Here is a 225,646-nt window from a genome sequence, read left to right as displayed (position 1 = left end):
CCTCCATGTCTTTGCTGGGCCCAGCCATAAAGTGACTAGAGGTAGCCTTGGGAACCTGTAAGGCATTTGGGATGGTTAAGCTCCACCTGGTAATTACCCAGTATTAATTAAAATCCCCACTTGGACCTCTCATATTGACTTGGCACACAACCAGGAGTTCAGTGCTTCTGGGAACTGAGCTTCTAGAAAGAGGAATACCCGATCCCCACTGATGCAGAAGCCACCCAAGCTCTAGGCCAGGTAAGCCTGTGATTCTAAACAGCAGTGTCTCCCTAAACAAGTTTCTTGACTCCTGGGAGGAGTCCTGGACCATCAACTCTGTTAGGGAAGGGGTAGTGTCCAACTTGTTCCCTGCTGGGTCCTTACTGCACAGTCTTGGAGAAGATTTACTGAATGAATGAATGAATGAATGATAACTTTCCACACAGCAAGAAGAGCCAGTGAAACTGCTCTCCTGACCTCAGGCTCAGAACTAGGATCCTTTGCTTCAAAGCTATGCTTCTGATCTCAGAATATGAAGACTTCACTAAGTACAAGCAATGAGGAGCTGGAGGGACAGAGTACCTCAATTCTTCTCTGCTCGTGGGTAGGCTGACCCTTCCAAGTTTTCCAGGAGTCAGCCCATACCCAGGAAACCTGGATGGGACTCCCACTGCACTGCCACACCTGGGGATCTGACCCACTTCAAGCAGTCCTACCACTAACCCTTTGGAAAGGCAAATTCGCAACTCCACTCTCTAGTTTGCCCATTTGTCAGGCTTTACATGTTTGACAGAGGGGCAGGCACCTGTACAGCTAGGACTCTAACTTCAGTTGCAAAATAGGGTAGGAGGAGGCTACTCCAGGACTGACAACAGAGCTGGCTGCAGGCAGGTTCTCCCCGTCACTCCAAGGAACCCCTGACAGCCTCTGCCGGAAGGTTGCTCCTCGTGACTTGTTCTCAGATACCCCACAGCTTGGCCATCCATCCATCTAGCAAACATGGCATTCAAAGGCATCCTTAGGCCTGGAGGAAATGCGGGCCATTGAAATCAGGAACCCCATAGCTGCTCCTTACCTGTCTCCAAGACCAGCCTCAAAGTAAGGATGGAGAGCCAGCCTCCAGGTCCAACTTGACTCCCCTCCCCTTGTACCTGGTCCCCAGAGCAGGGATCTATCTCTGCCCCTTCTGGGAAACCCTTCAATAGCAAGGGGAGTTCCAAGGGCCTTCATGAATGCCCAGTTGAGCTGGCAAAAGAATACAGCCCTGGAACAAGACAGAATACGAGGGGCCTGAGCCCCCATCTTCTACCCTTACCCTTCTAGGACCACCTTCATTCAAGCCTGTTCAGCTGCACCACTGGGGGTTACCATGGCAACCAAACCCACAGGCAGCCAGTAACTGGGAAACAGCTGCCAACAGCAAGTAATGGTGGGTAGAAAAGGTCAAGAGCAGAGACCCTCAAAAGCAAGAGAAATACAGCATCCATGGTAGAGAAAAGGAGGCCCTAGAGCCCTGACAGGCGCTCAGCCTACCCCAGTCCTACTCACTACCCAGCATGTAGTCATCATCTTGCACAGACTGCCACACCACCAACCTCAGGCAGACATGGACACGATGGGGCCAGTTCTCAGAAGTGTTCACAACTATGCTGAGTAACACGGGTGGGGCACATGTCTAGTCCAACAGCAGTAAGTCTGGTGAAAATGAACGTGGGTAGGGTACCAACTGCTATTTCCAATGAAACAGTTGTTTCATGTACTCTTTTTTATTTTTTTTAAGATTCTTTTCCCATATAGGCCATTACAGAGTATTGAGTAGAGTTCCCTGTGCTATACAGCAGGTTCTTATTAGTTATCTATTTTATATATAGTAGTGTGTATATGTTAGTCTCAATCTCCCAATTTATTCCTCCCCCTCCCCGTTTCATGTACTCTTGACAGGTTTATTATTTAAAAGGTTTTTTTCCTCTCCTTCCAGGAAGAAGGTAGATGCCCATACTCCCCCAGACTTCTCTGGAAGACAGCCTGCTCTTGGCCCAGGCCCCCTGGTTTACACACTTTCTGTCCTCTGATGCCCTCTACCTACGTGGGGGACTCAGCTTCAGCAGGAACACCTCCCTCTTCTCTGCCCAAAGGGGCTGCTTCTCTATGCCCCTCCAGTCCCCCACCCATCTCCTGGGACTTGTTGGTCATCTGACCACCTCTACATGCCAGCTCCCTGGTCCAGTCCTACCAGGATGTTTATTATGTACCACCATCAGTTTCTATTTTGCCTTAGAAACGTCCATTAGCCTCTAGTGGACAGGGGGGAGTGGGGAAGTGGGCTATATTTCCTTTGCCCTAACCCAAGCTGTATTTCAGCCTTCATAATGCCGCCCCCATGAGGCCACTGCCTTTGGTCCAGTTATTTTAACAAGCGTCCATGCTCAAGGGAGCAGTTAATTCCTGGGCTGCCTATTTCTGCACCTAAGAGCTAGCCCCTCCCTGGGACACCGTCCTGAGAAAGTGTCAGTCTCTGCAGTGGACCTAGCGTCTGCCTCTAGACATCTCAGGGCAAGAACAGAACCTGGGAAGCAAGGGAGAGCCTGGCTGGAGAGCTACAGGCCTGCATGCTGACTAGAGCAAAGAAAGCAGAAAAAGGAGCACTCAGCGAGCACTTGGCCCTGGGGCCTTCCCAGTGCCTGTTGGGACTCTGTGTGCCACCCCTAGCCTGACTCACAGGCCAGCTGCCTGGGCTTTGACCCTACAGTACAGACAGGCCTCTTGGAGTTTAGATCAAGCAGTCTGAGGACAGCCTCTGATAGCATCACAAGCCTTTCTTCAGGCCTGTGGACACCCAGACACTACTCTATTGTCCACACTCTGTTATCAATTTGCCAATGATCTTGGTAGATCAGTTTACCCTGTCTGAGCTTTGGCTTCCACATCTGAAAATGGGGGTATAAATCACTACCCATTAAACCCTGAGTTACATGGGGTAAAGAGATGAGAATGAATCCATGAAGCGGCTGGAAAACGAATAAGGGGTTCTAGCCTCAAAAGAATTGTGGTGAAAGAACTGTGGGTAGAGATGCCATGACCTTACAGCAGAAATGGTGCTACTATTGCTTCTAATAGGTTAAAACAACCTGCCCTCTGTCCTTTACCTTTGACGCGATCATACTCTTCTTTGTGCCTGGATGAGGCTGTTATCACTGGCTGGTTGTTTTAACAATCACTGGCTTCTACTTAAGGCTGACTGTGACAGTCCGAGAAATTGCTTGGGAGGGCCCCAATCTCCCCTACCCATACCCCCAGTCAGGGAGAGAAGAGATATATCAGGAACAGGTGGCATTTCAAAGTGCATCATAAACAGGAAGTGCCAGCCAGGAGGGAGTTACTCACCATCTGCTCTGCTCCCTTCACAAATATGCCTCCAGGCACTTCCTTATTTGACTTAACATCTATTGAATACCCAAAGGAGTAGAAGAATTTACCACCACTAATATCAAGGAATCCAAATATTCCATTTTAAAATGGAAGCTGTTTCAAAGGGTAAATTATCCAGAAGCAGAGACTGTAAAAGTGATCCTGAGCCATGGGAATGGCTGGCATTTGGTTAGAATGCAAATGCACTCAGAGGAGCTCCTGGGAAAAGGCCGAGGTTTCAGGACTGTCTCAAGGACTGGGCAGTGCCTAGAAGAGCTCCAGGAGACACATATGTGGCCATCTCCAAATCAGTGAGAGATTAAACAAAGATATCCTGCAGCATGAGAGGGGAAAAGCATAACACTGAATTAATCTTCCCAGGCAGAGTGCACACAATTTTCATCCCTAAAATTGTTATTTTTTTACTTGACCATCATCCAGAAATATCTTCCCAGAAATAAATTCTCCTTCCTTAAACCACCAAATCTTCAGCTTCCAGCCAGCTTGGCCACACCCACTCCCAGATGGGGGTGGGTCCCTTCCCCTCTCACCCATTTACACTGAGTGATAGCTCTAAAGCCAAAGTCCAAGGATCTCTGTGCAGCTGCAGTGAGGCGGGAAGTGCCAGAACTGTGACTGCCAGATGGAACAACACCAGAGAAGCCCAGCTCTGGCAGCCTCTCCCTCCCCCGGCCAAGGACAGACTAGCTTGTGACTCTCCATTATGACTCCCTCACCTCCTCCAGCTGCACCTGGTCATCATCATCAGCCTGATTAGTAATTCCAGACATCAGATCACACAGTGACCCCAAAGTACATATGAAAACTCAGGATTGCTTTTGGCCTTTTAGAACAATTGACTCTCCATCCGTTAGCTAAGGCACCCATGGCTGAGGGCAGAGAGGTGAAGAAATGAAGGGATGGGCTTCAGGCTCGACCCTGTGGGGGCCTGCATGCCAGGCTTGCACTGAGAGCTATGGGAACAGTTACCAATCACGTTGCCCCATCCCACCCCACCCCACCTCACCCTCCAGCAGCTGGAGCTGGGGCAGTCAGGGAAGGCTGGGCTGGCCAAAACTTGCTCCTCTTTCTCTTGCTAGAACCCCTGCCTGAAGAACCAGGGAAGGATACTGGATCCCTAACAGCCTCCACCAAGGCCACAGAGGCTGCTCACTGAAATGACCCAGAATCAAAAGAAAAAAATTTCACACAATGCAAAAATTAGAAACAATATTTATTATTTCCTGTTAAAATAGGGTGCTCTCATGAGAAAAGAGTGTGCAAAAAGAGCCTTCCTACACCCTGGGCTTTCTCACTTATCCTAGCAAGCTGGGACTGTCGGTTCAAAATTCTCCTCCTCACCGTGTAGGAGGGAAAGCTCTCCACCTACTCCTGGAAGTTAGGCTACTCTAGTTTTAATTTTGATTACTTGCATGCATTAAAAAAAAAAAAAAAACCTGACTGTTAACAGGCTATCTATCCCTAGGCACATTTGCTCAGTCCACTTGGGCAGACAGATGTGGGCCTCAAGTCCACATTCCCATGTGCAGGCCAGGATTAGATGATACCCTGGAAATCTGGTGAGTGTTCCTGGCTAGGGATCAAAGAAGGCCCCAGTTCCTGGTCAGATGGCTGAAAACATGCATAGTGTCTCCAGTGAGAGGCTGAGATTCCCTCTTTCTCAAGGAGTATTTTGGGTGTAGTAGGGCCAGTGATCAACTAGTAGACAGCATTCTGGCCACAGACAGTATCTGGTCTAGAAGCTACTTACTCCATCTCCAAATCCTCATGAGTTCCCTTAAATTGACTAGAGTGGATTCAAGTTGCAAAATGGCAAATTATACCAGGAAGAGGATGTCATTAAGACAATGGTCTCAACCATTGAGTCCGTGCACAGAGCTCACATCCCACCATGCCCCTCCCCTCACACTTCAGGACAGCCTAGTCCTGCCCACTGTTCCTCCTCGATGACAGCTTCCAGCATCCTGAAGCCTTGAGCAGCCTTCAGCCTCACAAGTTGGGCATGGCCCAATTAAGGAACTTCATGGCAACTTCAAAGCCAAGGAAACAGGCCTGAGAAGGGGTTGGAAGGAAGAGAAAAGCCAACAGGAGTTGTGACTATTCACAGAGACCCCAGCACTGTGCTTGACTGGCCCTGTCAGGACCAAAACCCCTTGCTAATCTCCCACCTCAGGTCACAGAATCAAGCTATGCTTTCTCATTCCTAAAAGGGAAAGAAAATGCATGTCCCCAAACTGCCCACTTCTGATGGTCAGGCCAGGAAATCAAAGCTCCTCACCTCAGAGGATCACAAAGGCAAATCTTCCTGACAGTTTCAGGAAAGGGAACAAATAAGGAGGCTCTGACTGAGGGTGGGATTTGGAAAAACTGAGCCCCCAATTCAATCCCAGAAGCAAGCAAAAGTCAGCCCACCTGCACCCTGCTCTGAGCCCCAAAGGGAAAGCACAGCCCCTGCCAGTCACTCACCGCATTGGCTGGGAAGGCTCGGATCATCACTGCATTGAACCCCTTATACAAGGATGTGATTCCTTCATTCCGGATCAGCTCCCTCAGCACATCTCTGAAGCCATTAGGATATTTCCCAGGAGGTGCTGTGGGCAGAAAGCAACTGTTAAGGCTTCAGGAAGCTTCCTGACCTGACCATGGTGACCTACATGGGGACAATATTGTAGTCAAGTCTTCCTGCAGGGCCACAGCACCAGCGAGAGGACACTTTGCAGGTCATCTGGGACCAGTCCACAGACAACACAGTTCACCTTGGGACAAACAAACACAAATGTCTGGATTACTGGTGCCAAGGGAGTGGAGAAGGGAATGAAGAATGAAACAGTCCTTCTGCTCATGTGAGGGAAGGAAGGTTGATTTGACTTCTTCTCTACTATTTTTCTTTTTTTGGGCCACGCTGCACGGCATGTGGGATCTTAGTTCCCTGACCAGGGACTGAACGTGTGCCCCCTGCAGTGGAAGCGAGGAGTCTTAACCACTGGACTGCCAGGGAAGTTCTTCTCTCACTTATTTTATGCTTAGGCTGACAAGAAAATGAGTCTAGGGGCTTCCCTGGTGGCGCAGTGGTTGAGAGTCTGCCTGCCGATGCAGGGGACATGGGTTCGTGCCCCGGTCCGGGAAGATCCCACATGCTGCAGAGCAGCTAGGCCCGTGAGCCATGGCCGCTGAGCCTGCGTGTCCGGAGCCTGTGCTCCACAACGGGAGAGGCCACAGCAGTGAGAGGCCCGCGTACTGCAAAAAAAAAAGAAAATGAGTCTAGCATTCCTAGAACACAAATGACTGCAAGGGAGAATGTTGGCCAGAGAGATGCTGAGTGCTACTGTGGAGATTGAGTATCCCTAGGGCCTTAAGAACTCTGTACCACAGGGGCAACCAGTTCTGGGACCCACTCCAACCCCATCTACCCTACTCTCCTTTACTAACCAGTCTGGAAGCGGGACTTGAGCACGTCTGGAGGGATTGCCACAGCCCAGTTGAAGATCCCTGCGATGCCCCCAGCCACCAGGATCCGAGGCACGCTGAGCTCATTGACACTGCAGAATACCAAACAGCCCCAGTCAGACAAAGGCTGTGACAGTGGTGTTCAGACCATCCCTCCTGTGCAGACAGGGCAGCCACAGAGAGGGAGAAACTGGCTGGAGGGAGGAGGTCCAAGGCCAAAGCTCCTGTGACATGGTAGCTGCCACTCGTTGAAGGAGGTTTCATGCACTTGTTTCAAACACTTCCTCCACCAGGTGAGGCACAGGGTAAAGGGTATTAGTTTTAGCTGGGCCTCAGCAGCAACAATAGGGAAGTGGACATGGAGACAGAAGCAAGTCCCACTTCTGCCTTCAGGTCCACTAACAGGAAATGGCAACCTACCCATGATTGGGCAAAGTGGCTTCTAAGTTCTTCTGTTCTCCTCACCTCTTTTCCTCTGGAGTTAAGATATTTTTCAGCCATTCATATGTCATGAAATACATCCCACTGGCTGGAACATCTGTTAGTGGCAATAAAGAGGTAAATTAAATGATATAAAAATTCTCGCAGATTTCCTGATCTTAGAAGGACCAAGCTTGGCTTTGGACCCTTGAAGGTTTCCTGAGAAGCTCCTCAGCAGCACTTCCTATTTGCAATCATCACTTTGCAGTGACCAGATGCTGCTCTGGGGCGAGCACTGGTGTGAGTGAGCGCTAACATGCACGACATTATTTCATCTTCAAAGGCCCTCTGAGTGGTCCACACTAATATGCCCACTCCAAGCAGTTATAAACGAGCTAACATCTGGCCTTCCCCCAAGCTGTCATCTCAGGACAAGGGTTGAGCTGTCTCTGCCTCTTCTATTGCCACCCCAATAGGACATGCCTCTCAAGCCAAAAAGAGCTCCACTGCTCCTAAGTCATTCTTTCTTCCCACTCATCCCTCCAGTCACGATTTCCACTTGCTACTCCCCTCCGACTGCCAAGCTCATGATTTCCATCCTTGACGGCCAGCCTATCAGAAGGATGGAGGGTCCCCCCATCCTCATGTGTGTCCATGCTGGCCAGAGGTAAGATGGCCTAAAACCAGGACACACAGTGCCAGCCCTGTCAGAGCTGTGGCATGTATGCCAAGGCTCGTCGGGAGATCCAGGCAAGACCCTCTGTGGCAAATCACCTCAGATGGAGGGCCTCAAAGGTTACCTCGCATGAGGGTGAGCACAGTCCCCTTGTAGATGCCTCGGATCCCAGCCTCCTTGTATAGCTTCTTTACACAGTCCAAGGCACCAGTATACTTGGTCTCCCCTGAAGAAGCTTGAATCTGAGAGGGAGGAAAGAGTCATCAAGTCAGCAACAGCAACATCAAAGTCAACAAACCTAGCAGGTTACAGAAGATTACATAGTGAGTGTGGGAGTGGTCATTATGCATTAGACCAATGAAATAATATAACTATCATTGTCAAATTGATAGTTATTTAGGAGGTACAATATTGGTGGAAGTTACTATGAAATAAGGCTAGGTGAATATATGACAAAATATAAACAAATTGACTAGAAAAAAAAATCAACAGAGGAGATGGAAAATACGTTGAAAAATAAGTTCCCAAATACAAGAGCATTCCCGATAAAGCTAGTTGGAAAAATAAAAAATAAAAAAAGCTAGTTGGCAGTCTAGAAGGGAGGAGACAAATACTTCAGTCAATCACTTATTCCTTCAACAAATATCCATTGACTACTAAATCCACTCCAAGCTCTAACTGATCATGAAGCTTGGTTAAAAGAAGGTGAACTGGAAATTGTATTCAGAGCTCTAAATGCCTGGATAGAGGTCCTGTGTAGAGCCAGGGGAGGGCAAAGGAGAGGCCCCCTATCCTAGTCTCTGGGCTCCAGGGCCTAAGAGCCAAGAGCCTGAGGGCAGGCAGGAGGTATTCCACAAAAGATCTGAGAGAAAGACAGCCCCATGTAGGATCCACAGCAAGTACAGAGTCAAGAGGAATCCGAACACACAAGGGCATCAACCAAAGAGTAGTTAAAGCTGGAAAGAGAGTTCAGATTTAATAGTTCCAAGGAGAAATACTTACAAAATAAATATATAAATCCAATAAATTTTTGTACATACAAACAATAACTAGTTGAAAAATAATGGAAAAGAATCCCATTCTAATAGCAATAAAGAATTATACTCCAGGGCTTCCCTGGTGGCACAGTGGTTGAGAGTCCGCCTGCCGATGCAGGGGACACGGGTTCGTGCTCCGGTCTGGGAAGATCCCACATGCTGCGGAGCGGCTAGGCCCGAGAGCCATGGCCGCTGAGCCTGCGCGTCGGAGTCTGTGCTCCCCAACAGGAGAGGCCACAACAGTGAGAGGCCCGCGAACCGCAAAAAAAAAAAAAAATAAATAAATAAATAAAGTTTTCTTGAAGGGGCACCTGCACCTAATCCAGAACTCTCCATAATGCTAGAAATATGACAGTCCATGTTCATTGGTCTAATATTGCATATTTAGGTGAAATATTCCTTACTGTGCAACCTCTCGGTATTTTTTATTAGGTACCTAATAACTTCAATGAGTACAAGATAAATAATTGCGTGGACTCAAGAGTTTTAAAGGCTGTTCTTTAAAGTGAGTGCCTACCTTCATGAAATCTGCAATGTCTTAAACTAGCTCTTTTTATAGAGCTTGGCTTGTACCGGAGAAGAAATCAAGTCTATGAGATTCCCAAGAGCAAAAACGTGGCCTTGTTGATCATGATATCTCTAGCCCCTTGCCAGGAATATAGTAGGTATGACTAGAAATTTATTAGTTAAATTAAGGTAGAAAAATCAATTCATAGTCAACTTTCAAGTAGCAAAACTTGAATACGCTAGATAGTACACAATGTCTCCTAAACTGATTTACATGTCTAAACTCAAGTTAAGCATTCCTTTAAATACATTGATCTGTGTTCCTCTGATAAAGTTACAGAAATACTTCTTCCAGTTTCTGTTTTTCCAATGAAATCACAGGAGGTGTGACTTGTTTAAGGAATAAAGAATGTTCTTAGGAAAAGAAAAAAAAAGCAATAAAATATATGTGCATCAAGCAATAGGATTTGCATAAATAAAACTCTAAAACCTTTCCAAGGGACATAAAAGAAGAGGTAAATAAAAAGAGAGTCATAGTTCTGTTAGGAAAAGTTTTCAATCAGGAAGATGTCAATTTTTCTAAAAATAATAAATTTAAGACAATGTCAACTGAGTATCAATGTTTTTTTTTTTTTTAAATATAACTTCCCCAGATGATCCCAGCACATGTGAGCCTGGTGTATCTGAGGAATGGCACAGAGGCCCATGTTATCAGAGGATGTTGGAGCTGACTCACAGTGACCTGGGGGGCCAAAGAGGACTGGGCATGGAATTGACATATTAACAGAATTTTCTCACTTATGTGTGGTATAGACTGTAAGCAGGGAAACAAGTGAGGAGGCCCTCACAGTCATCCAGGCCAGTGCTGAAGGTGACCTGGAGCAATGTAGTTGCAACGGAGGTGATGGGACAGGATAGATTTGTGATATTTTGAAAGCCAGCTTAACTGTTCAACAAATAGGATATGTACAGTGAGATAAAGTGTACAATCTAGGAGAACTCCTGAGTTTTAGGGCTGAACAACTAGATAGATGGTATTGCCACCAACCGAGCTACAGAAGGTTGTAGATAAAGCAGGTATTGAGGAAGACCAGGAGTTCAGTTTTGCACATGGTGACTCTGAGGTGCCTACTAGCATCCAACGGAAATGTTGGATAAACTAGTCCAGAGTTCAGGAAAAGTCTGAGTTGGAGACATAAACTGGAAAATCATTATTATACAGATGGTGTCTAAAACTCATGAGACAAGAAGAAATCATCAACAAGATGAGTGTAATATGACTGAGCCTTGTGCACATGAACATTAAAAGATTGAGAAAATGAGGATAAACCAACAACGGACATAGAAAAGGAGCAGCCAAGTAGGTAGGAGGAAAGTCAGGAGAGAAGCCAAGTGAAGATAGATCTTCAAGGAAGATGGGGGACCAGCTGAGTCCAATTCTGTTTATGGATCAAGATGGATCAATGTCCAGGCCCAAGAACTGAACATTGGATTTAGTGTAAAAGTCACTGGTGGGACATCTCTGGTGGTCCAGTGGTTAAGAATCTGCCTTCCAGTGCAGGGGACGTGGGTTCGATCCCTGGTTGGGGAACTAAGATCCCACATGCCACGGGGCAACTAATGCCACCTGCTGCAATAGAAAGAAGCCCATGTGCCATAACAAGGAGCCCGCACACTGCAACTAAGACCCGACGCAGCCAAAAATAAATTAATTAAAAAATTTTTTAAAAAAAGGTCACTGGTGATCTTGACAAAAGTACTTTTGTTGGAGTTGTGAGGCAAAAGCCAGTCTGATATGCGTTTGACAATTAGAGAAGGGGGACTAGAGACAAAGAGTAGGAAAAAAACAGAAAACTTTTTCAAAGAATTTTGATGTAAAGGGGAGCAAAGACAGGAAGCACAGAAATAGATGTGGAAGGTAAAATAGAGAGAAGTTTGTATTTTTAAGGTGAAAATACAAGAATATTTACGCTATTGCTGAAGAGAACAATCCATTGGAGAGCAAAAACTGATGTTCAAGGAGAGAGAAAGAAGAATTGTTGAAGCAAGGTCTCTGGATGGGCAAGAGGGGATAGGATGTGGGGGCAAACAGAAGCATGGGCCATTCGTGGTGGAAATAGCCAGGCAGCCACAGATGTAGTTAGATGCCAGTGAGTGAGTGGAGGCAGTGGAGGGCATCTGGTAAAGTCCTCCTCTGGTGGTTTCAGTTTTCTCAGTGAAGTAGAAAGCCAGGGGACTTCCCTGGTGGTGCAGTGGTTAAGAATCCACCTGCCAATGCAGGGGACATGGGTTCGAGCCCTGGTCCGGGAAGATCCCACATGCCGTGGAGCAACTAAGCCTGTGCGCCACAACTACTGAGCGTGCACTCTAGAGCCCATGAGCCACAACTACTGAGCCCGCATGCCACAACTACTGAAGCCCGCACACCTAGAGCCCATGCTCTGCAACAAGAGAAGCCACCGCAATGAGAAGCCTGCGCACTGCAACGAAGAGTAGCCCCCACTTGCCGCAACTAGAGAAAGCCCGTGCACAGCAACGAAGACTCAACGCAGCCAAAAATAAATTAATTAATTAATAATAATAATTTTAAAAAGCCAGGTCATCTCCTGAGAGGGTAGGCGTTTGAGAAGAGAAGAGAGTCACAAAGTAGTAACCCAGCAGAGTGGAGGAGTACAAGGGAAGAATATGGATGGGGACTGTCTCATCTAGGAGCAGAAAAGGACTTCAGGCATAAAAGAGATGGAAGAAGCCATGATGGAAAAGACTAAGGGACAAGGCTACTGAAAACAAACAGTCCCTAACTCAAAATCAATATACAGACGTCTAAGAAGCATTTTCCCAATCCTCCTGCTAAGTACAACAAAAAACTCTAGACATTATTTGTTTTTAAAAAATATAAGAGGACTCTGAAAGTTTGGAGAGAAGAAGCAGACTGGCTAGGGACCTTGGGACTTAAGCAATGACGTAGTGGTGAGTCCCCTGGATTTTTTTTTTTTTTTTTTTTTGGTGGTACGCGGGCCTCTCACTGTTGTGGCCTCTCCCGTTGTGGAGCACAGGCTCCGGATGCGCAGGCTCAGCGGCCATGGCTCACGGGCCCAGCCAGTCCACAGAATGTGGGATCTTCCTGGACTGGGGCACGAACCCGTGTCCCCTGCATCGGCAGGCAGTCTCTCAACCACTGCGCCACCAGGGAAGCTCCCTGGATTTTCTTTTTTGATGTATCTCGGACTTAAAGCAGAAGAAACTGGCAATCCAGGAATACCAAGAAGCACAGATCAAAAAGAAGCCTCAACAAAAGCCTGCATTCTCTAGACAAAGGACCAGAAAAGGAACAGCCTAGAAAGACAGAAAATCTTTAGACAAAAAACACTCTACTCCAGCCATACACCATAGAAAAAACTGTGGCCTCACCCTCTTCCACACCAGCAAAGACCCTGTGGGGAGCCCAGACTTCCACCTTCGCAGGGCTGTAACAAGGTACCCAATATGCTACCTGGGTGGAGTCAGAAAAGGCCAAGTACAGAATAAGGACTTTCATCCCTGAGAGCCTGTAATCATCACCCTCCTGTCCTGTGGTGTCAGTAGAGACACTGGAACTCCCACATCCACCCAGCAGTAAAAAGAAGTGCCCCACCCTCAAGTGTCAACAGAGGTCGAGTGGGTCACCTAGACTTCCACTTCCACTTGGCAGTAATGAGGCAGCATCCCTCCCTTCCTACTGGAGTGGTGTCAAAGAAAGCCAACTAAAATGGAAAGATTAAATAGGATCCAGAATCTCAATAAAGTATGCAAATATCCGGGTTCCAATTGGAAATCACACATGTCCAAACCCAGGAAGATCTCAAACTGAAAGAAAAAAGAAGCAATAGATGCCAATACCAAGATGACAGAGATGTTAGAATTATCTGACAAAGATTTTAAACCAGCCATTGTAAAAATCCTTCAACGAGTAATTATTAATATGCTTGAAACAGATTAAAAAAATTAGAAAGCCACAGCAAATAAATAAAATATCAGCACAGAAACAGAAGATATAAGGAAGAACCAAGTGGAAGTTTTAGAATTGAAAAACACAACCGAGGGCTTCCCTGGTGGCACAGTGGTTGAGAGTCCGCCTGCCGATGCAGGGGACACGGGTTCATGCCCCGGTCCGGGAAGATCCCACATGCCGCAGAGCGGCTAGGCCCGTGAGCCATGGCCGCTGAGCCTGCGAGTCCGGAGCCTGTGCTCCGCAACAGGAGAGGCCACAACAGTGAGAGGCCCGCGTACTGCAATAAAAAAAAAAGAAAAATACAACCAAAAGAAAAAGCTCAGTGGGGACTTCCCTGGTGGTGCAGTGGTTAAGAATCCGCCTGCCAATGCAGGGGACACAGGTTCAAGCCCTGGTCCGGGAAGATCCCACATGCTGCACAGCAACTAAGCCCATGTGCCACAACTACTGAGCCTGCGCTCTAGAGCCCATGAGCCACAACTACTGAGCTCACATGCCACAACTACTGAAGCCCGTGTGCCTAAAGCCCAAGCTCCGCAACAAGAGAAACCACTGCAACGAGAATCCCGCAGGAAGAGTAGCCCCCCATTGACGAAACTAGAGAAAGCCCACATGCAGCAACGAAGACCCAACGCAATGAAAGAAAGAAAAGAAAGAAAGAAAGAGAGAAAGAAAGAGAGAAAGAAAGAAAGAAAGAAAGGGAAAAGAACTGTAATCCCAGAACCCTACGTCAAGTGAAAATATTCTTCAGGAATAAAGGGGAAATGAGGCATTCTTAGATGAAGGAAAACTGAGAGACTTTGTCATTCACTGACCTTCCCCAAAAGAATGGCTAAAGGAAGTTCTTTAAATAGAAAAGAAACTCTAAAAGAAGGAACCCTGGAACACCAGGAAGGAAGAAAGAACATAGTAAGCAAAAATATGGGATATTATATAATGGTAATGTGAGGGACATTACATAGTGATAAAAGGGCCCATCCACTAAGAAGACATAGCAATCCTAAATGTGTATACATTATACAAAAAAGCTGCAAACTATGTGAAGCAAAACTGATAGAACTGAAAGAAGAAACAAACAAACTCACAATTACAGTTGGAGATTTCAAATTCCTCCATCAACGAATAGGTAGAACAACTAGACAGAAAATCATCAAGGATAGAGAAGAACTCAACAACACCATCAATCAACAGGATATAATCGACATTTATAGATTACTCCACCAAATGACAGCAGAACACACACTCTTTTCAAATGCCCATGGAACATGCACCAGGATAAACCATATCCAAGGCCATAAACCTCAAAAAATTTAAAAGAATGTAAATAATACAGAATATGTTTTCCAATCACAATGGACTCAAACTAGAAATCAATCATCTCCAACACTTAAAAACTGAACAACACTCTCCTAAGTAATTAAAAAAGGAAGTCTCAAAGGAAATTAGAAAACACACTGAACTGGGACTCCCCTGGTGGTCCAGTGGCTAAGACTCCATGCTCTCAATACAGGGGGCCTGGGTTCGACCCCTAGTCAGGGAACTAGATCCCACATGCCACAACTAAAAGTTTTCATGCCACAACTAAAACGTCCTGCATGCTGCAACTAAGACCCGACACAGAGAAAGAAAGAAAGAAAGGAAGGAAGGGAGGGAGGGAGGGAGGGAGGGAGGGAGGGAGGGAGGGAGGAAGGAAGGAAGGAAGGAAGGAAGGAAGGAAGGAAGAAAACACACTGAACTGACTGAAAATTAAAATATGTTGAAGTTTGTGGGACACAGCTAAAGCAGGGCTGAGAGGAAACTTTATAGCACTGACTGTGTATGTTAGAAAAGAGGAAAAGCCTCAAAACAATAATCTAAGCTTGCACCTCAAACACCTAAAAAAAGAAAAGAAAGAAAAGCAAACAAAACCCAAAACAAGCAAAAGGAAGGAAATAATTAAAAAAAAAAGCAGAAACCAATGAAATTGAAAACAGAAAAACAATAAAGAAAATCAATGAGGTGAGTTCCCTGGTGGTCTAGTGGTTAGGATTCTGGGCTTTCACTGCTGTGGCCTGGATTCAGGGAACTGAGATCCCGCAAGCCACGTGGCATGGCCAAAAAAAAAAAAAAAGAAAGAAAAATCTTTTTTGAAAAGATCAATAAAACTGACAAACCTCAAGTGAGGCTGACAAAGAAAAAAAAGAGAGAAGTCACAAATTATTGTTTTTTTATTAATTAATTAATTTATTTATTTTTGGCTGTGTTGGGTATTCGCTGCTGCATGCAGGCTTTCTCTAGTTGTGGCAAGCGGGGGCTACTCTTCGTTGTGGTGTGCAGGCTTCTCATTGCACTGGCTTCTCTTGTTGAGGAGCACAGGCTCTAGGCACGAGGGCTGCAGTAGTTGTGGCTCACGGCTCTAGAGTGCAGGCTCAGTAGTTGGGGCACATGGGCTTAGTTGCTCCGTGACATATGGGATCTTCCCGGACCAGGGCTCAAACCCGTTTCCCCTGCATGAGCAGGTGGATTCTTAACCACTGTGCCACCAGGGAAGCCCTACAAATTATTAATACCAGGAATAAAACAGAAGATAACACCACAGAATCTGCCAATGTATAAAGGACAATAAGGGAATACTATAAACAACTTTACACACACACATTTGACAACTTAGATAAAAAAAACAAAACCAAAAACTACCACAGGGACTCCCCTGGTGGCGCAGTGGATAAGACTCCGTGCTCCCAGTGTAGGAGGCCCAGGTTCGATCCCTGGTCAGGGAACCAGATCCTATATGCAACCGCAACTAAGAGTTCACATGCCACAACTAAGGAGCTGGCAAGCCACAACTAAGGAGCCCGCCTGCCGCAACTAAGAACTGGCACAACCAAATAAATAAAATATAAAAAAAAAAACTACCACAATTTTCCCAATATGAAATAAGTAATTTGAATAGCCCTGTAACTAGTAAGAAAATTGAATTCATAATTTAATAATTCCTCCCCCAAAATCTCCAAGCCTATATGGTTTCACTATAAAATTCTACCAAATGTTTACAGGAAAATTAACACCAATTCTACATAATCCCTCTCAGAAAATAGAAGAGGGAACAATTCCCAATGCATTTTATGAAGACAGCATTATTCTGATACCAAAACCAGACAGAGACAAGACAGAAAAATAACTGACAGACTAGTATCTCTCATGACTATAGATGCAAAAATACTTAACAAAATATAAGAAAATAGAACTCAGCAGTATATAAAAAGAATTATAAACTATGACCAAGTTGGGGGGTTTATTCCAGCAATTCAAAATTGGTTCAGGATTCAAACACCAATTGATGTAATTCACCGTATAAGAGGTTAAAGGAGAAAAATCACATGATCACATTAATAAATGAAGAAAAAGAATTTGACACAAGTCAATATCCATTTATGAGAAAACTCTCAGAAAAAGAGGAATAGAAGGTAACTTTCTCAACTTGATAAAGAGCATCTATCAAAAAAACTACATCTGGGATCTCCCTGGTGGTCCAGTGGTTAAGACTCCGCACTTCCACTGCAGGGGACACTGTGTTCCATCCCTGTTCGGGGAACTAAGATCCTGCATGCAGCGTGGTGCGGCCAAAAAAACTAAACAAACAAACAAAAAACTACACTTAACATCATATTTAACAGTGAAATAGTGAACACTTCCCCATGAGATTGGGAACAAGGTAAAAATATCTACTCTCATCACTCTTATTCAACACAGTACTGGAAATTCTAGCCAGTGAAATAAGGAAATAAAAGGTAAATAGATTAGAAATGAAGAAATAAAACTGTCCCTATTTGCAAATAACATGATTATCTACATAGGAAATCCCAAGAAATCTACCAAAAAAAATCCTAGAATTAATAAGGGCATTCAGGAAGGTTCACATGATACAAGATTAACATACAAAAATTTATTATATTTCTACAAACTAGCAATGAAAATGTAGACAACAAAATTAAAATTATAATACCATTTACAATGCCATTTTACAAAGTCAAATTAAGAGAGAAGCACTCAGGTATATAAGAAAACACATTAAGAGCTTATATGCTGAAAACTACACAATGCTGATGAAAGAAATTAAAGTTCTAAATAAATGGAGAGATATAACATGTCCATGTATTGGAAGACTCAAAGTAATGTGTTAATTCTACCCAAATTGACCTATAGGTTTAACATAATCTCAGCAAGATTTTTCTCAATTTTCTAAATTACCCTAAAATTTACATAGAAATATTGGGTTGGCCAAAAAGTTTTCTGTAAGATGTTATGGAAAAACCCGAGTGAACTTTTTGGCCAACCCAATACAAAGGAATTAGAATAGCTAGAACAATTTTTTTTCATTAATTAATTAATTAATTTATTTTTGGCTGTGTTGGGTCTTCATTGCTACACGCGGGCTTTCTCCAGTTGCGGCAAGCGGGAGCTACTCTTCGTTGCGGTGCGTGGGGCTTCTCATTGCGGTGGCTTCTCCTGTTGTGAAGCAGCACAGGCTTCAGTAGTTGTGGCACACGAGTTCAGTAGTTGTGGTTCTCAGGCTCTAGAGCAGAGGCTGAGCAGTTGTGGTGCATGGGCTTAGTTGCTCTGAGGCATGTGAGATCTTCCCGGACCAGGGCTCGAACCCGTGTCCCCTGTTTTGGCAGGCGGATTCTTAACCACTGCACCACCAGGGAAGTCCCCATTTTTTTTTTAAAGAATAAAGTGGGAGGCATCAGTCTAGTCAATTTCAAGACTTAGTATATGGCTATACTAATCAAGACTGTGTAGTATTCGTGAAGGGACAGAAGCATAAATCAATGGAAGAAACTAGAGTACCCAGAAGTAGACCCACACAAATATGCCCAACTGATTTTTAACAAAGATGCAAACACAATTCAGTGGAAGAAAGATAAGTCTCTTAAGCAAATGGTATGGTGCAATTGGACAGCCCTAGGGAAAAGAAAAAAAAAAAGAACTCTGACCTAATTTTCATACATAATACAAATATTAACTCAAAATGGAGTCACAGACTTAAATGTAAAAGGTAAACTATAGATAAAACTTTTGGAAAAAACATATTAGAAAATCTTTGGGATTGCAAGCTAGGTAAAGAGTTCTTAAGACCTGATGCCCCAAACACCCAAAACCCAATCCATAAAAGAAAAATTAACAAACTGGACTTCATCAAAATTTAAAATGTTTGCTCAAAAGACTCTGTTGAGAGGATGAAAAGACAAACTATAGACTAGGAGAAAATATTTGCAAACCACATATCTGACAAAGCACTAGTATCTAGAATAAAGGACTCTCAAAACTCAATAATAAAAAACCAAATGGGCTTCCCTGGTGGCGCAGTGGTTGAGAGTCCGCCTGCCGATGCAGGGGACACGGGTTCGTGCCCCGGTCCGGGAAGATCCCACATGCTGCGGAGCAGCTGGGCCTGTGAGCCATGGCCGTTGAGCCTGCACGTCCGGAGTCTGTGCTCCACAAAAGGGAGAGGCCACAACAGTGAGAGGCCCACATACCACAAAACAAACAAACAAACAAACAAATAATCCAATTAGAAATGGGCAAAACACGTGAACAAACATTTCACCAAACAGGATATACATATAGCAAATGAGCACAGGAAAGGATGTTCAACATCCTCAGCTATTAGGCAAATACAAATTAAATGAGATATCACTACACACCTATCAGAATGGCTAAAATTAAGAACAGTGACAACACCAAATGTTGGTGAGGATGCAGAGAAACTGGATCACTCATATATTGCTGGTGGAAATGTAAAATGATATAGCTACTCTGAAAAAACTGTTTGGTAGTTTCTTTAAAAACTAACACACATGGGACTTCCCTGGAGATCCAGTGGTTAAGACTCCACGCTTCCACTTCAGGGTACACAGGTTTGATCCCTGATGGGGGAACTAAGATTCCACATGCTGGTGCGGTGTGGCCAAAAAAACCCAAAGAAACCCCCACTAAACATGCAACTACCACATGACTCAGCAATTATACTCCTGGGCATTTATCCCAGAGAAATGAAGACTGATTTTCTCAGAAAAACCTCTGTACATGAATGTTTATAGCTTCTTTATTTATAATAGCCAAAAACTGAAAAAAAGATGTCCTTCAATGGATGAAAAGTTAAACATATTTCTAGTACATCCACACCATGGACTACTAAAAAGGAATGAACTATTCATATAAGCAACAATCTGTATGAATCTCCAGAAAATTAGGTTGAGTTGAAAAAGCCAATCTGAAAAGTTTACATACTGTATAGTTCCATTTATATAAGTCTTGAAATTACAGGCTTATAGAATTCAGATTAGTGGTTGCTGGGGTGGTTAAGGACTGGAGTGGGGTACGAGAAGTGAATGTGGCTATTAAAGGGCTACATGAAGGATCCTTGGCGTGTTGGAATTGTTCTGTATCTTGACTGTAACAATGTCAATATTCTGGTTGCGATATTGTACTATAATTTTACAATATATTACCTCTGTGGAAGAACTGAGTAAAGGGTACATGGGATCCTTTTGTTTTATTTATTTCTTTATTTCCCTTTGTATTACTTCTTACAACTGTATGTGAATCTATAAGTATCTCAAAATAAAATATTTAATTTAAAAAATGCACAAAATTAAATGACAAATGCAAAGCATGATAAAGACTTGCCAAATATGATAAGAAATTAATAACCTTAATATGTCCAAAGGTTTTAGGGGTAGGGGAGTGACAGGCACAAACTATTGGGTGTAAGACAGGCTACAAGGATGTATTGTACAACTTGGGGAATACAGCCAATATTTTGTAATAACTGTAAATGGAGTATAACCTTTAAAAATTGTATAAAAATTTTAAAAAATAATAAATTGGGGACTTCCCTTGTGGCACAGGGGTTAAGAATCCGCCTGCCAATGCAGGGGACACGGGTTCGATCCCTGAACCGGTAAGATCCCACATGCTGCAGAGCAACTAAGCCCATGCGCCACAATTACTGAGCCTGCGCTCTAGAGCTTGCGTGCCATAATTACTGAGCCCGTGTTCTGCAACTACTGAAGCCCACGCGCCTAGAGCCTGTGCTCTGCAACAAGAGAAGCCACCACAATGAGAAGCCCGTGCACCGCAACAGAGTAGCCCCTGCTCGCGGCAACTAGAGAGAGCCTGCGCTGCAATGAAGACCCAACACAGCCAAAAATAAATAAATAAAACAAAATAATAAATTCAAACATGTCCAAAGCTTTTATAAGTCAATAGAAAAACAAACAAATGAGCAAAGAACACAAATAGGTATTTCACAAAGGAAAAATACAAACAGCTAATATGCATCAAAAAAATTAACCCCACCGACAATTAAAAGCAAGAAAAATCAAAACAATGCAAATTTTTCACTCATCAGACTAGCAGAGATTGTAAATTAGATGCCACAGAATCTGCTGGGAAGTAAGAGCTCTTATACTTTTGACAGGAATAGAAAATGACAGACTTATAGGAGGGCCATTTAGTAAAATGCATTAAAAACCTTTTTAACCTTAAAAAAAAAAGTACCTACCTTTAATCATACTAATTTCAAGTCTAGACATTTATCCTAAGAAAATAATCAGGAACACATGCAGAGACTTATTTACAGAGATCTTCACTATGGCATATAATTTGTCATGTCCCCAGATAAGGTATTATTGGGTAAATGACAGCCATGTATTGAAATAAAATACAGAAAATGACGCTTGAGGAAAAAAATCACAAAAATATTATGACATATCAAATGAAAAAAACTGGTTACAAAACTATTGCAATATGTGACCCCAATTTTATTTCAAAAGATAACTTTTTTTAATACAAGTTTACCAAAAAGACTAGAAGAATTCACACAGAAAGCATAACAGTGGGGTGGTATCATGGGTGATAAATACATTGTTTTCTGTGTGCTTCTCTGCATTACCAAAATTTTTCTAGTAAAGACTGTGTGTTAAATTGCTTCAGCCATTAGAAGAAAAAAGCAGTAACACGTTTTTAAAAAGGAGCCCTGTGTGGTAAGGCAGGCAGTCAGTTCACACCCTTGGCCTGGGAACAAGCCAGACACTTTAAGGGCACTGAGCCTTTGGGCAAATGGCAGAGACCTAACATGTTAGGCAGGAGCAGCCTCCCTTCCACCTCTGATGAGACATGACTCACCTTTCAGAGTTCCTGAAGTAGCTGCTAATTAGGGTGGATAAGTCTGAGCTCACCCGTCACAGGTGTGACATTTGATTTGTTGCACTGTCCTGGTTCTTGATTCTACTACGATTCCTTCCATGTTCCTGAAAACCTTGAAACTGTTTTGCACACCTGACCTGAAGTCTTTATAAAGGGTGAAAGGACATAAACATCCACACAAAATTGTATACCCAATGGAAAAAGCTAGCCACCTCCCACCTCCCCGCAAATCATATCCCCCCCACCCCAGATCACACCCTCACCTGTAACAAGCACTTGATCCGTTCTCCAGGAGTCATAATTCCCGTGGTGAATACACCAGATAACATCCCAGCTGCAAATAGTTGGGGGTAGCTATATTGAAAAAAAAACAAGAGGCAAGAACCTGTGACTAACCACCCAGAACAGAGGCAATCCCAGCAAAGAGGACTTTGAAAGAAAAAATAAGTACTTGGACTGGGCAGAAGTCCAGAACAAATAAAGCATATTTCACACAAAACCCAAGGTCTAGGTATATTCTGACATCAAATTTCCCAAGGCAGGGGTCTCAGTGCCAAGAGCAATATGAGCTTGGTCACGAGGCCCACATGCACACTCAGATGGCCTCACCCATGGGAGAAGTTTCCTCCCCGGCCTGCCATGCACAGTGACTATGGACGAGTTTCCTGGCCTCTCTGAGCCTTGATCTGTAAAGTTCAGGGTTGTTGTGGAAAAAAGCCTCTAACCCAGAATGCAGACCTCAATCAACCCCAGTTCCCCTCCAATCTCGCCTCCTCTGGATCACCAAGGGCCTGAGAACATTTTAAGCCAAGATTCACAAAGGACGGTGTCAAGGCCGGAGGAATGGCTGTGGCCACTTGCACAGGCTAAGGGGGCCAGCCAGGCCAGTTGTGAGGAATGTGCTGTAAGATGCTGGGAAGGGCCCAGTCAGGGATGGTACCCACAGCCATGATGGGTCCTGTGGCCTTCCATGCAGGGAATAGTCCCCCAGTGGCCAGAGATATGGATCCTCACCATGGCCCTCACAGAATGAACCACATTGAATATTTGGTGGAATTGGAGGCTCCTGGTGTCACGGCCTGTCCCACCTCTGGCATCTCCTTTTCTTTCTAAGATTAGCTATACCAGACTGGTCTGGAGGCAGTGGAGTACAGAGCTACAATTAGCATTTCAATAGTGTCCCCACAATTTAGCAAATGTTGTTGAAAAACTTCACTTTCTTGCCTGGGCCGCAGGCCCCTCCTAACCCCAAGCCTCTGATAGCTGAGCCTTCAGGCCTGTCCCACACTACAAGGAGCCCAAAACCCAGAGAACAGATGTCAGATGGGGAAAGGGAGACATCCACTTCGGGTCCTTCCTTCCAGGGCACCAGTCTCAATGGTCCTGTTTTTTCCAGGCACTCACACAACTACCTCAGGCATGCAAGCCCAGCACACAAGCTGACTGTTCAACAGTCAGGAGACTTGCTTTCATGCATGGCCTCCTTTACAGTCTCAGTTCACACTGCTGTCCCCAAGAGGAGTCCTCTCAGCAACAAAACTTCCCCTCATGAGACCAACATCTGTTCTTCCATGTATGCCCAGACCTTAGGCTGGACATACCTCCATCTCCCGGGACTGAGGACTTTCCTCTGAACAGGGTCTATGTGTGCACAGGGTACCATGCAGACACCCTACATGGGTGGCCCATTCTGCCACCCTTCACCCCCACATGAGGGAAGCATCTGTGAGTGCTGGACCCAAGGTCCTGGTAATGTTCCTTTCCATACTGTCCCCAAACACTACTGCAGGGAGGGGAAGGTGGCAGGGTTGACATTCAGGATTCAGAGCACGGCAGGATTATGGGGGCAGGAACCTGAGTGTCTCAACCTTTGCTTAAGCAGGAAGGGTGCTTCTCTGAGGACTGACACCATAATATAGGGAATACAACCTACAGGCTGAAGTACTAGCAGTGACCCCACGGGGGTTCTTGTAAATGGCCCTTGTGAGCTGGCACATGAGCTAAAAGACCAGGTGCTCAAAGAGGACATGTGTCCATAGGACATTTGGACTACCAACAGTCAAACACAGTTTCAAAAGGAAGCCCCACACACCCACATTTGGGGCCACCTGTGGCTTTTTATAGAAGCTGGTCACATTCAGAGGGTCACAAGGACTCCAAAAATAGAGTTTCACATTATGAGCATTTCTATCTATGTCCAGACCCTTACTCAGCCTGCTGTGGCCTGAAGTAGTGACAGAAGACAACCACATGGCACCCTGGGCTGCCTCCCTTGAGCTCCCAATCCCAAGTCTAGCCAGGGTCCTGTGCTGCCTGCAGCCCCTCCCAGGAGTTGTCAGCCTGCACGGCTCAGACTGAGTGTGCCTTGTCATCCCATGTTTCAACTCAGAATTCCCCTGCATCCCAAGAAGCCTGTTTTCATTAACTACTTTGTAAATTCTGAACTATAATTCTGCCTCATCTGCCTCTTCACACCCAAATCTAACTTAAAGTTTACTGAAAGGAAATATACTAATTTATTTCACTTTAACAGAGAAACCAGGGACTTCCCTGGTGCCGCAGTGGTTAAGAATCCGTCTGCCAATGCAGGGGGCACGGGTTCAAGCCCTGGTCCAGGAAGATCCCACATGCTGCGGAACAACTAAGCCCGTGCACCACAACTACTGAGCCTGCACTCTAGAGCCCGTAAGCCACAACTACTGAACCTGCATGCCACAACTACTGAAGCCTGCACACCACAACTACTGAGTCCACGCACCTAGAGCCCGTGCTCCACAACAAGAGAAGTCCCTGCAATGAGAAGCCCGTGCACTGCAAAGAAGAGTAGCCCCCGCTTGCCACAACTAGAGAAAGCCCGTGCACAGCAACAAAGACCCAATGCAGCCAAATTAATTAATTAAATTTTTTTAAAACCCAGAGAAACCAATATCTGAAATAATTATGTTATTAAAATGAAGGGCTTCCCTGGTGGTGCAGTGGTTAGGAATCCGCCTGACAATGCAGGGAACACAGGTTCGAGCCCTGGTCCGGGAGGATCCCACATGCCACGGAGCGGCTAGGCCCGTGTGCCACAACTACTGAGCCTGCACTCTAGAGCCCAAGAGCCACAACCACTGAGCCCGTGTGCCACAACTACTGAAGCCTGCATGCCTAGAGCCCGTGCTCCGCAAAAATAGAAGCCACTGCAATGAGAAGCCCACACACCACAATGAAGAGTGGCCCCCTCTCACCGCAACTAGAGAAAGCCTGCGTGAAGCAGCGAAGACCCAATGTAGCCAAAAATAAGTAAGTAAATAATTAAAAAAAAAAAAAAAGAAGTAAAACAAAAGTTGGAACCTTCCCTTCTCCCAACCAGGTGATGGGAAACAAGGCTGCTGCTGTCATTACTGCAGCACCAGGTACCTTCATGGCACTTTACACACATTTTAGCATTCAGACCTCCCAATGCTGTGGAGTTAAGCGATACTACCTCACAGAAGAAATTATGACAACCTAATAAGGGGGTGGGGGAGGGATCTGAGTTTTTCTTTTTCCCTTTCGGTTCACAGGGCAAAGGAAAACTCAAGTACCTCCCTCACGTGGAGCAACCAGGAGCTAGCCCTGGGGACCCAGAAGGACAGTCACTGCCTGTCAGCCAAGGTTCTTTCCCTTAACCTGTATCACACCACCAGGCAGAACAGCATTGAGTCCTCCAGGCTTGTAAGTACTCACCTGAGCACATCCTCTGGGTGTTTTTGTTGCAGTTTCTTCCCCAAACCAAACCCAAAGAAGCACACGGCAAACATGGGGGTGACCCCAATGATGGGGGCGGCCATGCCCCGATATAGACCCATGATGCCCTGCAAGGAATCACAGAAGTGGAAGCTGTTTACAGACACAGCTAACTTTTACATTACTGAAACAGGGAAGCAGTGTGTCCTCTGACCTGTGGCCTCCTTCCCTCACCTCCCCTCCAAGCAAGGAGAGCTTTTAAAAGGAAGAATACTCCCACATTTATCACAAATAGTTGTCTTCTTATACACTGCTGGAGAAACTGAACACAGCTCCTATTCTGGAAGGCAATCTGGAAATATGTAGCTTACACTTTCATCAGAAAATTCTCTGTCTAGAAATGTATTCTAAGGAAATACTCAGATATAGAAAAGAATGACATCAGGAATTTATTAAGTAGCAAAATTCTGGAATGAACCTAAAAATTCTCAAATAGGAGATTGAGACACATTATGGGAATTCCATAAACTGACTATCACATAGCCATAAAATCACATTGTAACATGAGAAGAGACTACTAAGTGAAAAAAAAGCAGGCTACAGGGACTTCCCTGGTGGTGCAGTGGTTAAGAATCTGCCTAACAATGCAGGGGACACGAGTTTGAGCCCTGGTTCGATCCCTGGTCCAGGAAGATCCCACATGCTGTGGAGCAACTAAGCCCGTGTGTCACAACTACTGAGCCTGCGCTCTAGAGCCCACGAGCCACAACTACTGAGCCTGCGTGCCTAGAGCCCATGCTCCGCAACAAGGGAAGCCACCACAATAAGAAGCCCACACACCACAATGAAGAGTAACCCCCACTCGCCACAACCAGAGAAAGCCCACATGCAGCAAAGAAGACCCAATGCAGCCATAAATAAATAAATAAATAAAAAGCAGGCTACAAAACAGAATGTACAATGTGACTTCTTTGGGGTGACATTAGAGGTGTACGAAATTTTTGTATTTCCCAAGTATTAAGACATGAGGGGAGTTCCCTGGTGGCCTAGTGGTTAGGATTCCAGGCTTTCACTGCTGTGGCCCAGGTTCAATCCCTGGTCGGGAAACTGAGATCACTCAAGCCGCCCAGTGTGCCCCCCCCCAAAAAAAGACATGGGGTTTGTTTTTTGTTTTTTTTTTTTAAATGATTGCAACAAGTTTATTAATTAATTTATTTATTTTTAGCTATGTTGGGTCTTCGTTTCTGTGCGAGCGCTTTCTCTGTGGCAAGCGGGGACCACTCTTCATCGCGGTGCGCGGGTCTCTCAGTATCGCGGCCTCTCTTGTTGCGGAGCACAGGCTGCAGACGCGCAGGCTCAGTAGTTGTGGCTCACGGGCTTAGTTGCTCCGCGGCATGTGGGATCTTCCCAGACCAGGGCTCGAACCCGTGTCCCCTGCATTGGCAGGTGGATTCTTAACCACAGCGCCACCAGGGAAGCCCAAGACATGGGGTTTTTATCGTTAAAGACAATAGTAAGACTGCACATCAATTTTCACTAGTACAGTTTGATAATGAAAGCAACTATGTAGTAGCCAATAAATAGACAAATAGATATCCCAACCAAAGAAGTTAGTAAATCAAGGAAGAGGAAGATATGGGACCCAGGACACCACGAGTTTGGCCCAAGAGAGATGAAGGGGATTTCCAGGATGGTGTCTGGTACAGTGGGCCTGGGAAGAAACCAGTCTACGTGGGAGTATGAGGATAGAGGACTCCAGGAAGAGTTTGTTTTTTCCAAGAAGAACAAAGCAAAACAATGAACATTGGAACAACAGATTATAACTACTTAGGCAGTGTGGAAGACCAAACAAAAAGGCATTCTACAGGGCATTTAGGGTACAGGATGACAGAGGCAGAGATTCAAAGAAACACAAGCAAACGAAACTGATGCAATTTTTAACCCAACCTCAAGAAAAACAAAAAGTTGTACAAGAAATGAAATGCACATCATAGAACATTACTTAGTTAACAGAGAAAAACACATATAAAGTTGTAATCATGAAAACACCGAATTGTACTAAACCACAAAGTATGATAAAATTATATGGGCAGGGCAGAAAGGTGATAAGGAATGCAAGAGTTAAAATCATCTACCACAAATAGGTAGCGAAAACACATTTTTTTCTCTCTTTTTTTTAATTGGAGTATAATTGCTTTACAATGTTGTGTTAGTTATATTTTTTAAAAAATAAATTTATTTATTTATTTTTGGCTGCATTGGGTCTTCGTTGCTGTACCTGGGCTTTCTCTAGCTGTGGCGAGCGGGGGCTACTCTTTGTTGCCATGTGCGGGCTCCTCATTGCGGTGGCTTCTCTTGTTGTGGAGCGTGGGCTCTAGGTGCACGGGCTTCAGTAGTTGTGGCTCATAGGCTCTAGAGCGCAGGCTCAGTAGTTGTGGCGCACGGGCTTAGTTGCTCCACGGCATGTGGGATCTTCCCGGACCAGGGCTCGAACCCATGTCCCCTGCATTGGCAGGTGGATTCTTAACCACTGCACCACCAGGGAAGTCCCCGTGTTAGTTTTAAAACACATTTTTAAATGTATAAAATACACGTATGCATCTAGGTAGAAAACAGCATTAATAACTGAGAGAGCTGAAAGTAACCTCTAGAGAATTGGGGTGGGAGGGCTACTTTGTTACAAGTCCTTCAGTAGCAAACTAAGTGCTTGCATCATTTTAATACAAATAAGGGACAATTTTTAAAACAAAACACAAAAAAATGTTAAAGTTGCTCCCTACAGAAAGTAGCAGGAGAAATAGGGTGGAGTTGCACACTGAGAGGGTCCACAGACCTAGGCTGGAGAACCTGCCTTGCTACAGACCCTGGCCATTCACAACCCATCTTCTTTCCAGAACTCAAGGGGCACAACTGTACCCGTCAGTACTCCTCCCAGATCCTGCAAAGGTCTAGCACTGCTACAGGCTGTAAGCAGACTCACCAAGGACAAAGTGCAGAGGAGGTAAATAGGAAAGGTGAATAGGAAGAGAAAGTTCTGAGAAGGATCTGCAAAAGCAGCAGGTGACAAAGCCCTCCAAAAGCCCCTCCCACAGCTTCCCACCTGGGCTGAGAGGATGCCCAAGGCCTGAGGGCCAAACCCACGCCTCCCAACAACTCCTCTAGCCTTCCTTCCACTGTCTGGCCTACCCAGTTCCATGCAGCACAACCAAGACCCGTCTGGCAGCACCAGAAAGCAGAGAGCTCAATCTGGCACAGCAAAACCCAGAGACAAGCACAAACATAAACTAAGGAAGCCTATTCAACTCTGCAGAGAGTTGGGTTTATATGAGCCATTCTCACCAGGCCTCCAGCACCCAGCACACTGCCCAGGAGCTGAATAGGTCCTCAATAACATTTGCTGACCAAGAGGCATGTAATCCTGCCTCTCTGTAAAGGCAGAGAACTCTTAGCTGACTTGAAGCCCAAAGGCTCCACTGGACACCGATCAGACTCCATGCTGGGCTGATGGAAGGAAGAGAGCCTTACAGAAGAAAAGGCAGCACCGTCTCACGCATGGGTGGTTGGGTAGACTCCACCTCAAAATCTTCCTCCCATGCCGGGGTCCTGCATGAACCCTGGGAACAACTTTTCCTCCCAGACCGAGTCCATCAATCACCAGCATCCCCTCTTTATCTGGGTGACACCCGCTTCTCAGTTTCTGTATATTTAATAAACACTACATATATATTTATTCATATTAGAGTTATATTTTAGGAAACAAAGGAAAAATTCTCAACAAGGTCTTGTCACATATGTGCTAATGAAGTCAGAAATAAACATCACTAGTAATTAAACCTTTTTTAAAATCCCATGTTTTCACTTTAAGAAATATCTGTAAAATTACTATGTAATTCAATAACCTCAAACCAATTTAGTTTCCTTTAGTTAGTTTAGTCTAGGGGTTTGAAGACTCTGCTAGCTTCTTTCACTGTTCCTCAGACTGGCTGACTCTTCCTCCAGATTTTATGTGAACTTCTGACACTGATCCCTGTCAAACTGACTGATCCAGATTTGCATTTTCTTCTATTTCACGTCTCCAACTATTCCTCATGAATTCCCTGTGGTCTAAATTATGCCTTCCAAAAGAGAGAACCATTTTAGAACCATTTTATTAGCTTCAGTCATTCACATAAAACAGTAGCTGGAACTATTAAAGACTCCAGAGCGATGACAATAGGAGGGCATAGGAGGGCACAGTGAGAGCGCCACAGCTGTGGGCTAGACCTCCAACAGAACTACGCAAAGTCACCCTATCCCCCAGAGAAGTAATAAATCAACCCTGTGAAACTGTTCCTCTGAATAAGAGAAATGCCCAGCACCAAGATTCCGTACCTCTCTCATAAGAGTCTTCTGGAAACAGTCAAAGGTCCCAGAATACATGGGAGGCTGTCCAGGCAAATTTGGGGGCTGCGTCTGCAGTCGGACCTGAAACCAGAAGTTAAAATACAGTCATTTCCCAGAATCAGAACTGCCTGTCGGTAGCAATGGCCCAACTGTCTGCTAAACTCTTAACAGAGAAAGCTGCACCTCTGTGCATGTCTTCAGCATTCACTTTATCTGCTGGATTCAGACTTCTCTTTCCTCCAGTTTATTCAAACCCTGTACTCACAAGTCATTAGTAGCACGCTTTTGGAGAGAGTCACAGTTCCTGATTTCCTCAGCCACTTACTTTTGCTATTTATTTCTGATCTAATGGATCCCACAATGATCCAGTGGAATAGGTACTACCAGTTTACAAATGAGGAGGCTGGGTTTATTGAGTTCAAATCATGTGCCAGTGAATGCAAAGCTCAGTTCAGCTCTAGGCACTCTCCACACCCATTTGAAGTGCCTTGTCGGTGGTTAGGTAAGGTGCTCAACAAAGGTATTTTGGAGTGAGGTGGATTTGATCCTACTTTTCTTGGTCCTCATCCTTCTCCACCTTTTGGTGTATCCAATGCTTCAAACTGTCTCTCTTTAAACCTCCCTTCTTGGTACTCCTTCGTCTCCTTTTCTACTCCAGGCGTCCTCCAAGGCTAAGTACCCTACTCATCTGTTCCCCTATCCCTTTTAGAAAACTCAGATTCCAGGGCTTCAGCTTCTGCTCAGTGATGACTTTTACTCAGCCATCTTCAGACCTTCTCTCCCCACCTTTTGGGCTACATTTCAAACTGCCTGGAGAAGCTGTCCCTACTCATATCACCTCCGGAATCTCATCCTTTTGATGAATCACCCATTTGTGCCAGAGCCACCAGGCTACCCTCTTTCTCAGGATTTGAAACTCTAGCATCCGACCACTTCCTGTTACTTCTCCTCCTCTTATTCACATAGGCACCAAGGCTTTTGGAGAGTTCCTTCAAGAGTCTTCCGGAATCCTAATTTCTTCCTCTCTCCATCTGAAGTCTTCTCCTAGGCCAAGTCCTCACCTATTCTTACCCAGTGTGATGGTTTTCAAATATGCCCACTAACTCTTTGATACTCTTCCCCTTCAGTTAATCCTGGGCTTCCCTGGTGGCACAGGGGTTCAGAGTCCACCTGCCGATGCAGGGGACACGGGTTCGTGCCCCGGTCTGGGAAGATCCCACATGCCGCGGAGCGGCTAGGCCTGTCAGCCATGGCCGCTGAGCCTGCGCGTCTGGAGCCTGTGCACCGCAACGGGAGAGGCCACAACAGTGAGAGGCCCGAGTACAGGGAAAAAAAAAAAAAAAAAAGGTTAATCCTAATTCCCCTCCCCTTGGATGTGGGCCAGACTCAGTGACTCACTTCTATCGAACAGAATGTAGTGGTTTTGATGCTATGTGACTTCTCCAAGCTAGGTGACAGAAAGGTCAGCTTCTGCCTGTCTTCATCTCAGGTTATTTGCTTTGGGGAAAGTCAGCCACCATGTTATGAGGATACTCAAGCAGTCTGAAGAGGTCATGTGTGGAGGAAAGAAGGCCCCCTGACAACAGCCAGCACTAACTGCCAGCCGGTGAATGAACCACACAGAAGCCAATCCTTCAGATTAGTACAGTCCTGGCCAGCATCTTTTTGTTGCTTTTGGTTGAAGGAGAGGGTCTTTGGTTCAGTATTGGGTTTTTTTAAACAGCTTTATTAAGATATAATTCGTATACCATAAAATTCACCCATTTAAAGTATACAGTTAAGTGCTTCTTAGTGTATTTGCAGAGTTGTGCAACCTTCATTATAATCAGTTTTAGAATATTTTCATCACCCCAAAAAGAAACACCACACCCGTTAGTAGTCACTCCCCATTCCCCTCTTCTCTCAGCCCCTGGCAATTACTAATATAGCTTCCATCTCTATGGATTTGCCTATTCTGTATATTTCATATAAGTAAATCATACAATATGTGGTCTTTCACACTTGGCTTCTTTTACTTAGCATAATGTGTTCAAAGTTCATCTATGTTGTAGAATATATCAGTCCTTCATTCCTTTTTATGGGTAAATAGTATTCCACTGTACAAATATACCATGTTTTGTTTATCTGCTCATCAGATAATGACAAATTACATTTTTTCCACTTTTATTATTATGAATCATGGTGCTATAAACTTTTGTGTGCAGGTTTTTGTGTGGATATTATGTTTTCAATTCTCTTGGATATTATATTACCCAAGCATAATTGTATTGGTCAAGATTATCCAGAGAAATAGAACCAATAGGACATGTAGATTTAGTTATTTGTTTGTTTGTTATGAGGAATTGGCTCACACAATTATGGAGGCAGACAAATCCTAAGACCTGCAATCAGTGAGCTGGAGACCCAAGAAAGTCAATAGGATAGTTCAAGTCTGAAGACCTGAGAACCAGGAGAGCTGATGGTTCAAATCCCAGTTCAAAAGCTGGCAGAGAAACTAACACAACACTGTAAAGCAATTATACTCCAATACAGGTGTTAAAAAAAAAAAAAAGCTGGTAGCCTCAAGACCTAAGAAGAGCCAATGCTTCAGTTTGAGTCCAAAGGCAGGAAAAGACCAATGTCCCAGCTCAATCAGTCAGGAGGGAGGAGTTTCAGCTTTTTGTTCTATTGAGGCCTTCAACTGACTGGAATAGGGCCACCCACATTAGGGAGGGCAATCTACTTTAGTCTACCTTAAATGCTAATCTCATCCAAAAACACCCTCACAGATACACCCAGAACAATGTTTGACCAACATCTGAACACCCCACAGCCCAGTTGACACATAAAATTAATCATCACAGGAGAATTGCTGGGTCATATGCTAACTCTATGTTTAACCTTTTCAGGAACTGCCAGACTGTTTTCCAAAGAGCATTGTATGAATGTTCCAGTTTCTCCACATCCCATCACCTGTTATTTATTTATTTTCAATTATAGCCATCATAGTGGGTGTTAGGTGGTATCTCACTGTGATTTTTATTCACATTTTCATGATGGATAATGATGTGGAATATTTTTCATGTGTTTATTGCCATTTGTATATCTTCTTTGGAGAAATGTCTATTCAGATCCTTTGCCCATTTTTTTCCTTAACTATTTTATTTTATTTTTTATTTCTTTATTTTTTTGGCCACACTGCATGGCATGCGGAAGTTCCCTGACCAGGGATCGAACCCGCGCCCCCTGCAGTGGAGGCACAGAGTCTTAACCACTGGATCACCAGGGAAATCCCCCCAGTTTGGGTTTTTTTTTTTTTTTTTACTGTCATAAAATACACATAAAATTTACCATCTCAACCATTTTTAAGTGTACAGTTCAGTGATATTAAATACATTCATAACGTTGTGCAACCATCACCACCATCCAGAATTCTTTCTGCCTTATAAAACTGAATTAGTTTATTAATTAGTAAATTAGTTCACTTAGCCTAATGTTTACAGTATTCATCCATGTGATTGCAAGGTCAGAATTTCCTTCTTTTTTTTTTTTTTTTTTTTTTTGCTTTACACGGGCCTCTCACTGTTGTGGCCTCTCCCATTGCGGAGCACAGGCTCAGCGGCCATGGCTCACGGGCCCAGCCGCTCCACAGCATGTGGGATCTTCCCGGACCAGGGCTCGAACCCGTGTCCCCTGCATCGGCAGGCGGACTCTCAACCACTGTGCCACCAGGGAAGCCCCAGAATTTCCTTCTTTTTAAGGCTGAATAACACCCCATGGTATGTATATGCCACATTTTCCTTATTCATTCTTCCATTTGTGGACACTTGGGTTGCTCCCATGTTTCAGCTATTGTGAATAATGCTGCTATGAACAGGGGTGTACAAATATCTCTTCAAGACCCTGCTTTCAATTCTTTTGGGTATATATCCAGAAATGGAATTGCTGGATCATATAGTAATCCTATTTTTAATTTTTTGAGGAACTGGCATACTGTTTTCCACAGTCACTATACAATTTTACATTCCCAACAACAGTGCACAAGAGTTCTGAGGTCTCCACATCCTCGCCTAATAATAACACTTATTATTATTATTTTTTGGCCATGCTGTGCGGCATGCAGGATCCTAGCTCCCTGACGAGGGATGGAACCGTGGCCCCCGCAGTGGAAGTACAGAGTCCCAACCACTGGACCACCAGGGAAGTCCCTATTGTTGTTGTTTTAAGCCACTAAGTTTTAGGATAAGTTGTTACACCGCCAGAGACAACTGATACACCCAGTTATATACTTCTGCAGTCTTTTTCCTTGCTATTTTTCCTGCTCTGAGTTCTGCTTCCTAATTCTTCTCAGGTTGCTATCATACTAACTTTTCCAAGAACACCATTTCATCATGCTGTTCCTCTATTACTTTAAATTTTTCATTCTTGATTTTGTTAAGGCCTTATGTCCCAAACTAAGGAACTCACTCTCTAGGCAATGGAGGTGACATGCATATCTGAGGAGTTTATGGGACACAACAGTAGAAATGTCTAGAGGCTCCCGCTGCTTTGCATCCAAAATCCCTTATTTGATCTTCAGATCCTCCATGGTCAGGCACAACCTGTCCAAGTTAGTAGAGAGAGAGAAATAGACCAAAACTTCTGCCTGATACCTTTTTGTGATTTTGTATAAATCTCACATGTCTCATCATGACATCCGCCACCCAGGCCCAGCAAGAACATTAAAGTCCTCCACGGCTGGTCTTATTTTACAGCCTGCTCCCACTATCAAGCCTATATCCACCTTCACTCCTGCCTTCCCCCTACCCAGAATGTCTGGATCTCCCTACTTCTCCCGTCAGAACTCAGCCAGCCCTTCATCACGTGCCATAAAGCCTTTCCAAACTGAAGTGCTGCACCTCTTGCCTTCCCAGACCACAGTTAGTCGCCTCGGACCTCTGAAAGTGCCTCTAGGCCAAGCTTTGATTGGAGGCCACCTGGCTCTTAGAGGTCAAAAGGACAGTAGTGGGCAATTTGTGGTTTTGGCTTAAGCTAAAAGGGGACTTCCTGGCTATTAAAAATGCAGTGGCTTGAGAGTCCGCCTGCCGATGCAGGGGACGCGGGTTTATGCCCCGGTCTGGGAAGATCACATATGCCTCGGAGCGGCTGGGCCTGTGAGCCATGGCCACTGGGCCTGCGCGTCTGGAGCCTGTGCTCCGCAACAGGAGAAGCCACAACAGTGAGAGGCCTGCGTAACGTAAAAAAAAAAAAAAAAAATGCAGTGAGCATTTTCAGTCATTTCCATTTCAGTATAGAGGTCCTCGGGCCCTTCCTGGGAATGACATCTGATTGGGGAGGAAGGACAAGAGGATATGGAGGTAGGAGCAACATTTGTATTAGGGAGCAACAGGGTTTCGTTTTTCTTTAAAGAGAGGCCCCAGCTGCCTAGAACTAACAAGATCAAGAGTAGAGAGGCCAGACAATTCTTCTCCCTTACATCAGTGCTGCTTAGAACGACCACTGTCTGGGAAGCCCTAACACACATGGCATTTACCAATTACTGAATAAACATCTGATTTTGTGTTTCACAGTGCCCAAACCAGCCCAGTTGCTTAATTGTGGTCCTGTGATAGAATGACCCCAGATCCTCTCCTAGATGAAAGGCAGCAAAGAGCTTGCTGCCCAAACTTGCCTGGAGAATGTCCCCAAAGCAATTTCCCTGTGGAGGAAACCCAATCCAACATTCCAATAAGTCTCCTACACAGGCTTCATGCCTGCTCCCTACAGGCTCACCCTGGCCATGATCTGTCAATTTCCTCCAAGTGTGTGCAGAAATAACGTTAGAAAACTAGGATGAAGCTTTGAATGCTAAGTCACAGGGTATGGACTCTGGTCTCCAGCAAGGCCTTGCTGAAAGTGTTGCAGGGGAAAGAGTTGATGCATAATGTGAGGATAAGCAGGGAACAAGCTCTGATGAGTTTCCCCCTTCCTGGAGCCTCAATCTGACCACGGCTTCCTCACCAGGTTGTTGTGGGGATCAGCCTTGCCCTGGGAAAGCTGATCACTTGCTTTCCCTGGAAGGAGCTCAGTCAGTGAGGACATCATCGCTTCCCACAGGAGGCCACTCAGGCTAACATGGGGTGACAGGCTGAAGATGGTCAAGAAAGGTTCAAAGGAGATAGTGATGGAGCACTCTGGGCCCAGAGCAATGTGTCAAAAGACATGTCTGGAATAACCTTGCCTCAGTCTTTAGCTCTCTTCCTGAAGCGGGATTTACAGATGCCTTTTTCAACCTTGCTGATAATGTTAGGGTTTTCAGAAGTCAGAGCTTCGGGGCGGTGCTGTTTCTTTACCATCCTCAAAGAAGTGGCGCCAGATCAGAAGAGGCTTCCGAACAGAGAACTTTTTTTTAAAATCAAGAGCCCTTGGTGGGCGGTTAGAGGCTGCTCACTCTGCAACGTCCAGCTCTCTGGGGTGCAGGAACAGTTTCCCCGACCCCCGAAAGGGAGATTCCCTAGACTTCTCACGGAAGCTCCCACGGACCCCGCTTCTATCCCAGACCGAGCCTCGCGGGAGACCCTACATTCCAAGCCCTGCCCGGGCCTCCTCCCTCCAGCCCGCGCCCCAGCATCCTCGCACCTTGACCGTGTCCAGTGGGTGCCCCACGAACACCAGGCACATGCCTCCAAAGCCGCCGGCCAGCAGGTTCTTGAGCGGGCTAATGGGCTTCGCCTGGTCTGCCATGGTACGTCCGTCAGTCGCCGTGCCTGTCGGTTCCCAGGGGGTCCGCTCCACTGCCCCAGCCGCGGCGGCACCGCCGCCGACCTTTCACCCACTTTCAGGTGGGAGGGGCATGAGCCCGGGGCAGGTCGGGAGGAGGGCCTAGACCGCCTGCCAGGCCCGGCTTCCGCCGAGGGGAGGTGCTTCCGGCCGCAGCCCGCCTCCGTGGGCGTGGCTTAAGGGAGCGGGGCGGGCCCGGACGCCTCGTGGGCGGTGTTTGGGAGTGGCGACGGGTGGTGGACTTACTCCTCCAGAAGTCTTCCCGGACTTGAGTGTTTCCTCCCTGAAGCTCCCGTTCCTCCACTCACTCCGCAGAAGTCGATTGGGCTCTGCTATGTGACAGGCGCCCTTCCAGGTGCTGGAGGCACAGCTGTTAGCACAGCACATAGGTCCCTGTTCTTGTGGAGCTTACAGGACATAACAAAGATAAATAAGTGAAAAATGCATAGTGTATCAAGTTGTGATAACTGCTATGAAGAAAAATAAATCTGGAAAAAGGATTAGAGAGTTTTGGGGGGCAAGGAATTTGCAATTTTCATTAGGTGAGTAAAGGACAGTTTCACTGAGAAGGTGACTGGATTCAAGAACTGAGAAGTGGAGGAAGTGATATATCCATAGATATGGGGGGAGGGGGAAAGATCTTCCAGGCAAAAGAAAAGAATGCAAAAGCCATGAGATGGCCTGTGCCTGACCTGTTTGAGGAACCACCTGGAGGCCTTTGTGGCTAGAGCAGAGTTAGGAAGGTATGGAGGTAACGTTGGCATATCAAGCGGGACTTTGTGTGCCACTGTAAGGACATCAGTCTCTCCTCTGAAGTAGATGGGAGCTATTCTGGGGTTCTGAGCAGGGGATTGACATAGTCTGACTTATGAGTTAATAGAATCCCTCTTTCTGCGGGTTGAGAATAGACTACGAAGCAGGGAGCCTTGAGGAGGCTAAAGGTCATGGTCAGAGATGCTGGACTCCATCAGAGCACAGCACAGCAGATGGTGAGATGTGTTTGGATTCTGGATATATTCTGAAGGAAAAAGTTAAAGGGATTGTTTTTTGTGTTTTTTTAAAATTTACTTTTACTTATTTATTTTTGGATGTGTTGGGTCTTCGTTGTGGTGCACGGGCTTCTCATAATGGTGGCTTCTCTTGTTGTGGAGCATGGGCTCTAGGTGCGCGGGCTTCAGTAGTTGTGGCTCACGGGCTGTAGAGCACAGGCTCAGTAGATGTGGCGCATGGGCTTAGTTGCTCTGCAGCATATGGGATCTTCCTGAACCAGGGCTCGAACCCATGTCTCCTGCGTTGGCAGGCAGATTCTTAACCACTGCGTCACCAGGGAAGCCGAGGAATTGTTAATGAACAGAATATAAGGTACATAAGAGAGGAGTTAAGGATGATGCTAATGTTTTTGACTTATTGAATCTAGGTGGACGGTATTCAGGAGGAGTTAAGGATGATGCTAATGTTTTTGACTTATTGACTCTAGGTGGACAGTATTCAGGTATTCACTATATTACTCTTTCATCATTTCTGTATGTTTGTAATTTATCAAATTAAAAAGCTGTGAACAGGGCTTCCCTGGTGGTGCAGTGGTTGGGAATCTGCCTGCCAATGCAGGGGACACGGGTTTGAGCCCTGGTCCAGGAAGATCCCACATACCGTGGAGCAACTAAACCTGTGCACAGCAACTACTGAGCCTGCGCTCTAAAGCCCGCGAGCCACAACTACTGAGCCCACATGCCACAACTGCTGAAGCCTGCGCGCCTAGAGCCCATGTTCCCCAACAAGAGAAGCCACCGCAATTAGAAGCCCGCACACCACAATGAGGAGTAGGCTCCACTCACTGCAACTAGAGAAAGCCCGCGGCTAGCAACGAAGACCCAAAACAGCCAAAAGTAAATAAATAGATAAATTTATTTTTTAAAAAGCTGTGAACAATAAACATACCCCTATCTACAGCAGGAACCTCACTGCCAAGCTAACCTAACAACAGTCCTCCTCTGTAGGCACTCCCAGGCTAGCAGGAAGCCTAGAATAAGGAGAATGGACCATGTATGCTAGGGGTGGATAGATTAGTGACAGGATTGGGAGTGGGATCAGGAAGTGAGTGGGCCTGACTGGTGCAGAAGGCACCAGGGGAGTGGAAGGGGAGTGGAAGGCAAGGAGGCTGGGGCAAGGCCCAAAAGCCTGTTTACTCTGTGTTACAGGCTTTTTCTAGATGGGGATGGGGAACCATGGAAGAATTTTAAGCACAGTGTTGACATGATCAGGTTTGTTTTAAAAAATCTATTTTGGATGGATGAATTTGTCTTGGGAGAGAATGGAAGCAGGGAGACCAGTTAAGGGAAAATTACAGTGGTGCAACGAGAGGCAGTAAAGGCATTAACTGAGCCTGGTGCTCATCGCTGGATTGGCGATGGTAATGGGACCATGTTTACTTCACTTGTGACTTGTAGCACTCCGGCTGCAGAAGAGGATCTAATTTAGAGTCAATCTGCAGCTTCAGGAAGAGATGGTGTTTGTTATAGAACCGCCCTCCTGATAAACCCTCCTGGTAAACCTGGTAAATCCTCCTGGTAAACCTCGACACACCTGAAGGTGGACTCCACTGAAGCTCACCAGCTTCTATTAAATCCTCGTAGGGTAACTGATAATCCACTAAACAAATGGTCTTCCTGCTTCTTCATCTGATAAGCCTTACACACAGCTATAAAACTCAACTGAATGGAATTCCCTGGTGGCGTAGTGGTTGAGAGTCCACCTGCCGATACAGGGGACGCGGGTTCGTGCCCCGGTCCGGGAAGATCCCTACATGCCGCGGAGCGGCTGGGCCCGTGAGCCTGTGCTCCGCAATGGGAGAGGCCATAACAGTGAGAGGCCCGTGTACCGCAAAAAGAAAAGAAAAGAAAAAATTTAATCTGAATGTGTCATTCCCTGGCCAAAAAACCTCTTCAGCTCCTCATTGCATCAGAATAAAATATAAGTGGCTCAGGGGCAGTCAAGGTTTTTCACAATTTCATGCTACCTTACTTCTTCAACCTTATTTTTCCCTAGACTGTATCTTCCTCTCTGAGCAAACTGAGCTTCTACTGGTTTACCACACAGACCTGTTACTTAACTCACCTTCCACCGCCGACAGCCAGGCTTTTACATATCCTGTCTCCTTCAGCACAGAGTATCCTTCCTCTCCCCACTCGATAACACACTGATGCAGGAGATGGATACCAAGTTGCCCATATGCTAGACATTGTCCAACCTGTGGTTCTTAGCAATTTGGGGGGTGGAGAAATCCTGGCACCCTCTCCCCAGAAAAACACACACATGCATATGCACCTCCAGGTTTGCTATAAATTTCATGAGAAGCTGAAGCTATCCTTGGACCTCATATGAGAAGCCTTGTTCCTAGACCCTGGGAATCAAACATGAATGAGAGGGGCCTCCCCTTAGGTCACACCCTTCCCAAGACAGCCCACACCCAGTGACTGAGCAAGGTAGGGGTTTAATGCCTGACCAGTCTGGTCTGGTATCAGACACTCTGACAGGCAATATTCACTCCAGTGTTCTCTGCTAGGTTGGCGGCAGCTTCATTGGGCTGCAACACAGTTTAACTTCTGCCTTTGCCTAATTCTGCTTCCCGGGCTTCCCTGGTGGTGCAGTGGTTAAGAATCTGCCTGCTTGGGCTTCCCTGGTGGCACAGTGGTTAAGAATCCGCCTGCCAGTGCAGGGGACACGGGTTCAAGCCCTGGTCTGGGAAGATCCCACACGCTGCAGAGCAACTAAGCCCGTGCGCCACAACTACTGAGCCTGCACTCTAGAGCCTATGAGCTACAACTACTGAAGCCCTGTGCCACAACTACTGAAGCCCGTGCGCCTAGATCCTGTGCTCCGCAACAAGAGAAGCCACCGCAATGAGAAGCCCGTGCACCGCAACAAAGAGTAGCCCCCACTCATCACAACTAAAGAAAGCCCGCACTCAGCAGCGAAGATCCAACACAGCCAAAAAATAAATAAACAAAATAAATATATAAATCTGCTTCGCTTTACTTATGTTGGTCCCTAATAAATATCTTGCTCCCCAAACTCCATCTCAATATTTGCTTCCAGAAAATCCAACCTGCAACAGTAGTATTCAACATCATTCCTTACCAAAAACAAAATAAAACCAAAAGCAAAAGAACATAAAACTGTAAACTTAAGATTTGAAGTAGTCTGCTCGGCTGCCTACAGCAGAGAATTGAAGAGAAAACTCCTGAGGGTGCTCCGTTGTCTTCTCCAGGAGTGACAACGCTGCTTTCCCAGTTGAACCCCGTCCTCCTTTGCAATCCACTGAGGGCTGCAATGAGCATCGCTTATCCGTTGGAGCCCTCTGCCAGGAAGAGCCAGTTGTGTGTGGCCCCTGGTGCCTGGCCATTCCCATCCAGGCTGGATTCTCCAGAGTTCCCCAACCAGGGATCAAACCTGGGCCCTCAACAGTGAAAGTGCGGAGTCCTAACCATTGGACTGTCAGGGAATTTCCCACACATGCACAGATTCTTGTAAGCTCCACACAAACAGGATATATAACAATCCCCAAACTCCTGCCAAATTCCTTCTTACTGCGCAGGAGGTAGTCACTCTCCTCTCACAATTAAGCCTGAGTAAGTACCTAGGAACCAGATGTGATAGGTGTATGTTTAACTGCCAAATGTTTCCAGAAGAGCTCTTCTAGTCTGCATTACCACTAGATATAATGTTAGAGCCGTGTAGCTGACAGGGTCTTGGTGCTCCAGCCGGGTGTCAGGCCTGAGCCTCGGAGGTGAGAGAGCTGAGCTCAGGACACCTGACCACCAGGCACCTCCAGGCCCCACGTAAAATCAACTGGCGAGAACTCTCCCAGAGATCTCTGTCTCAATGCTAAGACCCAGCTTCACTCAACGACCAGCAAGTTCCAGTGCTGGACACCCCATGCCAAATAACTAGCAAGACAGGAACACAGCCCCACCCATTAGCAGAGAGGCGCCTAAAATCATAATAAGCTTACAGACACCCCAAAACTCACCACCACACTCAATCTTGGCCACCAGAAAGACAAGATCCAGCCTCATCCACCAGAACATAGGCACCACTCTGCTCCACCAAGAAGCCTACACAAGCCACTGAACCAAACTGACCCACCGGTGGCAGATACCAAAAACAATGGGAACTACGAACCAGCAGCCTGTGAAAAGGAGACCCCAAACACCGTAAGTTATGCAGCAGATGAAGGAGCAAGGTAAAAACCCACCAGACCTAACAAATGAAGAGGAAATAGGCAGTCTACCTGAAAAAGAATTCAGAGTAATCATAGTAAAGATGATCCAAAATCTTGGAAATAGAATGGAGAAAATACAAAAAATGTTTAACAAAGACCTAGAAGAACTAAAGAGGAAACAAACAACGATGAACAACACAATAAATGAAATTAAAAATTCTCTGGAAGGAATCAATAGCAGAATAACTGAGGCAGAAAAACGGGTAAGTGACCTGGAAGATAAAATAGTGGAAATAACAACTGCAGAGCAAATTAAAGAAAAAAGAATGAAAATAATTGAGAACAGTCTCAGAGACCTCTGGGACAACATTAAGCCCACCAGTATTCAAATTATAGGGGTCCCAGAAGAAGAAGAGAAAAAGAAAGGGATTGAGAAAATATTTGAAGAGACTATAGTTGAAAACTTCCCTAATATGGGAAAGGAAATAGTCAATCAAGTCCAGGAAGCACAAGTCCAGGAAGAGTCCCATACAGGATAAATCCAAGGAGAAAAACGCCAAGACACATATTAATCAAACTATCAAAAATTAAATACAAAGAAAAAATATTAAAAGCAGCAAGGGAAAAATAACAAACAAGGGAATCCCCATAAGGTTAACAGCTGATCTTTCAGCAGAAACTGTGCAAGCCAGAAGGGAGTGGCAGGACATATTTATTTATTTATTATTATTAGCAATTTCTTTTTTTTTTCGAATTTTTGAATTTTATTTATTTTTTTATACAGCAGGTTCTTATTAGTTACCCATTTTATACATATTAGTGTATACATGTCAATCCCAATCTCCCAATTCATCACACCACCACCACCACCACCCCCGCCACTTTCCCCCCTTGGTGTCCATATGTTTGTTCTCTACATCTGTGTCTCTATTTCTGCCCTGCAAACCAGTTCATCTGTACCATTTTTCTAGGTTCCACATACATGCGTTAATATACGATATTTGTTTTTCTCTTTCTGACTTACTTCACTCTGTATGACAGTCTCTAGATCCATCCACGTCTCTACAAATGACCCAATTTTGTTCCTTTTTTTTTTTTTTTTTTTTTTTGCGGTATGCGGGCCTCTCACTGTTGTGGCCTCTCCCGCTGCGGAGCACAGGCTCCAGACGTGCAGGCTCAGCGGCCATGGCTCACAGGCCCAGCCGCTCCGCGGCACGTGGGATCCTCCCAGACTGGGGCACGAACCCGTGTCCACTGCATCAGCAGGCGAACTCTCAACCACTGTGCCACCAGGGAAGCCCCAATTTTGTTTCTTTTTATAGCTAATATTCCATTGTATGTATGTACCACATCTTCTTTATCAATTTATCTGTCAATGGGCATTTAGGTTGCTTCCATGACCTGGCTATTTTAAATAGTGCTGCAATGAACATTGGGGTGCATATATCTTTTTGAATTATGGTTTTCTTTGGGTAGATGCCCAGTAGTGGGATGTTGGGTCATATGGTAATTCTATTTTTAGTTTTTTAAGGAACCTCCATACTGCTCTCCATAGTGGCTGTATCAGTTTACATTCCCATCAACAGTGCAAGAGGGTTCCCTTTTCTCCAAACCCTCTCCAGCATGTTTGTAGATTTTCTGATGATGCCCATTCTAACTGGTGTGAGATGATACCTCACTGTAGTTTTGATTTGCATTTCTCTAATAATTAGTGACATTGAGCAGCTTTTCATGTGCTTCTTGGCCATCTGTATGTCTTTTTTTTTTTTTTTTTTTCAGGGAAAAGAAAGTAGAGTTTATTGGTGGGCATGGGTAGGGAGGGGGCGTGCTAAGCCTATCACGAGTGCAGGGCCCGCCATTTGTCCAGGGGGCCACGATTAGGGATGTACTTGACCCCACAGCCATCTGGAATGAGCTGCTTTTCTGCCACCATGTTTTCAAATTCATCTGCATTAAACTTAGTAAATCCCCGCTTCTTGGAGATGTGGATCTTCTGGTGGCCAGGGAACTTGGACTTGGCCCTGCGGAGGGCCTCAATCACATGCTCCTTGTTCTGCAGCTTGGTGCGGATGGACATTATGACCTGGCCAATGTGGACCCTGGCCACTGTGCCCTGGGGCTTTCCAAAGGCACCACGCATACCTGTCTGGAGCCTACATTGGGGAACAGCATGCCAGTCATTAATGTCCACTGGAAAGGGCTGTCTCCAAGGTCCCTTAGGGCAACCCACACAGGCAACAGGCTGCATACACTACCGAGGAGGCTGCTGTTTGCAACCATTGTGCACCAGGCCCCTGTATGTCTTCTTTGGAGAAATGTCTATTTAGGTCTTCTGCCCATTTTTGGATGGGGTTGTTTGTTTTTTTAATATTGAGCTGCATGAGCTGTTTATGTATTTTGGAGATTAATCCTGTTTGCCAATAAATTATATGCCAATAAAATGGACAACCTAGAAGAAATGGACAAATTCTTAGGCTTATAGCAACCAGAAGCTGAGTATATGAGGGAATAAAGTTCTGTTGTTTCAAGCTACTAGGTTTATAGTAATTTGTTATGGCCATCCTAGGAAACTAACGCAGATATTTATCATTCCAATTTCTCTTCCTTAATTTGTAAAGTTCCAGATTTCACTCTGTTATCATTTTCCTTTTACTTGAAAAAAAATTATCATTTATTTTAAAGGCAGTAAATTCTCTTCATTTTCCTTCACCTAAAAAAAAAAAAGATTTGAAGTAAACACCCTTGTAATAGACAAAAAGTAACTACCTTTTTTTTTTAAAGCAAACTAGTAACTACTATATATATATATATATATATATAAATATATATATATTTTTTGGTACGCGGGCCTCTCACTGTTGTGGCCTCTCCCATTTGCGGAGCACAGGCTCCAGACGCGCAGGCTCAGCGGCCATGGCTCATGGGCCCAGCCGCTCCGCGGCACGTGGGATACTCCCGGACCGGGGCACGAACCCGCGTCCCCTGCATCGGCAGGCGGACTCCCAACCACTGCGCCACCAGGGAAGCCCATAACTACCATATTTTTCTTAGCAAAATTATTTATTGGTGAATTATCAGAAACTTTCCTATTCATGACAGGAACAAAGGTAAAGATGTTTTTTAATCATGATTACTGCTTAACGTTTTACTGGACATGGTAGCTGATGCAAAAATACCAATAGGAAGGGAGGGAGAGAAGGAAGTAGGAAAGCAAGGAAGAAAGAAAGGAGAAGAGGGAGGGGATTAAAGAGGGAGGTGAAAAAAGAGGGAGAAAAGAAAAGGAAGAAAATAAATTTAAGAATTAAAAATTAAGGGCTTCCCTGGTGGCGCAGTGGTTGAGAGTCTGCCTGCCGATGCAGGGGACACGGGTTCGTGCCCCGGTCCGGGAAGATCCCACATGCCGCGGAGCGGCTAGGCCCGTGAGCCACGGCCGCTGAGCCTGCGCATCCGGAGCCTGTGCTCCGCAATGGGAGAGGCCGCAACAGTGAGAGGCCCGCGTACCGCAAAAAAAAAAAAAAAATTAAGAGTCCAAAATATCCCTATTTTCAAATGATCCAAATGCTCACTTTGAAAATTGAAGAGAATCAGTTGAAAATCCACTAAAACTAATAAGCAAGCTAAGTAAGGAGAGAGACACAAGAACAACGTTGGAAAGCAATAACATTTTGATACGTTAACAATAACCAATTAGAAAACATGAAGAAAGAATCTTATTCAGAATAATAGCAAAACCCACAATGTATGCAAGACTAAACCAAAGATCCATGTGATTAAAACTATAACAATTCAAATACATAAAAGAAAAACAAAATAACTGTAAAGAAATACTATATTCCTTAGATGCAAAGACTCAATATTGAGGATATCAGTACTACCCTTAAGTTATTCTTAGAAATTCAATGCTCTCCAGTGAATTTTCAAAAGTGAAAACCCGTCATTCTGAATCTAAGGTTTATACAAAAGAAAAATTGTATGATATTGGCTAAGAAATTTTAGTCTTCTAGCTGAGGCCCCAGACATCAAGGGGCTAAAACAAATCATTCCCACTGTAGCCTGTCCAGATTCCTGTGCCACAGAAACCAAGAGAAACATTATATTTTATATTTATATATCTTATGTGCAAATTTATTTTGAAAAAAGAATACTACACACATCATTTCATATCCTATTCATATCACAGATACCTTTCCCTGTTAATAGATGCCTCAGTACAGCCTAATTGTTAATGGTTTTCTTTATTGTATATTTTACCATAATATAACAAACCTTTACTTTTGAACATATGGGATGCTGCAAACTTTTTCCTATAGAATCATCATTCTAAAGCACATATATGTGCACAAAATTTTATCTGTATCTTTAAATGTTTTGGCCTAATTTTTGTTTTTATTCAGTATGCGGGCCTCTCACTGTTGTGGTCTCTCCCGTTGCGGAGCACAGGCTGCGGACGCACAGGCTCAGTGGCCGTGGCTCACGGGCCCAGCCGCTTCGCGGCATGTGGGTTCTTCCCGGACCGGGGCACGAACCCGCATCCCCTGCATCGGCAGGCGGACTCAATCACTGCGCCACCAGCGAAGCCCTTGGCCTAATTTTTAAATCTTTATTTCCTGGGGAGAAATTGTCACTAGTTAAAAATAATGGTATTAGCATCAGCCCAATAAACGTCTATTTAATAGAGTAATATTGAAAACAAGGTTGGATCTGTGCCCTTAAGAAACTCAGCTTTAAGAGAGGCAAGACAGGAGAATAAATAAGGATTGTACACTGGATTCCAATATATTGTACATATACTGTGTACTTGATATGTGAATGACCTCATTCTCTATTTTGCAAATGCAATAATTATACAGAAAAACTGATTGTTCCCTTTTATTCACTGGAGAGGATTTATTACCAGTGACCCAAAGTGAAGGCTTCTAATTAAAGAGATTTCATTAGCAGAAAATATATTTTGGGTCCTTCGCTAGTGTCATGATGTAAAGGGATTATATGTTTTGTCATAACAAATAAGTACACTGGATTATAGATAGACTTTTACATTGTTAATGCATAAAATTCACAACCCTACAATATGTTACTCATTACTATTAATTTTCACTCCAAATTAATGTGGGGCTTTCTAGTATTTGAATGCACCTGACTTGGGTACAGGCTCTGAATTAAACAGGAAGCTGAAAATCATGTATAAGAAATACACGAATACGTGCAAGAAGCAAGAACTAAAAAAAGGAGAGTCCATTACACATCGATATCTTGAATATCTTGAATATCAGTGTATACATGACTCATGTATGGGTGGAAATGGTGTGGGTTATCTACGGACTTGCACAGCGAGGAGGCTCCCTAACATCACTGGCTTCACACAGGCGTTTCCACGTTGTGCAGCAACAACTTGAGTGGGACTTCACGGCTCTGTCTATCCATAATACTTGACAAAAGCCCTAAAAGGTACTTAAAGTCATAATGGCACTTCCTATACTGTTTGAAGAAACTGTGCAACAAGGCAGTTAAGATTTAATCTTGGGTGAATGGGACGCCAAAGAATTAGGCAGCGAACTAGGCCGCGGAGAGGGAAGCGGAAGCCTAGCGTGGTCCTGTGAATCGGCGGCCAACAGGCGACGGCCTCAGAACGTACGCAGAAATTCCCGGCCCTGCGCGCTGACCCAAAGACCTAGCTTTTCTTCGACTAGATAGCGGCCGGGAAACAACAGTCTTTCATCCACTCCACGAACGTCTGGATGTCTTTTCGGTGCCGGACACCGATTACAAACAGAGAAGTGGGGAGTCCGACAGAAGAACCCTGGTTTAAAGTATCCCGGCGGGCGGCGCTGGTAAGCAAAAGCCGGAAGAGATGCCGTGACCACTCTCCAATAAGCCGAATTCTCTCTTCTGCTGCCTCTCGCAGCCGTCGGCACCGGCTGTGCTCTGGGCCCACTCTGGGTCGCAGCGCTGGGCTGTAGCGAAGTGTCCGCAGAGAGGCGTTACTGCCCAGCGCCTGCCGCGACCCCGGCGACCGCGGGTCGACCCCGGGCCGGAAGTGACGGAACTGCTCTGAGCACTTCCGGAGCTGCTGAGACGGCTTCGCCGGAGGAAGCAGCGCGGGCCTTCACCGGGGTTGGCCCGCCGCCTCCGCCGCCGCCGCGCCTGGACCCGGTTCTTCTGGCCCGGCCCGACCCGGTCTGGCCCGCCCGGGCTCAGCGGCCGCGGGGCCACGGCTCCCGGTAAGTGCGCGGTGCGAGTCTAGGCCTTGTTTACCCCGGCGGGCCGGGGGAGGGGGTGGGCTCTCCGCGCGCCTCCCTAGCTCGGCCAGGGCTCCGCCTTCGTCGCTGCCCGCGAGGTCCCGGCGCCCTTGGCAGCTCTTACACTGTTTCAGCGCACTCCGCCACCCGCCGAGGGGCGGCTGAAGGCTGAGGCCAGGGCGAACCGGCGCCTGGCGTCTCTCCGTTATTCCTACTCTCGCCGCCTGCTCAGCTCGCAGTGAGGTCGGAGGCCAGCGCCTCTGACCGACTGGCGCCGGCGCATCTGGGCCCTCCCGGCCGGGCGCGCCGGCAGACGCGCTGCCTTCGGGGCTCCCCACTCGAGTCATCGTTGGGAGCTCTAGCAGTGCCGCCCGCGCGGTTAGTTAATGCCCGTTGGTGAAGGGTCCCGCAGCGCGTGGGCTCCGTGTCCTCGCGGATATGCCGGCGCCTCGGACGGGACAGGCGGCCCAGGAGCTGCGTTGACGCCTCGCCCGACGCTGCTGTGCTAGCGGCGGCAGAGGCGACCGTGTTCTGGGATGACTTCACCTCAGTACTGGTTGTTACCCTGTCCCATAGAACTTTCTGCCACAATGGTCATATTCTGTATCTTTGCTGTTAAGTAGGGTAGCCACTGTCCACACGTGGACATTGAGCGTTTGACTTACGGCTCTTTCAACTGAAAAAGCAAATGTTAAATTTAATTTTTAAGTTAAGTTAAATTTAAATAACCACATGTGGTTAGTGGCTACCGTATTAGACAGGGTTCATATTTTTGTATCAAGTAATTTTCTTCGGACTTGTAGACTTAGTAACTGACCCTACAGTGCTAAATATTTCGTCTGGAGTAAACGTTGTCAGACCCACCAAAAAGTCTGTGTTTTGTTCTTGTCATCTTTAAATTGAGAAGTCTTCCGTTTGAATTCTTTAGCCCAGGGTGGGTGGCAGGTCTTCTGAACACGTGACTTTGACTGGGGGAAGGGGGAGGAGTAATTGCGGTTACTCCTTTTCTGTTTGGGATGTGAGGATAATATTTAATATCCAAAGGAAATCAAAGCGTTATCATCAGTTCTGTTAATAAAGTAATAACATACTGGCCACTTTAAACAATGTCAGCACTCTTTCAAATAGAATAGGGGTATTTAACTTGGAAAAGATTAAAAATTAAGGTTTTATTTAAATTTGGACCTAGAACACCCAGTAAGTATGAAATGACATTCTCCTTTTTGGAAGGCAGCCTGAAGTTTTCCCCTGTTTCTTGAATATTTAGTTGGTGAGAAGGCCATGGGCAACCTGTAAGCCCAAATCCTGGAGAAAAAATCTAGAGAAAGTGAAAACGGTGCTTTTTTTTTTTTTTTTGCGGTACGCGGGCACAGCTCCAGACGCGCAGGCTCAGCGGCCATGGCTCACGGGCCCAGCCGCTCTGTGGCATGTGGGATCTTCCCGGACTGGGGCACGAACCCGTGTCCCCTGCATCGGCAGGCGGACTCTCAACCACTGCGCCACCAGGGAAGCCCAAAACGGTGCTTTTTTTGTTGTGATTCTGGAGGTAGCTTTGTGGATAGTATTAGGCTCTCTGGGAGGGTGATGGGGCGTTATGAGTCCTCATAGGCCCTGGATCTGGTGAAAGTATTATGCTGGACTCTACTGGTTGGCAGCAGTGTGGTCCTGGGCAAGTTGCTTAATCTTTTTGAACTCTAGTTTCCTCATTTGTAAGAAGGGGATGATAGCCACTTTGTAGGATTATAAACATTTAATGAGAATGAGTCTGACCTGAAATTGGCTCTCATTAAATGAAAGCTATTATTGGTAGTGATATTTTGTAGATGGGAGCAATTTTTATAATGCTCTTTATGCAGATTTGCCTAATAAGCAGTATCGTACATAAAAATGCAGATAAAAGAAAACAATAAAAAAATCAATTATTCGTCACCTATTTTGGAAATCATCCTCCATAATCATTGTTTGGACTTTGATTTTCATTTAGTTTAAATTTGCCTGTTTGTGTTTGAAGTATTTCTTTGAAAGTTATAAGCTCTGGTTTTCCAAGAAACTCAAAAGGATAAAGAAATGGACATAAAATTTCTAATTAAGTAAGTAAATAGTACTTATTTAGTCTTGGATAGTGGGATCTGCAGTTCTGAGAAAGTCAGGTAGCCCTTGAGCATGTCAGAAGAGAGGTGGAAAATGGGTGTTAATATTGCCTAGTGGGCATTCTACTGGAGACATTTTTTTTGTCTTTTTTTGAGCCCAAACCACTGGACCACCAGGGAATTCCCTCTGTTTTCTCTCTATCTCTCTCCTTTTTTGTTTTGTTTTGTTTTTTGTTTTCTTTTCTTTTGGGGACTTTTTTATTTGAAAATATTTTTTCATGAATAAAGTGAGATCTGAAATATTGGCAGTATTCTGTAAGTGTTAGTGGAGATGACTTCATGGCAAAAGTCCAGTTTAAGTCAATTATGATTTGGTTTGTCAACCTCTATGTAACATTTAACATTGAAATTGTGGTAGTTAATTTAGGAAATCTTAACAATAAGAGTGAGGTGGTGCCCAACATTGTAAATCAACTGTACTCCAATAAAAATTTAAAAAAAAAAGTGAGGTGTGGTGGGCTTTCAAACTGAGGGAGGGAACTGGGTATCCATTTCTCTCACCAGTACCCCAGGTTAAATTATTGTTAGCTGTTTATTTATTTAAGTCTGTTTATTTATTTATTTATTTATGGCTGTGTTGGGTCTTCATTGCTGTACGCAAGCTTTTCTCTAGTTGCTGTGAGCAGGGGCTACTCTTCGTTGCGGTACACGGGCTTCTCATTGCAGTGGCTTCTCTTGTTGCGGAGCACGGGCTCTAGGCACGTGAGCCTCAGCAGTTGTGGCACGCAGGCTCAGTAGCTGTGGCATGTGGGCTCTAGGGTGCAGACTCAGTAGTTATGGTGCTCGGGCTTAGTTGTTCCATGGCGTGTGGGATCTTCCTGGACCAGGGATTGAACCTGTGTCCCCTTCATTGGCAGGTGGATTCTTAACCACTGTGCCACCAGGGAAGTCCCACTGTTTACTTTAAATACTTTCTTTTTTTAGAAGGCCATGTAACTCTTGTCAGTATATAATTATGACATATAGATTTCTGTGGGACTTATAAGAAAACAATTTCTGGTCCCTTGCTGCTTGTCCTTTTAAATGTTTTTACTTTTTAAAAAATAAATTTGCAAACTCAGGGTACCAATTTTAAAATATATAAATAGAACTATCTCTTTTCATTTTAGATGGAAATTATATAGACTATTTGGATGACATCTTCCTGAAAGATCTTCAGGAATTACAGGTATTTTTAATTTAATTTAAAGATTAATTTTTTCTCCTAAAGGAAAAATACCATAGTTAAGTTCAGTTGTGATGAGGTGGTTCTAGCATACAAAACAATTTTGTTAAAAGTCAAACTGCAAGTATTACATTACTGCCCTCTCATTAATGTGACTTATTTTTTAATTTGAGCATTTATAGGTAACACATCAGAGGTAGATTCACTGATATTTTTATAATATCATTAAAATGTGACTCTGTAATCCCTTAGACTGGTTACATATTCAGCACACATTGATTTTTAATCTTTGTTTTAATTTTTTTTTTTTTGGAGAGATTATGTACTTCAAATAGGTTTTAAATTTACTTTAGTATTTGATCCAGATTTGGTTATGTAAATTATTTACATACTATTCAATCCAAATGCTCTTGCATTTTAAGGTCCTATTATTTTTAGATTTAAATCACTATTTGATACTGTTTCTTGGAAATGATCACTTGAAATAGTTCTTGTGCCAAGAAGTTAATGGGTATTTGCCAAAGTCCTCTCTGAGAAGAAGTTAAGACTTGTGACTGTTTTGCTTTCTCAACTAGTATTCTCTTTTCATTTATATGTAATTGAGTAACATTTTGATCTGTGAGGATTTTTCAGTAGCTGGTTACATTTGATCTCTTGTTTCTTTACCCTAAGTAGATTCTAGCCTTGATCCTGCTAAGGCAGAATATCTATAGTTTTCCTTCACTATTGGGTCAGTTTCTTTGCTTCTTAAGTACCTCTTTTAAAAGATTAGTAGAACCCTTTAAAATGGAAAAATCAGTTAACTTTGCAGACTAGAGGAGGATGTTGAAGAGCTATGTGGTTTTTATTTTTTCTTTACTATGCACCTTTTTTTCCATTTATCTGAGAGTGATGTCTGTAAAACAATGGTATTCTTTCCCTAGATATTAGGGAAAGAACTGTGTCCCTATTTATGTACTGTGTCACCACTCAGTGGAGCATAATTAGCTAAGAGATTTTAAACTTTGGTTGTTTGGCTTTTAGGATGCTTCTTCTGTGGGCAGCCAGCTGTGGGAATGTACTCCTCTCTTAAGGACCGTGGCAGGAAGGACAAATCTATGGGACTTTAACTCCTTGACATAGAGCAGATAGCCTTACTCTTTCATGCCAGACCCTTCATGTGAAGTTACCATTGTTAACTGCTTCTGCCCCTCCAGGAAAGGGTTTCCCTTTGAAAGGCCTGGGCATAGAGATGGTGGTGAGGTTTCTTGTATGAGGGGAGAGTTGGAATAGGCCACAGAGGGGATAGGACCAGGGCTATGCCATTTTGATTCTTGAATGGTTTCTGTTACAGCTTCTCATAGTGAAAGTAAGTAACACTTATTTTTTTCTTTTCTTCCTTTAGAAGACAAAAACACTAATGCATTTGAGAAAGTGGTAAAGTTTGTGGGGAGGGGAAAAAACTGCTTTCCTGATCGGCAACTCATCTGGATGTTAAGATGTCTGTGGACATGAATAGCCAGGGGTCTGACAGCAATGAAGAGGACTATGACCCGAATTGTGAGGAAGAGGAAGAGGATGAGGACCCTGGGGACATAGAGGACTATTATGTGGGCGTAGCCAGCGATGTGGAGCAGCAGGGGGCCGATGCCTTTGATCCTGAGGAGTACCAGTTCACCTGCTTGACCTACAAGGAGTCCGAGGGTGCTCTCAATGAGCACATGACCAGCTTAGCCTCTGTCTTAAAGGTGAGCAGCGTTGTCAATTCCCAAGTATAATTCCTGCAATTAAATCTAAATATGAGCTGTTGCTAATGTCTCCTTCAGACTGATCAAATGGCCTGTAGCTTGAAACCAAATATAACTGTATGTTGCATCATCTGGACACATTTGATGCATTTACTTTGTTTGCTAATATGTGCATATCGAAGGTCCTCAGCTTCCCAGACTACTAGGAATTAGAAAGGAAGGGTGGGGTGGATTCAGGAAAAATAGACCAGAAGTACATAGAAAGCAGAACTGCATAGATTAACACTTGTTTCAGAAAGTCTTATGAAACTTTATGAGGTAAGATAGGATAAGCATCAGAATCACCATCTTCAACACACCAGTGTGTGGGTGACTGATAAATGTCTTAAGAGAGGTACCTAGATATCCTGGTTTGCTGTGAATAATCAGTGCTTCTGGGCTAATGAGCTCATTTGTTTCGTATATTGATGACTAATGTCTGATGTTGAAAGAGATTTTAGCAATAATTAAGAATAAAGCAAGTTCTCATAGCTTGTATTTCATTGATTTTGGGGGGTGTTAAATTGAAATTTTAAGTAATTAACAAAATTGGTTATTCTAGCAAGCACCTTATTTTTAACACTTAAACTAGCATACTTTTCAATATCTTACACCTCAGGCCAGTTACTGTCCTCACTATGTACCTTTTGTACTATGTAATATTACACTGGTACATAGCATAGCCACATAGAACACCATGTACTGTGAATGTGAATATTATTATAGTCATTTAGACAATTTCCCAGCATGTTTCTTTCTCCTCTAACATTGGCCATTATGTGAAAGTGGGGAAATTTTTCCTACTTTACTGTTTTCCCTGACCTTCCTTTCAGGAACTGTTACATGGATTTTGTTGTTTGCTAAAATTGAAGATCAAGAGCACATTGGAATGAATTCAACCAAATAATTTTCATGTTGGTATTTAAATGGAAATAACTAAGGTGTGCCATGGGTCATTACTATAAAAGTTGCTTTATCTACTAGTTCAGGCAATTTTTTTTTCCAGGTGATCGGCAAAGGCTAACTAATACCTTGGATTTGGACACTCAGGGCTTTATTAGCAACTAGCTGAAAGCTAAAGCTTTTTGTGTGACTCACTCCTAGAAGTGTGCACATTTCCTCTCTTGTGCTCAGCATAAAACTCTGAAGAATGGAGACCCGTTGGAACCTCTGGGTTTGGGATTTCTCCACCATAACGATAACAAAGCTGCTGGGACCTCTGCTTTCCAAGGGCATTTCCCTGGTAGAAAAGAGGCATCAGATCCTTTCCTTCCTCGTTATTCACACCTCTCCCTATCTGGTCAACTAGTTTCTTTTACTTTAACCATATTGTACATAGTCTTGGTATTCAAAATTACAAAAAAAATTGTCAGGTGTGTGGTTCTGGACGGTATCAATTGACTAAGTTCATCAGGATGTTCCCATCTATGCATAGGAATTCTCAGTTTGTCCAGCCCCTTGCGCTGACTTCCTGACCTGCTAGAGTGGGGCACAGCTGAGGGGCACAGGCCCTTTCCTCCTTTTTTTTTTTTTTTAAATTGTAGTAAAATCCATAAAATTTACCATTTTACGTCCTTCCTTTTTATTAGGCTGTCATATTGTCGGCCCCCTGGAAAGCCTTTCCTTCATCTCCTCACCTTTTAGTACCCTCAGGGCTCCTTCAGAGTCTACCTTGTGATTTCCCTGAGTGAGCCTCCTCAAGACCCTTTAGAACACAGTGGTTGTTTCTTTTGGTCCCAGTGTCCAAATGTTACAGCCCATGTTTATTACATCGTATAGTGTAGTCTTCTGACTGCTTCATGTTGTTTTACCTTTTCACATGTTTTTGCATGTTCTCTCCAACTAGATTGTTACTTCCTGGAGGGCAGAAACTACATTTTACCTTCTCTCTCCCATCATCGCTATCATAGTGTTTCATCCATAATAGGTATTGAATAATTTTGAGATACTTGTGGATTTTGTCAATTTTTGATGATGTAGCTGATGCTATTGGTGTGAGCTAGATTTCCTAGTCCCTGCTATATATTCTCTACTGTCGTAAAAGGGCATTATTCTGTCCCTCAAGATCATGAAGAGTAGAACAAAAAGAACTTGGAACAGAGATGAATGAACAAAGAGAGATGGAAGAAAGTTGAAACCCCAGGAAAGGGTTAAAGAGAAAATGAAGCAAAGAGGAAAATAATCCATGAAATTTTAGATGATGGTAGAAGTAGAAGATGGATTTTTTTCCCTCCCTCACTGAGGAGCATGTTAACACCATTTCCTTTCTGGGGCTGGGTGGCAAACGTCCTGGCTCGTTTGGTGGCTTGGCTGCACATAAAGGGGCTCAGTGGTGTTTTAAGTGGTTCAGGAATTTGACCAAAGACAACAGGCAGAAATGGCTTGGTTAAGAGTAAGGGAGAAGGAATCACACATAATCTTCCTCTTTCAGGCTGGCTAAAAACTAGCATTGGTTTTATTTTTGTGTTTAAAATTTTTTTGAGACGAGGAAATAATTTAAGTGCTGAGTTTACAGAATGGTGTTCACAGGTGCTTTGGCTACTCTCACTCCCCTGTTGCATGTGTCTCTGAGAATGGAGCTCAGTAGTCATCACCCAGGTCAGTACTGATTTCCCTCATTGGTCATGGTGCTGTTTGCACAACTCTGTGACTTATTGAGATATTTAATTCTTTCATATGATTTAGGTGTTATTCAGCTAGTAGGAAATGTGATATGTACGTGGTTTAAAATTAGAGCCTTATGAGCAGCTGTCCATGAACAAAAGCTAAGTTTGAGGAGTGGCATCAATTTTCCACTGATCTGTGTTACTCATTTTTTTGTGTTCTGGCAGTTGCCTGTCGGTTAGCTGTAGCCTAACAAAATTAAGCCTTCTGTTACCTTTTGGGATTTGAAGTCTCTTAAGTAGAAAATTGCCAGTTGCCTGGGACACTGGGCTTTTGGTTTAGTGAGGGCCCTTGGTGTCAGAGAGTCTTCCTGTATGTATTCTGGGACCAGTCCTTGAGTAAGATCGTTAATTGAGAAAGGAAAGTGCCCAGAAAATCAGATCCCGGACTGAGGATAGACAACAGAGAAAATGCTTATCTGTTATGGGGTGGTGGCGGTGGGGACTGCTGATGTTCAAATAATGGCAAAACGGAAGCATTGTTTAGGGAATGAGCTAACATCCTATACAAATGGAATAGTCGTGAAAGATGAAATGATTGCCAAGTGAGGTGGATTGTGTTGTAAGAGGGGGAAGAGCTCTGACGAATATTTTAGTGATATTTCAGTCTTTAAAGAAAACAAAGTTACCTTTTAAAAAAAGTTTTTTAAAAATTTTATTTATTTTTGGCTGTGTTGAGTCTTTGTTGCTGCGCACAGGCTTTCTGTAGTTGCGGTGAGTGGGGGCTACTCTTCGGTGCGGTGCGCGGGATTCTCATTGTGGTGGCTTCTATTGTTGCAGAGCACGGGCTCTAGGTGTGTGGGCTTCAGTAGTTGTGGCGTGTGGGCTCAGTAGTTGTGGCTTGCAGGCTCAGTAGTTGTGGCGCATGGGCTTAGTTGCTCCACGGCATGTGGGATCTTCCTGGACCAGAGCTCAAACCCATATCCCCTGCATTGGCAGGTGGTTTCTTAACCACTGTGCCACCAGGGAAACCCTACATACTGTATTTTTATATGAAACTTACACAAAGATTATTATTGCTGCTATAGATGAGGGGAGGCCTTTTCTAGTAATAACAGGCATTTTTATTGCAAAATGTGCTATAGTTAACTTAGAATAATTTTGTCATTCAGTGAATCCTGTTGGTACTGTTCCCTGAATTTCATGAGGCATTTGCTGTCAGGCTGCCTAAGAAGGAGATTAGGCATGGTTGAGCCCCAGAGAGAGCCCAGGCTGGCTTTCATTGGTGATGGGCTGGAAGCGTCTCCCACGTTGTGTGCGCCTTCTCTCAGCAGCATGTCAGGGCTGTGGGCGGGAGAGGCAGAGTGTTGCTGCTCAGAGCCCTGCTCATGCTTCAGAAAGGAGAAGAAATAGTACATTTTGGGCTAGATCTAGTCCATGGAGCTACCGTGAGCTATCTGAGCTTTCTGCTGATAGGATAAACTTCAAGATAGGGTGCAGCAGCAGTGCAAGTAACCAAAGTCCACGGGTCGATTAAGCATGGGGATGGGGAAGTTACCTTCTGGGCTGGAGTGGGAGACTAAGATGTATAGGTAAAAAAGAATAAAATGTAGAGGATCATGAATGCAGCCTAAGGTGTCTTTACTGTTGGAGGGAAGAATTTGATTTTTTAAACTTCAGTGCTGAACTGTGCTGCTCATTTTCTCAAGCCTGGTTTTCCTCAAATAGGGTTAGAGAAATAAACTGGTTATTAATGAGTGTTTTTACTACAGTTCTTGCTTTACGAATTGCTGTATTAACTGTAGTAGAGCTGGGAAAATGTTCCCTAGAACACTCTATTCTGCCACCCTCTTGCTTGAATTTGTTTTAAGATCTGGTGCTTGCTATTCAGCAAAATATGGCTGGAAAATCTCTCAAGAGTTCTTTTTCTGTGGATCATTTTTCCCTTTCATGGATGAATCATGAGTTTTCAGGACTTCTGACTTTAAGTGCAGAAGTCTTTATAGTCCCTTGTTCAAAACAACCCGGTTTCTATGCATTTGTCATTTGTAACATAAGCAGTTAATATTCTTAACAACAAATACCTTATATTTATCCTTTCTCTCAAGTGGCACTGAGTTTTTGTATAATATCTGGAAAAGACTAACTTTATTAAATCAACTTTCTTGTATTCTGGTATAGCTGAATTTTAAAAACATTTTACTTTTATTTATACATTCATTAATTAACCAAGTAATGGTTGTTTTCTTGTTACTACTCATGGAAAAGTATCTTTAAACTGGGCCTAGTAACACTGAATGTTTGTGTGCTGAACAGCCATCTGATTTCTATTTTTATGATCTGATGTCAGGTTTCTTTGCATGCCTGTATCTCAGAATCTAGATTAAATTCCTGTGTTTCAAATAGTTGGTTGTTAGTGGATGTGTTGACCATACTTCACCATGCTTTAGTCTGGAAGTCTGATTTGTGTTTTACTGGTATATAAATTTATTTTTTAAAGGGAGATGAGAAATGTCCAGAGTGACATTGAGAATTGCCTAAGTGCAGCTAGTGCTAGAGTTGTCCCTGTCTTGCCAGCTTAGAAAGGTTATTGTTATCATTGACTTTGTGTCCTCACTGTGTACCTGGCATCACACACAACATGCTCACTGCCTTCCAGAAAAGAAGCTCTTCATCAGATTCAAGGCCAGCTTTCATTCTGGTCTTTTCTTGTACTTTCACACTACCTTAGGAACCGTGTAAACCATTTGTAATCAAGGGGTGATTCTAATTCCACAGTTGTCCTAAACCTGAACTTACTTATATTTAAATGATTATTGTTGAGATGTTAATACAGTTGAAGAATATCATTCATAATTCCATTAATGTAAAATAAAAGTTTTCTTCCTTGCTTATTATCCTTAGGTCTTGTCCCTATTCATAGATAATGTTACTCTGCTGCAATTCATTGATTCAGTCAACCAATATTTATTGAGCACCTACTATGTTACAGGCACTGGGAAAATAGCTGTGAACAAAATAGACAAGAATCCTTGATCTGGGCAACAGTACATTCTAGTAATCATTATGTACATGTATTTATATATTCTATTTTTTTGTGTAAATTTCAAACATTTCCTCTTGTTTATACTTCATCCTCATTAGTTATTTTAGGGATAACATACCATCTTGTTCTTGAACCATAATTTTCTCAAGCTTTCCCCATTGGGCATTTAGGTGAGTACTTATGTGTTACAGTTATGGGGACTGGTTATATTGCTGTATTTTCATGGATGTGGCCTTTGTGTTGTTGAGCCTGGGCTAGTGGTCAGATAACTAGGTTCCAGTTCCTTTTCTGCCATTTAATATAACATGACCATGGGCAAGTTTCTCAACATCTCTAAGCTTCAATTTCCTCATCTATAAAATAATGATAATTAATACCTTCTTCACAGCATTAAGTGAGATGATGCATATAAAGTGCCTGGCACATGAGTGTTCAAACATGGTCATGGTAGAAGCAGGGCAAGAGTTGAATAAGGAGAATATTGCTTTCACATGTTTGCTGTGGGTCCTTAAAACATTCTCAGGATTATGCATTTTGAGTCATAGGGTAGGAGCCACATTGTGGAAGGTTCTGGGTGACATATTACTGACCGATGCTTCTGAGTGTGTGTGTGGTAGTTGGATCATGTACCTTGGACTCTTTTGCCTTCATCCAAAGCCTCTAGTGTCCTTCTCCTGGGGCCTACTGATAATAAAAGTAAAAATAACACAAATTGAATTTTGAATTGGGACTAGGAAAAGATTATAGGGGAATGTAGCCTGTCTTTTGTTGCTACATTTCTGATGAACTGCAGCGGTTGGTCTTGTGCCTGCATTGACAGCACTCCTTAATGAAGTGCTGAGCTTAGTTGATTTTGGGATCCTTGTTACTAAGGCACCTCCTTACCATTTTTTTTTTTTCCCCATGCCACATGGCATGCGGGAATCTTAGTTCCCCAACCAGGGATCGAACCCGTGCCCCCTGCAGTGGAAGTGTGGATCCTTAACCACTGGACCGCCAGGGAATTCCAAGCACCTCCTTACTTTAACTTTTGCTCTGTCCCAATATCACTCCCCTACTGCTCTAGGAAAAATTTAAAGGATTAGAGTTCTCTGCTCGAAAGAGTGAAGAGTTGTAGGAAAGATTTGAGAAAGGTACAGACTGAGATAGCAGGAAGCTTCTCATCTTGCTCGTCCTGAAATGTGTCTGCCTGTGGCTTGATTAATTAAACTGTCATGAATTGTCGGAATTTGAAGCTTACATTGTGTTCTCTTTTCTTTAAACTATCACGAGCCTTTATAAACATGAAATGGTTTTACTGTGATAACCACAAGTTACCAATCATAAATAGAGGAAAGTACAGGCAGGAAGAGTGAGAGGTTTGTTTGGAGATTTTAACAGGAGAACAGAGCTGTTCTTATAATCATGAACAAAGAGTGGTCTCTATCTGAAAATGTTGCTCTCTGTGACTAGCAGTTTCTTTCCTGGCCAGTACATGCTCTACCCACTTATTTCCTTTTTCCGTTGTTTTAGACTTTTACTGGTTTCTTCAATGCTCTCACCATCATTTTCCAGTCTGTATATAGCCTTGCCATGTTTTACAAGAAATATTCCAGTGCCATCAAACGTGGCTTTCTGGATTCTCTATCTTAATTGGTGATACCACCATCTACCAAGCTGGAAACTGAGGATTTACCCTTGACTCCCTTCTCCCATGAAGCCCTCTCTGATCTCCACAGTCATACACTCTTGCCTCTATAGCACTTTGTGGTACATCGTTCTTTCTTTTTTCTTTTTTAAGTTGTTTATTTTTTATTTTTGGCTGCATTGGGTCTTCGTCATTGAGTCTTTGTTGTTGAATGTGGGCTTTCTCTATTGCGGCGAGCAGGGGCTACTCTTCATTGTGGTGTGCAGGCTTCTCATTGCAATGGCTTCTCGTTGCAGAGCACAGGCTCTAGGTGCGCAGGTTTCAGTAGTTGTGGCACATGGGCTCAGTAGTTGTGGCATGCAGGCTCTAGAGCACAGGCTCAGTAGTTGTGTCTCACGGGCTTAGTTGCTCCATGGCATGTGGGATTTTCCTGGACCAGGGCTCAAACCCGTGTCCCCTGCATTGGCAGGCGGATTCTTAACCACTGCGCCACCAGGGAAGTCCCTGTGCACGTTTCTTGGTATGTGCTTATGCTATTTGGAAAATTAGTTGTTTGTAAGCCAGGGACTGAACTCTTTGAGATGGAGGTACATGTTTTTTCTTTGTATAACAACATCTGGCAAAAAATGCCAGGTTATGTTTTGTTCTCAGTAAGTGTTGCTTATTGTTGATCTGACTGCCTAAGCCCAGGCCAATAATTGCAAAAGTTGAGAATCTAACCCCGAGGCTCTACTCTGCGTGCTCATGTTTGTAAACAGAAGACATGCTTGTTGAAGGGCTTCCATGAAGCCAGCTGACTTTTAAGTACAGATAATATATACCTAGTGGATATGTGGTTCCCAGCTTGGTGTGCATGTCAGAATTAGTTTTGGCAGTTCTCATACAGAAGACTGAACTTCGTGCAGATATAATAAAACAATCTTCAGAGGTGAGGTGAGGTATTTTACATTATATTCATGTGGAAGTACAAAAAAATTATGAAATGATTCAGGTTATCAAAATGAGGAGAGAGGAGTGCATCCTTTCTTTGGCTGCTGAAAAGATATGTCCAACATTCAGAGTGTACTGGTTTTTTAACCAGAATGAGAGTAGGATGTAAACTGCCCACCTATACTCACAAATTGGGTAGGTTTCCTGTAATATTTTTGATGTCTAAACATTACTTCGTATTTCCTTACCAAAATAAAAGTGGGTCCTTATGTCCATGTTGATAATGAGTAGCTGTAAAACTGACTAATAGTATCTGCAATCATAAATACAATGTGAATGTTTTAAAGGGTTTTTATTTTATGACATAAGTAGAACACCTGAAGTCTTTGCTTCAAGATGGTTGGCTGCCCTCACATACGTTTGTCCCTTCTCCATTTTTTTTGTTTGTTTGGTATTCAAATGTCTGTAACAGCTTTATTTACAATAGCCAAAAACTGGAAACAACCCAAATATCCACAAACAGATGAATGAACAAATAGTGGCATACCCATAGAACAGCGTACTGTCATCAATATAAAAAGAGTGGGCTGCTCATACAAACATCATTGATAAATCTCAAAATATGCTGCATGAAGAAACTCAGGGGAAAAAATAAACAATTTATTATTTAATCATATACAATGCTAGAAAATGCAAACTTATCTATTGTAAAGGAAAGTGAATTAATGGTTGCCTGGAGAGCTGGGGGGAGGGCAGGAAAAGAGATTATTAAAGAGCATGAGGTAAATATGGAGGTGCTCCTCCATTTTTAAATAACCATGAAAATGAAAGTAAAGGCATATATATGTTATAAACACATATTAACAAAGAGAACATGTCGGGGGAGCATGTGGGACATCATTGTACGTGGGAGCCAGTTTGTCCAACATGTCTTTGAAGAGGTTGTGGGCTCTGATTTGACTGACAAAGACTGGGAAAGATAAGTGTGCTGCAGATGGGGGGATTAATTAAAGGTCTGTATGTAGAACAGTCAGCCCTGCTCTCACTTGGTCTCTCGGCAAAATAATCTGGATAATCTGGGGAGAAATAGGGCACTTAGAGAATGTAAGATTTGGTTCTCTTCATTTGTCATTTTGGGAGCCTTTGAGTCTTGAATAATTGCTGCCCCTGATCAGTTACCCTAAAGAAAAGCCTGTCATTTGGCAGGTCTGTTCACGTACACAGAGCTAGGATTCATTTCCTGAGGCCCCCTGTTTGAAAATTGTAACATTCACATAAAATTCACCATTTTAAAGTATACAATTCAGTGGCATTTAGTACACTCATAGTGTTGTGCAACCATCTTCTGCATCTAGTTCCAAAACATTTTCATCACCCCAAAAGGAAACTTGGTACCCATTAAGCAGTTACTTTCCACTCCCCCCATCTCTGGCAGCCACTAACCTGCTTTCTTTGTCTCTGGATTTACCTATATATGTTATATAAATGGAATCATGGAATATGTGACCTTTTGTTTTGCTTTCTCTTATCATAATGTTTTGGAGGTTCATCCAAGCTGTAGCATGTATCAGTACTTCATCCCCCTTTTTGTGTGACTCTTCATTTTTTAATGTGAATGGCTAACCAAGAATTACCAGACATTTCAGGAAAACATGCAAAATGAAAGAGAAACAGAAAAATTGACCTTAGCTGAAACAGACCAGTAGGTAATTTTGCTTGTTTTTAAAAGTGCACTATTTAGTATTTGCCAAGATACTCAAGAAGATGTGACATCTATAAAACAATCAGAGATGCCATCAGGAAGAAAATCAAAACAAAAAGAACTTGTGGAGATGAATTATGGGTTTGTCAAGTTAAAAAATATTCCATAGATAGGTCAGAAGATAAAATCAAGAAAATCTCTCAATGTAAAGCCAACATGCAGGCAAAAAATGTATGTGAAAAAACAGAGACATGGAAGTTCAAGCCAGAGATCCATCATTTACTAGGATTTGTGGGAAGTGAGAACAAAAAATTGAAGGAAAGAAAATATTAAAAAGTATAAGAAGGAAATTTCCAGGAGCCAAAGAGAGGAGAGTCTTCATATTGAAAGGGTCTATTCATTGCCCAGAAGAATAAAGAAAGACCCATTGCCAGAACTGTCCCTGTGAAATTTCAGAAAAACAAGGATAGAGAGAAAACTCTAAAAGTTTCCATAAAGATATATCAGGTCTTCTAAAAGAAATGGGAATCAGATGTCTCAGCAGCAGCAGTTACAACCAGAAGACAGTGGAGCAATGGCCTTCAAAGTCCTGAGGGAAAATAGTTCTGAATCTAGAATTCTGTCCTTGAAAAATAAACTCGTTTTCAGATGTGCAACAACTCCCAAAATTTATGTCCCTTGTACCTTTTCTGAAGTAGTTACTTCAAGATGAAAATCAAAAAAGAGAAAAATAAAATTCAAGAAATGATTGAGGACTTACCTGGTGGTGCAGTAGTTAAGAATCCACCTGCCAGTGCAGGGGACACAGGTTTGAGCCCTGGTCTGGGAAGATCCCACATGCCGCAGAGCTAGTAAGCCCGTGTGCCACAACTACTGAGCCTGCGCTCTAGAGCCCACGAGCCACAACTACTGAGTCCACGTGCCACGTGCTCCTAGAGCCTGTGCTCCATAACAAAGAGAAGCCACCGCAATGAGAAGCCTGTGGGCCGCAAAGAAGAGTAGCCCCCACTTGCTTCAATTAGAGAAAGCCTGCTTGCAGCAATGAAAACCCAAAGTAGCCAAAAAATAATTAATTAATTAATTTAAAAAAAGAAATGATTGAACTAATCTAGTAGTCCAGTGAAAAGTCTCTTGTTCAGCTGTGTAACAGGCCTGGAAAATGGTCAGCCCAGATTGGAACAGAAACTTGGTGCGATCCAAGAAAAATTTCTTCAGGAATAGGAGTGAGGTGGATTCCAGCAATAGATAGAATGAAGAAGCTGGAAGATGGGTGGGATGTGGTGAAGAAACCATAAGTCTCTTCACAAGGGGCAAGGGAAATAGAATTCCCATGCAAAGCAGAAAAACTACACACAAAAAAATCACAAGCCAAATAAATATAAAGCAGACCCTCCTTATGGCACAAGTATGAGTGATTGGCAGCGACTAATAATGATAATGTATTTGTGCCTGATGTACAAACATTCTTCTTTGAGTGGGCCAAGGATCGTGACATTGGAAGCTCAGGGTAGAAAATGCAATTCTGGCCCTGTAAACAATGACTTAAAATTACAAAGGCTACAGATAGAGGAACTGAAAATAGTGATTTTAATATCAAAAAGTTGGGGCTTGGATGGGAGTGGGTAGCGAGTGGTATAAGTAAGCTAAGTCTGGTAGAGAATTATGGGCCTACTCAGCGATGTTGGTAACAACCAGAAGAACCCAGACGAATGAATGACTGGGAGAGATTTCTCCTGGATGGGAAGACTGGGAGGATGGGGGTGGGGCGGGACAGAGGGGCAGGTGTTGTTCCTTTTCATCAAAGTGCTTTTTATGAACCATTTGATTTATTTTTTGTTCAGTGGTAATTGGGATAGGTAAAGAATTTGTTGATTCCCAATAAAAGAAGTGTTTCTGAGTGTCTTCTGTTGTCTTAACTTTTAGATAGATGCTAGGAAAGATGGGGAAAAAATAGTTTAACCTCTACCATAAAATAACTTAAAGATTTCTTTGCCTTTAGTTTCTGCCCCCTCCTTTTTTAGAATGGTGAGAAAGAAAGGAGGTATAAATAAATAAAACCTTTTCTACTTCTATTTCATATTTTCTGATATACCCCACTAAAAGCACCATTTTATTTTGCTCTCTTGAAAAACTTGAAGTGGTTTCTCCAGATTCCAGCCTGAACTCTTCTTTCCTGTTGCTCCTCTCCCTAATGTTTGATTTTTGCCTCCTCAAACCTCCCGTCAGCATCTCTGCCATTCCTTTCACCCTCAGAAGGCTTCTCAGCCCGCCATTCTTTTTCTTTTTTTTTTTCTTTTTTTTTTTTTTTGCGGTACGCGGGCCTCTCACTGTTGTGGCCTCTCCCGTTGCGGAGCACAGGCTCCGGACGCGCAGGCTCAGCGGCCATGGCTCACGGGCCTAGCCGCTTCACGGCATGTGGGTTCTTCCCAGACCCGGGGCACGAACCCGTGTCCCCTGCATCGGCAGGCGGACTCCCAACCACTGCGCTACCAGGGAAGCCTTCTTTTTTTTTTTAAACCCTCCCTTCTGGAGCTGTATCTGGCCTCTCCTGCTAGATTGTGCACCCCCTGAGGGCTTGGAAGGCTTTGGTGCCTGCCTGGGCTCTGGAGGAGGCTGTGGATTTGCAGTGGCTTGAGATCAGACCATAGGAGACGGGCAGAGGGTAGCATTAGCATATAGGACCTAGTACTGGCACAGGTATTGTTCTAGGTGCTTAGGTATGACAGAGGAGGAAAGTGTTCTTAAAAACCTCTTCCCTCAGAGAGGAGCTTCTATTCTGTTGGAGGTTTACATAAACATAAAAGTTATAAAAATGTGATGTATGTTTTGAGCATAGCCAACAACAGCAGTCAGTGGCTCTGCCTTTGAAATATGCTGTTGGTGTTTGTGGCTTTGTCACTAAGATATGCTAGCCTATGAGGTGTCCTCTGCAGAAGAGAGGTGACCTAGCTGGAACTGCCTAAAGGTATTTGGTATTCCCTGTCCTTTGTCTCCTCACAGTAGCAGTAGTTGGAGAAGACAGCATTGTTTGAAATCACTTATGGACAAGATGGGTTTATAGCTGCAGGAATATGGTAGGATACTTGGCTTTTAGTCCTACTATGTGTAGTTCATTGGCTATCAGCTCCTATCTGCATTTCTTTTGGTTGTGGTTACTGGATATGACGTTGGTTCACTGAAGTTACAATCATCCTGCCTATATATGGCATCCCCCTAGAAAACTGTTAGAATTCTAGAAGGGGCTGTAATCAGCCTTTTGTACTAAGTATTTCCCAGAAGATTTTCATTGAAATGCAAACCTAAAAGATATGCTGGCTGGGATTTACTTCAGTATAATCTAGAGGGTAGGGGATAGGTAGGGTGCAGATACAGTGGACCTGGCCATGAGTTGATGTTGGAGCTGGGTGATGGGTACGTGGGTTTCATTATAGTCTTCACTTATATAGATGCTTGGAATTTTTCATAATAAAAAAATTACCCTCATGGTCAAGAAATGGATGACTTTCGTATTTTTGCTTTATTGTATTTTTCATAAATAACTTTAGTAAGGTCTTTAGGTGTTTTTGGTATTGATTTTAATGATCAGAGACCATAACAGGACTAAATTAAGGATAGACTGGAGAGAAATCTTCAAATTTGTGTTTATTAATCAGAGTTTTTAAAGCACTTGTAATACATGGGTGCCTCAATTACAAGTCAGCCCTCCCTCCACGGAGAGAAAGTAAAGGAAGCAAAGTTACAATCAGGTGCCTGAGAGCTGACCTTTTAGAGGCTGAGAGTATGAAGGTGTGAAGTATGGGAGAAGTGAAGGCCCACCACTTAAATTAGACTTTAGACCTTGCCTAAGGTCATAGGCACTCTGGGACCCTACTACCACCACCACCACTGCTGATTTTGCCCCATTCTAGGCTGGTGTTCACCTACTCCTTTGTCTCTGTGCTTTAACCTTCTTTCTCTTATTCCTTCAGTACTTTCTTGCTTCACCCTCTACCCTCCAAGACCAAAACCCATCCATCTTGATCTCCTTAGGCTAGTTTTCCTGTATCATGTCCCTTTCTACCCCAGGCCCAGAAGCTGGCCAACAATTCACTCTTTTCCTTCATCTCTGCTTTTTAGTGAATGACCACTAGTGTTTGTTAACAAATGTGATTGGACCATGAAGTGGCTTAACAACAGGCTGAGGCATGGAGACCCATTCATGTAGCCTTAAAAGATTTCAGGCAGTTGGCAAGTAAGAATTCTAAATAAAAATTGAAACTACCACCTGTATTTTTTCAGGCCGTTGATGCTCACTGCCATCAGCTGCATCCTCCCTATGGCACTGGTAAGTGTGGGAAGGGCTGGTGACAGTTTTGGTGGGCTGCTGAATTTCTTTTTTCTGGGGGAAAAAAATCTATCTGCAAGCTGTGTTATTAACTTGTCCCCAAGGGCTGGACAGCTTGAACCAACTATAGGAGACTAAAAAGATGAAGAAGCAACTGACCATGTTCAGGGGTTTCCTTGGGGAACTGTTGTCAGGAATGGAGGCTATTCAGTATGTGCTTTGATCCTTACATAAAATTAGCATGTCCTGTGCATTATTTTGAATAATAAATATACTATACAGGTTCTCTGGGATGTCAAGTAATGACTTAAATTTTCTGAAATTCTGAAGACATTTTTCCCAAAGATAGATGTTGACGATGTATTGAAAGAGTCCAGAATATTGTATGTACTTATCGTTTCCTTCAGTAGCAGGATTTATCTCCCTCTGGTATTTTAAGTTCTTTGTGGTCAGGGGATCAAAAATGTTTGTTCCAATGATTAAGTTATAAAATTCTGATAGAGACTTACTTGAATTTTTATCGGGGAAGGGTTTGGTGGAAACCAGAAAAGAAATGTGTGGCTCTCATTTACTAACAGACTTCAGGTGGACTTAGGGTCCTGTGATTTGAAAAATAATTTCACCACAGTCAGCTTTCTGCTCAGGGACCTAATAGGGAAAATACATACAATGAAATTGAGACATAGAGTGGGGCAGCAAGTCATAGGAATGCTAAAAGAGTGCTAAAATATAACCCAATAACCAGATTGCTGCTGGAGTTGCCTTATCTAAGTTCCTGTAATCCTGCATCTGTCTCCTTGTAATGAGTGGGTCAGAGGCCACATAGATCCAGAAGTTTTATCTTATCAAGGTGGTCTCCATTCCAAGTTGACAGGCTGATGTTTACACTATTTCATTTCTCTAGTCTCTGAAGCCCTTAGATCATGGAATAAAAATGCCTCCAGACAGAATATCTAACGAAGTGCTGAGGTTGTAGACTTGTGTGCTGTTAACCACGTCAGGAACTGCTTGCTGATAACAGCAGTTAAAATATTCATGTACACTTCATTACATCTCTATGAGAAAATCTTAGCATCATTGGCTCATATCCTGGATTTTCCCCCTCAGGTCCAACTCCTACCCACCCACCCCCCAAAGTCCTGCTTATGAAGCCAGGATAGAATTGTGTGCACGCTTTATATATTCTTTGTTAAAAAACAGAACGGAGAACTTAACTCCCCAGCAGCTGTCTAGTCCTTTAGGTATCTGTGAACAGGTGGTAACTGCTGAACATGTTTTGAGGGCCTCTATCTGGGAAATACCTTCTTAAGTGTCTCTCCCAAACATTATGGAGGATGACAGAAGAAGTTTGCCTGCAACCTTTGGGAGATAGTGATGTCCGGCAGCAAAGTCCTTTTTGACATGCATGTAGCCAAGTGCTTCCTGAAATAAAGATCAGAAAACCATCTAAGGGTGTTGAGATTGTAAATGTAATGGCAAAACAAAGCCAAATTGAATTGGCAATACAGAGCAATGTCCAGGGTGGATGACAACAGAGGTGACCCCACAGTCCTTTCAAGCTGGAGAGAAAGCTCTACAGAGTCTTCTGACCCATTGTGGGTCAGGTTTGAGGGCACAGGGAATGAGGGAAAAAAGGCAAGGAAGATGGGCTACACTTGGCCTCTGTTCTGACCCCATCTTTGACTCTGTGAAAACCTTCTCTAGACCACCCAGGGACGTGAGGGCACCCTTCAGTCTTTGATGAACTTTATACCACTTATTGCCCTCCCTTCCCCACTTTGATCAGTCACACTCCCTTCCCCAACTCCCTGGGGAAAATGAGAGAGAAGTTCTTATCTTTGGGGCTTATATTCACACTGACCAAGGCTTAGGCACAAATCCAGTTGCTCAGAGACAGGCCAAGGAGTGAGAGGAAGGCAGGCCTGAGAGTTGTGCCCTGTGGAACAGCAACAGTTTGAGCTGACCGGGAGAAGAGCATCCAATGGAACACTAAGAAGGCTGGGTGTGGGAGGTTTAGAGGGAGCCATAGTGTTATGAAGTTATTGGCATTACAGACCTATTTATGCTAAAATTCACATTGCCTAATCGGTTAACCTTTGGTCAGAACTATGTTAAAAACTCTGGAGGGAAATTTTTCTGAAGGGAAAATTTTCATTTCGAAGAGTAAGTAAAAGATCAAAATGAACTATTTGATGCAGTAGTGTAAGGGTCAACCCTCCGTTTATTGTGACATTTGTTTATGCAGATGATTGCCATTGAATTAAATTTGGCAAACTTTCCCTCCAACTTCATGAAAAATTTAAAATATACAAGGAAGTTTAAAGAATTGTACAGTGGACATCCATTTACATACCATCTCGATTATATAGTTGCTAACTTTTTGCTGCATTTACTTTATTATATATCTGTCTATCAGTTTTATTTTTAAACAGCTTTATTGAAGTATTACTGACATTCCATTAAATTCATCCATTTTAAAGTGTACCATTAGAAGAGTTTTAGTAAATGTAAACAAATATACAACCATCACCACAATCCAAGTTATAGAACATTTTCATCACCCAGAAAGTTCCCTTGTATCCATTTGTAGTTGGTCCCCACTCCCAGTCCCACCAAACTACTGATCATCTTACTGTCTGCATAGTTTTGCCTTTTCTAGAAATTTAATATAAACTGAATCATACAATATGTAGTCTTTTGTGTCTGGCTTCTTTCACTTAGCGTAATGTTTTCAAAGTTCATCCATGTTGTATCACAGTAATGCTTTCCTTTTATTGTCCAATGATGATTTTCCATTGCATAGATATATACCACATTTTGTTTATCCATTCATTCATCAGTTGATGAACATTTGGGTTGATTCCAGTTTTTGGCTATTATGAAATATGATGCTGTGATTGTTTATATCCAGGGTTTTATGTGGACATGTTCTCATTTCTCTTGGATAGATATCTAGCAGTGGGATTGCTAGGTCATATGGTAAATGTATGTTTAACATTCTAAGAAAATGCCAAAATGTTTTCTGAGGTGACTCTACTATTTTACATTCCCACCAGCATTATATAAGTGTTGCAGGTTCTCCACATGCTTGCTAGCACTTAGCATCGTCAGTCTTCTGGATTATAATCATTCTAGTGAGTGTGAAGCAGTATCTTGTAGTTTTAATTTGCATTTCATTTCCCTAATGACTAGTAATATTGAGGATCTCTTCTTGTGTGTATCTGCTATTCATTTTTTTTTTGTGAAGTGTCTGTTCAAATCTTTTGCCCATTTTTGAAAAATTGGGGTGTTTGTCTTATTATTGAGTTGTATGAGTTCTTTATATATGTTCTGAAATAAGTTCTTTATCAGGTACATGATTTGCAATTATTTTTTCTCCCATTTTGTGGCCTGTCTCTTCCATTTTCTTAATAACATCCTTTGAAGAGTAAACGTTTAATTTTGTTGAAGTCCAGTTTATCAGATTTTTTCTTTTAAGGATTGTGCTTTCAGTATCATATCTAAGAAATCTTTGCCTAAAACTAAGGTTGCAAAGATTTTCTTCTGTGTTTTCTTCTAGAAGTTTTATAGTTTTCAGTTTCATTTAAATCTGTGAACTATTTTGAGTTAATTTTTGTGTGACATGAGCTAAACAGCTAAGTTCTATGTTTGTTTGTTTTCTATAATGATGTTCAGTTATTCCGGAATCATTTGTTGAAGACTATCCTATCCTCCAATGAATTACATTGTGGAAATTAACCATAAATGTATGAGTTTACTTCTGGACTTTATCCTGTTCCATTGATCTATATGTCTGTCCTTAAGCCAGTACCCCACTGTCTCGATTACTGTAGCTTTATAGTAAGTCTTGAAGTCAGATGGTGTAAGTCCTCCAACTTTGCTCTTTCAAGATTGCTTTGGGGACTTCCCTGGCTGTCCAGTGGTTAAAACCCCTGCTTTGATTTTGATTAATTTTTTAAAATAAATTTATTTATTTTTGGCTGTGTTGGGTCTTCTTTGCTGCATGTGGGCCTTCTCTAGTTGTGGTGAGGGGGGGCTACTCTTCGTTGCGGTGCACGTGGTTCTTATTGCGGTGGCTTCTCTTGTTGCGAAGCACAGGCCCTAGAGTGTATGGACTTCAGTAGTTGTGGCGTGCGGGCTCAGTAGTTGTGGCACACAGGCTTAGTTGCTCTGCGGCATGTGGGATCTTCCTGGACCAGGGCTCAAACCCGTGTTCCTGCATTGGCAGGCAGATTCTTAACCACTGTGCCACCAGGGAAGTCCCTGATTTTGATTAATTTTGATTGCTGTGTTCAGTCTATAGCTATGTTGTCCAGTATGGTAGCTGTGACCACATGTAGCCGTTGGGCACTGGAAATATGGCTAGTTTGGATTGGTATGTACTATAATTCTGAATACAATGGACTTTGAAAATTTAGATGGAAAAAAGATGTAAAATATAGTTCATTAGTTTCTATGGATTAAAATGTTGAAATAATATTTTAGATATTTTGGGTTAAATAAAATATATTTATAAATAAATTTTAGTTTTCATTTGTTTGCTGCTATATAGAAATACTTTTGGTTTTTATATATTGGCATTCTATTTTTTTATCTTGCAAAATTTGTGAGTTCTACTAGTTTTGTAGATTCTTTTAGGATTTTCTGTGTAGTCATTTTATTTAGGAATAGAGACAGATTTGCTTCTTTTTTTAATCTTTTATGTCTTTTGTGTGTGTGTCCTTTTTTTTTTTTCCTTTCCTTATTGCCTTGGGTAGGGCTTTCATAATGTTAAGTGAAATGATGAGCGTGGTCATCCCTGCGATGTTCCTGATCTTAGCATTCACTATTTCATTATTGAGTATAATGTTTTCCATAGATGCCCTATATTAGATTCAGGCAGTTCCATTTTTCTTCCTAATTTGCTAAGAATTTTTGTCTTGAATGATTATTGAATTTTGTCAAATGAGTTTTCTTGCATCTACTGAAATGGTCATTTGGGTTTTTTCTGCCTTTATTTTGTTAATTCAGTGAATTGTCTTAGGAGTTTTCACATGTTAAATCAGCCTTTTCTATATTGCTGGATTTAATTTGCTAAAATATTTGGATTGATTTTTGTGTTTTTGTTCATAAGGCTTATTTGTAATTTTCTTTTTATATTTTTGTTAGGTTTTTATATCAGGGTTATGTTAGTCTCATAAAGTGAATTTGGAAGACGTATTCCTTCCTGCTCTAGTTTCTGAAGTGTTTACTTAATATTAGTTTTGATAGAATTCACCAGTAAAAACTTCTGGGTCTGGCATTTTGTGAGAAAATTTTTTATCATGAATTCAATGTCTTTAATAGATACAGAGCTATTCAGTTTTTATTTTGTGTCAGTTTTGGTAAGTGTTTTTCAAGGAACTTGTCAATCTCATCTAAGATATCAAATTTATTAGCATTTGATTATTCATATTTTCTTGTTTTCCTTTTAATACCTGTAAGATTTGTAGGGATAGTCCCTCTTATCACCCTTGTTATTGGCAATTTGTATTCTCTTTTTTTCTTAATTGTTCTAGCTAAAGTTTTTATCAACTTTATTGATTTTTTTAAAGAATCAACTTTTGGGGGCTTCCCTGGTGGCGCAGTGGTTGAGAGTCCGCCTGCCGATGCAGGGGACACGGGTTCGTACCCCGGTCCAGGAGGATCCCACATGCCGTGGAGCGCCTGGGCCTGGAGCCATGGCTGCTGAGCCTGCGCGTCCGGAGCCTGTGCTCCGCAATGGGAGAGGCCACAGCAGTGAGAGGCCCGCGTACCGCAAAAAAAAAAAAAAAAAAAAGAATCAACTTTTGGACTTTATTGATTTTCACTATTTGTTTTGGATTTTATTTCTGTTTTTATCTTTTTTCTTCTTTTAACTTTGTCATCTTTTTCTAGCTTCTTAAGGTAGTCCCTTATGTCATTGATTTTTGGACCTTTATAGTATAAATACTTACATTTGTAAATTTCCCTCTTGGCATTATATTAGCTGCATCTCACAACTTTTATTATGTGGTATTTTCATTATCATTCGTTCAAAACATTTTCTAATTTTTCTTGTGATTTCTTCCTTGACGCACAGGTTTTATAGAGGTATGTTCTTTAATTTCCAAATATTTGCTGTACAAGAAGAAGAAGGGCATGCTTGGCAGAGAACAGTCAGGGAGCCTCTTGGGGTTGCTGGAATCATTTGGTCTATTGCTGGACTCCTCAGGGCAGTGGTTCTGCAGTGGGTCCTAATGACTCTTGACTAACGCTTAAGGTTCATCTTGTCAGTACTGGAGAGCTGTGACGGGTTTTAAACAGGTTGGGACTGATCCTGGTAAGACGTGAAAGCTCTAAGAATAGTCTGTTATTGTAATTGTTACATGGAGGCTTTAGGAAACTCATCCTGGGGGCTATGGGTGGCGGGGGGTGGGGGTGGCGGGCAGATAATAGACACTGGCATGTCAGTATATAAGATACCTTTCCTTTGTCCAGGTGATAGTGAAGCCCTTCTGATGGAAGTGTTTAGGAGAGGCAGGACTAGAGATTGTGCAGTGGAATGGTGGTGATGGAAGAGGGTGGAGTGGTAAGGAAGAGCGAGACATAGAGGAAAATGCTGATGCGGGTGTAGGAGTGTGATGTCTCCAGTGACAAGATGGGCATTCAGGAGGAAGAGCACATTTAGTGTACCTGAACAGGTTCTGCGAGACTCATCACAGAGACCATTATGTTTGTTGAATTTGGCGACAAGGGAGTTTATATTGCCTGGTACATGTGTATAAAGAATAGTATATCCACTGTCGGCAATTCCAAATAGATTGAAATTCAGCAATTAAAATAAACATTTTGACAAACTGTGAACCAAAATTGAATTCATATTGGCAGTTATACCCACTAAACTTTCGAAGTATTATATATATTTTCAAGCATGATTCTTGAGAATAGCTCTAACATTTTGGGGAGGAGGTGGGGGGATACGAAAACATCTTATTTCTGCTCTTGAGAGTCTTTGTTTAAATTCATCCTAACTATTCTTGCCTCATGGTCTTGTGAGTATCCAAAGTGGACACATTCCACCAGCTAAGGGTTTGCAGTTTAGACAGGGGTAATAGTCCCAGGCATGCTGGAAATAGTGACCTATTATTATTGAGAAGGGCCCTCTTTGACCCCTGTGATGGAGAGAATGGTGGACTCTATCTCTGTGGGGAGAAGCTCAGATTAATCTGTAATTACCTTGGGGTTCCAAATTTTGGGGCAAGAACTTCCTAGTTCTTAGTTTCTAGTCTTTTCCTCGATTAGACTCATAAATAAATAAGACTTTTAATCTTCTTATTACATATTGATCTGATAGAACCGCAAATTTGTTTTGAACGTGACATGGTCATATGTGTTCCTTCCTAAGTCATTCGTTTTTTTGGCTGTCAGTGGTTATCACCTTGGACCCATTTTCCTTTTGGAAAAGGTTTGACCTTCTCATTGTGAGTCCTTTTTGGGGGAGTTCCCTGGTTGCCTAGTGGTTAGGATTTGGGGCTTTCACCGCCATGGCCTGGGTTCAGTCCCTGGTCGGGGAACCGAGATCTCGCAAGCTGCATGGTGCAGCCAAAAATAAATAAATAAATCCATAAAAGAAAGCTTTAAGTCGTTCTTGATAATATGTAATCCTAACTACTAACCGGTTGTTAGTTGCTTGTCAAAACAGTCCAGCAAGAGTTCGTCTTGGTTCTGCTGGAAGATTTTTGTTCTCCACAATTGGACATATAAGAAGAGTGGAAGACTTCCCCCAGTTGTTAAGTGTTTCTATATATATATTTAGTTAGTTAGTTAGTTTATTTTTATTTATGGCTGTGTTGTGTCTTTGTTTCTGCGTGCAGGCTTTCTCTAGTTGCGGCTAGCGGGGGCTACTCTTCATAGTGGTGCGCAGGCTTCTCGTTGGAGTGACTTCTCTTGTTGCGGACACGGGCTCTAGGTGCTCCTGTATGAAAACTCAGTCCAGTGAGCAGAGTACCAAGGTTCTGTGTGTTCTCTTGGCTCCCTAGGTTGAAGTGTGCTCCTTGTTTTTCCTTGATTCAGTAGCACCCTCGTGTTTTGCAATGCTCTCTCTGGGTAGCCTTATCTAGGCCTCCAAACACATCCTAATCTTCTGACGCCCCGAGCCGGACTAGAAGATAAGGCCCCCTGGTGGTCCAGTGGTTAAGATTCTGTGTTTCACTGCTGGAGGCCTGGGTTCAATTCCTGGTCAGGGAACTAAGATCTCACAAGCCTCACGGCCAAAAAGAAAAAGATTAGGCCCCCACCCAAGTCTTGATGTTCAGGGTTCTGTTTTGTAACTAGCTTACTTTCCTGTTAACATTAAAATTAATATATGAACTACTTTCTGTGTCAGTAAACTTAGCTATGCAACATCCTTTTCAGGGACTGCATATCCTGTATCATTTCCTCAGAAAAAATTTACAGAGGTAGAATTGCTAGTTCAGTGCACCTTCTGAGGCTCTTTGATAGCCATAACCATTGTGCTTTAAAGGAGAATGTAGGGGCCAGAAAGGCTGCCCACGGACTTCTAAATTCTCCTTGCAATTAGGGCTCATTAGTTGCCGGGAATTCAGAGATTTTAAACAGGGGTGTTTTTTGTTTGTTTTGTTTTTCTGGGTTTATACAAGAAGTCCAAGCCTGAGATTTTCTGCAAGTAACAGGCCTAACTAGAGGTGCACTTACCATGTATAGCCTCCTACAGCAGCTTGAGGAAACAAATCACATTAGGGAACCTAACAGCTCTTTTTCTTAAATTGGATGCTGGGTCGTTATTTACTGTAAATAGGATGGTTTCGCATAAGTTTCAAATCAAACTAATTTCTTTGAAGGGTCGTTAATGAAAACAAAGATCGAAAAATCAAGAGATCCAAGAAATCACTAAGACTATAAGAGTCTGAACTTAAAAGATGAAACAGAGAACCAAGAGGAAGAATTTGAAAGTCAAGCCTGGGCCTGCAATAGAGATGAATGTATGCATTTCTCAAAATGCAGAGCACTCTGAAAGAAACTACATTATAATTTGATTTCTTTTTTTTTTCTTTCTAGGTATCTCATTCAGTTGCTAAACTTATATTAGTTAATTTCCACTGGCAAGTCGCAGAGATAATGGACAGGTAAGGTGTTTGGGGGAGGAAGAAGAGATGGCATTGCCCATAGCTCCTCTCTCTGCCTACCCGCCCAGTGATGATTATTGTTTATGTTTTGGAGAATGTCCTTAACAGTGTGCAGATTATATTTTTAAAACACTGGATCATAGTGTATAGCCTTTTTTTCCTCAGTATATGGTGAACATTTTCCCATGTTTTCAGCATATTCTTTCTACCCCAGTTTTAACTAGCACAGTATTTTATTATATAGATGTTCCATACTTTTCCAAACCCCTGTTGTTGTACAGTGAAGTTAGGTCAAATTTTTTATGCCATTGTTAATTTTTAATCAGTGTCCTTCTAGATAACACTTGACAGTATCTCCAGTTATTTCTTTCAGACACATCAAGTGAGGAATACATCATGACATAGTGCATATTACCTTCAGAAAAAAGGTCAGCTAGTTTACCCCGCACTTCCAGAACCAGAGCCCTTGAGGCACACAACTTGGAGTCTCAGGTGTCCTGGAAGTTGTCAGGAGGAGGGGTTCTTCCTCCTTACGCATCCTCTAAGGGGGTTCCTCTAAGAGGCATGTGCTTCTGTCTAGCTCAGGGTTTCTCATCCTAAGCACTGTTGATGTGTTGGGCTAGATAACTCTTTGTTGTGAAGGGACTGTTCTGTGAATTGTAGGAGGTTTGGAAGAATCTCCGGGGTCTACCTACTAGAAGTCCGTAAATCAAAAATGCCTCTGGACTGCCAGCTAACTCCTGGAGAACAAAACTGCTCCTGCTGAGCAGTACACTGGTCACTACCCCTGCTCTTTCACACCACAGTGAGTCTTCCTTCTCTGTATGGTGTGATTCTGTTGATTGGCAGAGGAAGATCATTATGCCTTTCCTTCTCTAGGCTAAGAAGGCCAAACTAGCCAGAGCAGCCCAGCCTGATCAGGAAAGAGCAAATGCATTCCTGGTTCACTAACTGCACTCTCACTGTCTATACTGAAGAGCTGAATACAGTTAGGTAGACTTCCAGATGAACTTCCCTGTCTGCACTGCTATCCAAAACTCTGGAACCACATAGGTTCCGGTAATGGGTATCTAGCACTGTCCAAACTCTCTAGCCTAACTTGGGGATGGAGACAATTTGGATAGCTATAAAGATACTAAGAATAGTAGTGTGAGAACTAGGAATAAAAATTAAAGTAGGCATTCTGACTAGGCAGAGTAAGGAAATCATGTATACGAGATGTAGTTCTTCCCTGCTCAGATTCCTGGTGTCTTGGTAATGTGATTACCTGGACTTTGTGTGGCACTTTTATTGCCACATGATAACTGTTTTTATTTTTAAATGTATTTATGCCATACCTCATTCCAGAAAGGAATTAAATTTTTATTATGAAATTTTTTTCCCCAAAAATGTGTGAGTGTGCACTCACATGCCATATTTGTGATGTATATAGGTTTTAAAGACAAATAAAGCAAACAAAGAAACCCTCTGACCTTTACTCAGAGACCTCTCTGATGGCAGTCCCTGCCTGGCTACAATCCCTTCCTTTTCCAGGGCGACCAGTACCTTGAATTCGGTATTGATCATTTTCTTATTTATTCTTAAATTATATATCTTTTAGTTTTGTATGTTTTTAGAACTTTACAGGCATGGAATCATATCATATGTATTCTTCAACTTTTTAAATTAACAAGGTTGAACATTATGACATCTTATCCATCCTCCTGTCAAAAACTATTTGTGAGTTTTTAGTTTTTTGCTGTTAAAAATAATGCAACTCTGAAAACTGTTGTACATGACTTATAGTGTCACATAATTTTTCTAGGGTTAAGTACAGAAAGTGAATAGCTGATCTGTAGAGTATGTGTTACTTCAGCTTTACTAGATAATGCCAAAATGTTGTCCAAAGTGATTGTACCATGTTATATACCCACTAGTGGTGTAGGAGTGTCAGAATTAAAGTTTTACAGTCTGGTGGGTGTAAATGGCATCTGGTTGTCTTTAATTTCAATGTCCAGGTTATTAAGGAGGTTGATCATTTTTTCCTATGTGATTTGTGCTTCCTCTTCTGTGAAATGCCTGTTATGTCTTTTGCCCATTTTTCTAATTGTTGTTTTTCATTTCAAATGGACGTTTAGGAGTTTTTGTTTTGTTTATTCTGAATATCAGTTGTTTACCAGTTGTATATGTATTGAATTATCTTTCAGTTTATAGCTTGGCTTTTCACTTTATCTTGTCTTCTGATGAACTGAAGTTCTTTTGGCTTGCGGGATCTCAGTTTCCTGACCAGGGATTGAACCTGGGCTACAGCAGTGAAAGCCCAGAATCCTGACCACTAGACTACCAGGGAGTTCCCTGAATTGAAGTTCTTAAATGTAGCATACAGAGTTTTCCTTTATGCTTTGCTTTTTCTGTGCCTTGAAGATATCCTTTCCTATTCTGAAGACATAGAGATATTTGCTTGTAATTCTAGAAAGAGACTTAAAGCAGATATGGTCCTTCATAAGTATTTTTCTTATAGTTGAGTGCCTTTAGGACAGAGTTGTTATTCTTATACCAATTGAGAGCTAAAAAAATTGAAAAAGCAGAAAGTATTTGTAGTAAGGTAAAAAGCCAGCTTGGTTTTGCGAGAAGGTAGTTAAAAGACAAAGACGCTTCAGTGTGACTGCAGCACATGTTGGTCTATCCTGTTTTTGTTCAGAAGTAAAACTATTTGTCTTCAGGTTCTGATTCCCTTTACTTCTGCGTTTTGTTTTGTAGATACAAGTCTAATTGTGCTCAACTGCTCGTTGAGGCTCGAGTTCAGCCCAATCCGTCGAAACATGTGAGTGTCTCCTCCTTGAATAAGGCTTCTCCTGTTGCCCGTGGCTCTTTCTGTGGCTCACATTGTTATTGAGAACCATCTTGCCTTGTTTGTAGTGCAATATGCCCATGATATTTGTTCCAGCATAAGCCTAAATCTTCCATTTCCTTTATAGTTTGGAAATTTTCCTCATAGATGAGGAGTGAATCATTGCCTGCCCTCTCCAGCCTCACCTTTTTCCTTGCACTTACATACAGCCTGTACTCTATTCCTGCTGTGTTCTTGGTGTTCCCACTCACCACATGCCTCTTTGACTCTGCTTGTGCCTTCCCTGGTCTGGAATGTCCAGATTCTGTCCCCATCTCTGCTTGTGGAAATGGAACTCATCTTTAGAGACCCACATCCAAGCCATCTCTCACAAAACATATCTCCTGGGACCACTCCCCTCCAAACTCCTCTATTTATATCTTTAAACCTTTATGTGTATGTTGTAGTAATTCACTCATATCTTTTCAGCTCCCCTACTAGACTATAAGTGCTTTTTAAGTTTAGGAATCAATGTATAGCAATTTCCTCTGTATCTGAGAGTTCAGTCAGCATTTGTCAAATGAATGAGGGCCATGTTAAAAGCACTCTCAGGAGGGAGAATTGGGGCTCAGATCACCACATAACTTCTGCAGTCTCTTAGGAGAAAATTTCTAGGAGAATACTGGACAAACATGAGAATACGGTCCTTTTCCTCAAGTTATTTTTTGTATTCCCAGTAAACTAACAAGAACCTAATGTTAAACATGTAGTGGACTTTTTCATTGGTTAGTGTTTTTGGCTGGGGTCCCCAGATTGTCTTTGCCAGTTTGTGTAGCATGGTATGGATTCTGGAGTTTAAGCTTTACAGTTATTTGCCCACAAACTAGAAGAGTTTCTTCCCTTGTAGAAGCCTTCCTCATCTCTCTAAATTAATTGTATGTGACATCTCTTTGGTATGTTAAGGATGAGTTGTAACTTGGTAAAAACTGTAATACTCTATGTTTTGGACATATTGATATGGGAAAACCACTGTCTTTGACACGTAAAACTGCATTGTGGGCTGTTAGAGGCTCACACTCAGCCTCTAAGCACCTATATGGCTGGGTTTGTAGTACTTGTTGAGGAGCAACTCTGTGCTGTGCTGAATGAGGGCAGTTTTCAAAAGAAACCCAATAGTCTCTGAAAGAAGGTGGATTGAATGACCTCTGAGGACCTTGACAGTTCTGAAATCCTGGTCTTTTCAGCCTGACGTTATAAACTACTGTTAGTTCTCATTTCCATCTTCTCTCTGCCTCTCTAAATCCTAGTGATTCATCAAGCCTAGTTCAGTTACCACCTCCTTCAGAAAGCCTTCCTGATAATATGCTTTCTGCTCAAAACTGGAACTCGCAGAGTGCACACATTGCAGTTGAGTTCTGACACTTGTTGCGGGGTCAGAATTGCCTCCCATGGCTCATATCACTCTGCCTCTCCCCAGGTCCCCACAACCCATCCCCCTCACCACTGCGCAGTGTGTATGCAGTTTGTGCGGAAGGAAAACCTACTGTCTCTGGCCTGTCAGCACCAGTTTTGCCGCAGCTGCTGGGAGCAACACTGCTCAGTACTTGTCAAGGATGGCGTGGGTGTGGGTGAGTCTGCCATAGGATTTATAAAAGGCTGGCATGAAGTATTTAGCTTTAGCTCTGCCCTTTCAGGTTCTCAGGTCAACTGAGTGTTTTCTTGTGAGCCTAATTGAAGTTTTTATTGTCAGAACCATTGGTTTCCAAACACATCTGTCTGAACAATGGCAACGTTTAGACCTGAGCAAAATGAGAGAGTTAAGGCTAATGTTTGGGCATATATGTAAACGTTGGTGTGAATGCAAGGCTACCTTCTCTTGCCTTTTGGGAGAACTGTCCTTTAAGCTGCCTACCGTATCTATCTTGATTCTCAGAGTGGCAGCCATAACTCAGAAACACCTAGAGAGTTAGCTGTTATTTAGGAAATATAAGCACAAATCAAACTTGATGATCAGTTAAAGGAATATTTAACTATGACTTGATATTTGAAACTAAATCAGCATTACTTTAATTGTGTCTGCAAAATCTCATTGTATTGACGGTAATCACATGCATGTAATATTAAACATCACAGAACTAAATTGTTAGTTAATAACCCTATAGGATTTTTTTTTTTTTTTTTTTTTTTTTTTTTTGCGGTACGTGGGCCTCTCACTGTTGTGGCCTCTCCCGTTGCGGAGCACAGGCTCCGGATGCACAGGCTCAGCGGCCATGGCTCACGGGCCCAGCCACTCTGCGGCATGTGGGATCTTCCTGGACCGGGGCACGAACCCGTGTCCCCTGCATTGGCAGGCAGACTCTCAACCACTGTGCCACCAGGGAAGCCCACCCTATAGGATTTTTTAAACAGTTTTGTTTTTTATTGGTGCTGTTTGTGATATATATGATTTAATTTGTTTTGTTTTTGTTGGGGTTTTTTTGGTGGCTCTGTGCGGCTTACAGGATCTTAGTTCCCCGACCAGGGATTGAACCCAGGGCTCTGGCAATGAGAATGCCGAGTCCTGACCACTGGACCATCAGGGAATTCCCTATCCTATTTAATTTGGAATAATATTTTAGTTGCATCACTGTGCAAATATATTAATTTCTCTCTTCTTTGAATAAATTCTGATGCTTTAGGGGTTTCTTACATAGAATCTGAATTTGTTGGTTGAACTCAGCAAATATATTATCGCTGTGTCTTCTGCGATACAGTTGTCCATCAGGTTATCTTTGTTCAACAGGTGTCTCTTGCATGGCTCAGGACTGCCCGCTTCGAACACCAGAGGACTTTGTGTTTCCATTGCTGCCCAATGAAGAATTGAGAGACAAATACAGACGCTACCTCTTCAGGGACTATGTGGAGGTATGCCCAGCCCCTGTTGTGCCCTCTGTCTTCCCAGGCCTGCTTTTCATCAGATGCTCACCAGTTACTTTATAGACTAGACTGCCAGTAGATGCTTTCGTTTGAAGAAAGAGCTCCACGGCTTTAAAACAGTTTGAAAACTACTAGAGTGCTAGTGAATCCCAGGTCTTTTGCTTCCTTGTTATGTATCCCTTGACCCATTATTTTACCTCTCTGAGCCTTGGTTTTCTCTTGTAGAATGGTCAGGCATCCCCACCTTATACAGAGTTGCTTAAACAAGCTGTTGTATGTCGGGATAAACACAAGTCAGGCATGTCTCAGGAGTTGCTGTTCTGTTCAGTTCACTGTGTGGTTCAGCACAAAGAAGAGGTGTTGCTTTTTGGGCAATTGGAAAACTTGTTCAGGTTTTCAGCATGGTCAGTTTTGGAGTCCTTCCCCTCTATTGTGCTACCTGTTCAGGCTTGTTTGTTCTATGCAGCATAATTTTCATCTTTGTCTTTCATGCCCAAGCTTATTGGATTGATTGACGGTCTGGGTTGTCTCATGCACATGCCACAGGAAAAGCAGTGCCTTGTTCCTTGTGCTGTTTTCTGCCTTTGGTAGATGCCTGAGGGTCATTGAGCCCCTCAGAGTCTTATGCGCAGCTGAGTGGTCTGTGTTCCTTTCCAGCCCTGGTCCGTATGCCCTTTCATTTCAGAGACACACTTCTGTATTCCATTTTGTCATGTAATCTTAGAGCATTCTAGTGAGTTGCTACCTAGTTTAAGCTAAGCATTCAAAGGTCATTTTCAGGGATCTTCCTGGTGGTCCAGTGGTCAAGAATCTGCCTTCCAACGCAGGGGATTCGGGTTTGATCCCTGGTTGGGGAACTAAGATCCCACATGCCGCGGGGCAACTAAGCCTGTGTGCTCTGGAGCCTGTGCGCCACAACTAGAGAGAAGCCCACATGCTGCAACGAAGAGCCCACACACCTCAACGAAAGATCCCGCATGCCACAGCGAAGATCCCATGTGCCGCAACTAAGACCTGACGCAGCCAAATAAATAAATATTAAAAACAAGCAAACAAACAAAGGTCATTTGCACTACCTGCCTAATGTCTGGTCTTCACAACATCCATCTTGAATTCCTGTAGCCCCTTGATATAAGTCATCAGCTGGAAGAACAGAAGGTGTTTGAGTACTCAGGGAGGTCTAATTTGGAGGCACCAACTAGGGGATGTCCTCATTATTCCTCCCCTTGGTGTGTTCACAGAGTCACTACCAGCTCCAGCTGTGCCCTGGTGCAGACTGCCCCATGGTTATCCGGGTACAGGAGCCCAGAGCTCGCCGAGTACAGTGCAATCGGTGCAACGAGGTCTTCTGGTAAGAGTGAGTGTGGGTGCTGAGCAGCCCTGGGCTTCTGCCTTCCCCTGCTCTAAAGCATCACTGCCGTTGCTCTTATGAGGGTGGGGCTGGGAGAGGCAGGGTCGTTGAGCCAGAAGAGCAGCTCTGTTCCACGTGGGCAGGGTTTGTACCTAGCATCTCATGTTCCATGAGATGTTTGATAATAGTCAGTCTGGAGACAAGAACGGGGCACAGATTCTTGGGGAATGTGCTGTGGTTATGCTGCTGAGACTCATGGCCCAGAGACTGCATGTCTGTATGGGTGTGTATCTACCTGCACAGATAATTCACATACTACTGTATCTGAAAGCAACAACCATCAACGTTTTAATCTTTCTCTTGGCCTTTCTGCTAATTTTATAAACTATAATCCATAAATGTGTTTATATTTACCTGGGGTTTACTCTATTCAGTAGACATGATGGGAATAGCTAAAGTATACTGAAGGCTTACCAGAGGAAATGCTCTGTCCTGATCATTTTACCTTCATTGTCACAACAACTGTGTATGATTGTACTGTTGTTACTCTTATGTTATAGGTGAGGAAATTGAGGTGCAAGGTAATGGCAGAGCCATAATTTAGGTCCAGACCTGTCCCCAATTCATGCCTCCCTGGAAAATTCACGGTGGGGCTTCAGAGAAAGTACGTAGAAAATGTGGTATATGTGCATATGTGCCTGCCTCTCAAGATGTTGTTGAGGGAGTCTGTGATTCACCAAAGGTTAAGAACCACTAATGTGGTTGCTTTCCATCCTTTGTGTCCTGCATTATGAACTTCTTTTCCCTGGGACATGTGTTAGGCTACCTGCCTGAGAGCCTTTATCCATAACGTTGTGTTGGCTTGGACAAAAGGGAAATTAAAAACATGGGAGCCTGGCCTGATGAATGTTGGAGTGTTTTTCTTTTCTGATTTTAAGTTTCAAGCATTGTCAGATGTATCATGCCCCCTACAGATTGCACAAGTGCTGGCATTGTGCATCCTGTGTGCACATCTGACTTGGAGATAAGCCAAGGCTCCCAGAACTGGATCTCATTCCTGCCTTGGGCCTGAGTTGAGATATCTTAGAATGCATCCCCATGCCCTTTTGGAAGCTGAATTCTGAATTTGATATCCTGTCAGGAAGGATTGACACCACATAAGATATTTGAAACAAACATTTCATTTGGGTTTATTGAGAGAAATTCACACAGTACTTCAGTATAATCCTGGGTGAGAAAAGGTCTCAGATGCCTTGATAGGTGACGTTACCTCTTTGAAAAGCTCTAATTCAGGATCTGTTGGCTTGGACAGAAGGAAAATGAAGAACACAGGATCTGACCTAACAATTATCTTTTCTGGTTTTAAGTTTCAAGTGTCGTCAGATGTATCACGCCCCCACAGACTGCGCCACAATTCGGAAATGGCTCACGAAGTGTGCAGACGACTCTGAAACAGCCAACTACATTAGTGCTCACACTAAAGACGTAAGGACTGTATCTTACCTGTCATGGATCTGCCCTCCTTAGTGCTACCCAGGGCCTTGCCCAGGAGATGTACCGTCTGAGAGCAGAACAGGGCTCTTGATGGAGGCTCTTGATCAGGGCCTCAGGGCTCTTGATGGAGGCTGCCCAGACCTGGCAGAGTTTGTAGCAATTTATCATGGTATGCACCGAGTGCATTTATTTTAATAAATTGCTGAAATGCTTGGAGAAGTTTGACCCTTAGGAAAACTAATTAGAAGAAGACTAGGTTTTATTGAATGTTTCCCAAGCTTTAACAGCTCTGGGAGGGAGGTAGTTGATAGCCACACATAATAAATAGCAGAACTCTAATGCAAGCCCAAGCCTGCCCAATTCTCATTCTGGAAACTTCCCATGGGAAAGCATGGCCTGTAGCCCCTTGAGTTCTGCACGACTCAGCACTCAAGGATGTACCCTGTGCCAGTCACACGCTGAGTTGATGCACCCACAAGCACAGCTGTGACCATGACATCATTAAGCATAGTCCTTTTCGTGGCGATGGAAGAGCACAGCATCAGACTGATCTCTGCATTGCTGCCTGGGGTTGCTGGCATCTCTCAAATGAGAGCGAGCTTTAGAGGTTATTTCCTTGGCCTCTCCTGGAAGCAGAAGTTCAGGCAAGCTGATGAGGACTTAGTCCAGTGTGGCAGCTTTTACGCTGCTTTGGCGTTCCTCCCAAGCAGGCAAGCTCTCTACTGACTCAGCTTGTGCTTAATCTGAGCGGCCTCGTGGCAGGGACAGATGGTGCTTGGAGTGTTTCAGAGCCAAACATGCTGACCTCATTTCCTTGAATTGCTGTTCCAGCCTCAGCGACCCGCCACATTTAAGTGAGATGCTCCTCCCCAGAAGTGCTCGCACGATGAGCTACTGGGCACGGGTGCCGGGAGCTTTGTGTAATTTGTCTTAGAACCGGCCTGATGGTGCGTGAGCCTAATGGCACCCTTCTGTCTCCTCAGTGTCCCAAGTGCAACATCTGCATTGAGAAGAATGGAGGCTGCAATCACATGGTGAGCAGATGCCTGTACGTTTTGCTTATGTGACATGGAACCTTTGGTCAGCGTGCTCTTAACATGTTCTCTTCTGTTTCCCTCTGACAGCAATGCTCCAAGTGTAAACACGGTGAGTCCCAGGCTTGATGTACAAGGCCCAGTGGCACAGTCTCTGTTTCTTGTGCACGGGTCTCCACTGCTTATTTAGTGAGTGCTTTTGTGGTGAAGTGATAAAACAGAGGGCAGCCTCAGTCACTTATAGTCATGATAACCAGATTAAAGCATTTATTGATTTATTATTTTTCGGTCCCTTTTATAATCCCACTGCCGTCTCGCTGACGCATGTAGTCAGAAGTCAAGTTTGGGGTGACTGTTAGACCCTCGTGAATCCTCAGTCATCCAAGAAGAAGGTTTTAGTGTGTTCTTTTTATTTTTGCCAAGGCAGGTAAGTAGCATGGGGCTTATCTGGGCTGCCTTACAGATACCTTTTAAGCAGGCTGTACATGGTTTTACTGGAGGCAGTAAAATAATAGTTTTCCATTGAGGTTTTTTTTTTATATATATATATAAATTTATTTACTTATTTATTTTTGGCTGCGTTGGGTCTTTGTTGCTGTGCGTGTGCTTTCTCTAGTTGTGGCAAGTGGGGGCTACTCTTTGTTGCGGTGCATGGGCTTCTCATTACAGTGGCTTCTCCTGTTGTGGAGCACGGCCTCTAGGCGTACAGGCCTCAGTAGTTGTGGCTCGCGGGCTCTAGAGCTCAGGCTCAGTAGTTGTGGTGCACGGACTTAGTGGCTCCGTGGCATGTGGGAACTTCCTGGACCAGGGCTCGAACCCGTGTCCCCCTGCGTTGGCAGGCGGATTCTTAACCACTGTGCCACCAGGGAAGTCTCCTCTGAGGTTTTATAAAGTTTTCAGAGGGGGTTTTGGCCTTTCAGGCCTCCGTCATCTATCAGTTGTAGGTTACATAGAACCTGTTGGTTTTGCTTTCCTTTCCTGCCAGATCAAGTAAAGAAATAAAATTCCTTTGGGTAGAAAATATGTCTAGATAGGTTTCTTACACAGCTGCTTAGATGCCAACCAGGAGGCCATGAGAGTTTCTCTTTGTAAGAGCCTGACTTATGCTATTCCTGTGTTCTCCCAGGAGCACACTGTAATCAGAGTAGACGAGGCAAGGTTTTAGACTGGAGTGGTGACCCTGAAGTGTAGAGTGAAGATAGGCCGAGGGTAGTGGCATATTTCCTCAGTGATATCGCACCCTAGCTTTTCTGCATGTTTGAATGAGAGGGACATACATGATCCACTTAGAACAGTGCACAAGACATACATACAGTTTAAAGAGAAATGACAAAGTGAACACGCGAGTACCCACCACATTCTTAGTACTGAGGAAGTCCTCTGTGTGTCCCTCCTCAGTCATAGTCTCCCCATCCCTTACTGCCCAGAGTTAACTTCCATCCCTCACATTGCTGTATAGTTTTACTACCTGTACAGGCAACCCTAAGCAATGTAGTAGTATTTAAAACAGTAGCAAACACAACCTAGCTGACTGAGGAGAAAGCAATATTGCCACTGTTCAGTGAAGCCTCCTAGGAGAAGAGAAGTGAACGACCTCTGGGTCTCTTGATTTGGCTTTAGCTTTAGCTTCTCCAGATTTTACAGAAGTCCCTTTTGGGAAGTCAGTGAGCCAACTTATGGAGTGATTCCTGGGAAACAGGGTTTACCACTGTCGGGGTCTCTGGCAGAGACAGAACATAGAACTGTGGTTGGCCCCTCTCCATTAAGCCACAATAATTGTTCAGATGTATAGCATCCATAGAGGATCTTTATTTTTCCCTCTTTGCTTCCTCAGTATGGAAACAGAGTCATAATTCTGGGTATGCACTATTGGGTGGGTTTTATGAAAATGTGCTTTTTCTTTTTTTTGGCCTCACTGTGTGGCTTGTGGGATCTTAGATCCCCCACCTGGGATTGAACCTGGGCCACGGCAGTGAAAGCACCGAGTCCTAACCAGTGGACCGCCAGGGAATTCCCATAAAAATGTGCTGTTTAAGACAGAAGAAAAGGGGGAAAAGTCTTTCTTTCCAGTTTCATGTACAACACCTAGGACAGGTGTTGAGAGTGGGACATAGTCAGGAGGGCACATGTGTTTTCTGAATGACCAGGTGGGCTTCAGTTGGACAAGTTTCTGCTTGTCACAGAGGCATTGGCACAGCAGACCAGTGGCCTTGTACAGTCAGCATCTGCTTGTGTTGGATTAAACGGCACAAAGCATATGTGTTCATGAAACTGAGACTATCCGTAGGCTGTTGTTCACATCAGCAAGGACAGGCTTACAGGGACAGTGGAATGTGACAGGGATGAGTGGTATACATTCCCTCTGTAAAGAGGCACCCTTGGAGAGTTCTGGATAGGTGACCCCCCCACCCCCCACCCAGAGCAGGATCTGTCTGTTTTCCTGCTTTGCCTATGACTTTGGAGGAATGTGGGCTTGTCTCGTGTGTGTAAATACTTCTTTCTCTATTCTGTGTAGACTTCTGCTGGATGTGTCTAGGAGATTGGAAGACCCACGGCAGCGAGTACTATGAGTGCAGTCGGTACAAGGAGAACCCTGACATTGTCAATCAGAGCCAGCAAGCCCAGGCCAGGGAGGCCCTCAAGAAGTACTTGTTCTACTTTGAGAGGGTAGGCATCCAGAAGCCTGGAGGGTGGGCTTCTTCCATTTGTCCTGCTGGGTGAAATTCCCAGTGACTGGTAGCCACAGCCAGCATGCTCACACAGAAGTCAGGAAGTGGAACTCCTGCAGTGGCCTGTGTGGTGCCTCCATAGATATGGCTTTCAGGCTCCACAGGGCGGCCACAGCTAACAAGGAAGGACCTGCTGACCTTGTTTGAATGATGAGTTGAAGGATAATGAAGGATCATCAGACAGTCTTTTCCATCCAGTGCCATGTTTGTTGTTTGTTTTTAATTGAGGTATAACTGACTGACAGTATTATATAATTTTCAGGTGTACAACATAGTGATTCATAATTTTTAAGGGTTATACTCCATTTATAGTTATTATAAAATGTTGGTTATATTCCCTGTGCTGTACAGTATATCCTTGTAGCTTATTTTACACATAGTAGTTTGTATCTCTTAATCTCCTACCCCTATCTTGCCCCTCCCCCTAATCCAGTGCCATCTTAATAGTCAGATTCAGAGGGCAGTTCATCCCAGGAAGACCCTTCAGAAGCCCACAGAGCATGGGACATTTGGTTTCTAAGCACAAGAGACCTGTAGTTACCTAGCTTTGCTTCATCCTCAGGGCTCGAGTCCTATTGCCGCAGGGGGGTAGAGTGATCTGGCAGGCAGGCAGCTGCTCTGGACAGGGTTGGTAGTGTGGACTGAGGAAGCCCCCCTCTTGCAATCCCAAGGACACACAGTCCCCATCAGCTAGATGAGGCTGTGGCCATTCTGAACTCCTTTTGGATCTCCACCTTCCTGGGACTCCTGCAGCTTTCTCCCTCCTCTGAACCCTGTAGTGGGAGAACCACAACAAGAGCTTGCAGCTGGAGGCACAGACATACCAGCGGATTCACGAGAAGATTCAGGAGAGGGTCATGAATAATCTGGGGACGTGGATCGACTGGCAGTACCTACAGAATGCTGCCAAGCTTTTGGCCAAGGTTTGTACCCCCTCACTCTTCCAGCCCTGTCAGGCCCAGACCTCTGAGGGTGGGAGGCACTGTAGGGGGCAGGGGGCTCAGCACCCTGTGCAGTCCTGCATGCTCCTGCTTATGGGTCCACATTTTGCTGGGCTGTGCCCACTGAGGACCCAGCCCTCTGTGGATGTCCAGGGGATTTTAAGAAGAGTATTCCAGTGCCTTGGCCTGCAGGGAAAGAACTGCAGGGAAAACTAGAGCCCTTTTCTTCTTTTGTCCCATCCATGCATCACTCAAAGGAAAATAAGAGATTGTCTTTGGACAAGTATTGAGATAGATGTGTGGACTCTGATGTCCGACTCAAGAGGGAAGAGCCGTTGAGGCAGCTGCTGGTAATAAATCACAGTGTGGAAAAGGAACTGTGGGTGTTCTGTGACCATTTTTGTTTCAGTTTTTGCCATGTTGTCCCCCAATTCATCTTTTATTTGCCTTGGCCTCATTTCTTTCAGGCCCATACCCGTTGAGCCAGGCTAATTTGCATGGTGGGGTAGAATTGTAAAAGCCACCTGAGATCCATGTAGTTAGGGTCATAGATACAGGTCCCTTCTCTTCTCTGTTGCAGTGTCGATACACCCTGCAGTACACGTACCCATATGCATACTACATGGAGTCTGGACCCAGGAAGAAGCTGGTAAGGCAAAGCGATTCTTCTTCTCTGCTCTCTTAGCTTCAGAGCTGCCCTTCTCTACCTGTACTTTGCAGGAGAGCAAGGACCAGATGCCTGGTTATTGGGAGGGCAAAATCAAAACTGGCAATTGTAAAATTTTATTTCTCCCCTAGGCATTTCCAAAGTAGATCTCAGGTGCTGGTATTTTGTGTAATAGGAAGGCAGATATACTGAAGCCAGTGAACAACTATATTTTTGGGGTGACTGGCTGAAAATGTCTGTTGCCACTTGGGAGCCAGTGCCCATGCTTTGGGAGGATATGCAGCGTGCATGTTCCTAAATATAGTGGACTTTGTTTGCATCTTGGTTTAATTTTCATCTTAGATGTTGGGTTGTTTCCCCCCAATTATAAAGTAATTCACACTTATTGTTTAAATGTTGAAAAACTTAGAAAAACATTTACATCATTTATCATCCCACCAGAAAGAAATGACTGCTGTTAGTGTTTTCCAGCCTTTTAAAATTAATATTATTTCTATAATCAAGGTTATATATATAACATTTTTTTGTTACAACTAATTGTTTTTGCAGCTGTTGTTATTTACCCGGCTGGAAAATGCCATTTTGTAATAGTTGCATAAATGTTCCAGTATATGGTTGTACCAACATTTGGGGCATTTATTGTTTCTGTTTTTCACTATCATAAATAAGACATTGGGAAACCTCTTTGTGCAACTGATTTGTGCAGTGGGTATATAATTACTAAGTCAAATGGTTTGAAAATTTTTAAGACTCTTGATTTTCAGAAGGGCTGAAAAAATGCAGTGTTCAGTGAATACAGTGTCTGTGAATATCCACTTTGACTTGTTCTTGTAGCATCCATTTCGCTGTATGTTGGGAGCATTCTCTTCAGTGGCTTAAGTTCTTCCCTTTTCTTTGGGGGTGGAGGGTGAGTGTGGCCTTGCCACATGGCTTTACTCCATAGGTAGCCTTTTTTTTTTTTTTGCGGTCCGCGGGCCTCTCACTGTTGTGGTCTCTCCCGCTGCGGAGCACAGGCTCCGGACACGCAGGCTCAGCGGCCACGGCTCACGGGCCCAGCCGCTCCGCAGCATGTGGAATCTTCCCAGACCGGGTCACGAACCTGTGTCCTCTGCATCGGCAGGCGGACTCTCAACCACTGTGCCACCAGGGAAGCCCCATAGGTAGCCTTTTGATTGGAGTCTGGCTCTGGGTACAGGAAGTAGCACTGCTCTCTGAGGACAGTATCAGAGACACGGTTGTCTATAGCTCATGCGAGCCTGAGGTGCTGCATCTGCCCCTCCCATCTGCAGGCCCTGCCCCGGCTACAGCCCCTTCTCCTTTTGACCCTCCTGCTCTACCCATACAGTTTGAATACCAGCAGGCTCAGCTGGAGGCTGAGATCGAAAACCTGTCATGGAAGGTGGAGCGTGCAGACAGCTATGACAGAGGGGTAAGTGCTGTCCTCTTGGATCCTCTGGCAGGCAAGGGAGGGCTGGTGTGGTAATAGGTAACATGGTAGCTGGCATGTAGACTGGAGGCTGCTGCTGAGAAGGGTGGGAAGGTCAGTGCTTTTGACTTCTTGGAGTCCGTGGCAGGGGGGGCAGGGGTGGGGTGGCTTTAGCTGCTCCCTGCTCATGGGACTGGGCCATGCAAGCACCTATCTTGCTTCCTTGGTGCAGGACTTAGAGAACCAGATGCACATAGCAGAGCAGCGGAGGAGAACCCTGCTGAAGGATTTCCATGACACCTAGGTTGGGACATGGACGTGCCAGAGTGAGGAAGATGTGGCTGCGAGGTCTCCCGGCTGCTGTACTGCATGCTGCAGGCTCTGCCTTTCACAACCCCAGGCAACAGCCAGGGCCCCACTCCTGAGAGACACTGGCCACACACCTCTTAGTCGATTTCTGTTTTTTTTTTTTTCCCTCATCTTTTGCTTTTTGTTTTTCCCAGGGTAGAGGCCATGTTGAATTGGCCTCTTCTCAGGACCTTTAATTCCCCCTGGATGGTTGTTGGGAGGGAGGGAAAGTTTTTTTTTGAATGACTATTAATAGGATTAGATCATTACAACTTATAATTTTCAAAGGTTGTACAATTATACAAAAAAGAGGGGGCAAACAAACCATAGAATTACACAGAACCCTTTTTAAAAATAAATTGGCATTGGAGTGTTTTAACCTCTAGCTATTTTACTTAGAATGTAACATATGCTGCCCGCTCACCTTGCCTCAGAATCTCTACTGCAAGAGGGCCCCGGTGGTCTTTGCTTGCCAGATTCATATGTGTTTGGCCACAGCTAGAGTCCCAAGGGAAGAGCATGGGTGGCAGATGGTGGGAAATTAAGTTGGCCTGAGTTATAGGCATGGAGCGCAGGGAATCACATCGTGCCTCCTGTCTGGTCCTTGTAGACCCTTTTGTGGTCAGGTGCACTGCCTTACGTTGGCAGTGAGGAGACAATACAGAACGGAGTCTTGCCATGGGGTGTCATCCTGTCTGATGGCACTGTGTGTCTGTGGACTCATCTTAATTCTTGAAAGTGAGCTTTACCTGGGTCTGGCTACTCAGGCCAGAGCCCACAGCAGAACACGTAGGTGGGCTTGTGGCCCTCCAGACCAGGGGATGTGAGTTCAGCACAGTTTTCTTTTGTTTTCTAAAGATAGAGATCCACTTTTAAAGGGGATTGTTCCCCCAAATAAATTTGTTTTACCTTGGTTCCTTCTTTTGTGCCAGTGTTCCCGTGGTGTGACTCTGACCAGGTTCACACACAGCCATACCTGACACTGTCCTGCTACACTTTCCTCTGGTGAACGTTAGGGTCAGAGTTCAGCATGGTCCTCCCAAGGACGGACTCTGGTCTGCCTGGCTCAGGGACCTTGTTTGCACAAATTGTTTTCATGTTAACCTGGAGTGTATGTCTCCATTACCCACTCTAGGGGTTGGTTGCGCTCCCCCTTGCCTGGTTTCAGCTATTGGAGGACAGCACCTCTAGGGTCTGGGAGTCTGAGGCCAGCACGGTTCTTGATTTGTGGTCCCAGCTCCTGTACCACAAGGGGTGGGCCAGGGAAAAAAGCCAGCTTTTTCACAGTGCAGAGGAACAAGTGGTTTGCATGGTGTCCTACCTGTCCTGAACCTGGTCCTGTGGGCCTTTCAGAAGTTACATCTGTGATTCCTGGGGTTTCTATGGCTTTTTTCAGTGCCTCCACTCTGAGGCCGGCAGAGTTGTCCATACTCGATAGGGCCTCCTTGACCTCCTGGAAGAGTTGCTTAGGAGATCTGTGAATAAATATTGTGTTGGAAATTCTTTGATATTCAAACATTTTCACCTCAGTCGGTAATTTCCCAGGTACCATGTAAGCTGTAAACTGAATCACTCTTGAAGGCAGAGGACAGCTGTAACTCTTGGAGTCATGGGGTACATAGTCGGCTGCAGGCTCCCTTTCTCCCCAATCAGATTTTGCCTCTTCCTGTCATCTCCTGCAAGGAGAGGACCACGGGGTGGAGCGGTAGGACAAGTTAGGAGTATAGCAGATGAACCCAGAGTTGGACAGTGCTGAGCTAACTGAAGGAGAAGAGTGCCTGCTGCGGGACCTAGGGGTGGGGTGTGACTGTTGCATTGGCCCATGGAAGATCCTGGTGTCTGGAGCTTTTACCTCTGCATTGAGTCCTTTCTGTGTCACCGCCATGGCAGCGGCAGGAGCTGAGTTGCAGCTCTGCACCTTAAGTCACACCCTCGGCACCCTGGGCATTTTTTGGACTGCACAGCTACCACATAGTGCATTTGCATCCAGCTGTGGCCCCAACCACTGGAGCTGCAGGAGGTTCTGTGCCCAGACTGCAGCCTGCAGCCCTTGATCTGCAGAGAGCTTTCTTTCGTGCCTCAAGTGGCTGTCTCTTGTTAACATCAGGAAGATAGAAAAGGTCAGGCAGAATTTTTCTGCCCTGCAAAGGAAGGCACAGTGTTTTCATGAATTTACCATGTATCTTTGTTTTCTTCAAAGAAAAAGTTGAGGTGATGTCATCTGCTCAACCTTGAGTGGTTTATTCAAAATAAACTGCAAGTTTCTGATTATAAAAGTGTGTGCAGAGTCATTCTTCAAAGGATCCAAGTAGCCTTCTGAGTCAATGCCCCCGGGGGTTCGGGCCACTGAGCACCAAATAGGGGCCTTCCTGTTGGCCAGTCCCCTCTTGCAGAGGGCTGTGAAGGCCCCACTGGCCTGACTGCTCTGCCTTTCTTCCCTTTCTGGGGAGAGGTCACCTGTGGAGGGAAGTGGAATATCCTGGTACTTTTGGCTTTCCTTTCCCTCCTTGGGTGCAGGCCAAACCATTCCCCACCAAACACAGATCCCAGGATGTGGTAATGTACTGATTCTAATGCCCTACAGCCCTGCTGAGTCCCTGAGCTGCTTATTCAGAAGATCCTTGGGTCCCTCCAAAACAGATGTGGGAGCAAAGGGCCATGGAGTATGGAAGCGGGACTTGTGGCTTCACAGGGGCTCTGGGCTTAGGAAGAGGGGACTCTCGACAGGAACTGGAAATGTTTGGAGTTTAATCCCAAAGGCTGAGGACAGGAAACAGAGCTTGGATTCTGAACAAGGGGGTCTGCATTTGTGGTGTCAGGAGTGGTGGCAACTTCACTGATAGGGGTGAAGGCTCCAGCGCTGTGGGCAGCACAGCATGCACAGGGCAGCCAAAGCCGGGGAGGTCCCAGACACTGCTAGTCAAGTCCACAGCTGCTCCTCTTTGGACTTCAGATGTGCCAAGCCCCATGCTCAGCACCTGGGCATACAATAGTGTGCAAAAGATACATGGTCTCTACCCTCTAGGAGCCTCCAGAACATGGAAGACACAGACAGAACTGGTCACTAGTGAATGTTTTCACTGAGGCAGCAAGGCCAGGGGCTGAAGAGCTGCTCCTGCAGATCAGTGGGCAGGATACCAATGGCCTTGGCACCATACCCTTGGTGATCTTAGAACAAGAGAAGATAGCACATTCTAGCAAAATCTGGAGGAGGGATTTTCCACATACTCTTCAGGGCTTCCTGCAACAATCTGAGCATTGCCTATATAGTGAGCTCTATTTTGGGCACGGAGGACATAGCCATTGAATTTGTTAGACCAGTTCCTGTCCCCACAAGATAATCACACTAATGGTCACTGAGCACATATCCACTTAGTCGTCACAGCAGCCCTGTGAGGTAGGTGCTGTCACCGTCCAAAATGAGTAATTTGCCCAAGGTCATCATTCTAGTAAATGGCAAAACAAAAAACATTCACTGATAGAAATTGGAAAGTAAATCCAACTTTTGTAATAGAGATTAAAACACAGCTCAGCACAAGACCCAGATTCGACTATGTATCATGACTGAGATGGGACTGCCACCCCCGTGAGGTGAGCCAGCCTGGGTGGTAAGAGGTTTAGATATCAAAAAGGCCATAGCTTTTAAAAGGTCAAGAAATTATAGTTTATGCTGTGGTTGTGAAATTCCCATAGCCAATAGCAGGCAGAGCAGAAAGGGGGTGAGGCGCCCCCCACTTCCCACCCAACCTGCTTGCCCCTCTGGTGATGTTAGCTGTGCATAGCAGTAAGCGTAACTCAATTGGATAGTGGTAATAGGAACTTAGGAGAATGGAGTTCAGGAAAATAGTTTAAGGAACATGAGCATTTTGTGGTGATTTAATTATAGGTTCTAAAAAGCTAAAAAGGAAATGGTCTCAACATTCATTCATGGATACCAGAAAACCATGACATCTGGAATTCATTTCAGGAAGAAGGGCCAGGTCCTCGCTGCCTGTGTCTTTGCCTCCATGTTGGGAGAGTCCAGACTTGCCAGTTGCCTACAGAGCTCAGTTCCTACTCCATCTGAAGCAGGATGCTGGACCACTGGAGGTGTTTGGTCAGCATCCCAGCTTTGGCTGAGCCCCAAAGGTTCCCATTGCCACCTGCCCTGCCCCCCCCCCTTGAAAACATCCAGAACTTCTCCTTTTATTGGACAGTGCTTCTCTAGTTTCCTAAGGAGATTGACAAGATAGTCCCTAAAGGTGACTGGATGAACCCATGTATCGGGTTGGCCAAAAAGTTCAGCAACATGTTATGGAAAAACCTGAACAAACTTTTTGGCCAACCCAATACTTGGGCACTGATGAAATCTGCCATTGTGTGTAGAATCTCCAAGAGAAGAAGATGGGGCTGCCCTACTGAGGAGACCAGAAAATGCACACTCTACTTGTCTGGGAGGAAGTTGGAGGGGGAGGGCGTCTTAACAGTGTAAAGACAAACCACCGGTGGGCCCTGCCTCAATGATGTTCCTCTTGTCTGCATGTCCACCTCGGGGGTGGGGGTGGGGGTGAGCAGAGAACGAAAAAGACCAGGTTTGGGCACTTGGCCACTGGTATGTCCTCCTACATCCATATTTGGGGATAATCTGGGTTTAACTTTCCTCCGAGGCATTGGTGTCTCAATTATGGAAAAGTCCCTTTCTCCCTCTTCATATGTGCCAGCGCTGAGGCAAGGAGAGTTCCTGTGAACCTGAGCACCTGCAGCATTCCTGCAGGTTACTGTTAGGGTGCCAGGGCTCCTCCAGGAAGCCCTGTCTGACCACTCCAGACTGGGTCCCCCGTCTATGCGACCCCGCACATCAGGCAGTTGCTTCCTAAGACCTGACTCCTGCAGCCCTTCCCGGGAGGTTCAGACCGACCGCAGAGCAGACCTCCAAGGCGTTTCTTGGCCGCCTACACAGGCGAGTGTCAGTGCCGAATGCCTTGGGTCCGACGCCACCACAATGTGCGCAGTCATCGGATTCCGCGGCGCCCCAACCCGCCGCAATATTGAATCATCTTTTGGCACTGCCTCCTCCTTGTTGCCACCCCACTCCTGGGAGCGAGAAAATGCAGACCATACTGTTCCGGGAAGAGGGAAGTGCGTCTCAACCGGGGAACGGAGGAACTACCAGTGGGGTTTCCTGTAACTGTGCTGCTCTTGTCTGCATCTACATTTGGGGGGCGGCTTCTGCCCTGGGGAGTGTGCATCTCCTACTAACGATAAAGCAGCTCGGGAAGAGGAACTTCAGTGTGGGCCGGGGTTCAAGAAGCGGAGATCTTGAGTGCAGCGCGGGCGCGGGATCCCCAGGAACCCCCTGCTGGTGACCGCCGCGCGCGCTGGCTCGGCGGCGGTGGTTTTGGCTACGGCGCGGCGCGACGCTGACAACCCCGCGGCCCCTCCCCTGGGTGCGCGCGCAACCTGGGCACCATGGCGGCGGCGGCGGCGGCGGCGGCGGCGGCGGCGGCGGCAGGCCGGCGGCCTGAGGCTGTGAGTCCTCAGTGGGCGCCGCCCCAGCACGACCCGGCCGGGGCAGCGGCGGGACTGGGTGACTGTGAGGACACACCGGTCCGGCCGCTGTGCAAGCCTCGCGGCATCTGCTCGCGCGCTTACTTCCTGGTGCTGATGGTGTTCGTGCACCTGTACCTGGGCAACGTGCTGGCGCTGCTGCTCTTCGTACACTACAGCAACGGCGACGACAGCAGCGACCCCGGGCCCCAGCGCCGGGCCCAGGGCCCCGGGCCCGCGCCAACCTTACCTCCCCTCACGCGGCTGGAGGGCATCAAGGTGAGGCCTCCGCCGCGGCGCGCTCCAGGCCCTGCACCGCCGAGCCCGAGAAGGCCGGCAGTCAGCCCGGGGCTCCACGCTGCTCCCTGCGCCGTCCCGGCCTGCCGCGCGCACCCCCTCACTCGCCCGCCGCCGCCCACCGGGCCGGGGCGTCTTTTCCTTTCTCGCACGTAGGGGCCTGGCGCCCGAGCTGCCCGCTGTGCCGCTTTCCCTTAGGTGGGGTATGAGCGCAAGGTCCAGCTGGTCGCCGACAGGGATCACTTCATCCGAACCCTCAGCCTCAAGCCGCTGCTCTTCGGTAAGTTCGCTGGGCACCCCCAGGAAGGGTCAGGGGCTACGATTTGGTGGCTGCCTTGAGGCTCATTTGACCACGTGACTACTGTTTTGAAAATGGCTGTTTCAAAGTAGCCCTTTCTTTTCCACCCAGAGGTTGCCCCAAGTGAGGTACCCGCCCCCATCTCCAATATAGGGTGACAGGCTGACCTTTCCACACTCCCCTCTGTGACCCCTACTCTCTGCAGCTGATCCTTCCATCACAGGGCTGAGCAATGTGATCTAGAAGCTAGTGTCTAAACATTTCATTGAAACTGTCTTTGGAGGCTCCCTGCCATGGTTAATTCTGTCACATTCTAGAATGGGGGGAGGGTCGGACAGACTGATAACCAGGTCCTAGCTGATCTCAGGACCTGTAAGGGGAAATTCCACTCCCAAAGTGGGTCTGATAAGCAGGCTGTCCAAATGTGGGTAAGCTGGTGCCCCCCAAACCTGCCCCACAAGGGCACCAGCCTTTGCTACCAGCACTCTGGGATTCTTCTTAGGATGGAGTTTTGTGTTCAGCCATTACAGTAGGCAGAGCCTTCCAGGGTGACCTCATTTGGAACCAGCATCATAGCTCACATTTTCTGAGCTCTTGTTATGTGCTAGACTTATGTGATCATTCCATTTAATTCTCACAACCCCTCTATGAGGTGTGTGTAGGTCCCACTGTCAGGCTAGTGGGTGAGAAAGTGAGGCACAGAGAGCCCCTGTTGCTTGGCCAGGCTCACACAGCTAGTTCAGGGTGAAGCTAGGATTAGAACAAGGCAGACTTTCTCTACAGCCTGCACTCTAAAGCCAACGTGCTAGTTGTGAAGACCCTGAAGTCCTTCAAAGACTACCAGTACCAACAAGATGGGGGTCCCCAGACCCATGACCTTGCCCAAGATAGGTTTTCACACCCCAGTCCTGGGTACCCAGCCTCAGTGACACACTTACCTGCAGACCTGAGGTGTTCCTGGCTGCTGGGGGATGGAAGGGGTAAGGGGCTTTCAGGAGGGGACTGGGAACCAAAGCAGAGCATCTGAGCGCATGCTGTCAACCCTAAGGCGGAGGGCCCTGGTTGGGGATTATGCCTAGACCTGTGAGAATGATTTCACATAGATTAGGATGTCAGTCCTGTTGTAGGGAAGGCACTAAAAGATTATTATTATTATTGCATAATGTTGAAGTCTGAGCAAAGCACTAGTTCAGGTGCCGGGAATACAGAATTGGACAAAATAGGAAAACAAAAAACACCTGAAGCTGACAGTCGAATGAGGTTACAGACAAATAAACACGCATGGTGTGTCAGATGGTGATAAGTGATCACAGACAAGTAAGGCAGAATTTCAACTGGGGTTGAAACTGAGTAAGCTGGTCAGGGTGGGCCTCCCTGAGAAGGATATTTGAGCACAGACCCGCAGGAGCTGTGGGATGAAGCCAGGTGGCTGTCAAGGAACAGGTGATCCAGGCAAGGGAACAACTCTCCCCATTACTACTCCACTGTTGTGAGACGGCCACATTGAGGTGGGTGTACTTTCTCTCATCAGCCTTTTTGGACCCGTATATACTTAATTCAGACATATGTTAGGTTAAGTGAGCCATGAGGCATAACCCCTAACCCTAACCCCCTAACATGCAGCTTGTTGCATCAAAGTCCTACAAAGCAGAGAATGAGAAACCCAGACCCGAAGTCACCAAGAGTACATTACGGGAAGCAGAAGAGATTTGACAAAAGGTAAACTGATTCTGGTTAAGCCATCAGATGGGTTTCTGTTTGTGCAGATAAATTACAAAGGGCATGATTAGGAGAACTGGGCAGTTGCAGCAAGACCTTCCTAATCGTTGTTCTCATTTCCTCCAAAACTCTTACACTACCTTTGAGTCTGTTGGTGAAAGATGTCCCAGGTTTTACTCAGAAAGTCCTGGGGCTTGCTGCTTGGTGAAATGAGGTGAGACAAATGAGGAAGAGGTCAGTGATTATAAGAAGTCCAGTTGTGAGACAGGCTAACCACAGGGGAGAGGGTGTCCAAGGAGGGGCAGTTCCTGAACGTGGTGTTGGATGAATCCAAAGAAGGAAGCCTCACCCCAAGAAGGAGCAGTGTCTCTGTTTTCTGTGCCTGCCTGTCCATCCACCTACTGTCGCCCTGAAGAGGCAGGCAGGGCCCAAGGAGAATGGGCCCGCTATGCCACCTTGCCCTACTGTGACCCACCATCAGGGACCCAAAATGCCAGGGCTCAAGGGGTAGGTGTTCAGGGTGTCAGCTGGGGCAAGGGGACTGGGTTTTACCCTAGGGTGCCTCCATCTCTTTGGAAGGGAACCCCACCACTTCACAGGGAAATCCTCACGTAACCTTCAGCCTCTCCCTTTGGGGGAAATTTCCTGTTTCCCACCTTTGTTCCTAGAGACATTTGGTAAGTGGGACCTGGGCCACAAAAGGCCCCCCCGTGAGTTCCTGGAGGATACCTGCTTGACTGTGGTAGGCATTTCCCAAGGATTTGGACCGTTGTCCAGTTCAGAAGGGAGGTGTTCCAGTTCTGACTCACTGTCGCCTCTCTAGGGACATTGCTTTCTCTCATGTGGCTCACTTCTCCCTCCACCTCACACTCATTCTGTATTTAAACAGCAGATCAGATCTCATCACTCCCTTCCTTAAAAGCCTCCATGATTTCCCATTCCACTTCTACGTCTCATTTGGTGCTCCAAGACCCTCTCATCTCTCAGACCTCATCTCCCACCACCCTTCCCTCACTCACCCCCTGTTGATTCTCAGACACCAAGCTCATTGCTGCCTTGGCACCTTTTTTTTTTAATTAATTAATTTATTTTTGGCTGTGTTGGGTCTTCGTTGCTGCGTGTGGGCTTTCTCTAGTTGCGGTGAGCGGGAGCTACCCCTCAGGGTGCACGGGCTTCTCATTGCGGTGGCTTCTCTTGTTGCAGAGCACAGACTCTAGGCTCGTGGGCTTCAGTAGCTGTGGCACGCGGGCTCAGTAGTTGTGACTCGCAGGCTCTAGAGCGCAGGCTCAGTAGTTGTGGCACACGGGCCCAGTTGCTCCGCGGCATGTGGAGTCCTCCTGGACCAGGGCTCGAACCTGTGTCCCCTGCATTGGCAGGCGGACTCTTAACCACTATGTCACCGGGGAAGTCCTGCCTTGGCGCCTTTATATGCACAGTTCCCTCCACCAGAAGCCTCAGACTTGGCTCTCACTGAGGGTGCCTTCCCCCGCATCAGGCCTCTGCTCAAACCTCGCCTCCTCAGAGACCTCTCTCCACCTCAGACTGGTCTCAAGAGGTTTCCAGGCTCTCTGTTGCGTCAGCCTGCTCCGTTTTCTTCTCAGCGCTTAGCATCATTGGAAACTACCTTCTGTATTTATTTGTTAATTGTGTCTTTGCCCCTAAAGGTTAGCTGCATGTGTGGAAGGCCTGATTTGACATGGCTGTGTGTCCAGCGGCCAGAGTCTACTGCTGACAATTATTGGCCAGCTGGAGGGGTTTACTAGATACTCTCAGCCAGTCCAGCACCTGTCTTTGTGTGCAGAGTGGCCTCCACCATCACCCTGGGCAGGTGCCTCCTTATTTGGCACCCTCTTCAAGAGCAGCAGGGGGCACTTCCAGTGGGCCAGCAAGAGTTTTAGTCCACTTTCTTAACTATTTAAGGTAAATGAGTAATCGATACCAGTACACAAAACAATGTATGTTAAAACCATAACTGCTTTATTATAGGATTTCCAGACCTATTCTTTTTCAGCTTAAAAAAAACAATAAAGCAGTTACATAAGACCACTGTGCTCTCTTGACAGAAGCGCAGAAGTAGGGAAAGAATTGTAGTATGCATATTAGTTCAGGTTTGTAAGCAGCTTAATGCAGTTTTCTGTATGAACCCCCCTGCTGTTCCACAGGCCCGCTGCTTGGCAGGATTGTGGACTCAGTAAAGGTCAGGAAGATATAATTGAGTCTGTCTGGGGCTTGACAAGCAGCATAGTGCCTGGGTGAGCATAGCCTGAGGCTTTGTGCCTGCCCTGAGGCTCAGCTTGGGATGCTGGGGCTTGTGGGCAGGAGCAGGGCATCAGCCAGGCCGGCATCCCAGGTCTGGGAAGTTCAGAAAGGTAGTCTTGCCTGCCCAGCACACAAGGCTAGCTGACTTTTTCCAGGAGGAAGGACCACAGAAGTGGACTTCTGCCCTGCCTTGTGCTGGTCCTGGGTGAGCCTTGGAGTTACTCTGGACTCTGGTCTGCAAATATCCATGGAGGGCAGCAGAAAGAGGGTTTTATGTGTGTCCAGGGGAGCACATGGTCTGCGTGGCCACTGCAGAGGCTGTGGCTATAAAGTCCCAGGCTCTCCCCACCTGGGTTGACTCTATTCTGGGCACTGGTGATGATGCCACCTGCACATGGCCAGCTGCAGATTTCTGTGGCCCTGGCTCCAACCATAGGCCGTGGTTACCAGCAGACCGTGACCCTGCACCTCCCCACTCAGCACGTAGGTCCCAGCATACTTTCCGCGCAGGAGGTTGTACACACACGTGGCATCCAGCTGTAGCCAGCATCGCAGAGTAGGCGCCAGCTCCCCAGGGGGCAGTGAGCCCGCCTTCAGCACCTCTAGCTGTGAGTCCAGGTCGCAGTCTGAGGGTCCGGAGGATGACCCACTGCGCCAGGAGAGCCTAACCTTCACTGCTGAATGGGATCAGAGGGCCGAGGTGATGAGCCTGGCCCCTCTGAGTATCCCCATCTTCCCCTCCACCTGGTAAGCCAAACCCTCTTGTCTGATGTTCTGCTCTTGGAATCAGGGTCCTAGAGAAGGCCTGTCCTCCTGGAATGTTGTTTTTTAGCAATTATTAAAGGAACTTATTTTTTAGTTCTAATTAGGCATAATGTTTGGGTATCCCCTCTTTCTTTTGTCTTAGCACCAAGCCAGGAGTTGTAATGAACCCACTTGTAAGGGGGTGTAAGGGGTGCTGGGCACCAGAGGCTCACCAAAATCGCTAGCGCAGAGCGTGTCCAGGACCTCCTTGGACGAGCTGGTGTCCTGCAACTCACAGTCCCTGCAGCTGGCACGCGGCACTGGGGGGAGGAGCTGAGTGAGGCTCCCCCTGGACCCCGGGTGGAGGAGGGGAGCCATCAGCAGGGGTTTCTCCCACTTTCCCCTTGTTCTTTACCCTTTCTGAGATGGATGGCCGCTGTGGGTTGTCCCTCTTCTTTCCCACCAGAGAGACCCAGTTACCTGATCCCCGAGAGTTGTGATTTGAAAGGGTGGGGTGCAGCCTGTGGGGCTGAGAAAGGGTTAGACCAGCCTAGAAGCTGTGTAGAGACTCACGTGGGCGGCTCGGGCGGGAGCCGTTGGAGATGGCAGCCACGCAGAGGCCGTGGCCGGCGGGGAAGCGTCCGCAGTGCAGGATGGCTGGCCAGGGGTAGCCATAGCAGGCCATGATGGGGGTGCAGCTGGTCTGCACGGCCTCGCACAGGCTTCGGCACGGGTAGATGACCCTGCAGGGCAGGGAAAGTGTCAGGGGCAGCGGGTGCTCAGGACCAGGGTTCCTGGATTCCAAGCTGGGGCCTCTGTGTGCTCCTAGCTCTAGGCCTGGCCAGAAACTCCACAGTTGTTGGGCAACGACACCCTGGTCACCTAGCAACAGCCCTGCAGCTGGGCTTCTTGCTCCTTTGCTTGCTGAAATCTTAGCCTTCAGCCCTGGGTCTCCCAGCCCTTCTGTCTTGTAATCCCAGCCCCACCCCTGCCCTGGCCCAGGCTGCTTTCCACCTTTGCAGTGCATCTCCACCTACAGCTCCGGTGGATGCCTAGTGCCTGGGAGAGGGCTGTAGGAGGGGCCCTGCACTCTGGGCCTTCACTCCCCATCTTGGAGGGAGAAAGCAGGGCCCTCCCTCTTGTCCTGAAAGGCCTGCAGGACACTGCAGTTTCTAGCCAGGCCTGGGGTTGGCCAAGAGCAAAGGGGCCCAATCCTCAGTTTCTGAAAGAGCCCATTCTTGCTGCTACAGGCATGGTCACCCTGAGGCTCTAGGAAGGGCCCTGGCTCTGCAAAGAAGAAACTGAGGGAGCTGTTGTTCACGGGGTAGGTTAGGCTGGGGAAGAGGAATCAGCCTTGCAATCTCTGGACTCTGAGAGAAAAAGCCACCAGATGAGCCGTGGCTCCATCTCTGGCCAGGATCCTTTGGGCAGACAGAGTTGCCACACCTCACTGGAGAGGGGTTCTCAGCCCCTAGCCTAGAGCGGGCTGCTCACTTGCCCTACCTTGACATTTAAGAGCCCTTGTTGATTTGTGGATCCAGACCAAGGGTGCACACCATTGATAGTCCCCTGCCTATGTCTCCTGTGTCCCATGGGCATCTGCGCTCTCTGCCAGCAACACCCTGACAAAACAATCCTTCATCCTCCTGTCACCGATAGGTACACAGCAATGATTAGTGAAGAGCTTCCAGAGCAGGCCCTGGCTGAGGAGAGGCCCCCACCCTTACCTGGGAGCCCCTGCCCTACCTGTCGAGGCACACCGGGGCAAAGAGGGAGCAGAGGAAGAGGCGCACATCAGGGTCGCACTCCCTGGCCAGCAGGGGCAACCAGCTGACTGACTGCTGGATGGCCTCGGCTGCTGTGTCATGGTCCAGCAAGTGGGGTAGCCGCATCTCTGTGTAGCCAATGTTGTGGCACAGCGCCATGGCTTGGGGAATGGCCATGCACCGTGTGGGGCCCCAGGGAGCCCCTGCCCCACCGTCACCCGACAGCACCACCAGTGCCACCAGCTGCCACAGCCCTTGATCCATCACCTGCTTTCTCTGCCTTGGTCTCAGTGCACTGAGGTTGGGGGCTTTATAAGGGCTATACCCACACCTCAGGAGCCAATGTTTGCCCAGCTTCTATGTGCTCAGACCCACCTGGTTAGGCCCCAGTGTGCTGACCTGGGCTGTTTGCATTTGAATAGCACATGGCAGGGGGCTGTATAGAGGGTGGCATCTCCTTTGGGCCTGTGAATGACTGGCACCTAATAAACTGAAGAAACCTGGGCCTGTGTTTTCTTTTTCTGGTTTACTTTTCTTGTTTGTTTATCTTTTTAAATGATCAGGAGGTGACTGGTGATTAGCAATTTGGTCCCCCAGTGGATGGCTCACACCCTTTCTGGGTTTGACAGGTTGAGGGGATCAGGCAGGCTGGAGGTGGGGGTGGGGTGGGGTGGCTTTTGTCCTGTCCTCAGTGTCATCGCATCTGGGTCACCTACCTATGGAAGCTGAATCTGGCTGTGAGCCTGGGTTCTGGAGTGCGACAGCCTGTGGGGCCCTGGCCAAGTTGCTGATGTCTCTGTGCTTGGGGGATCCTCAGGGAGAGGAAGAGTGAATTAATGGGGCCTGGTTTTCTAGGATGAGTATACGGATTACGGGGTTAATGACATGCTTAGTACAGGACACAGAGTCTGTGCTCCCTACGTGTGATCTGCTGTGATTACTATTAAAAACTGCTCCAATCCTGGCTCCGAGTGGCCATTTCCCTTACTCTTGGCAATGACTGGAACTTCATGCTGAGAGAATAACCCAGAAAAGTGGCAGACCACTCTGCAGGAGTTCTGAGGGGTCACAGTGGCGGCATGGCCCTTCCTCCAGTCAGTTCTTGTGTGGGCCTCTTGTGCCCCGTCAAAGGAAGTCCTCTCTCCCAGGAACAAGAGAATGAAGCAAGGCCCAGGCTCCAGCCCTGGAAGTGCCTGGAGTCACTGGGATGTGGGCTCGCCAGGTGTGAGCTTCGCGTTCCAGCTCCACTGAGCTGCTTGTGGAGCTGGTGTGGGGTCATCCAGCCACTGGAACTAAGCCCCAGGCCTGACTGGCCTTTACTTGGGCTTAGAGGCATGGAGTAGGCGTTCAGTGTACATTTGTTCCCAAAGCAAAGGACACTGGGGCATCTTCTCAGAGCAGCTGCTAAAAACCTGAGTGACCCCCACTGACCTCCCAGCGCTGGGCAACTCAGTAGTGGACGGATGACCAGCACCCACTTGTGCAAGAGAATGGAGGGCAAGGCCTAGAATGCTGGATGTATTCACTTTGTTTTTATTTGAACAATGCCGAAAAGCAATAATGAAGGCAAAAACCTGCCAACATTCCCCCTGCCCTTTTAAAATATATACCCAGTAAGGAGTGGAGGTCACCCCTCTACCCCTCAGGTCCACCCTCTGGCCTTTGGTCCCACTCCAAGGTGGGTTAGCCCATCCCCAGCTTTGCTCTGGCTCACCTCCCAGGACTCCCCTGGAAATTGTGTGCTCTCAGCATCAAAAAGAGAGGCCCCATGTTCCAAACGCTGGCTAACCTTTGCAGGACAACTTGACCTTGGGGTCACGGTCTAGAGCAGATGTGAAGTCCTCCTGACTTGGTGACTAGCAGGGGACAGGGACTACCCCAAGAACCCTGCAGAGAGGAAGGTATTTATTGGTGCATCAGCGTCCTGGCCCGGTTCTTGGCCTCACCCCCCACCCCACCTCTTCTGGCAGAAATCCCTGGCTTCTTGAGTGATGAGGAGTGTCGGCTCATCATCCACCTGGCACAGATGAAGGGGTTACAACGCAGCCAGATCCTGCCCACCGAAGAGTATGAGGAAGCAATGGGCACAATGCAAATCAGCCAGCTGGACCTCTTCCAGCTGCTGGACCAAAACCATGATGGTCGCCTGCAGCTCCATGAGGTTGGGATCCTGGGGCCTGGAGTAGGCACCAGGGTGGGAATGCCCAAAATTGTTTCTGGTGGCCAGGTCACTTGTACTGCTCGGCCCTGGCCCCAAGAGTCAGATGCCACCTCAGATCAACTTGGGCATGCCCAGGGTCCACTTTCCCTCCTAGAGAGCCCCTTGCTGCCCTGGGAACCCCAGAGGATGGCAGGAGAATCTACCTGGAGGTGATGGCATTTATTGCCACAGTTCCCAGGTGGTGTGCTGTCTGTGGTCTGGATTCCTTGCTGCTGTTGCTGGGAGCCCCACAGAATTCATGGTGGATGGGGTGGCAGCTCAGAGGAAGCCAGAAGTCTGCATCTCTCTCTGCATGCCCCTCACACCCAGGCTTCTGAGAGAGGTCTTGGTGGGGTGCAGGGTCCCTTGCCTATATAGAGTGCCTCACCGAGCCCGATCTTCCTAAGGGGCCTGGTGGTTGTTCACTGGCCAGGCCTCCCCATGGTGCCTCTTCCCTTTTCGCACCCAGGCCCTGGCCTCCCCCACCTCACCTGGGGTATCTGGGTGGGACACAGGCCTGTCCTTTGCTCTGCCTCCAATAGGCTGACAGTGTTCCCCATGGAAGCCACAGTCCCACCAGGGCTGAGAATGGTCATGGCCCACAGGTCTTTTGACTGTCTTCTGGCTTCCTCCCCAGATGCCTCTAGACCTCTCTGCCTACCCTCACTTCAGCTCAGGGACCTTGGGCTCTGTCCTTCGTCCTCACCCATGCCCTATCACCTGAACCCTCAGCCCTACAGAAGGAACTAGGCAGCTGTCTGTGCTCTGGTGACTCTCCATCACTGGGGCCACCCCACTGAGGCACCATTTTGTGCTTTAGGTCCTGGCCCAGACTCGCCTGGGAAATGGACGGTGGATGACTCCAGAGAACATTCAGGAGATGTACTCTGCGATCAAGGCTGACCCTGATGGTGATGGTGAGCTCATACCTTGCCACAGTTCTGTCGCTGTGAGCCTCCTGCCCCCCAAGCCAGGTAGCCTCTATGCCCAGCTTCTAGAGTAGCCAGAGATGAGGAGGTGAGGATCCAGCCTTGCCCTTACCCCTGGGAAGTAGGCAGTAGCTAGACTCTCCCATTCCCTTTGGTGACAGTCTAGAGGGCAGTTCTTGGAGGCTCTTTTGACCTCACCAGGCAGCATCTGGGGTACAGGAGGTATGGTTGCTGGCTGGCAGAGGGCAGAGTGGTATAGCGGGAGCAAAGGAACAGTGAGGTCAGCTTGGCATCTGCCTCTCTCCAGCCAGGCACACGGTCTTGCCCTAGCAGTCGGCCTCTCTGGTCTAACCAAGGTCCCCCTTGCCTTCTTCTTGCCCACCTGGAGTCATGCTAACTGCTTGGGGTCATGTGGGCAGGAGTGCTGTCCTGTAAGCACCCTCGCCTTTGGTAATAACCCCCAGGAAGTTTCTGAGGTGTAGTCATTACCCTCATGTCCAAGTTCTGGACCAGTTGAGGAAATAGGACTTGGAAGAATGGCTTTGTGGCTGGTGAACCCACAGTGAAGAATCTGACTGGGACCTGTGGCTGGAGGGGCATCATGCTGCTACTGCCCCTATGTGCAGAGCTCGTGACAGACTCACAGCCCTCGAGTGCCCCCACCCTCAGAGAAATCTGGGCCGAAGCATGGAAGTGTGTCAGTTGGGTCAGCCGGGATAACATGTAGCAAAGACACCAGCTATTCTTCCAGAACCCTAAGAGGATACAGCCCAGCTTTGTGGGTTGAGCAGGAACAGGGGAGAGTGTTCTCATTTGGGAGAGTGGCCTGGCTTTCTCTGCTGAGGTAGGCTGGTTTACCCAGCGGGCAGGACTGGCCAGGTGTATTCCACTCAGGATGAGACCCGAGGTCACGAAGGAACTCCTGGGGACCGATCCCAGCTTACACCCTACAGTGTGGAAGGCCCTGAACAAAACCCAACACTGAATGCTCTCTTTCTTCGCCCTCTACAGGACCAGAGAGTGGCCATCATGCTCTACAGAGCCAGGCTGGAGGGCCAAGGGCAGTCCTTGGCCTAGTGTCCTGGCCATATGGCTTAAGCTTCCTTTGGAGACCCTGCTCTCTGGCCAGTCTAATAGGGGTTGGGCTTCATCCTTTTGGGGGCAAAATCAGGGCTTAAACTGAGGAAATGAGCTTCTCTGGGTCTTCCCGTAGCGCCTAATGTGACAGAAGCCAATTTCATCTGACCCGAGTCCAGGTTGAGGGACAGGTGCACATGGCCCCCCAGTGCCTGAGGCCAGGGGTAGGTAGGAAGGTGCAGCCTCCCCACTATGCCCTCCCCACATGGGCTTGGTGGGCATTAATGATGGGTGCCCTGTGCAGGAGTGCTGAGCCGGCAGGAGTTCTCCAACATGGACCTTCGCGACTTTCACAAGTATATGAGGAGCCACAAGGCAGAGTCCAGCCAGCTGGTGCGGAACAGCCACCACACGTGGCTCTACCAGGGCGAAGGTGCCCACCACGTTATGCGCGCCATCCGCCAGAGGTGAGCACCTGAGGCTGTCCTCCCTGGTGCAGGGCCCCCATAGAAGTCCTTAGCTGAGACTGAGAAAACGGAATTGATTAGCCAACTCAGGATTAAGTTCCCCTTGTTAGACCAGGATTGGGACTCATTAGGGGACAATTAACAAAAGCAAATTAGCCCTGATTGTGGGAAACAGTAGATATTTGGGATTAGAAACAGAGTGAATGTTTGTTTTCTGCTAATTAGAGAAGTGATCTCTTATCTCTGTCCACAGGACCCCCTGCCCCTGAGCAGCCAGGGGTTTTAGATAAACAGCCTCCTTCCTGGAGGGAGTGTCTCCCCCTCCCCCAACTTAATGAAGATTTCATCTTTGCCACCCAGGGATGTCTCTGGCATCCAGGGAGAAGGGCTCATCATGAGTAACCCCTTCCTGCTCTTACAGGGCCAGTCTGGGGTGGCTTAAGGAGCTTCCAGGGGAAATAGGGACAGAGCTGTGGCAGGCCCAGGGTCCACCTTGCCAGCTCCCTCAGGGTGCCACCTGGCATGGGGCTGCCCAGCTGAATGCCTGCTGCCCACCAGGGTACTGCGCCTCACCCGCCTGTCACCTGAGATCGTGGAACTCAGCGAGCCGCTGCAGGTCGTGCGGTATGGCGAGGGAGGCCACTACCATGCCCATGTGGACAGCGGGCCTGTGTACCCAGAGACCATCTGCTCCCATACCAAGCTGGTAGCCAATGAGTCTGTACCCTTCGAGACCTCCTGCCGGCAAGTACCTCCCACCTGAGGGCTGTCTTCAACTCCCAGACCAGGCACCCCGATGACACAAGCACAGCCCTGCCCTGTGGGCTTGCCCCTTGGTATGGGGCCAGAAGAGTGCTGGGCCATCCTGGTCGAGGATACCCCCATCTCCCCCCTCAGGTTGTTTACCAAGTGGCCCAAAAGGGGTGGTCATCTTGTCTCAGTGGCCAGACTGAGGTACCCACAGACACTGAAAGCCGCCCCCAGAGCTCTCAGGCAAGGGGCAAGTTTGGACCCCTGATTCTTTCCGCTCCCTCCCTGGTTATTGATCCTGCTGGCACTGCTGGAGACCTCAGCTTCTCCCTTTGAAGCTATGCCCCCCTCCCCTGCCAAGGTATGGTGGCAGGTCTCTCCTCTTCACGTGGCTGCTCTGGCTCAGCCCCTTCTAGTCACAACCAGCCCTCTGCATGATCTTGCTGCTTCTGCTAGCCTACCTTTCCCAGCTGGCCCTTGGTCAGGGCCATGTAATTTAGCTAATTGCACCTGTGATCTTGGCCATAAAAAAACATTGTGACTGACAGAAAGAGACTGGGTTTGTGGGAAGAAGAATGGGCTAGGGACATCTTGGTACTGACCTGCCGTGTTGTCACTGATCCCAGCCTGCCCCTCTGGCCCTTGGGGACCTGGGCAGCTTATCCTGCCCACAGGTAAGCCCCTGGGAAGCATCCACAGCTGGGAACCTGCTCAACAGTCCCCCTGCCTTACAGCTACATGACAGTGCTGTTTTATTTGAACAACGTCACCGGTGGGGGCGAGACTGTCTTTCCTGTAGCAGACAACAGAACCTATGACGAAATGGTAAGGGCCAACCGGGCTGTTACTCTGGTGGGATGGCAGGGCCTTGGGCAAACAGTACATACCCCTCCAGACCTGGGATGAGGCCTAAACAGTCCCCTGGGGACATCTGACTGGTTTCCCTCTGGCCACCTTTGACTGCCTGTCCTTAGGCTCCTGGCCATACAGTCAGGGCAGCTTGAAAACCCCACCACTCTGCTGCCCACAGAGTCTGATTCAGGATGATGTTGACCTCCGTGACACTCGGAGGCACTGTGACAAGGGGAACCTGCGTGTCAAGCCCCGCCAGGGCACAGCAGTCTTCTGGTACAACTACCTGCCTGATGGGCAAGGTGAGGACCTGTGGCCAGGCCAGGGCTGCCTTGAGGGAAGCTTCCCTTTACCCAGCCCTGGTTGCCACCCTGGTGAGCTGTTTCTGGCTGCCCTTCAAATGTTTTTTTGCCCCTAGTGCCTCCCAAAGACCATCCTCAGTGACTTCAGCAGCCTGCACCTGTGCAGCCTCCTGGGCTCTCTGGAACCCTGTCATTCCTTGATGCCCTAGCCTTCCAGCTGACTGGGGTGGGGGACACGTGCACCTTAGTAGCCCAGACTGGGAAGGGCTGTGGACAGGCCGGGCAGCAAGAAAGCTGATTTCAGAGAGCCAGTGGTGTTGATAAGGCATTCGCTAGAGAAAGATGCTGAACCCCCAAGGAGGCCTTGTGGCCAGATGTTTGCCACTGAAGGTGTGCACAGCTGGGCCTACCCTTGCCATGCACTTGGGCAATATGAGGCCAAGCTCAGGTCAGCCCACAAGCTCAGCTCAGTCCAGCCTAGATTCCCTCTGGTCCCCTCCCTTGCTCACACCATCCTCCTCTCCTAGGTTGGGTGGGCGACGTGGACGACTACTCGCTGCACGGGGGCTGCCTGGTCACGCGTGGCACTAAGTGGATCGCCAACAACTGGATCAACGTGGACCCCAGCCGGGCGCGGCAGGCACTGTTCCAGCAGGAGATGGCGCGCCTGGCCCGCGAAAGTGGCGCCGACTCGCAGCCGGAGTGGACCCTGGACCGGGCCTACCGCGACACTCGCGTGGAACTCTGAGGGGAGTGTCCGTCGCGGTCCCCAGCCGCAGGTCACCTGCTGCCCGAGGTTGGGGGCCCTACCCCTGTCCAGCTGCAGGCCAAAGGCCTGGCCGATGTTTTGCCCCATCCCCACCTCCAGCCGCGATTAGGGCACAGTTCCTATATCCATGTTATTTATTGTGTACAGCCCCGTGCTTCCCCAACAAATAAAACTACGCGGCTTGGAGCTGCAGGGCCGAGAACCTCGGAACAGGCTGTAGGCATAATGGGCGGGGCGGGGCGCCGCGGCCGGGTGCATGCTGCGACGTCACGTGAGGGGAGGGCGATTCGGCCCCGCCAATCCCAGCCGGACGGCGTGGGGCGGAGAGTCGTCGTCATTGGGCCCCGGCGGCAGGCGCCCCTGCCTCTGCTACCTGTTGCTACGGGCGCTGTAGAGCTGCAGCGAGGCGCGCGGGAAGGCTCGTCTCGCGAGAGCTCGGCTCTCTTCTTGACCGTGGCAGCTGCAGCGGTTCTGGGACTGACATGGACGCTCACGAGGACTACGTTTGGCCGAGGGCAACCTCGGAGCTCATTCTCCTCCCGGTCACGGGTCTGGAGTGCGTGGGGGAGCGGCTTTTGGCGGGTGAGTTTTGGTTGAGGCGCGCGCTAGCGGAGAAGAAACTGAACGCTCGCCTGGGGAGCGGCCTTAAGAACAAAGGGATGCCCCGAGGAGGAGGACGGGCGGCGGGCGGGAGCCCGGAGATGGCGGGGCTGAAGCGCGGCCCGAGGAGTCCAGGAAACAAAAAACTGAGGTGGCTCCCGAGGCCTTTCATAAACTGCAGGTGACGCGGAGAGGGCGGGTGGGACGGCAAAAAGGAGCGGGGAAACGCGGTCGGCGGGGGCGGGGGAAGGGAATGAGGGAAGCCTGTGGCCGCTTCGATGGGTTGGGCCTCTCCTGAGGGGGCTCGGCGAGTAGGTCGGCGATGAGGCCCCCCCCCGTGGGCGGGTCCAGAGCCCGGGGCGTGGCCTTTCGGGGGTGGGCAAGGCCCAGAAGGGGGTGTGGCCTCTCCGGTGTGAGAGTGCGGCGGGTGAGGCTCTTACCTAGAAGGTGGAGATGAAGAGCCTCTGACCAGGATGGGGTCGCGGGAAGCTGAGGACGAGACCTTTCTGAGTAGGCCAGTGCGGAGGCTCAGGTCTCTCCCGAGATGGTTGGGTTCCAGGAAGTCTGATGTCGATGCTCCTCCGAGGAAGGTCGGCTCGGGTAGCAGAGGCCAGGGATCTGAGGCGGCAGAGACCTGAGGAGCGGTGAGGCTCGACTGGAAGCCACTAGTGACCGATGATGGTGCTGCTGAGTTTGATAAGGATCCCAAGGCAGAGCACTGGCTGTCAAGCCTTGAGTGAGCTGCTACCAATCCTAACGGGGATGGATGTATGGGAGTGGGGGATGGGGCGAGGGATGGCCCAATTTTGATGTGGTGTGGGGGCTCTGGGAGCCCAAGGTTCCTACACTGAGCTAAACTCCTAAGGCTCCTGGAGGAGAGGATAGCTAAGCAGAAAGCTGAAGAACCGCAGAAGTAAACTAGAAGAGAAGGTTCCTGGCAGAGGGTGAGCAAGCCAAAGGCCTTAAGACTGAGTTTGTCACTTTGTGTGAAAGAGGGAATTCTTATGAGGCTTCAGTAGGAGGGGAGGGTGGTCTAGGAGAAGAGGCTGGAGAAATGAACAGAGGCCAGTCTATTTTAGGCCTAGATTTGACTCTATCCCTAAGGGCATAACATCCCAGTGGCGAAGCCCCATTGAAAGGTATTAAGCGTGGGAATGGCTTGGGAAGTTCAGATCAGAAAGTTTTTAAAGTGAATTCACCTATTCCTGTGACTTCCAAAGTGACTTTTATGTTGACAGTTCTCAAATCCCACCCATGTGTACTGATAGTCTAAATGTGTATCTACAATCTGAATTCCCAGCCCTTGTTGTCAAGTGCACAGGTGCCTACAAATTGAAATACTGTTCAGCAGAGGGAACACCAGCCACTCAGGTGCCCAAGCCCAAGAATCTACCTTGTTCCCTAGGCCAGTCTGGTTGATTTGCACTTCATACATGTGGCATCTATTTTTTCTACCTTTATTGCCATCAAATTTGAGGCCATGCACCTATGCCTCCCTGACCCCCTCAGTAGTGTTCTCTCTAGCCCATCCTTGAGCCCTTTGTTTCCTGTTCTAGCCACACTACCCAAAGCTCTTGCTCACCTCAGGGCCATCAGAATTGCTGTTTCCTCTGCTACGGAAGGTTCACCCCCTCTCACTCCTGCCTGCTCTTCCTTTGACTAACTGCTGCTGATCCCTGATTCCTCAGCCTAAATGTTTTGTCCTCCAGTTGGCCTCCCCAGACACTCACCCAGTCTGGTCAGATCAGACCAGGGTTTCTTAGTCTCAGCACTATTGATATATTGGAACAGATCATTCTTTGTGTGAGGGGCTGTCTAAATTGTACGATGTATAGCAGCATCATTTAGCCTCCACTCCTAGATGCAAGTAGCACACACAACTCCGGTTGTAACAACCAAAAATGTCTTCAGACATTACCAGATGTCTTCTGGGGGGGGGAAATTGCCCCTCTGTTGAGAACCACTGGAATAGACTTTCCCATTTTATATCCTTTTTTTTACCCCCCCCCCCATTTTATATTTTTAAAGCAACCTATATAGTTCTTTCTTGGAACTTAACCAAAATTATAACTATGTAGTTTACTTGTGTGATATTGTTTGTTTGTTTTTAATATTTATTTATTTGGCTGTTCTGGGTCTTCGTTGCTGCATGTGGGATCTTCAGTTGCGGCATGCAGGATCTTTTAGTTGCGGCATGAGAACTCTTAGTTGCAGCATGCAAACTCTTAGTTGCTTCATGTGGGATCTAGTTCCCTGACCAAGGATGGAACCCGGGACCCCGGATTGGGAGCGTAGAGTCTTAGCCACTGGACCACCAGGGAAGTCCCTATTTATTTTTTAATTTTTATTTTATATTGGAGTATAGTTGATTAACAATGTTGTGTTAGTTTCAGGTGTACAGCAGAGTGATTCAGTTATACATATATATGTATGTATTCTTTTTCAAGTTCTTTTCCCATTTAGGTTATTACAGAGTACTGAGCAGAGTTCCCTGTGCTATACAGTAGGTCCTTGTTGGTTATTTTATTACTTTTTAAAATATTTATTTATATATATTTTGGTTATCTGTTTTATTTTTATTTGTTTGGTTTTTTAAAAATATTTATTTATTTGGTTGCGTTGGGTCTTAGTTGCAGCTCCAGGGCTCCTTAGTTGTGGCTCACCAGCTCCTTAGTTGTGGCACGTGAACTCTTAGCTGCAGCATGCATGTGGGATCCAGTTCCCTGACCAGGGATCAAACCCGGGTCCCCTGCATTGGGAGTGTGCAATCTTATCCACTGTGCCACCAGGGAAGTCCCCTGGTTATCTATTTTATTTATTTATTTAAAGTATTTAATTAATTTATTTATTGGCTGTGTTGGGTCTTTGTTGCTGCGCGCGGGCTTTCTCTAGTTGCGGTGAGTGGGGGCTACTCTTTGTTGCAGTGCGAGGGCTTCTCATTGCGGTGGCTTCTCTTGTTGCGGAGCACGGGCTCTAGGTGTGCGGGCTTCAGTAGTTGTAGCACATGGGCTCAGTAGTTGTGGCTCATGGGCTCTAGAGCGCAGGCTCAGTAGTTGTGGTGCACAGGCTTAGTTGCTCCGTGGCACGTGGGATCTTCCTGGACCAGGGCTCAAACCCGTGTCCCCTGAATTGGCAGGCAGACTCTTAACCACTGTGCCACCAGGGAAGCCCCTGGTTATCTATTTTAAATATGTGTGTGTACATGTCAATCCCAGATTCCCAATCTATCCCTCCCCCCACTCTTTCCCCCACCCTGTAAGCATAGTTTTGTTTTTTTTAAATTTTACTCGAGTATAGTTGATTTACAATGTTGTGTTAGTTTCAGGTGTACAGCAAAGTGATTAGGTTATACGTATACATATATTCATTCTTTCTCAGATTCTTTACCGATATAGGTGATTACAGAATATTGAGTAGAGCTCCCTGTGCTATACAGTAGGTCCTTGTTCGTTATCCGTTTTTTATATAGTAATGTGTGTATGTTAATCCCAAACTCCTAATTTATGCCTCCCTGCCACGTTTCCCCTTTGGTAACCATAAGTTTGTTTTTGAAATCTGTGAGTCTGTTTCTGTTTTGTAAATATGTTCATTTGTATATATTTTTTATTCTGGCCGTGCCTCGCAGCTTGTGGGATCTTAGTTCCCCCACCAGGGATCAAACCCGGGGCCTCGGCAGTGAGAGCGTGTAGTCATAACCGCTGGACCGACAGGGAATTCCCTGTTTGTAGACTTTTTGTTGATGGCCATTCTGACCGGTGTGAGGTGATACCTCATTGTAGTTTTGATTTGCATTTCTCTGATAATTAGTGATGTTGAGCATCTTTTCATGTATTTTTTAGCCATCTGTTGTGTGATATTGTTTAATGTCTTCCTAATCCACAGGAGCAGGGTCTTTATTCATTACTGCAGCATATAGTTCATTGTCTGGTTTATAATCGATGTTCTGCAATTTTTTTTTTTTTTTTGGACTGCATTACGGCTCCTGGAAATCAGGAGGGGTTCTGCTGTGGACCCAAGGTGGAGAGATTGACTTACTGGGTCTGCCTCTCCCCTGGGGGAGGTGGAAGTGGGAAGAATGCATGTAGAGGTAAATGAGGCCAAGGATTTGGGGACTAAAGCTGAGAGGATTCCTGTCTGAAGCATGAGAAGTTAGGTGGGGTGAGGAGGAGACTGAGTTTGAGGAATTCATGGTTGAATTGAATGTGATGAGTGACTGATGAGGGGATCAGAAAGTCAGCACTGAAGGTACAGCTGAAGGTGAGACCAAGGATTTTCCAAGGTTCAAGACTGCAGGACTGAGTGACCTAATATATTCGTAAGCTACATACTGAGAATTTTCCCTGCTCCCTGTCTCTTCTTCATGGCTCGTCAGAGTTAGGTGAGGGGTTCTGATGCGGCTCTTTGCCTCTGTCCAGGTGAGGGGCCAGATGTCCTGGTGTACACCTTGGATTTTGGTGGACATCTGCGGATGATGAAACGAGTGCAGAACCTGCTTGGCCACTATCTTATTCATGGGTTCCGAGTGCGACCAGAGCCCAACGGAGACCTTGACTCGGAGGCCATGGTGGCGGTGTTTGGGAGCAAGGGACTCCGAATTGTGAAAATTGGCTGGGGACAGGGCCGCTTCCGGGAGCTCTGGCGTTCTGGCCTGTGGAACATGTCTGACTGGATCTGGGATGCCCGTTGGCTTGAGGGGAACATGGCCTTGGCCCTGGGCCACAACTCAGTGGTGCTGTATGACCCTGTGGTAGGGTGCATGCTGCAGGACGTACCCTGCACGGACAGGTGCACCCTCTCCTCAGCCTGTCTGATTGGAGATACCTGGAAGGAGCTGACCATAGTGGCGGGTGCCGTTTCCAACCAGCTCCTGGTCTGGTACCCAGCAGCTGCTTTAATAGACAATAAGCCAGTAGCCCCCGACCGACGGGTTAGTGGGCACGTGGGTGTCATCTTCAGCATGTCATACCTGGAAAGCAAAGGCCTGTTGGCCACAGCTTCAGAAGACCGAAGTGTTCGCATCTGGAAGGTGGGTGACCTGCGGGTGCCTGGGGGTCGGGTGCAGAATATTGGGCACTGCTTTGGGCACAGTGCCCGTGTATGGCAGGTCAAGCTCCTAGAAAATTACCTTATCAGTGCAGGAGAAGACTGCGTCTGCTTGGTATGGAGCCACGAAGGCGAAATCCTCCAGGCCTTTCGGGGCCACCAGGGCCGTGGGATCCGGGCCATAGCTGCTCATGAGAGACAGGCCTGGGTGATCACTGGGGGCGATGACTCAGGCATTCGGCTATGGCACCTGATGGGGCGTGGGTACCCGGGTTCGGGGGTCTCCACCCTCTGCTTCAAATCCCATAGCAGGCCAGGTGCCCTCAAGGCTGTGACGCTGGCTGGCTCATGGCGAGTACTGGCAGTGACTGATACAGGGGCCCTGTACCTTTATGACCTCGAGGTCAAGTGCTGGGAGCAGCTGCTGGAGGACAAGTGCTTCCAGTCCTACTGCCTCCTGGAGGCAGCCCCTGGTCCTGAGGGCTTCGGACTGTGTGCCATGGCCAATGGGGAAGGTCATGTCAAGGTTGTCCCCATCAACACTCCAACTGCAGCTGTGGACCTGACCCTGTTCCATGGGAAGGTGCACAGCCTGAGCTGGGCCTTGCGTGGCTACGAGGAGCTTCTGTTGCTAGCATCGGGCCCTGGTGGTGTGGTGGCTTGCCTAGAGATCTCTGCTGCGCCCTCTGGCAAGGCCATCTTTGTCAAGGAACGTTGCCGGTACCTCCTACCTCCAAGCAAGCAGAGATGGCACACATGCAGTGCCTTCCTACCCCCGGGCGACTTCCTGGTGTGCGGGGACCGCCGGGGCTCCGTGTTGCTGTTCCCCTCCCGACCAGATTTGCTCAAGGATCTTGGGGTCGGAGGCAAAGTTGGGGCTGCTACTGGAGCACTTGGAACGGGTAGTGGCAGTGGTGGGAGTGAGAACACCTTGGCTGAGTGGGGCCCTGTGTCCACCCTCCCTTCTCTGCATGGGAAACAGGGTGTGACCTCAGTCACCTGCCATGGTGGCTACGTGTACACTACAGGGCGTGATGGTGCCTACTACCAGCTCTTGGTGCGAGGTGGCCAACTCCAGCCAGTCCTAAGGCAAAAATCCTGTCGAGGTATGAACTGGGTGGCTGGGCTCCGAATGGTGGCTGATGGGAGCATGGTCATCCTGGGTTTCCACGCCAACGAGTTTGTGGTGTGGAGCCCCCGGTCGCATGAGAAGCTGCACATTATCAACTGTGGTGGAGGGCATCGCTCCTGGGCCTTCTCTGATACCGAGGCAGCTATGGCTTTTGCCTACCTCAAGGATGGGGATGTCATGCTGTACCGGGCTCTTGGTGGCTGCACGCGGCCACATGTGATTCTCCGGGAGAGCCTACATGGCCGTGAGATCACTTGTGTAAAGCGTGTGGGCACCGTCACCCTGGGGCCTGAATTTGGGGTGCCCAGCTTCATGCAGCCTGACCACCTGGAGCCCGGTAGTGAGGGCCCTGGCCTGATCGACATTGTGATAACGTGCAGCGAGGACACCACCGTCTGTATCCTGGCACTCCCCACAGCCACAGGCTCAGCCCATGCGCTTACAGCTGTCTGTAACCACATCTCCTCGGTGCGTGCAGTGGCTGTGTGGGGCACTGGCACCCCAGGTGGCCCTCAGGATCCTCGGCCTGGCCTGACTGCCCATGTGGTATCTGCGGGGGGCAGGGCTGAGATGCACTGCTTCACAATCATGGTCAGCCCAGACCCCAGCACCCCAAGCCGCCTTGCCTGCCATGTCATGCACCTTTCGTCTCACCGGCTGGATGAGTACTGGGACCGGCAGCGCAATCGGCACCGGATGATCAAGGTGGACCCAGAGACCAGGTGAGGTGCACTGTCAGACAGGAGCATGGGGTGGGGGCGCATGCAGGGCAAGCCCTGTGCCGCTGCTCCAAGGCTCTGCCTGATGGCTGTGTACTGTCCTTGCAGGTACATGTCCCTAGCTGTGTGTGAGCTCGACCGGCCTGGCCTTGGCCCCCTTGTGGCTGCAGCCTGTAGCGATGGGGCAGTGAGGTGAGCATATAGGACCCAGGGGGCCTGGAGACAAAAGAAAAGGATGTAGGGATGTTTAGAATGGGTTCTGAGCTGGGCCATCCTCTGCACCCCCCAGGCTCTTTCTCTTGCAGGACTCTGGGCAGCGGCTACAGCTCCTGGCTGAAACCTTCCACCACAAGCGCTGTGTGCTCAAGGTCCACTCCTTCACACACGAGGCAACCAATCAGCGGCGGTGAGAGGGGCTGCATGGTGGTCCTGCATGGGTTTGGTGGGGGCTCCTATTGCTTTCCATCCCCTCACTGACCCAGCTGCCTTTTCCTGGCTACCAGGAGACTGTTCCTGTGCAGTGCAGCCACGGATGGCAGCCTGGCCTTCTGGGATCTCACCACTGTGCTGGACCATGGCTCTCCTGCCCTGGAGCCTCCAGCAGACCCTGGGCTTCCCTACCGTGAGTAGCTAGAGTGCCACTGTGGCTGTCCCCCCACCTCCCAGTGCACTCAGCCAAGTGTTGAGCTGGGTAGTGACAACCATCTTCTTCCAGGGCTGGGCAGCCCCTGCCTGACTCTCCAGGCTCACAGCTGTGGTGTCAACAGCCTGCACACTTTGCCCACACGTGAGGGCCATCTTGTGGCCAGTGGCAGTGAGGATGGCTCCCTCCACGTCTTTGTGCTTACTGTGGAGGTGCCAGAGCTGGAAGAGGCTGTGGGGGGTGCTGAGCTGGTGCCCCAGCTGCAAGTGCTGGAAGAATACTCTCTCCCCTGTGCACATGCTGCCCATGTGACAGGCCTCAAGATCTTAAGCCCAAGCCTCATGGTCTCAGCCTCCATCGACCAACGGCTTACCTTCTGGCGTCTGGGGCATGGTGAGCCCACCTTTATGAACAGTACAGTGTACCACGTAGCAGATGTGGCCGACATGGACTGCTGGCCCGTGAGCCCCGAGTTTGGCCACCGCTGTGCTCTTGGGGGCCAGGGCCTTGAGGTTTACAACTGGTATGACTGAGATGTCCCGCGGTGGCCGGCATGCTGGGCATGGGGCCTGCTCACAGACAGAGTGACTATCTGTGCCCATGCCCAGTGTGCCTTGAGGGGAGGAAGAGGCAGCCGCGGGCTCCTGACTCAAGAGCAGGAGCTGGAGGTGAGTTGAAAGCCACCTGGGCAGACCAAGAATATGCCCCACTCCCCACAATGGGACAAAACTTTGTCACAGAAGCAATTTATTTTGGCTCCGGGTCTCTTAACAAAATCTGTGGGTTTTTTCCCTTTCAGTTGATGACTTTGTGGACATTCCCAGATATTGGGGCCTCTGTGGCCTTAGATGTGACTCAGTGGAGGGAGACCCAGCATGGCCAGCCCGGTGTGGAGCACTTCACGCACAGCCCGCAGAAGCTGCAGACGGGCAAACATTTGACCAAACAAGTGTGGTCGAGGCTCCTGGAGGAGAGAAAGGGGCCTGCTGGTCTCATCCTTTGCTTCCCCTGCACCCCCCACATATGCCCTTTTGCTGTGCACTTACCCCTAGGATGTGTACCCGGTTATAGTATGAGCTGAAATCCATGCTGAGCTGTACCAGGAACTTGCACACCTAGAGACAAGAGACTGAGTCTCACTGGCCTGTCTCTGTGCCCCAGAATAAAGACTAGTGTGTGCAGTCCATCCCAGTGCCCTCTGCCTTACCATCTCTGTGCGTGCAGTGATGTGGAGCCCTGGGGCTGTGCAGGGTAGGGCTGCTGTCTGGCTCAGCAGGTCTGGGAAGGGGAGGATGCTGTTGAAGAGCAGCAACCACTCACCCTGTGGGGGAGAAGGGTGCTGGGAGGGAAAGGCCTGAACTTCCCACATGTGACAGCTACCCAAGAGGGGCACTCACCTCATCATGTAGCAGAGAGAAATCCAGACTGCTCACAGGTGGGAAAGTGGGGTACAGACCTTGTTCCATGCTGCACTTGTAACTCTCAAAGAGTGTGGCAAGACGTGCACAATTATACATGACAAAGGTGCCACTTTTGGTGCCCTTTGTGGAAATGCTGCTGTCGGCCAGGGCCAAGAGAAGCTGAGGAATAAGGGCACAGCTGCAGAGGGAGGGACAGCCACTGCACACCCTGTCCCCCCAGCCCTGGCCCAGCATGGTGCCCAGGCTCACCTGACTTTGTGGGGCTGTGCTGAGCATCTCAAACTTAATGGTTGCCACAGAGAGAACCCTGAAGATTTCCATCCAGGCTGAGTCTGAAAGAGTACGGATCAGTTAATCAGTCTCTACAGGCAGGGAACGAGGGGGGGGCAGGGGGCAAATGACCTTCCCCTACCCAAAGCACAGCCAGGGTCTCCCAGGCGCACCTTGTGCCAGGTCCCTACCGCGCTTCAGTGCTGAGGCCTTGCACACCTGGGCATGCCGGAGCCTGCATTTTGAGAAGAGTGAGAGGAGGACCAGGGGGCAGAGTCCCCCACCGCAACTACCCTGGCTTGGTGGCCTTCCTTCCAGCCTCACTCACTCGTAGTACTCGGGGGCAGTCAGGGTGCCAGGTGCACCAGCTACTTTCACTGGGCCACAGACCAGGTGCTTCTGTCAGGAAGATAGCAGGGGCTCAGCCAGCTGGCGATACCCTCCAGGAACCTAAATTTGGTTCCTGGACTCCCCCAGCTTTTTACCTTAGAAACTCCATCCCCACAGGGTAGCCTCCTCAACCTATTCTTCAGTATTCTCTGGGCTATGATGCCTCCAGAGACCTCTCCCAGCACCTGCTACACATGCCCATTTACCAAGCCTAACATCTCCCCAAGGTCAAGTATCACCTTCTGGACCCATCAACTAACAAGTGGGTTTCAAGGGCCCTCTGAGATTGATGTGGGGAGCCACCATCACTAACCTACCTGTCTGAGAGGAGCCTGGTCATCCAACTTCCACCAAAGCAGGTCCAACTTCTGTTGCTGGAACTCCTCCTCACAGCTCACCACGTGTACAACCATGCAGCTATCTGCACCAGCATCTGGGGCCGCAGCCTATAGGGTAGGACAGTCACTGCCGGGGACACAAGACATCTGGTTTGCTAGAGGCCTGCAGGGTGGGGTGTCAGTCACTAACCAGGCCTAGGGAGCTGTCCTCAGCCCAATCCTGCACAGCCTGCTGCAGCTCCGCCAGCACAGCGAGCAGATCCTCTGTCACTGCGAAGAGAACACACAGGGCTGAGGCCGGCGGGGAGTGCGGGGCCCGACTACTTTCTGGCCCTGCGAGGCTCCGGGTCCTACCCAAACAGCTGTCCAGCTTGGGGTCATAGCCAGTTGTGCGTCCCCGTTCGTCCACCAGCTCCTTCAAGTACACTCGGCCCAGGGCGCCAGGGGGCAGGGCTTCCGCGTTACGGGCAGGGGTGAGCTCTGCAAGCGCGCGGCTCCTTAGGGCTTCGGTCGCGGCTCTCTCTGAGGCCGCGGGCCAGTCCACCCGCAGCTGCTGCAGGAAGGTCGGCATGTGCGGGTCCCGCACAGCGGGCACTAGGCGCACACTCACCCTGCGAAGCGAGGCGGCCGCCTCAGCCCGAGCACCGGGCTCAGCTATCCCCCACTTTCCACCCGCAGCGGCTCTCGGGCCCCCATCGCGCGCTTTCTCCTTTGTGGGCCCGCGCCCCAGCTCACCTGTGAGCGTGCAAAGCTCGCGCCAGGTGGTCGGCCACGAGCACGGCACGCAGCTGGCTCAGGCGGAGGGCGCAGGGGCTGCCGCGCAGCGCCGGGCAGTGCAGGACGACGCGCGGGCCCGGGGCGGCGGGGACGGTGGGCGCGGCATAGGCGGCCACGGCGCCGAGGACGCGCTCGAAGACGGCGGACCGCCGCAGCTGGAGCGCCAGCCCCGCGGGGGTTGGCGCGCAGCTCAGTACCGGGGCCACGCCAGGACCCTGCAGGCCGACGATGGCGTGAACCACGCGCTCGGGCACCTGCAGGAAGACAAGCTAGTGAGCGGGTCGCAGCGCTCCCAGCTACCTCGGGCCGCACGTCCCCGCCCTGCTCGCGCCCACCTGGTCGTCCCCGAAGCGCGCTTCCAGCGCGCGCCGCGGTGCCAAGAAGTCTCGGACACGCAGGTGGCGGGCGCGTGTCTCCTTGAACCATACTGGGCCGCCCGGCCCCAGGGCCGCGTTGAGGGCTCCCAGCGTCTCCTCTACCCCAAGGCGCATGGCGACCGGAAGGAGTAGGCAGAACCGGAAGCAAGGAACCGGAAGCAAAATTTCGAGGTCGAACTTCAAGGAGGGCCAATTGGTTGGGGCGGGGATCTGGCTGCGGCCCGTGAGTGCACAGGTGCGCTCGACCTACGACTCCAGTGCTGCCTCCGCGTGGCCCACCAGCCTGGCTCGGCTCCGGGTCCGAAATCTCTGGGTACGCTACGGGCCTAGGATTCTCTCGCCGTCGCCCGCAGTAGCAACCAGGGAAAGAACCTAAGTCTTACATTTATGTATTTGTGATAACGTTTCATTTCCTCCATTTACACATGATCAAAACGGCAAAAGTCCCAAATGGATTCTCACTGAAATAGGGCGGCTAACATTAAAGCCACTTTCATGACCTACTGAAAAACTCACATTTTTAAGACAATTTGTGTTCTCCAGTTTCGGGTTATTTGCAAGCATTCCCTCCTTTGACATATGGGTTGTCTTTATTCATAAAAAATGCCCACTGATGGATCCTCCCACTTCCTGGTTTAGGCAACCAGCCATTGTGGATCAAATAAACAACGTGACCATGAGAAGACCCAGCTTAAGAACAGTTCTCTGAGCACCCCACTCCTCTACCAGTGAGAATGCTCTTTCCTCTGTCCCACCAGGGCTCCTGAATGTCTTCACTTCACTGTAACTTAGATAACCCTTTTCTCTTTTCTTTAATGGGGATTGAACCTAACGCCGTAGAGCGCTGTGCAGCAGATCACTGGCAAACCCCTGATCTCCGCCCTGGAGCAGTGAGAATAACCAGAGCTCAGAAAGGAGAAAAGCCTAGGCGCAGGAAAAGCTTCGCAAGGCCCCTTTCTGGGCTAGGGCTGCAAGGCCCTGCTGGGAAGTGCCGAAAGAGCACTGGGCGGACACGACATTCCCGATGGCTTCTTGGGTGCCCACTCAACGGGAGTGATCGTGTCATTCCAAAGCGCTTTCCATGCGTCACGCGCACGACCCGGGGACAGCTGCTAACAGGGTTGGGGGCCCCGAGGCGGAGCTGGGGACTTCAGCTACTCTGGGTGCATGAAGACGGTTGGGGGTGGTTTTACCCCAGGAAGTGAAAGGCTATCTTTAGCGAGCTGCGGGCTGGGGCTGCCCTGGGGGACTCACCGCCATTTGCAGCCCTATACGGAGGCCCTGGGTCCTCCCTCCCTTGCCAATGGTACCTCGGGCTCCAGAGGTGGCCACCGCCTCGGCTCTCCGACGTCTACGCCTGTCACTTCTAGCCTGAGGGCGCACCTGAGAGAGGGACGGAAACCAGAGCGACCCAATAAAGTATGTCTGGGGATCAGGGGTTAGCCCATTCCATCTGGGTCAGGACGCTGCTCAGGCAGGAGAGCAGGGAACGAAATCCAAGTGCAGCTGGAATGCTCTGGAGACAACAGCTGCTTTTGGGATTCCGTTGCCCGCTGTCCAGCCGGGGGGTGGGGTTGAGGGGGTTATCCCTCGCCCTAGGGCCAGATCAAAACCCCCCACTCCCAGTCGGCGGACTCAGGAGGTGAAACCAAGTCTAGTGGGAATGAGCCGCTCACCTAGGCCCCCAAACAATATGGGTGGTGGGGGCCTTCCCCGGGACCAGGTCCCGATCCGGATTAGATCCGCGGGGTAGGATTAGTCCTGTTGGTCTCATGCAGTCAGGGCCACTGCAGTGACGGTGGCGGGGCGGGCTTCGGGATCAACCAAGAGGGAAGCGCGCCCGTGGGATCGGAGGGGAAGTAAACCCTACTCGGGGACACCCCGGCACCCGGGACCCTTTGTCCGGTGACGCTGCCAGTGCCCGGAGCGCTAGGGGCCCAATGGGCCCGCACGGCAGCGACGGGACTCCCGGAAATCCATTGCGACCGTCCTCGGTTGTGTCGAGCCTCCCGCCAGCCCCGTCCCGAGGGTGGCAGACGCGGCAATGTGCCCCTGAGGCCAACACACGGTGGGCGCGCGGAGATGCCAGAACCTGCGCGGGCGCCAGCGATTCTCACGCCAGTAGGCCTTCTGATTCGGCTCAAGACGGGGCGCAAGGAATTCTCGGGACGCAAGCGAAGTGAGCGAGGACAAGGCGATGCTCCAGCCGCTGTCTAGTTCAACGTCTGGTCCGGTTTAGGCCCGGTCGGCCGCCGAACACCTAGAAGTACCCTACCAAAGCGTCCCCTTCCGCTTGCTTTGGCCGCAGATTTGGAGCCATTTTAAGACGAAACCAACCAGCCACGCCCCCTCGCGCTCTGGAGAGGCCAATCCATGCTCAACCACGCCCCGTGCGACTCGCGGCCGCGGCGCCAACGGTCGCGCTTGTGACGGTTAGGGAGGGGCGGGACTCGGGGGGGATAACCGAGGGAAACTTGAGCTGCCTACCCCGCCCTCGGAACCCGACTCTCTAAAGCCGGGATTAGCGATTTGGGGGCTGACGCCACGCCCTGGCCAGATGTGCGGGAGTCGAACGGGTGCTCGGCCGCCCCGCCCCGGGCCCCGGGAGGCCGGCGTAATGGCTGAGAGCCGGGGGCCAGGCCGCGGCTGGGGCCCAGGCAGTGCCCTGAGGCCAGCCACGCTACCAGGTGTCCGGCTCCTCCAGGACGGCCTGCGGGGGTCTGGGGAGGGGCGGACGGCAGGTGCTGACACCGGAGCCGCGTTGGGGGACGCGCCCTTATGGGACCGAGGCCCCTGGCCCGCTCCCTCCTCTCTCCCGCGCCGGGCCGGCCGAGCTGCGCGGTGCCCTCCGCGACGCTGGGGGCGCTATAATCGCGCTAGGCTTGGTGACGCCATGACCCCGCTGTGCCTGCGCCAGCCTCCCTGCACGCCGGTCCGCCATGGCCGCCGCGTTCGTACTTCGTAGCCTGTACCGAGCGCGGCTCGCCCTTCGCTGTCCGCCCGCGCAGCTGCCATGGTGAGCCCGGACCCAGCATCCCTGACCACCCGCTCCTACGGCCGGCGATTCCCGGCGCCCTAGACCCTGACCGTACCTCTCCGCAGGGCCCCGCGGCGTGGGCATCGGCTCACGCCGGCGGATGACGAACTGTACCAGCGGACGCGCATCTCTCTGCTGCAGCGCGAGTCCCCGCACGATATGTACATCGACAGCTACAACAGCCGCGGCTTCACGGTCAACGGAAATCGCGTACTTGGGCCCTGTGCGCTGCTCCCACACTCGGTGGTGCAGTGGAACGTGAGCCCTTCCCTGCAGTGAGGAAACCGAGGGCCAGAGTCACAGGCCTGCCCCCTGATTCTGTCCCTGGCACACCTGGCTTTTCTTTTGCCCCGCACTGGAGCAAGTAGAGGGTCTCTGGGGAAACTTAGGTGGACTTGTATTTAACTTGTCTCCTCCCCACACAGGTAGGTTCCCACCAGGACATCACCGAGGAAAGCTTCTCTCTCTTTTGGATGCTGGAGCCCCGAATAGGTATTGGAGGAGGGGAGGGCTGAAGTGCTTAGCCCCAGAAAGCCACCCTCTAGACAGACCTGGTTGTAGACTAGCCATGTCCGTCCTTCCCTAGAGATTGTTGTGGTGGGCACTGGAGACCGGACTGAGCGGCTGCAGTCCCACTTGCTGCGAGCCATGAGGCAGCGGGGCATCGCTGTGGAAGTGCAGGATACAGTATGTCTGGGACTTGGGATGCGGAGGGGAGCCCAAGCCTAGCACTAGCCCAGCTGATGCTGGCTTTCTCTTTGCAGCCCAATGCCTGTGCCACTTTCAACTTCCTGTGTCATGAAGGCCGAGTGACAGGAGCTGCTCTCATTCCCCCACCTGGTGGGGCTGCACTCACATCTCTGGCCCAAGCTGCAGAATGAACCACCAGGAACTTACCTGACCCATCCAGGAGGGCCCTAGCACCTTTTGCAGAATGCAGGGGTTCCCAAAGCTTTCACTAGCCCCTCCCCCTTTGTCACTGTAACACTTGTCTTGTTTGCCAGCAAATTAATAATTTAACCCACTTCTCTGATTTTGTACTAGGTGTGTTGCTGGCCAGGAGTTGCTGGCTTAGTGAGTTCTTGGAGGGGGTTGTGAAGGAACCAAGGGGTCATCTATTTGTCTACACTGCTTGGCCTCTCAGAGGCCAGGAGACAGTATAGGCACCTGTTCTAAGCTGTATATCTATCTACTTGCTGACATGCAGATTTGAGGGGACCTCTGTGTTTTCTCCACGAGGTCCTTTTAGAGATTCAAGTTAGAGAATGTACGTGGGTCTCAACCTGATCGCGTGGTGGCCAAACTTTGGGCTAGCAGGAGGCCCCGTGGATGCCAGTCCAAAGCCCCATGGACTGTTCTGTGACCCTTCCTAAGCAGCCACAGGCAATTTCTGAGACCAAACCCTTGGGTCTGAGCTGCCTTTTGAGATGCCTCAAAAGGAGGGGCTTTTTTAATCTAGTACTACCCGCCACTTCCAGTTCCTTGAAGCATCCTTCTCTCGGGGCATGAGGCTTTCTCTGGAAATGAAGGTGCTTTGTTTTTGTGTATCTGTGATGGTGGCAGCTGCAGAGCCCCACCTACTTGTTGACCTCAAAGATCAGGCATCACTTTTTTTCAAACTTTTATTGAAAAACCGAGGGTGTGCTGTATCCCTTTTCAGAAAAGACGCTTCTCATACCTGTTGGCAGAAGGACCAGCTGTGAGGTGAGGGCAGGAGCATGGAGGCATGGAAGAGACCTCCACCCCAAGGACAGAGGAGTGGAGAGGGTTGGTCACTTACGAATGGAGGCTGTGGACACCACCTTCCACCTGAGCTGAGGATGTTCTCTTCTCAAACTTGAGCTCTCCAGAATACATCATGGCTCTGAAGAGAGGCAGAAGTCAGATGTGGGTAGCTGGCCCTGGACCAGGCCCTCTACCCAATGTCCCAGCTCCCTAAGCTTACCGGACTTGGGTCAAACTCTTGGCGCCAATGTCCTGGCAGGAGTGCTGGATGCCAGCAATCAGGTAGGGAACAAATTTGTGGATGGATCCTTTATCCTGCACAGCCCCAGACACCCCCTGGGCCACCTTGATTTTGTCAGCTTCACTGCAGGGAGAGGCAGGAAACACAGGCAAAGTCGAAACATGGATGATGCTGCCAGTGCAGGGTTAGCATAGGGCAACTGACCTGCCTGTCCCACCTGAAATATCGGTTCTGGCTGCTGAGATGCTTGTCCATGGCATCAAGAGAACCCATACCCCGATATTTCTTTAGCCGGATCCCATCAGAGAAGAAATACTCGCCAGGGGCTTCAGTGGTAGCAGCCAGGAGGGAGCCCATCATAACTATGGACAGAAGGAATGCTGGGGGAAGATCCTGAATGGCATTAGGGAAGGAGACCCACTAGGCTCCCTGAATGTTGGGCCTCACCTGTTGAGGCCCCAAGGGCCAAAGCTTTGGCAATATGGCCCACATTTTGGATTCCTCCATCAGCGATGACAGGAACACCAAAGCGCCGTGCATATTCTGACACCTTGTACACTGCTGTTGCTTGGGGCCGCCCACAGGCCAGCACTGTTGAGACATGGAGGAACAAATGGGGGTGGCGTTAGTGGGGACAGGCAAGAGGCTCTGTGGCCACAAATCAGCACCCAGGAGCTCTCAGTTACACCTGCACCAGGACTGCAGCGTGGTAGAGGAAGAGTCTTGTCTGGGATGGCTGCTGCCCCATCAGCCTTAAACAGTACAAATAGCTGTGATGGCCCCCACTCACCCTTGGCATGTGCGCATGCATATGTGCATGGCCCAGGGCAGCCTCAGGCACATGCAGTCAGCAGCCGGGAAAGCCCCGCCCAATTGATATCAGGTGGGGTAGGGGTCACCGTGCAGTTAGTACCCAGAGACCCACCCCTTGCTCCCTGCATGGTGGGAAGCTCAGGCAAGATCAGGGCAGTGGTCATGTGGAAGGAAGAGTGGGCCCCCGAGTTGGTCCTTAAGCTGTGCCTACTGCAGGAGATGTGGGCAGAGCAGGGCCTACCTGGTGGAGGTCCTGCCCTACAAACACCCCAGGAAGAGGAGGGAGCTGTGTTCTTGAGCAGCTCCCAAAACCATGGTCTGTCATTCAGTTTGCCCTGCCCACCCGTCAGCACCACAAACCCCGGGAGCTACAGCTACAGTCAACCAAGCAGCCGGGCAGTGGGCAGCTGGGCCGGGCCAGTGGACCGGGCCGGACTTACTATAGCAGCCCGTGACAGTAGAAGGGCATTTGGGGCTGTGGGACTTTATGTCTGGAGGGATCTTGGGAGCCGCTAAATAAAACAAACAGACCAGAGTTTAGAGAGGGCACGGAGCAGGAGCGGGGAGGCCAGGCTAGGCGGGGGTGGGGGAAGTGGCAGGTGAAGACTGACGAGAGCTCGTCTTACTTCCAGCATGTTACCCATCCAAGGGGCCTGTTTGGCCCTGGGGCTGCCCCTACTGGAGGACTCAATGTAGTTCCCGTAAGAGCGCTTGGCTCCAGGGCATGTGGGGCTAAGGGCCCTGCTAAAGCCAGGTCTCTGAGGGCCTTGCCAAAGTCTTCTTACCTTCTTGAGTGATGCAGATGGAGCCACTGCCCATTCCCACCCGCAGGGCATCTACACCAGCATCAATGAGGTTCTTGGCCTGAGCAGCTGTGACCACTGCAGGAACAGGGGAAGGCTCACGTGAAGGTCTACGTGGGAGCCTAGCTCCCCCACTCTCGCCCCACATCCTTCAGTGCCCAGTCTTGTCTCACCATTGCCTCCAATGACTTGGAGACTGGGGTATTTCTCTTTGATGTACTTGATCATGTTGATCTGGAAGATGGAGTTTCCCTGGGAAGAGTCCTGAGACAGGAAGGTAGTCCCAATGAGACTGTGGTATGACAGCTGCTCCTACCACCCCACCCTGCCTGTGCAGCAGCTCACCAAAACCACCACGTCCACACCAGCCTGGGCTAGCAAGTCCAGCCGATACTTGTCATCCTCATGAGTGCCAATGGCTGCTCCACACAGCAGCTGCTTCTTGGCATCTTTGGAGGCCAGTGGGTAATCTCGGTTTTTCTTCAGGTCTGTCCGGGCAATGATGGCCACCAGCTCATCATCTTCATTTACAATGGGTAACTTTCCTAGGGGCAGGGCAGGACATAAATCAGGACCTTGGTCTTTGGTTCCAGAACACTTCCTACCTCTAGGACTCACCCTTCTTGCTGCGCTGCAGAATTTCATTTGCTTCCTTCAGTGTGATGCCTGCAGGGGCTACCACCAAGTCTTCCCTCTTTGTCATGATCTATAAGAGAGGGGAGTTGTAAGGAACAGTAATAGGAGATCAGGCCTCCCAACAGACCCTGCCCTAACTCAGGGGTGAGGTTCCAAAGAGCACCATGTTTACACACCTGCACCCAGACTACCCTCAAGTAAACCCAACAGTCTGCAGCAATCTAATGGCAAGAGTGAGAATTTAGTAGAAAGGACATCAGGTACATGGAGCACGTTGTGGAGAAAGAGCCACACCGGAGAAATGACAAGAGGAGGCTGAAGTTGGTCCTTGAGCACAGCCCCCACTCTGGGTGTGGCAAAAAATTTGGGTATGCTGGCAAACATTTCGGCAGATTGAAAGCCTTTGGTGGGGAAGGGATGCAGGAACCCCATGAAAGGGTCAGAAACTTAGCCAGGTGTTCATCTTTCCTGGACAGCAGAGGCCCTCAGAGTTGCCATTCAGACAACAGAACAGAAGACTTTATCTTTAACCTGGGCTGTCAGAGTTTGCCTGTGCTCTGTCAGTGGCACCCACCTCTCCCAAAAACCGGTCATGCTCCTCCTCCTTGAGAAAATCAATGTCCCTCGAGGAGATGATGCCCACCAGGCGGCTCCCCATCCGGCCTGTGTCAGTGATGGGGATACCACAGAAGCCATGCCGGGCCTTGGCTTCAAAGACATCCCGCACTCGATCTTTGGGACTGAGGACCACAGGGTCCGTGATGAATCCCTGCTCATATTTCTGGAAGGGATGGTGAAAAAGGGCACTTCTGAACCACTTTCATCAGACTTTTGGTCTGAAGCCTGGGATCTGTGCCAACTCCCCCTTTGGCAGTGCCACAGGATCAAATCACACAAACACTTCAAACCCAGAGCTAGGAGACATGAGTGTACTGCAGGGCACTGTACACCTGGCCCTCTTCTGTTGCTTTAAGACACAGGGTCTCAGGCTCTCCTCAGGAATTGAACCCCCACAGTGGGAAAGAAAGGATCCTAAATCAGAATAATTCCCCCACTCCCACCCTACTCCACCTCAGTGCAATTCCCAGGAGCTCTTGACAGTGATCATTTCCCTTCTGACCTTCACTTTACGAACTTCATTGGCCTGGAATTCTGGTGTACAGTTGTGGTGAATGAAGCCAATACCACCTGTAAGCTGCAGGATACACAGAAAGAAAACACGGGAAAAGTGACAAAGAAGAAGAGTGGCATGATTGTATGCCCGTGGGAAAGAGAGATGGGGCCCCTGCTTCTGCCCTCACATGCCACAGTGCTCACCGCCATTGCTATGGCCATCCCAGCCTCTGTGACTGTGTCCATGGGTGAGGAAACAAGTGGGGTCTTCAGAGTGATCTTTTTAGTCAGAGCAGAGGTCAGGTCCTAAAGAAATAAGGCCAACTAATGTGCAAAAGCACCTCATATACCTCAGGGCGGTGCCATGTTCCCCGCAAAATAGGTGCTCTGTATGACCTGCATGCCAGTAAGACCATTCCATAGCATCCACCCCCAAAACCAATCTACTGAGATAGCCGAGAGGGGACAGCAGCACTTTTATCCAACCTTGATACTTAGGATCCAATTCCTGTCCATACTCACCACTTGGTCTGCAGTGAAATCGATGTACCCGGGGAGAATGAGAAAGTCACTAGAGGGGAGGGGAATTGGGAGTAAGGGTCAGGCTTATGGCAGCCTGAGACACCATCCTCATAAATCATCTCTTAAGGCATTCCGGCAGAGAGGGAAATAACCTAGCCCGAGTAACACAGGCAAGGCAGAGAACAAGGTAGAGATGGAGACAGCGGACCTTTTCTGCCACCTAGCTGTCATCAGCGCCTCTGGCATCCTGACAACTCCATGTGCCCAGAGAACGGAGTTTCTAACCTGGAAATCTCAGGCACTACCAAGATGCCTCCTCCATCCCGCCCGCTTCAGACCTGTCAAACTGAACCTGAGATGGGTGGGGAATTTCCGGAACCTGTCCCCCACGCCCGAGCCAAGCGGGCTCAATAGAAGCCCCACCCGGCCTCCCAACCCTGCGCGCCGCTCCTCTCCTGGCCCAGGTGAGCCCGCCAGGCCCGCACTTGTAGGTGAGGCCGTCCCCACAGTTAAACAGCTGCTGTGCCGTGAGCCCGTCGTCCGGCACGTAAGACGTGCCCCCGCTAATCAGGTAGTCGGCCATGGCTAGCGCGGGGCAAGGCCGCGCGTCTCCGAAGACGTCGCCGCAGAGGCCTCCGCCTTCTGGGCCGCGCCAATATAAACCCGCCGATATCGTCACCGCGCCCAGCGCGTCGCCGACGTCAGGACGCAGCACGCTCGTACAGAGCTCGTACGCCTCTAGGGCGGGGCTGGCTGGACGGAACGCAGGCGCATAGCACGCCCTAGGGCTGTTTCCTGTTGCTACCCCCTCCCGCAGGACCTCGCCCTGTCCAACAGGCAAGGCTTTGCTGCCACTGCCCCGCCTGGCTCCTCCCAAATGAAGAGGCGTTGTTCACTAGCATGTTGAAAAGACGTGCTTGTCATTCTTAATAAACAACTAGATTAAGAATACATAAGAGAAACAGAGTGGTATCTTTATATGATACACAAGTGTATGTTACAAGAATTCCATCAGGCACAGAAGCCTCAGGTTTAAGGCCTCAATGTTAGGCCAAAAAAAAAAAAAAAAAAAAAAGACATGGTAAAGTTTTTACTTTAACATCTAAAATGTCACTTGTCATAAAGGAGGGTGTAATAGAAATTGTCTTTAATAAATCATAATTGAAGTTCCCCTCATTTTCCTTCCATTAAGATGCTAGGTTTATGTCTGAGCATGAAGAAAGAAAAGACCATGGCTCCCCTGTGGTCAGCGAAGTCTGCCAGTCAGAGTGGAAGCCAGCTGGGGAGATTCCCTGGAGGGTCCATCCATCATTAATTCCATCTTTCTGGAGGAAGGGAAGGGGCGACATTTCTCCTAACAGTCCAAGCCCTTTCCTCAGGCCCCACACACAAAAAGTCAGCCAGCAACTGTCTAGGACATCTGGCTCTCAGGAAACCCATAGCCCCCATGGGCTGAGAAGTCTGCCACAGCAGGTTTATGAAGATGCACAGGGGGCAAAGTTTCCTTTTACATTTGAAATAGAAGCAGTCTGAAAGGGTTCATAACTACACCAATAAAAAAAGAAAAGAAAAAAATGGAGGCCTCTTCTTTAGTGTGAAAGTGTCCATTTTTTCCTGGATGGTCTCCCTTGCACCATGGCTGAGGGATCTCAGTGCATGGTGCTTGCGTTGGCCACCGCAATGGCCTCCTGAATTTCTCGTATCACCAGGATCCGAGTCAGCATCTGTCCCATCTGCTCTCTGCTGATAGGCTGGACTGAGTACCAGATTGGGCTGTTGGGGGCCACCACCGGCTCAGGCGTCAGGTAAAAGGTGTCATTCCGGCCTTTCACACTCTGGGGGCTGAAGAATACATGGGTAAAAGCTGGGTAAAACCACCATGATCTCAACCCTCCCACCATGAATCTCCTGAAGAGATGCTATCTGCAAAAGACGGGAAGCTCTGGAGAGCATGGTGGCACAGCTCCTAAATTCCATGCAGCCAACACACACTAACTCTAGTCCCTTTGGAGTTACTGCAAATGCCAGTGTTAGGCTGCCCATCTTCTGCTCCTCCCTCACACACTGCCAGGTGTGATTCCTCTGACTAGGGCTCCCAGGGCTCATCTACTTGAGTCCAACCATATCCCACTCTGAACGAATTTCAGCACCCAGAAAGTCTATTTCCGAGTCTTTGCTTATGTTGTTTCCTCTACTCCATCCATTGATAATTCCTCAACTTGATCTGAGGGACTCTGACTTCTCGGCTTGGCTATGATGCTGGGGCCTTTACCTGGACTCACACCCCCTCAACGTTGTGCTGTACTTCTCTTAAGTACTGAGCACATGCCATCCTCTAACAGTTATTCATCCACTGATTCAAGATTTATCAAAGGGCTACTGTGTGCCAGGCCTGCACTAGGTGCTGATATTAAAAGAAATGAATAAGACCCAAGAGTCCCTATATTATGGAGTTTACAGGTAAGAGGGGAGACAGACAGCAATTAAACAGTTACATAAAGACAAAGAAAATAACAAACAGTGATAAGGGTTACAGAAGAAACAGCCGGAGGGAACAGGCAGGGAATTTGGAAATGCTTCCCTAATAAAGCTCTTTTAAGGATGGACAGGAGCTAACTAGCTAAACAGGCAGGGGGTGGCAGGGTTTGCCCAACAGCAAAAAGTTCTGTGCAGAGGTCTTGAGGAAGGGAGAGCATGATGCCCTTCAGTGGAGAAGAGCCAGTGTGGCTAGAGAGCCAAGAGCTACACGGACACGAGGTTAACAAGGGAGAGTACATGAAAGGCCCTGCTGGCCACATTAGGATTACGGTCTTTCTCTGTAGAGTAAAAGGAAACCACTAAAGGTCTTAATCTAAGTAACACGGCAAGACCTACAATGTAGAAAGATCTTCTGGCACTGCTGTTAAGACGATATACCAAACTGCAGGGGCAAGAGAGAATGAAAGCCAAGGAAAGGAGTTCCCCTTAGATTGACAGTGTTGGTGAGAAAGGTCAAGGCCAGGAAGATGCAGGGCTATGCTCAATATGTGACAGAGACAGCCTCTCTGTACTGTCCTCCCTCTACTTTCATCCTCTCTCCATGAAAGTGGACCATAAGGGAGCAGTGCTGGGCACATGCTTTGGGAAAACCAATACGGTTGCTTCTATATTTAGCTTTTCAGAAGTGTGTTTTTACTCTGCCTGTGACTAGAGAATGCTTTGGCACGTGCGCATACACATACACACACACACACACACACACACGCGTCACCCAGTCACAATAGAGCCTCCTCACCATTTAAAGAGGTAGAAATCGTAGAGCTTGATAGGACATCTCAGTGGATTCTCTGGATTTTCCGTCTGTTCTGCATACATGTCATCTGTAACTATAAAACATACCCCACCACCACCACAGACATGGCATCAGACTGCCTTTACTCAGGCTCAGATTAGAAACCTTAGGCTTCCAGCCATCCCAACCAGGAAATACTGGGAAGGAAAAGGGTGTGAGGCATGGGCAGTGAGTATAAAAGGAAAAGGCAGCTATCATTTCTGGGGCGTCTCTGCTTCTAGAAGAGTTTGAAGTTTATGGCTGGGGAGAAGGGAATGGAAAATTCCTATCCAGCAAATCCCAATCTTCACGTTCATTACTAGTCCCCCAGGCACAAGGGCAGGGCAGGACTAGTAGCACCTGTTTCTGCAACCCCTACCTCTTTCCCCTACCTTTCTGGCCAGTCTGGTGTATCCCAAGTGCCTTCAGGTACCGAATACTCGTGCTTTTATCCTTAGGATTAGAGGGGTTCTTCTTTGTCTGTCGTAAGACCTTGGAGAAGGCCAGCTTCATGTGCTGGTCCACTGTCTTCAACAGGAAGTATCTGCACCACAAGTGAAAGCAAGGCAAAGGGAGGGGTGCCAGGAGGAGACCGTGACTTACCCTCCGCCATCAGGGCTTCAGAGGAGCCACTGCCCACACTCCCAGAATCTGGGCAAGCCCACACCCAAACACACTGTCTAGTGGAGGAATCTTATCAAGACTGATGGTAGGGATCTGGCAAGGCTGTCTGCCTCACTGGTCAGCACACAAAATGTAGCCAAGTGGGGCTGAGGGCTTTCAGTAGCTCAAAGGCTCTCAAGTATATGTCAAAGGTATTAGAAGTCCATCTGGATAGTTTCTACCCTCTTCACTGGGTAGATGCCAGCAGTGGCTAAGCATGGAGCCTCTAGAACACTTACTTGGTGTTAAAGAACATGAGGGTGGTCAGCAGGGTGGAAGGGGAGTGAGCGCCGAGCTGCTTGCACTCCCACAGCATCTCCTCAGTCACGTGGCTGGGCAGGACATAGCCTAGGAGGAACAGAGTACTGCTACAACAAGAGGATGGCGGGCAGTCCCTCAAAGGTGCAGGATGGGAGGTGTGAAGCACAACAGTACCTCACAGGAGTACAAGCTTAACTGGAGAAGTCTTCCTGGGATATGGCAGAATCATCTGGAAAACTTGTTAAAACACAAACAGCTGAGTCCCAACCCAAGTTTCTGGGCAGGACCCGAAAATGTGTGTTTTCAACAAGTTCCTAACACCATACTTTGAGAACCACTGCCCTACATGATCACTCTCACCTGATGTTAATTCTTCCTTTAACTGCAGATTAATATGGGGTAGAAGGACATCCCTCAGAAACACCCAAAAGTATAAGCCAACCTCTCTGCATATATGCAAACTTCTCTGAAAAGAGGGTACAGAGCTTTCATTATACTTTCAAAGGTATCCAGGCCAGGGCCCAAAGAACTGGTATACATGCCCGTTTGCCCTTGTTAAACTTCTCATGTCTTCCATCTCTAGAAAGCAAACCCATTCTCATCCCCTTTGGAAAAAGGGGAGAATGATATTCAGATCTATTATAGGTTTCCTCCATAGGGCAAGTTTTACAGTAAGACCCTGGTTCATAAGCTAACTGAAAGCTGGACAGGGGCTAAGGCAGTGGTTTGATCAAGAGCCCTGGGCAGGCAGGTCTACACCAAAGGAAGATGAGACCTGGGCTGATCATCAAGCCCCCTTCATATGTTCATTCAACAGTCAATGTCCAAGTGTATGTGTGCCAGGGACTGAGGGCATGGTGAAACAGCAGCAGACACCAGCATTCTGCAGGAGTTTCAGGATTCTCCAGGCAGGGAGTGAGGGTGGCACTTCTTAGAAGCAGGGGAATGATCTGCCCAATACATTCCTTTTCTCTGTTCTTGCCAAAGCTGGCCCTCTGACTCCATTAGTGCACTTCCATCTCTTTAGGGAATGTTGGCCTCTACTATTCTATTTCGTGGCCCAATGGCAATGAGATAAACTTCCTTGCTCTCAGACAAATCTTAAGCGGGATGAGTGACAGAAGATAGCCCTTCTCAGGGAGGAGGGAAGGCCAGCCCTAAGAGTGGCCCCAGGCATACCGTGGCATGCCCTATTTCCCCTGGGTTCACTCTGCCACCCGGTGTCACTTCCCTATAATCACTTCTTAACAACACAACTTAAAGTGAACTTTAATGCCTGAAAACCAGAACTCCTGGCACGGGCAAAAGGAGATACAGATGGAAACAACATATAAAAGTCTCATAGTTCTGAATCTGAACTGCAAAGCATCAAAATGATCTATTTTATATTAATTTTTTTTAGTTAGGCCTAGAAACCCAAGGAGCAATGAGCACTCCTACCATCCAGACTGTGATAACGAAATACCATTTAACACTGAAAAGTACCAGGCACCATGGAGAACTGATCAATTCCACACTGGGTGACAGAAAATGTCCAGGATAAGCCTGGAACATTCTGGCAAACCAGAAATCAAGGAAGTAGGGTCATGTCAAATGAACTTAAGAGCCAATTTAAAGAGGCTCCAAATGGCCAAAGATGGGACAATTTGTGCATCATTAAAGATAACAAGTGCAATGAATTGAATCATATTAATTATGTTTAAATTAATTAGCTCACAATGATTCTTTAAACAAACAAAAAAAACCCAGCTGGAGGAAGCTGGTGAACCAACTCATTACTGTGAAAACTACTAAACAAAGAAGAAGAAACAAGCCCTTATCTTGTCTCTTCTATACAATCTATACTGCTAGGAATTCAAAGAGTTCATGAGGAAAAGTTTCTCTTTGTATTTCAGCTAATAATGAAGTGATAACATTAGAATACCACTGCTTGCAACTCCTCATGAATTAATGGATCCAGACATTATGGGCACCTGATGGAAGTAAGTAACCCATCTATGATGTAACCTTGCCAAAAAGAAAATACACAAAAAAAACAAAACTTGATTAATCAAGTCTTTATATGCAACTACCAATTAACTGTAAATACAGGGGACAGAAGAATATGTTAAATTACAGCATGGAGATATAATAGCAAAAATTAGACTTTTTAAAAGGCTATTTTCTTCCATAAATAAATTGCAAGAAAAATAATCAAGGGGGAAATTAAAGATTAAAGCTAAACATTAAAAGGTATTACAGCAATTTCAACGTGCGGACCTCATCTGCAACTTGACTCAAACAAATAAAATTCTGATATTTATGAGACAATTAGAAATTCGAACAAAGGGTAGAATTTGATGACATTATGGACTTATCTTTTTTAAAAAAAGTATAATAATGGCATTGTGGAATGTCAATAACATATTAAAATATTTATGGATAAAGTGTCTGGGATTTACTTCAAAATAACACAGTGCGGGGAACAGGCAGTGTATATATGGAACAAGATTTGCCACGGGTACATGGGAGTGTCATTAATTTATTCTGTTTATTTTGTATGTGCTTGAAATTTCCATAATAAAATGTTTTAAAAAGCAAACTTTATATAGCCACACTTGGTTTGAAATTTTGCAGATCACATACAGTGATTCACTTACTCAGGTGTCTGTTCTAATGACATCCCCTCAGAGAGGCCTCCCTCCTAATGTACCCGTAATACTTTCCATTCTCTGTGCTTTGTTCTTCAAAGCACTTAATTATCATAAATTAATGTGATTATTTATACAGTCTCGCCCGTTAGACTGTAAGCTTCATTTTGTTCACTACTGAATTATATTATGTACACCTGGAACTGCCTGGCACATAGTAGGCACTCGAAAAATGTTTAAACAATATTTTTTTTAAAAGGTTAAGCATGTAACTATGACGACAAATGTTAACTAGACTAAATCACTTTGCAATATATACATACTGTATCAAATCATTGTTGTACACCTGAAACTAATATAATGTTATATGTCAACTATATCTCAATTTTAAAAAAAGATTAAGAAAAAGTTAAACACACATTTTATTAAATCCAGAGCCAGGATTAAAACTCAGATATTCGTGTGGACATAAGGTTTTCAACTCATTTGGGTAAATACAAAGAAGCATGACTGCTGGATCCTAAGGTAAGAGAATGCTTGCGAATTCAGCCATTCTAATAGGTATATAGTGGTACATTACTGTATGTATGTATGTATTTATGCATGCTGTGCCACGTGGCTTGCGTAATCTCAGTTCCACGACCAGGCAACTGAACCCGAGGCACGACAGTGAAAGCTCCAAATCCTAATCAGTAGGCCACCAGGGAACTCCCATCACTGTTCTAATTTGCCATTTCCTGATGATATATGCTAAATATCTTTTCATATACTTACCTGCCAGCTTCTTTGGTGAGGCAACTGTTCAGATCCTTGACCCATTTTTTAATTGGGTTCTTTGTTTTGTTATTGTTGACTGTTAAGGGTTTTTTATATATTTTGGATCCCAGTCCTTTATCAGATATGTGTTTTGCAAAGATTTCCTCCCAGTCTGTGGCTTGTCTTTTCATTCTCTTAACAATGTCTTTCACAGAGAGTAAGTTTTTGTTTGTTTGTTTTTTAAATTTTAATAAAGTCCAACTTACCAATTTTTTCGTTTCACAGATTGTGCTTTTCGTGTTGTATCTAAAAAGTTACCAACAAACCTGAGGTCACCTAGATTTTCTCCTATTTTATCTTCTAGGAGTTTTTATACCTTTACATTTAGGTCTATGATTCATTTTTTTAAAAAATATGTGCATGTCCAGTTGTTCCAGCAGCGTTAGTTGAAAAGACTATCTTGGGAATCCCTGGCGGTCCAGTGGTTAGGACTTGGTGCTTTTCACTGCATGGCCCAGGTTCAATCCGCGGTCAGGGAACTAAGATCCCGCAAGCCACATGGCGAGGCCAAAAAAAATAAAAGAAAACAAAACAAAAGACTATCCTTTCTCCATTTAACTGCCTTTGCCCCCTGGTCAAAGATAAATTGGTTATATTCGTGTGGTTCTACTTCTGGACTCTCTATTCTGTTCCATGGATCTGTCTATTCTTTCACCAAAGACCTGCACACAATGTTTACAGCAGCTTTATTCATAATTACCGAAACATGGAAACAACCAAAATGTCCTTTAATAGGTGAATGGATAAACAAACTGTGGCACATTCATAAAATGGAATGTTATTCAGCAAAAAAAAGAAATGAGCTATCAAGCCATGAAAAGACATGCAGGAGCATTAAATGAAGTTACTGAAAGAAATTAACACTAAATTATTCTAACTATATGACATTCTGGAAAAGGCAAGATTATGGAGACAGTAAAAAAGATCAGAGATTGCTAGAGAGTCAGGGGAATGGAGGGAGGGATGAATAAGTGAAGCATGGGGGATTTTAAAGCAGTGAAACTTCTGTATGATACTGAATTGTAGATACATGTCATTATACATTTGTCAAAACTCACAGAAGATACAACCCAAGGAGTGAACTCTAATGTAAACTTCAGACTTTAGTTAATAATAATGTACCAAACATTGGCTCATCAATTTTAACAAATACACTACACTAATACAAGGTACTAATAATAGGGGAAACGCTGTGTGAGGGAGTATATGGGATTCTCTGTATCTCCTGCTCAGTTTTCCTGTAAACCTAAAACTGCTCTCAAAAATAATTTAAAAAAAAAAAAAAAAAAAAAAACACCTCAAACATTCTACTGTGAAACTCATGTTCTTTCCAACACAACATGCTGCCCAGGTTATCCATGGGTAAAGCAAAAATTATGTTCTATATATGTAGAATGTATATTTAAACATAAGGGGGAAAAAACTCAATATGTAATATAATTAACCTACAGATGAAATAGTTTATAATTCTTAATTTTTACAAGGATTCTAATTTGAATCAATAAATTTTAATAGGGAAAAAAAATGGAGTAACTACCCCACACTCTGCATGCCCCTGTGTCCTTGCCACACTGGAACCAGCCAGATTCTCTGTCTGGTGAGCCACATCAGGCCAAGCAGCACAGAGACTGATGTTAGGTGCCTGGGATTTATAGCCTCCTCACCCACAGGCTTTATCACAGCTAGCCACACAAGTAGCTGATCTTTTTCTTCCCCCCCAGGTGATCTTTTTAAAACCCAGGTGCTAAAGACATCCAAGGACTAGGAAGATTCTTACCAAGTGGAGTGACTCGGGGCTGAACGTCCTTCAGAACTTCATGCAGCCACTCCGTGAATCGAACGTAATAAAGATCGGAGAAAATGTCATCAACCCGTCCATTTTCAAAAAGATACTAAAAGAAAAATAATCAATAAAAGTTGTCAGTAGTCTCTTGGGCAAGTTGTTGTGGGGAAGCAAACATTTTTCTACCAGTACCCTCACCTCTCCCTACCCATTCCTCCCCCATTAACAAACCAACACACCAAGTCAAAACTGTCCAGCAGGGACTTCCCTGGTGGTCCAGTGGTTAAGAATCTGTCTTCCAATGCAGGGGACTTGGGTTCGATCCCTCATTGGGGAACTAAGATCCCACATGCTGCGGGGCTACTGAGCCCATGCACCACAACTAGAGAGAAGTCCACACGCCGCAACAAAAATCCTACGTGCCATGACAAAGAGCCAACGCAGCCAAATAAATAAATTTAAAAAAAAAACTGTCCAGTGTGCGGCACTTTCACAGTATACTTCAGCATGTGAACTGACTCTCACAACACTCTTGAGATTGGGTCAATGGGGCAGATTTTGTGAATGCTATTTCACCCAAGCAAGGCATTGTCTTGTGGTAGCAAAAATCACGATGTGGGCTCCAGGGCCAGCCTCTTATTAGCTGTGGTATAAGTTTAGTAACTCATGGGAGTCTTTTAACTTTGGGGGCTCAGTTTCCTTGTTTGTAAAAGGAGATGACTGTGCCTGCCTTCCAGGAGTGAGAGAGCATGGAATGAGACAAAGCATGTAGAGCATTTCACCCAGTGCTCTGGGTGACTGGTTAAGAAAGAGGAACAAAGTGGGAGATGGGCTTTTCTCAGGCCTAAGCAACAGGGTGAGTCCTAGTTAGCAAGTGTTCTTCCATCATACTGTGGGCTTCTCCACAATAGCATTCAAACACTAAGAAATCCACCTCTGCTCTCCTAAACTGCCAGTCCTAAAATGAATTTCTTTGTTAATCTTCATTCTAGATGTCCTGACAACCTAACTACAGTTGTATATTCTAGCTAGACACTTCCAAATAATTATTTTGCATTAATGCAAGAAAACAATGAGAAGACAAGCTACATGTCAGCACGAGACTTTGTTATGGATAAACTGCTTTCCTGCAAACTACATGTTTACTTTAATGAAAAGGGTTCTATAAATGTTCCATGATAAAAAAAGGCTCTAAGGTAATATATCAAATATTTTAATAGATGTTTCTCTAGATAGTGGGATTATGATGATGTTTTATTTTTTAAAGTGAACATGTAGATCTTTTCCAATTTTAAAAAACATACATTTAAAAATTCACTACATAGTTGAAAGAGAATGTCTTTATTGTAACCACTTGCCTGTCATTTTACTAATTTGACTACCCAGCAAATACCCAATGGGAACACAGCTGAAACATGTTCCTGTGAAGTTCTGTTTCCTACCTTTTGAATACACAGGAAAATATAGTACAGCACATCTGGGTCATAGGGTTCACCTTCTCCATTTCGAGCTTCCCGTGTCATTAGACAGAGCCCATAATTCAACTCGGCCACAGCAGAAGAGATGAGATCTTCCTGGAATCGCAGCAACTGACGCCCTGCAACACAAGCCCCAGAGGTGAGTGAGGGTCCTGGCAACAGCCGTCCCTTTACTGGTTGCTCATATCCCTGGAAGGAGGTTTCAGAGCAGACACCACCCATGAAGGCGCTGGGATGAAAATGGTCACTTGTATCTACGATCAGAACTAGCCTACAAAGACAATAATCCTGTTTGCCCTATTACACAAAGGGTTTCCTTACCAAAATCCTTCCTACCTCACGTATCCCCCCAATTATTATTAGGACCAAGACATGAAAGCAAAAACACAAAATCCACCCTCTGTAATATGAGGAAGTACGTGAGGATAATGCTAAGGAAGAGGGCCCCTGAGTGTACTCACTAATTCATATCTCCTCCCAGAAGTCTCTCTGTCCCAGAAATCCATGTGTACAAAAATGCCTGATCTTGGGCAAACCCCACAAATTCTGCTCATTTATAGTAGGTCCGGCCTGCTTGTTGCTTGTCTTGAATTCAGCATACTATTTCAGATGGTGCGCCCTAGTGCCCAGAGAGCCAAGGGACACCACTTTCCTGCCATTCTGTCCTCCTGCTGCTTAAGTACCATTGCATTTTTGCCAGAGTCCAACCCTCTTTCCCTCCCAAACACTTACTCCCAATGGGCGCCAGTCTGTTCTGAGCATCCTTCTCTAGCTCAGCGTTCTTGGTCTGTGCCCAGTTTTTCCATACTTCAAGCCCTTCTTCTGGCTTCAGAGAATTTGGAAGCAGAAGTTCTGGGGAAGGCTGTGGCTGTGACTGTGGTTCAACTTCAGCAACTTGGACAGTTTGAGCCTATGAGAGAGAAACCATCAAAATGTGTCAAAAGGCCTTTTGGCAAAACTGCTGGAAAAATGTTACTTATAGTAAAAAAAAACAAAAACAAAACACAAATGTACCATACTAATGTTAGATGTTAATAACTGCAGAAATTGGGTGTGGGGTTTATGGAAATTCTGTAATTTTTCTGTAAGTCTAAAACTGTTCTAAAAAAAAAAAAATCTCAAAAAAAAAAGTTATAGTTCTTTTAATTAAAAAACCTCTCTTCTCCTTGCTGTCGTACTTCCAAGAACCTCTGGAGTTCTATTCTTTACTCCAGAGACAGCAAAGACTAGTGCAAAGCTCCTTAGTCTTGGCTGTACTTTTGAATCTCTGATTTTTTTTTTTTCTGTGGTATGCAGTCCTCTCACTGTTGTGGCCTCTCCCGTTGTGGAGCACAGGCTCCGGATGCACAGGCTCAGCGGCCATGGCTCACGGGCCCAGCCGCTCCGCGGCATGTGGGATCTTCCCGGACTGGGACACGAACCCGTGTCCCCTGCATTGGCAGGCGGACTCTCAACCACTGTGCCACCAGGGAAGCCCTGAATCTCTGATTTAAAAACACCAATACCTGAGCTCCACCCCAGAATCTCTTTTTAAAGAGGTATCAGTCTTTTTAAAACCTTCCCACGTAAAAAGGCAATTCTAACGTTTAGTCACTGCTCAGAACTTACTGGCACAAAGCACTGCTCATCAAACTACAATGCGCAAATATACCCCTTGGGGATTTTATTAAAATGCAGATTCTAATTAGAAAGATCGCAGGTGGGACCTGAGATTCTGCATTTCTAACAAGCTCCCAAATAAGGGAGCTGGTCTGCAGACTATACTTTGAGTACCAAGTGTCCAGACTGTTAAACTTGGTTGCACCTTAAAATCATCTGGCTGATTTTAAAAAACACCCATGCCTGGGCCTTATCCACAGAGATTCTGATTTAACTGGTCGAAGGTGGAAGCCTGCCAGCAGTATTTTTAAAAGCTCTCCAGGTGATTCTAATGTCCAGTCATGGTTGAAAATCATCCTTCATGTTCCTCTCAATAATACTGCTTTGGCTTATAAGGACATTTTCTAGAGACAGGAGGCACTGTTTTACCTTCCTGCCTCCAAAGGAAGAGTAGTCCCATCCTCAACGGTCTGACAGCCAAACCATGCAGCCAAAGGGGCAGAGAATGTCCATGACCTTCAATCACAATCCCCATCAGGCAGGATAGACACCAATACAGATACAAAGCACAGGTTCTTGGGTCTCACACATCTATCTACATTGGGAACAAATTCCCTTGAGCAATTTTCCAAGCCAGGGCCTACTAAAGGGCTGAAGAAAGCCAAATCATTCAAATTGAAGGCAAAATAATTTATTCATGACACAAATTTGCTTATCAATAAATAAAAATAAAAACTACCCTACTAGCTTTGATATAAGATACATGATCAAACAAGGAAATAAAGAAATACCAGTGCTAGGCCCTTAAATGTCTGTCAACCCTGGAGCTCCCCTCTAGACACACTTCTCAGTTCAACTACCATTCTCCTTGGTGAGTCTCAACCACCTTCCCAGTTTAGATCTCCATGTTTGTGGAAATGATTGCTAACTCTGTGACTCTAAGCTAGACGGTCCCTTAATATACCCAGTGGGTACTGTACATCTCCAGCTGAACATCTGAAAGCCACCTCACATTAACATCTACGGAGAGAATTCATCACTTTGCCCATCCAGAAGTATTCTCCTCAGAGCTCCCTCTCTTACCTTGTTCAATGGCAACACCATCTACCCAAGCTAGAAATCTAGTAGGAGTCTGACTGGGTAAGTAGGTGGGGGCCAGAGGATTTAGGGCAGTGCTTCTCTGTCTTATTAGCCAGGGTCCCTTCACTGTGTGCCTCCACCCACTACATGTAACACTCCTAATCATCCCGACAACGAAAATTCTTCTACACATGTTCAAATGTCTATCAGTAGGTAGGGGAAGTAGAAGTCTCATCCAGGTTGAAAACTACTGATTCAAGTAAGGCCTTCTACACTTGGTGTAGAGTTTTTCCTATTTGTAATGGAGACCTTAAAAGAGTTTTAAGTTGGGAAGTGACATAATCTTACATTTTAAGGAAATTATTCTTGAGCTGTAGAAAATGGATTAAAGAGCAAAAGTGGAAGTAGGTGCTGGTGGCCAAGACCAGGATGGTGGCAGTGAAATGATTTAGAATCAATGTGGCTTGCTGATGAATTGGCTGTGAGGAGTACAGTAAAGCAGACTCAAGGATCTCAAGGATGACTCCTGAGTTTCTGGCTTAAACAAATGGGTGGATGATGGTTTATCACTTTTTGAGATGGGATAGTTTTTGATAGTAGTAGAGGGGATGCTAATGAAGTGCTGAGATATGTTTAACAAATGCAAGTAAATAAATAAGTAGGCTGCTGAATGTATGGGAAAGGTCCTAAGGGGAAAGGTACAGTCTAGGGATAAAGATCTGTGTGTTAATGCAGTACATGGTATAAGACATGGGCTCTAGAGCCAGCCTGTCCAAGGCTGAATGCCAACTCTCCCACTTACTAAAAGGTGGCTTTGGCCTTGTTGTTTAATCTCTCTGTGCCTCAGTTTCTTCATGTGTAAAATGGAGATAGTAGTACACACTTCTTAAGGTTGGTGTGAGAATTAAATGAGTTAATATATGCAACACTAAGGACAGTGCCTGGCAGATAGTGTCAGTGATTATCACCTTCTGCAGCAGACATCTAGAGGATTCTGAAAATCATGACAATGGAGAGAAATCCCTTAGGGAGAAAAGAGGGTTAGTACAGAGCTTTGAGAAACAACATGTATGGCTCAGACAGAAGAGAAGGAGGCTTCAGCAAAGTCTCCTGAGAAGGAAAAATAACCAGTGGGGTAGGAGGAAGACCAGGAGTGCATAATAACATGGAAGTCCAAAGGAGAGTTTCAAGAAGGCAGGCATGGTCTGTTGTGCTGTGTGTTGCTATAAGTGAGATAAAAACAGACACGTCTGTTGGATCTGGCCACGGGGAGGTAGGTCACTGATGACCTTAACAAGAGCAGACTCAGTCATGAGTTGAAGGGAAAACTGGTTAGCAAGTAGAGTCAGCCTGTGCAGATAATCCTTTTGAGAACTCTGGGAATAAAGTAAAGTGGAGAAATAGGGGAACAGATGGAGGTGGGTGTGAGGTCAAGGGAGGGAGGTTTAGCCACAAATCTGGTTTTAAAGATAGGATATAAAAGAGCTTTCAAAAAGGGTATGCCAGGTGAAGGAACACATCAGCGCTCCTTAGGGTTCAACTCACATCACAGCACAATTATCTTCCCATGGGCTACGAGGGCTCCAAGGGCAGACTCTCTTATTCACCTCTGTTTCCCAGCACCTAGAACAGAGCCTGATAAGGAGAGCAGAGGGATATTTGTGGTGTAAATGGACAAACTCATCTTTCCTGCATGATGGGTATTCTTCCCAATTTTTCTTTTTCTGGTAATAACCCTTGACATACGTCGCTATAAGACTTTGCCAAAGGAGACACAGCCTCTGAAGAACATGAAGAATGCTAAAATGAACTTACTAAAATGAACTCTAGAAAAGATTTTCCTGCTGAAGGGCCCAGATGTGCAAATTACAAGCAGAGCCCAATGAGCAACAAGAGTCCTGAATTGCAAATTGGAACATCAGGCCCAGGAGAGCAGAGGAGAGGCCTGATATGCTCCATCCCTGTCAGCAAAAAGTCAGCACAGAGCACCATTACAAGTCTCCTGTCCGGTCTCTCCTACATGCAATCAATTCTACACACCAGTAATTGATTCTTCTTATTACCACGACTCTTAGGATTCTGGAAAATTTTCCTACCACAGATCGTATCAGCTCTTCACTTCGGGAAGATAGCCCCTTTGCCCCCTGTACTAAATCCTCTCCCATGGTTCTCCTCCTCTCATGTTAACCTAGGCCATATCACTTGTGTCCACCCCTGGCTCTTATTCATCCTGCTCCATCCTTCTGTCAATCTAAGCTATAAACTAGAGATCAAATGCCATTTTTTCCACAAAGATACCTCTGCTGACATTTAACCTAGATTGATTTCTGAATTCCCAGCTTGACTTTGTGTGTGTAGCACATGTTGTCACACTTGATTATGCTGCTTTATACTTTACAGAAACAAATCATATGTTCTCACTTCCACTACACTATAAGCTACCCGAAGCAATGACACTGTCTTGTTCTACTTCTAGGCCTGACAGCTGGATATTTAATAGGTCCTTAACAAAGTCACTTAAGATTAACATACTGTTGCCTCTATGAAACCACTCGGTCAGCTTTTGCTTACCCAATCATTTACGTCTTGAGTTTCTGAGTGTGGTCCCTGGTCTAACAGTGCTTTGTTTGTGCCAGCTCCCTCACATGCATTCCCAGAGCTCCTGTGCTGAGGCACACTACCTTCACCAGTCCCATGAGACCAGAGGCCCTACATCCACTCTAAATGTCTGCTAGACAAGGGACCAGAAACTTTACTAACAGTCTTAAAAGGTGGATCTGTGATAGCCTTAAGAAGATTAACAATTAGAAAAGATAAAAGAGCCAAGCAATTTTAAAGTTAAAATTTCAACAGTTCTGGGCTTTCCTGGTGGCACAGTGGTTGAGAATCCACCTGCCAATGCAGGGGACACGGGTTCGATCCCTGGTCCGGGAAGATTCCTACATGCCGCAGAGGAACTAAGCCTGTGCGCCACAACTACTGGGCCTGTGCTCTGGAGCCCACGAGCCACAACTACTGAGCCTACGTGACACAACTACTGAAGCCCGTGCGCCTAGAGCCAGTGCTTCACAACAAGAGAAGCCACCACAATGAGTAGCCCCCGCTCACTGCAACTAGAGAAAGCCCATGCGCAGCAATGAAGACCCAACGTAGCCAAAAATAAATTTTAAAAAAGTGCCTCTTTTAAAAAAAATTTTTCAACAGTTTTATTTTTGCAACTTTTCTATAAATCTAAAATCATTTCAAAATAAAAAGTTAAAAAATTTAGCTCAGGGCTTCCCTGGTGGCGCAGTGGCTGGGAGTCCGCCTGCCAAAGTAGGGGACACGGGTTCGAGGCCTCGTCTGGGAGGATGCCACATGCCATGGAGCAGCTGAGCCGTGTACCACAACTACTGAGTCTGCGCTCTAGAGCCCACGAGCCACAACTGCTGAGGCCTGCGCACCTAGAGTCCGTGCTCTGCAACAGGAGAAGCCACCACAATGAGAGGCATACACACCGCAATGAAGAGTAGCCCCTGCTCGCCACAACTAGAGAAAGCCCGTGTGCAGCAATGAAGACCCAACACAGCCAAAAATAAAATAAATTTATTAAAAAAAACAAAACAACTTAGCTCAACATAGCTGCCATGACAGAAAACTCAATTAACCATGGCTTGTCTTAACTATTTTTTAAGGAACGTAAAAACACGGTTGGAAAGTCCCACTGCATAAGGGGGCTTATTCAAGACTCCCAAGATGATCACTTTTTTTTTTTTGGGGGGGGCCATGTTACATGCCTTGAGGGAATCTTAATTCCCCAACCAGGGATCAAATCCATGCCCCCTGCAGTGGCAGTGTGGAGTCCTAACCGCTGGATCACCAGGGAATTCCCCAAAGATGATCACTTTTAACAGGCCCACCAGAAAGTATTTTAGATCTCATAATTCACTTATACTGTGTCCAGTGTAGTCCATCTTTAGATGACAACTAAAGGAGGAACAATTTAACACCCTCTCAACTGTGAAGAGTTTAGAGCCTGTGTGCTAAACTACAGGGGTTCCACTAGATCTGTTCATTTGTGATGCAGAAAGCAGCTTCTGGGACAGAGATAACACTTGGGGTGACCCATTAGTCTCTACCTAGAAGTTTACCCTTCCTAAAGAGATCACAAAAAAGCACTCCAGGCATCTATCCCCAAAGCAGTTACTGGTCATTTCATTTACCTTCAGGTACCAGGCTAGAATTCCTGCCGTTCCACAGCTTCACTTGCCATTCCTGTCCCCTCTCCCCAACTCTAATTAAAATACTAAATACTGTATTACTGCAAGACCAACGTCATTCCTGTAAACAAGCCAGAGGCGAAAGAGGTTACCAGGCAAGTTCTGTGTTGCACTGGGCCCTGAGGGAGCAGGCTGCCCTACAGATAAGTCTCACTTACTGAACAAGTAACCTGGAGCTGCTGCTGCTGCTGCTGCTGCTGCTGTGGTGGCGGTGGCGTCTGTTCCTGGGGGGTTTGTTGTTGTGGCTGCTGCTGAGGGTCCCATATATGGACAGTCTGAGCTGTATTCTGGTATGTGCCTGCCACGGCCTGCACAGCCACTGGAATGTGGATGTTGCCATTCATGAACTGTGCTGGAAAGAGAGAGTTTGCAAGGGTCTGCACTACCTCTTCATGGGAGTTTTTCACTACAGACGTGGTGCCCACCATCTTCTCCTTGTCATCCTCCAGCTTTACAGCTGCCAGGGCTGTGGGTGAGCCACTGACGTGAACTGCGTTGTAGGCTTCCTGGGGAATGGCAATGTGAGTAATGCTCTGCTGCTGAGGGTCCCCCCGGGGCTGGGCAGAGTAAACAGGTATGGTCCAAGTTTCTCCTGTAGGGCTAGTAATGGTCCCAGTGGCACTGTACAGGTGGGCACTGTCTACTGTTAGTAAGTCGGGCCTCAAAGACACATAACTCTGCTGCTGGCCCTGTGGAATGGCCAGCACGGTGGCCACCGGCTGCCCTGAGATGGCGTAGGACACAGTGATGGGCATGTCCACTTTGCGCTTCTTCACTGGCTGGAGGACACTGGCCGTGCCAACCCGCCGCTCCCCTTCCCGAGGTGAGCCCTGCTGGGACGGTGGTGGGGAAAGGGCACCCACAGTCTGGATTTGGATCTGCTGACCGCCAGCAAGAGACTGGCCAGCCACCAGCTGAGCCTGGATCTGTTGATGTGGGATGTGCTCCTCTGGGATCTCTGCAGCCTGGATCTGCTGGGCCGCCTGCATGTGCTGCACCTGGATCTGGGCCGCCTGCAGCTGCGAAGGGCTGGGGCTCTGCAGAGATGGGGTCTGGATGGAGGGGGCTGTCGGCTGTGCTGCTTGGCCTTGGATCTGCACCTGGACATGGATGGGCTGCTCAGCAGGTTGGTGAACGGTGAGCTGCGGGGAGAGCTGCTGAGCCGAGACCTGCTGCGGAGACTGCTGTACCTGCACCTGTACCTGCAGCGACAAGATTCACCAGTGAGTGAATAGGGCAACATCAAGAATCCAGCCCCGAAGGGAAGAAGAGATCTCAGACGGGAACCCTGGGTAATGTGAAGAGGAGGGGCCGCCATACCCAAGGCTTCTGAGGAGGCCATAATCTCCAAAACCATAGGCAAAATTCTCCAGCATCACACTCTGAATGTGTTGCATTCAGAGCAACACATATCCACCTGAGAGCAAGCAAGACTATCAAGTGGGAAATATCAAAACTTTTGCTCATTTCTTGACTTCCTTTTTAAAAGTAACCCCTTTTGTTTTTGCATACTGACATAGTAGTACAAGTATACAATTTATAAATATATACTTAGGCGTATGATCAAAAAATAGTTTATCCATGTGGTTAGTAACAAAAAGTGTGGGAATCTTGTTCTAAAAGGTCAGAAGGCATTCAATTCCCAACTCAGGATCAAAACTACCCCCACCACAGACAAATAGTAAAAAAACACAGTAGAGAAAAACAACAACAACAACAACAACAAAAACACAGTAGAGACAAAATGTTTCAAATCTCTTTTGGAGATACCTCCAACTTTGCTGCTAAAATATGGGCACTGTTGAATGATTCTTTAGAGTGCTTATTTAAGACAGCATTGTTTTAATAGAGAAGCCACAGATTCCTGATAATTTAATCTAAGGTTATTATATCCTGACCCATGCATTTCTGATAATAATGCAGCTCATGTCTTATTTGCAGTTACTTCAGCATACAAAACAGCACGAAAAGATGCTACGTATAGTATGTAATTTTAAAAAAGAAAAGGTTTTTCCATCAGACACACATACCTAAATTACTCTGAACTCGGACTTCCCTGGTGGTCCAGTGGGTAAGAATCCACGCTCCCAATACAGGAGGCCTGGGTTCAATCCCTGTTTGGGGAACTAGATCTCATATGCATGTCGCAACTGAGTTTGCATGCCACAACTAAGAAGCCCACATATCGCAACTAAAAGTCCACATGCCACAACGAAGATGCCACGTGCAGCAACTAAGACCCAGTGCGGCCTACATAAATAAATTAAAAAAAAAATTACTCTGAGCTCATGTAGGAAGGAGGAAGGTATAAAATAAGAAGGTAGATCAGTGATTATATATATCACAGAAGATAACCAAAGATGGTGCTGGGACAACTGGCTATCTATGTAAAAAGAATGAAGTTGGACCTCATCCTCACAACATACACAAAAAATGGGAGAGGATCTGAACAGACACTTCTCCCAAGAAGATAAGCAAATGGCCGGTAAGCACATGAAAAGTTACTTAACATTGTTAGCCGTCAGGGAAATGCAAATCGAAAGCAAAATGAGATACCATTTAAACCCAAGAGGTTGACTATAATAAAAAAAAAAAGATAATAGGGACTTCCCTGGAAGTCCAGTGGTTAAGACTCCACGCTTCCAATGCAGGGGCATGGGTTCCATCCCTGGTCAGAGAACCCAGACCCCACATGACGTGTGGCACGGCCAAAAAATACAATTAAAAAAAAAGTTTTTTTTAAAATAATAAAAGATAACAGGGACTTCCCTGGTGGCACAGTGGTTAACAATCCGCCTGCCAATGCAGAGGACGAGGATTCAAGCCCTGATCCGGGAAGATCCCACATGCCGCGGAGCAACTCAGCCCATGTGCCACAACTGCTGAGCCTGCGCTCTACAGCCTGTGAGCCACAATGACAAAAGCCCACACAACTACAGCCTGAGCTATGCTTTGCAACGAGAAGCCACCCCAATGAGAAACCTGCGCACTGCAACAGAGTTAGCCCCCACTCGCTGCAACTAGAGAAAGCCCACACACAGCAAGGAAGACCCAACACAACCAAAAATAAATAAATAAATAAATAAGATAACAAATGTTGGCAAGGATGTGAAAAAACTGGAATTCTCATACACTGCTGGTGGGAATGTAAAATGGTGTAGCTGCTTTGGAAAAAAGTCTGGCAGGGACTACCCTGGTGGCGCAGTGGTTAAGAATCTGCCTGCCAATGCAGGGGACACAAGTTTGAGCCCTGGTCCAGGAAGATCCCACATGCCGTGGAGCAACTAAGCCCATACGCCACAACTACTGAGCCCGCAAGCCACAACTAGAGAATGCCCACACGCAGCAACAAAGACCCAATTCAGCCAAAAATAAAAATAAATAAATTTATAACATACTTTAAAAAACAAACAAACAAAAGTCTGGTAGATCATCAAAAGGTTAAACATAGCATATGACAAAGATATGAAAACCACACCATATGACCTAGCAGTTTCACTCCTAGTTATATACTCAAGAGAAACAGAAACTATACTCATGTAAAAACTTGGACATGAGGGACTTCCCTGATAGTCCAGTGGTTAAGAGTCTGCCTTCCAATGCAGGGGACGTGGGTTCGATCCCTGGTCAGGGAACTAAGACCCCACATGTGGCAAGGCAACCGAGCCCATGAGCTCAAGATCCCACGTGCCGCAACTACTGAGCCCAGGTGCCACAATGGATAGCCTGCACGCCACAACGAAAGATACCATATGCACAACTAAGACCCAACGTGGCCAAATAAAGAAATTAATAGATAAATATTTTAAAAAAGAACTTGGACATGAATGTTAATAACAGCATTATTTAAAATAACCAAAAAGTGGAAACAACCCAAATATCTATCAACTGATGGATAAATAAAATGTAGTACTTCCATACAACAGCATGTTGTTTAGTAAGAAAAACATAAAGTTTTGATAAAATGCTACAACACAGATGAACCCTGAAAACATTATGCTAAATGAAGTCAGTCACAAAAGACTACATATTGTATGATTCCATTAATATGAATGTCCAAAACAGGCAAATCTATAGAAATAGAAAGTAGATTAGTGGTTATCCAGGACACAGGGACTGGGGAAAATATGAAGTAACTGCTAATGGCTACAGGGTTTCTTTCTGGAGGTGATGAGAAATGTTCTAAAATTGATGTGGTAATGGCAGCACAACTCTGTGAATAGACTAAAAACTACTAAGTTGCACGCTTTACATGGAAATGACTGAATTATTTGATATGAGAATTACATCTCATTAAAGCCACTACTGATTTAAAAAAAAAAAAAAAAAAGGCAAGGAAGAGGCTGTGTAAAGAGCATAGGCCTTGGGACTTCCCTGGTGGTCCAGTGGCTAAGACTCCACGCTCCCAATGCAGGGGGTCTGGGCTCATTCCCTGGTCAGAGAACTAGATACCACATGCCACAACAAACAGTTAGCATGCCACAACTAAAGAGCCCGCATCTCACAACTAAAAGATTCCGTGTGCTGCAATGAAGATCCCACATGGTGCAATGAAGATCCCATGTGCCACAACTAAGACCTGGCGCAGCCAAATAAACAAATAAATAAATATTTAAAAAAAAAAAGAGCATAGGCCTTATGAACAGACTTTAAGTGAACAGACTTGAAGTGATGATGTACTTTCCTGGCTGTGAGTCCTCTAAGTTTCAGTTTCCTGAGGTACAATAAAAAGGGGGAGAATACCTACCTCCTTACAGAGTTGTCATGAGCATAAAATAATGTTTACTGACACATAGTAGATGTTCAAAAAGTAGGTTTTCTTCCTCATAAGCAATATTTCTTTACACCAGTGAGTCTCAAAATGTAGTTTCCAGGCCAACATCATCATCACACTGGCAATTATCAGAAATACAAACTTTCAGGTCCCAGCTCAGAACTATTAAACCAGAAACTCTAGGAATGGGCCCAGCAATCTGTATCTTAACAAGTCTTCCAGGTGACTGATGCATGCTCAAGATGGAGAATCAGTGCTTTATACCAAGGACTAGAGGAAATGGTGAAGCCAATTACTACAAAAAAGCAGTTTTCAAGCTCTTTGGTCTCAGCACCCTTTCAAAAAATGATTGAGGACCAACCCCAAAAAGCTTTTCTTTACACGAGCATAGATAACAATTCTTACTGTATAAGTAAATTAAACTAGGAAACTTAGAAAAATATTAATTCATTAAAAATCACCACATAGAGCAGAAGCAAGAAGAACTACAATTCTGCAGCCTGTGGAAGGAAAACCACATTCACAGAAAGATAGACAAAATGAAAAGGCAGAGGACTTTGTACCAGATGAAGGAACAAGATAAAACCCCAGAAAAACAACTAAATGAAGTGGAGATAGGAAACCTTCCAGAGAAAGAATTCAGAATAATGATAGTGAACATGACCCAGGACCTTGGAAAAAGAATGGAGGCAAAGATCGAGAAGATGCAAGAAATGTTCAACAAAGACCTAGAAGAATTAAGAACAAACAGAGATGAACAATACAATAACTGAAATGAAAAATACACTAAAAGGAATCAATAGCAAAATAACTGAGGCAGAACAACAGATAAGTGATGTGGAAGACAGAATGGTGGAATTCACTGCGACAGAACAGAATAAAGAAAAAAGAATGAAAAGAAATGAAGACAACCTAAGAGACCTTTGGGACAACATTAAACACAATAACATTCACATTATAGGGGTCCCAGAAGGAGAAGAGAGAGAAAGGAGCTGAGAAAATATCTGAAGAGATTATAGTCGAAAACTTCCCTAACATGGGAAAGGAAATATCTACCCAAGTCTAGGAAGTGCAGAGAGTCTCAGGTAGGATACACCCAAAGAGAAACACGCCAAGGTTTTTACCATCAAATTGGTAAAAATTAAAGACAAAGAAAAATTATTGAAAGCAGCAAGGCAAAAACAACAAATAACATACAAGGGAACTTCCATAAGGTTAACAGCTGATTTCTCAGCAGAAACTCTACAAGCCAGAAGGGAGTGGCATGACATATTTAAAGTGATGAAAGAGAAGAACCTACAACCAAGATAACTCGACCTGGCAAGGATCTCATTCAGATTTGATGGAGAAATCAAAAGCTTTACAGACAAGCAAAAGCTAAGAGAATTGAGCACCATCAAACCAGCTCTACAGCAAATGCTAAAGGAACTTCTCTAAGCGGGAAACACAAGAAAATAAAAGCACCTACAAAAACAAACCCAAAACAATTACGAAAATGGTAATAGGAACATACATATTGATAATTTCCTTAAATGTGAATGGATTAAATGCTCTAACCAAAAGACACAGGGTCGCTGAATGGATGCAAAAACAAGACCCATATATATGCTGTCTACAAAAGACCCACTTCAGACCTAGGGACACATACAAACTAAAAGTGAGGGGATGGAAAAAGATATTCCATGAAAATGGAAATCAAAAGAAAGCTGGAGTAGCAATACTCATATCAGATGAAATACACTTTAAAATAAAGAATGTTACAAGAGACAAGGAAGGACACTACATAATGATCAAGGGATCATTCCAAGAAGAAGACATAACAATTATAAATATATATGCACCCAACACAGTAGCACCACAATACATAAAACAACTGCTAACAGCTATAAAAGAGGAAATCGACAGTAACACAATAATAGTGGGGGACTTTAACACCTCACTTACACCAATGGAGAGATCATCCAGACAGAAAATTAATAAGGAAACATAAGGTTTAAATAACACAATAGACCAGATAGATTTAATTGATATTTACAGGACATTCCATCCAAAAACCGCAAATTACACTTTCCTTCTCAAGGGCACATGGAACATTCTCCAGGATAGATCACATCTTGCATCAAAAATCAAGCCTTGGTAAATTTAAGAAAACTGAAATCATATCAAGCATCTTTTCTGACCACAATGCTATGAGATTAGAAATTCATTACAGGGGAAAAAATGTAAAAAACACAAACACATGGAGGCTAAAGAATACATTACTAAATAACCAAGAGATTACTGAAGAAATCAAAGAGGAAATCAAAAAATATCTAGAGACAAATGACAATGAAAACATGACGATCCAAAACCTATGGGATGCAGCAAAAGCAGTTCTAAGAGGGAAGTTTATAGCAATACAAGCCTGCCTCAACAAACAAGAAAAATCTCAAATAAACAATCTAAACTTTCACCTAAAGGAACGAGAGAAAGAAGAACAAACAAAACCCAAAGTTAGTTGAAGGAAAGAAATCATAAAGATCAGAGCAGAAATAAATGAAATAGAAACAAAGAAAACAATAGCAAAGATCAATAAAACCAAAAGCTGGTTCTTTGAGAAGATAAAGAAAATTGATAAACCTTTAGCCAGACTCATCAAGCAAAAGAGAGGACTCATATCAAGAAAATTAGAAATGAAAAAGAAGTTACAACGGACAAGGCAGAAATACAAAGCATCATAAGAGACTACTATAAGCAACTCTATGTCAATAAAATGGACAACCTGGAAGAAACTGACAAATCCTTAGAAAGGTATAATCTTCCAAGAATGAATCAGGAAGAAATAGAAAATATGACCAGTCACAAGTAATGAAATTGAAACTGTGATTAAAAATCTTCCAACAAACAAAAGTCGAGGACCAGATGGCTTCACCAGTGAATTCTATCAAACATTTAGAGAAGAGCTAACACTCATCCTTCTCAAACTCTTCCAAAAAATTGCAGAGGAAGGAACACTCCCAAACTCATTCTATGAGGCCACCACCATCCCTGATACAAAAACCAGACAAAGATACTACATAAAAAGAAAATTAGAGACCAATATCACTGATGAATATAGATGCAAAAATCCTCAACAAAATACTAGCAAACAGAATCCAACAACACATTAAAAGGATCATACACCATGATCAAGTGAGATTTATGCCAGGGATGCAAGGATTCTTCAATATATGCAGATCAATCAATGTAATATACCATATTAACAAAGTAAAGAATAAAACCCATAAGATCATGTCAAGAGATGCAGAAAAAGCTTTTGACAAAATTCAACACCCATTTATGACAAAAACTCTCCAGAAAGTGGACACAGAGGGAACCTACCTCAACATAATAAAGGCCATATACGACAAAGCCACAGCAAACATCATTCTCAATGGTGAAAAGCTGAAAGCATTTCCTCTAAGATCAGGAACAAGACAAGGATGTCCACTCTCACCACTATTATTCAACACAGTTTTGCAAGTCCTAGCCACGGCACTCAGAGAAGAAAAAGAAATAAAAGGAAAACAAATTGGAAAAGAAGTAAAACTGTCACTGTTTGCAGATGACATGATACTATACATAGAGAATCCTAAAGATGCCACCAGAAAGCTACTATAGCTAATCAATGAATTTGGTAAAGCTGCAGGATACAAAATTAATACACAAAAATCTCTTGCATTCCTATACACTAACAATGAAAGATCAGAAAGAGAAATTAAGGAAACAATCCCATTCACCACTGCAACAAAAAGAATAAAATATCTAGGGAAAAAACCACCTAAGGAGGTGAAAGACCTATACTCAGAAAACTATAAGACACTGATGAAAGAAATCAACGATGAGGCTTCCCTGGTGGTGCAGTGGTTAAGAATCTGCCTGCCAATGCAGGGGATGTGGGCTCAAGCCCTGGTCCGGGAAGATACCACATGCCACAGACCAACTAAGCCCATGCACTACAACTACTGAGCCAGCGCTCTAGAGCCTGCGAGCCACAACTACCGAAGCCCGTGCGCCTAGAGGCCATGCTCTGCAACAAAGAAGAGCCACCGCAATAAGAAGCTAGCGCACCACAACAAAGAGTAGCCCCCACTTGCTGCAACTAGAGAGAAAGCCTGCAGTCAGCAACGAAGACCCAATGCAACCAAAAATTAATTAATTAATTAATTAATTTTAAAAAAAAGAAATCAAAGATGACACAAACAGATGGAGAGATATACCATGTTCTTTGACTGGAAGAATCAATATTGTGAAAATGACTATACTATCCAAAGCAATCTGCAGATTCAATGCAATCCCTATCAAATTAACCAGTGGCATTTTTTACAAAACTAGAACAAAAAATCTTAAAATCTGTATGGAGACACAAAAGACCCCAAATAGCCAAAGCAGTCTCGAGGGGAAAAAAACAGTGCTGGAGGAATCAGACTCTCTGACTTCAGACTATACTGCAAGGCTACAGTAATCAAGACAATATGGTACTGGCACAAAAACAGAAATATAGATCAATGGAACAGGATAGAAAGCCCAGAGATAAACCCACACACCTATGGTCAACTAATCTATGACAAAGGAGGCAAGAATATACAATGGAGAAAAGACAGTCTCTTCAATAAGTGGTGCTGGGAAAACTGGACAGCTACATGTAAAAGAATGAAATTAGACACTCCCTAACACCATACACAAAAATAAACTCAAAATGGATTAGAGACCTAAATGTAAGACCGGACACTATAAAACTCTTAGAGGAAAACATAGGAAGAACACTCTTTGACATAAATCACAGCAAGATCTTTTTTGATCCACCTCCTAGAGTAAAGAAAATAAAAACAAAAATAAACAAATGGGACCTAATGAAACTTAAAAGCTTTTGCACAGCAAAGGAAACTACAAACGAGACGAAATGGGAGAAAATACTTGCAAATGAATCAACAGACAAAGGATTAATCTCCAAAAACTGCTCATGCAGCTCAATATTTTTTTAAAAAAAAAAAACCCAATCCAAAAATGGGCAGAAGACCTAAATAGACATTTCTCCAAAGAAATGGCCATAAAGATGGCCAAGAAGCACATGAAAAGCTGCTCACAGGGCTTCCCTGGTGGCGCAGTGGTTGAGGGTCCGCCTGCCAATGCAGGGGACGTGGGTTCGTGCCCTGGTCCGGGAGGATCCCACATGCCGCAGAGCGGCTGGGCCCGTGAGCCATGGCCGCTGAGCCTGCGCGTCTGGAGCCTGCGCTCCGCAACGGGAGAGGCCACAGCAGTGAGAGGCCCGCGTACAGCAAAAAAAAAAAAAAAAAAAAAAAGCTGCTCAACATCACTAATTATTAGAGAAATGCAAATCAAAACTACAATGAGGTATCATCTCACACCAGTTAGAATGGGCATCATCAGAAAATCTACAAACAACAAATGCTGGAGAGGGTATGGAGAAAAGGGAACCCTCTTGCACTGTTGGTGGTAATGTAAATTGATACAGCCACCATGGAGAACAGTATGGAGGTTCCTTAAAAAGCTAAAAATAGAATTACCGTATGAACTAGCAATCTCACTACTGGGCATCTACCCAGAGAAAAACATAATTCAAAAAGACACATGCACCCCAATGTTCACTGCAGCACTATTTACAACAGCCAGGACATGGAAGCAACCTAAATGCCCATCGACAGACTAATGGATAAAGAAGAATTAGAAGATGTGGTATATATATACAATGGACTATTACTCAGCCATAAAATGGAACGAAATTGGGTCATTTGTAGAGACGTGGATGGATCTAGAGACTGTCATACAGAGTGAAGTAAGTCAGAAAGAGAAAAACAAATACAGTATATTAACGCATATATATGGAACCTAGAAAAATGGTACAGATGAACCGGTTTGCAGGGCAGAAATAGAGACACAGATGTAGAGAACAAACATATAGACACCAAGGGGGGAAAGTGGTGCGGGGGGTGGGGTGGTGGTGGTGGTGTGATGAACTGGGAGATTGGGATTGACATATATACAGTAACATGTATAAAATGGATAACTGATAAGAACCTGCTGTATAAAAAAATAAAATTCAAAAATTCCAAAAAAGATCACTGCATAAATCAATATAAATGTCAACATAAATAACATATTCTTATGAAAAATAACTTTATTTGCCAAAACAAAAAATTTATAATAGTCACTGCATTATTTTACATCTCTGCAAATCTCTTTAATGGCTGACTTAACTGAAGACAACTGCATTCTCATACTTGCTTCTGCATTCAATCTATTGTGACACATCATACATGGCCCCTGCAAAACTCCACTGTACACTCATGAGAGAACGAGAGTGAAAAAGGCAAAAAAAATCTTCATATTATAATAAAAACAGCCTTGGACTTCCCTGGTGGCACAGTGGTTAAGGATCCGCCTGCCAACGGAAGGGACACGGGTTTGAGCCCTAGCCCAGGAATATCCCACATGCTGTGGAGCAACTAAGCCCGTGCGCCACAACTACTGAGCCTGCACTCTAGAGCCCACGAGCCACAACTACTGAGCCCAAGTGCCTTAGAGCCTGTGGTCCACAACAAAGAGAAGCCACTGCAATGAGAAGCCCACGCACCGCAAAAAAGAGTAGGCCCTGCTCGCCGCAACTAGAGAAAGCCCGCACAGCAACAAAGACCCAATGCAGTCAATCAATCAATCAATTAATTTTTTAAAAAAAACAGCCTTAACTCTGAGGAACCCTGAAAGGGAGTTGGGGACTACCAGTCCCTGACCTACTCTTTAAGAACCACTGTTGTAGAGTTAAACACACAGTATGGGGTTTTTTTGTTTGTTTGTTTGGACTGAGTGGGGTCTTCATCGTTGTGCGCGGGCTTTTCTCTAGTTGCAGAGAGCGGGGGCTACTCTTCGTTGAGGTGTGCGGGCTTCTCATTGAGGTGGCTTCTCTTGTTGCAGAGCACAGGCTCTAGGCGCGCGGGCTTCATTCATTGTGGCACACGGGGTCAGCAGTTGTGGCTTGTGGACTCTAGAGCGCAGGCTCAGCAGCTGTGGTGCACGGGCTTAGTTGCTCTAAGGCATGTGGGATCTTCCCGGACCAGGGCTCGAACCCGTGTCCCCTGCACTGGCAGGCAGATTCTTAACCACTGTGCCACCAGGGAAGTCCCAACAGAGTATGTTTTTAAACTATATTATTACTTGCTTAAAAACAAGATGTCAAAAATCTGGTTATTGTATTTCATTCATTTACTGTATCTCTTTATTTTTTTTTTTTATTTATTTTTTTTTTTTGCAGTACGCGGGCCTCTCACTGTTGCGGCCTCTCCAGTTGTGGAGCACAGGCTCTGGACGTGCAGGCTCAGCGGCCATGGCTCACGGGCCCAGCCGCTCCGCAGCATGTGGGATCCTCCCGGACCGGGGCACGAACCCATGTCCCCTGCATCAGCAGGCGGACTCCCAACCACTGCGCCACCAGGGAAGCCCTACTGTATCTCTTTAAATTGACTTTTCTTAGAAACAATTTATCAATATTCAATCTTCCAAAAGAAATAAGTTAGCAAAAATACTAAGGAATCAGAACTGAAGGCATTTACCCCTCACTACAGAACAAACAGGTACAAATAATCTGATGCCACTTTATATCCAAAGTAGTTAGAAGTTAAAATTAGGGGAGTAAAAGTTAAAGCACTTTCTGACATTTCCTTACCAATGTCAAGATATTGGATAAGGTATCAATTATGTGTTTATAACCTTTACCCATAAGGATAAGTCAATAAGAAATTAAACGTTATTTGTATTAACCTCCTTCATATTTTTTATTTATATAAAAACAACTTTATCCGGTTAGATAATTACTGCATAGTCATAGTGAAAATCTGTAACCTTAGTGGAGTCAAAAAAAAATTTTTTTTTTTTAAATTTTACTTTAACTTAGGAGGAAAGAAAATTAAAAGTGAATTGAAGGGGGCTTCCCTGGTGGCGCAGTGATTACGAATCCGCCTGACAATGCAGGGGACACAGGTTTGAGCCCTGGTCCAGGAAGATCCCACGTGCTACAGAGCAACTAAGCCCGTGTGCCACAACTACCGAGCCTGTGCTCTAGAGCCCACGTGCCAAGAGCCTGTGCTCGGCAACAAGAGAAGCCACCGCAATGAGAAGCCCACACACTGCAACGAAGAGCTGCCCCCGTTCACCGCACCTACAGAAAGCTCGCATGCAGCAACGAAGACCCAACACAGACAAAAATAAATTAATTAAATAAATTAATTTTTTTTAAAAAGTGAATTGAAGGAATAGCTGAACTTTGAGTATTGCTTCACACTAAGAAAGCTCCTAGGGACTTCCCTGGTGGTGCAGTGGTTAATAATCCACCTGCCAATGCAGGGGACACGGGTTCGAGCCCTGGTCTGGGAAGATCCCACGTGCTACAGAGCAACTAAGCCCGTGCACCACAACTGCTGAGCCTGTGTTGTAGAGCCCGCAAGCCACAACTACTGAAGCCTGTGTGCCAAAACTACAGAAGCTCACGCGCCTACAGCCCGTGCTCCACAACAAGAGAAGCCTGCACACTGCAACAAAGAGCAGCCCCCTGCTCGCCACAACTAGAGAAAGCCTGTGCACAGCAATGAAAACCCAATGCAGCCATAAATAAATAAATAAATTTATTTAAAAAAAAACAAAGCTCCTACAAGATTCCTCTTTAAAAAAAAAGAAAGAAAAGACAAAAATCTAAGAAAGGCATTCAGAGGTTGGTATTGTGCTTTATTAACTATTTAATTTTCAAGGTTAAAATATCTAGGTAAATTGTCACAGAAAACAAACTGATAACTAAACAAAAAATTAAAGAAAAAAAGGCAATTTGAAACTTAAGCCTAGATCTAAAAGGATTCTAAAGAAATACAAAAAGGAAAAAGATCATCCCAAAGACATGTATATGCTAGAAAAGTGATACATCAATGGAGGAGGGAGACATTTCTAGGGGAATGAATTTGGTTTCACTGTTTCCAAAAGCACTGTTTCTTACCTTCTATCAATCCCTCATAAATCACATTATATTTCAAGTTCCTTTCACATTTGAATCGTTACTTCTCATTCAGCTCTCCCCACCACCTTTTCCAGAGTTTTTAATTGCTTTTTTTCCCCCTGTTGATCAGAAGAGATATACTTTAAATAACTATACTTCTGCGTTCTTGATCACATAGTAAGTACAGTGCTAATTACTTTCTTCTTGAGCATTCTGACTTCCTATTTCAACCTGGACAGACTGCATTCTGGGTCTTCTGTACAGACGGATTTCGATCTCAACTCTGAGCTGCTTCTGTTTCTTTTGTTCTCATGACTTCTTTCCTAGATTCTTTATTTGACTGAGTACATAAGTTTTTCAGAAAGTATGTCTGAATGTGGTCCACAGCTCAGCAGCATTAGCATCAACCTGGAATTTGTTAAAAATGCACATTCTCTGGAAACGAAAAGACTGTTGAAGAGATATCTGCATCCCCATATTCAAAGCAGCATTATTTACAATGGCCAAGAGATGGGAACAATCTAAGCGTCCATCAATGGATGAATGGATAAAGAAGTTCTGGAATATATATACATACCATGGATATTCAGCCATAAAAAGGGAGGAAATTCTGCCCTTTGTGACAACGTGGATGGATGCTGAGGGCATTATGCTAAGTGAAATAAATCAGACAGAGAAAGACAAGTACCACATGATCTCGTTTACAATATATGTAAAATGTAAAAAACAAACAAAACCCCAACCAAACTCAGAAAAAGAGATCAGATTTGTGGCTACAAGAGGCAGGGGGCAGAGGGAGGAGGAATTGGATGAAGGTGGTCAAAAGGTACAAACTTCCAGTCATAAGATAACTAAGTACTAGGGATATAAAGCACAACATGATAACTATAGTTAAGATTGCTATATGGTGAACATGAAAGTTAAGAGAGTAAATCCCTGGGCTTCCTTGGTGGCGCAGTGGTTGAGAGTCTGCCTGCCAATGCAGGGGACACGGGTTCGAGCCCTGGTCTGAGAAGATCCCACATGCTGCGGAGCAACTGGGCCCGTGAGCCACAACTACTGAGCCTGCACGTCTGGAGCCTGTGCTCCGCAACAAGAGAGGCCGCGACAGTGAGAGGCCCACGCACCGCGATGAAGAGTGGCCCCCGCTTGCCGCAACTAGAGAAAGCCCTCGCACAGAAAGGAAGACCCAACACAGCCAAAAATAAATAAATGAAATTTAAAAAAAAAAAAAGAGAGAGTAAATCCTTGAGTTCTCATCACAAAGGAAAAAATATTCTTTTCTTTTTCTGTATATGAGATGACAGATATTAACTAAACTTGCTGTGGTTACCATTTCACAATCTATGTAAATCAAATCATTGAGCTCTACACCTTAAACTTACACAGTGCTGCATGTCAATTATATCTCAATAAAACTGGGGGGCAAGGGGCATGCAAATTCTCAAGAGTGACCCCAGACCAACTGAATTAGAATTGGGAGGGGGGAGCCATTTTTGTTTTAAGAAACCTTCAAGGTGATTCTAATGTACCCTATAGTCTGATAACCATTAGTGTATAAGTTTTATTGGACCTCACTTGTCTAGGTTCCTAACCTGTTTGCAGATGAATAATCTATTTCCTTTTCCTCTGTCATTCAGAACCTAAGCAATACAGAGCTCAACACAACAGAAGGACTAAGTACTCCAACTAAGGAACAATGAGAAACCATGAAGTAATATATATATTACCCCTCTTAGGAATCTTTTCTTCCAAACAATCACTGACACTAAAAAAAATACATATCTAATCCCATTTTTGGATTTTTTTTTGCTTTATTTTGTTTTTGGCTACTTTGAGTATAAAACCAGTATTTTATTTAAACAAGAATAAACTGGGTGAGTGTGCTGGGTCAATTTCTGAATTCCACCTCATAAACAATTTTGGTCCAATATCCATTAGTTACATGTACTTAGCAATCACTTAAAATGTGGTTAGTCCAAATTACAATGTGCTTACAACTTCAAAGCACAATCAGATTTCAAAGATTTGTGCCAAAAAAAATGGTAAAATCGTTCATCAATAATATAAGACTGAGTACATGTTGAAATAATGTTAGTTTAAATAAAATGTGATTTTAACAAGTCAATTTCACCTCATTTTTTCCCCCTTTTATAAAAGAGGCTACTAGAAAATTTAGAATAACATATGTAGCTTACATTCTATTTCATATTCTGAGTCTCACTGAGGAGGAACTACTGAGAACAGTGCTCAATGTGCCAGAAGACCCCACTAAGCACTTGGGATCCAAACATATCTGTGCCTTTTAACAACTAGTCAGCAAAACCTTGGTACAATTTCACTGTTCAAAAAATGCTCTTCTGGGACTTCCCTGGTGGCACAGTGGTTGAGAGTCCGCCTGCTGATGCAGGGGACACGGGTTAGTGCCCCAGTCCAGGAGGATCCCACATGCCGCGGAGCGGCTGCGACCATGAGCCACGGCCGCTGGGCCTGCGCGTCCGGAGCCTGTGCTCCGCAGCGGGAGGGGCCACAGCAGTGAGAGGCCCGCGTACCGCAAAAAAAAAAAAAAAAAAAAATGCTCTTCTGAAAGTGGTAAAATCTTTATCCAACTATCAAACATTTACCAAACTCTTATTGTACAAATGAATGTAGATATGGTGAGGGAAGAGATTTAAATGTGGGTAGAAGACTGGACATGTCCACTGACAGATAAATGGATAAAAAAGATGTGGTGTACACACACACACACACACACACACACACACACACACACACAACGGAATACTACTCAGCCATTAAAAAGAATGAAATAATACCATTTGCAGCAACATGGATGGACCTAGAGATTATCATACTAAGGGAAGTAAATCAAGAAAGAGGAAGACAAATACAATATATAGCACTTATATGTGGAATCTAAAGTATGACACAAATGAACTTATCTACAAAACAGAAACAGACTCACAGACATAGAGAACAGACTGTGGCTGCCAAGGGGGAGGAGGGGGTGGGAGAGGGAAGTATTGGGAGTTTGGGATTAGCAGATATAAACTATTATATATAGGACAGGTAAACAACAAGGTCCTACTGTACAGCACAGGGAACTATATTCAATATTCTGTGACAAACCATAATGGAAAAAAACACGGGAACTTCCCTGGTGGTGCAGTGGTTAAGAATCCGCCTGCCGGGCTTCCCTGGTGGCGCAGTGGTTGAGAGTCCACCTGCCGATGCAGGGAACACGGGTTCGTGCCCTGGTCTGGGAAGATCCCACATGCCGCGGAGCGGCTGGGCCCGTGAGCCATGGCTGCTGAGCCTATGCGTCTGGAGCCTGTGCTCCGCGATGGGAGAGGCCGCAACAGTGAGAGGCCCGTGTACCGCAAAAAAAAAAAAAAAAAAAAAAAATCTGCCTGCCAATGCAGGGGACACGGGTTCAATCCCTGGTCCGGGAAGATCCCACATGCTGCAGGGCAACTAAGCCTGTGCGCCACAACTACTGAGCCTGCGTTCTAGAGCCCACAAGCCACAACTACTGAGCCCACGCGACTAGAGCCCATGCTCTGCAACAAGAGAAGCCACCAGAATGAGAAGCCTGTGCAACGAAGAGTAGCCCCTGCTCACCGTAACTAGAGAAAGCCAGCACATGGCAACGAAGACCCAACGCAGCCAAAGGAAAAAGAATATGAAAAAGAATATATATATGTATAACTGAGTCACTCTGCTGTATAGCAGAAATTAACACACTGTAAATTAACTATACTTCAATAAAATTATAAGAAGAAAAAAAAAAAAAGACTGGACATGAAGGGCCAGAAAAGGCGGCAATGAACAGTCTACCAATCTGAAGTGATGATCAGGACCCCAATCAGCCCACAAAGTGCCAGTGAGAGAACAGCTGATTTCAGTCCTGTTTTTGGCTGCAAACCCTTGTTTGCAGAATACACCACATTATGACTTCTGCCTCCCCAAGGCAGAAGCTGGAATCACTGTCCCAACCTCTCCTGCAGCTAGAGTGCAGGCATGTGACCAAGGCTTCCCAAATTAGACACACTGCACGAAATCTGGACTCAAAATGGAGCAACATGAGGCAGCAGGAACCACAACCTCCATTTTCTGGTGAGAGTGGAAGATTGCGGCAGAAATGGAACAGGATGGCATAAATCCCATTGAGAGACTATGGTAGGACAAGGACCTGTGCCCAGGGGTGTGGCTGAAGGTCTTTGCCAAGGCAGGCTAGCAATGTGACCTGAGTCCTGTTCCTGGCTGTGCAGCCTCCAAGACACATTCTCTAAAACTCAAAACTCAGATGGATACAAAAGATATCAAAACAAGTTGAAAACTTTAAAATAGTATTTACCTTGGGAGAGAAAGATATACAGAGGGGTATTAGAGATCTGAACTGCATCTGTAACATTATGTTTTTTTTTAAAAAAAAAGCAAAAATGGCAAACTGCCAACACAGTAGGAATACTTGTTCTAAATATTTGTCTGGATACTTACTTTTCAAATGTTTGAAAAACAAATGGGGCCCTAGGTATGAATGGCACTAATGAGGAGAAGGAGAGGAAGAAGAAAACAACAGTGGCTATTATTTATTTATTGAGGGCTTACTACGTGCTGTTTACTTAGGACTTAGCATTTTATGGAATCCTCAAAGTAACTACAACATAAATTCTTTTATTTCCATGACGTAGATAAGGAAACGGACTCAAAGTGGTTAAGTCACTTGTCTATAACGATATATCTAAAGAATCAGAGGCAGATCAAACTCATGTTTGTCTAAGGGCAATCTGGCTCTTGATTACCTCCTTCCTCACTCTCAGCAATTCTACACTGAGGTGAGAGGTTAGGGACTGACTGCCCCAGCACAGAGGGAATGTGCAACAGCAAAAAGAGGAAGAGGGACATAAGTTGGGATGACAAATGAGGAAGAAATGTACTTTGATCCACTGAAGGCTTGAGACCTTTACCTCTAGCAACAAAAGAATCAAGTGCTGAGAAATCTCCTTCCCCAAAGCATCCTTCACTTAGCAGGACCAGGCTGACGAACCAGCCTTGTAAGAAGCCTCAGTTCCTGCCTTATAGAAGTACAGAGAAAAAACAAGAAATTCTATGGGTGCTAAGTGAAACCGGACTCCTAGAATTCACCATCAGAGGGTCTTCTCTCTGGCATACACATTTAACTCCATGTGGATGCTTTAGGAAGTACCCAACTCAAGAGGGCTCTTGAAAGTGAAGTTCCAAATGAACCACCTTCACCTAGCTCAGGCAGACCTATCAACAACAGGAAACTTAGGCCTTCCTGGTATTGTACAAACTGTGAAGGTATTTACATGACAGCTCTTCCTTTTGCCTTAAGAAAGTGCCTCCCTATCTTAAATAAACATATGTTACTGTGATACTGTAATATAATTTTTGGTCTTTTCTCTGATTCTTGATCTGAGCTCTTAAGACCTTTGTAATTTCCTAAGTGCTAATATAAATGCTAGGACCATATTATTTTCTAATGAGGCAACTTTGCTGGGCTCCTGGATGAGGGCTGGTCACCTCAAAGACCAAGCCATGATAAGAAACTTGGTACTTTCAGCCCCACCCTCCATTCTCTGGAGAGGGAAGAAGGGCTAGAAATTGAGTTACTAATCAATCATACCTATATGATGTAGCCTCCATAAAAATCCCGAAAGTTTGGGGTTTAGGGAGTTCCTGGGTTGGTGAACACATTCACGTGCTGGGAGGGTGGTACACCCCAACTCCATGAGGACAGAGGCTACTGTGTTCACGACCCTTCAGAACCTCGCCCCATGTATCTCTTTATTTGGTTGTTCAACCGTATCCTTTATCATTTCCTTAATTATATAATAAACTGGTAAATGTGTTTCCCTGAGTTCTGTGAGCTTTTCTGGCAAATCATCAAACCCAAGGAGGGGTAGTGAGAACCACAATTTATAGCCAGTTAGTCAGAAGTACAGGTGAGATAACCTGGGACTTCCAACTAGTGTCGGAAGTGGGGGGCAGTCTTGTGAAACTGATCCCTTAACTTGCGGGGATCTGACTCTAACTCCAAGCAGATAGCGTTAGAACTGAATTGAATTATAGGCCAGCCAGCTGGTGTGAAGAATTGGTCATTGTGGGGGGAAAAAACACACATTTGGGGGCCAAAAGTGTGAGTGTGGTAGTAGCAGAGAGTAAACGGACACAGTGAGTTTTATTCAGACAGCTACTCTAATTAACTTCTGACACAGACCTTTGTCTCCCATCAATTCACTAACATTGTTCTAAGGATATTATTACTTTGTCAAATCTAACAAGCTATGTGGCTGCTTCTAGGCTGGAAAGATGAGAAATTCTTGGGGACAGAACAAACTCTCTGGGATGGCGACAGATGGTTTTAAAAAAGCAATCTAATTTTACCGCAATTTTTTAAAAAAGCAACTTAGAAAACTCTCTGCCTTCAAGGTAATAAATTGTTTTGAAATTTCAAATAACATTAATATAGGCATAATTTTACACTTATCAAAAGGGTTAGGTTGAAAAGCAATACTATGAGCCAAAGAGCCTTTTAACATTTGAATTGAGAAGGCAGGTCTGTTCAGCTCCATATTTCAGTGTACACGTCACCTCTCTAGTCTCATCCTTTCACTCAGTGCACTCTAGTTACACAGCCATTCTGCCGTTTTTCAAATAAGCAGGCTCCCACCTTAGGGCTTTCTGATTTGGAACGCTCTTTCCTCAGATAACCATATGGCTCATTCACCAGCTCTCTTTGGTCTTAACTCAAAAGTCACCAGCATATTAAGGCTTACCCTGGCCACCCCCATCTGCTTTGTTTTTCTCCTTTGCATTTATCACTATATAACAAGATTTTTAAAAATCTTATATATCATCTAACCCCTCCCAGCTATAATGTATGTTCCACAAGGTCAGGGAGCTTTCTGTCTTGTTCAATGCTGTACCTAAACATCTAGCAAAGGGCTTCATACATAAACACAAACATATGGAGATGTCTGGGACAGGGGAAAAAAGGTTAAGAATCATTGTCCTGTACAAGTTCAAAGCAAAATATTCCCAAGCAACATTTTTTTTTAATTACAAAAGTAGTTCATGTTTAATAAAAAAAAAAATTCAAGCACTTCTCCTTAGTACCCCACTACACCGCCCAATTACTGTTTTGGGCTTTATTACTACTATTTAAGGACCACTACATTCTACATATGTTAAAAGCCAGTGATACTAAACTGGTTTTGACACTCTATAATCTGTTAAACATCCTGCTCTGTCAATATACACAGATCTACCTCATTCTTCTGGCTGCACAGGACAACATACTACAGTTGTATCATTATTTGCCATTTCCCTTACTGAAAGATTGACTTGTTTCCAGTGTTACTACTATAAGCAACGTGGCAGTGAATATCCTTATATATCCTTATATACACATTTATCTGTGAACACAAATGCAAGGCCAAAGGTACGCAACAAGTGTTGCCAAATTCAATCTCAAGAAAATCACACTAATTTATCCTCTTATACGCTTGCTACCCTGGGTGAAATCTTTATAACTGTCTTCCTACCTAATAAATAAAACATATTTCATTTTAAAAACTTACACTTCCATAATCACCAGAAGCATGAAGCATCTTTTGACATACTTACTAGCACAGTCTGTATTTCCTCCCCCATGAACGATCTATTTATATCCTTTGTTCATTTTTCCACTAGATCATTTTTTTTTTCCTATTTTTTAAGTTCCTTGTGTATTAGAAACACTAGTTAGGAGCACAGGCTTGAGTTAAGACAGCTTGGGTGCAAACACTAGCTATCAGAAGATGAGTTAACCTCCCTATACCTCACGTGCTATTTTTAGTTTCAAAAATTATACCTTTAGGACTTCCCTGGTGGCACAGTGGTTAAGAATCCGTCTGCCAACGCAGGGGACAGGGGTTCGAGCCCTGGTCCGGGAAGATCCCACATGCCCGTGCGCCACAACTATTGAGCCTGTGCTCTAGAGCCCGCGCACCATAACTACTGAAGCCTGTATGCCCTACAGCCTGTGCTCCACAAGACAAGCCACTGCAATGAGAAGCCCGCGCACTGCAATGAACAGTAGGCCCCACTCACCGCAACTAGAGAAAGCCCGCGCACAGCAAGGAAGACCCAATGCAGCCAAAAATAAATAAATAAAATTTTTTAAAAAATTATACCTTTAAAGAAAGAATATACAGACCTATAAAACAGATCAAGAAACATGTGTATAAAATAATTGTAACTGCTAGGCCCATATTTTCTGTCACTCAGAAAACGTTTTTCCGAAGTCTTATATAAAGTTGTATCTTTAGCCATATATTTATTGATATTGTCTGGCTTATGATTTTTTTTAAAAACAAGTTTTTATTGTATTTAAGACACTTAGGTTTTTGTTTTTGGCCACGCTGCGCAACTTGCAGGATCCCCACCAGGGACTGAACCTGGGTCCCCTGCACTGGAAGCGCCAAGTCCGAATCACTGGACTGCCAGGGAATTTCCTGGCTTATGATTTTGATAGCTTTAGATTTATTAACATTGTCAACTTTCGTGTAATATTAATAACAACTTAAAATCTTTATTTAAATTAAATCTACAAAGCCAACTTTTAGAAAAATTAAATTCCATTTGGCTTAAGCCAGTTATTATGAAAATATATTTGTCTTAAAATTTTTTTAAATTTATGAAACGGAAAGAAAAATTAGTCTCAGGAAAGGTAAGCTAGGCTTAACTAACCTTTGGTCCACGAATGCTTGGCTAAAAGGTCTTTTTTTTTTTTTTTTCCAGCCACGCTACGCGGCTTGTGGGAGCTTAATTTCCTGACTAGGGATCAAACCTGGGCCCTTGGCAGTGAAAGTGTGGAGTCCTAACCACTGGACCGCCAGGGAATTCCCTAAAAGGTCATTTTTAATTTTAAATAAAGGGGATAAAAACTACTCTTGCACATATCATATACCACAAACCATATCTCGGCGACTTGTACGGTAGAAATTTGTGGTAAGATTTTTTAGAACTACTTGAATAAAGCAAAAACAAAAAAACCCCTCAACTAGGAAATTTTTTTTTAAAGGAAAAAAATGAGGTTTCCTCTATCTACACAAATAACTTGAATTAAAATTGATAACCTGTGTGGGAAAGGGAACCACACATAAAAAGTAGCCTATTCCCTGGTGGCGCAGTGGTTGAGAGTCCACCTGCCGACGCAGGGGACGCGGGTTTGTGCCCCGGTCTGGGAAGATCCCACGTGCCGCGGAGCGGCTGGGCCCATGAGCCATGGCCGCTGAGCCTGCGCGTCCGGAGCCTGTGCTCCGCAATGGGAGAGGCCACAACAGTGAGAGGCCCGTGTACCGCAAAAGCAAAAAAGCAAAAAAAAACAACAAAAAAAGTAGCCTAACAGGTTGGCTAAAATGTAGACCCATAGAAAAAAAATATGATTCTTACCAAAAGAGCACTGATAATTATTATTGAATTATTATACCACTTGCTGATCAAGCTAACATTCCATGGGCTGTAAATATAGTAATTTTTATGCAGGGGTCCCCTGAGACCTGAAAATAGTTCAAAGATTCTTTCAGGGTAAAAAAAGATTGGGAAAAGCTATCTCAGAGTTTACTTCTTTCCTTAGGAAGGCTTTCCACAACGTAAAATTACAAAAATTTTCTATACTGCCTTTTCATAGTTCATTGTTTTCTTGTTATCTGACCTTTAACCCATCTGGACCTTATCTGTATTATAAGAGGTATCTATTTCCAAAAGAGGAGTAGACTGCCTTACTGCACTAATGGAATACATCCTTTCCTCACTGATCAGCAGAGCCATTTTCATCCTATACCTGGTATCTACTCATAATATATGCAGACACATGAGTGTGTATATGTTTTAAAGTCCTTGGTCAACTCCCAACACATGGGTCCCCAGAGGAGCCTTCTACTCTTTGTATTCTTTACTTCTCGGATTAGGGGACCCTGAGAACTGCTCCACCTTTCCTAAAAGTTTCTCTCTTAGAGGAATTCCTCTATCACCTGATTCTGTTTGCTTTCTCTCTTGCAGCAATTCCTCAGATTTACTGGGTTTAAAAAAAAAAATCATTCCCTATTTATTATTTTTAGTGAAGTTTAGCTGCTGTACAATTTTATAAGTTACAGGTGTAAAATATAGTGATTCACAATTTTTTTTTTTTTTTTTTTTTTTTGCGGTACACGGGCCTCTCACTGTTGTGGCCTCTCCCGTTGTGGAGCTCTCCCGTTGTGGCCTCTCCCGTTGCGGGCTTCCCCACCAGGGAAGCCCCATGATTCACAACTTTTAAAGGTTAAGATTTAGTGGTTTTTTGATGGCATTTTTTTTTCCCCAGCACTGCTAGAAAAAAAAATTTTTTAAGTATCTTTTCAGTCACTGAGGATGGGAAAATATGTGTTCTTATGAGTCCACCATATTGAACCTATCTCATGGATTTATTATTTTATTTTTTCTTCCATTTACAAGGGGTTTGGGAAAAATGATGATACTAATAGGTGATCTCAATTAGCTATCTTGAACGTAAAGTCTCAAAAAAACACTTTAAACTCAAATCTCAAACTAGTTTAATCTTACGAAAAAGAAGATCCAAGCAGTAAAAAAAAGAAAAATTTCTTCAACTGAAGTCAGGCCTTATCTTTGTGCCTTTCCTGTACCCCTCCTTCCTTATAGAGACTGTAATAAACAACTGCATCCCTCCATATGCCAGATGCTTTCTTGTTATCTCAGTCTCACTAAATAGTATTATCCCTACTGACAGATGAAAAAACTAGCACTAAAAAGATTAAGAAAATATCAAGAAATAAAACGTCAGATCAAATTTAAATCCAGGGGGCTTCCCTGGTGGCGCAGTGGTTGAGAGTCCGCCTGCCGATGCTGGGGACACAGGTTCGTGCCCCGGTCCGGGAAGATCCCACATGCCATGGAGCTGCTAGGCCCGTGAGCCATGGCCGCTGAGCCTGCGTGTCCAGAGCCTGTGCTCCTCAACGGGAGAGGCCACAACAGTGAGAGACCCGCGTACCGCAAAAAAAAAAAAAAAATTTAAACCCAGGAATGCAACTCCAAAGCCCAGGTCCTTCCAATATACTCACCTACACTGCTAAGGGGCAAAACCTTCTACCTCACCAAACGTACCTCTTCACACTCTTGCCTCTCCATCATGTTCTACTCCCTTTCCAGTCTCTTGGTGGAAGTCATGGAGGGCAAAGTGAAATGCAACCACACTAGACAGTAGCAAGAAAGCAGCATTTGTGACTGTAGGATAGTTTTAGTTTCACATAAGGACCCCTAAAGAGGAAAACTTACCTTCTCGGCAAATGTATTAAGTTTCTCCTCTTTCAGTAAGCATATTATCAATTAGCATTATTTCTTGAGGCTTATAAATATCAAATGAAGGCCTAGAAATTTACAGGTGACGTTGAATCATGGAACCATACAACTACATGAATAAGAGCCTTTCCATTTAAAAAAAAAGTTCCAAATATCATGCTTTTAGTAATGAGGTAAGATTAGCCCTCCTATGTTCTTGATCTGCTCAGGGTGACACAGACAGAAGGGGAGCTTCAGTTACACACAGTGTGACACATCCAAATCCAGTCCCAAAAGACCTCTTAATTTCTATACTGTTCAGTTCTCCAAAGCAAATGGCAAGTATCTGTAGCCTCTTAAGTTTACAGTAGTTGCAAATATTTTTAGTCTATGTTAACTATGAAAGCCCTTGTGTAAGATAAAATGTTTCAAAAAAAACAGAACACTCCCCTTGGTGAAAATAATCTCTGACATCTGTATATAGACGTGATGCTCTACTAACCAAAACCCTGATGGCAAATAAAGTCTATTCAATAGGATGCACCAACACTTATCTCCCTTTTACCTGAACCTGCTGTGGCTGTTGAACCTGGATCTGCTGTTCTTGCTGGGTTTGTGGCTGAACACTGGTGGTGACTGGACAGGCAAGTTCAAGCAAAGACCCGGCCACTTCGGTGCTGTCTGTGTAAATGCAGTTCCCACCCTGTTGGTACACCATGGTAGTGGTGGCCGTCTGCTGGAACTCCTGAAGGGCTTCTGGCCCCTTAGAGGCTAGCGAGTCCAGAAATTCCTTCATCCTGTGTTGCGGGACAGACCGCGCCTTCACTCGGATGTACTCTTCAAAGGAGATGGTGTTCTCCAGAGAATTATTCATATTGCAGAGTCCTTAGGGTTCCTAGAAATAAAATAAATGGACAGAAGTCAAAACTATGCCACTGTTTTAACATACTGAAATGCACAGAGCAATCACTCTTGCATCAGTGTGGAATATTCAGGGCAGTTGTATACATCTGGAATCCAAAGTAAGATTTTATTAAATAACCTTATTTTTTTTCAGTTAATGGCATCTGAAAATTGTTTCCACAAACATTTCTTAAATCAAACTATCACACTGAAAACAAAAAACAAAAGCATGTGTCACAGTAATGGATGAAACGAGCTGCAAATACACTCTCCACCCAGCACTAGGCCAATCCCATCTTCTCTGCAGAGCCAAGCACTGGACAATAAAAGTCACATGCAACACTGCTCTGTGACCATCAGAGAGGACTACCAAGGAAGGTAGGAGCCAGGATTCCTACCAACATGTTCTATTTCCACTGCCAACTATGTTTTACAGTGAAGGGACACGTATGCCACCTAGCTGTGGCAAGATCCTGGAGACAAGGGATGTGTTCATTTCCAACCAGAAACACCAAAAATCCCATTTGCTATATATACTGCTCACATTCTTTTGCTGCATAGCTTACTGGTTAAAAGCATGGATTTTGGAGCCAGGCTTCCTGGGTTTAAAACCCAGCTCGAGGGCTTCCCTGGTGGCACAGAGGTTAAGAATCTGCCTGCCAATGCAGGAGACACAGGTTCGAGCCCTGGTCTGGGAAGATCCCACATGCCACGGAGCAACTAAACCCGTGCACCACAGCTGCTGAGCCTGCACTCTAGAGCCCGTGAGCCACAACTACTGAAGCCCACGTGCCACAACTACTGAGGCCCGCGCGCCTGGAGCATGTGCTCTGCAACAAGGGAAGCCACCGCAGTGAGAAGCCCGCGCACCACAACAAAGAGTAGCCCTCACTTGCCGCAACTAGAGAAAGCCGGCACGCAGCAACAAAGACCCAACGCAGCCAAAAATAAAAATAAATAAAATAAATTTATTTAAAAAAAAAAACCCAGCTGGAACTCTCCTTTGCTGTGTTACCCTGGACAAGTCAGTTAACTTTAGTTTTGTCTATAAAATAGGAATTAAAATAGCATTTACGTCGAAAAGTTGACTTGAGAATTAAATATATGTAAAGCACTTAGAAAAGTACCTGACATATATACAGTGCCACATAATTATTAACTAATTCTATTAAAGGTAAGTGGGGGGAGAAAATTGAATAGTACCTTAAATAACTAGGTCACTTCAAAAATCAATTCTGCAAGTTTTTCGTCAGGGTATTTACCTTAAGAATTAATCTGGGGACTTCCCTGGTGGCGCAGTGGTTAAGGATCCTCCTGCTAATGCAGGGGACAGGGGTTCGAGCCCTGGTCCGGGAAGATCCCACATGCCTTGGAGCAAATAAGCCCATGCGCCACAACTACTGAGCCTGTGCTCTAGAGCCTGAGAGCTACAACTACTGAGCCCACGTGCTGCAACTACTGAAGCCCCTGTGCCTAGAGCCCATGCTCTGCAACAAGAGAAGCCATCGCAATGAGAAGCCCGCGCACCGCAACAAAGAATAGCCCCTGTAACTAGAGAAAGCCCACGCGCAGCAATGAAGACGCAACGCGGCCGAAAAAAGATAAATAAAATAAAAACTTAAAAAAAAAAGAATTAATCTGCAAGGGTGGATAGTAGCTCTCAATCAGCTGGGAGACAACCATGCGATCTATCCATGAACTGCTGAGTGCCCTGTCACTGCTGCTTTCATACCATACTCTCTTGACCAGTACCACCTCCAGGACAAAAGCAATGGCAGGATATGAAAGTAACACAAACCAAGTGAAACTCTTTGCCAAAAAAAGACTCTCAGTCAATCTCAAATGTCTAGAAAAGTGATTTGTTTCCTTGAGCCATCTGACTAGAAATAGAAATATCAGTCTCTCTTTCACTGCCCAGATGTTGTCTTCTGTTAACAGATATAAGGTGTGTGTGTAATCATATATCTTCCACCTGGCTCTAAATTCTAGTAGACAGGACTGTGTCCTGGTCCTCTCTGAATGGCTGATACATGTAGATACTTTGTATATATCTGTTGCACTTGGAATTCAATGTGGAACAAAAAGGATTATGACTCTGTTCCTGTAACATCTATAACTTACAACCATAAAATGTTATGCTTTTCCCTCGTAAATAGTTAATCTATACCCTGGGGGGGGGGAAGCCCTATATATCCAGGGCAAGAGACTAAAGGAAAAATATGAACCTTACTGCTATTAATTTACTGACACCAGCAATATTTCTGTGGCAGGCTGTTTAAGTATAGTATACAAATTATATTCAGGTACTTTCAAAGAGAAGAGACCCAGCAATAAACCTTTTATTATGATGCCCATAATATACTGTAAATATATTTCTCCATAAATAAAGAATACTACATATACCTTATCCTGTCTAAAATGCCTAGACCACTACTCTCGGGAAAGCCTCCACCTCTTAGGAAACCCCCAAGCACCAAGAGAGTACAGAGAAAGGCAAGTACAGGTCAGGGGAGTGAGTGCAAGGTGAAGCTGCTGCTGATGGCCTCTTGTCTTTGGAAATTTAACACTTGTTTGTCCCTCTGTCACCTCTCTTCTAACCATCTCCCTTGCCCAGTTCTCCCTTCTCTCCGTTGCAGAGGCTCTCAGTTATCTTTCTCAGGACAGAAAATTAGAAGGCCTTCTATGAGACTTCAAGATTAAGCTATCAATGATATCCATGGCACATAGAGTAGGAGGAGCATCAAGGACAAGCACTTCATACTCAGAGCAGGCCACTCCAGCATAGGTGACCAACAAACAGTCACTAACCACACTGGCACAGAATGTGTCAAAGCTTCCCTCGATAACAGCATCACAATTGAAATTTCCCTCTTAAGGAAGCATCTCTCATAATATAGACCCACTAATAATACAAAGTTCACAATATGTGATTCTAATATCCAATTACATGCACCCTTTTGCTCATAAGGGACAAAGGAGAGATTGTGTGAACAACCATTAACCAGTTCTCTACCACGTTGGCACATATTTCAGTTTTTCACCTCCATTATAGAAGAAGAGCCGAGGGCACCTGAAATTTACACTTCCCCAAATTAATTTTCTTCAATAATTAGTTGCATTCATGTAAAATACTTAGAGATTGCTTGAATTTTGTCTGTGCTAGAATCATAGCTACTGTATCAAAGCAATTTTTTAAAAAGTATAGAGAATCATGCAACTCATGCAAAAAAAAAACCAAAAAACTTTTTCTGCTTCAAATCTGGGAGAAGATAAATATGACCAAGCACAAATACAAAGAAACACTGCAAGTTAAGTTTACAGAACCAGAAAACCTTCACACAAATATTGCTCGGTAAAGGCAGTCCACAGAATCTTCCTAGTGACCTTATTTCCCTTCACTCTTTTAAGTTTCAGTAATCAAGGAGGCTTAAGCCTCATCTGAAGTCTGATATTAAGTACAAAGCAGAATTATACCAATTTTTCTTCCTAGAAACAAGCTTTCTTCAGTCTTCAGTGTAGAATTCCACCTAGTTTTTTTTGGGGGGGGAGCGGTCGTCTTTGTTTTTTTTGGTGGGGAGGGTAAAAGTAACACATCTACTTTCTTAGAAAAACTGTTCAAATAATAGAGCAAGGTATAAAATGAAAAGTAAAAACAGCTAAGTAGGGGCTTCCCTGGTGGCGCAGTGGTTAAGGATCTGCCTGCCAGTGCAAGGGACACAGTTTCGAGCCCTGGCCCGGGAAGATCCCACATGCCGTGGAGCAACTAAGCCCGTGCGCCACAACTACTGAGCCTGAGCTCTAGAGCCCGCAAGCCACAACTACTGAGCCCACGTGCCACAACTACTGAAACCTGCGCACCTAGAGCCCATGCTCCACAACAAGACAAGACACGACAATGAGAAGCCCACGCACCGCAACGAAGAGTAGCCCCCGCTCACTGCAACTAGAGAAAGCCCGCGCACAGCAACAAAGACCCAACACAGCCAAAAGTAAATAAATTAATTAATTAACAAAACAAAACACCTAAGTATGCTGTGACCTCTGGTTCTTTTTTTTTTTTTAAGGAAGGAGGGGGTTTTATAAGTGGCCAAAAATTGTGAAAGACTGCAAGACAACTCTCACTTTTTTCTTATAGCACAGTTCAGAATGTTAATGTTTAAATTAAATGTTTAAAATTCCTCTCTAAAATTTTAAACCACTTTCTCCAAATTAAGAACGTAAGTGAACCATAAAGAGGGAAAATCCTCCTCTATTAAAAGAAGGTTTCATATGTTCTAACAGAAAAAACACAATTTAATTGACTTTTAAAAATCTACCTAAATATTTCAAAGTAACTGTTTATGCTTCCCTGAATTAACTAACTCCCAGTTTTAAGTACTACTTTTATTTTTTTTAAACATCTTTATTGGAGTATAATTGCTTTACAATGGTGTGTTAGTTTCTGCTTTATAACAAAGTGAATCAGCTATACATATACATATGCTCCCATATCTCTTCCCTCTTGCGTCTCCCTCCCTCCCACCCCTCTAGGTGGTCACAAAGCACCTAGCTAATCCTCCCTGTGCTAAGCGGCTGCTTCCCACTAGCTATCTATTTTACGTTTGGTAGTGTATGTATGTTGTCCATGCCACTCTCTCACTTTGTCCCAGCTTACCCTTCCCCCTCCCCGTACCCTCAAGTCCATTCTCTAGTAGGTCTGTCTGCACCTTTATTCCCGTCTTACCCCTAGGTTCTTCTGACCATTTTTTTTTCTTTTTTTTTTTAGATTCCATATATATGTGTTAGCATACAGTATTTGTTTTTCTCTTTCTGATTTACCAATTTTAAATATTGGTCTGTCCTCTAGGAAAGGTGTTAGGGCATTTAAATCGCCTTCCTCTCATTAACCCCTGCCAATCGTATTTTAATTTTTGTCATGATCAGTTTCATAGCTTTAAACCTCTAGCTGTAGGCACACTAATTTTATAGTATCTCTGGACTTCCCACCATGTAAGATAAGGAAATTAAAGTTCCATGCCCTCTATTTTTGACAAGCATTTAGCTAAGTGAGTATAGCTTCTGTTTAATCAATCTTTTAGTTTTAACAACACAGCATTTCATACCAAATCAAACTCAGAACTTTTTTTTTTTTTTTTTAAATCAAGGTTCCAGGACTTCCCTGGTAAGTCCAGTGGGTAAGACTCCGCGCTCCCAATGCAGGGGGCCGGTGATCGACCAGGGGTCGTCGGGGAACTAGATCACACACGCATGCCGCAACTAAACAACTAAGAGTCCGCGTGCTGCAACTAAGACCTGGCGCAGCCAAAAAGAAAAATAATCTTTAAAAAATCAAGGTTCCAAAGATGATAAAAACAATTCTGCTCCAAATAAATCCTACCTGTCAGTACTTCTAGAATACTACATTCAAAACAGTCACTACAAGAATAGTCCAAATATAAATTTATTTCCTGAGCAGAATGGCAAATAGGATGGATATTCAGTTCTCAGAAAGAATGGAATAAAAGCTTGGAAAAGTATCTGCTATAAAGCCCCAAAGTTCATTCTTTTAAGTTTTCATCAAAAAAAGAAAAGACCACACACCTTTAAGTAGGGAAAATTCTATAAAACTTAGAAAACATTGATAAAGGTTCATACACAGGTTCACTATATTCTCCTCTGTTCTTATGAAAATATTTGAAATATCCTATGACAAAATCACCTTTTGGTTTATAGCTAGCCATGTATTTTAAGTAGTTGAGACTCCAAAGTTATAAAACCTTCTGCAGTGCTCCAACCTTACAGTCTACTGTTGGCTCTAAGCAGAAGCTACTACTACCCAATTCCCATTGCTTTTTCCTTTCACTAAGCCCCCAAGAGGTTCTTCACTGACTGTACAAGTCCACAGAATCATCTGAGAACCACTAAATCAGAGGAAGCTAAATATTAACAAATAATGAATTCAATGGAGAACTTAAAAAATATATAACGGAAAAGGCCAATTTGAAAGAATATTCCAATCTGCTCATTTATACACAAGGCTTCATTTCTTGTTCTTTTAACCTGCTCACTTGGCAGTATCTACCAGACTGACACATCCCAATAATGAAAGCACACTAAGTCAGCATTTGACCTGACACAAAAGTGCTGCCGGAGGGGGGCGGGAAGCTTCAGACATACATTTAAATATGTGAGACCAGTCAGTGAGTAAAAGACAACACTGAGAAAAATTAAACATATTCTCAATAGTGGTGATACGTTCTTCCTTTGCTTTTATGCTCAGAAAAAGTCTGCCTTTACCATAAACTCATTCACTTACAATTTTTAAATTTACAATGTAATTATTTATACTATGCTTTGATCCATTTAGAATTTATTTTGCATAGTGTGAGGTAAAAGCCTAATTTTATTTCCAAAGACCCAACAACCCTGTATCATTTACTGAATTACTGAAATTTCTTTGCCCGCTGATTTAAAATGCCACTGATTGTATATCAAATTCATATAAAGAAGGTCTGCTTCCCAGCTTTTTCTGTGATTCCACAGATCCTTCTGTAATACAGTAACTTAAAAAAAAAAAAGCATGTTAATACCTAGAAGATCCACCTTCCCCCAACAAAACGTTTGGTTTTAAAATAAAAAAAAATTAGTGACACAGAAGACACATTACGTGGGAAAGGGGAGGCCAATACAATTGTATTTCTATATCCCAGTATGGTTTAATTATGTACCCAAGAAAAAAAACTGGCATAACAGCAGTTATGCCTGGGTAGTATGGAATAACAGAGGACTTAAATTTCTTCCTGTTTAATACACTCCTGTATTTTCTGCAATTTGTATTAAACCAAAAAGAGAGTTAAAAAGTAATCCTTTTTGCATAGTGGTTATACCACAATAACAGTCAGTAACAGACACACAAACAATTCAGGTTGTTCATAGTTTGATTTTTCCCTCAAAATCTGAAATTCTGAAAGACAAAACCATCAAGCAACAGAAGCTTGCATAATAATAAAGGCTGTTAAATTCAAGATGTTGCTCACCAGATACATAAGGCTGAGCCTTGGTAACAGAGAAAGAAAAATGGATAAACTTAATGAAACTACACTCTATAACCCCCAAAGAAGATTCTTAATTAGCCCCAAGTCAAAGACTCAGTGAGGAGCATTAAGTAAACTGATGAACTAAAATACTTCTCAAAAACATGAAGCTGGAGGGATAGTTGAGTACTCCCAATTTCCGGGAATCAGAAATGGAGGGGAAAACACTCTGGGGCTCTTTGGGGTGGAGTCTGTAGCCAAGCATTTGCTTCTGAATACTTCAAGCATAGCTGCTTTGCAAAACAATAGACAAACCAACCCCCCCACCAACAGACCTAGGAAATTTTCACTACAACCGCACACATTTTTACTGGTTATTTCCCCTGTACTTCCTTCTACTGGAGCTTAGCACAGTGCCTGACAAAGAGCAGGCCCTCAGTATACCAAAGTTATCATTATTCTAATTATTTTATCTCTAGTACACAAGAGGAAAAGGTTACTCCAAAACAACAATCTATTACATTTCTGTTTGCTAATTTTTTCCTATTTCAGTACTAAGGGAAGGCCTAAGTACTCAGGGGAGTCATCCCTTCTTGGGTCCCCTCGAATCTGCTACCTCTTCCCAGCCGCCATGCAACTCTGCAGGGTGGGTCTTGAATATGTGATGAACTAAGAGAAGCCATTCGGAGCTGCCTCAGAGCCCTACCTCTTCCTGTTTACCCAATGGTCAAGCTCTTGGGACCCTCTTAAGGCTCACATCTACTAGCAATGGTTCCTCATAGCTTAGTTCTGGTTTGAAGAACACATTCACATGAAAAAAACATCAATTTCCATTTTAAGGAGTCACAGTCACATTTGTCCTAATTAACATAAGGAGTCATTTCAAAGAAGCAGATGGGGAGAAAACAGTTCTATTCTTAAAGATACTAACCCACCACACGGTTTGTGATAGAAATTATCCCATTAGGACATCCATCTGCCCCATGCCTTCACTAGACAGAGAAGTCCCTGATATAGGGGCATCTTCACCATGGTTCTATTTCTGGACAATACACTTTCAACCAGAAACTTAAACTCATATTCCTATCAATAACTGATGAGCTGTAACCTGGCACAACTGTTTGCATTATCTAGTGAAGTTTGAAAACGTCCATTCCATATGACCCAGCAAATTCTATCCCTATATGTACATGACACACACCTATACAAATGTACTTAACCAAGAATGTTCATAGTAGCATTGTTAATAGCCCCAAACTGGAAGGAATCTAGATGTCTATCAATAATAGTGAATAAATATGGTTTGTTCAAACAGCAGACTACTATACAGAAATTGGAATGAATGAACTACAGCTGCACACAACGTGGATGAATGTCACAAGCACAATGCTAGAATAAGATACAAAACAGCATGACTCCATTTATATAAAATTCAAAATTAAATAAAACTAGGTTGTTGCGGGATACGAAGGTAGTAATAAGAAAAACAAAGAACATGATTATCACAGAATTCAGAATAGTCATTGTCTCTAGGGAATGAGAAGCTGTAACCAGGAAGGGACCCATGAAGTGTTCAGAAGTGCTGGCATTGTTCTATTTCTTGAAGAGGTGCTAGTTACACAGTGGTTCACTTTATAATTTTTCATTAAATTGTATACAGATCTACTGAATTAATATGTATAGATAGATATTTCAAACGCACATGCAAAAAAGAGCTTTCTGACACACTCCACCAGCTCTACCTACAGTTTTGCCCTAGCCTAAAGTGTGACAACAAAGGACCATTCTTTTCCCCTTTTCAGCAAAGCAAGGAGTTAATCTATCATTTCTTCATGCAGCTACAATTAGAAATCACAATCCAATGTGACAATTAGGAAAAAACTAGTGGAGCATTTAAGTGAAGCCTGGAAAGGACTTAAAACCTCTGGAACAAAATGCAGGGCAACCACCTACAAAGAAATTGAAAAGAACAGGTGTTCATATAACACTTCATTCTGAGGCTGAGGAATAAAAGACCATTACAGATAAACGGTGGTCATTTAAAAAGTACACTAGCAGGCTTCCCTGGTGGCGCAGTGGTTAAGAATCCGCCTGCCAATGCAGGGGACACAGGTTTGAGCCCTGATCCAGGAAGATTCCCACATGTCACAGAGCAACTAAGCCTGTGCGCCACAACTACTGAGCCTGCGCTCTAGAGCCCACGAACCACAACTACTGAAGCCCACACGCCTAGAGCCCGTGCTCCGCAACAAGAGAAGACACTAAAATGAGAAGCCCGCGCACCGCAACAAAGAGTAGCCCCCACTCGTCGCAACTAGAGAAAGCCCGCGCACAGCAACAAAGACGCAACGCAGCCAAAAATAAATTAATTAATAAAAAATATAAATTAATTAATTAAATTAAATTAAAATAAAAAGTACACAAGCAAGAAGCATGGCATATCAAAGACAAACTTGTACTTGATTAAATTAAAAGAAGGCACGCAAGCTTGAAGAAAGAAATCCCTGATTCTGAAGCTGTCATGATGGAGGATAGCCACACCCAGAGCCCCTAATTTTGGTTACCTTTTGGAGCAATTCAGATTTACATAAAACTTCAACCACAATTTGATCTTTCCTTTAAAATGGCAACATAAGTGGAAAGGGGTTGTGGAAAGGCAGAGATTCATGGAGAGGTACACAAATTATTCATCACAGAGGACTGGAAGCAGGACATCTTTTAACAGGGAAATCTTAATGAGCTTATGAAAAAATATTATCTACAGACACCAATTTAAAAGGCAGACCTCAAACGTAACGATTAAAAATTCCAGAAAAAGCAGGCCTAAATGGTGTATTAATATTTTAAGTGTATCCTAGATAAACTTGACTGCTTGTCTTTGAACCATTTGGATCCTTAGAAAAGCTGATGCCTTGTCATGCTAAAACCTGAAAGTTGCACTGACTTACATTTTAAAAGAACTGTTCAAGCAGCAAACTGGCTGGCTTCAAAGATGCAGTTCTCCCACATATTCAATTTTCCAGCACCTACTAATTTCTGGCAGACAGCACCCAGAATGACTGGCAGGATTTCTAACGTTTCAATATTACCAGGAAAAAAACTGCACACATATTTCCAGCATATGAATAATTCTAACTCACCAGTCACCATGTTGCACGCATTTCTGGTGCTTGTCCTGAGTTCTTAAGACCCGTAACATTCTAAAGAAGGCAGAACAAAGAAGTTCCTTCCATCCTCAGCCTCTTTTTAAATTTTAAGCTTGTTCTTAAAATAATAACAGTATATTAGGAGTTTTCTAATAATATAGTATTTTTAAGTAGTTTTCTACCCCCACCATTTTCAAATTTAATTGCTAATTTTAGTTCCACTTAGTTTCTTTTTCCTTAAATTCAATGAAGCAAGACTATAAAACATAAACTAGCACATATTTTGTCTTAGAAAAAAGAAGTACCTATTTCTCTGGACAAATCTAGAACTCCCCTGGCACCAGAACACAGTGCTGGGATTTAAAAAAATAAAAAAGCTGAAAAGGATTGAAATCCTGTATCAAAAGTGACTTTTGCAGGCAGATTTCAGATCTGCTGGGGATCTTCGGACTTACAAAAGAAGGCAAAGCACTGATTATCAGATTGTTCAATTTCGTTCTGAGCAACTTTTTGGCTGAGCAATAGCGGGCCCTTTAACCTAATAGAGTACAAGTAAGCCCCTCCCAACCAAACAGAGGAAAAGGCTGCATTTCAGGATTTAAAGTGGCAATTTACAGCTTGGGTAGTTTCACAGCGTCCACAGACGTGGATCCCCTTACGGAGCGCACAGAGGTGACGTCTAAGAACTGCGCTTTAATGAAGAATTACTTTCTAATGACAAGAAAACAAATACCACTGAAGGGCCTTTTAGGATTTGCCTTCTCTCTCCAGCACAAAGCATCAAAACAAGGTGAGGAAGTCGAAGGGGTTCGCTGCCCTCACAGACGAACAGAGCTCGGTTTCAGAATCAGGGTAGCACCCTCTCAAGTACCCACCCTGCACATGGGCCTCGGGACACCTCATTTTTAGAGAGCCAGCAATCTCGCCCACTTCGCAGAGGAGCGGGGCCGCAAGCCAGACCGCAAAGCAGGTTGGTTTCTCCTCAGGCCTAGGCCCCGTTGGTCCGGGGACGTCACCTGAGCAGGAAGGGTCCAACCCACAACCTTCTCCAAACTGCAAGCTGCCCGCCCGCCGTCCCTCCCCGCAGCAGGGGTGTCCTGAGCGCCCGCGCAGCGGTGCCGCCACCCAACAGCAGGCCGCGCGCCTGCCCGCGACCCCCGACTTCGGGGCGCGCGTCCCAGAAAGCCGCTCTGGCCGACGGGCTGCAACTCCAGGAGCCGAGATATCCGGGTCGGGAACGCGCACGTCAGCGGCCACGAGCACCGGGAGGGCCGCACAGCGCGCGCGCCCCCGAGCATATAAACAGCCCCGGCCGCGCGCGCCCACCAGCGCGCATTCGCGCGCCGTGCCCACCCGAATCCCCAAACCGCCCCTCCCCCACCCAGGGGGCGGGGGCGTGCGAGCCCTGGGTCTTTCTCGGCTCCGGAGCCGCCCCGAGGTCTCCAGGGCCCAGCGGCAGCGGCCCGCCCGCCCCCGCCCGCCGTTGTGTGGGGTGGGCCCGCTGTCTCAGGCCCGCAACCCCGCCATATCCCTGCCCCCACTGGAGCCCTCACCCGGCGACGTCGCCGCCGCCGCCGCCGCCGCCGCCGTTCTACCCGCCGGCCCCGCCGCACCGCTCGGGGCCCCGGTTCTGCCGTCGCCGCTCCAAGACCGACAGGATTTTCCCCTCACAGCTCCCTGGGCGCCATCTTACATTCAACCCTCACAGCCAATGAGTGCCGAAAGCCTTTCTCGCGATGATTGGAGCGTCGAATCCCGCGAGAACTAAGGCTGCCTCCTGGCCAGACTTAAAGGGAACGCTTCTGCAGAGGAGAGAGGCCGAGCCTAGGGCTGCAGTAGCGGCAGGAGCCCGGGGTGTAGGGCGGAGCGTACCGCCCTCAGACGCCCCTCCATGTGGGGCGGAGCCAGGGCCGGAGATGGGCCTAGCCCTGGAGCCTGGGCAGGCCTGGGCTTGAAGCTTACTCTCAGGACCCTTCTGCCGCCTGCCGGGGCCTCCTTCTCGCAGCCTCACGCGGTGCGGGGACCAGCCTCTTACTTAAGGTGGCCCCCACAGCCTCTGACCTAGGCCTGGCGCCTCCAGCCGCACCCCACCTGGGAAGCCCCGGGTCACTCTCCTCCAGGAGTCCCTAGCATCTGGGACCAACCCCTCACCCTCTACCTGCTGTCATCCTAATTCAGCCTTCCGCAGTCCAGTCCACCTTAAAGCGGGCCTCGGGTAGCCTGGTGTTTGTATACAGGGAAAATGTGGAGGGTGTTAAAGCTGCAGGCACACGCCGGCTTCACCAGTAGCCCACACTGCCCCAGAGGGGCATAGACTATCATACTGTTTCTTAAAAAGGCCTCTGGAGCTTTGCACTTGTTCATCCTTCCCTGGCAAACTCCTAGTCCTTTGGGGTTCCCCTCAGGAGTGACTTCTAAGAGTAGTCTTCAGAGGCCCAGGCTGGGTCAGAAACCTCCTCCAGCCTCACACAGGCCCCAAGGAGACATCTGCACAATACCTGGTCGCCCTCTGTCTCCCCAACTAGGTGGTGGACTTAGAAGGCCACCACACAGGTCTTCCTCATCTCACTGTGCCTGGCACATAGTAGGTACTCAATAATTATTTTTTAATGACTGTACTAGTAGCTAGGCCTCTCCATCTGCCTAGGCATGCAGGCAGACACAAACCTTCCAGGTCCCTCTGACACAAGGCTCCTAACAGTGGAGCAGCATCCCAGGACCCACCATTCCCTCAGACCAGGTGCAGAAGATAACGAATCAGGCCCAGGCCTCAGCCCTCGAGCATCAAGAAGTGCACCAGTGGTTTCAAAGCTGTCAGTACTGCTCTGTGTGTAGCGTACCTTCCCCCTCCCTGAGCATGACTCTAAGGCCCTTGGGTGCTAGGAGACCAGAGAGATAACACAGACCCCAGGGGGATTTAGCTGTTCTTTATTGACATGGAGTCTGGGTACCCCTCGCCTCCAGAAGGTTGAGATAGGTCCACAGGACTTCCAGTTCACACTTTTCCTGGGTCCTCCTTCAGTGTGACGGTCCGGTTGAAGACAAGCTGGAGGGCAGAGGGGGAGGAATGACCACCAAGCCAGAACCAGGCCAGAAGGCCTAAGTGGGTCTCACCAGACACCCCACTCCAACCCTCGCTTCATCCCAGAGGAGCTGAGGGCCAAGAAACTCTAGTTACCAATAACTTTTTGACTTTGGCTAAAGGACTGGATGGCTCTGGGTCTCCATTTTATATGAATTATAACAATCCCTATGCCTGTCCCCTACCTTGAGGAATAAGAAAGGGTTCATACAAAATTTTGTGCACGGACTTAACCTCTGAGCCTGTTTCCTCATCAGTAGAACATGAACCCCACCTCAGGTGGTGAAAATTAAGTAAGGAAGTGTCAGCAAAGTGCTTGGCACAGAGAATGGCAGCCACCACCATCATTGTTGCGGAAAGGTAAATTCAAGCACCTGTCCCTGGCGGCTGTCTGGATCCACAGAAAAGTAACCAAGCCGCTCAAACTGGAACTTGTCAAAGGGCTTTGCCAGGGCCACAGAACAGTCCACTAATGCTGCCTCGACCACTTGTAGTGATGCCTGTGGGCAGAGAACTCAGGTGGCCATCCAGCCAGAAAGGCCCACCACCCTTACCCCATACCCCATGAGCCTACCGGGTTCAAATCACTTAAGAATCCACCAGGCACCTCAGCAGGATCCTCAGGGTTCTTGTGCTGAAATCTGCAGCCAGAGTAAAGGTCAGACTCCAGCTGGGCAGCCACAGCAAGCAATGCCCATCTTGTACCTGCCCCAACACCAGCTCTGTTCACTCACAGTCGCTCATAGAGGCGAATCTCACACGTCAGAGGCTGTGATACCCAGTGAATAAATGCCTTGGGCTTTTCTCCAGCATCTGCCCGTCTGCAGGTCACCTCAAGGCTTTCCACACAGCCACTGGGGCCCTGGAAGTCAAGGGGCCTGCAATCAGACTTGGACACCACTACCAGGACTGCAAGCTGCACCCAGATCCTCACCCCAGCAGGCACTGTGGTAGGAAGGCTGCAGCTGGCTCTCACCTTGACAACATGCTGCAGCTCGATGACGTAGCCTGTATGCCTCAGGCCCACGGGCTGGCCCCATGCCAGGCGCTTATAGCCTGGCTCTGGCTCCTAGAGGTAGGAAGTAGGGTGGACACAAGAGGCTGCAAGGGTCGGGCAGGTACAAGAGGCTTCTCCCACCCCTACGTCTGGCAAGGATTTGTTTGACTGAAGCAGGGAGTAGATGGACTGATAGAAGAGATGAAGGGCCCTCAGGACTGGGCCCAGGAACAAACAGGACCCTTCACCACCCCCATTCACCTCTTTGAAGTCAGTCCTTTCAATGAAGACAATGGGTCCAAAGGGAATCTGATGGAAGCCCTTGGTCTCATCAGCTGGGAAGCTGGGTACCTGAATGTCCAAGGACTATAGTAGGAGATAAGTGTCTGAGTCACACTAGGCACTGGGATTCCCACACCTAAACCCAGGTGCAACCCCACCCCCCCCCACACACACACACACTCTGAAGGAGACTTACCTTGGCAGCAGGAAAATTGGTGATGACCACCTGTAATGGCTCCAGCACAGCCATGGCCCGAGGGGCTGTGTCATTCAGCACATCACGCACACAGGCTTCTAGCAGATGTGGTTCCATTGTGGTCTGTGCCACTGTCACTCCCACCTAGCAGGAAAGGACAGCATCAGTCACAGCCACAACCACATACTACAGTGCTCAGCCCCCACCTGCCCACTCAGCCCACTCGGCTATACCCGAGCACAGAAGTTGTTGATGGCCTCAGGAGGGAAGCCCCTCCGACGTAAGGCTGTGAGCGTGAAGAGCCGTGGGTCGTCCCAATCCCTGTGGGCGAGGTGGTGGTGAGAAAACCTATGGCAGCATATGCTACTAATACCAACCTTCATTAGCCAAAAAGCCACACCTACCGCACAGCGCCAGCTGCCACAAGCTGGAGAATCTTCCTCTTAGAGACAACAGCATAGTGCAGATTGAGGCGGCCATACTCCCACTGCACAGGACAATAGACGTCCAGTGCATTGCACAGCCAGAAGTAGGAAGAGCGTCTGGGGTGGGAGGGCAGAGTCAAGACTGGCCACCTCCAACCAGGGAGAGACCGGCAGGAAGGGCTGCTGGAATCCCACTGGCCCTCCCCTCCCCACGGACCCAGCTCCCTCACCGGGCCTGGAATTCCTTGGTGCAGAGTGAGTGGGTGATATGCTCGATGGAGTCACAGAGGCAGTGTGTGTAGTCATAGGTGGGGTAGATGCACCTGCAGGGCATAGGCAGTGGGCCCCACCATTCGGCCCCACTCTGCCCTACCCATGGCCCACCCGCCACTCTACAACTCCGCAACCCCACCCCAAGTTCACACCAACCAAGTGTCCCCTGTGCGGTGGTGCGGTGTATACTTGACTCGATAGGCCACAGGGTCCATCTTGCCATCCTCCATCACCAGCTTCATCCGCAGTGTGGCCTCACCCTCTGCAAACTTGCCCTTGCGCATTGCCTGAGAGGAAGCAAGGGCTCAGGCTGCCACTCAGCACAAGGGCATCTCATTCTCAGTATCTTGGCCCACCTAGACTCAATTGCACGCCCAGAGCCCCACCTCGAAGAGTAGCAAGGACTCCTCTGTGGGACGGTCTCTCCAGGGTGAGGGCAGTGGGTTGTGGCCTTTGAGCTCCTCTCCTCGCTGGTGGCACACATAGGCCTGACCCCTATGAGGAAGGGGTGTGAATGCCCAGCATGGATGTGCCCTGGTCAGGCTGCCTGGCTCCACATCATGGCTCTGGCCTCACCTGCGGATGAGCTCCTCAGCCCACGCATACAGCTGGTCAAAATAGTTGGAGGCATATGTCACCTTGTAAGGTATGTAACCTGGGGCAGAATGAGATGGGTATTAGCAACCAATCAGGGACACCCAATGGCAGGCCATGGCCCAGGGAGAGGCCCACTGATAAGCAGTTCTGCCCAGGCCTTCCCCAACCCATACCCAGCCAGGCCACCATGTCGCAGATGGCAGTGAAGAACTTTGCTTCCTCCTTCTCAGGGTTGGTGTCATCAAAGCGCAGGAAACAGATCCCATTGTTGGCCTAGGAAAGTTGCAGTATCTGTGAGCTCCCACATCATCAGTTCCTACAATCCATCTCATCAAACTGGGACATTCTCAGAGCTCTCCCACATCAGAATTGAAAATATCTTTCACTCACCTTCCTGTATCTAAATGCCCTAATAAACAAGGCATCGCATACTAACGTGGGACACAGCATAGCCTCTTCCTAAGCCCAAGAGGTTGCACTGGGAATTTCCGCAAATGTGAACTCACTGCCTCACCAAGAGTTTTTCCTCAATGAGCCCAATTGAGTGGATTCCTAGGTATCTATCACACATTCCTAGGTATCCCCTCCAAGGCCTCTGTCTGCTCTGGGACACTTTATGGGAGCAGCAGGAAAAGCAGGGATACCTCTCTGGTACCTAGTCATGGGAGCAGCAAGCAGTTATGCTGCTTGCCAAGTCCCCAGACACACTCACCTTGGCATAGCCAAAGTTGAAGTTGATGGCTTTGGCATGTCCAATGTGCAGGATTCCATTGGGTTCTGGTGGGAACCGGGTACGTACCTGAGATAAGAGAAATGGGAGCAGAGGAATCAGGTCAGAGCTCAGACTACACTAAAGGATGACCCTTCCCAGGGAGGCCATGGTGATAGGTAAGGCGGGATAGTATGGAGGCAGCCCCAGGCAAGTGATGATGGCACTAGCTAGCCTGGCAATACTCCCACACACCTGTCCTCCAGTGATCTCCAGGTGCTGCTTCAGTAGATCCATGGTATATGGAGTGGTCACATAGCCCGGGGTCTTGTAGTTCTCACCTGCCAGGGCCAGAACAAGCCTGATGATACCAGGCTGCAGCCCAGGGCTCCCTATCCCAGGGACCTGACTACAAGAATTGCTATTAAGATCCAGCCCTCCACAAGAAAAGAAAACCCTCTTACACTGTTGGTGGGAATGTAAATTGGTGAAGCCATACGGAAAACAGTACGCAGTTTCCTCAAAAAACTAAAAATAGAGTTTCCATATGATCTAGCAATCCCACTAACAGGCATATACTCAGACAAAACTATAATTCAAAAAGATACATGCACCACTACGTTCACAGCAGCAGTATTTATAATAGCCAAGACATGGAAACAACCTAAATGTCCACCGTTAGATGAATGGATAAAGAAGATGTGGAACATATATACAATGGAATATTACTTAACCATTAAAAAGAATGAAATAATGCCATCTGCAGCATCATGGATGGACCTAGAGATTATTATACTACACAAAGTAAGTCAGAAAGACAAATACAATATGATATTACTTATAGGTGGAATCTAAAATACGACATAAATGAACATATCTACAAAACAGACAGACTCACTGACATAAAGAACAGACTTGTGGTTGCCAACGGGGGGAGGAGGGATAAGGGAGGAAAGTACTGGGAGTTTGGGATTAGCAGATGTAAACTATCATATATAGGATGAATAAACAACAAGTTCCTACTGTATAGCACAGGGAACTGTATTCAGTATCCTGTGATAAACCATAATGGAAAAAAATATATATATGTATAACTGAGTCACTTTGCTGTACAGCAGAAATTAAACACAACATTACAAATCAATTATACTTCAATAAAATTAAAAAAAAAAAAAAAAGATCCAGCCCTCCACAGAGTTTCAACCTGCCTGCTCACCAGGCTTGTGGAACTTAAGCGCCTCGCCTCGGAGCTGCTCCATCAGAGACAGGGTCTGAACAACAGTCTCACCTGCAGAGAACAGACCAAGGAAAACTTATTCTCTGGATACAGCTCCCACATCCAGCTCAGGGAGGTGCCTGTCGATACTACCCATATCCTGGAACCAGAGTAGAACCAAGCAGTCCCCTCTTCCCCCAACCCCAGAGACAAGAGATACAGAGCCAGACTTCTCAGGCCTCCTCTGACTAGTTTCTGGGTAAAGGAAACACCAGAAATTCCAGTCTTGCAGCAGAAGACAGAGTGTTGATTAAGCCAACGGCCTGAGGAGTCTGGGCTATAATGACCCATCAGGTGGAAAACCCAGATATCAGGGAGTTGAATGTGACAGGAGCCTCAAGCCTCTCACCATTCTCTACCACATCCTTTGCTGTTCTTCGGTCTGTTTCTTCTGGCCGAGCCTTTGCCACCTGAGAGAAGTTCAAAAGTTGGGTCAACGTCTCGGGATCACTGGGGTCAGATACTCCCTTCTCCAGCCTGAAGTTTCACCCTACCCCATCTCATTCCCAGGACCCAAGACCATGCTCAGTCCCACCTTGGGCTTCTTCTCCAGATCAGTCTCCGTCTTGGGACCCAGGAGGTGGAGGACCTTAGCAGAGACCAGAGTCAGAGCTGGGACAGGAGCCCATGACTGACCCAACCCACCCATCCAGCTAAGGGCTTCTTGGTTCTGTCTACTGGCACCACCTTGAAAAACCTACCTAGCCCATCCCACCTCTGCTCCTCACATGGTTCTGTGGCCTCAAATGCTTTTTCCCTCCTGAGGGTCCTGGGCTCAGGTAACAAAAACAGCCATTTACAGAAAGGAACTGTGGGCCCAGCATCAAGATATGCCATCTACCTCAACCATCACCCTCTTGTGATTCTCTGCCAGCACACTGAGATGAAGGCCACATCACCCTTATTTACAAGATGAGGAAACTGAGGTTCAGAGTAAAGCAACTCACCCCAACTTAGGCAGAACCCAGAGGCCCAAGTCTTTCACTGTCCAACCGGGTGCTGCTCCCTCTACCCCAAGCTCTACTATCCACCATCAGAACAGGAATAGGCTTTCTTCCCCTTCCACCACCATTTATCCCTCAGTGGACTCTAGACACTGTCTCTGGCAGGGTCTTTGCCTGCTTCAGCTCAAGGAGGCACCCACCTGCATGTCTACTTCGTGCTTGATCATTTTGCCATCTGCCCACTTGAGCCCAGCCCGAGCCTCTCCTAGAAATATGGGCAGAGGGAGCTGCAGAAAGGCAAAGCAGGACGTTGCCCACCCTCCTTCCCAAGAAAAGAACCTGGCTGGCCTCAAAAACCGCAGCCAGACCACTTTTAAGGTGTTCCTATTCCTCTTCCCACCTCCCTCTCACCCATGCAGAAGAGAAGGCATGACTAGAGAGAATAACATAGTCCCCTGCCCCAGGCCCTGCTCACCCATCAGCAGCCCCATATTGAAATGGTAACGCTCTACTAGGAGCTGGGGTCGGTGGCGATTTATGGCAGCCTCCACCTACAGAAAGCCAAACCATGTGGTTCAGGAAAGTGTCCTTCAGAAATGCTCTAGGAACCCACACCCTCACCCTGGGTCTTCCTGGTTGGAAAAGCTGAGCCACTCCTTTTCAGGTTCATTACTAAGGAGGCAACCGATGCCTGGGGAAAGACTCACAGCCTCCTCAATCTGCTCTGGGGTCACCACAACGCCCACGCCGCATTCCTGCTCAAAGACCATGGTGTTGATGGGGTCCAGGGGATGACTCCGCACATATTCAAGGGCAGCTGAAAAAAGAGAGCCAATGAATTTGTGGCATCTCAGCTCCAGGAAGTAGGAAGACAAAGCCCTAATCCGATCCATGAAACCCCAATTAGTTTGGCCTCCTGGGTAATTAAGTCTTGCACCTCTAGAGAAGCCCTGAGGTCACAGGAAAGAAGCATGTGCTCTGAGGGAAACTCCCTCAGACCTACCATTCTCTAGTCCGTCTCACCAGAGGTGGCCCTCTCCATCCCTCAGTGCCAGTGCCTGGGTTTAGAGGGGAATGCACAACTAATAATGCAGAGAGACGCTGAGGGACTTCGCAGAATGGGTAGATAGGGACCTTGGCTGAGAAGAAGAGTTGGAGGTGGAAGCGGCAGGACAGGCAGGGGTCTCACCGCTCAGCTGGGTCTCCGTATGGATCTTCCTATTGGCTATGTAGCTCACGAGGAAAGAGAGACGCCGCGGATCCCGGAGTCGGGAGGCCAAGCCATAGAGCAGGGTCCCGGTAGCCTTGTCGATGGTGCAGCCCAGAGTCTGTTGCGCCTGAGGTCAGAGGAGTCAGGAGATAAGCCCCATGCCCACTAAGAAAAGCCTGAACAAAACAAGGTAGGTTGGTTGGGGTCAGGACCCGGCCTGGCGCTGCGTTGGGGAACAGTCGGCAGCCCGGACCAGGGACTTGGGTTCGCACCTGGGTCGCCGCCTCGCGCAGCTGCGCGCTCAGAGCCGTGTTCTTGAGCGTCTCGCGGGCCTTGTGTTCGCTCAGGCCGAGGCCGGTGAAGAGCGACAGAGGGTCCAGAGCTGCCATTGCTGGGACGCCGGAAACCGAAAGAAAACTTTGGGGCCAATCTGTACATTGGCATTAGCTCACTGGCCAATAGGAGAGCGACGCCGTCAGGGAGAGCCAATGGTGTCCTTCCTTGGCTGGAGGGGGCGGGGCTCTCCAGGGCTGTCAGCGCCATTGAAAGGGCAGAGGGCGGCCTTTCCGGCTTTTCAAGGCGCTTCACTTCCGTCTTCGTGCTCCAGGTCACTATAAGGGGTAGTGGCGACGGGACTTCAAGGGATGATTTGCCGCGGACCTGGAGGGAAGGTGTTCAGCATCCAGGCAGGAGGCAAACATGGGCATGGCTCTTTGCTCTTCGACTTTTCTCCTTCAGCCCTGGAAACCTCGGGACTATCCCAATTCTGTTCTTGGGAACAAATGTGAGTCCCTATCGCGTTTCTGACGTCAAAGCTTTGGAGTTGTCACGGAAACATTTGAACAAAATGAAGCCCGGGAAGTTCTGTCAAGACTCGAGCACAGAGAATGTCTGAAATGGCCCATCGATGGGCCCCAAAAGTCTGGCACTTTTTGAGAACCCACCTGGACACACACCTGGCCAGGAAGGGCCTCTCTTAAGTTCTGTGATGATTTGGTTTAAACTCTCCTGTCTGGGAATTCCCTGGTTGTCCAGTGGTTAGGACTGTGCGCTCTCACTGCTGAGCGCCTGGGTTCAATCCCTGGTCAGGGAACTAAGATCCCACAAGCCACGTGGTGTGGCCAAAAAAATCTCCTGTCATACTTACCCCCCTTACCAACACATGCATATGTCAGGAAAACCACAAGCAGATTAGACCTTGAAATCCACATGCAGGTGTTTGACAGGATATTTTCTTGAAGTTGGGATAGGGTGGGACAGAGGAGGTAGAATAATCATGATGATGTTCTTGGGGGTCTCCCCAGTCTCATTGGACTTCCAGGACCTGCTGAGAATCATTAGGCTGAAACTGAACATACAACCTGTTTTCTTTATGGAACTGGAGCTGCTGGTGGTGACATGATGAGGAGATGCCCAAATTTGGGATGGGAACTCAGGCTCTTAGAGGCCTTGTCATCACTGATACTACCGGACCTTCAAGCACTGGTCAGGATCCTGACTGCAGTCTGTATCCATAGTGTATCCTTGTTTGTTACTATATCCTAGTAATGAGTGAGTCCATTTCTGGGCCCCACATGATGACCACATGCCAGGTTCTGCCCAGTGCCACACTCCGCATCAGTATCCAGAGCCAGCCCTGTGTCTTGGCTCCCCATGGCACTTTGGCCCCAGCCTGATGCCCAGCCCAGCCAAGGCCAGGAGCAGGCATTAAGCAGGAGTTGCAGTGCAGTGGTGCCACAGACAGGCACTAAGAAGCAGAACCGTAGCCACGCCAGCCCTGTGCTGAGTCCACAGCTGCAGGTGTCTAGCTCACCACAAAGATGCCTAAGAAGAGCAGGGTACCTGATGCCACCCAAAGATCCATTACAGCACCATGACCACCAACACTAAGTCCTGCAGGTCTAGTGATGGCCCCCTCAGTGGGGTCAGGGCCTGTACCCTCTTTCCTGGTTCCCTCATAGTGCTGACCCTGTGGCTCCATGTCACAGGATGAGGCAGTTGCCCCTACCAAGAATGCCACAAGTAGTGGCAGGCTAGCCAGTCCTCTGGAGCCCTTTGACTTGCACAGAGCAGAACCATCAAGTTGGATGGGTGCATGCCCAGGGGACTGGCTTGCTCGCATAAGCCTCTGGCACTACTTCAAGGAAAATCAAGAAAACAATGAACGAGGAGAAAAGCCAGGGAGCAGCCAGCAAGGCCCAGCTGTGGCATGGGAAGAGGCAGGGTCCAGTAGCCAGACCTACGGACAAGTCCCTGTGGCACAGGCTGATGCACAGAAGCAGCAGTGGCCACAGTGCTGAGGGCCATGGCAGCCTTGTGCAAATGCCCCAGAAGGGTAATGTGGCAGGCTCAGCAGCAGCAGGGCTATGGTCAGAGGTGGACAGAGCCCCTTGAGTAGTGCATTCAGCACATGCAGATCACCAGTGGCCAGACACTTGGGGCTGCACACAGTGAAGGCCCAGCACAATCCTGTTGCAGCCCATGCCTAGCAGCCCCTCCAGCAGTGTGCCAGCACCAACACCCAGCTTGGCAATTCCACCATTACTGCAGGGCCTCACAGCCAGCAGTCCAGGCCCCTCTCCATGGCCAGCAACCCCACGTGGCCCTTGTGCTGTTGTCCCAATAGAAGAAACCAATGCTGGTCACAAGGCTAGCTTTCTCCAGGAGCTCCTTCTGCTCTCCACCACCCCTAACTCCCTAACTCCAGCCAAGGAGTCCTAGCAGGGCCCACATGCTGAGCTTTTTGTAATACTGACCCCTCAGGCTTGGGGGCAGGATGGACCTGCCAGAATCCTGCCCCACCCCTGCCTGCCTTACACTCTTTCTGGCTTACCTGAACACCTGCCTCAGGAGTGCCTTTGCTCCCCATCTCCCCCCAGCTGGAGATGCCCAATCCTAACCCCAAACAGTTGAAGAGAATAGGAGGCAGCATTATCCACGAAGAGAGGCACGGAGGCTCTTCACAAGACTTGACCTTGCGGTATGTGTACACAAGGCAAGCCTGCTGGGACAAGCCTGCAAACCCACTGTGGGTAAACAGCCTGGGGCAGCTGCCAGAAGCCAAAGTTTTAGGGAATCAAGGGAAGAAATGGCCTGGCAGGACCCCACACCCTCCCTCCCACAGGAAGCCAGCTAAGATTAGCTCTGGTCCTCTCTGCCTGTCCTTTTGGAGGAGGGTCTCTTTTCCCACAGCAGTTTTTTTCCTGCTCTGTTCTCCCAAGGGATCCAGGTGGTTTTCAAACTACAGCAAAGAAAGACCTGAGAATAGAAAAAGAGAAAAGAGACTTCTCTCCACCTCCAAGTACTTCCTGTTCCCCAAGAAGTCCTTCCTGACCTACTGTCTGGTTGTCAGCCCCAGGCTGCTCCAATGCCTGCACCTTTTACCCCATGCTGTCAGCTTCTGGAGCTTCATGGGGTACACTCCACTCCTAGGGTGTGAGGTACCAGCAATGTTACCAACCATAGGTGCCTCCACGTGGGACCCAGAACCAGTGGGATCAAAGGGCAGGGGTCAGGCCCCAAAGAGCTGATGGCAGTGGGGGCTTCACGACACTGACACACACACACACTGACACACACACACACACACACACACACACACACACACACACACACACACACACACACACACACACACACACACACACACACACACCACACACACACACCCCAGATGTTGGGAAGGGGAGGTAGTCACAGCACCTGATGTATTACAGTGACTAAGTCTGCTTATTTGTCATTTATTTTTAAAATATATTTAAACAGCAGCAATCACTTCCAAAATGCAAAAAAAAAATTACAATTTTTAGAATAAAATTATAATGTTTATAATGCGAGTCAGAAAGAATTGAAGGTACAACTGAGAATCAAATCACACAGCACTGGGCATGGCTAGAGAAGCCAAGGCCCACTGGCTGGGGGGGTCAAGTTGACAAGAGGTCCCAACGAGTGAGGTTTCCACCCTCAAATCATCCCCCCCCCAACTCCCCATTGACGAAGCCAGTGTCCTCTAGGTTAGAGAAGGAGAAGCGTCAAAGAGCTGGCCCTCTGTGGGGGATCCCCCAAACCCAGTCCCCCCACCAGCCAGGGACCTGCTAATCGACCTCCTCCATGTTGCTGTAGGTGGGGGCTGGGCGGTCCACAGGGGGGGCGAAGCGTTCAGGGGCTGTCCGCGTGGGGGCCACGTCAGGGGCCTGGCCAGGGCCTAGTCCCTGCAACAGAATATGAGGACAGGGGTTGGGGGCTGCCCAGTATGCCGCCTGGCATCCCGGGGGTGCTGGCTTGGAGCCCTGGCACCCAAGGGAGGGCCCCAAGGCAGGCGCAGACAGCAGCGGCATTGAGACAGAGAGACGAGATCAGCCTGAACAGTCTCACTTTATTAACACTTTAAATACAGGAAGCTGCTTGGGCAGGGCTAAGCCCCAGGCCAAGGGTAGGAGCAGCAGGACAAACGGACAGACAGCTGGACGGGATACCCACCCTAAGATGCTCTGCCCCTGCAGGAGCCACAGTCCCCACCCTCTCCCCTCAGATGCACACACTGAGGCCCAAGCCCAGAGTTGGTCCCCACCACAGAGGCAGGCATGGCCTGGTGGGCAGGTAGGTAGGCCAGCTCACAGCAGCTGCCTGCAGGCGAGCTCATCTCCAGGGACTCTGGGATACCAGAGGATAGAACACGTTGAGCACGAGGGCCATCAAAGCTGCCACGGTGCCCAGAACAAAGTATCGGAGACAGCCCTCGTCTGGTGTGGTAGGGCCACGTGGCGGGGGGCCCACCCAGTCCTGGGGCCCCCAGGAACCCAGGGGCGCAGGCCCCTCGGGTACCGGCTCCTCCTCGGCCTCCAGCTCCTGCCAAATCCGGGAAGCCTACGGCGTGCGGAAACGGCCATCAGCACCCAGGGCGGGGGTGAGGGGGTAGGGGGACCCAGTGTCCCCAAGACCCCTGGCCATGACAGTCCCGCCCAACGTAACCGGTGCTAACCCCGTACATCCCAGGTCAAGTGGCAGAGTGGTGGACAGGCAGGAGCCAAGTGGGCCATTCGCAGGGTTGTCTAGATGGAGAGCACCACAGTGGGAGAATCTTGATGGCATTTTGGCCTCAAGAAGCTCCCCTATCGACATGCAACTTCCCCACAGGGGTTGGGTGGGGGTGGGGGTGAGGGTTAGCTGGTCAGTTTTTTAGCCCAGGCTTCCCACAGAGGAGACTGGCTCATGGAGGACAGAGCTGCCAACCCCAGAGTCATCTCCTGGCTCCCGCCCACCTACATCCAGATCCTGATAGCGGGCTCAAGGGAGGAGAGGACAGCAAGGCGGGCTCAAGGGAGGAGAGGACAGCAAGGAGACAAGTCCAGAAAAGAGTTTCGGATGTGCCCACCAACCAGGCCTATGGCATCCCATGTCAGTAAGAGAGACAGAAGATCCTGAAGGCACAGTGGGGACAAAAGCTCACCTCAGAGAGGGTGATGGCCACATTGGCTATGGCCTGCTGGATAGGCCCTGTCCTGAGTGCACATCAGAACACAGGGACGATCACAAGTGAGGGTCTGTGGGCTAGCATGTGGGGAGTGTGCAGAGGGAAAGTTGGGAGGTGTCAGGTACAGTCTGTTCACACCACTATACCCAGTGAAATTTGGAGCAGCTACTTGGCCCGTAGCCTATGCACACACCAATGGCAGCGCGTTGCTGTGTGTGTACCTCTGTAAGTGTCCCTGCGGCCTGGGAATCGCTCTGGCTAAGGCTTTGATGTAAGGGAACCCTGTCTGTGACTCTTAAAAATCCGAAGGTTCCAGGGGCCTAGGACTGTAGAAGAGGAAGCTGTGCCCTACCCCCACCCATCTGTGAGTTGGGCCCCACTAGCCTGAGCAGCCTCCCCGTGCCTCACCTGGCTGGCAGCAGACTCAGCTGCAGGGCCTAGGTCTGGGTGGTGTTCAGAGTGACCTGCCCGGGGGGGCCTCTCCACAGGAGAGTTCCGCCGGCGGTAGAAGAGTACATAGGCATAACGCGTCACGACCTGGCTCTCGTCTACCGTTGTCACCGTGCTGTCATCAAACAAGCGCCAGCCTATGGCAAGGTGGGAAGAGTGTGAACATACCCTGCACCAACACCCCTACCATCTATCCTGCTGGCTGTGTGTGCCCTCACCCACGTCGCTGCGCTGGCTGCTGCGATCATTGGGCAGGCGTGCACAGGCAGTGTAGTGGCCACCGATCATGCCTCCATAGTGGTTGATGACAGCATACAGGTCATAGCTGGGCAGCTGCTCCTCTTTCTGACCGATACAGAACTTGCTCAGGTCCAGGTTCCTGTGGTACCAGCCAGAGAGAGGTGAGACAGTCAATAGGTGCCCTGGATGCCGACCTTGGCCCCCATGCCCTGACTACAGTCACGAGAGCCCACTGCTCACCGAACAGGGAACTCCACCAAGTCATTGATCTTGTCACGCCAGATGAAACTGCGAAAGGAGAAGCGCTTGAGCTGCACGATGAGCACATTCGGCAGGCGCCACAACAACAGCTGCTTGGAGGCCTCGCGGTGTTGTTTGCACTGCGGGCAGTACCTGACAGGAGACAGAGGCGGAGTCAAGACCGACAGACCTCCACTCCACTCTTCCCCACTACCTGCCTGCTGCCCTGTCCTCACCAAGCCTCCTCAGGTGCCAGCACCTCAGGCCGCGTAAAGAGGTTCAGACACTGGTCCAGAGTGAAGTGGCCAGCACGGGCAGCCTCACCAGCAGAGCCTGGATCCTCAGCACATTCCAGCTCCTTGGAGGCTACCAACACAAACTCCTGCAGGCGCTCATTGTTCCGCCAGACTAGAGCCAGGCTGCAGTCATCACCCAGCTCTAGTGGGGTGTCTCCTGGAAACGGGCAGGGAAGGGAATCATGCAGCTGTGGAGAGCAGCCAGCCCAACCCACGCCAGGGGTCCCTCCCACGGCCTCAGACACCTTTGTCCTCTAGCCGCTGCTCTCGGTTGGATGCATCAATTCTATAGATAAAGAACTGGGGTGTGTGGGAATTCATGGCTTCACTTGGGTGTTGGTACCCGGGCACAGCAGCTGTGAAAGAACATGATAATCAGAGCTTTCCTGTCTACCAGAGCCTAAACAAGCTTCCTCCAACCTCCCCTACCCCAGCTCCAGAGCCTTTCACCAGACTTTTACCTTCAGGCCGGGACACCCTCTCACCAGCAGGCAAGGAGCCAACTTCAATGGGCCCACTGGCCAGCATCTCAGAAGAAACTCCACTGGTGCTGGGCACAGGGCCCCGATCAGGGGATGCCCAGGCCCGGGGGACCCCTGTGTCCCCCTCAGCCACAGGGGTCACCATCTGGAGCTCCGGTGGCTGAACAGGGTCCCTGTCATTGTCCCCAGCCTCCAGGGAGCTAGTGGACAGCAGTGTGTTGCAGCCAGGGCCCTGGGACTCCAAGGCCATGCGGCCAGGCTGGAAGGGTGGCTGGAACACACTCACAGAGTACCTGGTAACAGGCAGCAAAAGCAAGTAAGAATCCAGACCAACGTGTCCGGCACCTCTGCACTCCACCCCCACGCCCCACCTACCCCACCTTAATCCAACCACTGGGCACTTACCGGGCATATCCCTCTAGCAGCTGAGCAAGACGGGCATAAGTGAGGCGTGAGGCAGGTACACTGACCAGGAAGGGGTAGCCAATGTTCTCAGGGCGGCAGAGGCCCTTATGGTCAGGCCAGTGGGTTTTCTGACAGAGCCTGGAGAGAAGGAGGAGGTAAGACTAGGGCCTTAGCCACACCTCTACGCTAGGGCTAGACCAAGGAACTGGGTATGCCAGCCCTGCCTCCCCCAGGGTCTGGTAGAGTGGGGTGGCAGGTAGAGGGCTTAAAATATATGTGCCTTTATGTGGAGAAGAGGTAGGGCAGCAAGTGGAAGGTGGAGAGGAGGGACGGGGGGAGACCACGGGAGTCCTCACTGGTTGCAGTAGCCCACGCGGTAGCAACGGGTACAGCGCTTCAGCTTCTCATCCTCTGACTGCTGCTTCCGCTGGCAGGCTGCACACTTGGAGATGGGGACGCTGGGCACCTGGGGGCGCTAGGGTGGGTCGTTTGCCTCAGTGAGGCCAGGGCAGGCAGGAACGCCCCCCTCCCCCATCAGGGCCCTGTGCCATCAGGTTGGCCCCCACTCACCTGCTGCACCTCTAGCACCACCACCCGCTCCTTAGCCAACTCTGGGGATAGGAGCTCGAAGCAGAGGAGTGTGTCGGAAGGTGACACAGTGTCCAGTGAGTGGGAGGGCAAAAACACACGGTGGAAGCGATTCTTAATCACCTGAGGACAGAGAACACACAGATCCTATGTGAGGACAAGCCCTTTCCCTGGCCCTGCCACAAAGCACAAGATGAAGATATGACCTTGATCTTGGGTCAAATGGGGGCAGGGTTGGGGATTGTGGCCCAAAAGAAGTATATGCCTCTGCTGGCCCCAGCCTCAGTGCCCAATGGAACAAGGAGCCTGGTGCCTCACAGAGCATGAAAAGACCAAGACTGGGGCAGGTATCAACCATACCAGCTCTCCACACCAAGGGCCTCTACCCGGCTGTCAACCAGTGGGCCCTGTTGAGACTGCACCGTGGTTACTATGAAGGGGCCGCATTCAAGGAGGCATCTCCCTACCTCTACCCCCGAGGTAAAGGACACTACCAGGCAGCAGGCTAGGAACCTTTGGGGAAAACCGGCACACAGATCTGGGAAAACAGGAGGGAGAAGCAGAATGGATGGAGAACGTCTATAGCTGGTGGATGGCTAGTCCTGCAGCTCAAGCTCCTTGTCTGAAGAAGGAAGAGCAGCTGGGGGCCAACAACAAAAGGGGGAATAAATCCAGATGATGGCTGGGAACTGAGAACACCTCAGTTACATAGCCCAAATGCCTGGTTTCAACCATGTCTCAACCAATAGCACCCCACCTGTCTTTGTGCAGTCACATGCACGTTTGTGTGTACACATACAGATGCTAATGATCGTACACACGTATCTGCGCGCTGCAAACACAGACATGTGTCCATGCGCGTAAGAGCCTTGGAAAGACAGACACACCTCAGCCAGACGCAGGTTCTCAGGCTTCACGTGGACACTCTGAGACAGGGAGTCCAACACTTCACTTGCACTGGAGTTCTCCTTGCTGATGCTCACCAGAAACTGTGGTGACAAGAGTACAGAGTCCATGGTGGGAGGTAGGCCAGGGTCTCTGCGAAAGCCCAGCAATACGGGCTTACTTCTCACCTTGACAGGCTTGCTGTGGGGCTCCCGGGCAAAATAGAAGATGGGGAGAACCTTTTGCTTCTGTGGCAAGGGCACCGGCAGGTACAGGAACGGGTCAAAAGTGATGGAGACCTGCAAATGTACAGTTTCCACTGGGTGGCCACAGAGGGAGTGGGGGGCAGGATGCTTGTGCCCCAAGAGCCCAATCCACGCCCTTGGAGGGCTCTCAGGGTCTCACAGCCAACCAGCAAATTCTCAGGCTTGACAACACTAGATGGACGAGGAGAACCATTAGGAGAGAACAATCCCTGTTTCTGGTAGTTGAGGCCTTCCTCAGCCAAGCCGCTTTAATCATCTGCCTCTCATTTGCACACCTTGTGCCTTTCCAATCTTACCCATCCCCACCCCACCTTACATCACCCAAACATCACTTTTACCTCAGTCAGGAAGCCTACCAAGCCTGACCTCTGCAGCCCACACAGGGCCTAAGGCCTCCCCCTCACCTTCTTTGCCCAAATCTTGCCCTGCAACACCTAAAGATGCACATGCCTCTGACCCCATTCTGACCAGGCTAGCTAGGACAAGCCGGGGGTGTCTTTCTAGGAGAATCCGTCACACCTTTGCGCACACGGGGCACACCAGCTTCGACTTGTACTGTCCCTGAAATAGGTCCACGATGAAAGAGTCATTCCTCATCTTGTGCCGCTGCCAGGCTTCCTCAGCTACCACCTGAGGAGCAGAGTGGTGAGAACCGAGGAGACCTGGGGACGGGGACGTGCATGAGACATGCCCACCTCCGCCCCCAACTCTGACCTCATCAGGTCGCCCATCTGAGTCCACGGTCTCCGTGTAGGGCTTATTCTGAATACGGTTCAAGTCCTCGTGCAGCCCATCCAGCAGGAAAGCCATGAACTCCTGGGCATCGTGCTGTGCATAGCCTGTGAACTGGCTGGCCTTGCTCGCCACAATGGCCTGGAAGCAGCGGCAAGATGTGAGCATGGAGCCCCAGCACCTACAATGCACCCAGCTGGCTAGCCCTTCCCACCCTCTCCAGCCAAGGTAGGAGTGGCCACAGATCACCTTCAACTTGGAGGGCTGGAAGGCATGGTGGGTTCCCTTCCACAGCGCCCGGAGCAGCACAGCAAAGCCGATGGCCAGACGCCCACCAGTCCCCAGTGGGTTGTTGTAGTTGATCTCGGCCTCAAAGGAGCGGTCTAGGGACAGCAACCAAGGAGAGGTGTGAGCAGGGGAAGATATCCCCCATCCCCGGGGCTCTAAGCCCCCGTTCTCACCGTGGAAGAAGTCCCGCAGCTCCCGAGTATTGGACAGAGACTGGATGACGCTGTTCATGAAACAGGTGTTGCCTAGATTGACAAGGCCAGTGAAGCCCGGCAGACACACCTTCTTCTCTTCCTCCTCCTCTTCCTCCACGCTGTCTCCACTCACCGGGCTGTGGGGCATTGGAGGCACCATACATGTGGGCTTGGGCTGTGGGAGCAAGAGGGGCATGAGAGAGTAGCCCTGGGCTCTCCAGCCTTCATCCTTGGCCCTCCCCACCAAGGATTCTCACCGATGCCAGGTGTGGCTCTGGCTTTGGGGCTACATGCTCCATGGGGGTGCGGGCTGCCACACCATCTAGGCCTGTGTCCTCAGATCGAGCCTTGGGTTTCTCCTTCTCCACAGCCCGGGCTTCCTCCTGGCCTGTCAGGGGGTGGGGGGTACCTCCCGGTGGGGTTGAATCCAGAGGGGTTGGACCTGTCGGCACGGCTACCTTTGCACCACCCACTGCACCTTAAAAAGGGGGAATGGTGGGGCTGGTGGTTAGCAGCATGTGGCACGGGGTGGGGGTCTGGGTCATGAGGACTGGGCAATGAAGGGAGCTCGTGTGCAGACCTCGTGCAGCTGGGGCCTCCAGACCCCCCCAGCGCTGACTCTGCCGCTTGCGGAGGCAGATGTCGATGCGAGAGGCCGTGAAGCAGAAGGTGCACTGCTCTGGCTCGATCAGGTTCCTGCAGGAAGAGGCTAAACTCAGAAAATTAGGTGGAGGGGATGCAGGGCTAGATGGGTCAGGGGGATGGAGCCCAGGGTGGGACTTGCACAGTGGCGGGGCCGGGCACCACCCACCTGAGCTTCACCTGCCAACGGAAGATGGTGTGGGGCCCACAGCCCGGGTGCGGTCTCAGGAAGTTTCCGTCCCTGTAGAGGCAGAGCAGGGGCAGAGAGCAGAAGAGGCAGGAGAAAGAACATGAGACGCACTGTCCTGCCTGAAGCACACTGTCTGCCCTATGTGTCTGCCCGCCCACCCACCCACCTGGTCTGGAAGATAAGCGTGAAGTCCTGCTCGCGGAAAAGCACTCGAGATGTGTCCCTGCAGATTTCCTTCACGTACACGTGCACCACCACTGAGTCCGGCCCCTTCTCATACGAGTCATTCTTGACAAATGCCAGGTTCACCATGGACTTGGGCTCTATGTTGAGACCACATCTCAGCACCACCCAGGACAGGTTCCAGCCTGTTCCTACTCTACTTCCTAGCCACCCACCAACCTTGCAACCCAAACTAGAGCTCTGCCTGCCCACCCCCAGCCCCACCTTTACCATCCACCAAGGCTGCAGCATCTGCTGCCACTGCCATCTCCTCTTTGGAACGATCATCTTTCTCAGAGTCTCTGCTCCGGGCCATGACTGGGGACACTGGGTCATTCCTGGGGGCTACTGCCTTCTTTCCTGTCAAAAGTGCTAGATTCTCCTCTGAGCCCAGGAGGCAGGTCTGGGGGTTCAGTGGTGGTACGCGGAGCTGTTCCTCAGCCTCAGCCTGTTCATGGCGAGATTGTGGGCAGGATCAGCCCTGGGTCTGGCAGGCGGCCCCCCACTGCAGTCCACACCCTTCCCCCTCACCTCCCAACTCCCAAGCAGGCACCCCACTCTCACCTGGGTGGCCGGCTCAGCCAGGAATTGGGGGGCATCACCCCGGGGTCCAGGGCCATCTCTGGACCCTTCCCCCTCCGGCCCTCTGTGGAGATGCACAGCCCTCTTGGCACTGGGCCCTGCTTGGGCCCCAGGGCCAGCCCCTGCGCCTACCTCACCACGGCCCTGGGCCCGCTTCTGGTTCCGGGCCTCCTGCTTAGCCCGGCGGGGCTCAGGGCCTGGCTCCAGGGCAACAGGAGACGGCTCCTGCCCATTCTCCTGGCACCGCAGCCCTGGCACCAACTCCTGGGTCCCAAGAGGTTTCTTCTGCCAAAGATACAGCAGTCAGGCCCTGTTAACTACACTGAGTATCCCTACCCTACTCTGCTCTGAAACTTACCAGGAGAGAGGGCCACGTGAGCAGAGGCACCTTCTTGGGCAGTGACAGCTGCAGGAGGCCACCTTTGCGAGCCTGCACTTTGGTGCAAGAACTTTCTATCTCAGCATAGAAAACACCACCCCACTGCCGACCACCTGGCAACAGAGTGGGAGGAGTGAGCTGAGGTAGGGAATATCAAAGGATTCAAGTATACTGCTGGGCTCAAAGCAGATGGACATACCTGGAAGCCGCACCACACAGTCTGTGTCTGTGAAGGCAGCATCTACCTCCTCCAGCCGCAGGGGACCGGCTCCCACACGCAGCTTGACAAACACCTCATCAGCACTCTGCCTCCAATCAAGCAACAACTCTACAGAGGGAGTGTCAAAAATATTGTGAAAGTCTCCATGAAATTTTGATGGGAGTAAGCAGGTACCAGACACCCAGCCCTAATGCAACTGCTCTAGATAAGGACTATATCCCCAGTGCCCCCTCCTCTCCCCTAGCACTCTATCATCCAAAAGGCTTATTCATTACTCACCGTCTTTGGTCGGCTCCTCCCGAGTGAATGCTGACCCTGACAACAAAGGAAAGAACAGGGAAAGGATGATGGACAGGCAGTCTCCAAGACTATAACATCCCACCAAACACCATCTTTAGGACTTCAGCCAAGTACCCCAACTTCAAAACTGAGGCTCTACCCAGCCTGCCATTGGTCCTTCTCTCAGCATCAGACCAGGATGGAAGGAACAGCAAAAAAGTCATCTCCCAATCCCCAATCTGTATGCTCAACAGGAAGGGAGGAGAGGAAGGCCACAAGCACTCTGGGAATGCCACTACCACCTCTCCTAGGATCTCCATCCTTGTTCTCCTGGTTTGCTGGATCCTTCTGCTTCTTCTTACTGGTGGCCTCCTCCAGTCCTGGGGGCCCTCTCCTTGGGCCTGTGGTGCTGGCCCCGCCAGACATCTTGAGCCGCTTGGGTGACAGCCAGAGTGCCCCGGGGTCGGCAACGGTGTCTGGGTCAGGGCTACGGCGCTTTCTTCCTGGCCCAGCTATCTTGGCAACTCTTTGTGGACAAATTCTCCAGCAAGGAACTGACAGCCTAACGAGAAGGGGACAAGTGATCACTACCAAGGCCCAAAATTTGCTCCTTGGTTACACCCAGGGCTCAGCAACCTGGGACACTTCTAAGCCTATGGAGAAATATCTCTCTACTACCTGATGTAGCCCTAGATACTCTCAGACTATTCCTAAGGCGGAATAAATAATGCAAGTAGAAGCAACCACTTCTGGCTGAGCCTCCTAGATGCCTGCCATACAGACCCACAAAGAGAGAAGCCTCACTGAGAAGGTGTCAGGTCAAGGCAGCCATGGCCTGGGACCAGGCTCCTCCAATCTGGAGAGGAGCCATAGCTCCAGCCCACAGGGCTGGCACACTGAGCAGGGTGCTCACTTTTCCTTCACTCTCACTGGCTGCTTAGTCACCACCCGAGAAGTAGGAGGAAGGCAAGAAAGGAGGAGACAGACAATTAAACAGCAGGAGGACCAGGCTCTGTGGCTGAAAACAGGCCCAGCCCAGGTGCCACCACTGCCCAGGCATCATCTTGAGGTTAAGGAGCCCCACCTGCCACCTGCCAGTTCCCACCCTCCTCTGAACCTGCTTCTGTGCACTGCTTGGTTTTTGTTTTTGTTTTCTTACATCTGGAGAGATTCCCCTCTCCAGCTGCTCTCCTATGCAAAGAGGGGCCTGCAAAAGCTAAGGTGAAAAGGGTATTCAGATGTCACATTTCCCTTTCAGCAGCATCTCTGCCTCAGGGTGGGCATGCAGTCTGAGACTGAAACAGGCATTATCTCCTTCCTTCCCATGTCCACCCCCTCATCAGCTCTTAGCCAGTTTCCCACAGACCCACCAGTGGATTCTGGGCTGTTTCTCCATCCAAAATAAAGGTCTCAAAATTGAGATAAGGGTGGGGATGAACGAACCATGGATCCAGGATCCCTGGCAGGCTCAAGCATGGCCTGAGACAGTAGTAGGACAGATAGTGACTAGTCTGTGTTCCCCAGAGTGTGAGTGTGTGGGAGTAGGGAGCGGAGGTTTGGCGGGGGACGGGGGGATTCTTCTACGGGTCAGATGTGGGACTGGTGGGCTAGATCTTCAGTGACGACAGGTCCAGAATCGAGGGGTGGACATCTGCTACCTCTTTGCTCCCAGGCCCCAGCTGAAGGTCGCGTCCCTACCCTCTCCTCCTGGGACGTTGAGGAAGGAACGGGGCTGCCTAGAGCCCCAAGGTGGCCTAATACGGCCGCGTGGGGTTACTGACCACAGACCAGCGCCCCGGCCGGGCTGCGACCCAGCTCCAGCCTCCGAACCCTGGGCCCGCCACCACCTCCTCCAGGAAGCCGCCCTCGCTCGCCGCCAGCCCTCTTCGAGACGGCAGGCCGGCCACAGGCTTTAGTGTAACGGCCCCGCCTGCATCAGTGGGCCCGGCACGCCGCAGGGCTCGAGGGGCGGAGACTGGTACGGCCCGTGACCTTGAACAGGTCGCCCTAGGCCCGCGTCTCGGCCTCCCTGCTCCGGCGAGACAGGCGAGCAGCGGCCAGCCCCACTCACCGAGCTAGGCCGCTGCAGCCAGCCCTCTTCGGGCCCTGGCAACCCGCTCTCGATTCCGGTTCCGGCGTCAGGTCGGTTCCGGTTCCGGCGCGCCCCTCCCCCGTCCCGGCGCCGCCGCCACCACGGCCTCAGCTGCTTGTTTTGTTTCCACTTCCAGTTACGGCCGCGGGTGCCTGAACGCAGAGCTGGTGACGCACTTCCGGCGGGAGCAGCTCCGGGGCGGGCCGAACGGAGGAGGCGGGGCTCCGGTGCCTTGGCCTCGGTGGGGCCCTGCTGGTCGCAGCTTCTAGGTTCCGCCCAGAGACTCCGCCCTCCCCAAATCAGAGTCGGTCACACAGCGGGGATTCACACTGGTTTATTGGGGGCCTTGCCAGGCTGGGGACTTTTCCATGCACAGGCAGTAATAAGTGCGGGGCGAGGCTGGGGACTGGGGTAGGCCTCGGGTAGGGGTCACTGGCAGGTGTTGTAGATCTGGACCTGCAAGTTGATGGCTTGAAGCACACTGCGCATCCTGGCCTCCAGCCCGTCCAGCTGAGCCGCTTTGCCCTCCAGCGCCCGCTCGTTCTCCTCGTAAGTGCCTTCCAGCTCTAGGAGAGACAGGTCTCAGATGAAGGGTCCTTCTCCCAGAGTCCCACATCTCTGGCGTCCCATCCTCACCTTGCAGCCGCTGCAGCTTGTCCTGAGCAGCCTGCAACAAGCCGCGAGCCTCATCCCGCAGTTGTTCTGCCCGTGCCTGTGCAGCCAGCACACCCTGGGCCTTGCGCTCAGCCAGGGCCCTCACTGTCTGGTACTGGTCACCTAGTGGGCCCTTCAGCAGCTGCAGATATAGAGGTCCGGGGCAGGGTAGTGGCCCAGTGGAGGCCCAGCCTCTACCCCCACCCCTTCCAACTGGCTCTGCCTCAACCCACCTGTTCAGCTTCCCGGGCACGACCCTGGGCACTGCCAGCTGTTTCTTCAGCGCTAGAGGCTGCCAGGCTATTCCCTGCTCGCTTCAATTTCAGAGCCTCCAGGAGACCATCCAATTGCTGAGCCCGCTCACCTGCAGAGCTCAATGCCTTCTCTGTACCTGCCATCCTCTCCTGAACCTGCCACGGGTGGGCCTAGGGTTAAACAGGTTTATGCAGCATGCTCACAACCTTGCCCCACTGATGTCCCAGGGAGACCACACCTGGTGCAGGGTCTGCTCTGTGTCCTGTGTGTCAACCACTGCCCCCTGGATGGCACCCTGAGCAGCACCCTGTGCCCGCTGGGCCTCCTCCAGCGCTGCCTGTACTGTCTCTGCCTTCTGTTTCTCACCCTCAGCCCGGCTCCTGGAGAAGAGAGGGAATCAGGACTTGCAAGTATCAGAACTAGGTGTCAAGGATGGGGTCCAAGGTTGGGGTCAGACCGTGCCCGCTGTGCATCCTTCAGTAGCTGCTCTGCCCGATGCACGTCTCCCACAGTACGCGCCAGGATCGTGTCCACATCTGCCAGGCTCCGGACCCGCTCTGCAATCTCGCCCGCCAAGTGCCGGATCTGCTCAGGTGACGCTGGGATGGAGAGCTCTAGCACCCGTGTGGCCACCATCTCAATGCTGTCAGGATCAGCCCCCTCCTCTATGGGGACACAGGCAAGGGCTTAAGGACACAGATTCCCCAGCACGGGCATGGGGACACAGTCTTGGGGTATGGACTCAGGGACCACACATGGGGTATGGATTTGCTAATAGGCATAAGGATGTAACCACAATGACAGGGACTATACATGGGACATAGATGCAGGGTCGTGGACTTGGGGACTACATATGGGCACGGGCTCAGGGTCCAGACACCCTGAGCCCTTGACCATCTGTGGTCACAAACACAGGTACAGTGCAGGCCCTGACCCAAGTATGAACACAGACATGGGGGAAACACCACATGGCCTGGGCCACAAGGGAGGCTCACGGCTGAGGAAGTCCTTCACACTCTGGATAAGTTCCCGCAGTTCCTGGTTGGCCTGTTCCACCTGTCCCCTGGAAGCATTAGCCTTGTCCAGGGCTGCCTGGGCCCGCTGCTGTGCCTCGCCTGCCTGCCGACGGGTCTCAGCTACCTGGCTGAGGATGCCACCACCTTCTGCCAATGCCCGCTGCAGTTCTGCCTGTGTGTGGCGGGCCCGACCCAGCGCCAGATCCGCCATGGCTGCTGCCCCACTGCAGCTGAGGCCCCCACAACGGGGCTGCCCATCCTCGTCCCGACAGCCAGCACCCCCGCAAGGGCTCGTAGCACAGGGTGCATCTCCCGGGGACCCACACACCTGCCAGGCACAGAACAAGTCAGGGTCTGGGGGAAGGAACAGCCACACCCATATGTCCCACCCGACACTTGTGCCTCACCAGTTCATTTATGCCTGTCAGGCTCAGGGCATGGGTACGGGCAGAGAGCTCGCCCAGTGCCTGCTGGTTGGCCATGTGCTTGCGGTTGAAGTCCTTCTTTCGGGCACCCATCAGCACCTCTGTCCGGTGCCGTGTGGCTGCTGAGTTGCTCACAGGGCTGGGCACTGTCAGGGCTGACATGTTGGCACGACGTTCTGCCTCTGCAGACAGGCTGTGGGCATGGCGGATGCTGTCATAGGCACCTAAGTCGGGCAGAGGCAGGCAGTCAGCTGAAGATCAACCCTGATCCACCCGCCTAGTTGACCAACAACTCACCCAGGAAGTTTGAATGCTTGAGCAGGTCCAGATGCTGGTCAAGCTGCCGCAGTGTGAGATTAAGTGCAAGCCCGTCTCGCTCTAGACTGCTTAGTGCATGGTTGGCATTGAAATTCTTGTCCTGCACATCTGTGAGCTCTGCTTCCAGCTGGGTCAGGTGCTCAGTGGCCTCCCCAATTTCACGCCTGCATGGGGTGATGAGGAGATATTATTTATAGAGACTTCAGCCCTAATGCATCGGGCCTCGGCCCCATCCCACCATGTATCCTCAGGCCCGTCCGCACCGCAACTCCTCTGTGGCCTCCACGAGCTGTGCAGTGGAGGCAGCTGAGGCGTTACGGGCACCGACGATCCCCTGCACAGTGCCCAGCTTCTCCTGCATGTGCCAGAAGCTGCTCTCAAAGGCACCCAGCACACCCGTCTGCTGCAGCTCCTGCGCCCACTGCTCCAGGCGCCGTGTACGAGCAGCCAGGTCCTGTACCACACGGTCCCAGTCCCCGAAGCATGCGTGGCAGGGGTGGCAGGCAGGAAAGACGCCCGAGAAGCCACGGGCACACTGGTCACAGCGCACGCCAGACATGCCCAGGCGGCAGCTGCAGTGACCTGTGGAACGGTGACACTGAGGTGTGTCTATCCCACGAGGGTCACAATCACAGGCTGCAGGAAAAGGGAAGACCACAGAGTTAGGGCGCCAGTGGGGCATCCTTGGAAGTCCCCCATCCACCCTGGCCCCACGAGCCCCCTTACCGCGGCACTGCAACCCAGGGTCTCCCCAGTGGAGCTCCTGGCACTCAGAACAGGTTCGCCCACCGAAGCCAGCATGGCAGTGGCACTGTCCTGTGAACTAGAGTGGGAACAGGGCAGAGGTCAGTCAGAGGCTGAACCCTCAAGACGTGAGGCAGGCAGCTGGCCCCATCTCCCCAGGGATCCACAGGAAGGTCCCATACCTCATTGCAGGTGGGGCCTCTGGCTCGGCTTGGGTGGCAGGCACAGGGCTGGCAGCCATGGCCACTGGTAAGGTTCCAGAAGTTGGGGGCACAGCGGTCACAGCTAGGGCCCTGGACATTGGGGAGGCATGGGCACTGCCCACTGCTTGGGTCACAGTTGCACCGGTCAGTGGATGGGCACTGCTGGGGATCTGTGCCCAGCAGGTTGCAGGTGCAGCCTATGCCAGCCAAGATGAGCACACTGGTTAAGGAGAGCTGGAGCAGGGAGCCCCACCTCAGCCACCCCCTCCATACCCACACTCACGGTGACAGCTCTGTCGGGCAGCCTGCCCATGGAAGCCAGGCTTGCAGTGGGCACAGTGCGGCCCCTCTGTGTGGTGTAAGCAGCGCAGGCATTGCCCCGAGTGGGAGTCACAGGCATCAGGGTCCGTGGGGTCAATGTTACCACTGCATTCGCATGGTTGGCACTGGCCGCCTGGCCTTGATGGGTCCCCAAAGTGCCCAGGGGCACAAGCTTCGCACCGCAGCCCTGCCCACGGTCGGGGGAAGGCGTGAGTGCTCAGCCCAGCTGCCCCACCCTGATCCCACGCCTGCACCTTACCCACTCACCTGTGTAGCCTGCCCTGCAGTGGCACAGGATCTGCTGGGAGTACCCATCCCGATGGCAAGAAGTAGCAAAGTGCCGCCGGCTCCCGGGGCCTTCAGGGCAGGGACAGGGCCGGCACTGGCCCCCATATGGCAGCCGTGGGTCCCCGTGGAAGCCAGCAATGCACCTGCAGGGAGAAGGAGGAAGAGCTGTGTCATCCCTGAGCAGCCTGCCCACCCACCAGCTCACTCATAGCTGCTTCAGGCTCACCTTTCACAGTGCTCACCCCCTGTGTGGTCACGGCATCCCAGGCAAGCGCCTGTGTGGGGGTCACATTCGTCTGCATGCCCGTTGCAGACACACGGCCGGCAGTTAGGGAATCCCCACTGGCCACGCTGGCAGCGGTCGCAGCGAAGCCCAAATGCACCAGTTTGGCAGGGGCATTGCCCATTGGTTGCTTCACACAGGCCGCTGAGTGCCCCCTCAGGGCTGCACTGGCAGGCTGGGGGCAAGGCAGAGGCTAAGCCAGGGAGAGGGTTTGAGGGGAGTTTGGGTGAGGTCACGGTAGAAGGTCAGGGAATGGAAGAGAACTGCAAGTGACCAGGGCTGAGAGTATGGGGTCCAAAGCAGAGCTGGAAAAAGGAAGAAGCAGAGCCAGAGGAAGGAGGGAGAACAGTAGTGGCAGCGGGGCAGAGGTGGGGGCGGTGTGTGGAGAGAAGAACAGGAGAGACAAAGGGGCAGGTGATACCTTGACAGCCTGTGGGGCCAAAGCCATAGTAGCCAGGGGCACAGAGGTCACAGCGACGCCCAACCACTGCAGGTTTGCACAGGCACTGACCACCATGGGGGTTGCACTCAGAGCTCAGTGAGCCCTGGGGGTCACACTGACAGGCTGTGGGGAGAGGGGACAGGGCAGGTCAAGCTGAGCCCACACACCTCCACCCCACCAGCCAAACCACAGGCACTCACGCAGGGCTCCGTTGTAGACCAGTGTGGACAGGCTGATGAGGAGCGGGGCGCAGGCCTCAGAGGGAAGGGTCTTGCTGGGCACCAGACCCTCCTCGTGGCAGCGGTAGTGTTCAAAGGTGGCACGGCGCTCCAGAGAAGCCGCATCACCCCCACTAAACATCTCCAGCACCAGGACACGGGGCAGCAGCACCAGCTTAAGAGATGAGCAAGGAAGAATAAAGTTCAGACCCAGGACCATGTTGGAACTGCCAGGACACTAAGCTTAGCACTGCCACAGACCTGCCTCTTCTGTCACAGACCCCTTCTATACAGTCACCACTACAGGACCCATCCCACAGGCCCTGCCATCTTGGTTGGTGTGGGAAGAGGGAACTATTCACCGAGTCAATGAGTAGGCTGGGTCCAGAATAGGGGGCCTCAGGCTGGGCACCTCCTCCTGTTCGCACCAGCTTGAGATGCAGCTTGTAGGAGATGCCAGGCTCAAGGCAGACAGGTCTGGGAAACACCATGTACCTGAGGTAGGTGAGGACAGGTATGGGGTCACCCAGGCTTCCCGTATCAATCATCTTGGGCCTCCCCACCCCACACACAGCAACCAAATCATTGGCCAAGAAAGATACTAGGGCTGGGCCAGGCCAAAAACAGCTGGACAGCCTGACGGAGAATCTCTACAGAAGATTCCCATAAATGTGCCTTCACTGGGATCATCACCTGTGCAGACAGTCTTGCTGAGAACACTCCATACAGCCTTGCAACCCCAGAGCATTTCCCTGGCACAAATGCTTGCCAATTTTCCCTCAATGCCCTTTTTACGCTTCCTCCAACCTCGACCTCCAGCCTCCAGTCACGGCTCCTCTTCACCAAGACTGCATCACCTCCCCTCACCCCAGGTCATTCCCATCAGCCTGCAAACCCATGCTAGGGTTATTTTATCCCCCCTGAAAAAAATCTTTGCTCAAGATTTGAGTCTCTCCCTGGCTGCTGCTTTGTCTTTGCTCTCCTGACCAACAAACCCCTAAAATTTAACTGTAGTCACTGCCTCCACTGTCTAGCCTCCCACTCCAGGGGAGCTTTTGCCCCCTCCAGCATGCCATAGAGTCAGCCTGTCCCAAGGTCACCAGTGACCTCCATTTAGCCAAACCCAGTGGCCACTCCTCTATTCTTATCTGCTCCAGCATCCAGCAGCATGCAGTGAGGTCAGTGCGCCTTCCTTCCTGAGACGCTCTTCTCTTGGCTTCTGGGACCTTGTGCAGACTCCTGATTTCTCCCCATCCCCCAGCTACTCCCTCTCTACTGGGTTCTAACACTAGAGTACCCCAAAGCTTGGTTCTGCCCCTCCTTCCTTTCTCTGGTCATTTAATCTAGAGCCACCTCTTTAGGGACAAGTCCCAAATTTACATCTCCAACCTGAGCCCTCCAGTAATTCCAGACACAGAAGTCCAACCACCCACTGGCCTTGTCCCCCATGTCTAAGCATCTCAGAACTGCTCCTTCCTATGTCTCCATCTCAGCGAAGAACACATGCCATCCAGATGCCCAAGCCCCAAACCCTAGAGTCACCTTTCCACTTTTTCTCCCTTTCCTAAGCCATCAGCTCTGCCACTGGAACCCTCTGGAAACTTCCTTTTCTCGCCACCTCAACTGCTACACCTGTGTCCAGCCCACTGTCACTTAGCTAACTCAATAGCTGCCAGCAGATCTCCCAGCTTCCACCTTGGCCCTTTAGGTCTATTCTCCTCTCAGAAACTAGGGGAATCTTTGCTAAACATAAGTCACAGTTGGCAAAATGTCTATAATGGGTACAGCCAGCTTCATTATGCTATTCTGTGTTTCTATGTATTTTTATTTTTACATGATAAAAAGTTAAGAAAAAAGTGATGAAAAAAGATACATGAAACAAATACTACCCAAAATATAATTAAGCCTTAGTCAGACCAGTTACATCCCCACTCAGAGTACTCTGACACCCTCCCTTCCCCCCAAGGTCACTACCTATCCTGACAATCAATGGGCTCCCCTTATTTCCTGCCTTGGCCTCTGGAACTTAGACCCCTGAAGGAGCAGGTCTTGTTCTGTCTACTTCCTTCCTCTGACCAGTGCCACGCCCAGCAGCAGCTGGCAAACAGTACGCAGGAGGAGGAGGCACTTGAAGGAAGGAACAGATGAATGAGCAGGGGGGTCTTCCAAGTGCCCTGCAGGGAGCTTAGGGCTGACCCACAACCCCCCACAGTTGTAGGTGCTACCATTAGTGTCCTCACCTGGTGCCTGGTCGCAGGGTCCCTGGGATGTGGTCATCCTTGGGCAGCATGTGCCCACATGGGCTGTGGGCAGATACAGGCCCTGGGCGCTGCACAGTCAGTTCCATCTCTGCCCATTGCTCAGGTACCTAGGGGAATGGGGTGATGGATGAGATGCTCCCACATCCAGAGGGTCAGCTCTGGGTTAGGTGTCACAAGTTCTGACCTGGGGCTCCAAGCGCAGTAGCAGGTCATAGTCCATGGCTCTTGGTACAGAGGCCACCAGGAACTCCAGTGCCTGGCCTTCCCGCAGCCTAACAAAGCCTGGGCCAGTCCAAGATGGAATCCCCCCAGGGGTCACCAGGCGTGCCACCACATCAGATACCTGGGAAGCAATGAGGCTGGGGGTGTGGGCTCAGGCAAGGCACTGCCTCTTTTGCCACAGCCTGTCCCCAAACCCCAGCTCTCTAGTTGAGGCCCTGCCCGAGGCAGACACCCTCCCTACACCAGGCACCACCCATAACCCTGCCTCTCCAGCCATAATATCACCCATGCCCTGTCCTTCAACAGTGCCCCCCTACCTGCCCCCGAGCTTCCTCAGCCTCCCAAGTTAGGTGGTCAAGGAAGGGCCGGAAGTAACCAGGCTGCACCTGCTCACAGCGTCGCCCCACCATGTTCTGGCGGCAGTGGCACTGACCTGTGGCCTCGTTGCACCTGGGGAACACATGGTTACTCAAGAAGGATCCCCTTTCCTGCCCAGGATCTTTTCCCACCCCTCCCAGGGCCCCTTATACAGTACTCACTGGGGATCCAGGGCACCACCGACATCACAGTCACACGGACGGCAGCCAAGTAGGTCGTGGCTCAGGCCCCAGTGGCCAGGCTGGGGGAGAAGAGGTTGCTGAGGGCCAGAAATAGACCCCCCTCTCTGCCCAACAGGGAATCTAATGATGGCTCTCAGCCTCTACCACCCCTTGGGGAAAGCCTGGCCCCCCGACCACTGGCTCCCACGCTTGGCCTCCCAGACCTGAGGCCTCTCAACCAGGATCGGACCCAAAGCCCTCAGCGCCCACCCAGTGGGGCAGGGACACCACTCCCATCCCTATCCTCTGAGGAGAAGTGCAGAACTCCAGCCCCTCCAGTCGCACCAGGCAGCGGTTGCAGCCACGTCCAGTCACTAAACGCTTGCAGAAACAGGCTCCACTGTTGCGGTCACAAGGGGTGCCCCCTGGCACTGTGCCCCGTGTATCACACTGACATTCTGTGGAGAAGGAGACCCATCAGCACTTTGGGGAGCTGGGGCAGTGCTCGTGTCCAGTTGGGTCCAGAGTAAGAGGTCAAGGGTTAAGGTCAGCACAGGAGTTAGGACAGGAAGCACATACGCTGGCAGCCTAGAGGGTCACTGGCACTGAGCCCAAAGAAGCCATCACGGCACTGCTGGCAGCGAGAGCCCACCACATTTTCTTTGCAGCGACACTGGCCCGAGACCAGCCCCAGTGCAGGATCATCATGGGGATCACAGCGACCACCGTCTTGGGAACCCATGGGGTCACAGTCACAGGCTGAGAGCACAAAGAAGTGCAGGGTTACCCTTATGCCAACTAGCCCAGCACCAGTCATCTCTCAAGCCCCCACCCTAGATTCCCAGTCTGGCTCCACCCTCCATCCCCCCACCCCAAATCCCTGCAACCTGCACAGCAGTCTGGCACTTCAGCTCATACCCCAGGATCAGCCTTCCCTCTCCCATGTCCAATTCCAGCCTTACAGCGACACACGGCTGGGTCTCGCAGGTCCTTGGTTGGGTCACGGTAGAAGAAGGGTCGGCAGAGCTCACACTGGCGCCCAGCTGTGTTGTGCTGACACCCATCACACACACCTCCACTCACGTTGCCAGATGCCAGGTATATGGCCATGTCGAAGTGGCAGCTGTAGGTATGCCCATGGCACTCACACTCTTGGGAGAGGGGAGGGAAGAGCAGGGCAAAGGCCACTTGAGGGACCATGTCCTGAGAGTAAGGGGCTTAGGGGCCCCCAGTGCCACCTTAGGTCCCTGCCACAGGCCAGAATTTGTGGGTGGGGGTTCAGGGACTTTAAGGCTTCAGCATCATACTGGGCCCCTAACCAGAGCAGACTGTGGCAGAGGGTTGAGGGAGTCCCCAGGGGCATCAAGACCAGGATACCCTTCAGGCACAGCCTAGGTGTTAGGGGCTTAATCAACCAGCTCTAGGTTCTGCCCAGGGCACAGCCAGGCCACAGAGTCCTGGGGCTATGAGGGCCAGGGTCTCACTTACTCCTGCAGGCGTGACTGTGGCCGTCCTCAGCCGGATGCCAGGGCAGATCATGATAGAAGTCCTGACACCGCTCACAGTTGAAGCCACGAGTGTTGTGTTTGCAGATGCAGGCCCCATGAACCTAGCAGGGTGGGTAGGCAAGTGGTCAGCACTGTCCAGCCATGCCTGCCCCTGCCCCCAGCCCTACTCCAGCCAGTTGAAGACCCTCACCATGCCCTCAGCATGGGCTGGTGCCCCTGGGGCGGGTGCACACTGTGAGGCGTGTCCATAGCAGAAGCAGTTGCCACGCACAACCAGCTCATACAGGGCATAATAGTACTTCTCGCGGATCTCCCGCCGTGGGTCAAGCAGGTTGTCCCCGAGCGTGTGTAGCCGTGTCAGGTTCACCCGTAGATTGGTGATCTTTAGCAGGTCTAAGTGGGGGAAAGGGGTTGGGGGCCAGCTGTCCAGGCAGGCTCTTGCTGCCCCATGCCCACCCAGGAGCTGAAGCTGCCAAGGTCACCTTGGGAGACCTCCTGTCTACAGCTATATGAGCTAAATTGGACTTGGCACCTGCCCTAGGAAGCACCCAGAATAGCTACTGAGGCCCCAGATAGTCATCACCAGCCGGAGGCTGGGACTGCGCCAGCCTCAAAGAATGGAACACTCACTCTGGATCCATGGGCTATAGGGGTCTGGAATAGGGATTGCAGGGTCCAGCACACGATAGATGACCTGAAAGGGCATAGAGTCATTAGAGACACTGGACCTGCCTCATGCCCGTCGTGCCCCCCTTCTGCCCCAAGCCCAGATCCCAGCCCTCACCTCGCCTTCAGTGGATGGCTCAATCTCTGAATAGCGAGACTCACAGACTACGTCATCCCAGTGCCGTGGGGGAGCCAGTGGGACTCCTGGGAAGTCAGCCCCACAGTCATAGGAGAAATATCTGTACACGTGCCAGGTGCGTCCAAAGTCTGCTGAGCGCTCCACCAGCATGGCAGCAGGGCGAAACGTCTGGGTGGGGAGCATGGCTGATCAGCGGGCACTAGGACCCAAGTCCAGCCCAGGCCCATCAAGAGCCCTGCCCAGCTGGGGCCTGCCCTCAAGCAGCTCACAGACAGGTGGAGGTGACCAGGGGAAGCCAAGCAAGGATCAGGAAGGGAAGCCACCTCTAGTGGGGAGACTCAGCGGTCACGGGGCCCAGGGAGGCAGCACCTGACCCAGCCTGGGATTGAGGCAGCGTGTACAAAGGCCTGGAGGGGGCAGGCAACAGAAGGTGTGGGAGGTGAAAGAGCCTCCCATCCAGCCAGGGCACAGCATATGAGCACAGGGAGGCTGGGCTGAAGAGCTGGGACTCTGTTCAGGGGCAATGGGGAGCCAAGCAGGGTGCTTCAAGCAGGCTCCCAGACACGCGGGCACCTTGAAGGTCATAATGAGGTGCGTGAAATGGAACTCAGCCTCCAAGTCCAGCTGGATGGTGACCACGGGGACACCTGGGGCAGGAGTCGGAGGTCAGGGACTTGAGGCTACTTGGTGGACAGCCCTGCTCACCCATACCTCACCCACAGCCTCACCATTCTCTGACTGCCACCAGGCTGCCCGGCGCTGTGGTGCAAAGCTGGTAACTACATTCTGGATGCGATGGCTGTTTGGGTTGTCTCTAGCAGAGAAGGGGCGCCGGGAGTCACACAGGAAGCATTTCTTCTCGTCCTGGGTCGGGTCAGGGTCAGGATCAGCGTTAGTACCTCAGCCAGTGGGCACCACCCTGAGCCAGCCCCCCACCTCAACTCCAATCACACCTGCAGGTGACTGACGATGCAGTAGGGCTGGGGCCCATGCAAGCCACAGGTGGATGAGGCGGTCAGTCTGTCAGCACGGCCCACCAGCAGGTCCCCTGTGGCGGGGTAGCAGCTTCCCCGCGAACAGCCTGGAACATCCGGGGCCGGGGCCTGGGCCAGGGCGGTGGCCGGCACTGGGAACAGGGGGTCAGCTGGTTCTGCTGCACTCCCACCCCATAGCCCCAGAGCCAGCTACCCCAGGACCCACCATCACATCCCGCAACCCTCAGGCCTTCACCAGGCCCTCTCACCACTCAGCAGCAGGCCCAGTAGAAGCTGCCAGGGCCCAGGCTGTCCCCGCAGGTCCCTCCCTTGTTCCCCTGCGGCCCGCTCCATCCTGAAGAGGAGAGGAATCAGGATGAGGGGGGATGAGAGGTCTGGGGCCCATGCCCATCTATCCCCTCCCTTGGGGTCCCGTGTTGACTCTGCCTGTGTGGGTCCTTGGCTGATTCCCCACTCGGTCCTCTGTCTGTCCGGCGGTCCCTCCACTAGCTCGGAGTCCGGCGACTTTGAGCAAAGTTGGGAAGTACGGCAGGAAGCAAAGCACGGAGCGGATCTCGGGCAGGAGCACAACATCATGCAGAAACCCCCACCTCTCTGGAAACGACTCTCACTCTAGAAACTAGACACAGGCTGGCTCACCTGCAAATCTTTATTGTGCCCTCATGCCCAGGTCTGCACAGAGCCAGGGGAACACAGGGTTTGGGGCCCTTAGGCCACTATAGTTAGGGGACGCACCAAGCAGGGGCTATGGCATAAACAAAGAAGAGGAGTCTGATCTTTGAGACCTCAAGTGGCCCATGGAAACTAGCCTTTGTCTCCAGTGTCATTGGTGCTGTGGAAGTCACCATCAATTAGGCTTTTCAGTCCCAGGCCTCCAGCATCAGTGGGGAGGTGGAAGGGTGCACTCAGGGTGTCAAGCTCCCCTACTCAGGGATGTGGGATGGACAGCCTGGCCGGAAGGACAGGACAACATACGGGTAGCGGGGGAGATGGAGAAAGGCCATCTCCTGCCCAGGGTCTCCGCTTCCCCCAATCACTACAACAAGTAGGCATGAGAAGAGCTCAGTTTCCCACTATGAAAATGAGTGCTGGTCACTGACAACAGACCAGAGCAGTAGCAAGCAAATCCAGATCTTATGGCTCTTCATCCACTCCAGGCCTTCTGGCCCACCGAGAGCTTCCGAGCCCGGGCTTGGAATGCGCGCTGCCCAGAGCCCATGCCCCACCCAGGCCCCTGGGACTGCGGTAGGGACCACGTATTCTGGGGGTCTGTAGGGCCCTGTCGGGGTGGCTTTGAGCTGCCACAGCTGCGCCCACTGTCCGGGGTCAGGTGGAGAGTACCCCAGAGGTGTAGGCCCAGGGGAGAAAGCTGGGGTTCTTCAGGGGAATCATTAGGCTTCACAGGGAGAGTCTGGGCAGGGGGGCAGTCAATCTGCTGGACTTGAAGGGTTGCTGGGAGTCGCACCAGTTATGTGGAGGAGGGGTCTCCAGACACCCGGGGGGTCATGTAGTCAATCTGAGGGGCTCAGGGATATTAGAGGGGGCTCAGAATTGGAGCTCACTCAGAGATAAGGATCTATCAGGATCTCAGGGGCACTTGATGGTCTCAGGAAGTTTTACTTGACGCCCTCCCTCCGACACCCGCCGCCTCCCAGTTTCTCAAGGTCAGAGGGCCACTGGAAAACAACATGGTGTCAAATAGAGGTCGCTCAGGATCAGCAGGCACTCAGTGGTGCCTCTGGTCTCTCAAGGTCAGGAGATTCCTGGGTCACTCTGGGGTCACTCTGAGTCACCCAGGTAGTCCCAGAGTCCCTCTTACTGGCATCCACAGACAGCAGTCAGCAGGTGGTGTACACAATGGCCCACAGCTGCATGTGATCAAGCAGCTCTGCTGCCTGCTGCTCCAGGGCCCACAGGGTGGTCACTTTCTTGCCCAGTGCCTGCGCATTCTGAGCCAGGTGGCGCTCCAACCCTGGGGATCAGGGTCATCTGAGCCAGGCTCTGACTTCTGGTCCTAATCTCTGACCCTGACTCTGACCCCAGCCCTAAATAAGCTCTAACCCTAATTAACGTTTGACCTCCTGTTCTAGACTTTAACCCCAGCCTGAGCCCTATATGAATCTGGACCTGACCCCTATATGAATCTGGACCTGACGCCTATATGAATCTGGACCTGACCTGCACCCTTCCCTGACCCTCCCACACCACCCCTATAACTCTGACCCTCCCTTCTGACCCTGACCACCCCCCATACCCA

General features: G+C 47.6%; 11 protein-coding genes and 1 pseudogene across 38 annotated transcripts; 4 read left to right on the top strand and 8 right to left on the bottom strand.

Annotated features, from left to right (window-relative positions):
- Positions 1–4,827: 4,827 nt before the first annotated feature.
- SLC25A20 (solute carrier family 25 member 20) lies at positions 4,828–36,641 on the bottom strand. The gene is made up of 9 exons (XM_030867029.2): positions 36,374–36,641; positions 29,765–29,857; positions 25,394–25,521; positions 21,946–22,036; positions 8,079–8,196; positions 7,324–7,396; positions 6,841–6,950; positions 5,878–6,002; positions 4,828–5,463 (listed from the first exon to the last, which is right to left on the bottom strand). The coding sequence occupies exons 1-9, from the start codon at positions 36,476–36,478 to the stop codon at positions 5,401–5,403; spliced, it is 906 nt and encodes a 301-aa protein (XP_030722889.1). The 5' UTR covers positions 36,479–36,641; the 3' UTR covers positions 4,828–5,400.
- Positions 36,642–43,933: 7,292 nt separating this feature from the next.
- Positions 43,934–44,075, bottom strand: LOC115859174 (small nucleolar RNA SNORA70; annotated as a pseudogene).
- A 3,629-nt stretch (positions 44,076–47,704) lies between these two features.
- ARIH2 (ariadne RBR E3 ubiquitin protein ligase 2) lies at positions 47,705–93,044 on the top strand. Of its 4 annotated transcripts, none has more exons than XM_030867057.3 (16): positions 47,705–47,956; positions 51,234–51,292; positions 52,674–53,016; positions 76,345–76,412; positions 79,152–79,215; positions 80,699–80,849; positions 82,004–82,125; positions 83,379–83,488; positions 84,856–84,973; positions 85,966–86,016; positions 86,107–86,128; positions 88,532–88,683; positions 89,525–89,668; positions 90,267–90,335; positions 91,643–91,782; positions 92,012–93,044. In XM_030867057.3, exons 3-16 carry the CDS (start codon positions 52,768–52,770, stop codon positions 92,016–92,018), a joined length of 1,467 nt encoding a protein of 488 aa, XP_030722917.1. In that variant the 5' UTR covers positions 47,705–47,956; positions 51,234–51,292; positions 52,674–52,767; the 3' UTR covers positions 92,019–93,044. The 4 variants fall into 4 exon arrangements, with proteins under 4 accessions (XP_030722917.1, XP_030722915.1, XP_030722916.1 ...); XM_030867055.3 differs by having other exon boundaries at positions 47,715–47,956; positions 91,699–91,782; XM_030867056.3 differs by lacking the exon at positions 51,234–51,292 and having other exon boundaries at positions 47,715–47,956; positions 91,699–91,782.
- Positions 93,045–97,246: 4,202 nt separating this feature from the next.
- P4HTM (prolyl 4-hydroxylase, transmembrane) lies at positions 97,247–112,274 on the top strand. Its single transcript, XM_030867059.3, has 9 exons — positions 97,247–97,932; positions 98,149–98,230; positions 106,707–106,897; positions 107,757–107,853; positions 109,247–109,409; positions 109,968–110,153; positions 110,894–110,984; positions 111,190–111,313; positions 111,841–112,274. Exons 1-9 carry the CDS (start codon positions 97,576–97,578, stop codon positions 112,059–112,061), a joined length of 1,512 nt encoding a protein of 503 aa, XP_030722919.2. The 5' UTR covers positions 97,247–97,575; the 3' UTR covers positions 112,062–112,274.
- A 121-nt stretch (positions 112,275–112,395) lies between these two features.
- Positions 112,396–120,886, top strand: WDR6 (WD repeat domain 6). Its single transcript, XM_060308985.2, has 6 exons — positions 112,396–112,664; positions 117,098–119,579; positions 119,685–119,768; positions 119,866–119,982; positions 120,080–120,198; positions 120,292–120,886. Exons 1-6 carry the CDS (start codon positions 112,565–112,567, stop codon positions 120,750–120,752), a joined length of 3,363 nt encoding a protein of 1,120 aa, XP_060164968.1. The 5' UTR covers positions 112,396–112,564; the 3' UTR covers positions 120,753–120,886.
- On the bottom strand, positions 120,843–125,053 carry DALRD3 (DALR anticodon binding domain containing 3). 6 transcript variants are annotated; one of them, XM_030867045.3, is made up of 12 exons: positions 123,751–125,051; positions 123,374–123,669; positions 122,993–123,249; positions 122,829–122,908; positions 122,618–122,746; positions 122,239–122,309; positions 122,084–122,145; positions 121,890–121,972; positions 121,617–121,799; positions 121,427–121,558; positions 121,266–121,334; positions 120,850–121,183 (listed from the first exon to the last, which is right to left on the bottom strand). In XM_030867045.3, exons 1-12 carry the CDS (start codon positions 123,904–123,906, stop codon positions 121,064–121,066), a joined length of 1,638 nt encoding a protein of 545 aa, XP_030722905.1. In that variant the 5' UTR covers positions 123,907–125,051; the 3' UTR covers positions 120,850–121,063. The 6 variants fall into 6 exon arrangements, 5 of the variants coding, with proteins under 5 accessions (XP_030722899.1, XP_030722905.1, XP_060164972.1 ...); XM_060308989.2 differs by having other exon boundaries at positions 122,993–123,188; XM_060308988.2 differs by having other exon boundaries at positions 120,851–121,183; positions 122,993–123,191.
- Positions 125,054–126,241: 1,188 nt separating this feature from the next.
- Positions 126,242–127,862, top strand: NDUFAF3 (NADH:ubiquinone oxidoreductase complex assembly factor 3). 2 transcript variants are annotated; one of them, XM_030867061.2, is made up of 5 exons: positions 126,242–126,808; positions 126,895–127,024; positions 127,255–127,321; positions 127,416–127,516; positions 127,594–127,862. In XM_030867061.2, exons 1-5 carry the CDS (start codon positions 126,732–126,734, stop codon positions 127,708–127,710), a joined length of 492 nt encoding a protein of 163 aa, XP_030722921.1. In that variant the 5' UTR covers positions 126,242–126,731; the 3' UTR covers positions 127,711–127,862. The 2 variants fall into 2 exon arrangements, with proteins under 2 accessions (XP_030722921.1, XP_030722920.1); XM_030867060.2 differs by having other exon boundaries at positions 126,895–127,087.
- A 578-nt stretch (positions 127,863–128,440) lies between these two features.
- On the bottom strand, positions 128,441–133,437 carry IMPDH2 (inosine monophosphate dehydrogenase 2). Of its 2 annotated transcripts, XM_030867051.2 has the most exons (15): positions 133,168–133,437; positions 132,683–132,731; positions 132,365–132,466; positions 132,168–132,242; positions 131,622–131,828; positions 131,030–131,117; positions 130,757–130,956; positions 130,585–130,675; positions 130,394–130,489; positions 130,049–130,120; positions 129,243–129,386; positions 129,013–129,157; positions 128,775–128,918; positions 128,610–128,693; positions 128,441–128,507 (listed from the first exon to the last, which is right to left on the bottom strand). In XM_030867051.2, the coding sequence occupies exons 1-15, from the start codon at positions 133,263–133,265 to the stop codon at positions 128,486–128,488; spliced, it is 1,617 nt and encodes a 538-aa protein (XP_030722911.1). In that variant the 5' UTR covers positions 133,266–133,437; the 3' UTR covers positions 128,441–128,485. The 2 variants fall into 2 exon arrangements, with proteins under 2 accessions (XP_030722911.1, XP_030722913.1); XM_030867053.2 differs by lacking the exon at positions 130,049–130,120.
- Positions 133,438–133,585: 148 nt separating this feature from the next.
- Positions 133,586–188,456, bottom strand: QRICH1 (glutamine rich 1). Of its 2 annotated transcripts, none has more exons than XM_030867033.2 (10): positions 188,310–188,456; positions 176,260–176,589; positions 150,720–151,763; positions 144,356–144,533; positions 143,588–143,742; positions 142,140–142,254; positions 136,895–137,003; positions 136,385–136,536; positions 135,957–136,047; positions 133,586–134,524 (listed from the first exon to the last, which is right to left on the bottom strand). In XM_030867033.2, exons 2-10 carry the CDS (start codon positions 176,566–176,568, stop codon positions 134,332–134,334), a joined length of 2,346 nt encoding a protein of 781 aa, XP_030722893.1. In that variant the 5' UTR covers positions 176,569–176,589; positions 188,310–188,456; the 3' UTR covers positions 133,586–134,331. The 2 variants fall into 2 exon arrangements, with proteins under 2 accessions (XP_030722893.1, XP_030722894.1); XM_030867034.3 differs by lacking the exon at positions 188,310–188,456 and adding an exon at positions 187,632–187,880.
- A 1,210-nt stretch (positions 188,457–189,666) lies between these two features.
- Positions 189,667–197,157, bottom strand: QARS1 (glutaminyl-tRNA synthetase 1). 2 transcript variants are annotated; one of them, XM_030867037.2, is made up of 24 exons: positions 197,020–197,157; positions 196,727–196,874; positions 196,245–196,354; positions 196,013–196,088; positions 195,738–195,802; positions 195,129–195,182; positions 194,943–195,003; positions 194,534–194,605; positions 193,573–193,658; positions 193,321–193,407; positions 192,782–192,881; positions 192,588–192,666; positions 192,398–192,506; positions 192,168–192,298; positions 191,969–192,061; positions 191,718–191,855; positions 191,547–191,634; positions 191,314–191,457; positions 191,097–191,201; positions 190,815–190,907; positions 190,573–190,700; positions 190,413–190,479; positions 190,213–190,338; positions 189,667–189,802 (listed from the first exon to the last, which is right to left on the bottom strand). In XM_030867037.2, exons 1-24 carry the CDS (start codon positions 197,134–197,136, stop codon positions 189,752–189,754), a joined length of 2,328 nt encoding a protein of 775 aa, XP_030722897.2. In that variant the 5' UTR covers positions 197,137–197,157; the 3' UTR covers positions 189,667–189,751. The 2 variants fall into 2 exon arrangements, with proteins under 2 accessions (XP_030722897.2, XP_060164315.1); XM_060308332.1 differs by lacking the exon at positions 195,129–195,182.
- Positions 197,158–200,457: 3,300 nt separating this feature from the next.
- USP19 (ubiquitin specific peptidase 19) lies at positions 200,458–212,058 on the bottom strand. 16 transcript variants are annotated; one of them, XM_060309014.1, is made up of 27 exons: positions 211,872–212,058; positions 210,100–210,362; positions 209,801–209,836; positions 209,501–209,629; positions 209,281–209,414; positions 208,905–209,204; positions 208,566–208,788; positions 208,285–208,441; positions 208,098–208,169; positions 207,867–207,982; positions 207,544–207,764; positions 207,266–207,461; positions 207,054–207,187; positions 206,787–206,945; positions 206,592–206,702; positions 205,995–206,105; positions 205,809–205,910; positions 204,904–205,044; positions 204,690–204,808; positions 204,334–204,471; positions 203,908–204,221; positions 203,692–203,802; positions 203,387–203,603; positions 203,151–203,303; positions 202,889–203,049; positions 202,629–202,807; positions 200,458–200,958 (listed from the first exon to the last, which is right to left on the bottom strand). In XM_060309014.1, the coding sequence occupies exons 2-27, from the start codon at positions 210,224–210,226 to the stop codon at positions 200,842–200,844; spliced, it is 3,978 nt and encodes a 1,325-aa protein (XP_060164997.1). In that variant the 5' UTR covers positions 210,227–210,362; positions 211,872–212,058; the 3' UTR covers positions 200,458–200,841. The 16 variants fall into 16 exon arrangements, with proteins under 16 accessions (XP_060164997.1, XP_060164996.1, XP_060164999.1 ...); XM_060309013.2 differs by having other exon boundaries at positions 208,905–209,207; positions 211,872–212,057; XM_060309016.2 differs by having other exon boundaries at positions 207,544–207,758; positions 208,905–209,207; positions 211,872–212,057.
- A 153-nt stretch (positions 212,059–212,211) lies between these two features.
- Positions 212,212–223,904, bottom strand: LAMB2 (laminin subunit beta 2). Its single transcript, XM_030867064.2, has 33 exons — positions 223,816–223,904; positions 223,638–223,723; positions 223,348–223,520; positions 223,123–223,258; positions 222,968–223,041; positions 222,374–222,562; positions 222,220–222,283; positions 221,780–221,982; positions 221,570–221,690; positions 221,044–221,232; positions 220,661–220,840; positions 220,427–220,539; positions 220,082–220,161; positions 219,860–219,992; positions 219,505–219,663; positions 219,300–219,427; positions 217,422–217,554; positions 217,042–217,234; positions 216,821–216,964; positions 216,343–216,574; positions 216,096–216,259; positions 215,791–216,015; positions 215,487–215,704; positions 215,287–215,383; positions 214,824–215,196; positions 214,540–214,724; positions 214,225–214,466; positions 213,797–214,145; positions 213,259–213,466; positions 213,040–213,181; positions 212,780–212,956; positions 212,529–212,688; positions 212,212–212,458 (listed from the first exon to the last, which is right to left on the bottom strand). Exons 2-33 carry the CDS (start codon positions 223,720–223,722, stop codon positions 212,322–212,324), a joined length of 5,406 nt encoding a protein of 1,801 aa, XP_030722924.2. The 5' UTR covers position 223,723; positions 223,816–223,904; the 3' UTR covers positions 212,212–212,321.
- Between the last annotated feature and the right edge of the window lie 1,742 nt (positions 223,905–225,646).

The sequence above is a fragment of the Globicephala melas genome, chromosome 11 (genome assembly GCF_963455315.2).
Source record: "Globicephala melas chromosome 11, mGloMel1.2, whole genome shotgun sequence".
Taxonomy (NCBI): Eukaryota; Metazoa; Chordata; class Mammalia; order Artiodactyla; family Delphinidae; genus Globicephala; species Globicephala melas.
The sequence above is the reverse complement of the archived record's forward strand: the minus strand, read 5'-3'. Positions and strand labels throughout refer to the sequence as shown.

What these genes read in the sequence shown, in the direction of transcription:
- IMPDH2 (XM_030867051.2), bottom strand. Translation starts at nt 133,265, where the DNA reads ATGGCCGACTACCTGATTAGCGGGGGCACGTCTTACGTGCCGGACGAC. An exon ending in AAGAGTTTGACCCAAGTCCG is followed by an intron (nt 128,694 to 128,774) that starts GTAAGCTTAGGG and finishes GCCTCTCTTCAG; the next exon opens with AGCCATGATGTATTCTGGAG. An exon ending in GGTGTCCACAGCCTCCATTC is followed by an intron (nt 128,508 to 128,609) that starts GTAAGTGACCAA and finishes TTCTGCCAACAG; the next exon opens with GTATGAGAAGCGTCTTTTCT.
- DALRD3 (XM_030867039.3), bottom strand. Translation starts at nt 123,906, where the DNA reads ATGCGCCTTGGGGTAGAGGAGACGCTGGGAGCCCTCAACGCGGCCCTG. An exon ending in ACCAGGCTCCTCTCAGACAG is followed by an intron (nt 122,310 to 122,617) that starts GTAGGTTAGTGA and finishes TCTTCCTGACAG; the next exon opens with AAGCACCTGGTCTGTGGCCC. An exon ending in TCACTGCACGCACAGAGATG is followed by an intron (nt 121,335 to 121,426) that starts GTAAGGCAGAGG and finishes TCTTGTCTCTAG; the next exon opens with GTGTGCAAGTTCCTGGTACA.
- ARIH2 (XM_030867056.3), top strand. Translation starts at nt 52,768, where the DNA reads ATGTCTGTGGACATGAATAGCCAGGGGTCTGACAGCAATGAAGAGGAC. An exon ending in CAAGGATGGCGTGGGTGTGG is followed by an intron (nt 80,850 to 82,003) that starts GTGAGTCTGCCA and finishes TTTGTTCAACAG; the next exon opens with GTGTCTCTTGCATGGCTCAG. An exon ending in CTGGACCCAGGAAGAAGCTG is followed by an intron (nt 90,336 to 91,698) that starts GTAAGGCAAAGC and finishes CTACCCATACAG; the next exon opens with TTTGAATACCAGCAGGCTCA.
- NDUFAF3 (XM_030867060.2), top strand. Translation starts at nt 126,732, where the DNA reads ATGGCCGCCGCGTTCGTACTTCGTAGCCTGTACCGAGCGCGGCTCGCC. An exon ending in CCGCCCGCGCAGCTGCCATG is followed by an intron (nt 126,809 to 126,894) that starts GTGAGCCCGGAC and finishes ACCTCTCCGCAG; the next exon opens with GGCCCCGCGGCGTGGGCATC. An exon ending in CTGTGGAAGTGCAGGATACA is followed by an intron (nt 127,517 to 127,593) that starts GTATGTCTGGGA and finishes TTCTCTTTGCAG; the next exon opens with CCCAATGCCTGTGCCACTTT.
- LAMB2 (XM_030867064.2), bottom strand. Translation starts at nt 223,722, where the DNA reads ATGGAGCGGGCCGCAGGGGAACAAGGGAGGGACCTGCGGGGACAGCCT. An exon ending in GCATCGTCAGTCACCTGCAG is followed by an intron (nt 223,259 to 223,347) that starts GTGTGATTGGAG and finishes GACCCGACCCAG; the next exon opens with GACGAGAAGAAATGCTTCCT. An exon ending in TGACAGGCATAAATGAACTG is followed by an intron (nt 214,146 to 214,224) that starts GTGAGGCACAAG and finishes TGTGCCTGGCAG; the next exon opens with GTGTGTGGGTCCCCGGGAGA.
- QRICH1 (XM_030867033.2), bottom strand. Translation starts at nt 176,568, where the DNA reads ATGAATAATTCTCTGGAGAACACCATCTCCTTTGAAGAGTACATCCGA. An exon ending in TTTTCCTGTGTATTCAAAAG is followed by an intron (nt 142,255 to 143,587) that starts GTAGGAAACAGA and finishes TTTTTCTTTTAG; the next exon opens with TATCTTTTTGAAAATGGACG. An exon ending in CTCATGTTCTTTAACACCAA is followed by an intron (nt 136,537 to 136,894) that starts GTAAGTGTTCTA and finishes CTTGTGGTGCAG; the next exon opens with ATACTTCCTGTTGAAGACAG.
- USP19 (XM_030867079.3), bottom strand. Translation starts at nt 210,226, where the DNA reads ATGTCTGGCGGGGCCAGCACCACAGGCCCAAGGAGAGGGCCCCCAGGA. An exon ending in GGAGGCCCCAGCTGCACGAG is followed by an intron (nt 207,765 to 207,866) that starts GTCTGCACACGA and finishes CCCCTTTTTAAG; the next exon opens with GTGCAGTGGGTGGTGCAAAG. An exon ending in CTGCTAGAGGGATATGCCCG is followed by an intron (nt 204,222 to 204,333) that starts GTAAGTGCCCAG and finishes GCCTGTTACCAG; the next exon opens with GTACTCTGTGAGTGTGTTCC.
- WDR6 (XM_060308985.2), top strand. Translation starts at nt 112,565, where the DNA reads ATGGACGCTCACGAGGACTACGTTTGGCCGAGGGCAACCTCGGAGCTC. An exon ending in TGTAGCGATGGGGCAGTGAG is followed by an intron (nt 119,769 to 119,865) that starts GTGAGCATATAG and finishes TGCACCCCCCAG; the next exon opens with GCTCTTTCTCTTGCAGGACT. An exon ending in GAGGCAACCAATCAGCGGCG is followed by an intron (nt 119,983 to 120,079) that starts GTGAGAGGGGCT and finishes CCTGGCTACCAG; the next exon opens with GAGACTGTTCCTGTGCAGTG.
- SLC25A20 (XM_030867029.2), bottom strand. Translation starts at nt 36,478, where the DNA reads ATGGCAGACCAGGCGAAGCCCATTAGCCCGCTCAAGAACCTGCTGGCC. An exon ending in ACCCACTGGACACGGTCAAG is followed by an intron (nt 29,858 to 36,373) that starts GTGCGAGGATGC and finishes TTCTGGTTTCAG; the next exon opens with GTCCGACTGCAGACGCAGCC. An exon ending in GGATCAAGTGCTTGTTACAG is followed by an intron (nt 8,197 to 21,945) that starts GTGAGGGTGTGA and finishes CCTCCCTCTCAG; the next exon opens with ATTCAAGCTTCTTCAGGGGA.
- QARS1 (XM_030867037.2), bottom strand. Translation starts at nt 197,136, where the DNA reads ATGGCAGCTCTGGACCCTCTGTCGCTCTTCACCGGCCTCGGCCTGAGC. An exon ending in TGGAGATCACTGGAGGACAG is followed by an intron (nt 193,408 to 193,572) that starts GTGTGTGGGAGT and finishes CTCTTATCTCAG; the next exon opens with GTACGTACCCGGTTCCCACC. An exon ending in AAAGGACTGACTTCAAAGAG is followed by an intron (nt 190,908 to 191,096) that starts GTGAATGGGGGT and finishes TCCTACCTCTAG; the next exon opens with GAGCCAGAGCCAGGCTATAA.
- P4HTM (XM_030867059.3), top strand. Translation starts at nt 97,576, where the DNA reads ATGGCGGCGGCGGCGGCGGCGGCGGCGGCGGCGGCGGCGGCAGGCCGG. An exon ending in GTCGCCTGCAGCTCCATGAG is followed by an intron (nt 106,898 to 107,756) that starts GTTGGGATCCTG and finishes TTTGTGCTTTAG; the next exon opens with GTCCTGGCCCAGACTCGCCT. An exon ending in ATGCGCGCCATCCGCCAGAG is followed by an intron (nt 109,410 to 109,967) that starts GTGAGCACCTGA and finishes GCTGCCCACCAG; the next exon opens with GGTACTGCGCCTCACCCGCC.